General features: G+C 27.5%; 59 protein-coding genes across 62 annotated transcripts, besides 3 other annotated features; 29 read left to right on the forward strand and 30 right to left on the reverse strand.

Moving 5' to 3' along the window:
* Nucleotides 1–7,360: 7,360 nt before the first annotated feature.
* Nucleotides 7,361–8,830, reverse strand: OCT59_014291 (uncharacterized protein; the record flags this gene model as incomplete). The annotated part of the gene is made up of 1 exon (XM_025332787.1): nucleotides 7,361–8,830. The coding sequence occupies one exon, from the start codon at nucleotides 8,828–8,830 to the stop codon at nucleotides 7,361–7,363; it is 1,470 nt and encodes a 489-aa protein (XP_025167282.1).
* A 141-nt stretch (nucleotides 8,831–8,971) lies between these two features.
* Nucleotides 8,972–9,679, reverse strand: OCT59_014292 (uncharacterized protein; the record flags this gene model as incomplete). The annotated part of the gene is made up of 1 exon (XM_066149914.1): nucleotides 8,972–9,679. One exon carries the CDS (start codon nucleotides 9,677–9,679, stop codon nucleotides 8,972–8,974), a length of 708 nt encoding a protein of 235 aa, XP_066002141.1.
* Nucleotides 9,680–23,728: 14,049 nt separating this feature from the next.
* OCT59_014293 (uncharacterized protein) lies at nucleotides 23,729–23,944 on the reverse strand (the record flags this gene model as incomplete). Its single annotated transcript, XM_066149916.1, has 1 exon — nucleotides 23,729–23,944. One exon carries the CDS (start codon nucleotides 23,942–23,944, stop codon nucleotides 23,729–23,731), a length of 216 nt encoding a protein of 71 aa, XP_066002142.1.
* Nucleotides 23,945–30,180: 6,236 nt separating this feature from the next.
* On the reverse strand, nucleotides 30,181–31,564 carry OCT59_014294 (uncharacterized protein; the record flags this gene model as incomplete). Its single annotated transcript, XM_025322060.2, has 5 exons — nucleotides 31,267–31,564; nucleotides 31,064–31,190; nucleotides 30,652–30,994; nucleotides 30,375–30,556; nucleotides 30,181–30,292 (listed from the first exon to the last, which is right to left on the reverse strand). Exons 1-5 carry the CDS (start codon nucleotides 31,472–31,474, stop codon nucleotides 30,181–30,183), a joined length of 972 nt encoding a protein of 323 aa, XP_025167281.1. The 5' UTR covers nucleotides 31,475–31,564.
* A 1,110-nt stretch (nucleotides 31,565–32,674) lies between these two features.
* OCT59_014295 (uncharacterized protein) lies at nucleotides 32,675–33,939 on the reverse strand (the record flags this gene model as incomplete). The annotated part of the gene is made up of 4 exons (XM_066149917.1): nucleotides 32,675–32,976; nucleotides 33,047–33,226; nucleotides 33,305–33,547; nucleotides 33,627–33,939. 4 exons carry the CDS (start codon nucleotides 33,937–33,939, stop codon nucleotides 32,675–32,677), a joined length of 1,038 nt encoding a protein of 345 aa, XP_066002143.1.
* Nucleotides 33,940–44,838: 10,899 nt separating this feature from the next.
* On the reverse strand, nucleotides 44,839–46,254 carry OCT59_014296 (uncharacterized protein; the record flags this gene model as incomplete). The annotated part of the gene is made up of 6 exons (XM_025322059.2): nucleotides 44,839–44,987; nucleotides 45,051–45,340; nucleotides 45,441–45,602; nucleotides 45,676–45,777; nucleotides 45,843–45,932; nucleotides 46,174–46,254. 5 exons carry the CDS (start codon nucleotides 46,252–46,254, stop codon nucleotides 45,275–45,277), a joined length of 501 nt encoding a protein of 166 aa, XP_025167280.1. The 3' UTR covers nucleotides 44,839–44,987; nucleotides 45,051–45,274.
* A 3,975-nt stretch (nucleotides 46,255–50,229) lies between these two features.
* Nucleotides 50,230–52,008, reverse strand: OCT59_014297 (uncharacterized protein). The gene is made up of 5 exons (XM_025322058.2): nucleotides 51,424–52,008; nucleotides 51,231–51,357; nucleotides 50,793–51,150; nucleotides 50,506–50,714; nucleotides 50,230–50,431 (listed from the first exon to the last, which is right to left on the reverse strand). Exons 1-5 carry the CDS (start codon nucleotides 51,662–51,664, stop codon nucleotides 50,311–50,313), a joined length of 1,056 nt encoding a protein of 351 aa, XP_025167279.1. The 5' UTR covers nucleotides 51,665–52,008; the 3' UTR covers nucleotides 50,230–50,310.
* Nucleotides 52,009–61,515: 9,507 nt separating this feature from the next.
* On the forward strand, nucleotides 61,516–62,859 carry OCT59_014298 (uncharacterized protein; the record flags this gene model as incomplete). The annotated part of the gene is made up of 3 exons (XM_066149918.1): nucleotides 61,516–61,528; nucleotides 62,066–62,149; nucleotides 62,245–62,859. The coding sequence occupies 3 exons, from the start codon at nucleotides 61,516–61,518 to the stop codon at nucleotides 62,397–62,399; spliced, it is 252 nt and encodes an 83-aa protein (XP_066002144.1). The 3' UTR covers nucleotides 62,400–62,859.
* A 1,347-nt stretch (nucleotides 62,860–64,206) lies between these two features.
* OCT59_014299 (uncharacterized protein) lies at nucleotides 64,207–66,027 on the forward strand. The gene has a single exon (XM_066149919.1). The coding sequence runs from the start codon at nucleotides 65,449–65,451 to the stop codon at nucleotides 65,803–65,805; it is 357 nt and encodes a 118-aa protein (XP_066002145.1). The 5' UTR covers nucleotides 64,207–65,448; the 3' UTR covers nucleotides 65,806–66,027.
* A 435-nt stretch (nucleotides 66,028–66,462) lies between these two features.
* On the reverse strand, nucleotides 66,463–67,360 carry OCT59_014300 (uncharacterized protein). The gene is made up of 2 exons (XM_066149920.1): nucleotides 67,225–67,360; nucleotides 66,463–67,122 (listed from the first exon to the last, which is right to left on the reverse strand). The coding sequence occupies exon 2, from the start codon at nucleotides 67,100–67,102 to the stop codon at nucleotides 66,707–66,709; it is 396 nt and encodes a 131-aa protein (XP_066002146.1). The 5' UTR covers nucleotides 67,103–67,122; nucleotides 67,225–67,360; the 3' UTR covers nucleotides 66,463–66,706.
* A 4,681-nt stretch (nucleotides 67,361–72,041) lies between these two features.
* Nucleotides 72,042–73,623, reverse strand: OCT59_014301 (uncharacterized protein; the record flags this gene model as incomplete). The annotated part of the gene is made up of 5 exons (XM_066149922.1): nucleotides 72,042–72,395; nucleotides 72,475–72,574; nucleotides 72,656–72,690; nucleotides 73,008–73,228; nucleotides 73,500–73,623. The coding sequence occupies 5 exons, from the start codon at nucleotides 73,621–73,623 to the stop codon at nucleotides 72,042–72,044; spliced, it is 834 nt and encodes a 277-aa protein (XP_066002147.1).
* A 1,112-nt stretch (nucleotides 73,624–74,735) lies between these two features.
* OCT59_014302 (uncharacterized protein) lies at nucleotides 74,736–75,236 on the forward strand (the record flags this gene model as incomplete). Its single annotated transcript, XM_025332786.1, has 1 exon — nucleotides 74,736–75,236. The coding sequence occupies one exon, from the start codon at nucleotides 74,736–74,738 to the stop codon at nucleotides 75,234–75,236; it is 501 nt and encodes a 166-aa protein (XP_025167275.1).
* A 655-nt stretch (nucleotides 75,237–75,891) lies between these two features.
* On the reverse strand, nucleotides 75,892–76,653 carry OCT59_014303 (uncharacterized protein; the record flags this gene model as incomplete). The annotated part of the gene is made up of 3 exons (XM_066149923.1): nucleotides 75,892–76,263; nucleotides 76,484–76,490; nucleotides 76,571–76,653. The coding sequence occupies 3 exons, from the start codon at nucleotides 76,651–76,653 to the stop codon at nucleotides 75,892–75,894; spliced, it is 462 nt and encodes a 153-aa protein (XP_066002148.1).
* Nucleotides 76,654–77,761: 1,108 nt separating this feature from the next.
* Nucleotides 77,762–78,966, forward strand: OCT59_014304 (uncharacterized protein; the record flags this gene model as incomplete). The annotated part of the gene is made up of 6 exons (XM_066149924.1): nucleotides 77,762–77,774; nucleotides 77,858–77,864; nucleotides 77,932–78,176; nucleotides 78,234–78,358; nucleotides 78,430–78,612; nucleotides 78,691–78,966. The coding sequence occupies 6 exons, from the start codon at nucleotides 77,762–77,764 to the stop codon at nucleotides 78,964–78,966; spliced, it is 849 nt and encodes a 282-aa protein (XP_066002149.1).
* A 10,730-nt stretch (nucleotides 78,967–89,696) lies between these two features.
* Nucleotides 89,697–90,452, forward strand: OCT59_014305 (uncharacterized protein; the record flags this gene model as incomplete). 2 transcript variants are annotated; one of them, XM_025311103.1, is made up of 4 exons in its annotated part: nucleotides 89,697–89,730; nucleotides 89,805–89,849; nucleotides 90,058–90,254; nucleotides 90,351–90,452. In XM_025311103.1, the coding sequence occupies 4 exons, from the start codon at nucleotides 89,697–89,699 to the stop codon at nucleotides 90,450–90,452; spliced, it is 378 nt and encodes a 125-aa protein (XP_025175070.1). The 2 variants fall into 2 exon arrangements, with proteins under 2 accessions (XP_025175070.1, XP_066002150.1); XM_066149925.1 differs by lacking the exon at nucleotides 90,351–90,452 and adding an exon at nucleotides 90,318–90,350.
* A 120-nt stretch (nucleotides 90,453–90,572) lies between these two features.
* OCT59_014306 (uncharacterized protein) lies at nucleotides 90,573–91,506 on the forward strand (the record flags this gene model as incomplete). The annotated part of the gene is made up of 4 exons (XM_025309402.2): nucleotides 90,573–90,850; nucleotides 90,927–91,141; nucleotides 91,210–91,314; nucleotides 91,391–91,506. 4 exons carry the CDS (start codon nucleotides 90,573–90,575, stop codon nucleotides 91,504–91,506), a joined length of 714 nt encoding a protein of 237 aa, XP_025175069.2.
* A 2,399-nt stretch (nucleotides 91,507–93,905) lies between these two features.
* Nucleotides 93,906–94,823, forward strand: OCT59_014307 (uncharacterized protein; the record flags this gene model as incomplete). The annotated part of the gene is made up of 6 exons (XM_066149926.1): nucleotides 93,906–94,141; nucleotides 94,209–94,262; nucleotides 94,331–94,381; nucleotides 94,458–94,472; nucleotides 94,541–94,731; nucleotides 94,791–94,823. Exons 1-6 carry the CDS (start codon nucleotides 94,108–94,110, stop codon nucleotides 94,821–94,823), a joined length of 378 nt encoding a protein of 125 aa, XP_066002151.1. The 5' UTR covers nucleotides 93,906–94,107.
* A 6,475-nt stretch (nucleotides 94,824–101,298) lies between these two features.
* OCT59_014308 (uncharacterized protein) lies at nucleotides 101,299–102,359 on the forward strand (the record flags this gene model as incomplete). The annotated part of the gene is made up of 6 exons (XM_066149927.1): nucleotides 101,299–101,332; nucleotides 101,400–101,453; nucleotides 101,522–101,572; nucleotides 101,649–101,663; nucleotides 101,732–101,922; nucleotides 102,015–102,359. The coding sequence occupies 6 exons, from the start codon at nucleotides 101,299–101,301 to the stop codon at nucleotides 102,357–102,359; spliced, it is 690 nt and encodes a 229-aa protein (XP_066002152.1).
* A 6,990-nt stretch (nucleotides 102,360–109,349) lies between these two features.
* On the reverse strand, nucleotides 109,350–110,371 carry OCT59_014309 (uncharacterized protein; the record flags this gene model as incomplete). The annotated part of the gene is made up of 3 exons (XM_066149928.1): nucleotides 109,350–109,885; nucleotides 109,973–110,049; nucleotides 110,133–110,371. The coding sequence occupies 3 exons, from the start codon at nucleotides 110,369–110,371 to the stop codon at nucleotides 109,350–109,352; spliced, it is 852 nt and encodes a 283-aa protein (XP_066002153.1).
* A 1,155-nt stretch (nucleotides 110,372–111,526) lies between these two features.
* OCT59_014310 (uncharacterized protein) lies at nucleotides 111,527–112,122 on the forward strand (the record flags this gene model as incomplete). The annotated part of the gene is made up of 2 exons (XM_066149930.1): nucleotides 111,527–112,011; nucleotides 112,086–112,122. 2 exons carry the CDS (start codon nucleotides 111,527–111,529, stop codon nucleotides 112,120–112,122), a joined length of 522 nt encoding a protein of 173 aa, XP_066002154.1.
* Nucleotides 112,123–117,108: 4,986 nt separating this feature from the next.
* Nucleotides 117,109–119,373, reverse strand: OCT59_014311 (uncharacterized protein; the record flags this gene model as incomplete). Its single annotated transcript, XM_066149931.1, has 6 exons — nucleotides 117,109–117,474; nucleotides 117,550–117,747; nucleotides 117,856–118,101; nucleotides 118,194–118,522; nucleotides 118,601–118,735; nucleotides 118,794–119,373. The coding sequence occupies 6 exons, from the start codon at nucleotides 119,371–119,373 to the stop codon at nucleotides 117,109–117,111; spliced, it is 1,854 nt and encodes a 617-aa protein (XP_066002155.1).
* An 8,802-nt stretch (nucleotides 119,374–128,175) lies between these two features.
* OCT59_014312 (uncharacterized protein) lies at nucleotides 128,176–129,176 on the forward strand (the record flags this gene model as incomplete). The annotated part of the gene is made up of 6 exons (XM_066149932.1): nucleotides 128,176–128,209; nucleotides 128,277–128,330; nucleotides 128,399–128,449; nucleotides 128,526–128,540; nucleotides 128,609–128,808; nucleotides 128,898–129,176. 6 exons carry the CDS (start codon nucleotides 128,176–128,178, stop codon nucleotides 129,174–129,176), a joined length of 633 nt encoding a protein of 210 aa, XP_066002156.1.
* Nucleotides 129,177–132,209: 3,033 nt separating this feature from the next.
* OCT59_014313 (uncharacterized protein) lies at nucleotides 132,210–132,867 on the reverse strand (the record flags this gene model as incomplete). Its single annotated transcript, XM_025318928.2, has 1 exon — nucleotides 132,210–132,867. Exon 1 carries the CDS (start codon nucleotides 132,450–132,452, stop codon nucleotides 132,210–132,212), a length of 243 nt encoding a protein of 80 aa, XP_025175065.1. The 5' UTR covers nucleotides 132,453–132,867.
* Nucleotides 132,868–134,279: 1,412 nt separating this feature from the next.
* On the forward strand, nucleotides 134,280–137,369 carry OCT59_014314 (uncharacterized protein; the record flags this gene model as incomplete). The annotated part of the gene is made up of 14 exons (XM_066149933.1): nucleotides 134,280–134,523; nucleotides 134,816–134,864; nucleotides 134,931–135,011; nucleotides 135,074–135,200; nucleotides 135,271–135,310; nucleotides 135,390–135,544; nucleotides 135,630–135,639; nucleotides 135,720–135,773; nucleotides 135,853–135,968; nucleotides 136,054–136,068; nucleotides 136,143–136,301; nucleotides 136,374–136,429; nucleotides 136,504–137,023; nucleotides 137,113–137,369. 14 exons carry the CDS (start codon nucleotides 134,280–134,282, stop codon nucleotides 137,212–137,214), a joined length of 1,728 nt encoding a protein of 575 aa, XP_066002157.1. The 3' UTR covers nucleotides 137,215–137,369.
* Nucleotides 137,370–138,133: 764 nt separating this feature from the next.
* OCT59_014315 (uncharacterized protein) lies at nucleotides 138,134–139,199 on the forward strand. The gene is made up of 4 exons (XM_066149934.1): nucleotides 138,134–138,306; nucleotides 138,530–138,625; nucleotides 138,717–139,111; nucleotides 139,188–139,199. The coding sequence occupies exons 1-3, from the start codon at nucleotides 138,157–138,159 to the stop codon at nucleotides 138,765–138,767; spliced, it is 297 nt and encodes a 98-aa protein (XP_066002158.1). The 5' UTR covers nucleotides 138,134–138,156; the 3' UTR covers nucleotides 138,768–139,111; nucleotides 139,188–139,199.
* A 522-nt stretch (nucleotides 139,200–139,721) lies between these two features.
* On the reverse strand, nucleotides 139,722–139,967 carry OCT59_014316 (uncharacterized protein; the record flags this gene model as incomplete). Its single annotated transcript, XM_025326662.2, has 1 exon — nucleotides 139,722–139,967. One exon carries the CDS (start codon nucleotides 139,965–139,967, stop codon nucleotides 139,722–139,724), a length of 246 nt encoding a protein of 81 aa, XP_025175062.2.
* Nucleotides 139,968–143,445: 3,478 nt separating this feature from the next.
* OCT59_014317 (uncharacterized protein) lies at nucleotides 143,446–146,277 on the reverse strand (the record flags this gene model as incomplete). The annotated part of the gene is made up of 7 exons (XM_025332236.2): nucleotides 143,446–144,273; nucleotides 144,360–144,805; nucleotides 145,064–145,144; nucleotides 145,230–145,266; nucleotides 145,344–145,584; nucleotides 145,665–145,805; nucleotides 145,874–146,277. The coding sequence occupies 7 exons, from the start codon at nucleotides 146,275–146,277 to the stop codon at nucleotides 143,446–143,448; spliced, it is 2,178 nt and encodes a 725-aa protein (XP_025175060.1).
* Nucleotides 146,278–150,865: 4,588 nt separating this feature from the next.
* Nucleotides 150,866–153,183, reverse strand: OCT59_014318 (uncharacterized protein; the record flags this gene model as incomplete). The annotated part of the gene is made up of 8 exons (XM_025318924.2): nucleotides 150,866–151,237; nucleotides 151,364–151,607; nucleotides 151,714–151,900; nucleotides 151,975–152,055; nucleotides 152,133–152,169; nucleotides 152,249–152,489; nucleotides 152,578–152,715; nucleotides 152,795–153,183. The coding sequence occupies 8 exons, from the start codon at nucleotides 153,181–153,183 to the stop codon at nucleotides 150,866–150,868; spliced, it is 1,689 nt and encodes a 562-aa protein (XP_025175059.1).
* A 5,838-nt stretch (nucleotides 153,184–159,021) lies between these two features.
* Nucleotides 159,022–159,750, forward strand: OCT59_014319 (uncharacterized protein; the record flags this gene model as incomplete). The annotated part of the gene is made up of 4 exons (XM_066149935.1): nucleotides 159,022–159,031; nucleotides 159,112–159,207; nucleotides 159,294–159,404; nucleotides 159,734–159,750. The coding sequence occupies 4 exons, from the start codon at nucleotides 159,022–159,024 to the stop codon at nucleotides 159,748–159,750; spliced, it is 234 nt and encodes a 77-aa protein (XP_066002159.1).
* A 2,065-nt stretch (nucleotides 159,751–161,815) lies between these two features.
* OCT59_014320 (uncharacterized protein) lies at nucleotides 161,816–162,091 on the forward strand (the record flags this gene model as incomplete). Its single annotated transcript, XM_025326661.2, has 1 exon — nucleotides 161,816–162,091. One exon carries the CDS (start codon nucleotides 161,816–161,818, stop codon nucleotides 162,089–162,091), a length of 276 nt encoding a protein of 91 aa, XP_025175058.2.
* Nucleotides 162,092–162,444: 353 nt separating this feature from the next.
* OCT59_014321 (uncharacterized protein) lies at nucleotides 162,445–162,648 on the forward strand (the record flags this gene model as incomplete). Its single annotated transcript, XM_066149936.1, has 1 exon — nucleotides 162,445–162,648. One exon carries the CDS (start codon nucleotides 162,445–162,447, stop codon nucleotides 162,646–162,648), a length of 204 nt encoding a protein of 67 aa, XP_066002160.1.
* Nucleotides 162,649–163,662: 1,014 nt separating this feature from the next.
* On the forward strand, nucleotides 163,663–164,351 carry OCT59_014322 (uncharacterized protein; the record flags this gene model as incomplete). The annotated part of the gene is made up of 2 exons (XM_066149937.1): nucleotides 163,663–163,842; nucleotides 164,022–164,351. The coding sequence occupies 2 exons, from the start codon at nucleotides 163,663–163,665 to the stop codon at nucleotides 164,349–164,351; spliced, it is 510 nt and encodes a 169-aa protein (XP_066002161.1).
* Nucleotides 164,352–164,388: 37 nt separating this feature from the next.
* On the forward strand, nucleotides 164,389–164,904 carry OCT59_014323 (uncharacterized protein; the record flags this gene model as incomplete). Its single annotated transcript, XM_066149938.1, has 1 exon — nucleotides 164,389–164,904. One exon carries the CDS (start codon nucleotides 164,389–164,391, stop codon nucleotides 164,902–164,904), a length of 516 nt encoding a protein of 171 aa, XP_066002162.1.
* Nucleotides 164,905–174,963: 10,059 nt separating this feature from the next.
* On the forward strand, nucleotides 174,964–175,411 carry OCT59_014324 (uncharacterized protein; the record flags this gene model as incomplete). Its single annotated transcript, XM_066149939.1, has 2 exons — nucleotides 174,964–175,140; nucleotides 175,349–175,411. The coding sequence occupies 2 exons, from the start codon at nucleotides 174,964–174,966 to the stop codon at nucleotides 175,409–175,411; spliced, it is 240 nt and encodes a 79-aa protein (XP_066002163.1).
* A 10,758-nt stretch (nucleotides 175,412–186,169) lies between these two features.
* Nucleotides 186,170–186,204: a sequence feature (Short protein (OCT59_014325, UZO21944.1) was converted to a misc_feature.).
* An 85-nt stretch (nucleotides 186,205–186,289) lies between these two features.
* Nucleotides 186,290–186,332: a sequence feature (Short protein (OCT59_014325, UZO21944.1) was converted to a misc_feature.).
* Nucleotides 186,333–188,255: 1,923 nt separating this feature from the next.
* Nucleotides 188,256–188,258: a sequence feature (Short protein (OCT59_014325, UZO21944.1) was converted to a misc_feature.).
* A 5,563-nt stretch (nucleotides 188,259–193,821) lies between these two features.
* On the reverse strand, nucleotides 193,822–194,180 carry OCT59_014326 (uncharacterized protein; the record flags this gene model as incomplete). Its single annotated transcript, XM_066149940.1, has 2 exons — nucleotides 193,822–193,864; nucleotides 193,984–194,180. 2 exons carry the CDS (start codon nucleotides 194,178–194,180, stop codon nucleotides 193,822–193,824), a joined length of 240 nt encoding a protein of 79 aa, XP_066002164.1.
* Nucleotides 194,181–201,882: 7,702 nt separating this feature from the next.
* On the reverse strand, nucleotides 201,883–203,804 carry OCT59_014327 (uncharacterized protein; the record flags this gene model as incomplete). The annotated part of the gene is made up of 6 exons (XM_025318923.2): nucleotides 201,883–202,556; nucleotides 202,624–202,704; nucleotides 202,772–202,808; nucleotides 202,878–203,115; nucleotides 203,193–203,330; nucleotides 203,398–203,804. The coding sequence occupies 6 exons, from the start codon at nucleotides 203,802–203,804 to the stop codon at nucleotides 201,883–201,885; spliced, it is 1,575 nt and encodes a 524-aa protein (XP_025175053.1).
* Nucleotides 203,805–206,537: 2,733 nt separating this feature from the next.
* OCT59_014328 (uncharacterized protein) lies at nucleotides 206,538–209,204 on the reverse strand (the record flags this gene model as incomplete). The annotated part of the gene is made up of 7 exons (XM_025318922.2): nucleotides 206,538–206,975; nucleotides 207,054–207,487; nucleotides 207,664–207,744; nucleotides 207,847–207,883; nucleotides 208,189–208,432; nucleotides 208,576–208,713; nucleotides 208,801–209,204. 7 exons carry the CDS (start codon nucleotides 209,202–209,204, stop codon nucleotides 206,538–206,540), a joined length of 1,776 nt encoding a protein of 591 aa, XP_025175052.1.
* Nucleotides 209,205–210,408: 1,204 nt separating this feature from the next.
* Nucleotides 210,409–212,424, reverse strand: OCT59_014329 (uncharacterized protein; the record flags this gene model as incomplete). Its single annotated transcript, XM_025326659.1, has 7 exons — nucleotides 210,409–210,714; nucleotides 210,803–211,239; nucleotides 211,304–211,659; nucleotides 211,727–211,858; nucleotides 211,935–212,041; nucleotides 212,112–212,227; nucleotides 212,304–212,424. The coding sequence occupies 7 exons, from the start codon at nucleotides 212,422–212,424 to the stop codon at nucleotides 210,409–210,411; spliced, it is 1,575 nt and encodes a 524-aa protein (XP_025175051.1).
* Nucleotides 212,425–214,798: 2,374 nt separating this feature from the next.
* OCT59_014330 (uncharacterized protein) lies at nucleotides 214,799–216,606 on the forward strand. The gene has a single exon (XM_025318921.2). It carries the CDS (start codon nucleotides 214,823–214,825, stop codon nucleotides 216,290–216,292), a length of 1,470 nt encoding a protein of 489 aa, XP_025175050.1. The 5' UTR covers nucleotides 214,799–214,822; the 3' UTR covers nucleotides 216,293–216,606.
* A 1,412-nt stretch (nucleotides 216,607–218,018) lies between these two features.
* OCT59_014331 (uncharacterized protein) lies at nucleotides 218,019–219,554 on the forward strand (the record flags this gene model as incomplete). Its single annotated transcript, XM_025318920.2, has 3 exons — nucleotides 218,019–218,246; nucleotides 218,340–218,541; nucleotides 218,653–219,554. 3 exons carry the CDS (start codon nucleotides 218,019–218,021, stop codon nucleotides 219,552–219,554), a joined length of 1,332 nt encoding a protein of 443 aa, XP_025175049.2.
* Nucleotides 219,555–219,683: 129 nt separating this feature from the next.
* Nucleotides 219,684–221,972, reverse strand: OCT59_014332 (uncharacterized protein; the record flags this gene model as incomplete). The annotated part of the gene is made up of 2 exons (XM_025318919.2): nucleotides 219,684–221,485; nucleotides 221,566–221,972. The coding sequence occupies 2 exons, from the start codon at nucleotides 221,970–221,972 to the stop codon at nucleotides 219,919–219,921; spliced, it is 1,974 nt and encodes a 657-aa protein (XP_025175048.2). The 3' UTR covers nucleotides 219,684–219,918.
* A 482-nt stretch (nucleotides 221,973–222,454) lies between these two features.
* OCT59_014333 (uncharacterized protein) lies at nucleotides 222,455–225,718 on the reverse strand (the record flags this gene model as incomplete). Its single annotated transcript, XM_025318918.2, has 1 exon — nucleotides 222,455–225,718. One exon carries the CDS (start codon nucleotides 225,716–225,718, stop codon nucleotides 222,734–222,736), a length of 2,985 nt encoding a protein of 994 aa, XP_025175047.1. The 3' UTR covers nucleotides 222,455–222,733.
* Nucleotides 225,719–225,885: 167 nt separating this feature from the next.
* Nucleotides 225,886–227,390, forward strand: OCT59_014334. 2 transcript variants are annotated; one of them, XM_025318917.2, is made up of 4 exons: nucleotides 225,886–226,178; nucleotides 226,359–226,430; nucleotides 226,529–226,709; nucleotides 226,785–227,339. In XM_025318917.2, exons 1-4 carry the CDS (start codon nucleotides 226,144–226,146, stop codon nucleotides 227,073–227,075), a joined length of 579 nt encoding a protein of 192 aa, XP_025175046.1. In that variant the 5' UTR covers nucleotides 225,886–226,143; the 3' UTR covers nucleotides 227,076–227,339. The 2 variants fall into 2 exon arrangements, with proteins under 2 accessions (XP_025175046.1, XP_066002165.1); XM_066149942.1 differs by having other exon boundaries at nucleotides 226,026–226,279; nucleotides 226,785–227,390.
* Nucleotides 227,391–227,842: 452 nt separating this feature from the next.
* On the forward strand, nucleotides 227,843–229,322 carry OCT59_014335 (uncharacterized protein; the record flags this gene model as incomplete). The annotated part of the gene is made up of 4 exons (XM_025318916.2): nucleotides 227,843–227,971; nucleotides 228,064–228,098; nucleotides 228,173–228,505; nucleotides 228,618–229,322. The coding sequence occupies 4 exons, from the start codon at nucleotides 227,843–227,845 to the stop codon at nucleotides 229,093–229,095; spliced, it is 975 nt and encodes a 324-aa protein (XP_025175045.1). The 3' UTR covers nucleotides 229,096–229,322.
* Nucleotides 229,323–236,085: 6,763 nt separating this feature from the next.
* Nucleotides 236,086–236,519, reverse strand: OCT59_014336 (uncharacterized protein; the record flags this gene model as incomplete). The annotated part of the gene is made up of 2 exons (XM_066149943.1): nucleotides 236,086–236,404; nucleotides 236,476–236,519. 2 exons carry the CDS (start codon nucleotides 236,517–236,519, stop codon nucleotides 236,086–236,088), a joined length of 363 nt encoding a protein of 120 aa, XP_066002166.1.
* Nucleotides 236,520–239,307: 2,788 nt separating this feature from the next.
* On the forward strand, nucleotides 239,308–242,568 carry OCT59_014337 (uncharacterized protein). The gene is made up of 12 exons (XM_066149944.1): nucleotides 239,308–239,980; nucleotides 240,076–240,255; nucleotides 240,337–240,476; nucleotides 240,557–240,582; nucleotides 240,654–240,754; nucleotides 240,842–240,849; nucleotides 240,918–241,071; nucleotides 241,139–241,446; nucleotides 241,524–241,664; nucleotides 241,739–242,009; nucleotides 242,084–242,371; nucleotides 242,439–242,568. The coding sequence occupies exons 1-12, from the start codon at nucleotides 239,381–239,383 to the stop codon at nucleotides 242,469–242,471; spliced, it is 2,250 nt and encodes a 749-aa protein (XP_066002167.1). The 5' UTR covers nucleotides 239,308–239,380; the 3' UTR covers nucleotides 242,472–242,568.
* Nucleotides 242,569–242,970: 402 nt separating this feature from the next.
* On the forward strand, nucleotides 242,971–246,080 carry OCT59_014338 (uncharacterized protein; the record flags this gene model as incomplete). Its single annotated transcript, XM_025309401.1, has 17 exons — nucleotides 242,971–243,211; nucleotides 243,283–243,378; nucleotides 243,450–243,505; nucleotides 243,561–243,744; nucleotides 243,814–243,888; nucleotides 243,959–244,060; nucleotides 244,122–244,234; nucleotides 244,300–244,409; nucleotides 244,476–244,552; nucleotides 244,626–244,742; nucleotides 244,808–244,938; nucleotides 245,003–245,207; nucleotides 245,278–245,437; nucleotides 245,520–245,629; nucleotides 245,691–245,787; nucleotides 245,868–245,928; nucleotides 245,994–246,080. 17 exons carry the CDS (start codon nucleotides 242,971–242,973, stop codon nucleotides 246,078–246,080), a joined length of 2,022 nt encoding a protein of 673 aa, XP_025175042.1.
* Nucleotides 246,081–246,322: 242 nt separating this feature from the next.
* OCT59_014339 (uncharacterized protein) lies at nucleotides 246,323–248,834 on the forward strand. The gene is made up of 3 exons (XM_025318914.2): nucleotides 246,323–246,724; nucleotides 246,803–246,895; nucleotides 246,964–248,834. Exons 1-3 carry the CDS (start codon nucleotides 246,514–246,516, stop codon nucleotides 248,607–248,609), a joined length of 1,950 nt encoding a protein of 649 aa, XP_025175041.2. The 5' UTR covers nucleotides 246,323–246,513; the 3' UTR covers nucleotides 248,610–248,834.
* Nucleotides 248,835–249,029: 195 nt separating this feature from the next.
* Nucleotides 249,030–250,453, reverse strand: OCT59_014340 (uncharacterized protein). Its single transcript, XM_066149946.1, has 6 exons — nucleotides 250,231–250,453; nucleotides 250,033–250,146; nucleotides 249,839–249,962; nucleotides 249,534–249,774; nucleotides 249,305–249,463; nucleotides 249,030–249,227 (listed from the first exon to the last, which is right to left on the reverse strand). The coding sequence occupies exons 1-6, from the start codon at nucleotides 250,390–250,392 to the stop codon at nucleotides 249,221–249,223; spliced, it is 807 nt and encodes a 268-aa protein (XP_066002168.1). The 5' UTR covers nucleotides 250,393–250,453; the 3' UTR covers nucleotides 249,030–249,220.
* A 170-nt stretch (nucleotides 250,454–250,623) lies between these two features.
* OCT59_014341 (uncharacterized protein) lies at nucleotides 250,624–251,950 on the forward strand (the record flags this gene model as incomplete). The annotated part of the gene is made up of 3 exons (XM_025318913.2): nucleotides 250,624–250,761; nucleotides 250,841–251,051; nucleotides 251,136–251,950. The coding sequence occupies 3 exons, from the start codon at nucleotides 250,624–250,626 to the stop codon at nucleotides 251,948–251,950; spliced, it is 1,164 nt and encodes a 387-aa protein (XP_025175039.2).
* Nucleotides 251,951–252,574: 624 nt separating this feature from the next.
* Nucleotides 252,575–254,472, forward strand: OCT59_014342 (uncharacterized protein). The gene is made up of 2 exons (XM_025318912.2): nucleotides 252,575–252,911; nucleotides 253,060–254,472. The coding sequence occupies exons 1-2, from the start codon at nucleotides 252,646–252,648 to the stop codon at nucleotides 254,291–254,293; spliced, it is 1,500 nt and encodes a 499-aa protein (XP_025175038.1). The 5' UTR covers nucleotides 252,575–252,645; the 3' UTR covers nucleotides 254,294–254,472.
* On the reverse strand, nucleotides 254,349–256,590 carry OCT59_014343 (uncharacterized protein; the record flags this gene model as incomplete). Its single annotated transcript, XM_066149947.1, has 6 exons — nucleotides 254,349–254,964; nucleotides 255,043–255,562; nucleotides 255,619–256,089; nucleotides 256,170–256,284; nucleotides 256,373–256,470; nucleotides 256,554–256,590. The coding sequence occupies 6 exons, from the start codon at nucleotides 256,588–256,590 to the stop codon at nucleotides 254,574–254,576; spliced, it is 1,632 nt and encodes a 543-aa protein (XP_066002169.1). The 3' UTR covers nucleotides 254,349–254,573.
* Nucleotides 256,591–256,919: 329 nt separating this feature from the next.
* On the reverse strand, nucleotides 256,920–257,261 carry OCT59_014344 (uncharacterized protein; the record flags this gene model as incomplete). The annotated part of the gene is made up of 1 exon (XM_025318910.2): nucleotides 256,920–257,261. The coding sequence occupies one exon, from the start codon at nucleotides 257,259–257,261 to the stop codon at nucleotides 256,920–256,922; it is 342 nt and encodes a 113-aa protein (XP_025175035.2).
* Nucleotides 257,262–258,029: 768 nt separating this feature from the next.
* Nucleotides 258,030–260,039, forward strand: OCT59_014345 (uncharacterized protein; the record flags this gene model as incomplete). 2 transcript variants are annotated; one of them, XM_025330506.2, is made up of 6 exons in its annotated part: nucleotides 258,030–258,084; nucleotides 258,154–258,251; nucleotides 258,355–258,469; nucleotides 258,547–259,065; nucleotides 259,147–259,639; nucleotides 259,730–260,039. In XM_025330506.2, 6 exons carry the CDS (start codon nucleotides 258,030–258,032, stop codon nucleotides 260,037–260,039), a joined length of 1,590 nt encoding a protein of 529 aa, XP_025175034.1. The 2 variants fall into 2 exon arrangements, with proteins under 2 accessions (XP_025175034.1, XP_066002170.1); XM_066149948.1 differs by lacking the exons at nucleotides 258,030–258,084; nucleotides 258,154–258,251; nucleotides 258,355–258,469; nucleotides 258,547–259,065 and having other exon boundaries at nucleotides 259,623–259,639.
* Nucleotides 260,040–262,200: 2,161 nt separating this feature from the next.
* OCT59_014346 (uncharacterized protein) lies at nucleotides 262,201–263,640 on the forward strand (the record flags this gene model as incomplete). The annotated part of the gene is made up of 3 exons (XM_066149949.1): nucleotides 262,201–263,406; nucleotides 263,475–263,529; nucleotides 263,621–263,640. 3 exons carry the CDS (start codon nucleotides 262,201–262,203, stop codon nucleotides 263,638–263,640), a joined length of 1,281 nt encoding a protein of 426 aa, XP_066002171.1.
* A 220-nt stretch (nucleotides 263,641–263,860) lies between these two features.
* Nucleotides 263,861–265,789, reverse strand: OCT59_014347 (uncharacterized protein). Its single transcript, XM_066149950.1, has 2 exons — nucleotides 265,468–265,789; nucleotides 263,861–265,372 (listed from the first exon to the last, which is right to left on the reverse strand). Exons 1-2 carry the CDS (start codon nucleotides 265,722–265,724, stop codon nucleotides 264,094–264,096), a joined length of 1,536 nt encoding a protein of 511 aa, XP_066002172.1. The 5' UTR covers nucleotides 265,725–265,789; the 3' UTR covers nucleotides 263,861–264,093.
* A 6,186-nt stretch (nucleotides 265,790–271,975) lies between these two features.
* Nucleotides 271,976–273,933, reverse strand: OCT59_014348 (uncharacterized protein). The gene has a single exon (XM_066149951.1). The coding sequence runs from the start codon at nucleotides 273,735–273,737 to the stop codon at nucleotides 272,031–272,033; it is 1,707 nt and encodes a 568-aa protein (XP_066002173.1). The 5' UTR covers nucleotides 273,738–273,933; the 3' UTR covers nucleotides 271,976–272,030.
* Nucleotides 273,934–274,382: 449 nt separating this feature from the next.
* Nucleotides 274,383–275,800, reverse strand: OCT59_014349 (uncharacterized protein; the record flags this gene model as incomplete). Its single annotated transcript, XM_066149952.1, has 7 exons — nucleotides 274,383–274,477; nucleotides 274,549–274,690; nucleotides 274,766–274,954; nucleotides 275,044–275,175; nucleotides 275,265–275,438; nucleotides 275,529–275,702; nucleotides 275,780–275,800. The coding sequence occupies 7 exons, from the start codon at nucleotides 275,798–275,800 to the stop codon at nucleotides 274,383–274,385; spliced, it is 927 nt and encodes a 308-aa protein (XP_066002174.1).
* A 1,062-nt stretch (nucleotides 275,801–276,862) lies between these two features.
* On the reverse strand, nucleotides 276,863–278,338 carry OCT59_014350 (uncharacterized protein; the record flags this gene model as incomplete). Its single annotated transcript, XM_066149954.1, has 3 exons — nucleotides 276,863–277,149; nucleotides 277,543–277,994; nucleotides 278,085–278,338. 3 exons carry the CDS (start codon nucleotides 278,336–278,338, stop codon nucleotides 276,863–276,865), a joined length of 993 nt encoding a protein of 330 aa, XP_066002175.1.
* Between the last annotated feature and the right edge of the window lie 3,878 nt (nucleotides 278,339–282,216).

Raw genomic sequence — 282,216 nt, forward strand, 5'->3', positions numbered from 1 at the left:
TCTCCACGTGCCGATCTCCTCGATTTGGCCTTCAGTCATTACTCCTCTGCAGACGCCGTCAGCGACGAGATGAAGTCCTTATTCGTCACCGATATCCCACTTTTCCTAACTGCGACTCAAGTCCGTCAGGCATTTTCCCGATAGGTACTGTAATCAAGTGCAAACTTACTCCTAGGAAACATTACTATAATGGACATATCCAGTTTTCCTCCGCGGATGCACACCCAATTTAATGATATCGGGCGATCATTTGCCTTGGCAACTTTACGTGTCTGCCCGGCATCTTTCTCGAAAACCCAACGCGACAGCCGTAGAGAACATGTCGCCATCCTGCTGGCATCCCAAAGAATATTAAAGAAGCTGATCTGTTGGAAATTGCTACTCAAGTTAACGCTAAAGCCCTTAACGTTCCTCTATCTATCAGCTCCTACAAGCCTAAACCCTATGTATATTTGAACTTCTCCTCGTTTGAATCTCTTGAAGCTGCCAAAGAAATGACTGTGGCTTTCCGCGGCAAAGGTTTAACTTGGCACCCTCCTAATGAAGCTCACACTTTATGTCGCTGTCCGCGGACGTTCGGGTTGCTTTCCTTCTGTATGTAGCCCTCGCCCCACACGAAAAGTGGACGATCGCCTTAACAAACTTTACTCTCACTTCAATGCTGGCCCTAGACGTGGCCGTCAGGATTCACGACAATCACGTGACAATTCTAATTCCCATTCAAGATCGCGTTCCAATTCTCAATCTCGCAATAATAATTCCTCTTCATCCCGCTCTAACAACAGCAATAATAAGTCTAACACTTCTCGTCCCAATACTCCTCGAAGTAGTAACCGGACTAACAATAATAATATTAATCCCAGGAACAATGGAAATTCTTCCGAACCTACTCAACCTCCGCACAGACCTTATCCTATTATTTCTACAACACCTACTTCTTCATCTGACAATCCTGCCCCTACGCTTCCTCAACATATTATTGATGAACTAAAGGCGCAGATTAAAGAGATCGCTAATACCTCCATACTCTCGAGGAAACTGTCTCCTGGATGAATGATACTATCACGTCCCATGAATATAGGCTATCTGAGCTTGAATCGATGATGAATTATGATAACCCTGGTGACTCTGATTTGTATCCGCCTCGCGACGATCATGAAAATCAAAATTATTCTTACGATAATGGTGGATGGGATGATGCTCCAACCTACGACACGAACTTCTGGTTTCAATCTTCCTCCCCATACTTCCTCTTCTCGCGGACGTTTCTCCTGATGCTTCCTTCTCAGCTTTGGATCCTAGCTCCATCCTATCAAAACGACATGTCCCCTTACCTGTTTCCCGACCTACTAATATCACTCCCAACGCTAACACTTCCCGTTTGCAATCAGAAATTTTTAATGTTACTACTACACAAAAGAATCTTTCTGCCCAACTTGGTTCGATTATGGAAAAATTGGACTCCTTCTCTCCTTCAAAACCCTCCCCTTCTAATGATTGAACACCAACTTGTATCGGGTGTCTCACAGGGATTTCACCCCCCTGATAGTGCGATACCTAATTTTAATAGTCCTAATAATCCCTCTTCTCCTCCTTTTTCTTCCCCTCTTATTAACCTTGGACAAATCAATGTTAATGGATTATGTTCCCCTGTACGACAATTGCATTTGTTAAATTATTTCCTTCATTCTTCTTTTGGCGTTTTATCTTTAAATGATACTCGTCTTACTTCTTCTAGTGCTAAATTTATTTATCAAAATGAACATTCCCAATATAATTTTAAATCTTATTGGGCTCCTTCCCCTTCTAATTCGCGACCACATGATGGTGTTGGTCTTTTACTTCGCCATCCTTTACACAAACATGTTCAGAAGATTGATCCCTGGAAAGGTCGTCTTTTAAAATTAGATCTTTTTTTTCATCAGACAAAAATTTCTATTATTTCCGTTTATATTCCTTCTTATCATTCTATTCATTATAAAGAACGTGATGCTATTCTTGTTCAACTTAATTTATGGCTTGATAAAGCCCGTTCCAATAACTATCACGTAGTTATCCTTGGTGATTTCAATGCAGATGAAATTTCACATTCGCATCTTCCTCAACATCATTTGAAAATTTTACGATCACTCTCTTCTCGATATTTTACAGATCACCAATCCCATATTTCCTCAATTTCAGGTCCTAGTCCTACCTTTTATCATCAAAATGGTTCTTCAAGACTTGATTATATCTGGTCATCCCCTGGATTTCTTGCTCCCGGTCTTTTCTCTCAAGTTGCAACTTGTCCTAAGCTGAATGATAATCAATTTACTGATCATCGTGTACTTATAACGGCCTTTGATTTTAGCTCATGTTTCGCTATTTTATCTACAGCTCGATTAAAGCAGAAAAGCGAACAACGCACCATCTTTCTTTACAAAAATTTGAAAGATGACACTTGGGACAAATTTTCCAATGAAGTAAACTCACGTCTTGAGTTATACTTGACCACACACCACCCTTCAGTATCTTCACTTTCAGCTCTTTCATTGGACAAACTTTGGCACGCTCTTAAACGTTCTATTCTTGGTGGTGCCATTGATTCTCTACCATTCCAACATGTATCCAATACTCATCACCATAAATATCCTCCTGAACTTACCATGCTTATTGCTGTCAACAAATTCTTGGATAGATTATTGTTTAAATTGACCACATCTAGGCCTGGTCGTCCTGCTCAAATTTTACAAATGATTAATTCTTTACCAACCCAATTAATCCTCCTTAAGTCTCTTTTAACAGATTATACTATACCTTTTTATAGTACAACACCGCTTCCTACTTTTGTCAAATTTTTACGTTCACAAAAAGCTTTGGTCTCAGCTTATCTTTCCACACAATTTTATCAGCATCGTGTGGATTCCATTGAATATTATACTGCTCTTAGAGATGAACATTTCTCTACATCCCCGGGCTCTTTTATTTCTTCAGCCCTATCAGTGGAACATCGTTCTATTGTCCTTGATAGAGTTTTGGTTGTTATTGACTCCAAACCCACATTACTTACTGATCCTTCAGATATCAAACAAGCTGCTATTAAACACTTCCAATCGGTTGTCACTCCTCCTTTGGTCCAGTATTCTTCTACGGATTCATTTCCTCCACGATGGCAACGAGCTTATACTCCTCTTCCAGATATTGATTCGTCCTTATATAACTCGGTTATGTCTCCTATTCTGGCCGATGAATGGAAAAACACTCTCAATTCTATGCCTAATAATAAAGCCTCTGGTCCTTCCAAGATCTCTTACGAGATGCTCAAACATTTAACTGGAGAAACTTTCAATTTGTCCCTTGTATTAGCCAATGCTTGTCTCATTCATGGAGATATTCCTGCCGATTGGCGTGAAGCGCTTGTTTATCCCATTCCAAAGCCTCATGAATTTGACGCCCAATTGAAGAATACGCGACCTATCACTCTATTGGAAACAGTACGAAAATGTGTGGTTAAGGTCGTTACAACTCGACTATCAAAAATCCTAGCCGACAATCAAGTGCTCCAAGGTGGTAATTTTGCCGGATTACCAGGCGGCTCCACCGACATTCCTATTAAGATGCTTGATGCTATTATTCATCAACGACGCTTTGATAAAAGCGATGACCAAGAACTATGGGTTGTTTCTCAGGACATTTCTAAGGCCTTTGACTCAATTGATTTGAACATGCTTAGACTGGCTTTAATCCGTCTGCATATTCCGTCTTTATTGATCAAATTTATCATTAACCTTTTTTACAAGGCGTAATAATAAAATTATTACACATCATGGCGATACTTCTGGATATAGAGTTAGAATTGGTATTGACCAAGGTGAAATCATCTCTCCACTATTATGGGTTATATACTTGGATCCATTACTTACCACACTTAATCGAGAAGCTTGCGATCCCTTTATTTTGAAATCTTCTGCATTATTGGATTATTCTCCAATTGAATATGAACAACATAATCTTCCTGTTTCACATATTACATTCATGGATGACTCTACTTTGATTGCTTCATCTAAACAAGGAATTGAAGATCGCCTTTCCATCACTGCTGAATTTTACACTTTAAATAATACTCAAGCAAATTCAGCTAAATATATCCTTCTTTCTTCTGAACAATTTTCTCAAATTATAGTATTTGATCTATTCCCATCTTCTTTAAATACGATTCATACCCTTACTTTAAAGGCGTTAGCCTTATCTACATCTTTTCGGTTTTTAGGTGTTTGGTTTAACCTTTCGGCTTCTTCTCGTTTCGTTCATAACCAAACTGTTTCTATGGTCAAAGACATGGCCGCTCTACTCAGTCCTAAAAAACTTTTAGCACAACATATAGCTTACCTTTATAACGTTGTCCTACTTCCGAGGCTAGAATTTCGCCTACAAACCACATTATTTGCAGAATCCACCATTAATCGCATGGTTTCTCCAATGCTTTCTCTTATTCGTCAGAAGGCTGGTTTGGCCTCAGTCACTCCTCTTTCCACACTCTTCAGACTGTTGCCTTTCTCTATTCAACAAGCGTTTGGTCGATTTCTATCATCTCATGTGGCTTCATGGCAGAAAATTTTTTCTCACCCTTCATATAAGCTCTTTGCTAATTATATGATTACTTATCTCCATGGTTTTTTGGACTGTGATGTCTGCCCTTCTACTATTGACCTGGAACCATGGTCCCACACCTTTTCTTTGCGAACACATTCTTTATTTAATTCTTTATTGTTCTCTTCTCGTTTAAATATCACGTGGTCTTTACTGTTCCGACCTCCGAGGAAAGATTTACATCCGGCGATTCCACTCTGGTCTATTTTACCAAAAGATTTATTTACTTCCATGAAAAATGTTCGGAAAAATTTCTGCACTCATTTTCTTGCTCAATTGATTACACCGTGTGGCTCTCGACTTCTCTCATGGAAAGATTTACGTTTTCTTAAACGAGTATCGAACAAAGGATCTGTGCCTGCTTGGTTTAATTATTTGTTCAATCTTATTGTTATTCCTAATTCACCTTCTTTTTTTATTTTACAACAATTTAGAATTCCTAGTTCTCATACTGTAGCTTCTATTTCTTTTATAGATATTAGTCGAAATTATTGGTTTAACCCTCAATGGGCTATTTCTTTTAATCGCAATACTAACTCTTTCCTCGTTGGCCGTGTGATTACTACCTATCCTGCTCCACGTAATGAAGCTCTTATTTCACATTGGATTGCGTCATCGGTTGATGATTTACTTTCTGAATTTACTGCATGCCAAGGTTGTACCTCTGCTATTCCGCGATCCTCTACCTCTAAGATTTTGATTAAACGATGTCCCTCTGAAGGATGTTTCTCTTATGTTCCGTTATCAAGTTTGATCCGTTATCCTACGAAACCTCGTACTTATATACATGCGGATACTCGTTCGGTTTCACTTTCTGCCTCGTTAGGCTATGCCAAATCTCTTTTACTATTTCATCTTTTTGCTCCGGTTCGCTTACCTCCTATGAATGAACTAGTGCTTAGGATTTCTGTTATCCAACTTCCTTTTTCGGTGTTTACCCTTTATATTGATGGTTCCTTCCTTTCTCCTCCTAGTCATCCGGCATCCTCGATGGCTTATGCATGGACTGCTATAGATCCTGATGGATTTATTTTGGAATCCCATTATAATATCATCTCTTCTATTTTTCCTTCTGCTTTACGTTCAGAAGTTTTTGCTTTATTGCACGGATTGGACTCCCTTCCTCGGAATTCAAAGATTACTGTCGCCACTGATTGTGCTCAATTACTTTCTTTATGGTCTTTATATGTGGATGCTCCTTTTATTCCCAGAATGCTTAAAGAATCCAACCACCTTTTGTGGTCCTCCATACGCACTATTATGTTGCAAAAGAATCTGGATGTTACCTTGATCAAGGTTCCTGCTCATGCTGACGACCCTTTGAATAATCATGTGGATGCATTAGCTAAAGCCGCTCATACTGACTCACATCTTTCTTCTTGTCCACCATCGGAATTGATGGCTCCTTGCATTTTACAATTTAATTCCTTACCTGTGGATATGAATATCCGGAAATTTATTAGAGATATTTTTGACGCCAAAAGTCTTTTAACTCTTGCTGTATTACCAAGATTTAATTCCTATTCTTCAACTTCTGATATTGATTGGGCTTGCACCAAATTTTGTCTCAATAATAATAAGCATTTTGTCTCTCATCGGAATGGCCGTTCCGAGTTTTGTGGTTTCCGTATCAAGCTACTTTTAGATATGCTTCTAACGCTTACAACTCTTCAGAGATGAAAGCCTCATCTTTATAATCCAAGTTGGCTTTGTCCTCAATGTAATTCCTTTCCTGAGACTTTAGACCACTTGTGGACTTGTCCTTATATTTTACCGGAATTTAGCCCTTTACAAACTTTTAAAACATTACTATTGGCTCTTCGGACTACTTATCTTGATAATTTCCTTTCCGCGTCATCTTTAATCCCTTTACCAGACTCTTTTGCTGCTGAATTTATGGCTCTTAATTGTTAGGATTGTGACCCTCCTTCAATTTCCCTGCCTGCGACTCACAAGAGGACTTATACCGATATCTTTGACAGAATTTCTTGGAATTTATTTTTCTTCACCTACCATATGGTCTATCTTAGATACACCTTTGCACGACTTTCATTTTGACCTTTATGTTCAAATCTGGTTGTGCCGATCCATTTTCTTTCATCATTCGGGAATTAGCTCAAGGCATTACAAAAAAAATGAAATCGTCAGCTCTTGGGCCTTCTTCTATTCTTCGACCTTCCTCTAACATTCCTCTTGACTCTTCGACACCTTCCTTGGCGACAGCTTCCTTGGATTCCTGGGTTTTTTGGGTTTCCTCTTCTATAATCCGTGGGGGATCTTGGATTTCGCATTTGGATTTTTGGCGCCGCTTAACAGTTCAGCCTCTACTTAGGATTTCTTTTTGGTAACGGATTGGATCTTAGGACATGCTGGATAGTTGACTCACACTGGCCTTCGGGTAAAGATGGGGTATGCGTTTCTGTAATAGTTTAGTTTTTCTTTACTTAATTTTATTTTGTTTAGATTTCTTTACTTGTATGAATCGTGAAGCTTGTTCTTTTTATTTTTTATGTTTATTTTCTATATTTGATATTTGTAATATTGTTCGATCTGTTTATTGTACTTTTCGTTTAAATTTAATAATAAAAGATAAAGTCATAAGACTGTTTGCTCATAATCACCAAATATGGACTGTCCCAAATGTGTGACTATAAAGAGAGTTGACTGTATGTACGGAAAATAATAGGAGATAAAATTTTATATTTGAGACTGGAGCATCGTATAAGACACGTCAGAAGGTCACGTGGAAGGAAACCTCAGAGAAACCAAGATGCAAAAAGGAAGAATGATTATTGTTCGAAAGTAAATCTGGAAGGCCAAGTGATGGTAAATTGCGAAGGGCTGCAAGAAGTTCATCGTATGTTTGTTTACATCCTGGTGAAGAAGATACCTTGGTAGCAAGTTTGACCAGAAAGCGTTTGATGAGATTTGTAGTCACATCTTTATGAATTGGAAGCATAGAGTGATCCTCATCAATATCCAAATAATCAGGAGAACAAATAAAAAGGTATTCCAATATTTCCATAAAAATGCCGCAAATCGGACATAAGGAGTCATCAGCATATAGACCAGGAAATCTTTGGAAAAGCTTATACATGATAGGAAGTTCATTGAACCAAAGCTTAAGACGAAATTGAGTAAAAATTGAAGATTTTGACACAGCAAGGTTCTGATAAAGGGTTTGTTTGAAGGTTTCAAAGGAAAGCGACCAATCCACAGAATGAAAAGTAGATTGCAAAGGTAAGAACTGTGAAAGTCCTATCAATGAAAAGAAATGGCAAATATCTGTAAACCCCTGCCAGTATTTGATCGGATCTTGAGTTAAAAGTTCATCATGACCAGTAAAGAGTCCCATAGTTTTCAAGAAAGAAGGAAAAACATCATCCATGAGCGGTATAGGTTGTAACAGATTATGCCAATTTGAGCCTTTGATGAGATTATAAGCCCGTATAGAAGGTGCAGAAATAGAATCTTTGAGGAAACTAGAAAAACTACAAGAAATTCGTTTGGATTTCAATAATTCTGAGATACAGAACCATAAGGAGTTATTCTTTAATCGAACTCGGCGTACAGGAGAAACTTCACACCATTTTGGAAATGACTCATTAAACTTAAACAAAGATACAAAGGAGACAGAGGTATCCAAAGGAAAGGAGTTCAACACGTATAAGACAAAAGCCAATTCTGCGACATCATTATAAGGAGAAATCATAGGACAGGAAAAAATTCCAGAGTCAAGTATGAAATCGTCAAGGGTTTGTATCCAAGCACAGACCAACAGTGAGGTTAGAGAGTCAACAACATGTATAGTTCCAGATAAATGGAATTTGGTATCCGGACGTAAAGCAAAGGCAGGGCTTAATATTGGAGTAAGATCAGGTAATAAGGCAGGAGAAGTGTCACAATGCATTAAAGGTGGTTGAGTAAGTGCTAAATATCGTTCGGGAATATATAATTCAGAGAATCCAAGAAGAAATCTAAAATAAGAACATAAAATAAAGGGAGAAAGTTTTAAATTAATAAATTGTTGAGAAATATCTATATGTATAGTCATTTGATAAAGTTGTAAACAACGATAAAAAGGTAAAACAGATAAACAAGAACGATGAATTAGTTTGCTGCTAACAGTTTTTAAAGCCAAAGGGCCTTTATCCATATCAAGGCAATGAAGAGAACAACCAGGGCAAGAAGTAATCTGCATTCGATTTTGTTGAGCAGAAATCCAATGAGAAAAATATACAACACGAGTTCCAGAATCATCGTCAAAGGTATAAAAAACCCGTCCAAAAATAAGAAAGCCAGAAAAATCCACTTCAGCAATCCAATAATATTTATTTCAGAGTCAAATATACGAGGAGGTGTCTATTGTATCAACAAATTTTTCAACTAAAGATGATAAGGATGGAGTAATATTAATGGATTCAATGCGTTTCGGTAAGTAGGAAGTAGGATTGGAAAGAGAGGTAATAATTTGAAACCAGGAAGGAATTTTTCCAGTAGGAGCGATAAGACCCATTAATTTAAGGTTGTTCCATGTATATTGAAAATTATAAAATGGATCCATAACTTGTGAAAGACACCAAAGAGCAGATTTAAGCCAAGAGCGCGTTTCCAACACAGCCAGGTCGAAAGATAAAGAGACCAAAGGACAAGCTTCGTTAGGCATTAACTCAATAAAAGTATGATCAGGAAAATCAAATTGAAGTCCAGATTCACGAAGTAATTTAATGGCTTGAAAAAGCCAATTATGACTGATGGAACGTCGTTTGGAAGTCCATGAGGAAAAATCTATAAGAGAATCAAGAGAAGTAGGCCACTTTAAAGTAAGCTGCAAGGTTCGTAACATAATAAGAACCCAATTTGCCTGTTTGGAATTAGAAGATAATAATGAAATCCAGGATAGAAAATGACATATAAGTCGTTCACATAAGGAGTCATAAGGATTAGAATCTTTACTAAAGAATCTACTAATTAGGGCTATTGAAGGAAAAGTACGAGCCACAGAAAGAGCTTTGCGTTGAAGACCATAATAACTACTGGCAATTCGCATAACCTGCGATTCTGACAAATACAATACTTGAGAACGGAATTGTACTTTTGGTAAAACAACCGACGAATGAAGATAGGCTAATTGAGCAGGTGAAAGCTTCTTGAATCGTACAGATGCAACAAAAGAAAAATAAATGTCTTTAAATTGTGAAAGGACAAAATTAGGGGATCCTTGCAAATTGAACCAAACACCCAGAAACTGAAAGGATGAAGATAATTTCAGAACTTGTAATGAAAAGCTCATTGAGGAAAGATGGTCTGGAATTTCAGAATCCAATTGAAATGAAACAAGACTGTTGCCGGTTGAAGAGGAAACCAACTCATATTTTGAAAAATTCGCTGTAATATTATTTAAAAAATAAAAATCACGAGCGATAGAAAGTAGATGTTCTAAGCCTGTCAAAGAAGAGGCAATCAATGTGGAATCATCCATGTAGGTGAGTTGAGTAATAGGTACGGCAACATCTACATTATTATTAATGCTAAGAATATTTGCAGGAATACCGGAACTCCATATATAAGGGGAAATTGCTGATGATGATAACTCAGTCAAAAGAGGGTCAAAATAAATAGTCCAAAAAAGTGGGAAAATAACCTCGCCTTGATCAATACCAATCAAAAGATCGTAAGATTCAGTTTTACCAAAGGGGTCAAAATTCTATTCTTTCTAGAAATAAATAAACTTATTATAAAATTGGAAAGATTAGAAGGAAATTTGAGTCGATCAAAGCAAAGTCGAAGCATGCTTAAATCAATAGAATCAACCGCTTTGGAAATATCTTGACTTAGGATCTAACAACTCACATTTGAGTTTGCTTAAAGTTTATATTAAAATTTTTCATATTACAGAATGTTTTCAAAATTTCATTATCCTACATACCCCTATTTTTAATATAACCAGTGATTCGATTTTAATAAAATTTATATCATTAGATTCGTCTTAATGAGAGGATTCTAATGATAGTAAAATCAAATTTCTAGCTTTAATATTGACAGAGTTATGTCATAAAATGTATTTTTACTTCAGTATTTAAAGTTTACTTGTAAGTTATATTAGTATTATTCGAGGTCCTACTAGAATATTAACTGAAACATCCTTTCAACTGAACCAATAAAAACTGGTATAGCTCTTTTGAAACAAAGTTTAAAATTATAAGATTTCTATCATGAAATACTCTTAAAAAGGAGTTAAAAATTCTAGTTCAATATTTAACATTCAGTTCAAAATCATTTATAAAAGTTGAATTTATGTTAAAGGGTTTAAAATGATTATTTATTTTAGAATAAGTGAAAATATTTATAAGTAACTATGCCACCATTCTGCTGGTATAAAAAAGAAGAGTACACAGTTTTTAATACTATTACATACATATAGCAATTATACTTATCTCCTGCTTTGCTAATATAAGAGAGAAATATGTTTTGGTCTTTACATTTCCGTGTATATATACTTTTGAATAGCAATTTTTCAGTATAATAAATCTATTAATCCTAAAAAAGGAATCAGTTATATACTTTCCTCAATATTATCAGGAATTATTTACTAATCCATTTTTTTTTCATTTAACTATAAGTTTCATTAAAAAAAAATCCACAACTATTAAGTCCACTGGGTTTTTTATTACAATCAATAAAGGTGTTTGATTTACTATGAAACCTATATATTATAAGGGATTCTAATAGAAAGATGCTAGATAATAATATATGAAATAATATAATAATACTTATTGAAACTTATCAAAAAAACATTTTACATATTCATTACATCTTTAAGTGGGTTTATTTTTATTTTTATTGTTCTTCAATATGAATTATATTAACAGTTTTTTAGTTCATTATTTTATTATATAATTGATCACTCAAATTAACATGGACTGATCACTGATAACGGAATTATTGAAAGATTATTTACTATTAATTTTCAAATTACTGAAGCTATCAAATAATTAAAATAAATTTTTCAATAAGTTATTTTCAGTAATTATAACTTTTCAAAAATATTTATTTTCAAACATTTACTAAAATATTAATATAGGTAAAAAATTTGCAAGATATATATATGTTGTGCCTCAGATCTATTCTTGCCTCAGTTAACAGCTAACGCATCTTAGATTAAAATCGTCACCTGACGCGCCTCATTTGAATCATATAAATTTAATCTACTATAAATAAACTTTTTTCTATTAATTAAATTGCCTTCATGTTATAAGTAAATATATTTGTCACAATAATGTACACATATTCTGAAATTTTTATACAATTTTAATTCCTATTAAATATACAATGCGAATATATTTAGAAAATTTGCATTATAAACACATTTTTAAATCAAGATTTCAAAAGCAATCATGAATCCAATTGATCTAAAATTTTAGGATTGAATATTTGAAAATACAGCAAATAAGTTTTATTAATAATCAAATGTACATTAAATTAGAAAATTTAATGCTTAATTATAATCAATTTTTTATTGTAAAGTGAGGCGCGTCAGGTGGCGATTTTAATCTGAGGTGCGTCAGCTGTCAACTGAGGCAAGAATCAATCTGAGGCACAACATATACATGTATTGATGATAAATAATGAATTATTAAGAAATTAGTTATTAATATGATGTGAGTTTACATAAAAATTTGTTGCTAGTATGACTTTTAGATTTATTTCAATTTGTTATATCTTATCACTTATTTTTAGTTATGATTCAATAGATTGTCTGAATAAGGATGATATATCTGAATATAAACATATGATGCAAAACATAGTTTTATTTATAGATACATCAATTTGAAAAAACTCAGATTACTAAATTTGATAGTGAGTTTAATTTTTGATTGACATTCTGTTAATAATTACTTATCAAGATAACTAACTCTTTTATATTCATTTCAAAAAATTGTTGATTTTAAGAATACACTTTAAGTAATAGTGATTCATCGTAATATAGGTAAAGATCTCACTAAATATGCTTGAATAAAATACAAAATCAATATTTTTATTAAATTACCAAATCTTCACTAGAGCCCTAATATCAAGTGTAATGAAATATCAGGTAACTTTCTAAAATACATTTACAGTCAACTCCCTCTATAATCACTCCCATTATAGTAGGACTCTGCCTACTATTAAGATAGGTCACCCTGTATCCAAAGAGTTCTAATTAATATTTGTACGACCATTGGACGACGAATAAATTCATGTATCAGAATTTTTAATTTTTAATACTCAAAAATTTTAAAAAAATGCGAAACTTGACATTATTCGCCATCCAGTGGTCATACATGGACAAATTTATATTTGTTAGATTCGTTTCACTGAGACATGTCGAATGGCGCTAAGATCATGTCTCTAGCATCGATAAATAGCTTAATAATTCCAATTATTAATAAATCATTTAGTGTGGGTTAATGTGTGATCTATCGATGCTAGAAATATAATCTTACCACCATTCAATGCGTCTTGTCGAGACGAATCCAATGATATATGGCTCGACTTTGTATAATCACTAGATAGGCAACTATTTGATTTTTCGCATTTTTATGAAAATCAGATTAAACTGAACCGAACTGCCGGTTTTTCAGTTTGGTTCTTACGGATTTCAGCTCTAATCCGAACTGTCTATAATTTGGACCAAAGCGATCCATTCGGAGCTTTAATCAAGATGAATCGAATGGTTGTAAGCTCATCTTTCTGTGGTCAATATTGATGGAGTTACTACTTAAAAATCATTTAATATTTTTTAATTTCAGAAATTGATCTAGTGATTGGATTTTGATGTATTTTATACCATTAGATTCGTCTCATCAAGACAAATCGAATGGTAGTAAAATTGTCTTTCTAGAATCAATATTGGCAAAGTCATTACACAAAAACTATTAATGTTTTTTTAATTTCAGAACTTTATCTAGTGATTGGATTTCAATATATTTTATACCATTAGAACTGTCTCATCAAGACAAATCAAATGGCGGTAAGATCATCTTTCTATGATTAATATTGGAGAAGTTACAATACAATAAATTTTTAAGTATAATTCTGACCAAAATTATGTTAATTTTTTGATATACTAATGTAAGAAATTTTTTATGTAGTCATATTTCTTTATAATTACCAAATATATACTATTCCAAATATGTGACTATTAAGGTTGCTAGAGAAACTAGGGAGTTTTGGCAAGTTGGCAAAATGCCGAAATGGCAAAACTTTGCTGAAACTATATGAAAATCTTATTAAAAAGTTGGTGAAACTCTGGAGAAAAGCGAAACCTGATGAAGCCTATTATAAATACTGAAATTACTGAAACCTTGCTGAAACTATAATAAAACTATAGTAAAATTTTGGAAAAACTAATTGTAGAATTTTGGAGAGGTTTAGGCAGGCAACCTTAGTGACTATAAAGTGAGTTGACTATATACTAAAAAGTGAACAGATATATTAAAACTTGGGCTAGAATTATACAACATGTTAACTCTAGCAAAGGAATAACTAAATGGTGTTGATATTAGCAATTTAGTTATATAAAGTTTTACAGTAATTGATAAGTAATCAGTTTTGTCTATTTACTGTTAATTCTTTAATTTATAGATTAATAATCAGCTAATTGGACAAATGATACTCTGAAACGTTCAATTTAAATTTATACTTTCATTATTACTGGTAGACTAATACATCTCATATTAGTATATGAGGCATCAATTCTATCAATTAGGCTGCATCAATTCAATTTTTTTGTTTAATATAACCCTCTTTGCTCATGAACCAATTTGGAAAAGCTCGAGTCAGTTATTAGGCTCAGCTCAAAAAACTTGAGCTTATAACAGACTTAGCTCAAAAAGCTTAAGCTGACTCACGAGCCAAATAAAATATTATACAAAAAATGTTGTAAAATGTTTTTATATAATAATGCATGCATAAACGAAATGTTTTCACAACTTTTTTTTATTGTTTATTAAAGAATGTTGCAAAAACGTTTATTTAATTAAAAAATAACATTTTGCAACATTTTTTTAATAATTTAATGTAAAAATGTTGTGAAACATTATTTTTTAACTAAATAAATGTTTTCGCAACATTTTTACTTTAAATTATTAAAAAAAATGTTGTGAAAATGTTTATTTAATTAAAAAATAATATTTCTCAACATTTTTTTTAATAATTTAATGTAAAAATGTAGCGAAATGTTAAAAAAATGTTTTACAACATTTTTTTTAATAATTTAAAGTAAAAACGTTACAAAAATATTTATTTAATTAAAAAATAATGTTTTGCAACATTTTTTAATAATTTAAATTAAAAACATTGCAAATAACATTTTGCAACATTTTTTTTAATAATTTAATATAAAAATGTTGTGAAATGTTATATTTTACATTAATTTAATTAAAAAACATTTTGCAATATTTTTTTAATAATTTAAAGTAAAAACATTGCGAAAATATTTATTTAGTTAAAAAATAACATTTTACAATATTTTTTTAATAATTTAATGTAAAAACATTTGCAACATTTTTTAATAATTTAAAGTAAAAACATTGCAAAAACATTTTTATGATAAAGCTCAAACCAGCTTGAGCTAGCTCAAGTCCAATATGGCTCAAGCCAGGATTTTCATGGTTCAGTTTAGCTCAAATTGAGCTGAGCCAAGATTTTATTTTTGTAGTTCAGCTCATTTCAGGTTTGGCTTGATGTAGATCTTTAAGTCGAGCTAAACCAAACTAGTTTAGCTTGAACCAGCTCATGTAAAGTATTATATATAATTTGTTCGATTAGTGTGGACTTTATCAATTTCATAAAGCTTTCTATACATTATAATATATCCATTCTTAGAAAGAATTCTTGGATTCTCTTCAAGTTAGGGTGTCCAGGATTTGTTGGCGTGATGATCCAAAAATCTTGGGGTGAAAATCGTGAAAATCGTAAAAATCGTGGCCTTAATTTCGGCCCAAATTAACTTAATTTCAGCGAAATATATCCATAATTTTATATAAATTTATTTATTTAAAATCAATAATATCGAATATTACATTTGTAATTGCCATACTATTCTATTAAATTATAATTATATTACTACCAAGATTAAAATATAGAAAATTAAGCATTTGAATGCTTTCTTCTTTAAGTGCCACTCTTCTATCTAATAAGATACCTTTATAACTAGAAAAACTACGTTCAACATCTACACCAGATACTGGCAACCATATATATATTAAAGCCAATAAACTAAGTTCTGGTAGTATATGTATTTTACTTTGCTAATATACATCTAAATCATTAAATTTTTCGATAGATTCATTAAATCCACAGTAAATAGCCCATTCTTGTATTAAAGCATCAGTTGGAAAATGAAATTCTTTAACAACTCTATAATCTTCCATATTATGATTAGCTGTATTAGATTGAATAAATCTTGGATCAAAACATTGTATTGCCTTGAATAATGGTAAAGTTGGATGTTGACATATATGTTTTTCACTTTTTTCATACGCCAATGTAAAAGCTTTAGCAAATAGTGGTATATAAGGATCAATATTATTATTTACCTCACTTAAAACTTGAATTATCTCATTTGAAATCGGAGGATTACTTTTTCCTGATGAAAGAAAAGCTTGAAGATTTGTTATTCGTGAATAAACAAATGGAGCTATAGCTTTATTTCTAACTTTAAAAAATTCCAAATCATTAATCAGTCTAAATAAAATAATGCATCAGTATAATATAGAATTATTAAAACAATTAATTAACAATTACATACCGATTACAATTATATGTAATAAAATAAATGAATATTTTAACATATAAAACATGGTTATTATTTTGACAAAAGTTATAGAGATCTCAAATAACTTTTGAATCATAGTTAATAGAATATTCTGCAGTAATAAAAGTCCTAAGTATAATTTAAGAAGTAATTAAGTGAGAATATAAGGGTTTAATCTAACATAAAAATAAAAACCAGAAGTTCCATCGAGTCTTTACAGGTAATGGCGCTAGAGTAGGTGATTCAACACCACTTCGTATTAAATGCTCCTTCCAACGAATTTTTCTTTGTGAATTATAAGTAAACATTGTTTTGACATTCATAATTAGTTTATCAACTAATTCAAACTTTTGGAAATTCACCCAGGTTTTGCCAATTAAATTGAGAATATGAGCTAAACAACAGTTATGCTTTAAATTTGGTAAAAAAGGAGATAAATGCGAAAATGCTAATTTCATATATGAAGCATTATCAGATATAAAAAAAATAATATTCTGATAAGAAATATTATAAAAATGAATGGTATTCATAACAAATTGTGAAATGGATGAAGCATTAACATTAGACAGAAATTCAGTTCTAGCTAATTTAGTTTGATTATCAAAACTTAAATAAAAGATTGACCGCATGCCGCCCACAACGATTTGTTGTCTCATCGATCGTTAAACAAATAATTTTGTCAACAATATCATTTTTCAATTTTTGGAGCTCTACTTCATATGATAAAGGAAGATATTTTTCGCGAAGTTGATTTGCTACAGTAATTAAACCTCCTACAAATATAAATAAATATATTAAATAAATTCAATTATAATAATATATAAAAATAGAAAATTTATACCATTATTACAATGCCTTAATAAAAATGGTTTTAATTTCTCTATTTTTTCCAAGGAATATCTGCATGAGTAAAAGCCTCCACTACTTCTTTATTAATTTTCTCTCTTTCATTTAGTGTATTTTCAAATGAAGGTAAAGTTCTTTGAAGTAACGAATTAGAATTATTTTTATTTTTATTATTAAGGTGCTTTACTGTTTCAATATGTTTGTCTACAGAGTCTTTTCTTTTATGATCAACTTCTACATTGCAAAAGCGACACCATAATAAATTCCCTTGTACAATATAGTTTTCTCGATATTCAGCACTTTGTAATAGACGTACATGAGGCGCAACCATTTTGTTTTTTTATCGTAAAAATACTAAGATCACAAAGTGTTAAAGTAGTTAGTGAAAAAAATCTTTTAAGATTTATAGATTATCAATTTACCGATCATATGATTTATTATCCAATCAAATTCAAATGTCGCAAAAATCGCAAATTTTTGGCAAAAATCGTGATCACGCCTAAATCGCAAAAAAATAGCCAAATTCGTTATAAAATTATGATCAACAAATCCTGGACACCCTACTTCAAGTATTTTTCTAAATAAAGCATGGATACGAGTAGAATTCTGAATGGGTCAGGTCAGGTCAGGTTAATTGATAAACCTGACCTTGAAATTTTTTTTCAGGTCAGGTCAGGTCAGGTTATATCAGATTATCTGTTTGACCTGACCTGAACTGAAACCTGAAAATTTTCAGGCTTTATATTAAAATATCAAAAAAAAATGGTGCAAAACATTTTTTTGAATATTGCGACTCAGTTTTTTATATTAAAATCATATAAAAAGGTGAATCGCAATATCGCAACTAACTTTTTATATATAAAAAAGTGAATTCCGATACCGCAATTCACTTTTTATATATGAAATCGATATAAAAAAGTGAATTCCGATACCGCAATTCACTTTTTATATATAAAATCGATATAAAAAAGTGAATTCCGATACCGCAATTCACTTTTTATATATAAAATCGATATAAAAAAGTGAATTCCGATACCGCAATTCACTTTTTATATATAAAATCGATATAAAAAAGTGAATTCCGATACCGCAATTCACTTTTTATATATAAAATCGATATAAAAAAGTGAATTCCGATACTGCAATTCACTTTTTATATATAAAATCGATATAAAAAAGTGAATCCCAATAACGCAATTCACTTTTATTATATAAAATCAATATAAAAAGTGAATTATAATACCATAACTCACTTATTATATAAAATCAAAGTTTCAGGTCAACAGGTCATTCAGGTTATACTGATGTTACAACCTGAACTGATGCTGAATTGCAATTGCTAAACCTGACCTGAAAAATTCAGGTCAACCTGTCAGGTTACCTGAATTGGTCAACCTGTTCGGAACTCTAGATATGAGAGCACCACATTTCTGGTATTCATGATCACATCTTTTTGTTAAAGGCAATATTGCAACAAGTATTCTTATATATTCTTCAGAACCTCCATAAGTATTGTTTGCATCAATTAGTTTAGAATAGGTTCTACTATCTAAATCCATAAATACCATAATAGTGTTTTAGTAAATTATAACATATTATAACGATTTTATAGTATTTTTAGTGATTTTGGCAATTTCACTGTTTTTTATTGATTTATAATGATTTATAACAGTTTATAACAACTATATTATAATAAAATATCAGGTTCATTTTTATTCAATTACAAGCATATCAGGATTTATATAGGGTTATATTTTTGGCTAAGCTAATTTTATATTTACATGTGGTTTGTCTGTTTGTAGATCTCTCATGATTAACAGAGATTAACTGGAGGTGCTTTGCATGATGTATAACATAAAAATTTGTATCACCCTGGCTCCTAGTCAGTTTCTGGCACTTTTTCACAACCTTCTCGCAACTCAAATTACGAAGATTAACCAATTAGATTTTGCACAGTAATTAAGCCACCATTATTTTTTAGATTGTTATATTAATTATTAATCATTAATCATTACAAAAATTAAAGTGCTGACTATACACAAAACTAAATTAGTTTTATTCAGTTCCCACTGATTCGCTAACTCATTTCAATTATGTCCTATATAAGCAAGACTTTTAGCTCTTCCTCTTTCCATAAAATTTAAAATATCTGTACAGTAGGGTGAGAAACAAATTTGAATGCTTATTAATGAATGTAAAAATGGGAATACCTTGAACTATAATAAGAGAAACTTTTGGAAAGATATTGCAAATGAAATCAACTGAGCAAATAATACCAATTACTTTACAGAGAAAGATTATAATAAGAAATTCTTAGCTCTAACTTAAGCATACTATATAAGTAATATGATAATTGAGTAGTTAGGGACGTGTTGTTTATACTTAACCCAACTCTAATCTAGTATCTTTGGTTATATGTAGATGGCCAGGACTTATAAAAAAGCTGTAACAGAAGCTAATGCAGAAGTGTTCTTAGAGAGATCAGATAATACTAAAACTAATGAGGGAGATAAAACTCTGAATAGGTCGATTTGGTCCAGATTATAGACGGTTCAGATTAGAGCTGAAATCCATAAGAATTGAACCGAAAAACTGGCAGTTCAGTTCAGTTTAATCCAATTTTTATAAAAATGTGAAAAATTGAATAGCTGTCTATCTAGTGATCATATAAAGTCGAGCCATATATCATCGGATTCATCTCGATGAGACGCGTCGAATGGTGGTAAGATCATGTCTCTAGTATTGATAGATCACACGTTAACCTATGCTAAATGATTTATAAATAATTGGAATTAGAAAGTCATCTATCAGTGCTAGAGACATAATTTTAGTATCATTTGACTCGTCTCAGTGAGTTAAATCCAATAAATATAAATTCGTCCATGTACGACCACTGGATGGCGAATAATGTCAAGTTTCACATTTTTTTAATATTTTTAAGTGTTAAAAATTTTAAATTCCGATACATAAATTTATTTGTAATCCAATGGTCATACAAATATAAATTAAGACTCATTGGATTCGTCTCGATGAGACGAGTCAAATGGTGGTGAGATCATGTTTCTAGCATCAATAGATCGTAAGTTAATTTATACTAAATGATTTATAAAAAATTGGCATTAACAAGCTATTTATTGATGCTAGAGACATGATCTTACTGCCATTCGACTCGTCTCATCGAGACGAATCCAATGAGTCTTAATTTATATTTGTACGACTATTGGACCACAAATAAATTCATGTATTAGAATTTTTAATTTTTAACGCTCAAAATTTTTAAAAAAATGCAAAACTTGACATTATTCGCCATCCAGTGGTCGTATATGAACGAATTTATATTCATTGGATTCAACTCACTAAGACGCATCGAATGGTGCTATGATCATATCTCTAGCACTGATAGATGGCTTGCTAATTCCAATTATTTATAAATCATTTAGCGTGGATTAACATGTGATCTATCGATGCTAGAGATATGATCTTACCACCATTCAACACGTTTCGTCAAGACGAATCTGATGATATATGCTCAACTTTATACGATTACTAGATGGACGGCTATACTATTTTTTGCATTTTTATAAAAAATCAGATTAAACTGAACTGAACTGCCAGTTTTTTGGTTCTAATACCTGAACTGAACTGAACCGAATTTTGAGCCAGTTTTGAATCAGTTCTCTGGTTTAGCCTGAACCATTCGGAGCTTTAGAAGGAGATAAGGCAAAAGTTAAAAAGAAGAGAAATCTTGTTGAAAAACATTATTATGAAGAGTTCTTCACAGAATTTGAAAAGAACCCGGTATTTGTCCTTCCTTCAGTCAAGACCTTCAGGAGATAGCCTATCCATTAGGTTTTCTTTTTTTCAAACTAAAGTGAGGAAAAAATATTTATTATTTCTAGGATCACAACATTTTATGATGCTATCTAATATAATCATTCAATCAACACTCTTAACATCTGATTCTTTCAAAATTGGGTCTGATACTTTTTTCTCTTCATATAAACAAACCAAATCATTAAGACTTGTACCATCTTCTACTGAAATTCCCAGTCTTTAGATCTGTCATTCCAACAATTCCCTTCTTTTTCTTAAAGTGCGAAGGTGATTAATATTACTATTAATTACGGTGGTAAAGAAAGCAGTTTAGAAAAATAATAAGAAATAAAATATTTTTTTATTAATATTATATGTATAACGCCAGTGTCTGAAATTCAAATTTTAAATCATGTGCGGAATGCGCACATTATTTGAAATTTTTATGTGCGCAATTTTTAAATGATGTGCGAAAAGCGTTTTTTTATGCATAATTCATTTTTCCAACAGACAATACTTAAAATTTAAAATTTTTTATAAAAAAAAAAAATACTTGAAATTGTAAAAACCTTTATTATAAGTTTATAAAAATACCAATAAACACTATTATTCTTACATTATAATATAAAAATTCAAATATTATTAGTGTTTACTCGTCGTACATGTTCATTTTTCCATTGATTAAATGCCTTATCCCAATTAAATTCTTCAATCTTATCGGGTGCATTTAAAAGTATCGTTAAATGCATATCTAATGTCTCAACATTTAACCTATTACGTAATCTAGTTTTCGTCAACTTATGTTGAGAAAACACTCTTTCTACATTCGCATTCGAAAGTGGCACTAATAGAACAATATTAACCAAAATATTAACATTAGGAAATTGATTTTTAAATTGAGGACGAGTACTCCAAATATGATGCCACCCCTCGATTATATCATAATTTCTAATCGATTTCATGATATGTTTAACCATCTGCCATTCCTTTTTACACTCTGAACTATTAATTAACGGCTGAACTGGTATACCATTTGATTTATGTTTTTGATTTCCAAAGTGTTCGCATATTAATTTAAGTTCTTCTATTCCATATGAAGATAATGCGCTTTCTTGTAATGGTAATTCTTTTGGATCTAAAATTTTCATAGAATCATATAAATCATTACATGGAAAACGAGCTTGTAAGCTATGAACTAGGGCCTTTGCAAAATGAACAAAATCATCTGGTATATGATTATTATAAAATGGGTTATTTTGTAAAAATTGCTGTAAATTTGTTCCATATATAGGCGGTTGATCATCAAAACCGATGAATTGAGTTTTTATCGTTGCTATAGTAGCATCCAATGAAGATTTAACCTCCGACAAAGAAATAATATCTCGTTGAAATGTTTTACATAAAATAGTAAGAAGGTATGTTAAATCCGCCATATACATAGTTGAGATTTTAAATTTAGAATCTACCAATTCTAATAATTTTTTAGCTCGATCCCTATCTCTTTGATCACCAGCATGAAGACTGTCAAAATTTAAAGCATCAATTATTGAATCTAAAATTTGATATAAATTTTTGACTACATTAGATAAAGATAACCAACGTGTATTGATAATATTTAATATTGCTAACTGTGGATCATCATTTGATTCTTGGATCATTTTTAAGTGTAACATTCTCTTATAAGATCCGCTAAAATATGAATATAATTCCTTGCATGTGGCTTCATATTTTTTAAAATACTGAACTTCATTCGCTGCATCCTTTCCAACCAGATGAAGCCTATGAGATATGCAATGCACTGAGGTGAGAAACGGATTTAATTCCTTTAATTTTGCTGCTACACCATTTTTACGTCCTATTTTATAAATAATTTATAATTGATCAATAAATATTATATTTAATTAAATTTTTTTTTTACGATAGGTTTAATATTAAAAAATTTGCTAATAACTTACCAACCATTGTAGATGCACCATCACTGCCAAAATGGATTAAATTATCCAAATTAAGTCCATTATTTTGAATAAACTCCAAAATTTGAGTTAGAATATTATCTGCGGTGCAATCTTCAAGTTCAATTAGCCCGATATACCTCAATACAGGAACATTATGTGAAAAATGTTTAGAAACCATAGCTAAATGCTTTTCATCAGAAATAGAAGTAGTTTCATCAATCATAATACTCCAAAACGGAGAATCATTGATTTCTTGATATAATTCTTGTTTGATTATACTTGTTATTGACTTTTCCATTTCTTTTCCTGAATTATGATTTTGATATGTACCATAACTTGAACAAGTTGAGTTTGTATTATCAACAAGCTGTCTTGGTAAAGCAACCACCTTTGGAGCAATAATATTTTGATTTTGTGATGGCATTATTAATTTACATAATTTTGGATATATTTCTAATGAGATATGGTTTTTTGCAGTAAAATATACACACTGCATTTGGCGAACAATAATACCTTTTTCTTTATCATATTGCTTCGCAAACCCAACTGCAATTTTATTCTGACTTTCTTTTTGATTTTTTTCTGCTATTGAATGATCCTTTACTTTTAAGTGACGATCAAGTAAATCTTTTTTGTAAATTGTGATTCCTTTAGCCATTTGGTTAATAAATTTTGCTTTTTCACACTAAGCACAAATCATAAAAGTTGTATCTTCAATTGTTCGATATTCTAGCCACTCATACGTTAATAGCCAACTTGGCTTTAGAGCACTAGCGGTTTTTTGCTTTTTTCCTGCTAAATTATCATCTTGATTTGGTTTATTTTTCCTTTTATTTGCGTTATTAACTTGATCATGTGTTTGTTTTTCTTTAGTATTTGCGGGTAAAAAATAGTTTTCCATTAGTAAATAATAAAAAGTTCAATGTGCAAAATATTCACACAAAATACGTTATTTTAAAATCCCCACGTACATAAATTTTATTTGTAAACCTTATTTTAATTTACATGTTAATCATATCTAATAGGTAAAAAACCTTACACAGATAAATTTTAATGAAATTTTTAAATAAAATTACCAAACCCATTTACAAAAATATAGAAACTTTTTTTCATATTATATTTAAGTAATGTAAAATATAAAAATAAATGGTATGTGCGCGATGTGCGCAGATGTGCGCAAATGTGCAGAAAATAAGCAATGATGTGCGGAAATGTGCAAAACTGTGCGGGATGTGCAGAAATGTGCGGAAAATAAGCAACGATGTGCAGAAATGTGCGGAAATGTGCAAAAATGTGCGGGATGTGTGGAAATGTGCGGAGGTGCATACAAAATTTTTGTGTGCGCTTCGCGCACACAAAAACTTTTGATCATATGCAGAGTTTTAGGAAATTTGTGCGCGCGCACACTCCGCACATTGAATTTCAAACACTGTATAACGCTTAGCAACTGTAGAATAACATTTTAATGTTTTAGCTATTTTTTTTACAATTATAGCTATATATATTAATAAGCAAATGTAATTAATAAATATCACTTGTAAAACAAACACATATGTTTAAAAAATCTGAAGTTAATTTTTATTATATTTTTGTAAAGTAATATATGAGAAAGAAGGCCAGCTAGCTAAATAAAAATGAAAGTAAAAAACAAGAGTAGCACCAGTATTATTTGATAAGCAGTTTAATATATATACTGTAGCATTTATAGGAGTACACAAGTTTAAAAATAATTAATAAACGTATATATTGATTTTATTTGTGAAAATAATAATCATACATGTCTAGATAATGTTAAAACATGGAAAAACTTTGGCAAGTATGACTAAGCAATCACAGTTGAAAAATTTCAGTAGTTGTGACCTTTGAGTAAAATTTGGCACAGGATAGTATTCATACATATAAGTTAAAAAAATCATGTACGTGTTCTAAAACAAAATGCTGATCACTTTTCAATATACAATAAAGTATGTACATTTTTTATTTTTCAGATACATTATATATAAAATTACAATAAAATTTCATATTCATTACTTCTTAACATATTAAGTATATAGAGATATAAAAATTATCAGAAGAAAATGCATTAATTTTACTCTGACTAAAATTCTTATCACTTAAATAACAATTTACTTGTGAAATATCTGGAAATCTACATATGAAAGATGTAGGTGGTATAGTTTGACCATTTCAATTTTTATGATTATTTCGATATTTGTAGTTTTTTGCAAGCTTTACAATGTGTTTCTACATTGCAAAGGTAAAAATTATGAAAATTATTTCATTATAAATTCAAAGCAAAGATATCACATACTTCCAAAGCAATAACATGACTAATCGCAAACTTTACTAATAGGATTGAAGTCTTTTCAACTGGCAGCTTTATTGTAAGAAATAGCCAAAAATGGTAAAATCCATCATACTGTAAGTTCATGAAAAATGATTCCATCTATTTACCTAGTTATCACAAAATTTTAATTCAATAACATACTATAAAATATAACAACTTCTTTGTAAGAATATACTTATATTCAAAAATATATTAACTTCAGCCAAACTGTCTTTTCTTTATAATTGCATATTAATCAATTTGCAGGTTTGCAACTGTGCTTTCATGATGTCCTTTTTTTGTTGGAGTAGTATACATTTTAGCAGTTTTATTTTTGAATTGAGAATTGTAATATCATTAACTACATAAAAAAAGTCAGGCCTTTTTCTTGACTCTGGTATAACACAATTTAAGACAAGTTTGTACTCCCTTAGTAGATCAAAAAAGAAGAGTTTATAATTGGATAAAGAACCATGTAATAGTACTCTTCTTCTGTTATTTTTTCCATTATGTTTGATGAAACTATTAGTAAGCCATTATATCTGTGTAATGTATCAGAGAAAGAACTTTGTGAACCACAAACTCGTAGATAGCAAACAAAATATGATGAAACAAGCATACTTATAAATTATTGAATAAGCATATTACATCTCTACTTAGCTTCATTTTTCCACCATTCATAAAGATATCTTCACTAATGAAATGGTTACAAGTTGCTTCATGAAGAAACATTGAAATCTCTTGTGAAAGCAGAGAGTTTTTAATGGTATATGAATTTAATTTTGTAATTTCTGCCCATTCTCAATTCGTAAATATCTTAGGATATAGACATGGCCAACAGAAAACCATGATTGATGATAATGCTCTAAATGAAATGATGAAAAATTTTAAAAATCTTGATATAATTAATCATTATAAATATGAATGTTATACTTTAGAAATACTTACAAAGATTCGTAAATATTTTCGTAATTTAGACTTTCTTGTTTCACTTTTCTGAGTACATCTTTTTGATAATTCTAAAATTTATCTGTTACATTAATATCACTGACTTTTCACTAAAAAAAAAAGAAAACTGAGATATGCACAAAATATAAACAAAAATCTGACGTGAAACATACTTTAACTGCTAGCTCGTATTGCAATTCTATTGAAATATCATTAAGATCAAATTTTATTTTCTCATCCTCAACACTTATGGCTGAATTAATATACTCATCAAATGAGATATTAGACAATTTTGCCTGTATTGACTGTATTGTAAAAAATTATTTTTCAAAAGCATTATCATGATAATTAATAAACATAATTAGTACTTACTCTTTCAGAATAATTCAAACTATTTACTTTCCCTGCTTTTTGGTATTAAATTCTTTGGATTCATCAACTATTTACCCATCATTAATGATCACATCTTTTATATCATATAGTATACTATCTTGTAACTTGTTATTAAGGTTAACAGGTATGATCTCTGAGTTAGATAATGAATTCTCATCCTAGTATTTCTTCAAATTTCACAGAGCACTTTAGTATGATTTATTACTGCCATATTAGGATAAAAAATTTAATACTCACAGTAACATTAAGCTTGGGCTTATCACCTATAGCTAGGAGAAGAAGAGCATATTCTGACCTTTCTAGATAGTATAGAAGCGTAGGTTGCATCCTTATTAGAAAGTTTGTCATCAGCATCATCATTAGAAATGTCATTACTATTGGAAAAGTTACATTAACGTTTATATGATGCTAGTTCATCAATTTTTTTGGTGACTAAGTTAATAGCAGAAACAGTGGTTCGTTATTGCTTAATAATTCCTTTCTGTTAAATTTTAGCATTATTAGCTTTAATCTTCTTATTGTTACGTTTACGCTGGATGGCTTTTTTTGCGAGCTCTTAAAATTAAATATATTATATAATTTAATAAAAAAAAAATTGAAAAAAAATTGTATTAAATAAGTCAAAAATAACATTTAAAATTATCTTTAATACTTTAAGTAAACTTGTAGAGTAGGCAAAAATACATATATTATATATTTTTTAAAAAAAATTGTATATTAAAAATTTTTTTTTTATAAATTTTTGTTAAAATTTACACATTTATTCTTAATAAAGAATTTAATAAAATGATGTAATAAAAATTTTAAAAAATGCATAATGAAAACTTTAATTACTAATATAATACAAGTTACAAATTAGTAACTTTATTTTAAAAGTATAAAATTAATATGTTAAATTTATATTTAAATTGCTTAAATTATTAATTATAATAATAGGTTCTATTATAATACTAATATTCTTAATAATATAAAATTAATAATCATTTTTAAAGAAAAGTAATGTACAGTCATCCTCCCATATAGTCACTACCCTCTGTATAATCACAACTCCCTTATTACTTATTAGCACATTTAAATTAATTAAAAGCCTTCCCTTTAATCACATCATATATAATTTTTATAGTCACACCATTTTTTTTGGTTCCAAAGGGTGTGATTATATGGGAGGATGACTGTATTAACTTTATTAATAAAAAAGCTTATTTATTATTACTATTATAAAATATTATACTTTTGATATTAAAAATTTCAGAATTATAATTAAAAATGAATTATTAGTAAGTCCCTAAATTTGTTAAATTTGCTTGTTATAAAATTACCAATAGTATTTTATAAAAGAATTCCAAAAGGACTCAACACTTTCATATTTATAATCTTTAAAATAACACTATCTAATATATCTAATAGATAAGTAGGATAGCTATTCTAACAGGATGGTGTCTAAGATTACTTGAAACTTTATCATATTAGCTTACTATTGCATTAATTCATAATTTAAGATACTTTCACCAATCCAGAATTTCATTAGTCATTACTGCTTTATTACTATCCATTTAGCGATCCCAAGGAAAAGACAGTAAGCATAGATTCTTGATTATAAAGCAAGAAAATCAATTTTTGGGTTGTTCCAAAGGTCGCAAATATTTGTCAGAGGCATGTGTGCAACAACATTCATCTATTAATCTTAATTATCCATTTGGTTAAGTTCCAAACAACAATGTTTATACAAGTTATCATTATTTAATTGAAACTTTCCTTAATTAATATGATTTGCGTTTTACAGTAATTTCCTATCTAATTTCTAAAAAAAGCAGCATGTATAGTTATTAAATTTATAAGAAAATCGAGTGAATCTGCGAATATCCGAATATCCGGACTTTATCCAATTAATATCCAGATTATTCGGATTCACATTAATATCAACGGATAATCCTAATTGATCTTCATATTAAATAACACAACTGATATTGAAAGTTATTATGCAGCCAAATTAGGATCATGTTGTTTTGAACATACTTATATTTTTTAGATAAATTATTATTGCGTAAATATTTTTGATATTTTTGACGCATTACGTCATATAGACTATTATCACATGTTTACTATGCTTTTCATATTGGTTATTAGGTATGGTGGTTAAAATATCATCCGAACTGCTTTGCAGTTTTGGGGGATATTCCTACCCAATAACTATTATTTACCGGCGGTATATAACATAAATGTATTTTTGAATGAAATTTGACGATATAGAAGTAGGAAAGAAAGAAAGCATAAGTGTTAAATATTATATAAAAAGCATTATTTACTAAATATAATTTCATTTACCAAGTATAGTTAAAGTTTACTGGAATATTCATTGAGGTATATAAAGAAAATCTTTTCTTTCCATTGAGGCATTAATATCACATTACCTACATGAATTATATATTATTGTTCGTTGGAGGTTGATCGAAACCCTTCGTACCTAACTTATTTTTTTCCGAGGAAAAAAAAGAGAGTCAAATCACGTGAGCACCAGTTTTTGAAACGCAGTCAGGGAGAAAAAAAATTCCCGATTTATTTGCTATTTATTTCTACACAAACCAAAACAATATATAAATATAATTATTTAACTTGCAGTCATTTTATTTTTGATTCATAGTCTGTTGCAAAATTCCATAATATGCATGCAACAGGAAAAAATAAATAAATAATAGCCGAAAGTTTGATATACATTAGAATGATTGGTTATACTGCATCAAATAAAAGTTATGATAAAAAGCACTTAGTCTCATGCAAACGAATATGCGAATATCAGAAATGGTAAAATGTCCGTTTTAACTTTGAAACATCTTACAAATCCGATTAATAATTTATATTATAAAAAGAAAAAAAATAAAGGAAAACTCAATTAACAATTATAAATATTAGTTAATTGAGTATGGATAAATAATGAGATCATAAAAATGATATTAATATATGGCTGTAATAAGTCAAAAATGTCTGCGAGATATTTTTGTGCAATATTAAATTATTATCTAAAATTAGTACATCAAAAACAGTATGCACAATAGCCAAGTTTAGGAGAAAAAAAATGTTTTTATTTATCCAAAGTTAATCAACTTGCACTATTTACCATTTTAAAACCTTATTAAACGCGTATTGTACATCCGAGTTTTTATCTTTTTTTCATAATAAAAAAGATCTTGTATTATCAGATAACGAATTATTAATAACAAATCAAATAACCTAATACTGAAATTCCTAAAATTTCCGAAATTCCGTAACGATAAGATGAATTGTATCTTGTATACAAGAATCTAAGGTTAATGTTAAGATATTTTTATTTTATTTTATTTCATTTATTTTTTATTTTTTTTTCTTAAAAGGATGATAATTGAATTTATTTACAAAAAAAAGTCCTTTCATTAAGAATACTCCTAATTTTTAGTATATTACCTACATATATATATACTGTGTAAATTTTTTTTTTATGTTTCAATCGTTGAATTAGTTTGTACGATGGAACTTTGAGACCATCTTACATTTGAAATGGTACTTAAACTCATATCAGCATCATTTATATCTTTTGGATATAATTGACTATAAAACCAAAGAGTAAATTAGTATAAAAAAGTATAAAGTATGCACAAAAAATCAATGAATTAATTACTCAAAAACTCACCCACGAATAATACCAATAATAGCAGCCATTATCATAATTACATAACAATTATTTGTTATAAAACTCAATATAGTTGGTAAATCAAAATTTGCTTTGACTTTAATAGAGCAAATAGCCCATGATAAAAAAGAAATAGAAGACCAGCTTACGATCACCATCAGAGCAAAGTTTATTGTCTTTAACTACAAGTATAAAAAAAGTTAAAAAAAGTTAAAAAAAGTTAAAAAAAAGTTTAAAACAGTTTAAAACAGGTTAAAAATAAACTTATTTAATTTACCTTTTTAAGATAAGCATTATAAGGTTCATTTCTTCCATTCGTCAATTTAACACTCTCTTGAGTTAAAGCAACCAACAATCTTCCATACTTAAACAAACATAAGTTAAAAACTATGTTTGAAATACTTAATATAATTAATAAAATTCCTTGAGATATTACAAAACTATTCCGTTCATTTATTGATTGAAAATAACCTCTTAAACATGAAAGAACAAAAATTAACGATCCAACAGTTATAATAAATATCCAATAAATAAATAAAACTGATTGATATGCTGGAATGAATTTTGCCTGTTTACAAGCCGTTTGTCGATGAAAGGTTAGTTTTGGTATTGCTTTAAATCTAAATAGAGAAAAATTTTTTAGCATAAGAATTCATAAGAGAGGAGTAGTAAATTAATTTTGTACTTACATTCCTGCAATATATGTTGCGATGGCGAATTGAACAAAAGCCCAGCCCGAAAAGTTTATAATACTTCTCAATATAAAAGCATTTGGCATTAAATTAAAGGCAACAAATATTAAATAACAAATTCTAACTAAAAATTAAATCAAATTTCTTGTTATTAAACTTTATAAAAACAATAAAGAATTCTTTCTTTCAAAACAACTCACATGAAGAATGTAGAACAACCCAAAGAAGGAAACCAGTTATAGGTTCAAAAATTCGATCACTCCATAAAAGAGAATTATCATGAAAACGTTTATATAATAATAATGAGAAAGCGGACAAGCTTTCTATTGCACAAAATATAATCATTATATAATATAATGGTAATAACGGTAATGATGGGGTAAAGTTAAAATGTGAATTAGGTGACATTTTTTTATAGAGAAACCGTAGTTAATTGCGGGAATATTAATACGATATGAAAAATATGAATTATGAATGGGACAAAGAAATGAATTCTAAAAAAAACAAAGAAAAAATCTTATATAAATAATACGTTCGTAATAATAATTAAAGAAAGTTTTTTTTTCTTAAAAAAAAAGAAAGAAAATATTATATTAAAATTATTAAAAAAAAAATATTTTGCAATTAATTATAATTATATTTATATCGTTTTTTTTTCCATTTCGTTTTTTAGAATATTACGTAAAAATCAATAAAAACTGGCAATGTAATGATCTTCATTAATGCACCCATTGATGTAAATAGATGTAAATAGTGAAATTCCGGAATAGTTTCCATTTATAAATTCTTATTCACGTTTTCATTAATTGGATAATTAATTTGTGCATAACATTTTAAGTACTATTATTAATCTGATAAGGGTCGGATTTTGAACGGATTTACCTTTATAAATTTATATGTACAAAAATGTTACCTCCCTAAATAAACACATTGGCTTTTTATAATTGTATCACAAAAATATTTCAAACCGTTACCGGACCATTTAACTTTTTCAAATGTTACAAATAATAATACGACATTTTTTTCTTTCTTATATTATAAATATTTATTATTTTATTAAACTTAAAAATTCTTTTTCTTTTTTACTTCAATAAATCTTTTTCTGAAATTCATTATCGATTAGAATTTTTAATGCTCGTTAAAGTTAATTATGAGATATCGTACAATTTCACTTTAAGAAGCACAGGAAATAAACAATTAGTCACTTGTGTACGATTGTTTTAAAAATAGATCGCAATTCGTGGGGAATGTAACTTAAAACCTGTTTTACTTTATCGAGAGATTGTCGATTATATACAATTTTTTAAAAAATGTTTTTATGATTAATTCGATGCTAATCAAAATTTGTCATTTAGATTTGGTAACATAATATATTTTAGGAAAGCGGCTAACAAAACGTGCGTAATTGGGAAAAATCAATGGTTTTATATGTTGTAGATCTTCCAAAGAAGTGTTTTTTTATCATCCAGATTTTATACAGTATATGTTACGGTAAAATGTTTAGAAAACAATGATCCAAAAGATTTTTTTTTTTTGCTTTGATTTTATTTTATTTATCACTTCAGAAATTCACAAATAAAAATCATGCGGCTTCATTTCTAATTCTGTTTACGTAGTAAAGTTGTACTCGTTGGCACTCTCCGCAATGTATTGCGGGAACTTAAACTTACTCTTAATGTATAATTCTATTGGACGAGATTGGAATGTTACGCTACGTGCTTTATGATGGTATGTAAATATGTTCATTCCGTTAAATCCTTCAACTTTCCCGAAAACTTTCTTAAATTCTAAATAGCCAACCTCTTTTGATTTAAGCAATGTGCCAATGATGCTCCTCCCTTCTTGAGTTAAATCAAGTTTCGCAATATCGAATTTTTTCTCAACTTCAAGTAAGATATTCTCTTTTATATCTGTATAAAAAGAGTAAAATCATGTATGTGCTTTAAAAAATATATACTGTATTATCAAATTCAATTTTACCTTCAAGAAGTTCTCCATTTTTTAATCTTTCTGCTACAAATTTCAACTCCCTAATATTTCCTCCAACTAATCCATAAATTTTATCCGCATCTTCAGGACTAATCTTAAGTTTTTGGATCAAAAAATTCACTGACTCATCCTTATTAAGGTCTTCAACTTCAAATATATGTGACTTTCGTGCTAAAAATATATATACATATATATATATTATTATTAGTTATACTTATAAATTCAGTATTTCTAAATTTCATTACTTACATGATTGCAATATTTGAGTAAATTTTTCACCACCACAAATAAATACTGCAATATATGTTCCGTTATTAGCATTATACTCTGCATCATCTTGAAGAATTTCAAGAATTTTTGGATCTATATTATCAATATTATCATAAATAATAACTGGCGGGTTGTCATACTGTTCTTTGTATATCTTTGCGGCTTTTGTAAAGGCATTCAATGCTCTCTTCAATTTATCAATTTTATTAACTCCTGCTTTATCTGCAAAAAGTATTAATGATTATTAGCAACAATTATTAATAATAAGTTAATGATAAGTTTAAATCAAAAACTTTTTTACCAAAAAATTTCTGTATCAATTGAAATAAAAATGAACTATCTTCTTTAAATGTGAAATCATGTATACTTCCAAATGATTTTTCAAAATTTTCAATATTATAAGGAGTATCAACATATATAACTCCTTGTCCAACTTCATTTGCCATTTTTTTAGCTAATGTTGTCTTTCCATTTCCTTTATTTCCATAAATAATATGGTAATTTGATTGATCTTCACCTGGTTGAAAAATTTTCTCGAAATATTTTGCAATTTCAGGTCGAGAAATAAATTTACTATCTGGTATATCCATTTCAGGTCTAGTCCCAATTTCCATTCTTTCATTAATTTTACGCTTATTGGTCCGATTTATATAGGGATAAAGAAATTTATCAATTACTAAATAGAGACAAATAGATCTAGTTAAATATGTAAAAGTAGTAGTAATAAAGGCACCAATAACAGTAAAATTAATAATTAAAAGAATGGGATCAATAACCATCTTCCTCCACATATAAAAAGGAAATGTATAATATTCTCTTAAAAGTAAAGTTTGAAATGTATTAATTTTAACATTTTTATATTTTTGAGTAGACCAGTTATTAGAAATTGGAGATGATGTTAAAAATGAATAATTTTTTTAAAAAAAAAAAGTTTGAACTTTTGTATTTTTATTTATCAAATTGGACAAATTGAAAGTTGAATAATTTGTTTTTAAAAATAAAGGTTGATTTTTATTTTTCCAATTAAACAAATTAAAAGTTGAGTAATTTAAAAGTAAAGGTTGATTTTTATTTTTCCAATTAGACAAATTGGAAGTTAAGTAATTTGTTTTTAAAGACAAAGGTTGAAATAGATTAAATTTTGCATTTTTTAATACAGAATTTTGTAAAACTTTAGTAAAATACATTTTTCTTTTCTTTTTTTAATTTTTTTTTTTTAAAAAAAAAAGATATAAATCTATTTATATATATATATTAATTAACAATACCTTATTATTTGCAATTATTAAAAAAAATTGTTTTATTAACAAATATGACTTTTTTAATATAAATTGTGATTAATTTTGACTTTTAATATCTAAAGCAATAAATAGAGTTATGAACTGAATGATTAATAAATCATCACATTTTAATAATTATATGCAATCAATTAATAAAGGAATAATTTTTTTTTGAGATATTTTGTAAGTATATCTTAATATATAATTTAATAAACTTAAATATCTCCTTCAGAAATAAAAAAAAAATAAATTAGAAAATGAAAACTCATCAAAAATCAGAAATATTCATCCATATAGATAATAAAATTCAATCTGTTTGAATTATATTTCATTTTTAATATTTAGTCAATAGAATAATTCATTTTTTTAAGTTATCCTATAATGTTAAATATAAACCCTAATAGCCAATATATAATTTAGGAAATGTAGTTATCTCTTTCCAAAAATAGATAGGAAATATTTGAATAAATTGGCCATCCGTTAATCATCTGAATTATAACATTAGCAATAAATAGCCAATTTTAATAAAATTTTATAAAAATATATATTATATATTACAATATTATATTGCAATTTCTATTTGAACACAAGGTGTTTGAATTAAGGTTGCTGGAGAAATTAGGGGGTTTTGGCAAGTTGGCAAAATGCCGAAATGCCAAAACTTTGCTGAAACTATATGAAAGTTTTATTAAAAAGTTGGCGAAACTCTGGAGAAAAGTGAAACCTGACGAAACTTATTATAAATGCTGAAATTGCCAAAACCTTGCCGAAACTATAATAAAATTATAGTAAAATCTTGGAGAAACTAATCATAGAATTTTGAGTTTAGTTTATTACAGGAATAACTTTAGTTTGAATCTGGATTATATAATTATTGTTATTTTAACTAAAAATATAAACTTCAAAATTAGTAGATAAATGGATTTTTACCTATTTTACAAGTTTATCTAAAGTATCAAAGGTGCTTTTGAATGTCAGTTTTGACTTTATTTATGAATAATTAATTTTGCTAATTATTCTTAAAAAAAATTTAGGAAATAGTCATCAAAGACAATTTTTTATATATAAGTCAAAAATGGTATTTAAAACCCATTTAATGCTTTAAATAAACTTGCAAATCAGTTAAAAATACATATATTATATAAAAAAAGTAAAAGGGTATATTTATCATTCGATGTCATTATATTTTACATTTGACCATACTTCAAACACCTTATATAAACTTAAAATTTTATATTATTTTATAAGTTTTATAATTACTATTTTTATATTTTTATATAACTAGTAATTTATTCTAATAATGAATATATATGTCACAATTATTTTAAAGATAAGAATAATTTATGAAGTTGTAATATATTATGTAAATCTGTAATTCACAAAGTTGCAATATATCATATAAAATTTATAAAGAATTTAGATATAATTATTTATATTATTCAAATAAGAAAAATGTATAATTAATTTGTATTATTACTGCAAAAAAATCTTCATTATATATATGCTATCTAAATTATTTCAGAATGCCATAATTATAATTTAAGATGCTATAATTCATTCAATTATAAAAATTCTAATTTTAGCTAAAATTATATATTACTTATATCTTCAATTAAAAATATTTTTATATTCATTTTTATAATCTTTGTAAATTTTACCATATAATTATTATTAGTAATAACTTTTTAATTTTTATTATTATTCTAGATTTTTATTAAATCAGATAAATATTTATATAAGTTATTTATATAAGAGTAAATTTATTCATCGCACGTGCGATGCATCGCCACTTTCCTTTTTTGTAAATTATTTATGTTGATCAACCTGCTTATACATCGCCACCCCCCTTAAAATGGCAATGATAAACATAAAAATTTGCATCGCACGTGCGATAAATAAATTATTTCTTTATATAAAATTAATTATTTATACTTTGCAGATTTTTTTAAAAACTAATAAAACTAATAAAATTTATATAGTATTTCAAATTTATTATTTATACTATTTTCTATTTTTTTTAAAATATTTTCAATATTTTCATTATTAGTATTTTTACTTAAACTATTATTATTTTTATCTTCAACTAAAGATTTTTTATTATCTTTTAATGGTATTAATAATTTTTTTTTAAAACTATTTAATATTTAATAATAAATAATTAAAACAATGTTCATGATTATTCTTTAACAAATCCAAACATTGTTTATGATAAGCATATCCATATATTATTAAAACAATATTATTATTAGATAATAGATCTACATTATTAGATAAACATTTATTTACATTACAAAACCTATTTTCAGAAGGTTTAATTTTTGTATTCTAAGTAAACTTTTATATCAATACTAATTTTAAAAGTTAGAAAACTAAAAGTTGAATATTTGTTATTACAGTATATACAACCTAGTTCCAATAAAAAAATTTTTAAATGGCCAATTTTTTTATATTATGTAATACTTAATCCTATAATTTTATTGGTCAGATTTATTTAATTTAAGTTATAATTCTTAATTCTAGTTAGAATTATACACAATTTTAGTTAGATTTACATAGTTAATAATTAAATAAAAGTAATTTTGACCAGATTTACATGTAATTCTGGTCAGAATAAAATGGCCAAATATTTAATTTAATAGTAAAATATTTCAACTTTGAATTGCTACTACTTTATTAAAAAATACTTTACAGAAAATTTAAAAACATAGTTTTATTAACAGTTAAACTTAATCTGATTTATTGTTGTATGTTTATACTTTATGTTTATCTTTTTTTTTAAATGAATAGTAATGATTTAAATTTCATCAAATTTAATTGTTAAAACTAAGTTATATGCACTATATTAGTTTGTTATTTTCTATATTATTATAAATATTATTAAAAAGAGATAATAAAAATAATGATATTTTTTTTTCTAAATAATCTAATTTAATATGAGAACAAAATAATTGGATTTTTTAAATTAACAAAAGTTTTTTTAAAAGAAAATTTATTTGTTCTTTCAACATTAATAACTTTTGTTTTTTGAATAATTTGTTGGATAAAATTTGATTCAATTGTCTGATGTTTTTAATGAAATTATAAAAGTTTTCAATAAAATAATCATTAAAAATTGGTAAATTATTTTTTAAAATATTAATTATAGAATTGAAATTCAGTAAAATACATCACTTAAATATAAGTTATGCTTTATTATAATTATGTTTTCTTAACTTTTAAAATAATACTCAAATTCTTATAATACTTTCTAAATAACCTTCAAAAAATCTACTTTGTATAAATATCTAAAGTAAATGATACAGAATTATCTAATAAATCTATTATTATTCTATATTTTGCATTTTTAGAATTTTTAAAGTACTTTTTAATAACATTTTGAACTTTTTTTTTAAATTTTAAAATATTATATTTAATATAAAATTAATTGTTGTTTATTTTGGTTTTTGTGATAAAAATTTTTTTTTCCTAATAAATTATGATATAAATTTTCAAAAAAAAAATGATATATTTGAAATAATATTTCTTAGCTATTAAGAAATATATGAGATAGAAATTAAACTTAATATTTCTAAAGGAATTCCAGTTTCTGATTTTTTATTATTTCTTAATACTATAGCTCTTCTAATATTTATTTATTCTGGTCAGTTACAAATTATTGAAATAATATAATTACTTAAATAATTTTCTTCTCCATTATTTTTAAGCCTTTCAAATACTTTAAATAAAAGATTTATATATTTAATATAACCTTTTATACTATGTAAAGAGTGTAATAAAATAAAATTAATTAATTTACTATTAATTATTAATCTTAATTCCTAATGGTCTTGAACATAAATATACAATCATTATAATTATAGATAGTAAGTAACTTCATTCTATTTTTATAGAAATCTTCTATTAAAAATTATTTTTATAATTTATTTTATTTATAATACTAACTTTTATTTAATTTATTCATAAATACTTCATTAATGTTTTTAATAATTAATTCAGAATCAATTTTATAGAATTATGAACTGAAAATAATTAAATAAATTAGCAGACATTTTAAAAGTACTAAGATTTGTGATAATTATTAATATTAAAAAAAACATTTTTCAATATTTTGTAAGTAGTAATTATCAACAGTTTCTTGATATTATCTGAAATAATTTTTTTTACCTATTTACAATTTTTCTTGATACTGATAATTCTATATTTGCAAATATATTAATAGAAGTAGATGATTCATCAGAAGTTTGTAAATATGATCTAATATTAATTGGTGATCCGCGAGTCAAGTAGCGAAAACGATAATAAAATTTGACGGAAATTTATTAATTAAAAGCCGCATTTCCGAATGTGGGGTTGTTCATGAATTTCTCTAGCCAAATATTTAAATAACGCCATTTTGCTTTAATGAAATAGTTTTCCACAGTTTTCCCACCAATCTCATGCAAAAAAAACCATAATGTAACATTGGAAAAAAGTCCAATTTCTAAGAGATCTGAGATTCGAAAGACAAAAACTAGTTTTATCATACCATATCACTTGTATAATGAGTGTGAAAAAGTCTTGAATTTGTCGAGTTAGAAGTTATTACAGCATAGTTTACTAATAAAATATATCAAAAATAAAGCAATATGCATGAAAGTTTAGTGAAATATAAAAAAATTTCCATAATTTGTACTTTTAAAACCTTAGTTTACCTAATAACATAGTAAATGCCGCGTGCTTCCAAGGTAACTTCGTCAAAAAAAAGTTTTACACTTTGTAGCTTTGAAAAATAAAAGTGTGACATTTACTTTATTATTTGTGTTATTTTTAGTAAACTATGCTTATAGTTTTTGTTACATCAGAAATCATTAAAGTTGGCATATTATGACAAATTAGTATATGATTTGCGTCAAATTTTATATGTAATTTCTCTAGTTGACTCGCGGATCGTCAATTAACTTTAATTTCATTAATATATATATTATTAATACTAGCTAAAAAATAATACAAAAAACCTAATTTTTTTCTTGTTACTACTACAGTCAGTGTTGTCATAGAGACGGGACATGTCCATGGACGGGACGGGACGGAACAGTCCAGGACACGTCCAAAGATTTTAGCAATGTCCAGGACATTGGGACATTAAAATCACGTGATCTTAATTATAAATTATATCTTTCCCAGTATCGCCAGAAAATTTTTTCACCCCACGTGACCCTAAATAATTTGTCACCCGTGTCACATCCCTCCACTTTCTCATTTTTTATAAGTATTCTGGGGACTTAGATTTTTTTCGGTGTCTAAAATCCTATTCGTCACATGTTATTCGACACATGGTTAATTTCTTAATTCCAGCCAAATCTCATAATGCCGGCCAAAGTCACGTGGGGGTGAAAAAAATTTCTGGCGATACTGGGGTAGATTATAAATTATAGCCCATTTGGTGCTGTCTTGATAAGACAAATTATAAATTTGGACAATTTTTGGACGGGACGTGGACGGGACATGGACGGGACAATGTCCGGGACATTAAAATTTTGGCGGGACATGTCCCATGTACAACACTGACTACAGTGACACCTCTCTAAGTGCACCCTCCTTGGGACCATAGTAAAAAAATAGTAGAATGTGCACTTAGAGAGGGTGTGCATTTATAGAGAGTAAAATATTAAGAGCTTTTATAAGTTGGGACCAGGCCCACCGTGCACTTAAAGAGAATTTATATAGTATGTGCTAAAGCTGCCGCCCGAAATTAGGGAATTTTACCATTTGCCGAAACCGAAATGGTAAAATTAATTTAGGAAAAATACTTAATTCCGAAATGCTGAAACTATTCCGAAATTCTGATTGGCTGTTATAATATCACGTGACAAAAATTAAAATTTTTACCAAAATTATAACTGTATTCTAATACCATAATTCTGGCTCCGTAGCGATCTTCCTGGCACGTGTAGCTTCGATTTAAGCCTATGTTCGCTTTGTGTAACGTATATACCATATAAGGAAATTATGCGTCTTTATGCACTGATGTTACACAAAGTGAACATAGGCTTAAAACGAAGCTACACGTGTCAGGAAGATCGCTACGGAGCCAGAATTATGGAATTAGAATACAGATAAAATTTTAGCAAATTTATAAAGTCATGTGATTTTATAATAGGCCAATCAGAAGTTTCGGACAATTTCGGGAGTTTCGGAAAGATTTCGGGATTTCGGAAGAATTTCGGGATTTCGGAATTAGTTTCGGAAACAAAATTCTGGCCGAAATTATTTCGGAATTAGGAAATAATTTCGGGCGGCAGCTTTAGTATGTGCACTTATAGAGGGTGCACTTATAGAGGTGTCACTGTATTTGTTTTTTTTTGATTTATTAGTAGAATTAGTTTCTTCATATAATTCATCAATAAATCCAATTAAATATTTATTTGCTTTTTCTAATATCATTTTAAAATTTGTAAAGTTATATATTGGCTTTTGATTTAATTGACGCTAATTTATATAAAAAATATCTGATATTATTTTAATTTTTTTACTTAAACTAACTTTATATCTTATTCTAATTGTTTTAATTCTATTTGATTATAAAATATCATTTCTTAATGAATAAATATAATTTCCTATTTTTAATAATTATATTATTATTATTTTTTTTAAAAAAAACTGGTATATTATATTCTTTTAATATAATATAATCTGAATTACTATTTTTTATTCTATATAAATTATAGATTTTGATATTTTCACCTAATTGTAAAATTGAAATTAATTTTTTTAAAACTTTTTCAAAATTATGTTTTTTAGCTTCTTATTTGTATTTTTGATTGAATTTTATATTTTTTATACTTTAGATAAAAATAGACTTGTAATATTTTTTTTAATCTATAATTTTTATTAATAATGAACTTATTATAATGAAAAATATTCCATATGAAATTATCTTAATATTAGTTTTATTTTGAAATTAATATTTTATTTTTAACTTTATAAACTTTTTCATTACATTTATTAGAATCAAATATACAGGTTTATATATTATCAGTTAACATTTTTTAAATTTAAATTTACATTTAAAAATTAAAATTATAAGATAAATTTAATTTAAACAAAAATTTAATTTTTTAATAAATTTTAGTAATTTGTAACATATATTTTAGTCTTATTTATTGAATTTGTAATTTATTTACTTTTCATAGTATCAATTATTTAATTTTATGGCATTAATTTATTAATTTATTAATTTTTATGGCATTAGTTTATTAATTTTTGTGACATTTACTTAATTTTGTGATACTAATTTATTTGATTTTTATTTATTCAATTTATGAAATTATATACTAAATATCTTACTAGTAAAAAATTTGCATTACTATGGATCAGATCATTACATTATTTTTGCCATATATTATATATAATATAAAGAATATTTGTACAAAATTTCAAGTTTTACAGATGCATATTCATCTTCACAAATCAATTTTTGACTAATAATTGAAAAAAGTAATTGAATTATTATATATGAATATATAATGTAATAATAATATTAAAAGATTTTACTAATAATTATATAATTAAATTTATATAATAATTTAATATTTTAATTTAGATTTCCATTATTTTTTTGCCACATTATTTTAAAAATATTTGTAGTTTTTTAACAAGTTTTTAAAATCTGAAATTAAGTGATTAGTAAATAATCAGCAAGGTAATATAAATATATTTGCTATAAACAGGTCAAAAAGTGAAAAATCAGGCATCAATCAGTTACCAATTGGTTAGCTGATTGGTGACTGATTGGTGACTGATTGATGCCTGATTTTTACTTTTTGACCTGTGATACTGGGATAACCTATCTTAGAAGTATATAAAATTCTAACTAATCTTTTATATTCATCTTTAAAAAATTATTAGTTTTGACTTAATATACTTGGATTTTCATTAAATATAGTAAAATATTAGATGGCCTTTCAAAATGTATTTGTATTAAAGAATAGATAGATACATTATACACATTGCTTAAATTATTTTGGGCTGCCATAATTATAAGTAAAATCCCAAATTCAATTATAACATCCCAAATTATTTTGCACTTTATATAGTAAATTACATATAAACTAAATGAATTACAGCATTCCAAATTATAATTATAGCATTCCAAATAATTTGGATAGCATGTATAGGATACATTAAAACTTGAACTAAAATTATGCAATATATTGGCTCTAGCAAAGAAATAATTGAATAATATTAACACTAATAATTTGGTTATATAGGATTTTACAGTATGTAGTAAATAATTAGTTTTTATTTATTTTATTAATTCTTTAACTTATAGATTGATAATTAACTAATTAGATGAATAAATGTTCAGAATATTCAATTTGAATTTATGTTCTTATCATCATTGGTAAATTAATACAGAATCCTAAAGATTATTAAAAAAACTCAGATCTGAATTTATATAAACTTTATGATTAATTTCATGTAAATTTTAGCTTCAAATTTTGCTATTTCTGAATCCAGTGATTGGAATTTAATAATATTTGGTTTGTTAAATTCATCTTAACAAGATGAATATTTTAATATATAATTCATCTTTTTTAGGTATTATAACTGCTAGATACTAAGCATAACTTAATTAAAATAAAAGTCATAGGTAATGTAGAAATTAGAAAATTAAAGTAATAAATTTAGAAGGCACTAGAAATATAGATAGTAATACAAATCATTTCTGTCATATAAGTATAAACTAGACATATAATGTCATTTATTACATTATAGTTCAAATTCTATAATTTTTATATTTTTATTTAATAGAAGATCTATATTTATTATTAAATAAATATTATAGTTTAATTTGAAGTTGTATTTTTGTTAATTATGTGTTTTTTATTAATTTCATTTGATTTATTATATTACTAATTTTTATTTTGTGAAGGATGATCTGATGTGGCAGAAATCATGACACTTCAGTGTGATATTGACTGAATCATCATACAAAATTTGAGTTGTTTTAGTAATCTTCAGGATACATCTTATATTAGCATAAGACATCAATTTTGTTGGTTAGTTGAAATATATATAATATAAAAATTGCTTATTATATAATATTAGGATATCTGAAAAAATCAAATTCTATTAAAATAATATTAGACAATCTCAATAATAAGAAGGTAAGATTGTTGTACTGTAAAATTAGAAGAGAAATATTTGTTTTATTTTCTTTTTCACCAATTATAGCAATATCACAAAAAAAAAGTGAAGTGAAAAATAAATTTTTTTTATAATATATTGATTTTCCTATACATATTTGTATTTTTATTATTTAATTTGTAATTTTTATATATAATATATATACTGTTAAATGTTAATTAACTACTAAGTTAAAATTAATATAATTTTATTTCTACATTATATAATTATTTCTTAAAATTTCTAAAGCTAATTTGTTTCTATTATAATTAATATAGAAATAAATTATCATATTTTACTTTGTAAAGAAAGCATTTTCAAAATTTTTTTTCAAAACAATATAGGTCAAAAAGTGAAAAATCAGACATCAATTAGTCACCAATTGGCATTTTTGTTAAAAACCATCACCAATCAGGCAGTTTGCTAACTTTTAACCCAGTAATCAGAAAAGAATAAAATATAACTTATTGGAATCAGCTTAATAAGACATAGTAAAATTGCATTTTCAGAATTAATACTTGATGAGAAATTAAATAAAATATAAAAATAAAAATATATCATTTATATTTTATTTAATTTTTTATTAACTATTAATCCTAGAAATGCAATTTTACTATCATAAATTTGTCTTGTTGAGACGATTCCAATGAGTTATATTTCATTCTTTTCTGATTACTGGATCAAAGGTTAGCAAACTGCCTGATTGGTAACCAATTGGTGACTAATTGATACCTGATTTTTCACTTTTTGACCTGTGCAAATCAAAGTAATATATTTTACAAGCAATACAAATATATTTCTTAGCAAAAATTATTAATAGTGATTTATAATAAAAATATATGCCAGAACTTTTAAGCAAAAATCATGCTGAAAGCAATGCAAACTATACAAATATTTTTATTGCTAAAGCTAATTTATTAATAAACTGTAATACACTAAAATAAACTATTTAGTTGCATCAGTAAAAACTGTAGTACAGGATTAATATTATAATATTATACATGAATATATAAAATAAATAGTAGTAATAAAAAGTTTCAAGAGTTTTAGAAGTTCAATAAATATTTGGTAAGAACTAAGAAGTATTTATTTGTTTCCTTTTTATTAATGTAATAATAACTAATATATTGATTTACTTAGAAAAATATTACAATGTTCTCATTTAGAAAGGATGTTGTTTTTAAGACTCGCCTCAGATCATTTGTTGTTTTAACCTGAAATTGGTAATAACATCAGGTTTTGGACGAATTATAAAAAGCTAGTTATCCTCAACTTACATTCGAAAATCGCATCATAGAATCTGCAAAATTATGATTAACCTCTGGAAATTTTTTGACTGCACGCTTGATTTCATTCCATTCTTCGGTTGTAAATAACGACTTTGCTTCCCGATCGTCAAGATCAATAACTCATGAATGTAAAAGTGATTCAACTTGCAGTCGTTCACAATATTCGAAAAGAATTTTGTGGGATTCCCGAAAATCTTCAAGCTGTGATGATATCAACAATGGTGAAGGATTCTGACTTTCGATATCGCTTGTATTATGAAGGGAAGTGAGTTGTAAGCCTAAGAAAAAAATCAAATCAATAGAATTAGTCTTTTTTGATTGCTATGAATAGTGAGAATATTGTGACATCTGAACAACTTGTTTCAATATGAACCGTACCTTGTCTTTCTCGCCATCCGCTCCGTTGGAACCCCGTTCATTGCTTGGTTTCCGCCGTTTCTTGGATGAGTTGTCCGTTTTTTGCAAAAACAGACTGGACGATTTTTTTTCGGAGGAACTTTTAAAGAAATTATCTATCTCATCACTTTCATCATGATCATACTAAAACATTAAAATGCAAAAATTAGTTCTTTTGGTAGATCACTTTACATTTCTATCATAAGAGCATACATACATCCAGTGACTTCGGATTCTCATCAGAATTATTATTTTGGTAACTGAACAACTCTTTTTTTTCATGAATGGTTTGATTCAACGCGTACATAGAATAATCCAACTATATAAAGTAATAAAGTTAATTCTTTATGATGGTATAAGCTAAAAAGATGATAGTTCAATAACCTTGGTAGGTTCCATTTTGGTTGTTATCCAAAATTTCTCTACTGGCTTGGATGATTTCTCGTCCCCAAATAAAAATAATATTAGTAAATACTGTAAAATTAAATAAATTACTAATGTTACTCAAAGACAGTAAATTAGACGCCATGAAATGGCCGGAGCCTAACTACCATTGAGGCGGACCCCCAGGTAGCAACATGGAGCAATATATACACAGATATATATTTGGAGGGAGGCGGACCCCACTATCACAAGCAAAGCGGACTAAGCCTGCTTACTCCAAATTCTAATTTAGACTATGTGTTTGGCACATTTCTCTTGTTATTAAACTTACTTCAAAACTAATGAGACCCTCCTTAGCTTTAACGTGATTTGAATCATATAAAAAATAATTCTTTCGAGTGCTGTTCTGCATTAAAATGTTCAGTAGCTTTATCTGTGAAGTTATTGGCGTATTTTCTAAACTTTAAAAACGAAATAAGCGACCAATCCGTATATTCTTTGAAATAAGCTAATATCTGTGGCTTGCGGAAGACATTTTTTTATTCTTTTATATATCAAGTTAAGAAACTAAATATTTTCAACTACCAACTTAAATGTACTGTATTATATGTAGAAAGAATATTTTTCATAAAAATTTTCAATAGACGCGTTTTTTGTACGAAAAAAAAACAATCATCGGGTGACGATCACGTGGCGGACAGAGAAATTCAAACTACCCCAACGGCACCCAGAAAATTCTTCGAACTCGGCCGGCGTTATGCACTGACACGTGATCAAAGAATTTAGGATGTGATGAATAAAACGTGACAAATAGAATTTCAAAAATCTGTACATAAACAGATTAACTCAGATGGGGTGTGACGATGTGATAAATAAAACAGATCCCGGGATTGAAGAATTTTTCTGGATGCTGTTGGATTATATGAGAAATTTATATGATAAATTTTTTTTTAATAATGGCAGACATTTTTTAAACATTTCAATACAGGTACTTTATAGTATAATTGGCATAATTGGCGTAATTTAAGTACTTGGAGTGAATAAAACTTGCTTTTATCAAGAATTTGGAACTATATGAATATTAATTTTCATGATACAAGAGTAAATATTTATGGAACTATTATTATTTTTTGCAATAAAATTTACTGTGCGCATATATATTATTTATTTTACAAAATAATTTCTGTATATTAGTTTAGAATTACGCTATACATAATGGCTTTTATCATATAAGTAGAATTGTTCAGAAGGTATAAGATATTTAAATGCTAGTTTTTATTAAATTAATTGAACTTTATTTTGGATAAAATTAGTTTAATTTTTTTGTATCTATTTATAAAATTTTAATAAATAATATAACTACAGTGACATCTTTAAAGCTACTACTCTAGACCATAGTAAAAAAATAGTAGAATGTGCACTTAGAGAAGGTGTGCATTTATAGAGAGTAAAATATTAAGAGCTCTTATAAGTTAGGACCAGGCCTACCGTGCACTTAAAGAGAATTTATATAGTGCGTGCATTTATAGAGGGTGCACTTATAGAGGTGTCACTGTATAAAGTACTTTATTGATTTAAAATGGTAAAATTAAAAATGTTAAAATTTTTAAGTCTTTGATATTTAAAATTAAAATATTGTAAAATTAGGAAGAACTTGCATATTATGTAATTATTAAAGGAAGGAAATAACTAAAATTTTATGTTACACTTAATAAAATTATATGATTTATAAATATTATAATTTGATTGGTTATTAAATCTGACAGGAGAGGAAGAGGAGTAAGTTTATATTAAACTGAATATTACGTGATATGTGTAACTCATCTTATTTTTATTATTTTTTTGTGTATGTGAAACAAAATTTTTTATAATTTTATGGCTAATAAAAATTAATTGTACCATACTTTAAGCCAATTATATCCTAACTTTTAGAATCATATTTTGTATACATATTCTTATTATTTTTCTACTTTAATAAAACTGCAAATGTGCTGTGATTAAAAAAAAAAAATTATTATATATTGTAAATTATAGTATTCTAAATATAATACAAATTTTGATTGTATTATCACATTTATAATTTAAAATTTTATTATAATAATATATATTTCAAAAGCTTGTATTTGAATAAAATTCAATTTTTTAAATAGTAAAATTGATGCTTTTTCATGTAAAAAAAGAAGGAATACTATATGTAAAAAGTACTATAATTTATAATATATAGTATATAAAATTACAATAATATTTTATTAGTTAAAATAGAACTTTACCTAATGTTACCAGTGGAAATTTCACTTTCATATAAAATTTTACTTTGGAATTTTCTCAATTTCTATTATTAATTAAAATAATAATAATAATAATAATAATAATATAATATAAAATTTCCTTTTATAATAGGATTTTTAAAGAGTTTTATATGTATACCTTACCTTAGGCACTCCTTAGGCTATAAAAAAAAATAAAATGCAAAACTTTAAAATTAAGTATTATATGAGAATTCCAAATATCTTTCATATGGGTTAATCTGATTCACTAACCAAATATTACATGAAAATAAGTGTGACAATATCAAACCAATCAAATTTAGTGTAACAAGCGAAAAAAATCAAAAAAATATTTTGAACGCTTTTTTATGTAATAAAACCATTATAAAATACTGTCAAAAATAAAGAATAACCCTTAAAAATAAGCTGTTTATTATATAAATATATATAATATATAACAATTACAATAATTATTAAATAATAATGCCTAAAAAATAAAAATAAATCTATTAATATATTTAAAAAAAGTTTTATAGTGTTGTTTAAAATGCCTTAATAAACGTAATAATGTGCAAATAATGTTATAAAAATAGAGCACATTATACTAATTTTAACATGTCACATATTTACAACATCCAATAGGAAAATGATTTTCCGTCGATTTCCCACCATATTGTTTTTTTTAGAAAACTTATCTAAGTTTATTTTATTTGCAGATCATCACAAATTTCATATATATTCCTCAATTATATCACCTGATCATTAATTAATGAAATGAGTCAGATTGGCCCATATGTTATTTATACAAATAAAAATTACTTCATATTGTATCTCAGTAAATATTAAAGTTAAAAAATAAAATTATTACTTAGATATAAATTTTATTGAATTTGAATTATTAATTAGCTAAAAAACAGGGGAGTATAGTTTAAATTCTTCTCCTAAAATAAGCAATTTTTTGAAAATTATATATTTTTATATAATCAATAATTATTCATAAATATTTAAGATTTTATTATATGTGATTATAATATACAGTCAAATCTTTATATAATGATATGTCGGAACATATATAAAATTTTTAGAAAATATCACTATATCAAAGTTATACTGATATTTATATTCTCACATATAGTGGGAAAAATAAAATTTTATCAGTATATCAAGTTTTTAATAGTATATTGGTATTCAGTATATCAAATATTGAAAAATTTTAAAAAAAACTAAAAAAATAAAATCTAAAAATTTTAAAAATATTAAACATTAAATATTATATAATGTAAAATGCCATTCATTAAAAAATTTTATTTATTTAAATAATTTCAATTGGTTTATATCTTTATTAAACCAAATATTACAAAATAATTTTAAGTAAAATTCAAAAATTTTGTAATATTATTATTTATTATATTTAGATTAAACTTATTTACTAATCAGTTGATAAAATCAGTATGATTATGTAATTTTAATTATATAAATTGAAATTGAAAGAAGAATTAATATCTGGAATTATGCTGTAATTTAATTATTCATAATGTTATTTATTTAAATAATTATATATTTAATAATACCAGTATGATGATGTATATAAATTGAAAAAATAAATTGATGACTGGGAATTATGCTGTAATTTCAAAAAAACACTGTTAAAAACCTAGACAAATCATTTACCTTTTACTATATTTATACTTTTTTTAGATAGCTAATTTTTTAATTTTTTTTCTTCATTTTTTCATTTTATTTTCTAAAAAAAGGTTTGAAGTAATCAAATTAATTATATGAAGTTTAAAATATTTAAGTATTTAATACAGATTTGTATAACGAAATCCCTGCAGATCACAACAGAGAAGTGCGACGCGGGAGACAATTTGTCAAATTTGTCATTATCCTGAGTTTATTTGCAAAGAATAAAAAAGGTTAATTCGTGATTCATGCAGAAAAAGGGTGACAAATAAAAGTGAAAAAACTATTTTAAAAGATAAAATATTTGAAACTTTAGGATAAATATTTATATATTAAAATATGTTGGGTTCATACTTTAAGGAATGTTACTAATGATCGACATAAATTTGCACCGTGCAATTGACACACGAATCACGAATTAATTATTTTTTTACAAAAAAAACATTCTTATTTATTAAAAACAAACAAGAACCACATAAACTTTATACTTCATTTGTAATTCTTATGATCATTTAAATTCATGTAATACTATGGTTAATATTGCCAACACCGCCGAAACCTTCAATTTCATTACTATCTGAGCAAGTAGTAACAAAACTTAAAATTTCCGTATTACCCATATATTTTGGACATAATTCGCTATAAAAATCGAAAAACGAATTGATTAATATCACAATATTTTTTTTTTAAAAAAAATGTATAAATTTACTTACCCATGAATAATAGCCAGAATAGAGGCCATCATCGTAATAGAATAACCAATATGTGTCGTAAAACTTAGTATCATGGTAAATAAAGATGCCGGCGAAGACTTCAACGCATAAGATGATTTTGAGTAGGCTAATATTACAACAGCCCATGTAATACAAATGATAGAAGACCAAGTCACAATCGCCGTTAAAGCAAAATTAATAATCTTTAACTGTAAATGTACAAAAAAATTTAATCTTAAATAAAAAAAAGAATTATTTTGGGGAGGAATTTTATGTGATTGAAATACCTTTTTTAAATGGGTTTTATGAGTTTGTTGTTTTTCTTCTCCACTACTCACCAATCTAACACTTTCGGTTGTCAAAACAACCAAGAATCTTCCATATTTAACTAAACCCAATATACAAATAATATTGGCAATGCTTAAACTAATAAGTAGGATTCCTTGTGTTAATTTATATAGTATTAAATTTTCCTTTTGTACGGCATATCCCTTAAGACATGAAAAAACCGTAACAATCACTCCAATATATATAATATATCCCCAATATACTATCAGGACTGTTCTATGACCTGGAATTAATGGTTCCCTACCATGTCGAATGTCCGTTGGACGATGGAAGGCTAGTTTTGGTATCGCTTTAAAACTAAATAAGAGGAAAGGGAAGAAATATTTAACGTGGCGTAATAAAGAAATTGACTAATATATATATACTTATATACTTACGTTCCCGCGATATAAGTCACGATAGCAAATTGACCACAAGTCCAACCGGCATAATTTATAAAACTTTCAAATATGATGCTATAAGGGAACAGGTCAATGGCCACAATAGTCAAGTCCAGAGCCCTGACTAAAAAGAATTAGTTAATTTCAACAAAATTAAAGAGATACCATTTATTGCGCCTAAGATACTTACATAACGAATGTATGGTAACCCAAAAAAGGAATCCAGTTATGGGTTCGAAAAGATGATCGCCCCATAAAGGAGATTTGTCGTGAAAATATTTATATAATAAAACGGAGAGGGCAAATAAACTTACAACAATACAAATTATTATTGCTGTATAATAAACCCATAATTGAGAACCACTTACACGACATAATAGTTTCGTGAATGATAAACTCCCACTACAATCGGATAAAGTAGAAGGAGGCATTTTTTTACATTATTTATTAAAGAGGGTATAATTAGGAACGATACTTTTAATCTTTTTTATCGTACAAAAAATATAGAGAAATAGAGAAATAAGGAAAATAAGGAGGGATATAAAGAAATATGGAGTAAGTCACAAAAAAATCAATAATTCGTTTTATAAAGGGAGGAGGATATCGACTTATCGTTAATTAATTAATTAATTAATTTTTTTTTTCTTAATAAAATCTATAATTGATTAAAATATATATAATTAAAGACGAATCTTTTTCGTTTCGTTTGTTCGTTTATAAAATATTTTCGTTTTTATTTTTTAATTATTTTAATTATTCTTTTTCTTTTTTAGAGAAAAAAAAAGGGAAAGAATAAAAAATAAAAAAAAACTTACCACTTGTTATTAAAATAATTCAGATTGTATAAATAATAAATAAACTTGTAATACGTTTAACAATTTTGATCTTTAAATGCATGATTCTATTACCTGTAAAACATTGCAATTTTATCCATTTTTCCATTTTATGAAAATCCTAAATTTAGTTTCCTATTTTCATAACTTTCGGTAAATCCGTTCAAATTAAAAAGAATTTTGAAAGATAAATAAAAGATAAAATAACTGTCAACTTACGGAATTGGATTATTGTTTAGTTACACTTTAAAAACGCCAAAATTATAGATTCAATTGTGATAATATTTTTTGATGACCGGGGAAGTTCTCCTTTATGTTTTTTTAATCGTAAATACGTAAACAATGTTATTAATCGTTATACCAGCACCAATTACCAAACTTTAGATTAGTAAATAAAATTTTACTGGAAAGTTCCTTATTTTTTTAAATTTACCTGCAAAAAATGTATTGTTACGCGATTTAATTATCTTGGATTACTTTTATAGACTTGTGCGAAATAAAATATTTATTAAATCTTTTAAATTTTTAATTTTTTTTTTTATGTAATAAATGTAAATTTTTCCGCATTGCATAATAAAAAGTATCTGTATGATATGTCATTGGGCAAAAAAAAAACTTTATTATTTTTGGTAATATAATAAAGAGTTTCAGAAACACATTGTGGCACGTATTTGGAGACGAGCGCCATAACTTTGTAATCGGTAATAAGGCACACTTATTTTATTATAGAATTTGAAAAAAAGGAAATATATATTTATATAATTTGTAATAAAATGAATCGAGATAACAAAGATAAATAAATAAGTAAAAAAAAAGTTTATATAATAAAGTTAAATAAGTATAATAAAGTTAAAAATAAGTATAATAAAGTTAAATAAAATAAAGTTAAAAATAAGTGTAATAAAGTTAAATGACGTTAAATGATATAAAATAACATTAAATAACGTTATAACGCTAATCTCTCCCTCATAAAACTAAATAAAAAAAAAAGAAATATTTAATAAAAAATCAAAATTTAACCAAAATAATATTAAAAATATAAAATTCTTACCTTATTTTCTTTGGTGCACACTCGTATAATGTTCTTCTAACGATTTTTGTAACCAAAATTTCTTACCACATTCTCTACAAAAAATAGTTTTATCATGTTTAATCATAATATGAAAATCTAAAGTAGATTTCTCAAAGAAAACTTGTGAACAAAAACGACATAAAACTCTATAACCATGTGTCTTTGCATGTTTATTAAATGATTTATTATCTTCGTATTCACTTTCACATAATTTACATTTCAATTTAGTTATTATAGAAGGATCAATTTTTGTTGCAGAAACTTCGATCATATGCGTAGGATTTTCGGTTTTAGGAACTTGGGTTGTAGGAACTTCGGTTTTAGGAACTTCAGTCGTAGGAACTTCAGTCGTAGGAACTTCGGTCGTAGGAACTTCGGTTGTAGGAACTTCCGTTTTGATTGTATCGGTAATTTCCTCCACTTTTTCATCTTTTTCTTTCGTCTTCTCTTTTTCTTCTTTTTCTTCTTCTTCACTTTTCTCTTCCTTTTCCTCTTTTTCTTCAATTATTTCCTCAGTTTTTTCCTTTTCTTCTTCTTCTTTTTCTTTAGATTTTCCTTCCTTCTTAATAAAAAATTTGATTTCTTCCTTTACAATATCATGAATAAAAAATTCTTCTTTTAATTTTAATGATGAATGATTAATTTTTTTTATTATTTCAAAACTATTATCAACTCTAAGTGTATCAGTTTTAATATCATAATGAACATTTCTAATATGTAAATTTAAATCTTTTTGTTGCCAAAATTTTTTTTGACAAAATGGACATCCATATTCTTTTTCATGTTTTTGTTCTATATGATCCATTTTTGATTTTTTATCTTTTAATACTATAGAACAAATTTTACATAAATTTACTAAATTATGTTTACTTTTAGCATGTTTATTAAATTCTGATATATCCGAACTTATGGTATTACATATTGTACATTTTAAATTTGTAGGTTTTTCTTCTTCTTTTAATTTAAAATTTGTTGTTATATTATATGATTCTGGAATTTCTATTTCATGAATAAAATATGGTTTAAATTCTTCTTCTTCATTTTCTTCTTTTTTTGATAAACTTAATAAACTTGTTGAACGAACTTTTTCTTGAGGAAAGATTTTTTTACTCATTTTTTATTTTTTTATTTTTTTTTATTTTTTAAATAAGAAAAAAAAAAAGAAAAAAGAATAAGAAAGAAAGAAAAAGAAAGAAAGAACTTTTTTTAATGTACAATATATACTCTGTAAAGAAAATTTCAGTAGTGTATCGTTTTACAACATTCATTTTTCTACAAATCGTAAACAAAAGCATTAACACTTATGGAATAATCCGTTAATGATAATAAATGATGCGAAGACAAAAGCAATTAACACTTTTAAGTTTCCCCCCAGTATTACAATGCTATTACCAAATCAGTAGGGACTAGGGACCCTGACTAGAAACCCAAACAAATAATGCGTTATGAAATATTATGTATTATGTATTGTTTCACAAATGTTACGGATCAGCAAAAAGAATTTATTAATATATATAATATTTAGCAGTTAGTAAAAAAAAAAATGTCCGAAAAAAGTAATAATTTCTTTTGCTATTATTAACTATAAACAAACTACTTGCTGAAATAAAAAAATTTAACACGTTATCACTTATCAGCAAATGAATACGCCTTAATGGCGATCAATTACATGGATAATATTAGTATTATATCTACGAAATTGACATTCTATCAACCTCCTTTTTCAATAAAAAAATTGATTCATTATCATCTATCATTTTAAATTTTTTAAACGAAACTTCAGGTTCGTCTTCTTTAATGCTATCATACTTTCTAGATTTTACTTTTTCATAACATAAAACACTACCCATATCCAAGTCTTTCGATCTCAAACGTGCGGCAATAGGTTCATACGAAGTCTCTTCTTGACGTGAATTAATTTTATTATCATTTTGATGATGTTTTTTATCTCTACAATGATTCATTAAACTTGCTTCACAAACAAACCGTTTCCCACAATCTTGACATTCAGAAACATGATCTCGTTTCTCATGTGCCTTTCCAAGTTCTTTATTAATAAATATTTTAGAACAATAAGAACATAAAAATTTACAATTATGTTTCTTTTTAGCATGTGTATTAAAATTCGAATGATTTTTATACGTCAATTTGCAAATTCGGCATTTCAATTTGTAGGGAGGTGTTTTGTTTGTTGGAATATTGTAAGGTATAATATCATGAATGAGGGACTCTTCTTGTACAGTAACAGTTTGTGATGTTGATGATGTTTGTGATGGAATAGGTATTTGTGGGAAAATTGTAAAATCTATTACACCATAATCGTCAAAAAATGAATCTCTATCCTCATCCATTTCATTTTCAAGTGTCATATCCATTTCTTCATTATCATTAGGTGTCATCCTCAAACGCGCAGAAATTGGTTCATCAAAAGTAGAGGTCCCAGGAAGCTGTGGAAGTGATGTGTAGACAGTTTCTGTTTGACCTGAATTAATATTCATCTGATCATGCTTGGCCTTAAAATGACTCATTAAACCATTTTCACTACGTAATTTTTTTCCACAAACTTGACAAGTAACACCATGTTCCCGTCTTTCATGTACCCATTTAAAACCTTTTTTAGAAAATATTTGAGAACAAAAAGAACATAAAAACTCAAATTTGTGTGCCGTCTTAGCATGTTTATTAAATTGTAAATGAGTATTAAATATCTTCTCACAAATTTTGCATTTCAATTTATAAGAAGGTTTTTGGTTTGGAATTTCACAAGGTATAGTTTCATGAATGAAGGCAGCGACAGCTTGCGATGTCGATGAAGTTTGTGATGGAATAGATGTTTGTGGTAAAGTTTCACGATAATGTTCTCTTGGTGATCCCTCTTTGATATCATAATTGTTAAAAAATGAATCTCTATCCTCGTCTGTTTTATCCATTTCATTATTTTCATCCATTTCATTATTTTCATCCATTTCATTATTTTCATCTATTTCATTATTTTCATCTTTAGGTGAGATATTATTCCTTTTGCTCGATCTCAAACGCGCGGCAATTGGTTCATGTTGGGTTTCAAGATGTTTCCTTAAACCATTTTCACTACGTAAATTCTTTTCACAAATTTGACAAGTATAAACATGTACCAGTCTCATATGTTCCCTCTTAGACCTTTTTTGAGAAAATGATTGAGAACAAAAAGTACACAAAAACTTACAATTATGAATTGCTTTAGCATGTCGATTAAATAATGAATGATTTTTAAATATTTCTTCACAAATTTTGCATTTCAGTTGATAAGGAAGTTTTTTGTTTGATGGTGATTCATAAGGTATAATTTCATGAATAAAGGTTTCTTCTTGTAATTCTGGTGATGGTGGTGATGGTAGTGATGGAGGTGATGGTAGTGATGGAGGTGATGGTAGTGATGGAGGTGATGGAGGTGATGGAGGTGATGGAACAGATGCAGTTGTTGGTATAGGTGTAGGTATTTCACTACGATGCTTGGAATGAAGATGTTCTATTAATCCAGCTTTATCATAAAATTTCCTTATACATAAAGTACAAGAAAAATTCTTTTTATGATATTTTCTCATATGTTTTCCACGATTACTTCCAGATGAAAATACTAGACAACAAACCAAACATAACCATTCATAGTTATGTTCTGATCTAGCATGATATCTAAACATTGTAAGACATTCGAATGTTTCCTTACATTCTTTACATTTTATGATTGTACCAGAATTATCTTGAAGTGTTTCATGCAAGAAAAATTCATCATCCGCGTTTGTAATAGTTGTATTGATATTTTCTTCATGATTAACCTCCCGTGGATCATCATCTAAATTTAATTTCTGAAATCCATAGATAACTTCCGAGTCTTCTTGAGGATTTGAATGAAATTCTTGAATATGTTTTTCTAAACTTTCATCCACATTAAACCTTTTTACACAGTAAGTACAATACGTCGAATGATATTTATTAATATGTCTTCCCCATAATTTTTTATCATGAAATACTTCAGAACAACCAAAGCATAGATACCTTATTTTATGTTCTGTTTTTGCATGCCTATTAAATTCGTTATTTGATATAAAGATATCTTCACATAATTTACATTTCAACATTACGTCATCATCGTATACGTACTCATGGATAAGTACTGCGTTGTCATCATGTTTTTTCTTAATAATCCTTTTATGATCAAATTTTTCATTATTATCGAAAATGATTGATGGTTGATTTTTAAATAATCCAGAATGAAAAGAAGCTGATCCCGGAATAGTTGTTATGGTATTAGCAGATGTCATATCATCAATCGTATAAGGAGCAGTCGTCAAATCTACAACGGTAGCAGCAGCCATAGTATTGGTTAGATCAGTAATGGTCATGTCAGTATAGGTCATATCAGTAATGATCGTATCTGTAACGTTCATATCAGTGATGGTCGTGTCAGTAATGATCGTATCAGTAACGTCCATATCAGTGATGGTCGTGTCAGTTACGTTCATATTAGTGATGGTCGTGTCAGTAACGTTCATATCAGTGATGGTCGTATAAGTAACGTCCATGTCGTCCGTCGTATAAATAGCATCCATATCAGAATCAACAAGTGTACCGTATAGATTTAAATCAGATCTAATTGAAGCGGAAGGAAGTTCCATTCCGGGATGGTTACCTTTAATATGATCTTTTAATCCACTATAGTCCCAAAATTTTTTTGTACAATATTCACAAGTAAATAATTTACCGTGAATATCTCTCATATGAACTTTTTGTTGTTTTTTATTATAATAAACTTTATAACAAACTCTACATAAATGATGAAATTTATGTATCTTTTTAACATGAATATTAAATAAAGGTAAATTGTCAAAGAAACTTTCACACAGTTTACATTTAATAACTACTTTTCCTATTGACGTTAAGAATAATAAGTGTAAATAGTCCGGATCGTCTTCAGTAAATGAAGATAAGTGAGAACGTGTAGGAGACGAAGGTATAGCGGGTAAAGATATAGGGGAAAATGGACGTGAATTTGTATTTTTAAGCATTTTTAATTATTGAATATTTCTTTTTCTAGAAAGGATATATTTTGAGGAATGTTTTTAATTAGAAAAATGGAATGAGATCCATAATAAATTACGTATAATTCCACATGACTACTTACTGATAATGATAATCAAAACACATCATCTGATAAAGTTAACAATAACTTTTGTTTGCGCGTAGTGGATTGGATTATTTTTAATTTTATCGGTGGATGATTTCTAAGGCGACCTTTATAACATTTTTAATATTCTACTTTAAAATTTACATGAATACGAGTTCCATTTAGCTATAAAAATAGGTTATATACATTGGATAATGATTCAGCATTTCTCACGCGATAAGACACATTTCATTTAATATGACAAATTCCTTAACTCTAATGAGTCTAATCTTAACTAACTCTAATCTTAACCGACTACAGAGTATCAAAAAAGTCATGTGCAAATTGCAGAATGATTATATACTTATATCTGAGACCCACCAAACTTTTCTCATATGCGTTAGTGTTATTTATTTGCTGGATGAGATGAATCTCACCAGTAGGTCTGCGATAAATTAATAAACCTTTCGGTAATCGTTATAAGATGATGATATACAGTACTTTTATATATTCTGATACGGAAATAATCCTTCTTTAGTTTTTTTTCAAAGACAATCAGTGGAGTGGGAAAAAAGCTATTACGGAAATTGAGTTATTAAATTTTACTCCAAACAAGATATTACAATTCGATGATGTATATATGTCTACGCACTATGATGATCTATGGAAATAACGTGTAAATTTTCAATCACGTGAGTTTCTCTGTCCAGGAATTCCAAGGCGTTATGCTGCTAATCAGCAGAAAATTACCGGAATTCCAAGGCGTTATGCTGCTAATTAGTAGAATATCGCTACATCTTTATTTATTATACCTCGCTCCGGACTTACAACGGTTCCCGTTTCCTAGTTATAAAAGAGGATCGATTTGGTTATTAATATAAAACGATCAATTATCTTTTTCCAAGTTTATTTAATTTTCTCAATTCTCGGAATTTCTGGATTTCTGAATTATTTTGTAAGTGGTATTTTTAATTTTTTTTTTAGTATTAAAAATTCATGAATCTAAAGAGGTTCTTTGATATTTATTATATTTGAATAGATGAATCGAATAATCTTTTTAAGTGAAGAGTTTACCATATTTTTTTTTTTGATTGAGAAATCCCTCTTATTAAAAGAAACATGTTCGGAATCGTGAATTTCATCATGTCTTTTTTTTTTTCCAAAAAGTAATTCTCCTACACGAAATGTTGATCCTCCTTCAAACGATCAATTTCATGAAGAAAGTCAAGAAAATCAAAATGTGAACCAAAGACAGAAACGATACTTGGAATTTCGATATATTGACCTTAATAATAATAATGCAGTGTATTCAAGCACCCCCGCAATTTTAAGTAAATAACATCAGTATTTCAGAAATATATTTATTGTATCGTCATGGGTGTATATCTGATATCGTGACATAATACTGTTTAAGAGGTCTAAATTTATTGTTTAAATTGCCTAAATAAAAGTGTGTGGTCAGTAATCCCACTGATCCCTGCATCAAATGTCGCTGGTTATTACTAGTATATGTCAAATGTCAATCTGCCTCATAAAATCATATGTAAATTAAATAATTGGTTAGTTTATTAGCTTAAATGGATATAACCAATAATGACATATACAAAAAATATCAAATTTTGCTAACTTGTAGCATGGTAGAATGATGCAATTTTTACAGTGTATAAAGATAATAAGTATGCAATACTTCTCAGCCTGGCTTAACAACTATATTGTGAGGAACGTCAAAATGTTTAATTATAGCCGTTCTTCAATTTGTAAAGGAGAGATACCCTATACGTCAAAGCTTCTTCCCAATAAGAGATTATCTGTAACATCTCCACATTTTCTCACGGAATATATGTTCACAATTATTTTTTGTTTTATACTTTATTAGGGAGTACGAAATTATAACCTGAAATTTTTTCCAAAGATCTATCAACATTTGATCTTTTACCGAATTTGAAACTAGGTTCTTGGAAATTACATAGACAAATGCAAATATACAATAGGATTTGCTGGGAAAAGATTAAAATTTTACGCCAAATAAATATTTTAATGAATTATCAGCTGATTACAAATGAGCCGATCAAATAATCATTCCTTCATTTCTTCATCATATCTAAATGTGAAGTACTTGAATACTGCTGCGATAAAGTTTAATCTCTCAAAATTCTATAATTTCCCCACCCACGAAATGAATAATGAGACATATGTCAGACAAAGATTTTAAGCAAGGTCAAACAACGCATTTTAAGTAAATTTTGTTATGGGATAAGAATGAATTTTTATGAGAGTATATTAAAGTTTATCATCGTTCATTTTATTAGATCAATTTGATTTTAAAGTTTCATCAGGGGAGTTGTACCCGTTGTGTCACTTGATCTTTTATGTAATTGTTATTTATTCTGGGAAATATTTCGGGTCAAGAACAATGTTTTACACCATATATAATAATTTCCTATATGAGATAAACTTGGTCTCCATATAAGAAATCCAATCAATTTCTCTTAATCATTTATTCATTTTCTAAATTCGTTATTCTAAACTTTTAAATACTTTATTACTTGGTTATTCTAACTATTCTATAAATATTATAATAATAAATTTCACAAAGAACTTGAAGTTTTTTTTTGCTATTTTAAAGGTGGGATTCACTTGGAAGAAAAGATATATATCAGATTTGTCTCATCATAATGGTTTAGAATGTTATTTGGATTGTAATTAAAATTTTTAAAATCAAACTTTAAATCACAGAATAATTACATAGAATTAATATGTAATTATTTTTGTTATAACAATTTTATAAATTTTATTAAAAAATTTTATAATACAAATCTTTGTATATAGAAGGACGATTAGGAATGTGGAATTTCACATTTGACCTCGTATAGGTAATTAATATACGGTTATTATAGAGAGAAAAACTAGTACTTAAACGTTCGATTTTCAGCGGGTAACGACGGGTGGTTCTTTACTAGTAGTTTTATCCGTGATTATCATTCTGCTCAGTGATAGAAATATTCGATCTTAATTTTTCATATATCTCCAAGTTCATTAAAATTTCTCTTTTTGAGAATTAATTCAAGAATGTTCAAGCTGAAAACCATCGGAATAATATTTATTCTGATAAACATTAACTTCTACAAATAAATAAATATTTTAAACGTAATCGAACAAATTAGACAAAGTAGCAACCAAAAGCAAATACTTTTTTGAGTTCATTGTTCATATTTATTTATTTTTCACATTCAAATGTCTGAGAAATGTATAATTTTTAGTTCCGCATAAAAATCGCGAATAGAATGAATGGATGGAAGATTTTATGTTTTCTTAATTAAATTAAAATTTAATTTTTAGCAATCCAAAAAAGCTTCCTAATGCTGTATGCTTTATGTTCTTATAAGATACTATAAGAATATTGTTCCGCTTAAGGATTCAAAATCTGCGTCCAATTGGACAATAATATTTCCTAATCGCTCAACTGCGCTGTGATAATCGGTTAACGTATCCGTGGATCTACGTGACGCCAAATTTTTAACAGATCCTTCAGTAATTGTTATACTCTTTTGGGAGATAATATCAATTGAAAATCGGCTGGTATAGAACAATACCTATTTTCTTTACAATCAGTGGGAAAAAAAAATATTACGGACTTAAAGTCCAAATAAAGTTTAATTTTACTTTTTTACGCCGCATATAATAATTAAATAAAGTTTGAATTATTGATTTAACAGATGATCTAATGATTAAATAAAGTTTGAAATTATTTTATTTAACAGATGATCCTAATAATATAAAAAAGGCCAATTTATCATTTATATTTTTCCTATCGTTCATTTTATCAAATTCGCTAATTTTTTATTTTATCAACTTCTAAAACATTTTGGTACGTTATTATTATTATTATTTTTATTTTTATTAAATATAATATTTCATAATAAAGAACTTAATCGTCTTCATAATTTTTTATATATTAAATAGGAAAACTAAAAATGAACAATAGAATGAACCAATTAATCTCTTATGCGAATGACATGTGGAATTGTGTTAAAACAATATTTGGAGTAATTATCGACGAGGTAAATCGTTGCGCTAAGTTCCTGTGGAATTCATTAAAATCATATAACATTGTATAAAAGCAATATTTGTATCAATGTTTTCAAAATTTTCAAAAGTCTTTTTTTTATTCACAACATTCTTCACGAGAACGACCTCAAAATTTAAATGAATAATAAACCATAAGAAACATAAGCGGTTACTCTGACTCATAAGGTTAAACTAATAATAATTCCCATAAGATTTAGATAAATTTACTACTACTACTACTTTATTTAGTATATAATATCAAACAGTCAACTCTTCATAAATGCACCCTCTGTAAATGTACACATTATATGTAAATATTACCCTCTCTGTAAATTCATACTCATGTATATATCCTAAAGGGTGGTACATTTATGGAGAGTGACTGGTATATAAGATTTATGTAAGATATGTAAGATATTAAAATTAAAAAAAAATAAATTAACCATTTTATTATTATAATTCATATTTAAAAATAAAAAAAATATATATATATTATTTTATTATAATGTACATATTTTTACTAGCAAATTTATTTTTTTGTTTTCATAAATAATTTTTTAAGATTTTTTATTTCACAAAAATCGTGTGAGAAAATTAGAATAAGAAAATCCATATTTTGCAAAATAAGATCGTATTCAGTAAAAGGTAAGGCCCTATAATACAACTACGTTATTCACAAATTTAAATAAAATATATCGATGTATATTTATGACATACCTGCAAATTATAATGTCCCTTGCAAAACAATAAATGGTATCCCTCAACTTTCAAGAATTTTTTGTATTATTGAATTCATGAAATTTTTCTTTAAAGCATAATTAGTTCCGAGATAATCCATTGAATATGTTACAATAAATTTAAAGATGGACTAAATAATCTTTTGCACGAAAAAAGTCCTGAAATATGTTGAGATAAAATTTTCAATTAGACAATCTTACGTATTAGGAGATGCGAGCGGAATCCGTAAATTTGTTAATTGCGAAAAGAGCCTGGAATTTTTTTTTAATAAATGACAATTTCTCTCCACAAAATGATAATTACTCTCAATGCGATCGTGACGTAAAGGTTATTTATAAAAAATTGATTTTAAATTAAGAATCTATGTAAAATTTTCAAGAATCTTAGGTAAATTTGTTGTTGTAGTTTTAATCTATGAAAATTATAGGGAATTAAGTTGAGAAACTTATCATAAATATACAGAATTAATCTGATAAATAATAATATTTTGATGTGGACCAGGAATTGGTGATGATGATAGTGATGGTAGTGATACTTCTCCATCGGAGAATAATAATATAACGGGTAGATTAGTTGAAAGTGCTTATCATCATCTTCCTTATCATATATTACATCAACAACAATATCATTATAAAAATTTTTTAATTTACTTCACTGTATGCTAAGGCGAGGCATTTACAATTTAATCATAATTTTTTTTAAAAGAAAAAAAAAACTTTCATTAGCTAATCTTTTATTCTTATGGATATGGTCATTGGATTTAAATCGCTTTTGTGAAACAGAATTTAGTTTTGATAAGATAATGCAATCGAGTTGTGAGACAATTTATTTAACCAATAGACTTCTCAGTAATTATACTCACGTTTTGGGAAAACAATATTAATTTTGGATATTGACATATTTAATAAAGATGAAAAAGGTAATAAACCGTCCCCTTAATTGTTTCATTTTCATTATAAGAATTTTATAGTTCTGTGTTATGCTAGACTTATCTTACGGAGTCGATCTAACCAAAATAATTTTTGAAATTATTAATTATAATAAAATATACTTTCAGAGGACAATATTAAAAGTACTTTTCTGGTATAAAAAGTGTGGCTTTACAACCTTTAATTTCCTTATAAAACAATTAAATTATACCATTAATCGTTTAAGTTCGTGTAATTCTTTAATGGTATGTGATATCATAATCATTAAATATAAATAATAAGAATTTGTGAAGAACTTAAAATGCGCTTACTCTTTTATTTATTACATTGAATAATTAATGATGGTCTAAAATAATTGAAAAATGTCCTTTGAAGTATTTCATTAAGAAATTCACGCATTAAAGAAAAATGTGACCTTAATCTGAATTCTGAAAACTTTCAAATGACGCGTGAAAAGAACGTCTTTTTTTTTATTATGTATTTTTTCGAAATTTCATTGTAAGTAAAAAATAATTAATTATCGTAAACCCATTCAACTACAAAAAAAAACATTCTATAGTTTGTTAGCGCCTATGTTAAAAAGTTTATGTACATATGATTTCTTGTAGATTGTATAATCTACGGTTATATTAATTAGAAATTAAGTTATACAACACTTATTAACAATATGAATTAAGAAGCACAAAGCGATATTAATTTTTTTTAATGATAAATCATATTTTGATGTGAATCGGGGACTCGGTGACGATAATAGTGGTGGTTATGATACTTCTCCATCAGAGAATAACAATATGGCAGGTAGATTAGTTGAATTTGATGATGTCATGGTGAAAGTTGCTTATCATCATCGTTCATCCTCAATTAGAGGTGCTACTTCACGAGTTATAACCTTTCATTGACTTAAAATGAGTGACGTAGCTAAAAAAAAAGAAAAAGTCTGCACCCCCTAATCCTCATCATATATTTTATCAAACAACATATTATTATAAAAATTTTTAATAAAAAAAGTCATTTATTTCACTGGTATGCTAAGACAAAATATGGTTATTTATTTCTGGAATGGTTATCATTGGATAATAAAATTTATACAAGTTAACTTACCGGATCGGTACTAAATGATCGAGTTTTGTGATACAGATTATAAATTGATTAGAGATCTGTTTGTAGTAAAACTTAATTAACCAATAGTTAATAGACCTCTCAGTAATTGTATTTTACATTTTAGGAAGACAACATTAAAATTTTTGAATAATGAAAATTCTACGCCAAACAAAAATAAAACTAAAAGGGGATTAAATATTCCTTTAATTGTTTCATAACATTTTGTACATGGGAATACTAATTATATTATAAATAATAAAAATTCATGAAGAACCTTGGAAGGATAGTTCTGCCATTTTATTACTGTATATTGAAAAGGTAAAAACTAAAGATGAACAGAATGATCCTTCATATAAAGTCGTCGGCGAAATATATCAAAAAAAACCCCAAAGGGTTTATTAAGTGGGCAATCAATCGCATAATTGATAATGTGAAAAATATCTGGAAATATATCAAATCTTTTTTTCAACAAAATGACAATTCTTCTAATTCTTCCGATTCTCAAAATGGTGATTCTTCCAATTCTCAACAAAATGATGATTCTTCCAATTCTCAACAAAATGGTGATTCTTCCAATTCTTTCAATTCTTCCAATTCTCCTCCGCAAAATAATTATGACGTAAACAATTATCGAAGACAAAAACGTTACTTGGTTTTTCGATATGTTCCTATAATTTCCACTCGATAAGTTATTACTGTAATTAATTTTATGCAAATGACGAACCAACTTATCTACTTCGTAATTTTTATAATTTTATTATTTTTTTATTTATAAAATTATTATGAGTATATAAGATCAATATAAGTTTATATGGATTGTATATTTATTGTATACAACTTTTATTTTATTAAGGTTAAATAAAAAATAATTTTATGATAATTCAACATTACTTTATAGGTACTGTATATTAAAATGTTGACATTAAGTGAGGTCGTCATGTGCACTTTCAATGACATCAGCATTAAATTTATCAATTCAAGAAATCAATAAAATGAATACTTCATATCAACTAATTTCTCAACAAATGCGATAAGCCGTTTTGTTCGATAAAGATTTGTAAGTATCACATAATGATTGGGACATTTTGTATGAATTTACATTTGATGTGAATTTGATGATGTTCATCTTTGAATTGGATGAATAAAGGTTACATAGATAGAGGGACAGGGACTACACAAGAATTTCTGAAATTATCGAAAGTCCAATAAGGTCTCGTCAATGTCAATGTCAACGAAAAAAACGTACTGAAGACCCAAGATCTTCTAATATTGGTTATACCTCCTTTTGAGTTAAATCATATACATAGCATACAATCTCTTGATTTAATATAATACACGACCAATATTTACAAAATTTAAACAAAGATTTATTAGAATTTTTCAAATATATACAAATTTAAAATAAGAATTTAAAAACTATGAAATAATCTTTACAAATATACATCAATTTGAATAATTATTACGAAGGTATTAATTATATCTTCTCCAATACTAATTACTTTAACAACCCATTTTTCTCATCACCGTTTAATAAAATTATTATAGCCTCATCAATAAATTACTCTTCATTACTTTCCATTACTTATCATTTACCTAAAATAACGACTATGTTGTCTGTTTTTCATAGAGGGACGTTTAACGGAACGTTTATATTGCGGCAACTTGTTCATATTAGATGAAGGTTTGAAACCTCTTTGAAATTCATCTTGCGGCTTCTGATTCATAATAGAATATAACTCCCGGTCTACACTGGATGAATTAATTGGACGTCTTGGAGCTTTAATTAATTGATATAGTGGCTTCTGATTCAAAATGGAACGTATCATCACGTTCATGACGGGTGGAGGATTGAAACGTTGAACTACAACTACATCCCGTTTCTTCTCGGATAAAGAATCGGAAATTTGAGGGTTTAGGAACTTCGTTTTGACCCAATTTAAAGCTTCCTCACATCCCTTCAAAAATTTTCGGATTACTTCGCTCATCTTTGGTTTTATTAATTTCACTATAATAAAAATGTCGAAAAATACTTTTAGTCCTTCCTGAAATATTTTTTTTTTTTGATATTAAAATAAAACATCATAAAATAATTAAAAATAATACTCACAAAATAATTTAGAAAAATTAAAAAAGATTTATTGAAACTTTTAATAAAAAAATATAAAAAATAAAAAGTGGGAAGTTAACGATAATTTGGATTATTTTTATATTCGAATTTCGAAACGAAACGACAAAAGCATAAACATGTAAATATTGATAATCTACAATCTTTTTTCTAATATAGGAATAATTTCCGTAATTACATCATCATCAGAGGTTTGGCGTAAAATTAAACTTTTAATTGTTTTTTCCCACCAGATAATACTATACTTTTTATGTCATCATCTAGAAATTTCGTGTGAAATGCTAACGAAAATGGAAATAATCGGGGCAAGTTTTCATTTATGAATATCTTAAAACCGGTAATTGAACATGTTGTCATATGTATGGTATGATTTTTATTATAACATGTCTTTGACGTTTTGAATTTGTCTTTGACGTTTTTGAATTTGTATAGTTACATTACATGATTTTTAAAACTTTAATTTTCTCGAGTTAATTCTAGAATATTTTAATCTTAAAGACTGAAAAAAAAAAAAAGTATCTATCGAAGATTTTGAAGGTGGTATTAAAAAAAAAATAGGTTTTGCGGTTTAGAAATCTTTTACAATTTTAGATATTTTCAAAATTGACCTGTTAGCAAAAAGGCTGATTAATTCTAAGAATTTTTTTTTGAATTCTTTAAAAAGGTTTATAATAATTTATACATAGTCTAGACCATATAAATATAATATTTATATATTCAGTAAGACAAAATTTTCTTTGTTTGAAACAAAGAAATTAAATTAGAGAAATATTTCACAGAACTTAAATAAAAATAGCTAACCCAATATTTATTGATAAAAGTCTCGATTTGATTGTAAATTCCCAACATTCTATCTATCCCAATAAGATTGCCCCAATAATAAATCGCTTCTAATGATGCTCCATACCTAATGAAGGAACATTTCATCACAATCAAAGAGGGTAACTAGACTTGAAAGGAAGTAAGATGGAAACTCCTCGCATTCTACATATTCTGTAAAATGACATCGTGATAAGTAAATACCTAAACTCTATTTAACTAAAATTTAGTACTTATTACGCTAAACATCTTATTTTTGAGAATCCAATAAGGACATTGATATTTATTACGTAATTTTTTAGGGGGGAGACTGTGTAGCAAATATCTTGCGTTACACTTAATAATAAATCATGTGATCTAATGTTGTAATTTAATTGGTTATGGTGTATAGTATGGGTAATAAATTTAACTAAAAACGAAATATAAACAAAAATAAATATTAAGTTTAGAAAAAGTTCAAAGGATCTAAGGAAAGATACATTAGGTTATTCGTGCTCTTATTATCATATGATCCATAAATTCTTTTTTTAAATGAACTTAGTTTAATATATTATATTTAAATTTTATCGCCGTTTTCAAAAAAATGGTGGGCAGTTTATTTGTTCGAATTACGAATATCAATTTTCGTCCTGTTTTCACCCGGTTATCGTCCCGGTTTTCGGATTTCCTTTTTTTTTTTTATTAATTCGCAGATCATAAGATCAGGTCATGAAAATCGTCAGGTTATTGAAATCGTCAGATCATAATATACTCCAATAATCATCAAATAATCGTAGCTCAATTTTAAGAAGTACAATTCCAATTATAGGTAATGAAAAAGTTTATGTAAAAAATCAAAAAATACGAGAATGCGCCAAAAAACACAAAATAAATTTTACTTTTAAAACCTGTTTCATGCAAGCTTGCAAAAATATCTATTTTTTTTACCCCTTAGCCCCTGCTCTCCAAATCTAATAAATAAATTTGTGTTCAAAATAATCAATAGAATATAAATATTTGAGACGTAATATGTAAATACATCAATTTTATAAGGCCTTATGGCCTTTTATAGTTTTAGTAAAAGTGCAAAACTATTTATAGCTCGCGACAATAAACAAATAAAACAAATAAATTATACTGTACGTGTATTATCAATTGATCTATAAGACTATAACCCTTACGAAGACAAGTAGAACCGGATATTCAATTTGTGAGTCCTGATTCGTATGATCAAACTGAAGTATTTCAGGTTGCATCTTTGGTTTGAGTATTAAAAAATGACGGAACATTACTTTAAGCCCTTCTTGAATTTATTTATTTTTTTTATTATCACATTATAAATTAATTAGAATCACACATACAGATATACTAAAAAGTTACAAATCTTCTAAAAAAGTGAAATTATAAATGATGAATTAATCAATTTATATTAAATAAACAGTAAAGCATATTATATTTATTTTTCCATATAGGAACAATTTTCCACTTACATAGAATTAAAGTATGTCAACATCATCAAACGTTTGACGTGAAATAAATACTAATAAATTTCCCACCGATTGTCTGTCTTTTCATGTTATCGCCTGAATTTCAAGATGCAGAAGCGAAAATTAGAGAAAAACCATAAAATGATTAAACAAGTTTCATTGATGGATAATAGTATACCTAAGAATAAGAATTTTGGAAGACTCTGTAGTTCTTGTCAAAGCACAAGGCATGACGAAGACGCAAGATCTTACGCACCACTACACTCATACTACTCATACTTTCGAAATTTTAGCATTGGAAGGCATATTCTGTTCTATAGACGAATCTTCAATAAGAATTTCTTCTATATTCATCGCATGTAATAGACCATCTGATTCATATTCGTACTTTATATACCACTGTAAATCGGATATCGCCAAATCCTGAGTTTTCACAGATATTAAAAAAATGTATAAATAGGAAAATTAAGAAAAAAGTTTTTTTTTTATTAATGGTCAGTTATTACAATTGACAATTGTTATAATAAAGTTAAGTTTAACGACCTATGTTTAATTAAAGTTAAAATTACCTTTTGTATACAATACGCATTTGTCTCATTTGAATTTACTTTTTGATCATGTTATTAATACATTTGCGAAAATTAAAAAATTGAATGAGAAATTAGATAAAAATTCTATTTTTAATTCATAGTTATAAATATCGCTAATATTTGTTGCTGACTTATTCAAGTCTTTTAAAAAACTTGTTGCCAACTGATTACCACGTTAACATTGATCAGGAGGGAAAGGGAAAGGGGAAGGAAAGGGGAAGGGAAAATGAAAGGGGAGGGAAAACGAAGAGGTGCGGGACTTCTTGGTGCGTTCAGATATTGCAATACAAACTGGTACCGATAATCCGATATGTAAAAATGAAAAGCAAATTTTATATGTAATATAGTAATAATTGGCTTGATTAATAAATTATTAAAATTATACTTTTTTTTGTATTTAATTAATAATTTATATCATAAAACATATTGTTAATATGAGTAAAATTAAAATTTTTAAAAACAGCAGGATTTTGGGAGTAATTAAAAAACTAACCAATCAATTTACATCAAAATTTATATCATGTTAGGTTAGGTATTATATTAAATATGTTTGAAATTCATTTTATCCAGATTTTAATTTGACCTCAAATATATGTAATTTATGGTCTTCTTTAGTACATATTTACGTTGTATAAGATCTTGTGATCATTTTTATTTAGAATGATCTACAACTGTGACACCTGCTTTTACGTGAAAAAGATTTTCTTTTTTTTTTCCTTATAATGAAATTAAAAGAAAGGAAAAAGAAATAAAAAATAATTATAAATACACTGTGTATAACGTTATGAATAAATTAGTGAGAACTTTTTTTAATGAAATTATGATTTAAATTGTAAAATTCAACTCTCTCTTTCCTTCAAGTGTATGGTATGTTAATTTACTGCGGAATAATATGAAAAACGTAAGGAAGATGATGAGAGTTTTATCCGACGGATGTGAAATTTCAATTGTTAAGAACGGTGCTTGGCTTGATAAAGATCGTGAATATGTCAAAAAAATTAAAGAAACTCTGACGAATGTATCTAAAGATGCTCTCATGAAGTTCAAACAGGCATATGATAAGAGGATATGAGATATTTATCTTTAACTATAAAGAAGTACTGTTCTGAAAAGCTCGGGTATATATTAGCCAAACTTAGGAGTGATATAACCGAGTATGAAAAGAATATATTAAGTCTTTCTTAGATTATGATAAGACTAAAATCAACATTGTTGACATATTTGACGCGCGGTTTGTTACGAGTATTATAAAATAGCAAAAAAAATTCTGCAAATCCCGGAAAAATTTCTAAGTCGCACCAGAAAGGTGGGATCATACGTTGGATCTTTAGTTAATATCATAAATTGCGTACGTAAGTGTAAAGCATTCTAGTTTCATGACCACTTTGTGAGTTATCATATGATGGGGATGCAAAATGCTGATTTGAGGGTTTATCACCCTGCGAAACTTTGTTCTTAACGGTTGATTGAGCAACCTTTTTTCTTCTGTTTTAGTGGCTGGACATTCAAGACAAACACTATGATCATGCGTTTATCTGTAAGAATAGTAATATTTTTTTGTTACGAATTTGTGAAAATAGGTTCGTGGCATTCTAGGCATAAAAGCAATTCACGAATTCTTCCGGTTAAAATATCCCACTATATCCAACTAGGATTCTCTAAAAGGATTTAATGTACATATAATATGATACATTCTAATGATGAATTTATTTTATTTGTATTATGTTTAAGTAATAAAATCGCACTAACTTCGTGAAAAATAAAATCATATGACGTGAAGAAAATTCACGCACTTTTTGCCAAGTTTATTAATAGTAGTGTAATGTAACACGCAAAAAATAAATATTCCTCAATCCAAGATTTCGGAAGGTACAGTACATGTATAAGTTGAATTTATAAACCTATCAAATAAAACACTGCTAAATTAACCTTTCAAAAGATATTGACGAATCTTGATAAGATCCGTTATCACCGTTTTTCTTCCAGATGGTTCAGCAAGATTTAAACTACTATTTCTACGATTATTTTCCTTTGGCCACCTTTTAATCACGATTGACTGTTTTTTTGGCAGTCCTACAACAATTTCCTTCCAATATGATGCGGGAATTTTAGCTCGGTAAAACGTTACATACGTAGAAATGACACGGAGGGCAAAAATTTCTTGATCAACATAATCCTCAAGCATATTCTCATACCCGCAGGCTAGTATTTCAGCAGCGAGTTGATATTCTCCAAAACCATTCAAGGAGTAGATATGTTTATTTTTAAAGTGTTTATCCTGTTTTAAAAAGCTGTTTGAGTGAATAATAATTAAGATTTCTTAAGAGATATATATCACAAGACAAATGCCGTAATACCTCTACACATATAAAAGCGATGTTTTTCTTATTAACCACAAATTCAGGTGATGCTGACACAGATCCATTAGTTATGAATAGTTTGAGGGGTGGTTCAAGTCTAAAATTTAAAATAAACAAATTTAAAAGAAGTTCACCACACAAACAAAAAAATTTTCTCATAGTTAGGTCACAACCTAACTTTAAAGGGCCAATTATCAAAGTTGACAACACGAACTAGCAGATCGTTTATCAGTGTATCAGTCATGTTCCTGTAGCGGCAGGCGGTATTTCGATAACATCGTGCAGCTTATCAACAAATGTTCTGACGCAGTCATCCTCAATTTCAAGATTTTCAACGTTGAAATATTCATCTTTAAGTATATCACGATCAACCTTTGGGAGAATGTATTTTTCCGGAATGGTGACTAGACAATATTCAAATTATTTATCCGCATTAAATGGATTGTTAACATAATGTCATAATGTAATTTGTACCTTTAATATCTATCCTGTGGTATAACTTCGTTCTTGTCAGCTGGCTCATAACTCACTCGCAGTGCATCAAGATGTTTTTGTTGGAACATAGACGCATATTCAGGGAATATTATACTCGACTCAGGGAAATCGTATGTAGGCTTAGCTTGTTTGAATCTTTTTTGCAATGTTAAGGGAAAGGTTTTTGGCTGGAGAGTACGTAATGCAGGGCGAAAAATTCTTGCAACTAGACCAGACATTTTAAAATATGAATATGTTCTATATCTATGTTCTATATCTTGAAAAAAATTTATTCTGTGCGTTAATATAGGTCTTTATGTCGCACAGGATGACAGGCATTGCATCATTGCACGTAACCTTCGTGACTCACTCTCAATATATTCGATAAAATAGTACTTTTACACTAACGGCTAATATAAATAAAACTATAAAACGTGCATACTATACATCGACAGGAGCTCAGCTGATTGTCTGTCTTTTCATGTTATCGCCTGAATTTCAAGGAGGGGGTTCATTCGTTAATTGACTTAGATCAAGAAAAAATGGACCTTGATCTTTATTTTGTGAAACTTGAGCGGGAGTAGAGATGGTTGAAGTACGACCACAAGGCACTTCGACCAATTCTACGATTTTTTCTTCAGACGGTTTACTTTTGTTAACGATTTTCTCCATGACGACCAATTTCTGTATATTAACAATTTCTTTATTATCTTTATTATGATGTCATGTGATCATCATGTGCCGGTTCGGAATTACGAAAGTTTTGACATGATTAACATATCGATCATGATTAACATATTAACATCATGATTAATGATAGATATATTAGATATTAGACTTGTTAAATATGTTTAAAAGTAATAGAAGGTTATCTCGTAATTGTTCATTGATAAGTTTATTTGTGTGAAATCCTTTATTCGTGGTTGAACGTATATGCCGACGTAAAGTGGATATTTTTCGATATACCATATATAAATGTACCGTTTATTACACATAAACCTTCTGCTTACATAATTAAATAATTATATTTTTAAGCGTTAAAGAACTGATCTACATACGGACAAAAATTTGATCTCGACCTTTTTTTTGTGAACCTTGACTGGAAGTACTTTTCATTGCCGATTTTTCTTCATGATGACTAATTTCTGTATATTATCAAATTCTTTATTATATTTATTATAGTACAATTAATTATCATAAACAACCATTGAGAATAAATTCAATCTTGACCTTTTTTTTTCGTGAACCTTAGATTTTTTTTGTGATGAGTCATTTCTTTATATTAATTAATGTTTTATTCAATACAATTTTTTACACAATTAGTTTGGATTAGCGCAAAATACTATTTCTTTAATAGGGTTAAGAATATGTAAATCATTTATGACCTGCATATTATTTTCTAAAATTGATAAACGATTGATTAATTATAGCTTTGGGGAATTTGTGTCATGCATAAAATGAACTTTAAAATTAGAAAATAAATTTATTAATAATATCTTATTCAATATAACTTAAATATACATTTAAAATAAGTCTACTGTAACTTTAATATAACGTAAATATATATTTAAATTAGCTTTAATATTTATTCAATATAAATTAAATATACATTAAATATAAGTTTACTGGGCTGAAAATTATTAAAACCAGTTGTATTTTATAGAAAATAAATTGTATAAAAAAATAATTATAAAAAGGTCTCTTGTTTTTATCTCATCGCAACTAAGATGATATTTTAATTCATAAATATCATAATAACAAACAATTTGTAAACTCTATTAAAAATGAATAATAGTAATAACTTTATTAATAATGGATTTAATAGTGATTTGCAATCCCAAACAACTGATATTCGCTCAGAAAATTCAGATATTAATTATCATAATGCAAATACTCCTCGCGATTACAATAATGGATATCCTGTGATGAACGATAGTGTATACCCAGCATCTTACACCAATACATCTGCTTACACCGATACACCTGGCAATGTTATTATTTCTGATTTATCTCAATCTTATCCTACCGCTCCTCTGCAATATAATGATCAGAATGCAGCGCAATTTTTTCAAAACAATTCTTCACTATTTAACCCACTTAATATGACTAATTATTCTCAAAATAACCCCTCTGAAATTTTTACATTTGAAATTCCTGGGATCAAAATTATCGTTATACCTACTTTCCCTCCAATGGCTTCCTCTTTTCAAACGAACCATTCTGAAATCTTCACTTTTGATATTCCCGGATCCAAAGTTATCATTATCACACTTTCTTTCCAATAATTAATAGTTGATATTCTCGGGTTCAAATTATCAACTCCGTTCAATTATTCATCGAATATGGTTACTTGAAATATTTTTGTACGTACTAAAATTATCATAATTTATTTTTATTACAGTACCGTACTGCTTAACTGCTTAAGATACCCCTTTTTGACTTAAAATACTCGACTTAATAATATATCAAATTTGTAATATGTAGATTTATTTCATATATTAAATCCTTCTAATACTGTCAGTACGCCCGCCGTGAGCCTAATTAAGTAATGCAACTTTGGCGTTTATTCCTATATTCGCCGTAAATTTAGATGTACGATGAAAATATTTTTTTCATGATTGAGTGCTCTTGTTCAGAATTTTCATCATTTTTCGTCAATACGTTGCAATTATAAAAGTTACATATTTGCAATGCACAATTAGAAAATAATTATTTTATTAATTGTTTTTACATGATTGTTTTACAAATTTTTAACAATTAGATTAAGTTTGAGAAATAAGCGTTAAAGAAATAAAACATTATATTTTAAAAGAAATTTATAAAAAAAAAATGCATTATAAAATTTACTCGCACAATTACAGATTAGGAGTTGATTAACTTCCAATGACATCATCCTTTCCTCCCCTGATTAATCTGTAAGATCTTCAACCTTCAATGCCATCAACCTCGCTTCTTTCGCAAGTTTTTTTCTCTCCTCCTCCGGTAACGTTTTAGGCAATCTGCCACTTGCATTGTGAAATAACAAAGTTTTTCATCATTTATTCCCACTTCAAAATCTTTATTCTCAGTTTTCTCGAACGTGATGGGCAAAGGCTTAGAACCAACAAAGAGAACTTCCACTTCATCACGATCTTCAGGATAAAAAGCGAATGGTGGTTTATTATCAATCGTTTCTGAAGTTTCAAATAAGCGGCAACATAGTAACTCTGATGCTTCATAAATATCAACAGATACTATCTTGTCATCATTGTCATTGTAATTATTAGCTTCATGAGAATAACTGACGACGCTGGAAAACTGTGAAATAACAATCTATTGTTTCACCGTGGACCAGACAGTTAATTGTGATCCTTGTAGGTGGCTTTTTAGGAGTAATGTGAGTTTTTGTAGACTTAGAAGGAGCATTGTGGACCTTGATTTCATCTTTAGAAAAATAGATTTTTTTTTAATACACTCGGTAATATGGTATAAGTAAGCAAATATATTGATAGCATATCCGTATCTTCATAATATCTAAAAATTGTATCTTCACTTGTGCGCTATATAAAACAATGTAGCAATGTTTTAATGTTATATCTTGGAATATGAAACATTTCATAACCTATATAAGAATACGTACCGAATATTATGCAAATTATGTTCCTTCAAATTTATATTTACAGAAATTTGATTATTGCCCAAATGTTTATTAGAAGACAACATCCTTGGGACTCTTTAAAAAATCTTTTTCAGACAAGGCTGTCATATTCTCCAAATTTTCTGATTATTTGCTGCCTCTGGTAAGTATAATGATAAGTAACGATTCTCCAAGGAGAAAATTAAATGTAAGATGCGCTTTATATGGGGCCTGTTACCTCTGAATTCTTTATTAAAAAGTTCCTTGCCTTTACTATATGAAGTAAAATATTTTTCAATTGTATATGTGATAACTTTTATTTTTTCAGTATACAGTAAGTATTTTTTTTTGTGTGTTCTGACTTCTGACCAATTGTATTTAAAAATGTTGTTTCAAGACTCATTAATGTTAAAGTCTTTGTAAATATTTATCTTGGGTAAATGTTTAACTGTCTAGATAAACATGTTTCTATAAAGTATTATTTCACAAGGTTACAGTAAAAATTACAAAGAAATTATTAGATAAAATCAAAAGTAACTCTAATAATTGATAACCAAACTGCTACAAAGCAATATCACCTTGGTGGTTAAATGAAGTATACTGTAATAAGTTTATGATTAATATGATAATATGATTAAACTGCAGTATTCTCATAAACACGTGATTAACAATAAGTTTGACTGCAATGTACTCATAAATAATAAAGATAAAACATGTCATCATGATTAATAATGATTAATAATAGTATAATAAGTTTTTATTTTTTTATTTTTTATATCGCGGTATTTTATAAACATGATTAATTTGATTGTGATGCTTGTGTACTCAAAATTAGAGTGTGTAATTTTACCCCAGTAAATTTCTAATAAATTCCATTATTTTTCCTTCTATTAGAAATAAGTAGATTGTAACTTTGGACCACTCTTATTTATTATGTTATAAAAACTTTTCAATTCATTTAAAAACTTACAATTTTTCAAAATGTCAAAATGAATATAGTACGTTATTATCCCCATCCAGGTCGATCTTTTCCATTTAGTCCAATAATGATGCATAAATTATCATTTTCTCTTAAAATTGATCAAATTTACTGTATATTCTTTTTTTTCTTAAAATTGATCAATCAATTACTCGTTTTTTTTCCCTAAAATTGATCAATAAATTATTCTTTATATTTTCCTGTTTCCTTTAAAGATGTCTCGTGCACGTACTTCAGACGATATTTGGTGGGCAAGGATTTTTGATAGGCTTGACGAGTTCTTACATAACTATCCGAAATTTCGGTAACAGAGAGCAGGTAAGTGTATGAGAGTATTTCTTTATTACTTAAGTACCACTTAATGTTGACTTTGTATGGAATGCAGTTTGCCTCTCCACATTGGCTCTAAAGTAACGATCAAAAATTATAACACCTTCCTTCACAATTACGGATCAAGTGGATACAAGTTCCGGTTTCAATTAAACAGTGACAATACAACTGGCGAAGTGTATATAATTGATATGACTTCAGCTGTACATGGGGATATTATTACCCGACTTCAAAATTTTTTTGAAGTTCCTAATAATGGCGTTGTTGATAATCCCCCAATAGTAGTCACTGGTCAAGTTCGTAAGTGAATATATTCTATTTTGCTTCTTTTATTGAATTTTCAATATTCTCATATAGTTCACTATGTGCCTGGTGGAAATAGGGTTGAAACAGCTCCTAGTGCTTGTGTACGTCCAGATGTGGCATTTGTTCCAAAACCTGCCGCTTCCACTGTAATACCTCGTCCTCCTGGTGATACATGTGTATGTTGAGTTTGATGTGTATTATTGTATTATTTTTTTTTATGTGATTTTTATTATTATGATTCATATAGGGAAATCCACATGCACGGATAATGTGTGAGGTAACTGTAGGCCGAAGTGTTGGTGAATCGGGACGAAAGTGCTTATCTTGGATGCGAGAGCCATATGTCCGTGCTGTCATTAGCATCAAGATTTTAGAACCAAGACTAAACATGCAAGAACCTACAACCGGTTATTTTTACAGAACAATGACGGTATATATTATTTATTGTTCAATAATACAAAGTTAAGCATGTAGTTTCTTATCTGATTAGTTTGTTTTTAAATATTAGGCCAAACTTTACCGTCAAGGAATGCCAGTACAACGTTGGGATTTTGGGAACATTAAAAAATATTCACGTGATCCTATCACTGATCCTCCCGGTTGCAATGCGCCAAACTTGGCAGCTTATCGAATAACTATACCTATAAGTGAAGTATTCTGGGATCCACCGTCTCCTATCCCACCTGGATATACTCCAGCAATTCCCCCAAACGTAGTTGGTATCAATTTTGTTATTGACTTGTACCGGATTCAACGAGTCGCCTTACAAGCTCAAACACCCTGAAATGGGTCTTTATAAATACAAATTAATTAATAAATAAAGTTTACTTCTGTATCTAACCTTATTGCTAAAGTAGTATATCGTAAAAATGAAATAGGATTGTCCGTTTAAAATTTTTTTTAGTGCCTTAGGGTGATATTATGCAAAAATAAGAGTAAAAGTTACAGAAACGTTTTATTAATACCATAACAGCGTGATGATACACTAGAAAATAAATATAAATGATCGGGTCTACAGTACATTATGACGCTTCTATGCAAATATACTGTACATGATTATTCTTTTCGAAATACCCTTGAACTGTTGCCTTTTTATCGCCGGCTCCTTCTCTACCCTATCCTTCAATAACCCAACAATGACCTCCATCACCCGCTTCACGTTTTTACACAACTCTGAATCCTCTTCCAAGGCATACTCGGTAAAGCGTATATTAAGAGGATTTTACTCGTACATGAAATCCCATCCGAGGTAAATATAAAATACCATTCCGTAACGATTCCGTTGTTATAGTCGAAGTCATCCCCAAACGCTTCACCCGATTTACGTTTTCTCTTATTCTTATTCACCTGTAATGCACTTTCACATTGAACCAAATTCTGAGCAAAACTTCATGAAGCTTTCCTCCGTGATGTAAATAAGTCCCTCGATGGCCTTGAATGCGTAATCAACTCAACTAGTATTTTCTTCACCAACAACTTCGAGTTGAGGAGCTAAGGTAAGTTCTTTATCGGTTATTCTTTTGACGATATAAAGCAAAGCATGAAGAATGGCTGAGATATATTCACAGCGCATAGGCAAGTATAGTCCCCATATTTCCCAGTCTGCGCTTTATTTCTTTTAAACATTGTTGCAACTCTTCGTCTTCATCTTCGAGCGGATAGGTTGCTTAGAATTCGAGTGAAAAAAAAGGAGTGCACTTAGAGAGATGTCACTGTATAGGTTTTTATGTGATAAAAGTTCTTGCAACAAACTCTGTACGTATTCGGTTACTATGTTCGAGTTTTCGGAAAAACCGTTAACATTGTTAACAGGTTTTTATATCACGTGATTCCTCTAACTTTGCTTCTTCGGATGCAATATTAAGTGCAGAATTACATTAGCGTTCTCGGATTCGTCCTCGCGGTCTGTTCTGTGAAACAACTTAGAGGAAAACCCGTTAACAATGTTGTGGTTGCTCTGAATGAAATCCGGCATCCTTCACCGAAGAGCCCTCGCAAGTCTAGATTTAAAATCCTCTCTACTCTTCTCCAACTCCTCGATTCTACTCCCATGTTCCTCGTTACACTCCCTGAGTTTCGCCACCTCGCGTTTAAGATCAAAATTCTTAGAAGATAGGTCACTAATCACCCTCTTAAGCTTGTCAATCTTTTCACGATCTATCCAAGCTCGACCTCCAGCTCAGAGATACGCTGTCTCAAAAAATCAAGCTCAGATGGGTTAGTTGCAGTATCACTACCTGTCATGGTTACACATACAGGGTAAAAATATTCAATTTTACGTGATAAATGTAATCAAACTTTATTAATAAAAGAATCGGGACGTTACCCGTGATACATGTAAAAATAAATCGTTGCCGGAAGTGAAACGAGACACGGCCTACAATACATAATAAATGCGAACATATCACATTACTAGTTATAAATACTATGAATATCTTCCTCTATAAGAACGTGGCGAGGTTCTTCAGGTGCAGACGCGGGCGGACTGTCACTGAAATATTGAGAAATCAAGTTCCCTCGATGCATAACTCTGTATCCTACAACCGTAGGATGAAATGCGCGAAGATAAAACGGAACATTTCTGTATTGGTGCGGCAACAGTTGTTGGACCTGAGCGTGAAGATTATTGACCAGTGGGCATGATAAGGTACGTGAAGGTAATAGTTGCCATTTTTCCCAATTCTTTAGCTCCTGCGTCACCAGATATATATATATATGGAGGACAAAAATTTAGAGTTAGAGCTCAGCGAGAGTGGGCAGTCCTCCATTACTATCTTATGAACGCGACAAAAGGCATATACGCACTTTAATTTTTTCGCGGGAAAGTTGAGTCAACTTCTACTCATTGCCGCTTTATATCTTGTTTCTGTGGGGATCGCGGAATAAAAACCGAGGGTTGAAGATAAGGAAGATGATTATCGCTATGATATCAAGAAGCCTTTCAAAGCACATGAAGTCGGAATTTTCAAACCTTTTCACATCTTCCTCGCAAGTCTCAAAGTAGCTTTACGCCTGGCGATCTCGGAATTGCAAAGTCCTCAGCCCTTCATAGCATATGCTTTTGCCGTCAGTATTAACTTATAGGGTAGGTCCTGTGTCGTAACAACGCATTTTTCATATTCCTCTTGCGTTTGTATGGGAAAAAAGATAGAGGAATATGAAAAATTGCTGCGTATTTATTTCTTTCGAAATTGTTCTGTCGCACAAACCCAACCAACTCACATGACTAGCGGTTCTTCCGAGCTGCCCTTTTGGGCGCTAGTGATCGTCTCTCCGGAGTGCAGTAACTACTCGACCTGCTCGTTTCATCTGATGAAACAAATTAATCGGGGGAGACTTCAGACGATTCTGAGACGAGTCCTTTACTTTCCATAATAAAATATAACTCTTCTGCCTGTTTTTCTAACTCGTTCAAAAAATAAATGCTTGCGAATTCAACTGGTTGTCAATCTGACTGAAGAGCTAGTTTTTGTCAAAGAGTTTGAATGGCTCTTGCTCTCGCAACTTGGCTACAATTTTAGAACGATCAAGAACATAGCACCATTCCCTTTTTCTACCACTGCGCAGCTGTTTGCGCTCAATACCTATTTGGGAAAATTCTTTCCAAGTATATTACTAGAAAATGCCTTTTCACCATTACTTTTCACACCATTCAGAGTAATCATAATATAATTCATTGCATCTTGAAAGCCAAAGATTACTCCAAGTAATTAAATTTAAACTCGCGATTTAAAATATATATATACAAGTTTTTATTTGAATAATTTCTTTGGATACAATATAAATACAATAAATACAAGGTTCTTTCAAAATATCATTTTAATATAAATCGCAACAAAACCATAGTTATTTTTTATCTGCGCCTATTGCGGCCATTATGACGACTATGATGTTTGTTCATATCGTCAATTGTTTTGAAAGTTCTTGTACAACCTTTACGAGGACAAGTATAAGGTAAATAACTGAAATGACTTTGATATGAATTTTGCGACTGCTGGTTCGTACCGAATGATGGACCAGAATTTGACCTACCAGATGAAGAATGTTTTGGTGGTGGTCTCTGTGGTCCCTGAATTAAGAAACGAAGTTTTCTGAGTATTAGAATAACCAAGATTTGACCAAATTAAAAGTATCCTACATTTAATGTTAACATTTCCCATAACTTTTGGATTAATTCGGCCATCTTTAATTTACCTATTGAGTATAAAAAATTACTTCAGTTCTTGAATTTTATTATTACTGTATAACAATATTAATTAAAATTTACCGAATTTTTTTTTTAAAAAAAATCGAAAGTTATAATTTTATAATTTTATATTAAAACAATCGAATAAATATAACCATAATTGCTTTTTTCCTATATAGGAATAATTTTCCATGTACAGTGAATTAACATCATCAAACATTTGGCGTAAAAATAAAACTTTCAATCTGTAATGGTTTTTTCCCACTGATTGTTTTTGAATACTGCTCGTGTTACAGCCTAAATTTTGCCAATTCTACTAAAGATAGCAAATATCTTAGAGACCATTCCATTTTCTTTCTGAGATTATTATCCAATATTACAGTAGGAAGCTGTAACATACTTCGAGATGCAGAAGAAAAATTAGTAAAATAATATATCTAGAATAATGGTAAACATATGAATGGTATAAATTTTTTGAATCGCAAAACTCAGTAAATTCTCATTAAAGCTCAAGACGTGATATTGGTTGTACTAAACGCACTATTTTAGAGTTACATTTTTAAATTATGTTTCAGAAGTTAATCCAAACTTGACGAAATAAAAAGTCATACGCGTAGAAGCCTGTAAATATGTTTATTTTTTTTAATCTTAGACTTTTATCAACTTTAGCGGCTTCGAGTATTAATCAAACTTGACCATTTGCAATTAGGTAAATTTATATTCAAAAGCAACATAATAAATTGTAATATGAAATTTGGACACACAAAGTTTAATTATACAAATTTAACAGCAGCACATTAATTTCTGTACATGTATTTTTATTTGAAAATTTTCTATTGTTACAATATAAATATAATATTCTTTCAAAAACTTGCTAATTTTTGTAGGTCACAACAATATAATACTATAGTTATTTTTTTTTATCTACGCTTATTGCCGTTATGACGACTAAAATGTCTATTCATACTATCAATTGTTTCAAAAGTTCTTGTACATCGTCTATGAGGACAAGAGTAAGATGAAGAACTGGTGCGACTTTGAGGTTCATTTTGTGGCTTCTGATTCATATCGGAACGTTTATTATTTGGCACCTTGTTCATACCAGATGATGGACCGGAACGACTTTGAGATTTGTTTTGTGGTCTTTTTGGTGAACCCTGGCTCATAACGGATGAAGGACTAGGACTGAAACTACATTGAGATTGTCTCTGGCTCGTACCGGATGAAGGACTAGGACCGGAGCTCGATGCATATGAGGAGCTATATGTTTGCTTTTTACCAGACTTTTTACCAGACGGTAGTCCGACCATTTTTCTTATCCAATTTAAAACATTATTAATTCGTCTTTTAATCTCTTTCCGTGTCTTCTCCCACCGAGTACGGATTAAGTCGCTCATCCTTGGTTTATCTATAAAAATGACAAAAAACTTTAAATTCTTTCCCGAATTTTTGCATTAAAACACACCAAAACAATTAGAATTACACCTACAAAAAGTCGGATAACGAAAAATTACCAAACTTGAAAAAAAAGTATAAATGAAGAATTGGTCGTTTTATATTGAAAACAAAAACAACATAAATAATCCTTTCCAATATAGGAATCATTTTCCACTTACATTAAATCAAATGTTTGGCGTAAAAATTAAACTTTCAATCTAACAGTTTTTTTCCCACAGATTGTACTTGAACACTGCTTGTGTTACCACAATTCTTTCTTACAAATCATTCCATTTTTCTTTCTGAGAATATCATCCAATATTGTGCTAGGAAGATGTTAACGTAAGAATAATGGTAATTCGCAATACGTTTTTTATTATATATAGATGAATTATCCTCTGGAAAATTCTGATTTTACGTTTTCGTTATACTACACTTTTCCGAAGTCTGAGAGACACTCTCTTTCTATAAGCTTCTGATAAGGGTTGTTGATGAATTCTACTTCACTAGATGTGTTGAAAAGTATATCTTGAAATTAGATGGAAATCAAGAATTTCTGGAATGATTGCAAGACTCGGTAAGTTCTCATTAAAGCGCAAGGCATATTGAAGACGTCTGATCTTTTAGATTATTGGTTGTACTAAACGTTAGAACTACAACAATGTTACAATTATACTTTAATTAAGTCATACGCATAGAGCTTGTAAATATATTTATTTGTTTTCACCTTCAGTACTTATCAACTTTAACTGCTTAACGTGAATATCAATCATTTAATCAAATTAAAATCGATCGAGCACTCAATCTTTAGATGCTGACCAATTGTAATTAACTATATATATATTCTTTGATTCAAATAAAATTGTGGCACAATGTTTAATTTTTCGATTGTATATGTATTGAATAAATATAAAAGCTAAGTATTGATAACCCATTTATAATACTACTAGATCAGTAAATACTAATACATATATATCTACGTTATATTAAAGTTACAGTTGACTTATTGTTATATTGAATAGATAAAATTAAAGTTATAATAAAGTTATATAATAAATTTATTTTCAAAGCTGTAAATAAGTCGTAAAGTAATCTATAAACTCTATTTAAGAAATAGTAGTAGTGCTCTAATCCAAACTAATTGTAAATACTGAAATAATCTATTATTATGATTCAAATGTAAAAAATGTTCTGTCAGTAATAAACATTAAACAGTCTTGAAGAAATAAAAATTTCATTAATTATTAAGAAAATTACATTTAACATATAAAATGTCTTGCTCAAAATTATCTAATATGGATAACCATCATACATTGCAACAATAAAAGAATTGGACTATTTAACTAACAATTTGATTATTCAAAATTTAACACAAAAGGATGACTTCAATAATCAAATTAATATATTTGGAACACCACAAAGATGTCGTATGCGTTGATCACGCAGATAAAATATTTATAACTAATGGAAAATGTGTAAATATAATTGATATTTATCATACCATAGATCGTGCAAGTGCACAGAAAATAATAATGGATATAAAATGCATAGATAAAGATATACAGTATCAACATGTATATTATGATTATCTATTAAGAGAAAAAAATATGATAATTATTGCATAATACTTGACAATTATCATTTTGTAATGATTTATTACATTAATATTATAATTCAAAAACCTGTCAATATTCATGTTAACATACTGCATGTATATGTCAACATTATGATTACATGGATGGTATAATGATTGTAAAATCATGTCAAAAAAATTGGCCTTGACAGCAAAGTAAGTCAATTAACGAATGAATCCTTGAAATTCAGGTGATAACATGACAATCGGGGGGAAACATTATTACACATTAAGAGTATTTATTTCACACAAAATGTTTGATGATGTTAACATACTTTAATTCTATTTAAGTGGAAAATTATTCGGGAAAAAAAAATATATTTATTTCAATATAAATTGATTAATTCATCATTTATAATTTCACTTTTTTAGAAAATTTGCCGCATCATGTAACAACCCTTTCCCGGCAACGTTTTTTATTGTATAACGAAGTACTATTTTTATATACTGAGAGCGGTCACGACGGTCACGTGCAATGATGCAATGTCTGTCAGCCTGTGCGACATAAAACCTATATTAACGCCCAGAGAAATAAATTTTTTTCAAGAGGGACTTCCTATATTGTTTTCGAACATATTCATATTTTAAAATGTCTGACCTAGTTGCGAGAATTTTTCACCCTGCATTACGTACTCTCCCTAAATATGCGTCTATGTTCCAACAAGAACATCTTGATGCACTGCGAGTGAGTTATGAGCCAGCTAACAAACACGAAGTTATACGTCACCTGATATTAAAGGCACAAATTACATTATGACATTATGTTAACAATCAATTTAAAGCGGATAAATAATTTGAATGTTGTCTAGTCACCATTCCGGAAAAATACATTCTCCCAAAGGTTGATTTTGATATACTTAAAGATGAATATTTCAACGTTGAAAGTCTTGAAATTGAGGATGACTGCGTCAGAACATTTGTTGATAAGCTGCACGATGTTATCGAAATACCGCCTGCCGCTACAGGAACAAGCGATTCTATGACTGATACACTGATAAACGATCTGCTAGTTCGTGTTGTCAACTTTGATAATTGGCCCTTTAAAGTTAAGTTGTGACCTAACTACGAGAAAATTTTTTTGTTTGTGTGGTGAACTTCTTTTAAATTTGTTTATTTTAAATTTTAGACTTGAACCACCCCTCAAACTATTCATAACTAATGGATCTGTGTCAGCATCACCTGAATTTGTGGTTAATAAGAAAAACATCGCTTTTATATGTGTAGAGGTATTATGGATTTGTCTTGTGATATATATATCTTAAGAAATCTTAATTATTATTCACTCAAACAGCTTTTTAAAACAAGATAAACACTTTAAACATATCTACTCCTTGAATGGTTTTGGAGAATGTCAACTCGCTGCTGAAATACTAGCTTGCGGGTATGAGAATATGCTTGAGGATTATGTTGATCAAGAAATTTTTACCCTCCGTGTCATTTTTACATATGTAACGTTTTACCGAGCCGAAATTCCCGCATCATATTGAAAGAAAATTGTTGTAGAACCGCCAAAAAGGCAGTCAATTGTGATTAAAAGGTGGCCAAAGGAAAATCGTAGAAATAGAAGAAAAGCGGTGATAACGGATCTTATCAAGATTCGTCAATATCTTTTGAAAGATTAATTTAGCAGTGTTTTATTTCAGTAATGTGTGATAGGTATATAAATTCAACATATACATATACCTTCCGAATCGATCTTGGATTGAGGAAGATTTATTTTTTGCGTGTTACATCACACCACTATTAATAAACTTGGCAAAAAGTGTGAGAATTTTCTTCACGGGGTGGGATCACATGATTTTATTTTCACGAAATAGTGCAATTTTATTCAAATAAAATAAATTCATCATTAGAATGGATCATATTATATGTACTACATTAAATGGGTAAAAACAAGAAATTTAACAAGAATTGGGTTAATAATAGAGAAAATTGTTTGAAAAAAGAACAATAGTAGTAATTGTATTTTTTTCATGATTTTATGTGCTATGCAGTAAATACCTCCTTTCAGAAGGAATATGAAAAATAAACAAATCTGAAAAAAAATTATATGTGCACATGTGTGCACATGTGCGCATAAAGCATTTTTTTTTTTGTGCACAATCAAAAAATTTGTCATATTTTTATTAATAATTTTTTAAGGCAAATAAAAATTAAAATGTGCACATGAATTTTATACGATTCAGTTTACTACGAAACTGTAATGCAAGTGTTGATTTTGTTTACTTATGGCTTTTACGACTTTTAATGCTTATATTGTGCTTTACATGGAGCAGTTTTGCTATTTTTAAAAAAGTTTTAATGAATAAAATACCCAATAAGAGCTTATATAACTCCTGACTCATAAAACCAAGTCATCTAGACCATATGTGACGATTGTGACGCATCAAATATGTAAATTTTAATCGACTTGCCCTTAATTAAATAATAATGGATTTTTAAAAAACGCTTGTTCCTTCAGATGTTTCTTTAAGTTCTCTAATAAATCAGCTTTTAAATATATATAATCCTCTCAAAAAATATCTTTTGAAAGATTAATTTAGCAGTGTTTTATTTCAGTAATGTGTGATAGGTTTATAAATTCAACATATACATGTACCTTCCGAAATCTTGGATTGAGGAAGATTTATTTTTTGCGTGTTACTATTAATAAACTTGGCAAAAAGTGTGAGAATTTTCTTTACGGGGTGGGATCACATGATTTTATTTTCACGAAATAGTACAATTTTATTAAACAAAATACAAATAAAATAAATTCATCATTAGAATGGATCATATTATATGTACCATTAAATGGGTAAAAACAAGAAATTTAACAAGAATTGGGTTAATAATAGAGAAAATTGTTTGAAAAAAGAACAATAGTACAGTGCGGTACCTCTATAATAGGTACTCCTTATATCTTGTGATCTAATGGTCAGAATTTTATAAAATTTTAAAATTAGATAGCTTTTAAAAAGATAAATACATTAAGCAAATAAAAAAATTTTCTCAATTTTTTTTTGCTGACATAATACAAAATCACATGACTTAAAATAAATTTGATTGGCTAATGCAATACCTAATGTTAATTAGAATTATGCATAATTTTTTATATATAATTTATTATTCATTATAATTATTTAAAGTAATTTGATTAAGTATATTATCAGGAACTTTTCTATGGGATTTATATTTTTTTTAGCAAGTTTTCCCATGATTCCTTTTTGAGAAATAGATATAATATAATTTGTAATAAATAAAAACTACTAAAATTTTTTTTGAATTTTTTTTCAAAATTTTTTTAACAAAGCATGGGTAAGTTTATAAGCTAAAATGATTTATTTGAATAAGCACTATCAAATGATTATTTTTTTTTTATGTTACATAAAAATCACTTATTCTCAAATTTTTTCCATCATAATAAATTACCCGAACTTCAAACTTATGTAGCACTAGCAAAATTTATTATTTTTTAATCTAACCCGATAAGTTTAAAAGCTTTTGATATGCTTTATTAAAATTATCGGTTAGAATTTTAAAATATTATTTTTTGCTAATGTGACATCTTTTTGAAAATGTCACATTATGACTATAAAATTGGGTTGGTTATAGAGGTACCGCACTGTAGTAATTGTATTTTTTTCATGATTTTATGTGCTATGCAGTAAATACCCCCTTTCAGAAAAATAAACAAATCTGAAAAAAAATTATATGTGCACATGTGTGCACATGCGCGCATAAAGCATTTTTTTTTTGTGCACAATCAAAAAATTTGTCATATTTTTATTAATATTTTTTTTAAGGCACATAAAAATTAAAATGTGCACATGAATTTTATACACTGTGACAGGTTCAGTTTACTACGAAACTGTAATGCAAGTGTTGACTTTGTTTACTTATGGCTTTTACGACTTTTAATGCTCATATTGTGCTTTACATGGAGCAGTTTTGCTATTTTTAAAAAAGTTTTAATGAATAAAATACCCAATAAGAGCTTATATAACTCCTGACTTTTAAAAGAATTATTATCCCTATTAAGTCATCTAGACCATATGTGACGCATCAAATATGTAAAATTTAATCGACTTGCCCTTAATTAAATAATAATGGATTTTTAAAAAACGCTTGTTCCTTCAGATGTTTCTTTAAGTTCTCTAATAAATCAGCTTTTAAATATATATAATCCTCTCAAAAATAATCCTCTCAATATAATCCCCTCAAAAATAATTCTCTTAAATATAATCCTCTCGAATTTAATCCTCTCGAATACAACCTAATGAACAAAAATAGAGACAAAAACAAAGCCCAAGGTTTGTAGAGTATGTATTAGTTTTTCAATCTGATCAAGTCTACTAACGACCAGTATTATTATTTAAAAACGCAGGAGATACGGAGGATGAGATTACAGAGATCGTAGCGCAAAAGAATGGTTTGTCTTAGCAAAACATTAGTTTATCCGGTCTATTATGTTAATAAAAAAAAACACTTTCTCTACTTTTTCAATGAAAAAAAAAATAACTGGCCACTTAAATCTCTACTGTTACATATATACTGTATAATGTATAATAATATAAAATATTGTGAAATCCCCCCGTAAGATGCACTAAGTTTACTAACGACCAGCACTCTTATTTCAGTTATTAATGTTGAAGAAGAAATTGCTGGTCCGAAAGCTGATCTGAAGTTGAGTCCAGAAAAAGTATTATTATACAATGGTTTAGATGATGCAGGAAAAGTTATGTTTTTGGATATACTTAGGAGATTGGAAGAAGAAAAGAAAGAAGGAAGAGAGGAAGGAAGAGAGGAAGGAAGGAAGGAAGAGCGTAAAAGAGGCGTATGTATATATTTATTATCGTGACTTTACTATGCTTTGTATGCTTTGCTAAAATTATAATAGTTTTTTCGACGTTTTTTTTCATCTTTAAAATAGATATTCTACGTAAACTTAGTTATTAGTCTTGAAGGAAGTTACTCAACCATCTTGATAAAAAATATTAACCATAATTGCTGCTGCGCTGATCAATGTGCTTAATGCGAAGACACAAGACGCAAATATAATTAAATATGGAACTTTAGTATTAAATTCACTTGTTCATGGAGTTCAACTTTTTTGGAGCCGTAAGAGAGAGTTCTAATAAGAACTTAATATATTATGGTTGTACACTCCTGCCCTTATTGCCTTATTTATATTGGTAAGCAATTAGAAGACGGACGTACCTTGTCAGATTATCGTATCCACAAAGAGTACACACTTCATCTTGTACTTAGACTACGTGGAGGAATGTTTGTAGAAACCAGTGGCCGCAAAGAATTTGATGCATTGCCAGCACTCACGCACTATATGTTAACACCTGAAGAACGTCTACAAAATGGAATCCATGCCGGGATTACTTGTAATTATTGTGGTAAAAGTGAATGGAAAGGGACGAGGTTAATATAAAATTTATTTTAATAAGCTTTGAATGTCCTTTTTCCTCATTAATACTTAATTTTTAATTTTTTACAGATTTAAATGTTCGGAATGTCCTGATTATGACTTGTGCTTTGATTGTATTAAAACGCCCAACTTGCTTCATAATGTGCAACATCATTTTCTGAAAATCTTGAATCCCTTAGACCCAAAGGAATTTCCAAAAGGTCCCCCTGTTGCCTCTGTTACTATCTCCCCAATACTACCAGACACAAAAGAGAAATTGTTAACTCTTCTACGTGAAGAAGAGCGTCGGAGGTTATCACCTGAAATACAAAAAAATATTATGAAGTTGGGAATGATCCAACGTGTGGCAAAGACTGGATGGATGTTACTGATGAGATGCAGCATGAATTAGTTCGAGAGTTTGGATACTCAGATGAGGCAGTACAATTATTGCGACGTGCACCACAACTTTATCCAGGTAAAAAAGTTTTCTCATCTTTCTTCCTCAACTTTTTTTTTACAATAGTTGATCTTATGTATTTACCATCGTCTAGATGATCCTGAATTCCGTACAACTCAAGTATATGTTCGCAACAATATTGCTAATGCAGCGAACTTATTTGAACTTTATTCAAATAATCATAATTTATTATACGTAATTATACTTTAATAGTAACTTACATTTTATATTAGGGTATAAAATTTAAACGTACCCCCATGGCGTAAGTCAAAAATGAAGTTTTATACCCTTTTTTCCATAATAAATAAAGTTGTAGAGGAGGCAAAAATACACATTCGGTACTCCAGCCACAATATTTTTAGGAACATTTCTTGTTACTATTCCTCCAACTGTCTCATTAGCGTGGCAGGAGTTGGTGCATTAATTTCTAATCTTTCAAGAGATTTTTTTTTAGCTGAATTACACATGTACTATGAGTGCCATAATAAGCAAAAAATTAATTAATACCCGACTATACTGGGCAGATATTTTTACAATATTGTAAAATTGTTAAAGCATGTTCACGGTATTCTAAATACATTTTTTATATACAATTATTTTTTAAAAGATAAAATACTTTTACGCCATACAATTAGAAAAAAATAATTTTTTTTTGCAATTATTTATTAATAAATATCAATATAATTCAGCTTTTAATTACAAATACATATATATTTATTGCATAAAAAATTTTTTTAGACAAATGTAAAGAGTTGATACTGTGTTCCAAATAAATATTTATTAACTACATTGAATCATTCCGAATTGAATGACATTTCATATTTATTCTTCCAAATTTTCTCACCAAAATTTTACGTCTTTAAATAAATATATAATTTTTTTTTATCAAAATAATGGTCTGAAGTATAAAAAATTCGGTATAACTGTACATTGCATTATAGTTGTGTAATAATCTTTCGTGAATAAAAAATAAAGAAAAATAAAAGAATGCCATACCGTTTAAGATAGTCCGATCCGAATACCTGGGTTTTAAAAATTGTATAATACTTCCGTTCTGACAGTATTAGAAGGATTAAATATATGAAAATTTAAAATATGTTGATTTTATGAAATTAAATAATTCTACATATTACAAATTTGATATATTATTAAGTTGAGTACTTTAAGTCAAAAAGGGTATCTTAAGCAGTGCGGTACTGTAATAAAAATAAATTATGATAATTTTAGTACAAAAATATTTCAAGTCGATGAATAATTGAACAGAGTTGATAATTTTTGAACCATTAGAGGGAAAGTAAGTATAACGATAATTTTGACCCCAGAAATTTCAAATGTAAAGATTTCAGAGGGTTAATTTGAGAATATTGAGTGTATTGAGTGAGTTAAATAGTGAAGAATTGTTTGAAAAAATTGCGTTGCATTCTGATCATTATATTGCGGAGGATACTAGGAGGCAGTAGGATAAGATTGAGATAAATCAGAAATAATAACATTGCCAGGTGTATCGGGTGTCGTTCATCGCAGGATATCCATTATTGTAACGCGAGGAGTATTTGCATTATGGTAATTAATATCTAAATTTTCTGAGCGAATATCAGTTGTTTACGATTGCAAATCACTATAAATTACTATTATCCATTTTTAATAGAGTTTATAAATTATGTCTATTATTTATGAATTAAATATCTTAGTTGCGATGAGATATCGGAAAAATGAAGAAATAGTCACCTGACTTAACTAAAATCGAAATAAACAATCTCTTACAGGTTCGATGTTTCGGTAATTGGGTTATATAGAATGTGAGAGGGGATATGTTTTTCAGAAATTATAGAAAAGCGAAGTATCTAAAAGGAACTCGAGTATCTGTTATATATGACTCGTCCCTTTAACGAACATCCATTACTAAAGGTTGAAATTCATTGAAACATAATTAATTTTACTGAATTATTTGATTTATTATAAACACAGTGTATAAAAAAAAAACTATAATTTTTTAACGAAGAATTCGCTGATCATCAAAGTCACTACGCCACAAAAAAATTAAAAATCGATTCTGGTAAAAAAATTTGAGAGATGACCATTGCTTTCCAAAAAATATATATATATTTTTTTTCTTTCATAAAATGAAATATTAAAAAGAAAAATAGTTTTTTCTTTTGAGAAATAATTTACCTAAATTTGATTTGTAGTAATTGTATTTTTTCATGATTTTATGTGCTAAACAGTAAATACCCCCTTTCGGAAGGAAGATGAAAAACAAACAAAAGTGTAAAAAATTATATGTGCACATGTGCACATAGAGCACTTTTTTTGTGCACAATCAAAAAATTTGTCACATGTTTATTAATATTTTTTTAAGAAATTTTGTGCACATTAAATTGTGCACATAAATATTAAAATGTGCACATGAATTTTATACACTGTGACGATTTGTTTACTTATGGCTTTTACGGCTTTTAATACTCAAATCGTAGCAGTTTACCCAATAAGAGCCTATATAACTCCCGACTGTGTCAGACCACATGTGACGCATCAAATATGTATGACAAGATCATGACTGATATATTGATATATTTAAATAACAATGGATTTTTTTTTAAATAAAAAAAACTCTTGTTCCTTCAGATGTTTCTTTAAATTCTCTAATAAATCAGCTTCTAATATAATCCTCTCAAAAATAATCCTCTCAAAAATAATTCTCTTAAATATAATCCACTCGAATATAATCCTAATTCTCTCGAATTTACTACTGAAATTGGTCTTCCAAGTAAAAAAAGTCCTCTCGAATTTAATCCTCTCGAATACAACCTAATGAACGCAAATAGAGGCAAAAGCAGAGCCCAAGGTTTGTAGAGTATGTATTAGTTTATCAATCTGATCAAGTCTACTAACGACCAGTATTATTATTTTAGAAACCGCTGGAAATACAGAAGATGAGATTACAGAAATCGGAGCGCAAAAGAATGGTTTGTCTTAGCAAACATTAGTTTATCCGGTCTAACCAAGTTTACTAACGACCAGCACCTTATTTCAGTTATTAATATTGATGAAGAAGAAATTGTTCCGAAGTTGAGTCCAGCCCAAGGTTTGTAGAGTATGTATTAGTTTTTCAATCTGATCAAGTCTACTAACGACCAGTATTATTATTTTAAAAACCACAGGAGGTACAAAAGATGGTTTGTCTTAGCAAACATTAGTTTATCCGGTCTAATCAAGTTTACTAACGACAGCACTCTTATTTCAGTTATTAATGATAAAGATGATCTGAAATTGAGTCCAGAACAAGGATTATTATACAATAGTTTAGATGACGCAGGAAGAGTTGCATTATTGGATATACTTAAGAAAGAAAGAAACGAAGGAAAGGAAGAAGGCAGGGAAGAAGGCAGGGAAGCAGGAAGGGAAGAAGGAATGAGGGTAGAGCGTAGAAGAGGAGTATGTTTATTTTCTATTTTATTATCGTGACTTTACTATGCTTTACTAAATTATAATAGTTTTTTCGACGTTTTTTTTCATCTTTAAAATAGAGATTTTACGTAAACTTAGTTATTGGTTTTTTAACCATAGTTGCTGCTGCACTGATCCAAGACGAAACTATAATTAAATATAAAACTTTATTATTAAATACACTTGTTCATGGAGTTCAACTTTTTTGGGCAGGAGTGGAAGCCATAAGAGAGAGTTCTAATAAGAACTTAAAATATTATATTTGTACACTCCTGCCCTTATTATCCGGAATATTCGTTGTTACTATTCTTTCAACTACCTCTAATCTTTTAAGAGATTATTTTTTGTAGCCGCAGGTGATCAAATAAACTTCTCAGACGCCCCAAAAAAAATTCTGCGTAAATCATGTGACCATCACATATCACATGATTGTGATTAAAGAGTTACGTAATTTACATAAATAATAATTTATTAAACTTTTATTAAAGTTTCGCTTTTCCACTTTCAATATGAATATTGTAACTACTAGTAATTTACAAAGATGTAAAAATGTCGAAAAAATTTACCTCTAGAATTTGCAATGCTTTCTTTTATTATGTAATAAATTGATTACCAATTGAATTCTTTTTATCGATCGTATTAAAAGTGACTTAGATTTAATTGAAGGTAGAGCTTAGGGTTAGGTTAGGGTTAGTTGCATAGGGAGTTTTAAAATTTGCAAGTAATCATATTGTAAATATCACGTGTTATATCAATCATGTGATTGCGATGATGATGCGCAATTATATAAATTAGCATGTAAATTAGTTAGAAAAAGTGTAAAGAATTAACTTAATTTCCTATTTGCGTCATCAATATAAATTATTTCGTCATTAAATTTTATAATATTTATTATTTAATTAGGCTCTTTACAAAAACTAATTGCTTCATTGCAGAAACTTGAAATTTTTTAATGTATCATTAAGCTACTTTAACTATGAATCTTAAAAGTAACGTGACGGTCAAATTTTTTTAGTATATCTTCCCAATGATGAAATGACATTTGGATGATATCGATGTGGTCATGTAACGTTAATTTGCATGACATTTTAATTATACTGGGCAAATATTTTTACAATATTGTGTACGGTGTTCTAAATACATTTTTTATATACAATTATTTTTACAATTAGAAAAAAATAATTCTTTTTGCAATTATTTATTAATATAATTCAGCTTTTAATTACAAATACATATTTATTGCATAAAAAAAATTTTTAGACAAATGTAAAGAGTTGATACTGTGGTTCCAAATAAATATTTATTCACTACATTGAATCATTCCGAATTTTTTGGTTGTAGAATGACATTTCATACCACCAAAATTTTACGTCTTTAAATAAATATATATTTTTTTTAATCAAAATATTATAAAAAATTCAGTATAACTGTACATTGCATTATAGACATAGTTGTGTTTTCGTGAATAAAAAATAAAAGAATGCCATACCGGATAGTCCGATCCGGGTATAATACAAAATACTCGGTTTTATAAATTGTATAATACTCGGGGTACATCACTCACGGCGGGCGTACATGACAGTATTAGAAGGATTTAATATATGAAAATTTTAAATTTGATTTATAATAACCATTAAAATATGCTGATTTTATGAAATTAAATAATCTACATATTACAAATTTGATATATTATTAGTTCGAGTATTTTTTGGATCCGGGAATATCAAAAGTAAATATTTCAGAATGGTTCGTTTGAGAAGAGGAAGCCATTGGAGAGAAAGTAGGTATAATGATAATTTTGACCCCAGGAATTTCAAATGTAAAGATTTCAGAGGGGTTAATTTGAAGAATTGTTTTGAAAAAATTACGTTGCATACTGATGTTTGTTATTATATATCTATTATTTATGAATTAAATATATTAGTTGCGATGAGATATCGGAAAAATGAAGAAATAGTCACCTGACTTAACTGGATCTTACATAAACAATCTCTTATAGGTTCGATGTTTCGGTAATTGGGTTATATAGAATGTGAGAGAGGATATGTTTTTCAGAAATTATATAAAAGCGAAGTATCTAAAAGGAACTCGAGTATCTGTTATATATGATTCGTCTCTTTAACGAACATCCATTACTAAAGGTTGAAATTCATTAAACATAATTAATTTTACTGAATTATTTGTTTTATTATAAACACAGTGTATAAAATAATTAATTTTTAACGAAAAGAATTCGCTGATCATCAAAGTCACTACGCCATAAAAAATTAAAAATTGATTCTGGTAAAAAAATTGAAGATATGACCATGCTTTCCAAAAAAAAAAAATATTTTTTTTTCATTCATAAAATGAAAATATTAAAAAGAAAAATAGTTTTTCTTTTGAGAAATAATTTACCTAAATTTGGTTTTGTATTGATAATTTATTTTCTTTGATAAGATTGATAATGAGAGACCCATACTTCATTTGGGTTGATTTGATATCTTTAATTTTTTTTATCTATATAAAAGATCATGTTCCTGAAATGTAAACATTCTCATTATTTTTATATTAATGAAATTGTCATTTAGAACCTGCTAGAATCATCAAAGAGATTGATGAGATTTTTTGATAGTTTGCCTTTTTGTTTATGTTGAAAAAAAAAATTTTAGTCATTTTTTTAGTAAAATCAAAAAAAAAATTTCTTGGCATGTTTCACACGACTTAAAAATTTAAAATTCTTTACAGTAACGACACAAAAATAGTTACTTTGATCCCTATTAATTGTTCCTTTTACAGAATTTAATTACCCAAATAAGTTGCATTCAATGCGACTTCAATGGTCATTTGTTATTCTTGTGTTCGATTTGGAATTCTATTTAGAAGCCTAAAATAAACTAATGAAACCTCTTTTCCATACTTCGTTTAAAAACGAAAAAGGAAATCAGAATTTAATTTACACGTGACTTCCTGGCCGGAATTATGCATTAATGCATTATTAAGTGATAGATGATTAACGCGACACTCGTGATGATCGCATCATGGGTTCAGAACTATATAAATAAAATTATTTTACTGTAAAAAAATCGGTATCTTGCAATGTTTACGTGAGAGAATGTTTCATGATAATCTATTTTATGAGATAATACTTTTGGGGGAGAACCGGGGAGATCGTATATTGTGTCGCGTGACAAATTTTTTTGAAATTATTTCCTCCAATTTGGTTTTATATTACTAAAAAGATTATTCTTTTATAATTTTTATATTATAAATTATAATGATTATAAAAGTTTTCTTTATTATATAAGTAATTTTTATTTTATGCGCGCAAAAAATATTTTAATCGATACATCCCATTTTTCTTTCGAATTCCGCATATGAATAAATTACTAATTTTGGACCAGCACAAACTTTTTTTTAATAGATTCTTACACGTAAAAAATGTGTGAGTAAAAATATTTTGATCATTTATCAATTTTTAATGAGTCCATTTAAAGTATAATTAATGAGTTGATAACAAGGTGTTTTTTTTTTTGTGTAAATTAGATAGATATTTCATCGATAATACTTGTTTCATTTTATTATAAATAGACAAAGAATAATCTTTCGACCCAAGGGCTCTTTCTCGGTATTGGTTCACAAACTTTCATATTTAATCGCGGAGGGACCTCAGGTGTAATAGATACATCATAATGTATAATATTGTTTTCGGCATTGTTTTTACTTCAAATAAGTTTGTTCAAACTTTAATCGGTCTTCCTTCACGGCCAATGCTTGGTCTTCTCACAAACGGTGCAATTTCCATGATTGATGAAGAAAAAAAAATTAATTTTTATGAGATTTGGAAAGAAAAATCAATTTTCCTAATTCCTTAACACTTGGACTAAAAACTTGAAGGCGGAACTGGTTAAACCTTGGGAACAATAATTTGAAATAACTGCTCGATAGCTCCCGGATATTCGACAGCTGCCAAAACCAAAGACAACTACGGCTGGACCGGGTTACGGATTATGGAAAGAATCCCTATATTACAGATTCACAGTATATTAAGAAAATTTATAATTTATGAGGGCTTGCAAAAAAATTCATGAGGGTTTTTAAAAAACAATTAAGCTTGTTAATCCACAATTTTTTTATGGGGGTACTTTGGAAGGTCTCTTTCTTTCTCTTGTAAGGGTTTCTCTCAATAGTACTTTAAGGAATCTTTTATTTTAAGAAAGCGAAACTTAATAAAGTTTTTTTAATATATGAATGATTTACTTTTATTTATATACAATGTATTACTTTTGTTCTTTACTTTAAACTTTGATGTGAAATTTGCTAATCTTCAATTTCAGAATGTTCTGACCCTGCTTTATTGAGTGAGTACTGAGTAGCATATTGGGCAATGTAAAATAAAAAAAAAAGTTGTTTCGTTTTATATTCCAATATCTGCGTAACATATACATGGTATAAGAGCGTGGTACCTGATGGTATAAGAACGATACATTTGCTCTCAAATATCGTTTTAAAAGATTTGTACGCGACAGAACCCTACAAATTCACCTTATTAATCTAACAGAAAAAATTTTAATAATGAAACATTTCAATCCAGAACTTACCTTACTACATGACTATTTCGTTCCCTTTTTATTGATATTAGGGTTGTGTTGCTTGACAAACCAAAATCGATGTCTATAAAAATTTTAAACCAATTTAAAGTAAATCTCAGGATTTATCACTCATTTCTTCTTTCAATTGGTCTTTTTTTTAACGAGATTTATGAATGGAATTGGATTTGCGTGTATAATTTTTTTGATAAAGTAGTTTATATGGGAAAATGTAAAAAAAAGTCGAGATAGGAAAATAAGTTATATCAATATCGGATTTTTTGAATATTGTAATCATTAAATTATAAACATTATTCTAGGCCGAATTAATCCAAAAGTTATGGGAAATGTTAAATGTAGGATACTTTTAATTTGGTCAAATCTTGATTATTCTATTACTCGGAAAGCTTCGTTTCTTAATTCAGGGACCACAGGGACCACCGTCAAAACATTCTTCATCTGGTAGGTCAAATTCTGGTCCATCATTCGGTACGAATAAATGCATATCAAAGTCATTTCTGTTATTCTCGTAAAGGTTGTACAAGGACTTTTAAAACAATTGACGATATGAACAAATATCATAGTCGTCATAATGGCCGCAATAGGCGCAGATAAAAAATAACTATGGTTTTGTTGCGAGTTATGATAAATTTTATATTATAATGAGAACCTTGTATTTATTGTATTTATATTGTATCCAAAGAAATTATTCAAATAAAAACTTGTACATATATATTACGAAATTTAATGAATCACGTGTTTAAATTTAATTAAGCTTTTGTCAATTCTATTACAATTTTTATTATAGTGTTTTTGAACAAAGAATTATGCAGTATCTAGAGATTGAGTGCTCGATTATTTTTGACAAAATCCGATTTGTGAGGTTGTGTGATTTTTCTTATTGAAAATGACAAAATGTTTTTACACGAATTTTTAGCAGAATTTTTTTTTTTTGAATCATCAAAATTATCAAGAGTTTTCAATACGTATTATATATTGGAAAATCAATTTTTCTACAAAATTATTGAGGCTGCATCGTCTATTGATCAAAGCTCATCGAATGGTAGTACACGAGCACCGCAGTCAGTTTTACTACTAATCACGTGCTTATGAAATACCGCAGTCATTAATCAATTACCATCACCCCTTACTCTAAAGCTAATATATTCGGCGTAACCTGGCACAGATAGACGAGACATCGGGATATAAGCAATGAAATATCATTAAAAACTATTAAATTATCAGAGTCTGATATATAAGTATAATATGTAATATATAAACTGATGTAACCAATTTGCGCCAAACAGCAAAACCATATACCGGTATCTCATCAATCATCATTATCATCATTTGAGTGGCTATTTATTTATATGTGGTAAAACGGTTAATAATAGAGAAAATTGTTTTGAAAAAAGAACAATAGTAGTAATTGTATTTTTTTTTCATGATTTTATGTGCTATGCAGTAAATACCCCCTTTCGGAAGGAAGATGAAAAACAAACAAAAGGTTCAGAAGCGTACATAAAAATTAAAATGTGCACATGAATTTTACGGCTTTTAATACTCAAATCGTGTTCAGTTTTGCTATTTTAAAAGTTTTTAATGAACAAAATACCCAATAAGAGCCTATATAACTCCCGACTGTGTCAGACCACATGTGACGCATCAAATATGTATGACAATAAAAATTTAATTGACTCGCCCTGACAAGATCATGATGCTGATGATATATTTAATTAAATAACAATGGATTTTTTTTTAATAAAAAAACTCTTGTTCCTTCAGATGTTTCTTTAAATTCTCTAATAAATCAGCTTTTAAATATAATCCTCTCAAAAATAATCCTCTCAAAAATAATCCTCTCAAAAATAATTCTCTTAAATATAATCCACTCGAATATAATCCTAATTCTCTCGAATTTACTACTGAAATTGATCTTCCAAGTAAAAAAAGTCCTCTCGAATTTAATCCTCTCGAATACAACCTAATGAACGCAAATAGAAGCAAAAGCAGAGCCCAAGGTTTGTAGAGTATGTATTAGTTTATCAATCTGATCAAGTCTACTAACGACCAGTATTATTATTTTAGAAACCGCTGGAAATACAGAAGATGAGATTACAGAAATCGGAGCGCAAAAGAATGGTTTGTCTTAGCAAACATTAGTTTATCCGGTCTAACCAAGTTTACTAACGACCAGCACCTTATTTCAGTTATTAATATTGATGAAGAAGAAATTGTTCCGAAGTTGAGTCCAGCCCAAGGTTTGTAGAGTATGTATTAGTTTTTCAATCTGATCAAGTCTACTAACGACCAGTATTATTATTTTAAAAACCACAGGAGGTACAAAAGATGGTTTGTCTTAGCAAACATTAGTTTATCCGGTCTAATCAAGTTTACTAACGACAGCACTCTTATTTCAGTTATTAATGATAAAGATGATCTGAAATTGAGTCCAGAACAAGGATTATTATACAATAGTTTAGATGACGCAGGAAGAGTTGCATTATTGGATATACTTAAGAAAGAAAGAAACGAAGGAAAGGAAGAAGGCAGGGAAGAAGGCAGGGAAGCAGGAAGGGAAGAAGGAATGAGGGTAGAGCGTAGAAGAGGAGTATGTTTATTTTCTATTTTATTATCGTGACTTTACTATGCTTTACTAAATTATAATAGTTTTTTCGACGTTTTTTTTCATCTTTAAAATAGAGATTTTACGTAAACTTGCTTATTTGTTTTTTAACCATAGCTGCTGCTATACTGATCAATGTACTTTATGCAGACACACAAGAAGGAATAATTAAATATGGAACTTTTATATCAAATACACTTGTTCATGGAGTTCAATTATTTTGGGCAGGAGTGGAAAGCATAAGAGAGAGTTCTAATAAGAACTTAAAATATTATATATGTACACTCCTGCCCTTATTATCCGGTGTCCTAGCTGCAATATTTTCAGGAATATTCGCTGTTACTACTCCTCTAGCTACCTCAGTAGCGTGGGCAGGGATTGGAGCAGTAGTTTCTAATCTTTTAAGAGATATTTTTTTGTAGCCGCAGGTGATCAATAAACTTCCAGAAAAATGTCTAAAAGAACACCCGGTTACATCAGGAGTTTAAAAAGGGTGTAGATTTGCAAAATTACACGTATGTAAAAAATCACGCAAATCCATGACACCTACGTGGGTATACGGGCGTGTAAAATCACAAATATTCTTAATAATGAGAATTCCTATATTAATTTAATAAAAAAATTTTTGTATTTTTAAATATAAGGGAATACACAATAAAATTCTTCTTTTCCTTTCTTTTTCTTCTTGTTCCCTTTATTTCTCTCTCACCTCTCTCCTTTCCTTCATTTGTTATTTCTTTCCTTAATATTTTTATTTACTCGGCATAATTTTTTTATATTTATTTATTTATTTTTTTTTTGCTTACCTTAAGGAATCGAACTGATTACCTTGAGTTATTTTATTATATATCATATCTCGCAACTTAACCACTATGCTATTTAACTTTTTTTATAATTTACAGTATTATATTTTATATTTATCTTAAAAATCATACTTTTTGAGTAAGTTACGCAAAATTGCATATTTACATGTTTTTTTATATCATAAAATGGCGTAACTATCTATTTATATAAATCCACACTACTTTTTTAAACACAAATTTATCAAAATATTTCGAATTGTCAGATTTGATGTACGGATTGCGTTAAAATCATACGTTTGTACAATTTTTTAAAGATGCGAATATCCGAAACTACTTGTTTACGTAAATTTACACAATTTTTTTTTAGATGGAAATTTGTTGAAATATTTTAGACTGTGATTTTATATATAGAATACTCAAAATTATGTATTTATACAATTTTTCAGAATATAGATTTTTGAAACTATCTGTTTATAAAAAATCTATGCAATTATTTTAGACACGAATTATCAAATACTATATTTTAAGTGTAAATTAAACAATATCGCGTATTTACGAGTTTTTTCAAGGTGTAAATTTTCGGGATTACCCATATTTGATAAATCTACATTAATATACACATAATTTAATCTCCTGATAGTAGGTTTCTTATCTTAGACCCTCCTTAAATATGATTGGTTTAATCAGCCACCGAAATCCATTGGACAAGACTTACATTTATCTTAGAAAATTTTTCACAATCGTAACAAACATTACATTTATCTTAGAAAATTTTTTTTTATAATATATACATTAATATACGTGTAACATTTTTATCTATGAAAATTTTCATAAAATTTTTTTATAATACATTATACGCTAATACGCGTGTAACATTTATAGAAATTTATCAAGATTTTAAATTAATTTTTTTATTAAAGAAATATTTCACAATAAGATACAAAGTATGAGCATTTTATTGGAATATTTTATGACAAAAAATTAAACTAAACCAAATATTAGAAATGTTTATCAAATATTTTACAATTGAGTAAAGAATTATCTATTATGTTATTATTTTTATTCTCTCCTTACAAAAATAACCTTATATTAAAAAAAAATACCATTATTAAAGTGAAAATACTTCACAAATTTCCATTGAAATTTTGTAAATATGAGTGAGTATTCAAACAATTTTATTTTTCAGAATACCAACCAAAGCAAAATTGTGCGATTTTCAAATTTGAGGAGTGGTCAATAAAAAAAATTTTGAATTTCAAAATTTGTGTACCATCGTGATCTGACCAATAAAATTTTAAAATAAAAATTAACGAGTTTTTTGACACGTAAAAAATCTATATTTTGCGTATAAAGGATATAAAGATGCATCAGGAGTTTAAAAAGGCGTAAATTTGCAAAATTTCACATGTATAAAAAATCACGCTAAACTGCGCCCTGCACAGGGATCCACGGGACATGCAATACTATGAGTTTACTTAATAATGAGAATCTTTGAAATTATCTTCGTAGTGAAAAATATCAAATTTATTGTAATAGTAAGAATTTTTGAGTTTATTTAATAGTAAAAAATTTCAAGTTTATTTTAATAATAAGAAGTTTTGAAGTTATTTTGATGGTAAAAAAGTTTGAAATTTTTTGATAGCAAGAATTCTTAAATTTATTTAGTAGTAAAAAAATTCCGAATTTCTTTGATAATAAAAATTTTCATATTTATTCAGCAATAAAAATTTACATTTTTTAAATAAAAGAATTTTCATTATTTATAATAAAATTTTCGAGTTATAATAAACTGCCATTGCAAATAAAAGATTATACTTTAAATCTACTTCGTAATAAATTGTTTTGCATTCTGCAAAAAAAAATCTACTCAAATAATCTTGAATCATCATTATCTTCAGAACTTTCATCAGTACTATCAAGACTTGATTTTTCTTTTTCATTTGAATCATCTGCGATGTCAGATTCTTTTGGTATTTTATTTTCTTTTAATAACATCTATTTTTAAAGAAAACAGTTAGTATATGTTTTACAATTTTACTTATTATAATAAACACGTGTATTACGCGAATTTTTGCGCATGTGATTTCTGATCTTGCATGATGATCCGATGGAATTTCGGTATATTTGTGTATATGTCGATTTCTGGTGTTATGAGACGATTTACGCCGATGTTGATAGTTGCTGATTTGTGTATATCGGTTAACTATATTAAAGATATTGATTTTATTTGATAGATTTACTTATATATCATTTTTATAGTTATTTCAATTTATTTAATTTATTTATTTATTATTATTTATTTTCTTTATTTGTATTATTTATATGTATACAATTTTATTGAATTTAATTAGAAGCTATTGTAGGGAAATTAGCTCAATAGTAATTAACCGTCTAAAATTATCATTTGTACTTTATTAAAAGTGGCTTATAATCGGATTGTATAATCATATTGATATATTACGAAATCAATAACCCATCAATAGACATCTATAGATTAGATTTTGCCTTAATGACAGGAAAAAGAGATGACAGTTGGATAAAATAAGATATAAATATACCTTCTGCCAACTCTTTGATAGAGTAATTATCTCATAGCTATTTTTCTGTAGTTATTTTGTTGCTAAATATTTTTAAGATATATTTCCTATCCCTTTCTGTCGCTTTTTATCACTTTGTTGTAAAGACCCGAATTTACACTTATTTAATAAAATCGTTATATTTGGTCAATATTACACGTTGCTTCTAACAGTTATATAATAGTTGTTGTTATAACTATTGCGTAATTCTATTTATCGTATTTTATAGTGTTTACCTTGACGATTCTTAACGAACAATACCAGAAGTAGTGTTCTGAACGGGTCGGGTCAATTTGGGTGACCCGTCGGGTTGACCCGAAAATTTCGGGTCGGGTCATCAAATTTATGACCCGACCTCGGGTCAGGTCACAGTTTGACCTGACCCATTGACCCGTTTGACCCGACATAATATTTCTGGTCAGATGGGTCAAATATGTAAAAAAAAATGCTGAAACGTTTTTTTTTGTATTATTATTAAGAAAAAACGTTTCGGCGTTTTTTCATATAAAATTATTAAAAAAAAATGCCGAAACGTTTTTTTATATTAATTATTATAGAAAAAACGTTTCGGCGTTTTTTCATATAAAATTATTAGAAAAAAATGCCGAAACGTTTTTTTGCATGATTATTAAGAAAAAATGTTTCGGTGTTTTTTCATATAAAATTTAAAAAAAAAACGCCGAAACATTTTTTTTTGCATTATTATTAAGAAAAAACGTTTCGGCGTTTTTTCATGTAAATTATATTTAAAAAAAATGCCAAAAACGTTTTTTTTTTGTATTAGTTGTTAAGAAAAAACGTTTTGGCGTTTTTTCATATAAAATTATTAGAAAAAAACGCCGAAACGTTTTTTTTTGTATTAGTTGTTAATAAAAAACGTTTTGGCATTTTTTCATATAAAATTATTAAAAAAAAAACGCCGAAACGTTTTTTTTTATATTAATTATTATAGAAAAAACGTTTCGGTGTTTTTTCATATAAAATTATTAGAAAAAAACGCAAAACGTTTTTTTTGCATGATTATTAAGAAAAAACGTTTCAGCGTTTTTTCATATAAAATTATTAAAAAAAAATGCTGAAACGTTTTTTTTTTTGTCATTAGGCTGAACCAATTTGATTATCTGTTTTACATTAGTTGTTTATAAAAATTCAGGTGAGGGGGGGAGGTCAAATAAAAAAAAAATTTTATGAAACCACGTGACTTTTATATATAAGTCACATGCAACCAATTTATTATTATTATTATTATTGTATAACGAAAAAAAAACTAATCAACATGATTGACCTTTTGCTTTTTCCTACTATTAACCTTATTTTCCAACCGTTTATAAAATGTTTTCCCATTTTCATTACAACTACTACATAATGGATATACTAACTTAAAATTTTCTTGTAAATTTTGAGGCACAGTTACAAAGTCATTATTCGCACCACACCAATAGCAGATAGGAATATTTCCTGCTTTTTTTGAGGTATAATAAAGCAATTCAATAGGCGAATCACAGGAAATTTGAACTCTAACAAAAACCTTTTGTGCTAAACTATGATCATCCGGAAAAATTGGGGATCCACAGGAATATGTGTAAGTTTGTAGCGCAGATTCTAAATCTTGTTTTTCTTGTTCTGTTAATTTTAATTCACTATAAAGGCATCGCGTTTTTCCACATGACTTACATTTTATATAACCCCTGATTTTGGCAGAAATGAGGATATTACTTGGTGCCAGCTCAGCTTTAGAATTTAAATTAATTAAAGAAGGACGGAATTTTTCTGTTGTAAATTTGCCATATAAATTTGCAAATGTTTCATAACGATCAGGATTATCTATTTAAAAAGTAATATTTTAATAATATTTTAGTAATATTTTATTGTTGAATATAAAATATCACAAAGAATACCTCGTGATGGTACTGGATCAGGCAAAAAATATAAATTCTGAAAGACATCAATTGGCATTCTGATGGGATAACAAACTTCGCAGGAAGGTTGATTACATTTTTTAATCTAAAAAATCTGAAAATATAAATATTTAAAATAAAACATTTTACATAAGGTAATTTTAATATTACCTGAAATGAATATGCTCTTTCTTGACAATGAGTTTTAATAAATTCTACTAGAGGCTTATGTTTTCGCAATTGTTGTTGAGTAGTTTCATCTTTAGTCAATGTGGAATCAATTCGCAATATGTTCTTAGTTTATGTAATAAATAAATTAAAAGTTATTAAAATAAAATATAAAATATCAGCCTGATTTAATTTATAAAAAAAATATTACCTTAAACATCTCGTCAATTTCCAAATTAGATGCAGGATTTTCTGTTTCAAATGCTTCATTTTTCCAAACCAAATGTTCTGTACGTTTACAAAGCAATTTTTGAACTGTTACAATACATTTTTCTAATTCTGATTTTAAGCATGGATTCTCTTTTGCTTTTCCTCGTATATCTTCTAATGTCTTTAGAGTTTCAAATTCATCTTCATATTCCTCGGGCATTTGTTCTCTCTTTATAGCAACACCTTGAAGCCCATAATTTATTACACTCATAATTCTTTCTGCGGGATTACACCAGCTGTGATGTGGAGCTGTTCTAACTGCAATTAGCATATCAAAATTACCTGCTAAAAACAAACATATTAGCGCTACTTGAACTGATCCAAAGGTACATCTGTGATCAGGACCCCGTCAGTATAAAGTGATAATATTGAAGGCAAGGGTTGGTTATGATACTGATGATTTATGAGATTAAAAAATTCTGTTGAATGCCTTAATGCGCTACTTGGTTGAAATACGGCATCTTTAAAGCTGACACACACTTTTCCATCATAAAAAGATTCAGATATATCACATGGTATATTAATAAATAAAGTAACAGATGGCGTTAATGACAACTTTGTGAAGTCATGATCTGCGGCTGTGATTTCTCCTTCGGCTAGTGCTAAAGTCTTTTTATTACGAACACCTGTAGATACTGGTACACTCTCGCCAATAGGCACTTTATGTTTATCGTCTGCTGAGATAAAACATGCATAATCTCGATATTTGATATTGAATTCATGTTCATATTTAAATAAAGTGCGACAATAATGTTCATCTTCACTGGATTTTCATAATAATCGTGATTGCACCTTGTATTTTACATTAAAATGCCCAGTATATTGTAAAGCCTTGGTAGTATATGCGTTAGATGGTGCAAAATTCAATCTTATCCACTCTTCTGATGGAATAAAGATATCACTTGGTAGAGGAGGTCCTTGATATATTGCATTTAAGCGAGTAATGATTCTATCTCGCAACTCTCGAATAGATATAGCATATGGAATATATAGAGTAGCACCTGTCTGACGTTCATTAACAACTGTATTATTGTGCTAAAATATAAATAAAAAAATAATTAATTTTATTATTAGGAATATTAGAATTTAGAAATACAAATTGGAAATTATTTAATAACCTCATTAAAATATCTGTTAAGTTCATCCCAAAATATATCAAATTTTGATCCTTGAAATCCATTATTAGTCCTTAAATCGATTATTATAGAAGGATCTTCCAATAACATCATAAGACGCAATCTTTCTTCCATCTCTTTGCTTATTTTATCATTTGCCAATGAAGCATCACCAGTTAGATCATGATATAGCATTCTAAGTACTGGATTTGAAAGATTGCGAACTAGAGAATACTAAAAAAAATTTTGTTGAGTTTTTAATTAACAAAAAATTTTATTGTAAATTGATCATGTTTACCATACCTTTTGAAATACGTTTTTTCTCATTTGTCTTGTACAATATACTGGTATTATATCATTAATGCGAATGATCATCTGCGCTTTAAGAGTTTCATAATCTTCATTAATTTCGTTGGTATCAGGTTCTCTCCATATAAAATTTAGTGTCCCAAGATAATTACCATGAGGATATCTAAAAAATAATATTTTTAGTAAAATAATTTTTTGTAATATAAATTATTCACACGCCAACATGCAATTCTTAAATTATAATTTTCTTAAATTTTTAAAAATAAATAAACTTTACCTATATAATCCCGTAAGTACAGATAATTGAATATTACGAATAAAATCATGCTTTTTTATAGGATCATCTGGTACATATAAATTGAGATCAATAAAATCAAATAATTCTCTGTTCGTGAGATCAGAATCTAAACTATGATATCTTGAATCAATCTCCCTTTCATCACATTTAGAAATAAGCTGAACATTACAGTTAGTAGATGGTTCACGTGCTGGATTTTCGCTTTCATGAAGGGCTTTCATATTGTTATTAGTATTATCAAGATGATCAAAATATTTCTTCATCATGGATGTGAGTTCGAAAACATTTAATACAACTTCTTGCCAAGAATCTTTAGATGCCCAAGGTTCAGCTAAAGAAAGCTCTATAGAATTAGCTAATTGAAAAAGTTCTAGGCGTGTAAGTTGTGATTTTTTTTTCTTCATTCTTTGATAGTATTCATTATAAACTCCATTTTGCTGATATACTGGAAGAGAGCTAAATAATAATGGAAGATGGCATCCTCTTGAACGTAATTTTTCTAAGTGTGGGTCTATATACCATATAGCCTTAGTTAAACGTTCAATAAATTTTTTTCCACAAGTGTTGTGATCATTTCCAGGCCAACTAACACACATACTCTGAAAAAGTTGAATAATATGATTATATAATAATATATTGCGTGTATCTTCACGTTTTTGTGCTGGAAGTTGATATCTAAAATCCATTAACCTTGTAAAGGCATTAGGGTATGTATTTGTGATAAAGGTACAACAAAATCACACAGAAGAAGGATATACTTGAGATATATAAATCCCAATGTTTTCATTAGTAAAAGTTTACCTTGTAACCCTTCTTGCACTGGTACCCAAGGCCCAGTTTCTGTTTTTCTAACTTCCACACGCACATTTTGGTGAAAGTAGTTTCCAGAAAAAACTGAATCAAATAAGGTTGAAAATAAACTGCTTTCTTCTACTTCTTTTACTAAAGGTCCAGTTATAATTTTAGCACCCTCATTTACTTGAACAATTATAAACATTTTTTTATACAATGTTGTGTCATGTAAAACAAAATGCCAAGTGGATATTTTGAAAAACGCGACGTGCATCTTTGCATTTTTTGCATTTTCGTTAACAAAGAAAATTAAAGTTTAAGCAATATGAAGATCAATGAATATATCATATGATATTACAAATGCTTTTTATTGGCTGAAATTTTTGATCACGTGAGTATTTTTTTTTCAATTTTTTAAGAATTCGGGGAGGGGGGAAATGTAAAACAGGTAATTAAATTGGTTTAGCCTAAGTATAAATGATACACCTTTGAATAACGGAACGGAATAACGTAAAACAATCAATATATCAACTTTTTTTGGGGGTAGAAGTTTGTCCGGTATTAGGAGTAGTTGAAGTTTGTCCGGTATTAGGAGTAGTTGAAGTTTGTCCGGTACTAGGAGTAGTTGAAGTTTGTCCGATATTAGGAGTAGTTGAAGTTCAGTTCCGGTTCACTTTCTTAGATGCTTTGTGAAGTTTTCTTTTATTTAACGATTTTTTCTTGTTTCGGCTCATTTCTATGTATCAATAAATTTTCTTACAGTTAAAATAGGAAATTGCAAATCAAAAGTAATTATATATCATATGGTCGAAAGTTACAAATTACCAGTTATTATGAAAATGAAATAAAATTATCTTAAATTTCAATGAGATGAGAAGAAAAGAGAAAGAGAACGTACGAGTTAATGATCAGACGAGTTTTTATAGAATTTATAAGTTTATTATTAAGTTTTTGACAAACTTTCACAAGCTGATTTGATAAATAAAAGTTTATTTATCATGTCTTCCGAACCGAAATGATCATCGATTTTAATTTTTCAACAAAAATGATTTATCAAGTACAATATACTTTGCAAATTTTAGTCGATTTAATTTATCGAATTGATATCAAAATATTCGATTTAGTACGACCGCAGTTAAATCAATTAATTAATTAAAAATGATTTATCGAGTACAATATACTTTTGCAAATTTTAACCGATTTAATTTATCGAATTGATATCAAAATATTCGATTTAGTATGACCGCAGTTAAATTAATTAATTAATCGAATTGACGTTAAATTTTTACAAATTGTAGTAAAGTTTTAAACGATTATTTGATTTATTGAAGCGATTAACTTCAAAACTCGTCAATTGAAAATGACAAGAAGGAGATCGGTTTCAAGCATTCTTGGCAATCAAAAAAAAAATGAATGTAGACGTTCGTTCCAAAAACCTCGCAAAAGGAAGAAAGTTCCTTGTTATTGCAATAATTGTAATAGAAAATTGGTATTGGAACGAACAAAGCTTCTACACGAGACAGGAGGTGAAACGAATGATTCGAATAAAGACGAATCAAGTGAGGACGAAGCTCTTTCGATAATTCAAGAAACTAGTGAACAAGACATTACCGAAAATATTGAATTACCTCAAGTAAATGTTGACGTTCATCAGACTTCAACATCAGGGTCGGATTTCGGGGGATACACCGAAAGTCAAAGGTTACAAATACCCGGGGACATAGATGTTAATTGTTCTTTTTTACCTCGGAGGCGCGTAAGATATACAAGCCATCCTATGCCTCAATCAACAAGTTTGAATATCGAATCGGACGTATATAATACTAGCGAACAAAACACTGAAATGTCTTTGGGTAGCGAATCAAATAATGAATCTTACAACGAAATTTTTGAAGATTATTCACCTCTTCTGTATCAAGCCAACATGGATGCCAAAGAAAATCCGATCGACGATAAATTTTCATGGATTTTATTGTGGATAATGAACTACCGTATAACATACAATATCCCAGAAATGGCAACCGAATCTTTAATAAAGTTCATGAAAATAGTTCTAAACGAAATCGGTGGTAAAAATTTTAGAACTTTTCCAGATTCTCTTTACCTAGCGAAAAAAGTACTTGGCCTAAAAGACCGATTTCAGAGATTTGTTCCATGTACAAAATGCCACAAACTCTATAATAAACAGGATGTAGAAAACTTTCGTCAAAATGAGAGTTTATCAGTTATGAAATGCCACCATATCGAGTTCCCAAACTCGTCTCACCGAGGTACACGCACTTGCGACACACCTTTATCACGACAAATCGATATTTCAAGAGTTCAAGCCGAATCAATATACCCATTTGCTGGATTTCGACAACAACTTTCTGATATGTTTTGTCGACCTGAATTCGAGAAATCCCTCTGACATTGGGCAAATCGATCAAATTCAGATAATATTTTATCCGATATTTATGATGGACGAATATGGAAAGAATTCAAAGATACAAACAACGATGATTCGTTAAATTTTTTCCGAAATGAGGTTGCCGACTCGCATCTTGGCCTCATGTTGAATGTTGACTAGTTTCAGCCATTCAATGGAACTAATCATAGTACCGGAGCCATTTATGCAGTTATCTGTAATTTGCCGCGTAACATACGATTTAAGTGAGAAAACTTGCTGCTCCTTGGAATGCTACCGGGTCTGAACGAAGTGAGTCTACATAAAATTAATCATTACCTTGCACCAATCGTTAATGAGCTGACATCCCTCTGGGCGGATTATTCTAAATCGAACATACGAGCATCAGTTAGGAAAAAAAATTTGTGCAGCGTTGATAATGGTATCGTGCGATATACCCGCTGCGAGAAAAATTTGTGGGCACGTTTCTGCATTGGTTTCTTGCCACCGATGCCAGAAAAAGGCAAATTATGAAAATCATCAGCATAATTTTGCTGGAATGGGAGATATGGAGGATTGGTTTGTTGCCAGGGATTCAAATGAACATCTCCAAAACGCACTTGGCTGGCGACGGTGTAATTCGGACGCATCAAGAAAGAGATTCGTTAAACAGACTGGAGTAAGATGGTCAGAACTACTTCGCTTGCCTTATTTCGACCCAATTTGTTTCACTATCGTTGATCCAATGCATTGTCTATTTTTAGGCATTGCAAAATGGATTGTGAAGCGAATTTGGGTCGATCAGGGAATCTTAACTTCAAGTATACTCAATGAAGTTCAAAAACAAATGAATCGATTTCAAGTTCCGGTCAATTTGGGTCAAATTCCTGGCAAAATCGACGATGTGGAAAGGATTTTCTAACTTCACTGCTGACCAGTGGCGAAATTTTTTCACAATTTATGCCACAGTATCGCTTAAATCCATCTCTCAGCTGAAGATAGAAAAATTCTGACTCATTTTGTCAGAATTTGTTCGATATTGGTAAGTCGGATTATAGAATCCGACATGTTGCAGGAAGCCCATAGACGACTTGTTAAAATAATAAAGCTCATTGAGGTACAATACGGCAGGAATAAAATTACGCCGAATCTACATCTCTCGCTTCATTTGTCCGAATGTTGTCATGATTTCAGCCCATTGTATGCGTTCTGGTGTTTTTCATTCGAACGCATGAATGGAATACTCGGTAAGATACACTGGCCTTTATTATTATTATTATTATTATTATTATTATTATTATTATTATTATTATTATTATTATTATTATTGGTTTTAAATTTTCTTTTAAATACAACCCTTAGGATCATTACTGAACAGTAACAGAAAAATTGAACCAGAACTAATGCGTCGATTAATGAATGATAACCGAATCAGAGATATCATTACTTCTAGCGCTCAGATGAAAGGTCTTGAATTACTCGAAAATCATTCTACCGTTGGATCACTATCAGAAAATGACCAATTCGCTTCAGATGAAATGGAAAGGTTTTGGCTAAATTCAAAAAATATCCAGGAATCTACTGTTACTGGATGCGAAGCATTTCCTGGTGAAATGTTAAGACCTACTTCCGAAAATGTAGTATTATCACAATCGATGCTCGATTTAATGATCGATTATTATATTGCTACATATGAAATGTATAATTTCCAAAAACCATCTGATGCTATAGAGCAAGATGCGATAACTATTCATGTAAAAATGGATAAATTTGGGAGATGTCGTATTGGATCTGAGGTGTTTGGCTCCGCGTTATCATTTCGACACATAAAAAGTTCATATATATTAGCCAAATTCATAACGACTGATGGAGAAGTCGATCGTTATCCTGGACAAGTCCAGTATTATTTCAAGCATGAAATTGACTTGCCAAATGGACCTACTGAGCATTATTTGGCTTTTATTAGGTGGTACCGACCAGCAAACGCAGCAAATATTCGGTATCATTTTAGTATTGATGATACCGAAGAAACGGAAACATGCAATGTTGAATTATGGAAAACAGATTTTTTTCCTGAAAGTAGGGATTGTATTATTCCAGTACACAACATTCTTTGCCGATTTGTGCCCGCTAAATATAAAATTTCTTCTAACCGCAACGCAACTGAATATTTAGCGATAAATCCATTAAATCGCAAGTTTCACATTCGGTAATTTACTAAAAGCTACAGAATTTTTCTTTACAATAATTGTTTAACGAATTTTATGGAATTGGTTATTTAATAATAAATAATACGAATAAATTGATTTACAATAAAATTTGACGAATCTTTAACTTCAGTGTTTTCTTATTTTACTTATATGTCATTATTATTTATTGATATTAATTAAAATTAATTAAAAAATCGGTTAAAAATTGTCAAAAAAGTTTTAAGTCGATCGTTGTTATTAATAAAAATCGATAAAAAAGAAGTATTGGTCGATTTATGGTTTTTTTTTATGTTACAGCTCAACCAAAAATCGACCAAAAATCGACCAGTTGATTTATGCCGAAATTTTTCTGAATTTTGTAATTAGCCGAATGTGTGACGAATCACGTGACGACGATGACGAACTTTTGATGAAAGGTATTAATGCCGAAAGAAATGATTTCGACCAGTGGATACTCTAGAGCAATCAATGACACATCACCACCAAACTCGATTTAAAGCAGCAGCAGCATCAACTATTCAGCTGGCACAAGATATTCTTAAAATAATGAAACAGACTATTTATAATTCCTTGTTTGTCTATTAGAATAAACCCATAATAATTGGTCTTTTAGCATTTCTTTTAGATCCGTGTCTAAAAATACTCTCTAACTAGGATGAAGAAACACGCAACAAGGCAAAAACAGAATTAATGCATCAATTTAAAAAATTAATTGATTTAAATTTGGTACAATCATCACCATCTGGTAGCTTAAGCCAACAACAACACCATAGTCGATTGCACTCTTCTATTTTTGGTGTGTAGGTGACAGCAAATCCCTTTTCTGAATTAGAAAGTTATTTGGATCCTATTCGTACACTAATAGCTGATCATAACGTGAATCCTTTTGAGTGGTGAGCAATTCGGAAAACTCAATTCCCTAATGTTGCTAAATTAGCTAGAAAATATTTAACTATTCCCGGTTCATCAGTACCCAGTGAAAGATTATTTTCTGATACGGGTAACTAAATTACTGCAAAACGTACACGTTTAGATTCAAAACTGGGCGGGTAAAATGATATTTTTAAAGAGAAATTCAAATGCAATTCATATATTTTAGTTGGAGTATTTTTCACAATTGTAAATTGAAATTTAAATAAAAACTCCTTAAATCTGTTCCAAATTACAATTTACTGTATATAATATTGTATGATAATGTATGTAAATCAAATTACTAAAATAATTAATTAAAATATTAAATACATAATAATATGCAATAATTTTATTAATTTAATTTAATAATTACGAAATAAATACATATTAAATTTTGTTCGTTAACAACAAATCCATTTCAAATACTGCGCCAATAAACCATCTGATTTCAACCACACTGGTCGAAATAGTTCAAATCGGCTAGAAATTGGATGTCCGATTTTAGGCTGAATTTGGTGATAAAGATGGCCGATTTATTAATTTAGGCAAAGTTCCGATTGGCAGGCCGATCGATGCTGATCAGAATATCCAAATTGTATCTGAATTGCTTAGTATTTTTGATCCGAATTGTTTAAAAAAATATATTCATAAATTTACTGAATTGCAGTGAATTTATTCTGAATTATGATAAATTTTGATAAATTGCGATAAATTTTAATCTGAATTGCAGTAAATTTTAATCTGAATTGCAGTAAATTTTAATCTGAATTGCAGTAAATTTTCTATTCTGAATTGCGGTAAATTTTATTCTGAATTGCGGTAAATTTTCTATTCTGAATTGCGGTAAATTTATTCTGAATTGCGGTAAATTTTATTCTGAATTGCAGTAAATTTTAATCTGAATTGCAGTAAATTTTCTATTCTGAATTGCGGTAAATTTTCTATTCTGAATTGCGGTAAATTTTATTCTGAATTGCAGTAAATTTTAATCTGAATTGCAGTAAATTTAATCTGAATTGCAGTAAATTTTAATCTGAATTGCAGTAAATTTTCTATTCTGAATTGCGGTAAATTTTATTCTGAATTGCGGTAAATTTATTCTGAATTGCGGTAAAAATTTAATGAATTGCGGTTAATTTATTCTGAATTGCGGTAAAAATTTAATGAATTGCGGTTAATTTTATTCTGAATTGCGTCTGAATTGCAGTAAATTTTATTCTGAATTATGGTATATTTGCAGTAAATTTTATTCTGAATTGCGGTAAATTTGCAGTAAATTTATTTCGAATTGTAATTAATTTTTTTCTGATTTAAGACAAATTTATTTTGAATTATGGAAAATTCTAATACTAATAATTTGGAATATTAATTACATATATATATAGATTTTTGACGAAAAAAAGAAAGTTTTTTACCAAATTAATTCAGATTCGTTCATTGCGCGTCGTCCATATATAAATCAGAATCTGAATTATTATGATTGTCGCTGACCGTTGATTTTGATGGTTTTTCTTCTCCTTCCTTGTTATGGTCTTCATCATTTTCGGTGGTGTTGCCAGTTGCTGGTGTTATCCCTCTACTAACTTCTTCTTCTTCTTCATCATATTCAGTGATTAAACCCTGATCGATATTAGTATCGAATATTAAATCTTGTTGTTGTACGATATAAGACCATTCAGGAGCATTCGACGAATGTGGTCGGTCGTATTTTTGTACCTCGTCGTCGTATCTACGTTCGCGTATTAATTTTGACTTATTTGACGAGTGTACATCGAGTACATTTCGTAGCAAATTTTTAAGCTGAAGAAACAATAAAATATAAAAATTAAATCCAGCGATTCGTCTGAAAAATCAAGATTCAGAAGTTCTAATAACCTCATCAGATCTCCACGAATAGTCGTAAATAGCGATTATGGACTTTGTTGGGTCTTCTTCGTCTGTCTCGCTTATTTCTGGAGAATGAAATAAGCGATTGGATAACATCTTTAGTAATCTACGCTTATCATATTTTGTTATCCGTTCATCGTCAAAACTATATAATCTCTTTGCCGCCTTAATTCGGCGGATTTTCTTCTAAAATACGTTATAATTTGAATAAAATTCAATACATAATCGGAATAAAATTCAGCATAATAATTATAAATCATTACTAACGTCGTGTACTCGATTGTTTGAGTGCACCTGGTGTTTATTTTCATCGGCTTTTCCCCTATCCATTAATCTTTGATGAGAACGACGAGACTTGTGGAGACAACCCAACCATTTTGTAAGTTGCTTATTCGAAGCAGGAAAACACGGAGCAAGGGCTGAACGCAATTCAAGGACTAGCTTACGACGAATCTTAAGATTTTTCGCGCTATTGAACGTTTCATTGTAATCTAGTTCTCGAGTTTCATCGATGGTTTTCAAAATAGACTTCATTTCAGCCTAAATATAACAATCAAATAATGATAACTGGTACTTAATTACTCAATACTGCAATTTTAAATAACTGAATCAGACAAATAAAATTAATATACCCTAGCTTCTTTTTCGTCGTACTCATCATTATTGTTAGAACCAGACCGTTCTTCCTCCGATTCTTCCTCGTATCGCTCGGACTTTTTTGTCTTAATTCTTTTTTGACGTTTTGCCGGCTGTTTGAGATCCGTCTGCCTATGAATGGCTTTAGGCAGACGGATTCTCGAATACCTGTTTAAGCTTTCACGTAGATTGTCATTCTCGTCTGCAAAGGCCTCGTTTATTCGAGTCAAAAAACGATTTTTGTCGAATAATCGGTTATTTTCGCGTTGAAGCTTTGCATTCTCTACTTGTACTTCTTCAATTTGTTTCTTTAATTTTAGATTTTCTAAATAAAGAATTTTATTAATAGTAATATTTTTTTACGAATAATTCTGAATTTATACGAATGAAGTCAAAATCGTACCTGCTTCTAAATCAGTATCGTCGTCATCGATCATCCTTTCATTACCTTGATCGTCTTTAACCACTAATACGAATTTTTGTGGAATTCGAATATTCCCATATCGTTTTTTCATTTCCGATAACATCTCTTGTTGATCTATAAAAATTATTAATTATCGTACATGTCAATCAGCAATTTTCCAAAATTCAATTACCTTTAGGAATATTTGGCGGTTCAATTTCTATAACCTCATCGTCAGACTCTTCTTGAGTCGGCTTAGTCGACTTTGCAGATTTGAGGATCGACTTGATGGGTGACGATTTGCTAGTCGACTTATTGGTTTTGTCACTCGTCTCATTTGGATCACTTTCTTCTTCCGCTCTTCCCCATTGACGATTAGATCCTTCGCTCGGTGTTTCTTCTTGAAACCTTTGCTGCTTTTGTTTGTTTGACTTGATGAGTGACGATTTACTAGTCGACTTATTGGTTTTGTCACTCGTCTCATTCAGATTACTTTCTTCTTCCACTCTTCTCCGTTGACGATTAGATCCTTCGCTCGGTGTTTCTTCTTGAAACCTTTGCTGCTTTTGTTTGTTTGACTTGGTGGGTGACGATTTGCTAGTCGACTTATTGGTTTTGTCACTCGTCTCATTCGGATTACTTTCTTCTTCCGTTCTTCCCTGTTGACGATTAAATCCTTCGTCAGGTGTTTCTTCTTGAAACCTTTGCTGCTTTTGTTTGTTTGACTTGGTGGGTGACGATTTGCTAGTCAACTTATTGGTCTTTTCACTCATCTCATTCAGATTACTTTCTTCTTCCGTTCTTTCCCGTCAGGTGTTTCTTCTTGAAACCTTTGCTGCTTTTGTTTGTTTGACTTGGTGGGTGACGATTTGCTAGTCAACTTATTGAGTATCGCTCATATTCATTCAGATTACTTTCTTCTTCCGTTCTTTCCCGTTGACGATTAGATCCTTCGTCAGGTGTTTCTTCTTGAAACCTCTGTTGCTTTTGTTTGTTATTTTTTTTATTGTTTTTTTTATTATTGCTATTATTTGACATTTTATATTCACTCAATATTCATTTAAAAAATCGAAGCGGGTTCAATATCGTCATATCGTCCTATTTATAAATTTAAAAATCATCAATTAATTAATAAGAAAATCATTAGCGTTCTACTGCGTTGATTTCTCAATTGAAAAATCAACTATAAATCATAATTAAAAAATCAAATAAATTAATTAATAAGAAAATCGTTAGTGTCCTATTGCGTTGATTTCTCGATTGAAAAATCAACTATAAATCATAATTAAAAAAGACAAATCAATTAATTAATAAGAAAATCGTTAGCGTTCTACTGCGTTGATTTCTCGATTGAAAAATCAACTATAAATCATAATTAAAAAATCAAATAAATTAATTAATAAGAAAATCGTTAGCGTCCTATTGCGTTGAATTCTCAATTGGAAAATCAACTATAAATCATAATTAAAAAATCAAATAAATTAATTAATAAGAAAATCGTTAGCGTTCTACTGCGTTGATTTCTCGATTGAAAAATCAACTATAAATCATAATTAAAAAATCAAATCAATTAATTAAAATTAAGAAAATCGTTAGCGTCCTACTGCGTTGAATTCTTTATTGGAAAATCAACTATAAATCATAATTAAAAAAAACAAATCAATTAATTAAAATTAAGAAAATCGTTAGCGTCCTACTGCGTTGAATTCTTTATTGGAAAATCAACTATAAATCATAATTAAAAAAAACAAATCAATTAATTAAAATTAAGAAAATCGTTAGCGTCCTACTGCGTTGATTTCTCAATTGACAAATCAACTATAAATCATAATTAAAAAAGACAAATAAATTAAAATTACGAAAATCGTTAGCGTTCTACTGCGTTGATTTCTCGATTGAAAAATCAACTATAAATCATAATTAAAAAAGACAAATCAATTAATTAATAAGAAAATCGTTAGCGTCCTGCGTTGATTTCTCGATTGAAAAATCAATTATAAATCATAATTAAAAAAGACAAATAAATTAAAATTACGAAAATCGTTAGCGTTCTACTGCGTTTAATTCTCAATTGAAAAATCAACTATAAATCATAATTAAAAAATCAAATAAATTAATTAATAAGAAAATCGTTAGCGTCCTATTGCGTTGATTTCTCGATTGAAAAATCAACTATAAATCATAATTAAAAAGACAAATCAATTAATTAATAAGAAAATCGTTAGCGTCCTGCGTTGATTTCTCAATTGAAAAATCAATTATAAATCATAATTAAAAAGACAAATAAATTAAAATTACGAAAATTGTTAGCGTTCTACTGCGTTAAAATTTGATATATTTTAATGCGGCAAGTTATACTTTGTCGAAATTTGCAGTAAAATTGAAAATATATTGTTATTATAGCAATACCACTTCGATTAATACAAAATTGTTACTTTTCAACTTTCGCTAAAATTTACAGTTTCTTTTGATAAGGTTTGTTTGGCATCCGAAAATGATAAAGGGATGATAAAGTGATTATCTTGTAAATAAAAGTTATTTTAAAATAAAATAAGCTTTTTATTTTAAAAATAAGCTTTTTATTAAAAATAAGCTTTTTATTGTAAAATAAGCTTAAATCATATTGCAATTTTTAAAAGTATATTAATTAGAAAATTCGCAAATTTATTATATAAAATTGCCAAATTTGCAAAAAAAAAATATTAAATCCTAAAAAATTATTGAAATAATCATAGAAGCCAGGATTACATTAATTATACATACAAATTATACAAATTTTGTGTTATTCCAAATTTTATAAAAATCAGCTTTTTTACAAATTTGGATTTTGCCAAACTTATTAAACTTATTCAAATACTAAACAAATGAGCAGAAAAAGGTCAGTCTCTAGTATACTTGACTATCTTGATGATGAAGAATCACCTTCAAATCAGCCATCTTCTACTCGTAGAAATAGATCAATTTCTGGTATAATAAACGAAGAAATAGTATCTTCTGCTAGACCAACAAGTAATAAAAGAAAACTAGTAGTTTGTAATTGTCCTGATTGTGATGGCAACTTGGTGGATTCTCGCACAAAAGAAATTCACGATTCTAGACATCAAGAATACCAAGATTTGCAAGGTACAATTTCGTCTCAAGTTCGTCAACTTGAAATAGGTGAAACATCAATACCCGCTTCAGCTGGACGAATGATTGACGAATCTATTAGACAAGAATCGGAAAAATCAGATAACAGTAATCAAGATGATGTTGATGATGAACATCAAGATGTCGAATTTAACTTCTTACCTCGACAACGTGCAAGAAAGTATACAAATCGTCCGGAAATTTCAGAAGATCCAGAAGATTCATCATCATCCGAATATATTACAGAGGAAGATATCTACAGTGATATATTGTCTATAGGCAGTGAATCAGATAATGATCCAATTTCTGGAATTTCTGAAATTTTTGAAGACTATTCACCACCTAGTTATGAACCATTTCAAAACTCACCATATTTAGAATCGAATTATGATTGATTTTTATGGATTTTACTTTGGATAATGAACTTTCGAACAAGATTCAATATCGCAGAGACAGCTACTGAGACTCTAATAAAATTTATGAAATTGGCCCTGTGCGAGTTCAGTAGTGACGATTTTAATGATTTCCCAGATTCGCTTTACTTAACAAGAAAGAAGCTTGGATTAAATGACCAATTTCATAGTTTTGTACCTTGTCCGAAATGTCACAAATTGTATAAAAAAGAGGAAGTGGTAGATTTCAAACAAGAGGACAATCCTGCTATAATGAAATGTCAACACATAGAATTTCCCAATTCTTCAGTTCGCAGATCATGTCTTTGCAATACGGCATTGTCTGAAAAAATTAGCGCATCAACAAATCGAACAATAATACGACCTAATTTAATGTATCCGTTTGCTGGAATCAATCAACAACTTGCCACTATGTTTTGTCGGCCTGGGTTTGAAAATTCTCTCCGACATTGGGCTAATCGGTCGAATTTTGATAATATTTTGACCGATATATATGATGGGCAAGTGTGGAAGAATTTTAAAGAATCGGACAATGAAGATTCGCCAAATTTTTTCAGAAGCGAAGTAGCCGATTCTCATCTTGGCTTGATGCTGAATCTTGATTGGTTTCAGCCATATGATAGTACCATTTATAGTATCAGTGTCATATACGCCGCTATATGCAATTTGCCACGCGATATCCGATTTAGACGTGAAAATTTATTGACTCTCGGCATTTTACCTGGGCCAAAGGAGGTCAGCCTACATAAAGTGAACCACTATTTAGCACCAATAGTTAACGAATTGGAAACACTCTGGGCTGGGTTAACACTAAATCGTACTTATGAATGCGAAAATGGAAAGAGAGTTTGTGGCGCTTTAATCTTAGTATCATGTGACATTCCCGCCGCAAGAAAAATTTGCGGTCATATTTCTGCCTTAGTTTCATGTCACAGGTGTGAGAAAAAAGCAAATTATGAAAATGGGCAGCATAATTTTGCTGGAATGGATGATATAGGGTATTCTGCTCGAGATTCGAATGAGCACCGGCAAAACGCATTAGGTTGGCGAAGATGCAACTCAGACGCTGCTAGAAAGCGCTTCGTCAAAGAAACTGGCGTTAGATGGTCCGAATTGTTGCGTCTATCATATTTTGACCCTATTAGATTTATTACAGTCGATCCAATGCATTGCTTATTTCTGGGCATTGCGAAGTGGATAGTAAAACGAATTTGGATCGATGGGGGTATTTTGACACCAAATTCTTTGAACAAAATTCAGAAAAAGATGGACGAGTTTCAGATACCATCCGATTTAGGTCGAATTCCAGGAAAAATTCATAGTGGAGAGGGATTCACCAATTTTACGGCCGATCAGTGGCGAATATTCTTTACAATTTATTCAACTGTATCACTTTGGGAACACCTTTCAGACGTAGATAGAAGAATCCTGAATCATTTTGTCAGGGTTTGTTCGATTTTGGTAAATCGGATTCTAGAATCTAATTTGGTGAATGAAGCCCATAGAAGTCTTATCGAAATAGTCAAGCTCATTGAGAATCACCACGGCAGAGATAAGATCACACCGAATCTTCATCTTTCTCTGCATTTGCGTGATTGCTCATCTGATTATGGACCATTATATGCGTTCTGGTGTTTCTCTTTTGAACGTATGAACGGTATTTTAGGTAAATATCCGTTAACGATTTTTTAACGATTTTAACGATTTCAATATTAGCTTATAATTTATTGATTTCGCACTTTTAGGTTCGTTACCAAACAGCAACAGGAAAATTGAGTCTGAACTTATGCGTCGATTAATGTTTGATAAACAAATCGAAAATATCATAAGTTCAGGTATCGAAGTAAAAGGTCTTGAATTGCTAAACAGTCAGCGTACTATCAGGTCCCTTTCAGTTACTGATGAATTTTCGTCAGATGAGATGCATCGATTTTGGCTGAATTCACAAAATATTAAAGATTCACAGATTTCTGGCAAAGAAGGCTTCCCAGGTGAATTTCTTAAGCCGGTATCTCATAATATACTACTTTCAAGTGAAATGTTAAATTTAATGGTCGAATATTACAATGCGACTTACGAATCATTTGGATTTCGGAGGCCTCTTGTAGAAGGTTTAGATAACGATATAATAATTAGGGTCAAAATTAACCAATTCGGAAGGTGTCGGATTGGTTCAGAAGTCTTTGGATCGTCATTATCGTTAAGACATGTAAAAAGTTCGTACGTCTTAGCGAAATTTATTACGGATGATGAAGATGTCGACACCTACCCAGGTCAAATTCAGTATTATTTTACTCACGTAGTAGACTTTCCGGATGGTCCTGTCGAACATTTTCTAGCATACGTTCATTGGTATAAACACGCAAATTCAACCAATATTCGATACTATTTCAGCAGTGATGAAATTTGTAATGTTGAGTTGTGGAATACCGAATTTTATCCAATAAGTCGTGATTGTATAATACCTGTGCATCATATTTTAGGTAGATTTGTACCAGTAAGTTACCAAATCTCAAACCAGCAAAATGCAAGAGAGTATTTAGCCGTAAATCCAATTAGTAGAAAATACCAATTATAAACTTATAAGTTTTAGACATAAATTTATAATAAATTGAGTAATTGACTATAAATTTGGTGTTGATTTTTCCGAATTTCTGAATTTTAATGACAAATCATGTTTTTCAAAAGTTAATTTTGATGACTTTTTTTGTATCAATCAGCCGTCAATCAAATATAATGATTTTTTGCCGAATTTTTATCGAATTTTTATTGAATTTTTATTGAATTATCAATTTTCCATAAATCGGAAGTACATATTTGAATATTGGGTAAATTTTAGGTTGATTTGTCATTTTGTCTGATTTTTTTTTTGATTTCAACCAGCATCAATCAGCCGTCAATCAAATATAATGATTTTTTGCCGAATTTTTATTGAATTTTTATTGAATTTTTATTGAATTGTCAATTTTCCATAAATTGGAAGTACATATTTGAATATTGGGCAAATTTTAGGTTGATTTGCCATTTGTCTGATTTTTTTTTGATTTCAACCAGCATCAATCAGCCGTCAATCAAATATAATGATTTTTTTCTGGATTTTTATTGAATTTTTATTGAATTTTTATTGAATTGTCAATTTTCCATAAATTGGAAGTACATATTTGAATATTGGGCAAATTTTAGGTTGATTTGCCATTTGTCTGATTTTTTTTTTGATTTCAACTAGCATCAATCAGCCGTCAATCAAATATAATGATTTTTTTCTGGATTTTCATTAAATTGTCCGATTGGCATCAATCAGATGTGCCGATTTGTAATGTCAGTCGATTTTGGTCTGATTTTTAGCTGATTTTCCATATGTCCGATTTTTTTGATTTCGACCAGTGCCAGGTACCCGATTTCAAAAATTATACGGATATCTGGGTAACCATTTATAATACGGTTCTAATCTCTAGCTTGAACTGCAGCTTTTACTTATCTGTTAACCCCAACTTCGCAACTGTTCAACCATGATAATGGATCTGAGATCTAGAATTTGTAGTGACTTATTTTTTTTCTTTTTTGTTTATATTTTAATTTCCATTGTTTGTAGTAGTGTTTTATGGTGCTATGTTCTTTGTTTTATTTTTCATTTGTAATTTGATTTATAGTTTTTCTTTTGTGTTTGTTTTTATCTCTTTTGAATTTCATCTTTACTCAATTAGATTTTATCTATGAGTATTTTATCTTTTTTTTAATAGTTATTCTTTATAGTTTAACTTTATGTCTACTCCCCTTACAAATTTTTATGTAAGAATTAATGGCACGTTTAGATTTACTGGTTGTCCAATCCTGTTTGACGTTCTTTATGAAGGTTAAGTGGAAAGTAAGTTTTACGTACAGTAGCATTTACTTGGTTTGAAATATAGCTTTAGAAATGATGCTTTGGGTTGTTTAGTTTATAGTCTTTAGTTTTACTTTAGTTTATTCTCTGAATAGTCTGTAGTGATACTGTTATGTTGCTCTTACTTTTGTGTCGTGCTGTTTTAATGTTTGTTTGTTTAATATTGAAATTCACTTAAATAAAATTTGCGGCTATTATGCCACGTTTGCCTAGTTTTTAACCAGTATACATTAACAATTACTACTCTCTTTTTAGAAATATTTGTTAATAAATTTTATAGAATTATTTGGCAACCACGTTGCAACTTAATAATAGAATGGAAATACATAAAAGGAATCAGAAGCAAAATTTAAGAAAGAAGATACCAGTACATCAACGTATTGCATATAAACGAATTCTAACTCAACAAATAGAAGGTAATACATATGATCTAGAGAGAAGAAAAATTCTTAAACATAATGAACAATGGTTCAATTGCTCTTGGGAAAACAAGACAATATATAGATCAGTTTATCAGAAAAGGAAATAGGGTGATTTGGAAGGTATATAATAATATCAAGATGTACAAATACAAATATAATTTTTCTTTTTGTTTAGAGGGTAGTGAAAGCACATACTGAAGCCATATGAAATAATAATCCTATATAATCTGATAGCTACTATAGAAGGATATAGGTGAATTTTATATTGGTGATGGTAGGGCACAGGAGCAATCTATAAGATGGGGAACTGGTTCAGAGTTTTAATAGATTAGTTATACATAACAGATACTTCTGTACTTTCACATAACTAATAAACTCATGAATTGCACTACCTTGCAAAAAAAAAAATTTAAATAAAAATTGGTTTTGTTTTAAGTAAATTACATGCATTTTTGTAATTTGAACCATTATTAGCTAGCATTTTTTACTATATACCAAAATTGTGATAACTTGAAGAATAAAATTCCCATCATTTTACCATAAATGTTTCTTTACTGCAGATTTTTTGATATTTATTTTTTGGCATTATTCTTAACAATATTTGAGTATTTTAAATTAAATCTAATCCACCAATGTTTCATAAATTTAATTTAATTTTCTGTTATATTTTTACTTTGAAGTAAATAATTATTGCTAATTTTTTAAAAGATAATGTAAGTGTTTATAACTTCAAAAAATATAATGTAAGTTGCGTTTATTTTGAGCGTATAACATGCATTTTTATCACGTGAATAATTTTCCAGTTTTTTTTGTAACACACTGTATATGTAACTGATATGTAAGGGCAATGACAGATATTACCTAATATCAGCTTATTATAAGAGCTTACCCCCCCTCCCCCAGGTAAGATATATTATATATGTAATTTCCTTATATAGTATATATGTAACCTAAGATTTTCAATTACTCCCCCTCCCCCTAGAATATTAGGTAATATCTGTCACTGCCCTAACCAAGCATATGAAATCCTGACAATCGATTAATAGAGAAAATTGGTTTGAAAAAAGAACAATATTAGTAATTGTATTTTTTCATGATTTTATGTGCTAAACAGTAAATACCCCTTTCGGAAGGAAGATGAAAAACAAACAAAAGTGTAAAAAATTATATGTGCACATGTGCACATAGAGCATTTTTTTTGTGCACAATCAAAAAATTTGTCACATGTTTATTAATATTTTTTTAAGAAATTTAAAATTTAAAAATTGTGCACATAATGTGCACATGAATTTTATACACTGTCGATTTGTTTACTTATGACTTTTACGGCTTTTAATACTCAAATCGTGTTACATGGAGCAGTTTTGCTATTTTTAAAAGTTTTTAATGAACAAAATACCCAATAAGAGCCTATATAACTCCCGACTGTGTCAGACCACATGTGACGCATCAAATATGTATGACAAGATCATGACTGATATATTGATATATTTAAATAACAATGGATTTTTTTTTAAATAAAAAAAACTCTTGTTCCTTCAGATGTTTCTTTAAATTCTCTAATAAATCAGCTTCTAATATAATCCTCTCAAAAATAATCCTCTCAAAAATAATTCTCTTAAATATAATCCACTCGAATATAATCCTAATTCTTTCGAATTTACTACTGAAATTGGTCTTCCAAGTAAAAAAAGTCCTCTCGAATTTAATCCTCTCGAATACAACCTAATGAACGCAAATAGAGGCAAAAGCAGAGCCCAAGGTTTGTAGAGTATGTATTAGTTTATCAATCTGATCAAGTCTACTAACGACCAGTATTATTATTTTAGAAACCGCTGGAAATACAGAAGATGAGATTACAGAAATCGGAGCGCAAAAGAATGGTTTGTCTTAGCAAACATTAGTTTATCCGTCCTAACCAAGTTTACTAACGACCAGCACCTTATTTCAGTTATTAATATTGATGAAGAAGAAATTGTTCCGAAGTTGAGTCCAGCCCAAGGTTTGTAGAGTATATATTAGTTTTTCAATCTGATCAAGTCTACTAACGACCAGTATTATTATTTTAAAAACCACAGGAGGTACAAAAGATGGTTTGTCTTAGCAAACATTAGTTTATCCAGTCTAATCAAGTTTACTAACGACAGCACTCTTATTTCAGTTATTAATGATAAAGATGATCTGAAATTGAGTCCAGAACAAGGATTATTATACAATAGTTTAGATGACGCAGGAAGAGTTGCATTATTGGATATACTTAAGAAAGGAAGGGAAGAAGCAAAGAAAGAAAGAAACGAAGGAAAGGAAGAAGGCAGGGAAGCAGGAAGGGAAGAAGGAATGAGGGTAGAGCGTAGAAGAGGAGTATGTTTATTTTCTATTTTATTATGACTTTACTATGCTTTACTAAATTATAATAGTTTTTTCAACGTTTTTTTTCATCTTTAAAATAGAGATTTTACGTAAACTTAGTTATTGGTTTTTTAACCATAGTTGCTGCTGCACTGATCCAAGACGAAACTATAATTAAATATGAAACTTTATTATTAAATACACTTGTTCATGAAGTTCAACTTTTTTGGGCAGGAGTGGAAGCCATAAGAGAGAGTTCTAATAAGAACTTAAAATATTATATTTGTACACTCCTGCACTTATTATCCGGAATATTCGTTGTTACTATTCCTTCAACTACCTCTAATCTTTTAAGAGATTTTTTTTGTAGCCGCAGGTGATCAAATAAACTTCTCAGACGCCCCAAAAAAAATTCTGCGTAAATCATGTGACCATCACATATCACATGATTGTGATTAAAGAGTTACGTAATTTACATAAATAATAATTTATTAAACTTTTATTAAAGTTTCGCTTTTCCACTTTCAATATGAATATTGTAACTACTAGTAATTTACAAAGATGTAAAAATGTCGAAAAAATTTACCTCTAGAATTTGCAATGCTTTCTTTTATTATGTAATAAATTGATTACCAATTGAATTCTTTTTATCGATCGTATTAAAAGTGACTTGGATTTAATTGTGTTGCGTTGAAGGTAGAACTTAGGATTAGGTTAGGGTTAGTTGCATAGGGAGTTTTAAAATTTGCAAGCAATCATATTGTAAATATCACGTGTTATATCAATCATGTGATTGCGATGATGATGCGCAATTAGTAATATAGATTAGCATGTAAATTTGTTAGAAAAAGTGTAAAGAATTAACTTAATTTCTTATTTGCGTCATCATTATAAATTATTTCGTCATTAAATTTTATAATATTTATTATTTTAATTAGGCTCTTTACAAATACCTGATATCTTTTTGTTTGCTTCATTGCAGAAACTTGAAATTTTTTAAGGTATCATTAAGCTACTTTAACTATGAATCTTAAAAAGTAACGTGACGGTCAAATTTTTTTAGTATATCTTCCCAATTTATGAAATGACATTTGGATGATATGTAACGTTAATTTAATTAATTATACTGGGCAGATATTTTTACAATATTGTATATGGTGTTTTATATACAATTATTTTTACAATTAGAAAAAAATAATTCTTTTTGCAATTATTTATTAATATAATTCAGCTTTTAATTACAAATACATATTTATTGCATAAAAAAATTTTTTTAGACAAATGTAAAGAGTTGATACTGTGGTTCCAAATTAATATTTATTAATTACATTGAATCATTCCATATTTATTCTTCCAAATTTTCTCACCAAAATTTTACGTCTTTAAATAAATATATATAATTTGTTTTTTTTAAAATGGTCTGAAGTTCAGTATAACTGTACATTGCATTATAGTTGTGTAATAATCTTTCGTGAATAAAAAATAAAGAAAAATAAAAGAATGCCATACCGCACCGCTTAAGATAGTCATGTCCGGGTATAATACGGTTTAAAAATCGTATAATACCGAGGTACATCACTCACGGCGGGCATCCATCTTCCATTCTGACAGTATTAGAAGGATTTAATATATGAAAATTTTAAATTTGATTTATAATAACCATTAAAATATGCTGATTTTATGAGATTAAATAAATCTACATATTACAAATTTGATATATTATTAAGTCGAGTATTTTTTGGAACCGGGAATATCAAAAGTAAATATTTCAGAATGGTTCGTTTGAGAAGAGGAAGCCATTGAAGGGAAAGTAGGTATAACGATAATTTTGACCCCAGGAATTTCCAATGTAAAAATTTCAGAGGGGTTAATTTGAGAATAATTAGTCATATTGAGTGAGTTAAATAGTGAAGAATTGTTTTGAAAAAATTGCGTTGCATTCTGATGTTTGTTATTATATCTATTATTTATGAATTAAATATATTAGTTGCGATGAGATATCGGAAAAATGAAGAAATAGTCACCTGACTTAACTGGATCTTACAAAAATCGAAATAAACAATCTCTTATAGGTTCGATGTTTCGGTAATTGGGTTATATAGAATGTGAGAGAGGATATGTTTTTCAGAAATTATAGAAAAGCGAAGTATCTAAAAGGAACTCGAGTATCTGTTATATATGACTCGTCTCTTTAACGAACGTCCATTACTAAAGGTTGAAATTCATTGAAACATAATTAATTTTACTGAATTATTTGATTTATTATAAACACTGTGTATAAAATAATTAATTTTTAACGAAAAGAATTCGCTGATCATCAAAGTCACTACGCCATAAAAAATTAAAAATTGATTCTGATAAAAAAAATTGAAGATATGACCATTGCTTTTCAAAAAAAAAAATATTTTTTTTTCTTTCATAAAATGAAAATATTAAAAAGAAAAATAGTTTTTCTTTTGAGAAATAATTTGGTTTTGTATTGATTATTTATTTTCTTTGATAAGATTGATAATGAGAGACCCATACTTCATTTGGGTTGATTTGATATCTTTAATTTTTTTTTATCTATATAAAAAGATCATGTCAAATGATCAATTCTGAAACGCCAATATTCCTGAAATGTAAACATTCTCATTATTTTTATATTAATAAAATTGTCATTTAGAACCTGCCAGAATCATCAAATGATGAGATTGATGAGATTTTTTGATAGTTTGCTTTTTTGTTTATGTTGAAAAAAAAAAATTTAGTCATTTTTTTTAGTAAAATCAAAAAAAAAAATTTCTTGGCATGTTTCACACGACTTAAAAATTTAAAATTCTTTACAATAACGACACAAAAATAGTTACCTTGATCCCTATTAATTGTTCCTTTTACAGAATTTAATTACCCAAATAAGTTGCATTCAATGCGACTTCAATGGTCATTTGTTATTCTTGTGTTCGATTTGGAATTCTATTTAGAAGCCTAGAATAAACTAATGGAACCTCTTTACCATACTTCGTTTAAAAACGAAAAAGGAAATCAGAATTTAATTTACACGTGACTTCCTGGCCGGAATTATACATTAATGCATTATGATTAACGCGACGGTGATGATGATCGCATCATGGGTTCATATAATTTTTCTTTATTATATAAGTCCAATATACATGTATTTAATATTATTTTTATTTTATGCGCGCAAAAAATATATTTTAATTGATACATCCCCATTTTTCTTTCTTTCATTCCGCATATAAATAAATTACTAATTTTAGACTAGACAAACTTTTTTTCATAGATTCTTACACATGTGAAAAAATGTGAGAGTAAAAATATTTTGATCATTTATCAATTTTAATGAGTCCATTTAAAGTATAATTAACAAAGTGTTTTTTTTTTTTATAGATATTTCATCGATAAGACTTGTTTCATTTTATTATAAATAGACAAAGAATAATCTTTCGACCCAAGGGCTCTTCTCGGTATTGGTTCACAAAACTTTCAAATATTTTCATATTTAATCGCGGAGGGACCTCAGGTGTAATAGATACATCATAATGTATAATATTATTTGTTGGCATTGTAATTACTTCAAATAAGTTTGTTCGAACTTTAATCGGTCTTCCTTCACGGCCAACGCTTGGTCTTCTCACAAACGGTGTAATTTCCATGATTGATGAAGAAAAAAAAAAATTTTTATGAGATTTGGAAAGAAAAATCAATTTTTCTAATTCCTTAACACTTGGACTAAAAACTTGAAGGCGGAACTTGTTGAACCTTGGGAACAATAATTCGAAATAACTGGTAAACTACCGCTCGATTAACTCCCGGATATTCGACAAGCTGCCAAAACCAATGACAACTACGGCTGGACCCGGGTTACGGATTATGGAAAGACTCCCTACATCACAAATTCACAGTATATTAAGAAACAATTATAATTTATGAGGGCTTGTAAAAAAAATTCATGAGGGCTTTTAAAAAACAATAAAGCTTTTTAATCCACTCTCAAATCTTTTATTTTAAGAAAGCGAAACTTAATAAAGATTTTTTAATATATGAATGATTTATTATTTATAAAAAATAATATATACAATGTATTACTTTGTTCTTTGCTTTAAACTTTGATGTAATCTACAATAGTCGACTTGAACCGTTCAACAGCGAGCTTTTCTGACCCTGCTTTATTGAGTGAGTACTGAGTAGTATATTGGGCAATGTAAAATAAAAAAAAAATTGTTGTTTCGTTTTATATTCCAATATTTACGTAACATATACATCGTGGTACTTGATGGTATAAGAACGATACATTTGCTCTCAAATATCGGTAGAAACTTTAAAAGATTTGTACACGACAGAACCCTATAAATTTACCTTATTAATCTAACAGAAAAAATTCTAATAACGAAACAAAAATCAAAATTTCAATCCAGAACTTACCTTACTACATGACTATTTCGTTCCCTTTTTATTGATATAAGGTAAGTTGTGTTGTTTGACAAAACCAAAATCGATGTCTATAAAAATTTTAAACCAATTAAAAGCAAATCTCATGATCTCAGAGTTATCACTCATTTCTTCTTTCAATTGGTCGAGATTTATGAATGGAATTGGATTTGCGTGTATAATTTTTTTGATAAAGTAGTTTATAGAGATAGGAAAATAAGTGATATCAATATCGAATTTTTTGAATGTTGTATATAATATTATTCTAAAATATCGTTCCCTTTTACATGTACTAAATTTTTTAAAAAAAATACAGATTCATGTGCGCATTATTCACATTTTGATTTCATTTATCTTTTATAAACAAGTTGTAGAAGATTTTAATTTTTTAAAACAACCATCGGCTCAAAATTTATTGTCTCTTAAAAAAGACACTAAATCTCTTCAATAAAAATATGATTCTAATCATAATGTTACAGTGGCGTGCTTAAATATCAAAGCGAACGAATTGATCCGATTTATTGTCACACAATAACATTAAACTAACCGCAAAAATAAAACGATATTATAAATCTAATTATTTGGAAACTAACAATCTTTTATAAACATACCTTTGGACCGGATAATTTTTTTAGCGATCTTTATTGTCCCGTTAAATTCTTGTGCAGCCTTATTGTAATACTATTACGGTTAATTGGCGTTTTAAGTAAAGAATTCGCCACCTGGAAATTCGATATTTAAAATTTTTAAAATCGAAAAGTTTTCGATCATGTAATGATTAATCTCTTTCGTGTTAGTTATACAAATTATACAAAAATATAATAGTAAGAAATGTGATTTTAAATAAGTTTAAATTTCTATATTTCTATCATTATATTTTTTTTTGCAAAATCATTATCATTTGATGTCGTAATATTTAATCATTAAATGAAATGAGGTTATCAAATTAGACTTTCATTTTTATTATTAATATTTTTTTTTCATTTTTATTTTAATTTTTTTTTTTTTTTTGATTTACACTCTCACTCTTCTCTTTAACGCTTAAAAAAAAAATGACTAAAATTATTGATCGAGTAAACTGGTTTCTTAATCGTAACTTGCCTTCGAATACTATTTTAACCAAAGATGATATTCCTTGGATCGACGAAAGATTTAGATCACGTGTTGTTATTTCTATTATGACCATGCAAATGTTTTCTATTATAGCTGTTATGGCGCTTTTCTTTTGGAGAACGAATGAATTATTTTCGGATATATACTTTAATTATTCCATTGCAATTGGTCTCATTTATGCTGGTATATTTTTGTTCTTTTTATGCAATATAGTAATCTTTTTTTTTTGCTAATGAATAATGAATGTAATGAATGTACAAAATTTTCTCTTAGTTCAAATATACTGCTTGTATACTTCACGTGTTTCTGCAATCTTTTGTGTAAAGATTTTAGTACTCAGCTTATTGGCCACTTTCTGCTTGATTTTCTTGGATCCTAAAATGCAAGGTTATATTATCGCCAATTATTCGGTTAACGTCTATATTTTGTAAATAATGCACGTATAAATGATGAATTATTTATTCATTTTCTTTAGAAACTTTACTAATGAGTCGCAGTAGAATTTTCCTACTTCCACCTTTCAGGTATATATCATCTTAGATCGTTAATATGTGAATTTATATCTTTACTTATCAATTGTATATTTGTAGCTATATTTTTGCTGGTCGTAAATTTGGAATCTTGACCGCAACAATCACTTTTATGATCTATATTTTCAGTGTATTTTTGTGGTAGGTTTATATTTAATTTAAAATAGTACTATGATAATCAATCTTACAATTTATTTAAATAGGCAATCCATTCATACTATCCAAACCACTTTGTTCGGTATTTTTCATTTCTTATTGGATCTAATTGTACCTATATTAATACTCGAGCGTGTTCTTGATACTGAGAGCGGGGATAAACAATCAGAGGAGGTAATACAAATTAAAGAGACTCAAATTTTATGACGATTTTAATGTTAATAATACAATTATTTATATATAGGTTCAAGGTAGATCTGTATTTCTGAGAATCGTTAGCCATGGTGAATATGCTGCGCCTCACGTGTTTACTTAATAATAATAATAATAATTTTTTTTCGTCTTAATTATTCAAATTATAAGAGTTGAGAACGCCTATACATGGAATTTTAGCTAGTACTGAAATTCTCCGTGGATCACAATTGACTTCAGCACAACGCTCGCTTATTTCTGCCATTCAAAGTGCCGGAACAAACGTTATTCACATTGCTGATCACATTTTACGTATTTCCAACACGGTGAGTCAAATTCTTGTAAATTTAAAATCTATCAGATATTTATAAATTATTGATTGTGTTAATTTTAATTTTTATTAATAAACAGAGAGGTTTTGGTAAATATCATTTGTTATTTATATTATTATATGGCGTTTTAAATATCACATTTAGATAATATAAGGTTTGTTTTATGTAGAACAACGATCAGAACAGTTTGATTTATATCTTGCATGTGAACAAATTAGTGAAGGTAATTTCGAATAATTTTAATTGCGGGGGTTTTTTTTTAAAAAAAATAAAATAAACTATATTGTATTCACGAAAAATAGGAATGTCCCCATTTCTTGAAAGTCAAAATTTTGATTTTGATTTTGATTATAAAGTACCATTTTCTCAATCTTTATTAATTGGTGACATTGGACTTCTCAAACAAATTATTATAAACGTAAGTCTTTATTATGCATGATATTAATATGTGTTGTAATATCATCATTTAACAACTAACTATTTTATTCTTATTTTATATAAAGTCGATGAATAATATGGTACGTTAAACTGTTTAAAGCTCTTCAATTAAAATTACTTATGGGTTAATCGTTTATGGTTAAAATTTTACCAGTTAAATATCGCTCGAGATGGCAAAGTAATGTTTACCGTCAAAGCCAAGGATGAAGGTGCAACACCTGAACGAACTGATAAACTTACAAATTTATTTACTGTCGAATTTAATCTTACTGGAATTGGTCAAATCCTAGATAATGTTGAATCTTACATTAAGGTAAAATTTTCTTTTGCAATAAAGGTGGTTTATGGAAGTTATTCATTTTATCTTTTATGATCATTATTTTAGAGATCGGATATTACAGAAACTTGTTCCGAACTTTATGATGGGATTAATGGAATTAGGTATATTTAATAACCTTCATTATTTTTTATAATTTGAATTAAATCATTATATATTGAATTATTCATTTTTATAGATTCACTCAGTCACTTGTCGATTCGATTGGTGGCAATTTCGAAATAAAGAAATCACCTGAGGATCCGAATTCTCATGAATCCTCATATACTTTTATTATTACTATTGACTTACAAAAGGCTGCGGAAGAAAATGATCGAATCAGCGTTACGAAACCATTTCCATTGCGTTACGTCACCGAAGTTGGGGCTGATCCAAGAATTTCACTTCGCGTTGGTATTATTCGAACTCATAAAGAAGATTCTTTTATTATGAAAGAGATTGAGTCTATACTCAAAACAGATTTTGAAATGGAAACAGTTCAACGTATTTCCATTGAAGACATTGACAATGAGCGAGTCAATACTATTATTTTTGATACATCCGAAATTGAAGAACAAGTCATTGAAGAAGTATGTCAAAAAGCTAAGAGTGCTAATGTCCCGATTATTTTAATCACCAAATTGATGAGGACCAGCCTAGTCAGTGAAACGGTATCAAAATCCGGTATTAAAGAAGAAAAGGTTTATTTTATCGTCAAGGTAAGTATTTAATAAAAAAAAATATATTAAATTTATTAATAGTTTATATTTACATGAATGCATTTTTTTTTTATGTTAAAATGAATAAGCCTTTTACTCAAGTCAAGCTATGGAACGGATTGATTGCTGCGACAAACAAAATTAAGAAGACTGAATCTGATGAAGTTATTCAGAAAGAAGAAAAGTATTAAAGTGTCGTTATAATATGATGTAGAAACAGTACTTAGCTTTAAATTTATGAGAAGACGCAGAATTTACATTGTTCTAAAAATGGAAAAACTGAAAAAAGTAATCTTAAAATAATTGCTATATAAATCCAAATAATAAAGAAGTATTTTTTTCCTGCAAATAATACAGTCTATAACGAAATTTTTTTTATAACGAATTTTTTAAATATAAATTCTCTATAAAGGAGTATTTTAATTAATATTGGCTATAACGAGTTAGAATTTCTATGGAACATAAATAATTAACCCTTAAGTATTTGCTTTTATGAGAATGTTTCAGCGAATTCGTTGAATAATATTGTTATGATAAACAAGTAATTTTTTTTCCTGCAAATAATATACTGTGATAGTACCCTTACGCATTTGCTTTTATGAGAATATTTCAACGATTTTTTTTTTTTGAATGATATTGCTATAAATAATAACGAGTAATTTTTTTTCTGTAAATAATTCTCCTTAATTACAATTTCTATTATGACCTAGCTCCGCAGTACACAACAAACAAGCCACACTGTTAATAACTCTGAGCTTCACCTGCCACAGAGCCGGAACAATGTTATCACTACGAAGGAAGTGTTGTATAATGGTAACGATAGATCTGTTAACATAATGCTCGATACCATATTATAATTCGTATTTTACAGATCTATGTTTCACAGAATAGTAATAGTAACGTTTGTATTCGGATAACACATCTCATCGCCGCTTAATTTGCGTAGAAGTGGCGAAGCAATCAGTCCAACTGGCAGTATATCACGTGATCTTCTGATTCTGGTATCGACCACTTATATTCTTCTCCGCAGTCGATATGTGAATTTCATCACACGTATGACGTAATCACAAATATATAAGTGACAAAGATTCGCGTTGGGAAGTTTGTTTTGGACAGATTTTGGGCAGCCTTTAATGTCCAAAACTTGTCCAAACTTTAAAACCCAACACTGGGCCGGACGAAAGAAATTATTGGACAGTATAAAAAAGGATCTACAAAAAGTTGTAAATTCAGAAGATATATTTGACAAAACGCGAAAAAGAAAGGCTAGAGAAATCTGGAGGGTATGTTTGTTAATAATTTAACGAGTAAAAGAAAGCTGAACTCTTGGTCACATTATGAACTCTTAGTTCCTTTTCAAGCGCAATTACTTAGTTTGATGCTTGTGATGAACTCACGATTTGACGCAATCTGTTATTTTTTTTAGCACTGGGCTGGGTTAGGATTCTGACCTGAAATTTTGCAAAATAAAAATAATACTGAGTTATATTTTTTTCATCAAATTAGGTAGACCACCAGATTTTAACAGCCGGAAACTCTGGAATCCAAAATATTGATAGCCGTCAAAGAAAACATCATCGAGAAGATGAAGAACCGGAAAAGGTACAAAAGAATTGCTGTGATTTGTCTCGATACCTTGCAACAATGGTTAGTAAGATGTTTCATTAAATTTATTTTTTTTCTTAACATATAGGTCGATGATGATTCCACGTTTAGCTCCAAAATTGGGAATAGTCGTACGTAGGACCAAGAGTAGGAGAATTATACTGGATTATAATGAAGATTCCTTGGATGTTGCAAAATATAAAAAGATTAATATTACTATATGTTAACTTATCATTATCTAATAATTACCTTACCTGTCAGCATATCTCAAAGTATTTAATGTGTGTCTAATATTCGAAATGTTTGGTGTTGTCGCGATCATGCAAATTCTTGAATTTTCGACGAAGGAATCTGTTGTTGAAAGCATTGAAATTGCCTAAAGATGAAAAAAGAATCATAAAAAGTAATCCTGGACATGAGTCATCGATATCGTTAAGACAAAATGATGTCAAAGTTGATGATATAGATATGACATTGTCAAAAGTCTGATATCTTGCGCATATTGCTTTTATTCACAAGGTTCATCACTTAATAAATTCTTTTATATATATCCTTATAGGATCACACTGTACTTTTTTACATTTATTAATAAAATTATTTTTTTATACAATAAAATTTTGAATAGACTATAAATTAACTCGTGACTGATTTAATAATGTGATTATACGAGTCTATATAATAAAACACTTATTGTATATAGTCTGTCGTAGAATCCAATCCTTGAAAGATTGATAGGAGTCGGTGGAATTGGTCGATATAAGATAGTCTTCTTTCCGGAAGAAAACGATTGTGATGTAATCAAGTCAATATTCAATAAAATGAGTGGTCGAAACTAGAAAGTATAGTTTCGCCAAATGATCGGCGACACATGATCGATAATTTTTTAATAAAACGTTAAACTTTATTTGTTGATTAAGATGAAGAACTTAACTACATTCCTCCACATCAAAATTCTAAAATTAAAAATGTGTTTCCCGTTATACCACATCTTTGTTATTCGTCCCAACTACGAAAAAAGTTAATCGACCCTCAGCAAAAAACCCACGTACGCGAAAACTATCCTAATATTTATCCTAAAAAAACCTACCCTTGATTAAAACAACAATACTATTCCTTGATTCCTTCCCCTTCCTCCTATATCCTCCGTACTTACTCCCTTCATCTTATCATCTTTAGCAAGATGAGTCACCACCTTCCTATCGTTAGCGTCAAATTCTTCAACCGCTTCTCTTGTTGGAATCCTGTTTGAATTATAAGGATGATAAGTAGGAATTAACTTTTTATCCACTTTAATATCCTTCTTTAATTGATTTGTTAACAGATCCCAAGCAATTAACATCTGATTCGGTATATTTCACTTCCTTGAACTTAAACAATTCGTCTCTACATTCATTAATATAGTCAAACCACGTCTTAACGTCTTGTTGAGAAGTCTTACAAGTGGTTTTTCATTACACCATATTCCTAATAAATGACAGATCCACGAGATATGCAATGCATATATATATATATATATATATATATATACGTACGGTACTATGACATTTCTTTGTTGTATTTATTTCTAAACAACAATATACCCTATCAATATTTAATATTTACTTAATGTTGTCAATATAATGTACTTTTTTTCTTATAGAATTGTGTTTGTCTTTGCTGAGCAAAAATTGTATGTATTATTTACTTAACACCATGCCTGCCAGTGCTAATACCGATGCCAGTATTCAAGTTTTTTTTTGCCAGGCATTGGTGCCTAATGCAATACCTGCACCTGTGCCCAAATATTTTTTTTTAGGGCATGGGCATATGCCGGGTTGCAGAACCCTATTTTAAACAATACTGTCAGGCTGAGAAGAAAATGGTACCTTCCAGTAGTGGGATGAACGAGAATGTTAATACGTTATTACAAAAGTACAGTAATAACATCAATTATGCGACGCTAGGATACGATGTGGATTATCCGTTTTATTTGATGAGACTTCAATTGTAAATCGTGACGCATATGATTTTATTCAATAGCCTACGCAATGGTCAAATCAGGTTTTAACGCATTGTAAATACAGTATAATTTTGGTTTGTTTATTCTATTATAGTTTACTGTGTTTCCAATTATCAAACCTGCTTCACGATCGTAAGTTCGTGACCTATCTGAATATTCCTACAGAGATAGGATTGTTAATCGTTTTATGGATGTTTCTCTAGACACATGTTAGGACGTAGGTTTTGTTTTCTCTTGCGATCTCTCATCTCTTGAAAATATTTATCACGTTCTAATATAAGTTTTATTGCTAACAAAAAGGTGAAGTTGAAAACACAGATTGTAAACATAAGATCAGAAAAATTCTGGGCAACGACGTTCCGTTGAATGGGATCATGACGCTATATTAATTATGAAGGCAAACAATGTTGATTATCAAATAGAATTCTGTGAGGTTGTAGGTAACGCCTGCATACATGACGATCAAGGGGATCGAAAGAAATTTTTAAACTGTAAGTAGAGACACATTCAGTCCCTTAGTCCTATAGCCCATCTAAGATTATGGTAGAAATCCTTTCCCCGATTCATATAATGAGAATGAAAGCAAGGATCTTTATAGTGAAAATTCGTCTATCACTTAAACACTGGATATAGTGTTAGACCTAATATCCATATTTGGTATTATTGTTTAAGCAACATGAATTTTTGTAGATAACATTGTTAATATAAGAGATGACCATAATATAAAAAATTACTCCATGGATGGCGGAATTGATTTGATTGGAGAGCATAGGGGTGTAAAATTCGTTGTGCAGTGCAAGAATTTTACAGAAGACAAAGTAAATGCCTCCCTCGTTAGAGATTTTATTGTATGAATATTTATAATTTATATTTGAAATTAAAACCTTATATGACCTCAACTAACGTCATTAATTATTCAGGGAGGATTATCAATTTATCCTCCTGATACATCAAAGGTAATATTAAACTTTATTTAATCAATAACATTTATGCCATAAACCCATCGGATTATTAATAATTATTTTTTTCTTATCCCCACATAATAATAGATGTGTTAATAACAATTTCGAACACCAAGATCAAGATATGGGTAAAAGGAAAAACCTGCTCAGTAAACAATATTCTCTTTCGGCATTGTACGCCAACATTTAATACTGAGTCATTAGATGATAATAGAAGAGTTATGTTAACGTGTTTGGACATTTTTGGTCACAAATAGTTTTCTTATAGTAGAATAGATGATGTGATTTCTGGGACTGGCTGTCTCGAAATGCCTGGAGAATATCATGCTAGTTCTGGTGTAAGCGGCTAAGATCCATTAATAATACATGATGAGCTCTATGTACTACTACGTTCAAGAATCTTTTCTATTATTCTGATTTACACATGGACGACGCGCAATGAACAAATCTGAATTAATTCGGTAGAAAAACGGTCGGCGACAATGATAATAATTCAGATTCTGATTTACATATGGACGACGCGCAATGAACAAATCTGAATTAATTTGGTAGAAAACTTTCTTTTTTTGTCAAAAATCTATATATATTTTCTGTTCATCTCTTTCATTGACCGCCTGATTGTATAGTGCAATTAATCCCGATTTGCCATATATTGCAATAATTTTTCTTTCGAGTTCGGACAAGCGATCTCCATTCTATATAAGTGTTTTCATCAATATTTACAACTGAAGGAGTCCACTTGTTATTTGTACTATTATAAACAATATGTCTAACCTAAATAAATCCACAACCGAACTTAGAAAAAAATATTCTCATATTGCCGTAAAAAGATTGTCTGGTGGAAATACATTTTTGATAATTATTTCGAAGTGTAGTTTATCAAAAATTAATATTATTCTAATAGGATATGTGAAATAACATACAGTTTTTGCGTTATCGATATTGGCTGTCCACTTATATTCTTCCCCGCAGTTGTTCACGTTATCTTCTTCCTAGTGATATCAGTCGATATTGGTCGTCCACTAATATTCTCCTCCGCAGTTGATAGTCGTTGTTAGGGCTCGACTACTTACTACAGTTGACCAATCCTTTTTTGGTACCGAATTATGTGCTCGTGCAAACCAGTGATGCGAAATGAAAATACTACCATTGAAAAAGTTGATTCAACGATTTCTTCGAATGGTAATGTAATTTTTTTCCTGTAAATAATATACCGTGATAATACACCCTTACGCATTTGCTTTTATGAGAATATATTTTAACGATTTCTTCGAATGATAATGCCAATAATAAACAAGTAATTTTTTTTTCCTGCAAATAATGTACCGTTATTAAACCTTTAAATATTTGCTTTTTTATGAGAATATTTCAACGATTTATACTGAATTAATTTTGGATACGTAATACTTATGAAATGTTTCATTTATAAACCGTTCAAGGTGGTCAAATGTCAAAAGTCTCATATTGTTTATGGAATCGTAGAAATACTGTATCTATACGTCTACATGTCAACTTAACGTAAATTATTAATTTTTATTCAAATTTCAAAAGTCATAAATATTTTACATGTCAACATAACGTAAATTATTAATTTTTATTCAAATTTCAAAAATCACATAAATTTGTCTAAAAAGAAAATGAAATTTATTTTTTTTTTAAAAAAAAACAATAACTATAACAATTAAAAAATCATATATATATATATCTACATATCAAACAATATTCAAACATAACATAAAGTACATATACAAAAATACAAAAAATACAAATACAATAAATCTTTTTTTTTAAAAAAAATAAATAAATAAATAAAAAACCATAAACGATATAATAAACAATACATGATTTTTTTTTTTTTACGGTTGAATAGATAAATTATTATTATTACGATTTTTTCGATTTAAAGAAGATTGTTGACTTAAAGAATGTTGACTATAATTATTACCAAATTGTGAAATTGAATTATTTGAAGGTCTTGAAGGTCCTTCACTAAAATCAAATATTTCAATTTCATTATTATTTTGATTATTATTATAATAATTATTATTGTTGTTATAATTATTATTATTATTATTGTTGTTGTTGTTGTTATAATTATCATTATAATTATTATTATAATTATTATTAACAATAATATTGTTGTTATTATTATTATTTAAAATAATTTCTTCATTTGATTTTTCTTGATTAAATTTTTTATAATCATCATCAAAACTTTTAAATTCATCATCTTTATCAACATCATCTTTATCGTCTTTTTCATTTTTATCATAATTATTATGATCATCAAAATCTCTAACATCAAGTTCCAAATTTTTTTCTGATTCAAAAGATAATTTTCTACTTTTTTCTCTTTTATAAGTATTCCACCAATAATATAAGAAATACCAAAATGTTATAGCAATAAAAAAGAATCCATAACTCATAAGTATAGGAGATAATTTTTGTATCCTTTGCTTTTTTGAATAATCATCGCATGAAGTTGTAGTATCAAGTTGAATTTCTATAGGACATTTATCATTAACAACGAAAGAAAATGTTAAAATAAATAATCCTGCTAAAATAAATATTATTGCTACAAATAATGGTACTTTATAAAGTTTATCATTATTATTATTATTTGTATTTAATGAACTTTCTTCATCATGATATCCTTTGTTTTTACTATTTCTTCTTCGAATCAACTAGGAGAATTAAATTTTGATATATTATGTTAATTAAAAAAGTTAATTATGATTAGATTAATAATAGTAATAACGGTAATACATACCAATAAACCTATACCAGTAGCGAAATAAAAAATCCAATAACTATACATTGAAAAAGTTGAAAATAAAGTAAAACTTGTTAAAGTAAAACTACTACCAACAAAGAATATAATTAATGTACACCAAACAAATTGAGCCAATAAAGCATTAATAGGAGTATTAAAATAATAATTCCAACTTCTTAATTCATAAGAATAAATAGGAAAAAAATTAGATTTTGCAGCAGCAACAATAACTCTTGAACCACTCCAAATATCAGCTGCTGCAGTACCCATTACAGATAATACAATTAAACCTGTAAAAATTCTTGCAACAGTATTGTTAGAAGTTTCAATTGATTCCCCAAATAATATACTAAAAAATGTTGCTGCTATAGTTTCATTTATCTTATTCTTTACTATATAATCTTCTGGTACAACGGAAATAAATGCTATATTTACAAGAATGTCTGGATTAGAATTGAGGTGGGATTAAGGTTTTGGGTTAAATCGATAAAATGGGTTAAATCGATAAAACGAGTTAAATCGTTAAATGTGTTAAATCGAGAATGGGTTAAATCGAATTGGATTAAATCGATAAATCGTTGAATCGATATCGAGAATCGGATTAAATCGAGGAATAGAAAATTAAAAATTAATAATTTGTTATAAACTTGTTATAAACTTGTTAAAAACTTGTTAAAAACATATTATAACTTATTACATACAAACAACTATAACAATTCCAACACTGATACTATTACTAAAAATAAGTTTCTTCTCCGTCTTTCTAAATTCATCAAGAGAATCTATTATTTAAATATAATTTGATTAATACATTAATAACATACAACGAATAAAAATTATGAATTATTTCAATTAAAAATCACTTACAATTTAAACTATTCCATCCATTATAACTAAACATAATCTAAAAAAAATAAATAAAAATCTTTTTTAAGTTAAACAAGTTAAACGTAAAAAAAATCATAATATCATCATATTTACCAATAAAATTGAAGTAGAATAATCTTTAACATCGGTAGTTCCAGTTATTGGAGTTTGCCAATTTCTTTTACTTTCAGGCCAATTTGAAATCAATTTAACAATTCCAGCTAATGCAATAATTGAATAAGTAGTTAATTTTATGACAGCAAGAGTTTGATTTATATAATTTGCCCATTTATTACTGAGCATATGATATAAAGTTATAATAAATAATAAAGCAACAGCCATTAATTTTATAGACCTAAGAGAGAGACGAAAATTATGAATTAAATCTATTAAACCTATTAAATCTATTTAATAATAAAATTAAATTATAATTACCAAAATGGAGAAAAAGGAAGATTCCAACCACTAGTATCTTGCTCTAATATATCTTGATCATAACGATAACCTTTAATAGTAAACCAAAAATATTGAGCAGCAGATTGTAAAACAGCACTTATAAGACCAGGTCGAATTGCACTATAAAAAAGAAAAAAATATAATCAGATTATAATAATCAAACAAATATTATATAAATTTATACTTACAAAATAAACATAAAACTAAAAAGATAACTCATCATATTTTTTGGAGTTGGATAAGCAGTTTGTAAATATTTCGTTTCACCACCACTTATTTTATGAATAACACCAAGTTCAACATAAGATAAAGAACCAGACATGCTAACAATTCCACCAATTATCCATAATAATAATACGATCCCAGGAGATTTTACAGCTTTCCAAATAATACCGGGAGAAGTGACGATCCCCGAACCGATTACATTATTTACATTCATACCAATACCATAAACTACACCTAAAAGTTCATTCTGACTGTTCAGTTGATCATCTATCAATGATAATTTTGAAGGAGATGATAATGATGGTTCTATCACTTGATTCGTTTCCCTCTCCATTTGAGCCATATTTTCTTGTGTAGGTATAGACATTTTTTCGTTTCGCTTAAAAAATTCTTATAATAAACATAAAAAGAAATTTCGTTGAAATAAGAAGCTTTTTTTTTTCTAAGAAAAAAAAGAAACGATTTTTTTTTTGAAAAAAAAAATACAACAAATAAACAACAAATATATATATATATATACATATATATATATTAGGCTATCATTACAAGTATCAATAATGTATATATTTTATTGTTAAAAAATCTCTAGTAACGTATGACTTGACTTTTACAAAAAAATGTAAAACATTTAAATAAACAAATCAAATGAAATTAACAAATTTAAATATTCATTGTTTTTTTTTACGTTTTCCCCTTTCAAAACTAGGTTAAAAGGGTTAAACAAAAAAATTCTATATGTACATTTACGGGAGTAAAAAAGCATTTGTTAAATTGATTTAATAGGTAATTGAATCCTTTTCATATTAACCTTAATAATCTAAATTATCCTGATATCTTTACACAATGAAAAAATTGTACGACAAATACGAACAAAAATATCATTTTTTTTTTAATCTAATCTTTAAATTAACTTTTTTACTTTTTTTACTTTTTATTCTTTTGATTTTTTTTTTATTTTAAATATTGTTAAAAAAAGTTTTGATATTGTTTTAAAAAAAGAAAGAAAAAAAATATTTTTTTTTCTTTCTCTTTTTTTTTTATATTGATATAAGAATAATAATAATTTTCTCTATAAAAAACCAAATAAGGTTAATTAATTATTTATTTACTATTATTAATATTGTTGCCTTACTTTGTACTTTAAATACTTGTTTAATGTGTTAAATTCAAATATTATGTATATACAATATATATAAATTTTTAATAATGCAGTGTTTTTTCAATCGAATCAAATCTTTTTCAATATCAATATCCGGATTTCGAAATTACCATTTTTGGTTCACAATAAAATTATTTTAATTAAAGTAATAAAATGTGAAACTTGAGAAAAAAAAAAAATTAGGTTTAAATATTTTTATTTCGGACTTTCGTTTCCAATAAGTAAAATTACCATTAAAAAATGACTAACCGCTGACTAAACCAAATGTAAAATAAATTTAAACAAACAAACAATTCCCTGATCGACGACAATCCCATGATTATCATCCCACTCTAATATAGTAAAGCGTAAATATGTAAATGATTACCAATTTACTTTATAATAATAATACTTTATCGAGGGTAACCATTTTTTTTACTAGAGTCAACAGAGTTAAATAAAGCTTATCAGAGTTAAATAAAGCTTATCAGAGTTAAATAGAGCTTATCAGAGTTAAATAGAGCTTATCAGAGTTAAATAGAGCTTAGCAGAGTTAAATAGAGTTAACAGAGTTTCATAGTATTGTAAAAATATCAGAGTACAGTTCACCCTCGCTATAGTGAAGCTCATGGGCTGAAGGTTAAGATTCACTATAGTAAGGGATTCACTATAGCGAAGGTGAACTGTATTAAGAATTATTATTTATATAGAAAATCCGTACCTGAGCTTTTCTTTACTATAGCAAATTATTCACTATATAAAAATTCACTATAGCGAGGGTGAACTGTATTGTAAAAAAAATTGATTATTTTTGTTGTAAAATGTAGAAAAATGAAAGTGAAATATTGAAAAAAAATAAAATCCTTATCAAATCTTGACCAGCTTTTTGATGATCAATTTGACCACATCATTTTAAAATTTTAAAACGAACAGTAATAATACAATTACTAACTTGTGATCGAGGTGTCAACTCTTATTAAGGAAAAGGACAATCATATTTCCACGCGGTACACAAAATAAACAACAATAATTTCTTTTGTACGACTGTTCACTCATTTAAAAATGAAAAACCAAATCTTTAAATGAGTTTTCATGAAAAGGTTAGGTTATTAGGTCATTAAACACTTGGAATAACGAACTTATATATATGCGTTCATATCTTTAGCATTTACGCATTTATGATTTTTCTAATAATTAAATTTCCAATTATTCTAAATATAATTCATAGAAATTGCGTTACGTGTTAAAATTTAAGTGTGATACAAAATATAAATTAAAAAGTCCGTCCCCGAACCAGTGAAAACTAATACATTTCAGGTAATCATTTTTGCAGATTAATTATCCCTTAAATGGCTTTTGAGCTAAATTGTCCGGATTTATTTTTTAAAAAAAAGTTATAGAATAACGTTCTTGAATGATAAATTTGCGTCATCATATAATAGTTTCACGATGTTATACAAATTGGTGATATTGCCTAGAAAGTAACTAGCCAAATTTGTATTACAGCTGAAAAATAGTGAAACCAATTGCTTAAAACTGGGATTCGTTTATATTGTATGACTAGTTTTCTTTAGCGCCTTTAAAAATGCTATATTATTCAATTACAAGTAGTTTACCAATCACAAAGTTAATATTTTTTATTAAAATATTATTTATATGCGGTATATCATTGTGGATACTTTTGGAATGTCAATTTCTTCTAAACTACCTTTCTTTACTAATTTCATAAGTCTATATCTGCTACTCTTGTCTAAATTTCTTGTTAATTAATTTGTAAAAATATTTGTAAAAATAATTCCCGAAATGTATTACTGGTTTGGAGACGGATCACCAATTAATATTGAAGTCAAGCGGTATTTATCCGAAATTTAAATTCAGACATGCGAAATTTTAAATGTGGTATATTTGCGGGTAAACAGTACAAAGTACCCCTCCCCTGTGTACAAGTTAAATACCTAAATACCCCTTAAATTTCATTCTTTGACGATCTTACTGTATAATCGAGAAACCGTTACAATGGTAACGATACCCAAATACCCCGATCATAAATCACGTAATAAGGGGTACATGGCAGTTAAGATACACGAAGGTACTATGCTCCGCGTTCTACGGAAATTTCAATACTAACTGAATTTGAATTATTCAATAATTTCAATTTCTTAGGCGACACAAAGTAATAAAATTTGGTTTTGGTTTTCATATCCCAGACGGGTCAGTGGGGTCAGTGAGAAATTCTTTAAAAAAATTTTATATGAATTTTACATATAAGATTAGGAACTCTTTAAAAAAAAAATTCACAAATTTTATATGAATTTTACATATAAAATTAGAACTCTTTAAATAAAAAAAATTCATATGAATTTTTACATATAAAATTAAATAAATTTCATATGAATTTTACATATAAGATTAGGACTTTAAAAAAAAAATTTCACATGAATTTCTCATATGAATTTTACATGTAAAAATTAGAATTCTTTACAAAAAATTCATATGAATTTTTTACATGTAAAATTAGAATTCTTTTAAGAAAATTTCATATGGATTTTACATATAAAATTTAGAACTCTTTAAAAAAAAATTTTATATGAATTTTTTATATATAAAATTTAGAACTCTTTAAAAAAAAAAAAATTAAAAGCAGAGTCAAATCACCGGGTCATTTTTACATTATGAAACCCAAAAAAAATCAAGTTTGTATGGCCTTAATGAATTTTAAATCAAGGATAATTTTTTTCAACATATTAAAATTTCAGAATTTCAGAATTTCAGATTAAAGATTCTAAAATTTTTTCAATAATCTGAATTTTAAATTCGGAGATAGGACAAAAATATACCCAAAAAAAGGTTACAGTACATTTCGCCGAAAGGACGTTTCGCCGAAAAATAGGGCCAACATTATGCAGAATTATAAATAACTCAGGCCGGGGATTATTTTTCGGCGAAATGGCTTTCGGCGAAATGTCCCGATACCGACAAAAATTACCTTAAATTCTTAAATTCTTAAAATTTCTTTGATTTTGCAGATTATTTACCTTAGATTTTGCGGATTTAGGATTTAGGAATTATAAATTATACAGTGTAATCCATCCTATTTGGATAACCAAATTATATATGAGGGATATATAAAATAATAAATAAAATTAGCATAAAAGTTATAAATATTATAACATACAAAAACATCAAATTAATATAATAAAATGAAATTACCTTTTTTGTATTATAGATAAATTTGTTTCAAAAGTTGAAATAGTTGAAATAATTGAAATTTGAAATAGTCGAAATAGTCGAAATAATTGAAATAGTTGAAATAGTTGAAATATTCGAAATAGTCGAAATAGTTGAAACAGTTGAAATAGTTGAAATAATCGAAAAATTCAAATATTTATTTAACCGATTTTTTTAACCTAATGTAAAGAGAACGCATCAAAAAAAAACTTTCGTGAAAAAAATAAATAAATAAAATCGATCAAAAGATCTTTTTTTTTAATGATTACTTTTTTTCTTTTTTTTTCTTTTTTTAAAAAAAAAAGATTATTACAATAAAAAAATAATAATAAGAATAAAATACATAAAAAAAAAACAATAATCTATTTACTATTATACATTAAATAATTAAAATAATTATATAACACTGAATTAACCTTTTTGGCGTACCCTAATATAAAACAACCCATAAAACACACCATATAATATATAAAAATACCTATGTAATAAAATCTTCCATATATATATATATATCTAGTAAATTCTTCTGATACCCCAGGTAAATTCGGGGTATTTTTTTTTTTTAGCAGTGCTAATAGTGCTAATGTTGCTATACGGTAATTTCTATTTTATCATTATCTTCATCAGCTGGTATTCTAATAATTCTTTTAGCTTTCTTTGATTCCCACCAAACATATAATATATACCAACATATTACTGCTATTAAAAGGAATCCATAACTAATTAATATAGGTGATAATTGTTGAATTCTACATTGTTTTGAATCAAGTCCTGGACATTGATCATTTACCACAAAAGAAAATGTTAATATAAAAAATCCTGATAATACAAATATTCCAATTGCAATTAATGGTGCTTTATAAAATTTTTCTTCATCTGCTGATAATCTAGGTGGATTTTCTTCATTTCCATAAATATGTAAGTCTCTATGTAATTTCCTTCTATTCCTATATCGAATTACCTATAAAAATTAATTATTTTTTGTTAAACCAATTGTTAATTAAATTGTTTAACCACATTGTTAAGTACAATTTTTAATAATAAATTTTTTTTTAAATCATTTTAAAAAAAATCTTATTCTACATACCAATAATCCAACACCAGTAGCGAAATAAAAAATCCAATAACTATACATTGAAAATGCTGAAAATAACATAAAACCTGTAACAGTAAAACTACCACCAACAAAAAATATAATTAATGAACACCAAATAAATTGTGCAAATAAAGCATTAATTGGTGTATCAAAATGTTTATTCCAAGTTCTTAATTCATAAGAATATACAGGAAAAAAATTTGATGCAGCAGCAGCAACAACAACTCTTGAACCACTAAAAAAAATTAATAAAATTTTTATTATTATAACATTATTTATAACTTATTATAACTTGAGATATAATTCATTATTAATTCAATATAATTGACTGTAGAAATTACCTCCATACTGTTGATGCAGCTGTACCAACTACGGAAAGTACAACTAGAGCGGTGAAAATTCTAACCATTACTTCAGATCCACCAAATAATTGACGAAAGAATGTTGCAGCTATTGTTTCATCAGTGTCAGTTGTGTTTATGGATTCTTCTGGTACAACTGAAATAAATGATATATTTACAAGAAGATCTGTACAACGACGAACGTAAAAAATGTTAACATCATATATATAAATGAATTACTGAAATCATTGATATACATACACACTAATGTAACAATTCCAACACTAATACTATTACTGTATATGAGCTTCTTTTCCGGTTTACGAAATTCATCAAGAGAATCTATAAAAAATCAAATAATTCAAATAATTGGTTATATTATTTCAAATTAAAAGAAATTTTAATCTTGTGCGACTTACAATTCAAACTATTCCATCCATCATAACTAAACATAATCTATAAAAAAAAATAATATCTAAGTAAAAATTCTTTAATGAAAAAAATAACTTATACAGAGTTATACTGTATTTATTACCAATAGTATAGAGGAAGAATAGGCTGTAAGATCAGTATTTCCACTTATTGATTGTTGCCAATTTATTCGACTTGTTGACCAATTTCCAAGTAATCGACAAATTCCTGCAAATGCTATTATTGTATATGTGACCAACTTAATGGCCGCTAATGATTGATTTATATAATTTGCCCATCTATTACTTAGCATATGATATAAAGTTATAACCAATAAAATTAATACCGCTATTATTTTTATATACCTAAAAAAAAAATAGATTATTTATATTTATGTATTTTATTTATCTGAACATTGTTAAATTTTAAAAAATCATTTTATTTAACAATTACCAAAATGGAGAAAAAGGAAGGTGCCAACCATCCTTATCTGGTTGAAACGATACATCATAACGAGTTCCATTAACAGTATACCATAAATACTGAGCCGCAGATTGTAAGACAGCACTCAAAATACCCGGTCGAATTGCGCTAAATAATAATAATAAAAAAAGGGTATTGTATTAATATAACGCAAAATCAAAAGTTAATAACAGGATTTCACACTTACAAAATATACATAAAACTAAAGAGATAACTAATCATAAGTTTTGGATTTGGAAAAGCAGTTTGTAAATATTTTGTTTCACCACCACTTATCCTATGTATAACTCCAAGTTCAACATAGGTTAATGAACCTGCCATACTAACTAATCCACCAATTACCCATAATAATAATACGATCCCAGGGGATTTTACCATCTTCCAAATAATTCCTGGTGAAGTGACAATTCCTGACCCAATTACGTTATTTATGTTTACACCAATACCATAAAAAACACCAAAGATTTTATTCCTTCCTGGGTCGGCATTATCGGAAGTTTGTGATGGTTGTATTTCCTCATCATTTTGAGGCATATTTGATAATGTGATTTCATCTTTATCACTTTCTATCGACATTTCGTTTTCATAAAAAAAAAATAAAAAAAGTAATCTTTAAAATTTTAATTGATTTTTTTTTGTTGTTATTTTTTTTTTGTTTCTGTATTATTAATTACAGTATTTAAATTTAATCCGTTTATATATAATTATATGATAAACTGAATTTTTTTTTTATTATACATTATAATGCACTCGTATTTAAAAAAGGAAATTTTGAATTCGAAATTTTTTAGGTTACATCCGTAAAAGAAGGCCTTTTTTTGTTGAAAATCTTTGACAATCGGCAATAATCGATTTTGATTTCAAAAATTTTTTTTCTAAAAAAGAATCAAATGAATAACAATGATTTATTATAAAGTTAAATAAATTACACATGCAACACAATTTGGCGTGACAATCATTTTCGTTACAATCATTAACAAAGTTTGACCGAATTGCGTAGTTTCATTATTTATGCTGTGCTATTACTTGTTCTATAAATTAATCCTTATTATTTTTTTTTTTTTTTGGCTAAAATAAAATAAAATATATATATATATATATATATATATGTATAATATATATATATTTCTAATAAATTTACTATACCTTTTTAAATCTAGTATTTAAAATCACGTTATCATTGTTTATAGGAATCAATTACGATTATTACTTTTAAAGATCCATTTTTAAAATTTTTAGGTTCATTTAAAAGTACCATAATTAGATTTTTTGATCAAATTTATAAATTTATATAATTGAATATAAAAATAGGGGAGAAATTCATTTCTATTTAACAAAGAAAAAAAATGTTTCTTTTTTAATATAAATAATCCTGCAATGTGTAAAAATATTATATTTTGAGAAAAGGGAGAAAAAAACTAATCCTAATTAAAACGAATTTAATTTTTGAATTTATTCCTTTTATTTGGAACATAATGAAAGAAAAAAAGAAAAAAATTTTTTTTTTCTTTTTTCTTTATCCTTTTTAAAGATGTAAGATTGTGTTTTTTTAATGCAAGATTATGTTTCTTTTCAAAAAATATGTAATAAATATTTATAAATTCATCAAAAATAATTGTAAATTATTATTATAGTAATTTTTATTGTAAGTTACAATTTTGATAATTTATTGTAAATATACAATTTAAATAAATATTTTTTATTTTAATATATAATTTAGATAATATATCAAATATTTTATTTTTAATATACAATATTTTATGATATTTTAATATATTAAATTTAAATTAATATACAAATTAAATAATATACAGTTTAAATATTATAAGATACAAATTAGATAAAATTTTATTGTAATAGACAAATTAATATAACAATTTTAATATTTTTTTAAATATTTTTTATAACCCTTTCAATTCTTAATAAAGATATTGTTATTGAAAATCATTTTTTTAACTTTCAGTTTATCTTTTCTTTCGATCAAATTTTTTTTTTTAGTTTCTATCTATTGTTACATTTTTTTTTTGCAAGTAATCGAATAAATTTACTTCATTCATTTTGAATATGATATAATATTGTAACAAACAATAATGCAATTACCAATTATAAACCTAAAAAAAAATATCTTAGATCAAAAAAGTTATTTAAAATAACCAAAATGGAAAAAAGACCCCTTTTAATTCCTTCATCGTATCAAAAAAAATTCTAACAAACAAATCATAAAACTTAAGGAATCTTGGCATGAAATCTTTACAAAGTTTCATCGTATAATTAAATCTTCGGAAATTTATACCCGATTATTTATCTCTTATGTCATTTACGTAAAAAATGTTATCACTGATATGATATGAAAAGATGTTATCAGCAACTCCAATTCATATTTTGGTTGTATTGTATTATTGTATCACTGTTATAACTGTTACAATAAATATATCGAATAAGTACCATTATACACAATATTTGTGGCATGAACTTGTTCCATTAATAAATTTAAAATATTTTTATCATAATTACCGTAATTCCTTATGATTCTCTAAAACGTATAATCAATAAAATCAATACCTTTTTATTACTATTACTAAATCAAGTTAACCCATGGACGTCATTTGTGTTCATTTTGGAGGTACAAAAAATAATAATTAATGCATGCATAAAACTTAAACATATCAAGAAACTTTATCTATCTATCTTTCGTTAATATTGTAATATTCGTAATATTCGTGAATTTCTTTTTTACGCGCCAAAAATATGCTAGTCGTAAAGAAAATCTATAGATTTGTATAATTAATTACTTTAATAACCGGTGAAATCGAAATAATAATATATATAAATTTTGTTTGTTTGTTTGTTTGTTTTTACAAATAAAGATAAAGCGAAATATGTCACTTTATTATGATTCAACTTGTTAATAATTTTTGATAAGAATGTTTTTTTTTTTGTGGTTAATGGATACTAAATATCTAAATATTAAATATTGTTAATAAATTAAAATGAAACTTAAATATCTATCTAAACTTTAAATTAATTAATTATTACAGCTTCATTGAAGTAATATTGATAAAGTTCTATTGAGCAATCTTTGGTGAGATTATTATTACCGTACCCACAGATTTTTATTGATTGTATTAAATTTCAATAATGAATTTACATAAATATCTTACTTTGACGTTGAATATTATTCATCATTCTACTAGAATTATCTCTAATGTCAGTCAAAAATATATCCAGTATCATATAATGGATTTTTGAATATATATATATATATATATATATTCACTCGGATCGAATTTTTTATTAAAAACTTTAATTAATTTAAATTCAGAATTTCAGATGTATCTTTCGTGGTAGTTCCAGTATAACTAATCCATTAAGGTAAAAAGCATCAAATTTTGAAACATAATGGAAACTTTGTGTCTTTTGGTCTTTTGATATTTCGAAACGGGCACTCAATTCATTACATATCTCCTAAATCAGTTCTCAAGAATTGAACTCTTCTTATTTAACATAGGTATGAGTTAATTATCTAAAAAAAAGTAAAAAATTAGAAATAATAGTAATAAACCAAGAATATGTAATTTATTGGCAAATATGAAAAAGACGAAAATTTAAGCCTACGCTTTTATGTGAAACATACCAAAGATTCCACCAAGTAGTTCTCTTCACCTGTACCAAAGAGAACCAGGGCATCATTCATATTAACATCCTTATTAACGAATTTCTCTTTAGGTAACTACCTGACATCTCTGTTTTTAGGAAATTGGTAATACACAACAGTTACGTAACTGGTTTTGTGTCCACTTATTATGACCTCGTGAAGCGGTATATGCAGTTTTGTAAATCTATCAAACATTTAAACCATAATACTGATAATAGTAAGATAGACATGTGTACATTGTTAAAAAATAAAAGCCCAATATGGGCAAAAACTTTATTGAATGCTTTACTTTTTTTACGAGAGAAGAGTGCTCATTGTATCATGTGACTTGTAATGCAGTAGAAATCGTTGCAATAATTCTTGAAGGTATGATTACTTTGATAGTAAGAGTGTCAATATCTGAATTATTTTTGATAAGCAAAATGCAATGATTTTCGAATTCGGGTCGTGCCATTTTATCACGGGTTTCGAAGTCACCTGATTTATAATATACTGTATTTTAATCCCGACTCCCGAGATAAAATTTGCGCTATATGTAACGTATTATGATCCTGTTTACGCCATGCAAATTCACATCTATATTTTGATCTTACTGTTGTCCTACGATGTCGTTAGAAATTACGTTAAGAAGGCAACTAAAAGTAATTATAACATGATCATGGAACAGTTTCCGGTTACGTGACTTTTTACATTACATTGATATATTTTTATTTCGTAATGATTTTTCACCCGTATTTAAATCACTAGTATTACAAGAGAAGGTTTAACATCTCCAGGAGGCAGGGCTCAACGTTTGCTATGCATGTACTTTAATTTTATACTAGTCACAATAGTTACCTAACAAAACTCTTTTATAATAATTTATAATCCGTATTCATTATTTCCGATCTTTGTTTTTTCTCCGTTTAGAAAACGAATTATCTCTTAATGTTGTTATTAGAATTTCTACTTATAATAAAACAATTGTCAATATATTATTCGAATAATCGGACATATTCTCACCGAAGAAAAACGAATAGTAATCTATGCTAATTCATAATAATTCATAAAATGTTACTTCCCAACTTTTAATTTCTCGTTAAATTAAAAAATAAATCCAAAAAGTAAAATATCGAAATACTTGGCAATGAAATTTCGAGAGTTAGAGTGTCATTACCTTTTTTTTAGCATGTTTATTACTGATTTATTAATATTTGTTAATATTCAATCTTTAACAGATTTTTGAAATGCTTTTTCGAATTATTGTATTTTTTTTTTTAGTCATTCATCCAAAATTTGGTACCATTCGTCGAGATTTATTGTTTCTGAGTTATTCCGCTTTTTAATACAAAATGGACTCACAATAGCATGCATAATTTTTTACATGTTGATTAACATTCCGAAAATTCGATTTCTTCGTGTGTGATTTTACTGATTTAGATTTTCGATAGTCGCACGTGCGATAAAAGTTTTGCCCCTTAAAAAAATCAGGGTTGTTTATTATTGGTGCACCTATTACCTTTTTCATATTAGGTTACAAAAGCAATCTTATTTTTTTGCGATAAAGATAACTTTGTCATTATTGAAATAATGACCCGACATTTGGACAACCCGAATTTTAGTTTGCAAACAAAAGCCAAAGGGACATGCAGAAGCGTCTGCCATTTTGATCGACGCTTAGTGAAATTATACGTACAAAAATGCTACACCTCTAGAATATCAGAAGACACAATCCTGTCTCATTCTACTAGTCTCAGAAAGAGTATAGTGGGAGAACATTTATATTAGCACATGAATAATTTGGTTCCCGATTACTAACAGATAAAGTATATATAATGGAGATAGTGCAGAAGTAGTTGAGTATGTGGCAAATTATTTATTAGATTAAATTGTTACTTTGTTACTACACTATTCCATCATCACCACACGCTATAATTTTTAATCAACGGCACGTTGTAACTTTGTAGACATTTGATCCTCGCAATAATTTACCTTATACAATTGCTTATAATATACTACTTGAATATTTACGCGCTTTAATATACTACTTGAATATTTTACGCGCTTAATAATATACATATCGCTTACTACTTACCCACATTATACACCTATATGACTATTCCTAGCATATGAATTACTTGTGTTGATACTTTGACGTGAAATATTGGTTGAATATTTATCTTGTGTAAAAAATGCCTGGAGGGCATTACCTTTACAATAAATTGGATATTCCTTCGGATGCGTGCTAAGCATAATCAACTTCGATCTTTACAAAGTTAATTTTTTTCAACCCAATTTTTCCATAGTCTCTTCTGTAAATAGTTTTACTGATGGTCAAGGAGTGTTTATGGAATCTCAGAGAGAAATTTCTCATTATCTCCCCCACTCTAGTATATTGACACTCTCCAAAAAAGGCGCCCTTATCAGTGAAAGAAGTCCTATCCACGTCCTCATATACCCCAAAGCGAATAATTATTTCATTTGTATTTTCTATCATGTATCGCAAATTTTTATGTATTAATTGCTAGTTCCGACAACGATTTATTTCATAATTATTTTATCGAACGAGAATCGAGTCACGTGAAATAATGACCCAAAAATAAACGTTAATATCAAGGAGGAGCATGATGGTGTGGAACTGCTTCCACTTTCGACGAACATACATATCATCGTACAGCGTCCTGTTGGGCTGTAATTCGTGGGCAAATAATTTGAAGACAAGGCTTAGACGAGCATTTCGTCATAAATTGTGAGACCGGAAAGGAGTCCTCCCGATCATCATGGACACATGTAAGTAATGTTTAATATTAGCTATGTTTTTTTTTTCGTGATATTTGCACAACAGATACTAACAGCTTTAATCTGAACAGCTCAACAACCATTCTCTTCGTGGAGGTTTGACAAGATGAAAGCACTCTTCGGCTTGAAAGCGGACGATTATAATGAATTACCTACTTTTGTTGGAGGTGTTAAGGATACGCCAGAAGATACCTGAAAATTTGGTTGTAGGTGAATTTTTGAGATTACACAAGACATACCAACACATCACTAGCACCAACGAAGCTACCCATTGCAAATTTATTTGCACTGATATATGGAGGTGAAATAAAATCAGTACGAAATCTTCTGGATGGCAAAGTTCCTGTTGATTGGACTATAAAAGGTAGGCAAAATGTTTTTACACGAATTTTTAATATTTTTATAGCAGAATTTTTTTTTTTTTGAATCATCAAAATTATCCATCCTATCAAGAGTTTCATATATTGGAAAATTAATTTTTTCTACAAAATTATTGATGTGCTACATCTTCTATTGATCATACAAGAATGAACCAAAGCTCTTTGGATTCATATTAATGAGACGCATCGAATGGTAGTACACGAGCACCGCAGTCAAATTTACTATTAATCACGTGTTTATGAAATATCGCAGTCATTAATCTTATTATATTATCCCGTCGCTATCATTATTAATTATTATGATTAACCATAGGCAGTCAAACATCGTGAACCAAACCGCCTAGGCAATCGTATTAATTGCGGCTAAAAATAGAATCACGTGAGCGAAGATCAATATTAGTCATATTAGTTTACTGATTTTTTTCTTTACTGATTTTTTTCTTTACTGATTTTTTTCTTCATTGATTTTTTTCTTTATTAGAATTGCAGTGTTATACCTTGAGAAAAAAATCCTATAATATGACATATCAGGAAAAAAAATGTTATTTAATCAAATTGCAATTAGTCAATACACAACCCACTGACATATCTAACAATTTACATCAAAATGTTAAAAAATGGTATACCATATATATATATATATGAAAGCACTTGGCCAAAGCTTCTATATAGTGGTAAATCTTTTTTGTTTATTATTCTCGATACCAATATTTCTTCTAATATTCAAACTCGTAACAGATTTCTGGGAAAAACCAGTTTCGGAATGGGGAGGAATAGAAAATTGGGAGTTATTCTATAAGAAAATACTACAAGAAAAATGGTTCAATCTTCTCATAATTCATTGCGCCTGGAATTAGAAGTGTTGATAATATACGGAGATAAAAGACAAAAGCTTGGAAGAAGGCTTATGCCATGAGCAATGAATTAAAGGTTAGCACTCCTGGAATACATTTTATCAGTTGGTGTGCTACATCCTGCTCTGTTTGTATGGGGAAGAAGAGTGTTCGGTCTCCTGTTAGTCTTACACTCGAGATTTATATGGCTTCTGGGATTGGGCCTCAGAGAATCTACCAACAGAAAATGAAGACGTGAACGAACTCGTTCTCTTATGCAAACAATTCCTAATATACGGGGTATGTTATTTTTATTAGTTTTTTCTTTATATATTACTAAGACATTACTAATGAAAGTTTAATAGAATCTTGTAGATCGTGTAGGGCGAACGGCAGAAATTTGCGGGAAGAAAGCAAAAGATTTTAAATATAAAATAGCAGAAGAGTCCTCTCAAATAACAACAATAAAAACTGTACACCTAGACAAATTTAAACTCCCGTAAGGTAAGGTCGTTTTACATATATATTGAATACAGCTCTTATAGTATCATTAATAAAGTCCAAAATTTTTTATTATAGGCCTTCACGATCGCAAGGTTCGAATAATTAATGACGCAAACCTCATATTACGTTAAATACATATAGCAAAAAACAAACATAATTTTTTATTTTAACCCATATCATGTTCCCAATACTTTATTAAGAGATAATTCTGTAGAAAAATTTGAATCTGGAGGGGACGAACTTGTAAAAGGAAACCGGTTTATCATATGTATGTGCTCCTTAAATCTTTTAAATGGCCTATCATTGATACGTGGTAAAAAAATGTTCTACTAATGTTATTACGTCTGGATGATGATACTGTGAATATTTGATGGAGATAATAATTTAAATTAAACTTTACCATCAGAAAATTTTTCAAATACTGAATTGGCTATTAGTAATATCATTGATTTAATGATACTAGTGGGGAGATGAATTCTGAATAACTTTGATATTACTCCAGTACAAAAACAACCTTTAAATTCAGCTGATTTGGATTATGATCATTATTAAATGGATTTATAGAAGATACTGAAAGGAATCTTACAGATTCCGGAAAATCATAAATCTTAACTTTAGGTTTTTTTTATGTTTTTTTTTATCACTAATTAATAATTTTATAATATGTATAATAACATTTTGTAATGATTTTAATATTTTGTAATATAATGACATTTTATTAGTATAAATAGTATATTGGATATAAATAAATAATTTTTTTTTCGTTTTCATTGAAAAAAATTTTTAAAGATCTGCATATTTTGAATTAGATTTATTTATTAACTATACTATGAGTATATAAAAAAGAAGTATTGTATGGAACGATATGTACGTATGTATGGTAATAAATGTATGCTTACGTATGCTTATGTATTATAATTGTATCCATACATCTTTGCTGATCGTGGGCCATTATATGTTACTGTCAATTTGGAAAAGCTCTTATCCAGAGACGAAGTGAAATAGCGTCTGAAAAACAAGTTGATCTGGAATCCAATGCTGTCAGTAGAATTTTAAATATGGAAGTTAGAGCTCAGCTTCCTGCAGATACTTCTGATGCACTTTTATGGAAAAGAATCGAGCAGGCCAAGAAACTCTGGAAGCTTTTTGATGCACATTCATTCTCTGTTAGCAGTATTTCAAAAATGACGTATGAAGACATTCAGTATATCATAGATAATGTGCCAGTTGACTACAGCATTAAGATAGAATCGTCCACCTGTGCTCAGCCGAAAGACACTTTGTTAAGTGATGAGAAAAATTCTGAATTGTCACATCCTGATCTCAGGCAATAAATTCAAATTCGCGATTGTGGCGTAGTCTAGTCATGTGAGATCAATGATATGAGTAACCGAAATATAGATCGTCGGCAGAAACAGTTTAGCAGAATTAAAATAGCAATAAATTTACTCCTTGAATAGACAAACAATTAGAGAACAATAAGTTTACATAAATAAATCATGCATAAACTGATTAATTGATAATTTACGCAGTACACGTATAATTCAGGGCAGACGATAAAATTAATTATGATCCTGCGTAGTATTCGTTTCACATCATTTGACTTTCTGACTGTATTTATACATCATCTCTAAACTCATCAATTCTATTCATCTCTAAAATCTTATCAATTTTATTCAATTCTAAAATGGCGGATGGCACCCCCGCTCGACTTGGTCTCAATCCTACCGAAACAGAAGTATATAACAAGATGACCGCACGAGAAAGAACAACATTTAACGCCCAGGCGGATGACAATGCAAAAACCATTTTTATTCGAGTTCTTGTGGAGAGAGATAGGGCTTGGCGCGAAAGATCGGTATGTTTAGCTATGTGTCACATATTTTGTTAGAATATTTTACTAAAACTATTTTAGCTCTTTCGGCTCTTTTGTCGTTTCTTAACATACCCTTTCCGTCGGTTTCTAGGACATTAGTCAAAAACTAATTTACGCTTGTCTCTACGTGACCGCCCTTGTTGCACTTGCTCTTCTTGGCTTGACTAAATTTAAAAACAATGAAGAAACCCTAAAATATTTTTCATTAGCGTTGAACTCAATGATTTTTATCACTGAGATTATAATGTTATTTAACAAATTACGTTGGAATAATATCGTTTGGTATAATAATATTCTTATTTGTATTTTAATAGTCTTAGGGCTATTATTATCAATACTTTTACCAATATTTATCAAAATTTTACCAGCAACGATCTCTGTGTTTTTCACCAAAGTTGCTGTAATTTTTAGTGATATTTTTTTTCAATGGATCAAATTTAGAAAAGATTAAATTTTTTTGTGTAATAATTTGTACTGTGTACGATAATAAATGCAATGTTTTTTCTATCAAAACCAAAATAAATTAGAAAATAAGCGCCTACTGCAATATGAAGAGGTGCTGGCGAAAAATATTGGAGACGAAAGTTCTGGATGCAATCAAGGTGGAATATTTCATTTCGATTGTATGGACTTGCAAACTAACACCATTTTTCGTACAGATTTTCTGAGAGTTTGTTAGCATCACTGACAGTATAATTTCCCATAAAGTTTAATGTCAGTTGCTATTATTGTATAGTTAGAATAATTAGAATAATTAGAATTAACGTCTGAGGCCCATTTTTATTCTTTCCAGAATATTGATGATTGGGACAAATAAAACCGGAGCATCATTTCACTAAGTATTTTTTATTTCGCATATGAGATTTATGAAGTCATCTTTATTGATTTGCAAGGGGTTAATGAATGACGAAATGTAGTGCGTAATTGCTGGGGAATGTTTTTTCCTGCGAAATTTACAAGTGATATAAAAACCCGTCTTTAGCTTTAGCCAGCAAGATAGCTGACTACGAGAGTGATAAGTGGGCAGGTATGGAGAATCAAAAGAGCTCAGTTAATACGAAAGCGACCACTGTTGATGAAATCAATATTGGCCCAATCGGCAACACACAAAGTAGAGAAGAGAGCAGTATTTCGGAATCTGAGAGACCCTCTCTCGTTAGGTATAGAAATCTCAGATATAATATTCTCAAAAGTCTCGATGATAAAACCGTCAGTGATATAGATTTCCCAGAATTAGAATTATGCTCTGAATGTAATAACGACATTTTGACATTTCCTCTCAGAGAGTTCACCCGACTACGCTGTGGGCACATTTTTCATAGACTTTGTGCTGAAAAAAAGCTTATGCTTAATGTACAAACCCATGTCCATTCTCTGATTGTGAAAAGAATATAGAAATCACAGAAATATTTTCTACTATTGTGAATTATCCGATTGGCCAATTGCCAGAATCGAATGTTATTATTCAAGATTCACCATTATTCCAATCAAGCAGAACTTTGGCCTTAACTAACATGATGAGCAAAAGGCGTATGGAAGGGGTTGAGAATATAGGAACTCAACAGATGGGAAGTCAATTAAGATGTGTTAAATGTTCTGAGAACCTTTCTTTGTATCTTCCTCCTCCTAGGCTTTCTTCGAACCTTTTCTCATCCTCCACCAAAACCTCTCGTATACTTAACCTGCAAACATATCATCCATTACAACTGTATCGATAATCCAGGAAAGCTATGCCCTATATGTCCATCAACTGATATGGAAATTGATGACGATGATATGGTAGCTGTCGCCCAAGAGTCAAATACACAGAAAAAATGCATTCAGAAATCTTCTACTGAAAAATCCTCCAGCAAGAAAAGGAAGACATCTAATAAGGATGATGTTTCTACAGTGCTAAAAAAGCTTATTGAAGAGCTGTTAACTCCTGATTCTGGTGAAGTCTTGGGAGAATCAAATGTGTCAGATGCTTTACTAAATACCAGAAAATTTTTATATTTCTCTGATATGATAGACCAAGCTGAGATAAAAAATAAAGATGCAACACAAAATGTCATCAATCGATATTTTGACTTTGGAGAAGTTTTATATTTGCAATATAAGGAGTTAAAACCCAGCTGTGGTAAGGATGGAGCTAATGCTCTTGTTAAAGAAGAAGTTAGAAAACAAATTCCTGAAATAAAATTTTCTGATGATGCTTTGCGAAAGAGAATGGAAAGGGCTGGGAAAGTTTATAAGCTTTTTAATAGCATTGATAGAACGAAAATAGTATGAATTAGATCTTTTCCCGCAAGGTCTATTTTAAATTTATCTGATAGTAATGTTGATCGTGTCATTGCTGGAGTCCTGAGAGCAGAACGGAGTTAGATATTACTGCACCACATTATTGCGCAATTAGTGGACACGCATGTCCAGGGTTTTCATTTTTGAGTAATTATGCATAAATAATAATAAAGTTTTAACCATAATGGGCTTTGTTTTTTTAATGATAACATTTTTTAACTTATAAATGCTGTGTGACCCGCTCATCGAATAAATAAAAATACCCATTTGCCAATCTCTCGTGATTTAAGTTGCGAGAAGAATCTATATAACTAAATTAGAGCTCCTAATGAGTCAAGTTAAATCAAGTTACGAGTTAAAAACCTTAATTTTAAAGTACTTTTTATTAAGCTAGAATATAATTAAACGAAAATTTACAATTATGCGAGTCAAAAATGCGAGTTTATGCGAATCATTTTTGGAGCTCTAAACTAAATTAACCAGCTGATCATCCCAAACTACTTAACGTCATGATAGTGCCAATAAATTAGCCAGAAGCGCTTTGCATATGTTGTAATAACCGAAAATACAATAAAATAGAATAAGGATAAATAATTAGCCGAAGGATAAATAATTAACCGATGGGTAAATAATTAGCCAATAAAATTATATTTATAGTTTAGTTTAGTGTAACGAGATAGTCATATGATAATAGATCTTCAAATTTTATTAGAAATATTAGAAATATTAGAAATATTTTTCTTAAAAATGTATAAATACAAGTGGATTTCGATAGGAAATTCGAGAGTTCAATTTTTGGAAAATAAAAATTTTAGTTCGCCCTTAATAATAAACTAACATATTCTTTTAGCCTTTTTCTTATGAGTAAAAAGTGCCACATTAATAATTTTTAATTAATGGTTTATTAATGTTTTGTAACTAATTTTTATTCTTAAACCAAGCATAGATATTATTCGAACTCAACACGTCGGTGGCAACATACGATATTTTATTTTAATATCCTATGGGCGGCGTGTCACATTTTTGGTGCATGCTCACGAGAAAGTAAAAGATTGTTGTCTTCATACAAGATCTAAATGAGAAATAAAAGAAAATTATATGAGAAAATGAAAGAAAATTTGTGAAAAAGATAAGAAAAAGATGATATGAGAAATCATCAAAGAAGTAATAGATGATATGAGAAATCATCAAAGAAGTAATAGATGATATGAGAAATCATCAAAGAAATAATAGATGGTATGAGAAATCATCAAAGAAATAATAGATAAGGAAGACTTATCTGAAATATGAAAAAAGTGTTATTATATATGAAAAGGGATATAGTAAAAGAAAATATATAAGAAAAATTAAAATATTATTGAATAATATACGAGAAATAAGAGAAAGTAATATTATGAAAAAGGAATATTACGGAATATATGAGAAATGAAAATATACGATATATTGAAAAAGTATATATCGGAAAGATGAATGAAATATTCAAGATAATAATGAAAAGATTTAATTAAATGAAAATAAAATTTATAATGAGAATGAATTTTGTGAATAATAAGAAATTAATAAATGATTGAAAAATTTGAAAAATATTATAAGAGAAGAAAAGTTATTAGTGACAAACCCATAAACTACTATACTTCTATGAAGAAGGTAAAGGCAAGCCCGGTATAGGTTACTAAATGAAAGAGAAAATTAAAGGATATTGTAAATATGAGAAATATTGAAATGTTATTATTTGATATATGAGAAATAATTTTATTACAATAAAAGAATGATATGAAAGATTGTAAAAGATAATAATGAATTATATGAAATAAAATGATGTAATAATGATGTAATAAGAGAAATTGCGTAAGTATGTTACGTAAAATAAATAAAATGTTGTACAAATCATGTGAGTAATGTAAATCACGTGATGAAGCGCAGTAAATAAAAGAAATAAAAGAAAGTATAAGTCACGAGATAAGGCGCAGTAAAAGAAATATATAGCTGCCCCTTGGGCAGGGACGACTGATTAATAAAAATATAAATGAATAAGAAAATAATAGAAAAAATAGTTGTGTCACCAGGGGCGTTATGTCAACAGAAATTTTAGTACGTTGATCGCTTAAAAATCCGTGGCTATCCAATTATAATAAGAAAATATTAATGAATTATAAAAATGAAATGCGAGAAATAAAATAATATGAAATAGATTTGAAATAAATATTTTGAAAAGTTAATATAAGAAAAAGATTAAAAGTTATTAAAAAGTTTAATTTTGTGTATAGAACTGGGAGAATCCCAGTATAAATAAGAGCACACTGGGAGGACCCAGTATAAATAAGCCTTTGTTGGTGATCATATTAGTCTGATACTGGGTGGCCCCAGTTATAAATAATCCCTAGCTTTGATCACAGTTTATTTGCGCAAGATATGGAAATTTTATAAATAAAATCGCGATTATAGATTATATTATAGAATGTATAGAAAAATTATAGAATCAAAGCTGGAACTTTAAAAATATTAGAATTTAAATTGTGTTTTAAAAGAAATAAATGATAAAGTTGAAGAATGTTAAGTTATAAGTAATAGAATATTATATAATAAAAGATGTAATAAGAGAAATGTAATAAGAAGTCATGTACATGAGAATGTAAAGAAATAAAGATTGAAATAATAAATGAATAATTATATGAATAAAATATAAATAAATTAAAAATACGAAGTGAAATCATTTTATAAGTGAATAAATAAATAAAATAAATTAAAATGTCTGATATATATGATGAATCAGAAAAAGAAATAAGGAAAATATTAGATGAATATTTAAAGAAATTTGAAATTGAAGAAAGTGAAGAAGAAGTTGAAGAAGAAAATGATGATACAGATGATTCAGAAAAGATTGGAGAAATATTAGATCCAGAGAACATGAAATTTGGGAAGAAGATATTAAAAGTTTCAATGAGAACGAATTTGAGAGTGAAAATGAAAATGTTATAAATACAGAAGGTTTTGGGTTAAGTCAAAATTCAGATTCGAATAATTCATTAAATATTGAAGATTCTGATAGTGAAAGTGAAGTATCTGATTATAATTTACAAGATTTATTTCAAGAGAATATATTGTTAGATATGGCAAATCAAGATCAAATAAAGAGAATAGTGGAAAATGCTATAGGACTCGCACCTAATACATTAGATAATGTATTAGGAGCAGGACAAACTTTAATAGATAGAATTCAAACTGCAAGAATGGGAGGAATAGTAGGTATGCCAACTTTTAGTGGAAGAGAAGATGAAGATATTAACGATTGGATTAGACAATTTAAAGTAGCATTTACAGTAAGTGGAAGAACAGAAGGAAATGTTGGAGGAGGTATATGTAGTCAAAATAAAGCAAATGTAGCAATAACATGTTTAAGAGGAACCGCATTACAATGGTATAATGAAGAAAAAGAAAGAGTAGCAGCTAATTTAGTAAACTGGTGTGATCATAATGACGATAGAAATTTGAAAAATAAATTAATTGATAGATTCACTAGGGAAGATGTCAAAAGAAGAAAAATGATAGAATTGACAAGGATTAAACAAGAAAAAAATGAAAGTGTCGAAGAATATACCAGAAGGTTTAGATCAATATTAAGAATTGCGACTAGAGGTCAAGTATTACATGAGTTATACCAAGTAAATTATTTTATTCAAGGATTAGAACCTATGTTAGGATATCAAGTTAGAAGAAGTAGTCCAGCGAATCTAAATGACGCAGTTAATATGGCAAGAAGGGAAGAAGAAGCTAGAGGTGAGTTATTAATGAAAACAATGAGTTTAGATATAGGACAAGTAGGATAAGAAAAGAATATAGAAGAAATTTTAAAAGAAGAAACGAATAAAAAAGAAGAAAATGAAATATATAAAAAAATGCAAAAGCCAGTTAATGAAAAAGATATTGATGAAATAAGTAAAGCGTTAGAACAATTTAGAGCAGAAAAAATAGCTATGGGAGAAATGTTAAATGAAATAAAAAATCAACAAAGAAGAAATATAAATAGAAATATAAATACAAGAAATGTAAGAATTATGAGATGCTATGAATGCAATGAAGAAGGTCATATAAGACCAGAATGTCCACAAATAGGACGAAAGAATAATTATAGAACGCAAAATAATTTTAATAGGAATAATAATGAAAGAAGAAATAATAGTAATAATAGAAATATAAATTTAATGGACCATGAAAGATATTACGATAATAATAGAAATTATGATAATGGTAATTATTATAATAATTACGAAACATATAAGTATGAAAAAGAAATATTTCCAACTTTAAGAAGTGGTAGAAAATATGGAGGAGATTTAGATAATGAAGATATCGAAATGGAAATTGAAGATGTTCCAATACCACCAAAAAAAAGAATATGATATAAAAATGGATATTGATGGTGAAAGAAAAGGAAGATTTTCTAATAAAGAAGATAGAGATAAAGCATACCAATCAAGAAGAAGACAAAATCAATGTGAAAGATGTGGATTAAGAGGTCATTTTATAAGAGAATGTCCAAATCCGGGAATGAAAAGAGGAAATAAAAATATTAGAGTAAGAGTTAATGTACCACCAGAAAAATATGTAATGGATATGTATAATGAAAAAGCGAACATAACATATGGACAAATTTATAATGAAAATCCAAAATTTAGAAGAATAGCTAGAAATTATGATGAAGATGATAATGCATGACTACACTCGGTAAGGTTGCTTGTCTAAACTTCTTCAAAATCCTACGATTAGTTTCGTCAAAATTTTACTATAGATTTATTATAGTTTCCGCAGAGTTTCGGCAGTTTCGGCATTTATAATAAGTTTCGGCAGTTTCGTCTTTCTCCAAAGTTTCACCAGTTTTTTAATATAACTTTAATATAGTTTCGGCAGAATTTCGCTTTTCGGCAAAACGCCATCTTGCCTAAACCCCTAGGTTTCAGCAAGCAACCTTAACACTCGGACCAACAAATAAAAAGTGCAGATAATAAAAGTGAAACTAGAGCAATGAGAAGTAAAGTTATAATAAAAGGAAAATTAGTATCAATAATAATAGATTCAGGAGCATCAGTCAGTTTAATATCAGATAAATTAAGAAAAGAATTAAATATTCCAATAATAGAAAAGAGTGATATTAGATTTATAATAGCTAACGGAATAAGAGTAGCATCAAAAGGAAAAATAGAAATAACAATAGAAATAAATGAAAATACAGAAATGAAAATAATTATGGACGTAATAGAATCAGTAGAAAAAGAATTAATATTAGGAAATGATGTGTTAAGAAAAAAGAAAGGAATAATAGACTATAATGAAAAGACATTAATATTAAGAGAAGATGGAAAAGATATTGAAATACCAATAGAATATGAAAATAATGATGAAAATATTAATGATAATAATGATAGTGATGATAGTGAAGATGAAGATAGTGAAAATGAATATGAAGAAACAAGTGAACGAGAAATATATTTAATAAATAATGAAGAAAAAGGACATATCATAGAGGTAAGGTTGCTTGCCGAAACCTAGGGGTTTAGGCAAGATGGCATTTTGCCGAAAAGCGAAATTCTGCCGAAACTATATTAAAGTTATATTAAAAAACTGACGAAACTTTGAAGAAAGGCGAAACTGCCGAAACTTATTATAAATGCCGAAACTGCCAAAACTCTGCCGAAACTATAATAAATCTATAGTAAAATTTTGACGAAACTAATCGTAGGATTTTGAGGAGGTTTAGACAAGCAACCTTACATAGAGGAAAACTATTAGGTCTTGGCCATAAAAATGGAGAGACATTAAAGATGCACAAAGATTGGACAGACGAAATAAAATATAAAGATTTAGAGAAATTACAAAAGAAAGAATTAAAAGATTTAGTTAAAGAATATGAAGATATTTGTATATATGGAGACAAGAAAATAAGTAAAACAAATATAGTAAAATGCAATATAAGGTTAAAAGATGAAACACCAATAAATCAAAAAGCATATAGAGAAAGTACAGAAAATAGAGAAATAATAAAAAGAGAAATAGATAAAATGTTAAAAGAAGAAATAATACAAGAATCATGTAGTCCATGGTCGTCACCAGTAGTAATAGTAAATAAGAAGACAGGAGATAAAAGATTTTGTATAGATTTTAGAAAAATAAATCAAATGACGATAACAGACGCATATCCTTTGCCAAGAATAGATGATTTATTAGAAAAATTTAGAGTAGCAAAATGGTTTACAACAATTGATTTAGCAAGTGGATATTATTGGCAAATAGAGATGGAAGAAGAAGATAAAGAAAAGACAGCATTTATTTGTAGTCAAGGATTATATGAATTTAATGTTATGCCGTTTGGATTAAAAAATGCACCAGCAATATTTCAAAGAACAATGAATAAAATATTTAAAGAATACTTAGATAAATTTATGAATGTATATATAGATGATATTATAATATATTCGAAAAATTGGAATGAACATTTACAACACATAAAAATAGTATTAGAAGAGTTAAGAAAAGCGAATATGATGTTAAAGTTAAAGAAATGTGAATGGGCGAAAAGGAATGTAGAATATTTGGGACATATAGTAGGAACAGATGGGTTAAAACTGGATGATAAGAAAATAGAAAAGATTAAAAATTTAAAACCGCCAAAGAATATCAAACAAATAAGAGAAATAAATGGATTATGTTCATATTATAGAAAATTTGTGAAAGGATATTCAAAGATAGTAAAACCAATAATGGAATTAACGAGAAAGAATGTTCCTTTTGTATGGACAGACAAACAACAAAAAGCATTAGAAGAATTAAAAAAGAAATTAATAAATTATCCGATATTACAACATCTGAATTTTGAAAAAGAATTTATATTGATAACAGATGCATCAGGAGAAGGATTAGGAGCTATATTAGAACAATTAAATGAAAATAATAGAGAAATAGTTATTAGTTATGTGAGTAGAAGTTTAGTAAATGCAGAAAAGAGGTATCCGATAATAGAATTGGAATGTTTAGCAGTATTTTGGGGAATAAAATATTTTCATAAATATTTATTTGGAAGAAAATTTAAAGTAATAACAGATTATGCAGCATTAAAAGGATTTATAAGTACATCAAAAGTTCCTAAAGGAAGAAGAGGAAGATGGATGATGGAATTACAACAATATGATTTTGAAATAATAAATTATTCACCAATAAGTCGAGAAATATAGTGAAACAGAAAGTTACGAGAGTTATTATGAAATTGTTGAAAGAATAATGAAGCGTAAAATTAAAAAAAAAAAAAAAAAAGATAAGTAAAGAATTTTATGAGAAAATATTAATAAGAGCTGCGAGGTAATAGGAAAGAATTAGAAAACAACCACGAGGAATACTTACAAAATTGAATTGATCTACAATTAGTAAAATAATGGCGTGATCAAATGGATGAGATGAGCAACAGATTAGATAGATCGACAAATCAGCTGATTAATTAAAAGAGTGATTTTGTTGGACAGAGAAATATGAGACGAGAAACCTAAAATAAATAGAGTACGTTCAAGTCAGAAGGAGACATCTGTTTCGCATTCCATTTCGGCATAACCAAGATATTCCTTGAAACCCTTGGACTTCTGACAATCTTATAAGCAGTATCATTAAAACTGTAGCGGGACGTTTTCAGGCACTGAGCCAAACATATCTTATTATACTTTAGGGACTATAAAAGTATACACGTATAATGTGCAGAGGTTTGGACTCTCCAAGTCCATCATAGAACCAGCTGTCTTTAGCGCTGCTTACCTAAGAAAAATTAAAATCACAGCGTAGGAAGTTGAGATAAAATAGTATAGGAAAAATGGAGTTAAAAATAATAATAATAATAATAAAATAAAATAATAATAATAATAAAAATGAAAATAATGTGGGAAGAAAAAGAGTGTGAATAAGTAGAATTTTATGGATATTTAAATGGAAGATAATACGCGTAAAACACGTAAAACGCGTAAAAATAAATTATTTTGAGGACAAAGAATTTATCGAGATAAATGATAAAATTAAGAGATCAGACATGAGTATTACGATAGAAAAATTATGAAGAAAAATTGCACAATATTAAGAAAATATAATTGGATAATAATAAAAATTAATTAGAAATAATAATATAAAACGTATGGTGACATGTGGAAAATTTCTGGAGTAAGAAGAATTATTTTTGAAACAAGGAAAAAAATATTTTAAATAGTGAAACATAATAGATTGAGGGGCTAAAATAACAAATTAGGTTAATGGAATCTAAATATAGTGACCTACTAAAATTAGAGATCTATTTTTAGAAATGTTAATGAAAATGATCGATAAAATTAGTCGCTAAATTTAAGATGAATAACAAGCCTAAAAGATGAGAAAATAATGGTAGAAAATCAAACAAATAAATTGAGAGAAAATATAGGATATTTTTATGAAACATTAGAAGAAGAAGGCTAAATGAATATGAGAATATAAAGATTAAATTAATGATAGGAAATGGAAATTAATATATATAATAATATATAATTACAAATTATCAGGATGTTTTAGAATGGATGTAACACTTTAATCTTTACAACACCTTAACCTTTTAAACATTTTAAATGGAGGAAGAAAGGTTTTATTCGCGTGTAGAGCAAAGAAGAATATTAAAAAAGCACAAGAACAACAAAAGAAATATCATGACAAAATTGGAAAATGAAAACAAAACTTTCAAATAGGAGATAAAGTATTATATTTTAACGTGGCGAAATACAAAACACATACAGGAAAACTAGAAGAAAAATGGAAGGGACCATATTATATACATGAAGTAATAATAAATGAATCGTACAAAATTAAAGAATTAAATGGAAGAATTTTAAGAAGACCAGTAAATGGAGAATTATTAAAGGAATATTTTGATAGGGAAATATTTGAACCATATATAATAATATAATATGTTTGAGACCTGAATTCGATTCTTAATTTATGGGACATAAATTTTTCAAGAGGAGGATAAATGTAATAACCGAAAATACAATAAAATAGAATAAGGATAAATAATTAGCCGAAGGATAAATAATTAACCGATGGGTAAATAATTAGCCAATAAAATTATATTTATAGTTTAGTTTAGTGTAACGAGATAGTCATATGATAATAGATCTTCAAATTTTATTAGAAATATTAGAAATATTAGAAATATTTTTCTTAAAAATGTATAAATACAAGTGGATTTCGATAGGAAATTCGAGAGTTCAATTTTTGGAAAATAAAAATTTTAGTTCGCCCTTAATAATAAACTAACATATTCTTTTAGCCTTTTTCTTATGAGTAAAAAGTGCCACATTAATTATTTTTAATTAATGGTTTATTAATGTTTTGTAACTAATTTTTATTTTTAAACCAAGCATAGATATTATTCGAACTCAACACGTCAGTGGCAACATACGATATTTTATTTTAATATCCTATGGGCGGCATATCACAATGTATATCAATGAAAAATAAAATAAACTTTTGCAATCCCTAGATCTGTTCACATCGGGCCTAGTATTTTTTTAAACATGTAATTACGATTACTTTATTTTACAAAAACATGATAAAGATTTGGTTTCAAAAAACCTCTAATTTTGATTTTTTATTATATACAAATGCAAATCTGTAATAAAGCTTGAAACATAGTGCAATATGTTATGAAATAAAACACTAAAGAAAAATTTATATAACCCCAGCCCATCAATATAAGAGCTTCTGATTTGCATCCCAGAAAAATAATGTATTTAGCCTAATTCTACTTGTCTGAACTGATTCCTTTAGAATCATTACCATTATAATTAATAGTGACATTTATTACAAGATGCTTGGATCTGTTATCTCAAATCTAAAGTTTATCAGGATAATAATCAAATTTGCTATAGAAAAGAATTTCATCATTTTTGAAAACGGGAAAGAATTAAATTAAAAAAATATAAATAAATGAAACATGATTGATTAAGTAAACATAAAGGTAAAAAAGAGGGGAGCGTAGGAGTAGTAGGTCTGGAAATGGCAGATACTTCCATGGATGGTATCACTGGTCTTGATGCTGAAGAAGAGGTCTCAAATAAATTTGCAATATCCAATGTTTGTTCAGATCTAGTTATGATGAGCGAGATGATGAACTCGTCTTACTTCTGGATCTTTGAGCACTTCTACTATATGCTCGTTCAAATGGTGATTCTGGTAAATAAAATAAAATCATGGTAATTTTGAAGAGAACTACCCACTTATTTTTTCTAGAAACATAAATACCTGATTTTTGCCAGAATTTCGTCGAGAACTCCTCATAAAGCTCTTCTCTAGTTATGCTCCTTTTGTCCCCAGTCCCTTTTTTTTTTCTCTTTGCAGTTTAAAAAAAAAAATAATAATAATAAGTATATTGATCAGACAGGTCTTCATAGATAAGTATCCTATCAGCCAACCTACTTATGTAAAAGGTTTTCGTGAGGCTTAAGAATTTTTTATGGTACTCGTTACTAGTAAAATAATTAGTATTTTCCTGAACATTTAATTTTCCAGCAATCTTGTTCTAAAAGAGATACTTCTTCTTATTTGTAGTAGAATGATACTCTGCATTTCTATTTTTTGTTCATTAATGAGAACGTGAAGTTGAGCATCAGAGAACTCCATAGTTAACTACATAGTGAGAATATTCTCTAGGGACTATTATATAAAAAAATATTGAGGGATGTATTCTGATCATAGCGAAGAATGATTAATTTGATTTAATGAAATGATTAATCAAATAATAATGATGGCTTAGCTTTTTTTTAAAAATCCACATGATATGCTGATCACCTGTAATTTGAGAAACCACTCAGTGCCAGAGAACTGGCAGGAATTTAGAATAGGGATGGGAACGGTTCTATCAGTTCGGTTCTGGTTCTTTTGACCAGTTCTGAATAGAACCATTCTGGAAAACTGGTTCTGAGCGGTTCAGTTTCACAGAATGGCTCGAGTCGGTTCAGGACCTCTTATGCACTACTAATACGTAATGTTTTTAGGCAGATAAATTCCAATGCTTATCTGGATCACTAGATGATAATTTCTGAAACTAAGTTACTAGTTTGAATCCAAAATTCTGAATAGATCCGAAATTTTCTCTAAATGGATTGCTATCTTACTTGATTAATTACGAGATAGTTCTCAAACAGTTGATTTATAATCATTAATTCATAATGTAACTGCATAGAAATTCTTAAGTTCCCATTTAAAAGGGATGTCCGTATGCATTTCAATCAACTAATCCAATTTCGGTTAATGCAATTTTACCTTAATAATCTTTTTTTTTCAGTACTTATTTTTTTTCAGATATCCTTTTTTTCTTTATCCTTTTCTTCCCCTCAATTTTTTTTTAATTTTTTTTCATTACATAATAAAAAAATAAAATATTATATTAAATATATTTACAATTATATTTTTTTAAAAAAAATCAATATAATACTGTATGTAGGAAAATTGATCGACGTTAATAAGATGATTAAGATATTTTAATTAAATTTAACACTAGATAAATAGTTTGATTTTCAATTGATATTTTTACAATATTTTATAGATTTGATAATAGGTTATTATAACCAAATCCATATCCAAAATTCTCTAAATAATCACCAGATTTTTGAATAAAATTTTTAGTTCAAATGGCTTAGTTAAATTAATAATTTATCAAGTAAAATGAGTATCAAAAGACATTTAATTTTCCTAAGTTGATTATAAGTTTAAAATTAACGTAATATAAATAATAAGAAATAATTATAAAATTTATAATTAATTAATAAATATATTTGTAATATTTCATAATATTATTGCCGTTTTCAGAAATGTTGGCACTCAGTGTGTCGATCATTTCTCAAATCGAACACACCAAACACACACTGAACACAAACAAAACACAGCAATTAAAATTGCGAAAAAAAAATTTTTTCCTTTATAAAACAAAAAATTAGACTTCGATAATATATTTTTAGGTAGTGTGCATAAAAAAATGTATAAAAATTATATTATTTATATATATGTATTCACTTGTATTTGCTTGTATTCGCTTATATTCAGTGTGTTTGGTTGTGTTTGGTTGTGTTCAGTTGTGTTCGGTGTGTGTTCGGTATAAATTTTAACATTTTCAATTTTTTTCATAACTAAAAATTGATAAAAATAGTTTTTATGTAAAACTATATACGCACACTTCAAGTTCTCATAATTTTTTATATGTGTTTACGGTGTGTTCGGTGTGTTCGTTTTGTAAAAATGATTGACACATTGAGTGCCAACATTTCTGAAAACGGCAATAAAGTTTTTTAGAAAATACTTCTAAAAAAAATTAATCAATTTTTATTTTTTTACAATTTTTTAATTAATCCAAATTTCATTCTACACTCAAACGTCAAATCATTAATAATTAATACATATTATTTTATTCTTTTTTGTTAACTAATTAGTTATTACCATATTAAATTCCTAATTATAAACAAAAAACTATTACAACCATCTTTAATTTACTTAGTATTACTAAGGTTGCTTGCCGAAACCTAGGGGTTTAGGCAAGATGGCGTTTTGCCGAAAAGCGAAATTCTGCCGAAACTATATTAAAGTTATATTAAAAAACTGGCGAAACTTTGGAGAAAGGCGAAACTGCCGAAACTTATTATAAATGCCGAAACTGCCGAAACTTTGCCGAAACTATAATAAATCTATAGTAAAATTTTGACGAAACTAATCGTAGGATTTTGAAGAGGTTTAGACAAGCAACCTTAAGTATTACATTATGATACTAAAATTTTCTATCTAAACAAACTCATTGGTCCCGATGTAAAGCAACGGGTGACTGCCTATTATTACTAGTGTGATGTTAATGATCTTTACGGTTCTTAAAAAATTATATCAATATCCTGAACAAAATTAAGCTGCTCAAGTCGAACGACTCAATTCCAAAGAACTGAACTGGTTTTCAGTTTCAGTTCCGTTCTCGGTTTCGAACTGTGTTCAAGTCGCTAAGTCGTGAAATGCCCCATCCCTAATTTAGGGAGATCACATGTGATACAAAATTAGCTTAGCCCGAGATATGACCCTATATAAATCCTGATATGCTTGTAATCGAATAAAAATGAATCTGATATTTTATTATAATATAGTTGTTACAAACTGTTATAAATCACTATAAATTGATAAAAAACAGTGAAATTGCTATAAATCTCTTAACCAGTTAAATCTGTATAAATTTGAATGGTAATATTGTCTAGTATAGGTTGATAAAGAATCAATATAACATACCAAAATTACTAAAACCACTATAAATCAGCTATAATTGCTATAATTTGTTATAAACTATTAAAATACTAATATGGATTTAGATAGTAGAGCCTATTCTAAGCTAATTGAACTATACTATAAAGATGTAGACTCTGGAGAATATACAAAAATAGTTGGTGCAATATTGCCTTTAGCAGAAAGACATGATTATGAAACACCAGAAATGTAGTACTCTTGTATTCGTAATCTATTTAGGAAAATACTAGAAGAGAACCCAAGAATCCTTTCTAAGAATGGATATATTACAATGTATGGAAAACTATATGAAGATGATAGGATCTAACCAATTATATATATTGCAGTATATGTGACTCATTAGTTTTCACACCTGCAAATGGTCATTTTGAGGATCACTATCGAGATAACTACTTGAAGAGATGTATTTCTGGAAATACTATTTCAAATAAATATGCAAGAATAAATGAAATTCTCCAATCTATTGATAGTAGAGAATTTAGCATCTGGCAAAATAAATAATTTATATTACGAGAAGAGGCAAAACTGAAGCGTCTTCGCCTAAAGCTTTTTTCCCAATCTACCTCACACTCAGAAAAGGATAAATTGGCATTGATATCATATGATTATGATACTCGTACAATTCTCTATGAAGCTTATATGCAGGCTAAAGCAACTATAGCAGAAAATACTATCCAAGTGCTTCAAATTTTTAGCCAGCTTATATTTCACTTGCCAAGTAAGAAATAATTCCACTAACTTCTTACTATCAGTTATCAAATTGCAAAAGTGATACAAGCGAAATATTTATCTCGTCTCAGTATACAAAATAGCCAAAAGGCACTGCGTTAAGATTAAGGGATGGAATACTAATCACAATTGTCTAACTAACTTGACTGATTCTGAGAAATATTCTACATTATAGACTATTGCTTTTAACTGAAAATTAATATTATTTAGCTAAAGGTGCAATGTATAACTTATTCTTTATTTTTTATGTTAAATAATCTATATACATGATCACTTAGTAAAATTGGTCAAAAACACTATACATGAAATGTATCATCTGCCCAATTTTCCAGATTAGTTCTTAACCCAGATCCCAAATATTGTCTTAATAAAATAATATATTGTCCACACCTTATGGTCTAGGCATGTATGACATAAATTTTTGATCCATCTAATGAAATGTACTACTGCAGGTTTATGCAGAATAAAGATTATGATCTGCCTATTCTAGATTAGCTTTTAAGTAATGTAATGGTAATCACACTAAAATAGCAATATGCTAATTTGGCCAAAGGCATTGGATATGATACCTGCATCATTATAAAATATAAGTATACACATCTCTTACTAAAAAAAAAACAAATTCTAGTATGTCTCTTCTTATTTATAAAAAGGCCATAAATGTATTATTTGTATTATATTAAAACTGACACTGGTAGTCTATTTTTTGAAATTCCATAAAATTCCATATTTTTTTTGCACAATGTATAAATATATAATGGCATTTAACCAGGCATATTCTGACTTGCTAGCAAAATTACCAGCTTCCCTAATAAATAAGGCATGGATTCATCTCACATCATGGAAACGCAAACCATTATCTGAGAAAGAGGCCAGCTAAATTAATCCAATTGTAGAATCATTTTTAAAACATGAAGCTATTAAATACCAAAAGAGATTAATGTGCCAGAGATGAACCCAAAGTTGGCTGGAGTGTCAAATATCTTTATCTTTCAAAGAAATATCAAGTATGAATAAGCTTAAAGTACTATCCCAGCACCTACTTGATAGTCAAACTTTTGAGAAATTTATACTAGATATAGAAAAGAAATATAGGAAGCAAGTTAATGCAAATAAAAAATTATGATGTAAAATTGATAATCTAAAGATGCAAGTAGAAGAGACAGAAAAAGAGCTGGCATCTATAAAGTCAGATTCTTCTCATTAGTTGAGGGTACTTTTTTCCTTGTACTTTTGCAAAGTAAAATTCCAGTTAAGATCATGCACTTTCTGAGGATCAATATAAATCAAAGGTTCTTTCATTCTCTTTTATAATTATGAAAAAAAAATGTCATTTTGCAGATCTCACCTAAGGCAGAGAAGAACATGTGAAGAACATAAAGCTGAGCTGAAAAAAGAGAACTATCATCTTTGTAGTGAATTGCAGACAAAAGTTGATATTAATCGCCAGAATGAGAAACGAATTAATCAACTGGAACGGGATTATATCCGATGTGAGCAAGAAATTCAATATTTCAATAGAGAGATAGAGCGCCTTGAAAATACTTTGAAAGAAAAGATAGTAGAGTTAAAATCTGAAATCTCTACTCTAAAAAGTCAGCTATATCAAGCTAGAAAAGATGTGCGAGATAAGGGAAAATATATTTCTAGTTTAGAAAAGCAGTTAGTAGAATCTGAGGAACAAGTTAAGAAATTGCGATATCAGATCAGAAGTATCTCATCACAAAAAAATTCGCCTGAACAAGGAAATTCTCCAGACTTGTATAATTTTGATGATAATATGACTACAATCATAGAGTTAGCAAATGCTATAGATGGTTATGTGAATAATAGAGCAACAACTAGGGATATTCTTATAGACCAAACACAGATTGAACAGATGTCATTGTTGCAAAATTTGCCTAGAATTTTTCTGGCAAATTGAGAATTATCCCAGTAAATTGGATAAATTGGGTTACAATTTTGGGATAATAGAGAACTTACAATTTGGCAAATTTTATCAAAATGGCGTCAATCCTACAGAATTCCTAATTCAAATGTTGAGAAATTTTTCAGTAAATTATCATTAAATTGTGGGAAATTTTAGGTAAATTTTTAGTAATGTTATATAAACGTATATAATGTAAATTGTGTAAATTTTAGGCAAATTTTTAGTAATTTTATGCAAACGTAATGAAAATTGTGGTGAATTTAGTCAAAATTTTAGTAATTTTATGTAAACATAATGCAAATTATAGTGAATTTAATCAAATTTTTAGTAATTTTATGTATTTATATAAACGTAATGCAAATTGTGTAAATTTTAGTCAAATTTTTAGTAATTTTATGTAAACGTAATGCAAATTGTGATGAATTTAGTCAAATTTTTAATAATTTTATGCAAACGTAATGCAAATTGTAGTAAATTGTAGTGTATTTTTAGTAATGTTATGTAAATTATTGAAATTTAGGTGAATTTTTCAGCAATGTTATGCAAATGTAATGTAAATTGTGGTGAATTTTGCATTTTTTCAGTAAATGTTGCTAAATTTTTGAATAATTTAGTGAAATTTAAGATAATTTTGGACAATTGAGTGAAAATGTTTTGCCAATTTTGGACAATTGAGCATAAACAGTATAAATGCAATATTTTCGGAGATAATTTAGTGAAATTTTGCAAAAATTTTGGACAATTGAGTGAAATTTTGCAATAATTTTGGACAATTGAGTGAAATTTAGTAATAATTTTAAACAATTTAGTGCAAATACCATGACAATTTAAAACACTGGTTTAATAATTTTACATAATTTATTACAATTTTATTTATTAATAAGGCCGTTCCAACAAATCGTCTCGTTTAACATCAACCCCCCTCATTATTTCAAAAAATTCAGATTTAAATGTACATTTTGTATATCACGTGATTTTATAAAAATATGATAATAAAGATAAAATAACAATCATTTTACTTAACAAATTATTTATTAAAAGATTATATAATACAAAAATTATTCTCTTTTCCTTTTTCTTGTTAATTCACCAACTTTTTTCTTACCCCAAGTATGAAAAGAATGACCCGAAAGTTGACAATTAGAACAAAGTGGATATACAGATTGATATCCATGAAGTAAATCGTCAGTTGCCTCCACCAATGAATTATTTTTACCACAATAATAACAAATAGGAGGTTTTTTTAGGCGATTTGAATAATAACCACTTTCAATTGGAGAATCACAGCTAAGAGATTGACGAATAAAAACAATACCTTTCAGCTCATGTAAAGGTGGCATCCATTCTTCAATTCCACAAGTAAAATCATTATCATTTATTTTGAGCTGTAATGTGGATATCTGCTCTTTTTTTAAAGCACTCATACTATAAATGCATCAAATTTTTCCACAAAAATCACATTCAACGAATTCGCGAACACGATTATTATTGAAAATGCCCTGGGGTAAATTATCAGCTTCTAGTTGTCCTGCTTTACTTGGACGAAAGTTTTCAGATGTTTGAGTTTCATATATACTTGAAAAATCCTTATAATGATTAGAATCAGCTAAAATAAAAACGCCCAAAAACATAATTAGAAATTTGAGCACTTTATGCAAAAAGGTTGTATAATTCTTACCAATAGATGGTTCAGGATCAGGCAAAAAATGCAATTCATCAAATACTTCAATTGGTAATTCAACTGGTAAACAGATAGTACATTCACTATTATTGCATTTCTTAATCTGCAGAAATTAGAGTTTTGTGATAAATTTCGAATACAATGAATATATATAAGTGCATTTTACTCTATTTGACATACCTGAAATGAATATTGTCTAATTTGACAATGCGTATCAATAAATTCCTTTAATTTATGAAATTTTCTTAATTCTACTAGCGTTGTATCATTAATTGTAAGCTGACTTTCAGCTGTTAATATAGACTATTATAATATTAATGATTAACAAAAATAAATTTAAGCAAATATTAATATAAAAAATACCTCAAATAAAGAATCAATTTCAGTTTCTATGGCAGGAGAAGCGATTTTGAATTTTAAATCATGTAAAGAAAGTCGTGAAGTACGATTTTCAAGGAATTCTTGAGTAATTTTAATTGATTTAATAAGCTCTTCTTTTAAATGTGAATTAGAATTAGCTCCTTCACGGATTTCAGATAAAGTTTTAAGCTTTTCAAAAGCTTGTTCCGATAATCCACTCATATCTTCTCGCTTCAAAGCAACACCTTGCAAAGCAAGATTTAATATTGACATTATACGTTCAGCTGGATTGGCCCAACTGTGGTAAGGAGCAGTTCGTACAGCAGCTAAGAAATCAAAGTTACCTTTTAAAAACAAGGCTATCAATGATATTTGAACAGATCCATATATGCATCGGTGATCTGGACCACCATCAGTATATAAAAGTAAAATTTTAGGTTTGTTAATATTATCTTGATATTGAATAGAATAATTATTATAGAATTCTGTTGCATGTCGTATAGCAGAACTTGGTTGGAAAATTGTATCTTTATATGCTATATATACTTGACCCTGGTAAAATGAATCTGATATACTATTTGGAATGTCGAACAAATAAAGATGCCGAAGGGGTCGAAGATAATTTTGTAAAATCGTGATCGCAAGAATTAAGTATTCCATCTATAGTAGTTAATGCTGATTTATTTCTCACTCCTGTTGAAGTGAAGAACTGTGGATTCTCCAATGCGAACTTTGACAAGCCATATCAGCACAAATTAATGCCGTATACTCTTTAAATTTAATAGCAAATTCACGTAAATATCTCCAAAGTGCAGAACAGTAATGTGAATCAATATGAGACTTGCGTATTTGACGAGCTTGAATCATATATCGAATTTGGAACCTGCCTGTATACCGATTTTCTGAAAATTCTGTTTTTGGCCAAAATTGTAATCGCACCCATTCAGTTGAAGGTATTTCAATATCATTTGGTATGGTGCCATATTTATTTTCTAATCGTTCAATTATGATTTGCACCAGATCCTTAACTGAGATGGCAATTGGCATATATAAAGTTGAGGTATGTCGTCGATCATGCACTGCAGGCGTAACCTTTTTAAAATTTGAGATGATCTTGATATAAATTATATAAGATATAAATACCAAAAATAGTATTTAAATTAATAATCATTACCTCATTAAAGTAATCTTGCATTTCGTTCCAAAAGACATCAAATTTTGTGCCTTTTTCATTAATAATCTTACGAAGATCTATAATAATATCAGGATCTTGGGTATCTAGCATCAATTTTATCCGTTCATGTGTTTTCTTATTGATTTCATTATCTGGTGTTGATACATCTCCTGTTAAATCTTGATAAAGTACTTGCAGAATTGAGCGTGATGCTTTAACTATTAAAGAATACTATAAAAAGGTTGGTGTATATTTAGTATTTTCAATATTTTCAAAAGAAATATTTTAACTGAAATATAAACAAAAAAAAAAAAAAGAAAAAAACCTTATTTATCACATTTTTTCGCATTTGTCTTGTACAATAGATTGGGATTTGGTCATATGCTGCAGAAATATTTTTTGCTTCTTTTGTCTTGTCACATTTATCCAAAGAAGGAATTTTCCATACAAAATTTAATGTACCGAGATAATTGCCATGATAATAACGATATAGCGTGAAGGATACATCAGCACAAATATTTTGAAAAAAGAGATATATATTTTGTGGCTTGGGAGGAAGCAAATGATCTATATTTAGAAGATCATAATCATTGGATTCACGAAGAAGCTGTGCTAAAAACTCATATTGAGATGGATATAAGTCAACAGCTTCAATATCCTCAACTGTAATATCCATCTCGCCCATTTCTTACAGGAACTAGACTCGTATGTATAGTACGCATTCTATTATTAACCCCTTGAAGATAGTTGGCATATTCTTGAGCTATTTTTATCAGATCATCAATATCTTTAATTACTTCTTCCCAATGTAATAGGCGTGTCCAAGGTTGTTGAATAGATAAAATTAAAGCTTTAACAAATGACTCAAGTTTTTCTCGTGATATTTCAATTTTTTTATGCTTCGTAGTATCATGATAGAGATTATAATGACTTTCAGAAGCATATACAGGAAGTTTGGCTATAATTTTTGGTAGTTTCAAGCCGCGTTTTTCCAATTTGCCAAGATGAGGATCCAAATACCATACTAAATCGGTAACTCTGCGGATAAAAGAATGCCCAATAGTTAAATGATTATCATTCAGCCATCCCAGTTTCCTTTCTTGCAAAATTTTTAAAAAATCATTATAGAGCAATCATTACGAAATTGGGAGTTGTAAAGTGGTGGAAGTTTTTTTAGGCGTTGTTGTGTCATCATGAAATTAAATGCTAAAGATCCTTCATTAGATAACTCATCGGGAATTAATATACTATGAGATATTGTAAAACGTACATGCTGCGCCTTCAATTGAAAACATGCTTCTAAATTTTCGGTAAGACCATTTAATATAGGATGCCAAGCTGAAGAATCATTACATTGAAGATCAACTTTTACCAGCTTATCTTCTAAAAAGAGTTCATTTGAAAGTGCTTCTTTTAATAAATCTTCAAAATTTCTGGACTCTTTAATACCAACCACTGCTGATTTTACTAAAGATATGCCATTTTCATAGGCTGTTACAAATAAATACAACATTTGATGTATATAATTTCCAAAAAAAGTATCGTCAGTTCTGCAGTTTTATTTACTGATACTACACGAAAGAAAAAGAAAAGTTTATCGAACAAAGAAAAAAGAAAAAGAAAATACGATTTGTTCACATGTTAATAATATAAATTAAGTGTTGATACAAGTGGTCGATTGTGATACAATATCGCAAACTTAACGTTACAATCATTACATCTAATAAAATAACGTGACTTTATATATGTGTTTAAAATTTAATATGTACAAAATTTTACCCCCCGCCCCCCTCTATTTTTTTCATGTCATGTGATGTTAAATGAAACTATTTGTTGGAGCGGCCTAAATGTACAATTATTATTATTTAACGATAATCTATATTCATCAGATACCCAATGATCCATAGATAATCTGCACCTCTAATTCATTTATATATCAAATATCCGATGTTGAAGTAGAAGTTGGTGAAAACCTAAAAAAGAAAAAAAAATGAAACATTAATATACGTTTTGTTGAAAAAAATTAAAATAAAAAACATTTTGAAGTTATATACCTTCAAAATGTTAAATTCCATATGTTCAAGGACAAACCTAAGAAAAGAAAAAAAATGAAACATTAATATACGTTTTATTGAAAAAATAAAAATAAAAAAAGATATTTCAAAGTATAATATACCTTCGAAATATTGAATTCCGGTATATTCAAGAAGCCATCGAATCTAAAAAAAAAAAATAAATGAAACGTTAATAAACATTTTGTTAAAAAAGAAAATAAACAACAAACATTTCGAAGGTATAACAAACATTTTGAAGTATACCTTTAAAATGTTTCTCCGCTCCATTTCAGTTTTCCCTTTCTCTTTCCTTTTCCCTTTTTCCTTTTGTCTTCACCTTTCCCTTTTTCCTTTAACTTACAAAAAAAAAAATAAATGAAACTTTAAACAATGTTTCGTTACATAACAAAAATCCAATAATTTTGAAGTTCTAATACCTTCGAAATGCTGAAACGGTACCCTGGAACCTAAAAAATGAAAACTGAAATGTTAGTAAACGTTTCATTGTAAATAAAACAAATAAATTTCGAAGGTTCTTATATTTACCTTCAAAATTCTTCTGTCCAGAAGGCAACCAGAAAATAAACTACAAAAAAAAAGATAAACGAAACATTAGTAAACATTTACTAATATTTCATTAAACAAAAAAAAAATTAAAATTGATTTTAAATACCTTCAAAATCTCGTCTTGGAGGCGAAGCCATGGATCTATAAAAAAAACCAAAATGTTAGTTAACGTTTCGTAGAAAAAAATTATTTAATAAATAAATACAAAAAAAACCAAAAATATTACCTTTTAACCAAAGTCCAGGTCGTAATTTTGTCTGGTATTCCTACAAAAAGGGAGAAAAGAAACGTCAGTTAACGTTTTTTAAAAAAAAATAAATAAAAATAAAGTTTGGCAACATAATATTGCGAAACTTACCAGTTTGTTTCAATTTCCATTATCCAAATGTTCAGAACCTACAAAAAAGTAAAAGAAACGTATATTAGTATCGTTTCTTTAAAAAAAAAAATAATTAAAAATTTAAGTTTTACAACACAATATTGCGAAATTTACCAGTTTGTTTCGATTTCCATTATTCAAATGTCCGGAACCTACAAAAAAGTAAAAGAAACGTATGTTAGTATCGTTTCTTTAAAAAAAATAATTAAAAATTTAAGTTTCGCAACACAATGTTGCAAAACTCACTGGTTCGTTTTGATTTTTATTATTCAAACGTCCAGAACCTACAAAAAAGTAAAAGAAACATACGTTAGTATCGTTTCTTAACAAAAACATAATTAAAATTAAGTTTCACAACAATTGTTGCGAAACTTACCAGTTCATTTCGAGTTTCAAACATCTGAAATCTACAAAAAAAAGAAAAAAATGTTAATTAACGTTTCTTTTAATAAAAAAAATTAATAAATTAAGTTTCGCAACGATTTGTTATAAAACTCACCAGTTCGTTTCATCCAAATATCTGGAATCTACAAAAAGAAGGAAAGAAACATTAGGTAACGTTTCTTTTAATAAAAAAAAAAATTTAACAAAAAAAAAGAAAATATTACTTTTCTCTCAAAGTTTGGGTCGTAATTTCGTTCAGCGTTCTTACAAAAAGAAGAAAAGAAATGTTAGAAACGTTTTCTAAAAGAAATTAAAAAAAGTAAGTTTTGAACACAAAACTTACCATTTCACTTTCCGAAGTTGAAGACCTACACAAAAGAAAAATAGAAAACGTTAGAAACGTTTCCTTACAAAAAAAAATTAAAAAAAAAATTTTTTAAAAAAGTTTTGAAGCAAACGTTTCGAAACTTACCATTTTCGTTTCCTCATTTCCTAAATCAAAAATACCAAAAGACCTAAAAAAAATAAAGGATTGTTAAAAACGATCCTTATAAAAGTAAAAAAAAAATTATTTTAAAGTTTCGAAGCAAAACGCTTCAAAACTTACCATAATTTCAGTTCGTTTCCCAAAGTCAAAACATCAAAAATCCTACAAAAAAGAAAGAAAGGAAACATTAGAAACGTTTCCTTACAACAAAGAATTAAAAAAAAAAATTTAAATTTAAAAAAGTTTCAAAGCGGTTTGCTTCAAAACTTACCATTGTTTTTCTGAAAGACAGTTCTGAAAAGGGAAAAGGGAATGGGAAAGAAATGGAAGAAAAAAAGGAAGGGAAAGGGCGGAGGAAGAGGAAGGGAGAAGAGGAGAAAAAAGAGGAAAGGGGAAGGTGGGAGAACGAAGGAAGTGAAGGTGAGAGAAAAAGGGAAGGGGAAGGGCGAAAGAAAGAAGAGATAAAGGCCGTGAGAAAAAAAAAATTAAGCTTTTACTAAAAAAGCTTAATTTTTTTTTTTCGTTATACTGCAGCTGAAGCTACAGTAATTATTAAGTAATATCACATGACGCACATGATATATAATTTTATATAAATAGGAGCTTTTCCCCGCCCTGGAATTTTTTTTTTATTTTAATAATTTTAAATAGATGTATATATATGCTTATATATATATATACTGTATATATATCTATTAACTAATACTTTACGAAAAGCCCCTACTCTGTAAACAGGTAAAGGCCATAAAGTACCTATAGGAGGAGAGCCATTGCTGCTTCCTCCGCCTGTTTATAGTGACAAAAAGAGGGAGTCTTCAGTAGTAAGGTTTAGTACTAAATTAAACATCACAACACATCGTGTTGATACATTGTTTATATTAACAATGTGTTTAATGTTAAATAATTCATTTAAAATATAAATATACAAATAAATAAAATAAAAATTAACAATTTTAATGTAATTAAGTGTAATGTTACATTATCCAGTGTAATTGTAATATTTTTTTGTATTTTTTAGTGCAATTCCACATTTTTTAGTGCAATTCCGCATTTTTTAATGCAATTCCACATTTTCTAGCATAATGTTACATTTTCCAGTATAACGCGAAATTTTCTAAAAAATATAATAATTGTGGTACTTTTTAGTATAATGCTACATCATCTAGTGTAATTGTAGTATTTTTTAGTGCAATGCCGCATAATTTAGTATAGTGCTACATTTTTTAGTATAATTTAATATAATGTGGAATTTTCCAAAAAATGTGATAATTGTAATGCTTTTTAGTGTAATTTGGTGAAATGTTATATTTTTCAGTGTAATGCCATATTATTGAGCATTTTCAAAAAAAAAATGTAACATTTTAATATTCTGACGAAAGTGAAACATTTGACATAAAATTTGCTGAAAATATGCAACATTTGACAAAAAATATAGAATTTTCATAAAAAAATGCACCATTTGCTAGGAAATCAGAATATTTGACAAAATTTGATTTTAATTGACAATGTTATAACAATTTTATGAAATGTTGTTACAATGATATCACATTGACCATTTGCAAAAAAATTGGAACATTTGACAAAAAAAAAGCAAATTTTAATTTTAATTGACAATGTTATAACAATTTTATAAAATGTTATTACATTTGAGGCAAAATGTGGAATTTTCATAAAAATGCACCATTTGCAAGAAAATTAGAACATTTGACAAAAAAAAAGCAAAATTTGATTTAATTGACAATGTTATAACAATGTTACGAAATGTTACATTTGAAATATATATAATGTAGCATTTTCCCAAATTTTCATAAAATTTATAAAATTTGCTAAATCGAACAATGTTGTAATAATGCTATTCCAAAAAATTGCTCAGCGTAATGCAGCATTTTCCACAATTTCCACCATTTTCCAGGAAAATGGGGAATTTGCATTTTTTGAATTTTGGACAATGGTGCCCCTTCGACCTGTGCTATCAATTATCAAAATGATACCAAATTATTTTAAAATAACAAAATATCATTTTATCATTTGTTATTTACTGAGTAAAGTTTGAAATTAAAGCAGATTAAAACAAAATTACTAGGTATTTGGTCAGTTTAAATCACAAATGATAACTGTTATTTGTAACAATTGTCCTATCTATTATTACCAATTATTTCTATTTTTAAGTGTGAAATTATTACACATTATGTATAACTCTAGCTTATTCTGATTTTGCATTATTTATAATAAGTCAGCATTAGAATATCTATTAATATTATTTTTTGTATTCTATTATTTGGTCAGATTATCAAATTTTTTGTGTAATAATGGTTGGATTGATAAACACTAAATCATTTATTAAAATTATATATATTAAACATTGGATATGTCAACTCAAGTCATATTATATATATATAAGTATTTTTTTATATTTATATGTTAGATATCTTTGTTCATCCTTTTTTTGTTTACTAAAAAAATTTTTTCTAAATTCAACAAAATATTTAATAATTATAAATACAAGTAAACAAACAAGTGAACAATATCTTGGTTCTACTAATTACCCTTTTAACTTTTAGTCATTTCATCTTATTTAAAGAAGTGAGAAAATTGTCAAGAAAATTAGTCATATTTATATGGTATCAAGAAATTTACAATGCTATAGAAGAAAAGGTGCATTTTTTTATTTAGTGAAAGGAGAAATATGATTTTATATAATATAAGTGATGGTATTATAATTCACTTTTTATATTGATTTTATATAATAAAAGTGAGTTGCGATATTAGAATTCACTTTTTTATATTGATTTTATATATAAAAAGTGAATTGCAGTCACTTTTTTATATTGATTTTATATATAAAAAGTGAATTGCAGTCACTTTTTTATATTGATTTTATATAAAAAAAGTTAGTTGCGGTATTGCAATTCACCTTTTTATACAATTTTAATACAAAAAAGTGATTCCTAATATTTTTAAAAAAAATGTTTTGCATCATTTTTTTTAATATTTTAATAAAAATCCTGAAAATTTTCAGGTTTCATCAGTTCAGATCAAGTCAAACAGATAACCTGATATAACTTGACCTGACCTAAAAAAAAATTTCAGATTAGTTATAAAATCTATGATTTTCAGTGATCTACATGATTTTTAAAATTAATTTTCTCAATAATCAGTAATCCAATTTTTATAATACTTGGAATCTAAGCTATTTTTTACTCAAAGAATTGAATTTTGCCATTTATTTTACTGTATCTGTCTTAGTTAAAAAGTTAAAATTTTACTTTTTTACAAATTAGATGATTTTTACAAAATTTTACTATTAATTAAATAAATAAATGCTTTTAAAATATTGCTTTAAACCTTAGTTTTAAAATAAATATAAATTTATTATACTGGAACTTGTAATTTATACTGTAAATTTAATTTAAAGTTGGTGCTTTTTTTTTGTAATCCACTGTATATCATCATAAGTTTTAATTTTGCAATCATTTCTATTTAAAGTTGATACAATAATACAACCTAAATTTGTTGAATATTGCAGCCCAGCTTTTAAAATTGTACAATCAGTCATAGTAACAATAGAGCCTTTATAATGTAATAAATCCTATAGTTATTTAAATCAGGCAACATTTTCATAACAAAGATCGGGATTTTTAATAGCATCTTCCAAAATACTTTTATGGTGTCTGTAATTAATAAAATTATATTTAAATTTTAATATATTATTAATTGAATAAATTTTTAATTGCATTACCTGATTAAGCGAATTGTCATACTAACTAAATTCTGACGAAATAAATTTAACGCTTTTAAACTAACTGAATGCTTCCCAAAACTACAAGAAAATTCAAAAATTCATTTGAATACTTGAGATTTTGTAAACCTTTGTCTTTTTCTTCACGTTCTGCAGTTTATAACATAATGTAATAAAGTCCTTTAAATACTGGTTTTTACTCAAAAACACCTTGCAAAGCTTTATTGGCGAATTCCATCCAAAATCCTTTATATGATGAATTATCAGTACCAAGTAGCTCATTTAATTGTTTAATATTAACATTTTTTAGATATGTTAATAATAGATTATTATTAAAATAAAATTTTGGTGTAAATTTAATATTTTTTGGATCAGGAACAGCAGCTTGAATACGATTTAAAAAAGATGAATTAAAGTGAATATGAAAACATGGTGAACAGAGTTCTCCATAAGTTTTTTTTTCACAATTAAGTGATTGGATACACACCCTATAAAAAAAAATTTCTTTAAAATGTACTTAAAATATACTTACAGTCTAACCTCGATATACCGATATTCAATATACCGATATACTATTAAAAACTTGATATACCGATAAAATTTTATTTTCCCACTATATGTAAGGACATATAAATATTGGTATAACTTTGATATAACGATATTTTCTAAAAATTTCATATATGTCCCGACATATCGTTATATAAAGGTTTGACTGTATATATTTTTAAAATATATCTAAAATATACTTAACATTTTAAAATATACTTAAAATATACTTAAAATTGCAATTTTAAGTATATTTAAAGTGTAAAATTTTGTACTTAAATTATATTTAAATTGCAATTAAGTATATTTTAAATATAATTTAAGTATAAAATTTTATACTTTAAATATACTTAAAATTGCAATTTTAAGTATATTTTAAGTACATTTAAAAATTTTAAGTACATTTTAGATATATTTTAAAATATATAAGTACATTTAAGTATATTTTAAAGAATTTTTTTTTTCATAGGGACATTCCTAAAATTATTATTATAAAATTATAATTTTTGTAAGAAATAAATCAAACCAATTAAATATCAGTAAAATATGATTAATTCTTTTTACTAAAACGATTAATAACTCTCTCATTAAGCCTTTTATAATTAAATGGTGTTTTACTTAGAAATTTATTTGGATACTTCTCCTTTCCAATTACTTCTTGTCATCATGCACCTCCATATATGGCTGGTATTCTATTTATATAAATATTTATTTATTCAGAATGGAGACCAGGACATAGTATATTTGGAAATAATGATGGTGGTGGTGGCAGATTTTCTGAAATTTCTAAGCTTTCTTTTACTTTTTTAGGTTTAGGTAAAATAAGAAAAGACCGGATAAACCAAGTTGACATTTTTGGTTATTCATTTTACATCTTGAATTTCTAGAATGTTCGTTAAACCTTAACTCATCATAATCATTATCAAGAATAACCTTTTGTCCACATATGCAGAATACTATACATGCCACCCAAATTATTTTGAACTGCCGTAATTATAAGTAAAATCCCAAATTCAATTATGGCATCCCAAATTATTTTGGCACTTTACATAGTAAATTATATATAAACCGAATGAATTATGGCATCCCAAATTATAATTATGGCATCCCAAAATAATTTGGGCAGCATGTATACAGAATACTGCATATTTATCAATAATATCTGCACAAAATTTATTTTCAAATAAACGAGTTTTAGTATGCTTCCACTTCATTATAATATTAAAGCTTTTTAAGTTTTAACGTTAAAACAGAAATAAATGAAAGTTTTATATATAAACTAATTTTGCACTTTTGCTATTTACGTTGTAAAGAAAAAAAAGGATGCAAAATGATATATATATTTTAAAATCAATTGTAAAAAAAAACGAGTATCAATACCAAAAAAAGTATAAATTCACCAAATTGCATAGTATGACTTCATAAAAATTCTCTTAATTCAATAAAACTAAAAATGTAACAATTATCTAAATTATTGTAAATTTGCTAAAAACTAAACTTGGACTTCAGGCTAAATTTGAACTAATTTGCTAAAATTAAAATATGAGATATATTAGAGATATCCAGAGTCCTTTTCATCATTCAAATCTACAAATCTATAATTAAAAAGAGAAAACACTGATAATGATGGATTACTATCTTCATTAAGTTTATATAGCTGATATACTTTTGGAAAAATCCAAGAGAAAAAGGATAATGATGTTTCTATAAATACAGTGAATTTGAAGAATACAAGTAACTGGAAAAAGATGCTGAAGTATTTGCATTCAGAGGTATTGTTTGATATTGAATATTTAATTGATTTGAAGGTCTAGCCAATACAATAACAGTACCTTTATTTCCATATGTATATGCTAACTCTTTTGGTAATGCGACATTAAATTCATCTGCTAATGCATTAACTTCTACCATTCATTTTGATCCAATAAGAATATATTTTCTTTCAAATTCATAATCAATTAATTCTTCTCCATTTAATTGACTAGTTAAAGTTTTATTTTCATCAATTCACTTTTTGTTTATTACTTTTTCAATCAAAGGTTTTTGCATTAACAAGGAAGAAGATGGTAATGAATTATTATATGGTAGTTGCAAATTTGTATTAACTTAAAGGTTATTATTATCAATGTTTTTTGTTATTCCTGTTGTTATTGTGCCTGAATATTTAGTGTAATTATCCTTAGAAGTTTTTCTTTATAAAGGATTAATATAATTCATTAAATTTCCTTTCTGTAATTTCTACTATTCATTTTAATTCAATAAGAATATATTCTCTTTCAAATTCATAATCAGTTAATTTTTCTTCATTTGATTAACTGGTTAAAGTTTCATTTTCATCAATTCACTTTTTGTTTGTTACTTCTTCAGTCAAAAGTTTTTGCACTAATAAGAAAGAAGATGGTAATGAATTATCATATGGTGGTTGCAAATCTGTATTAACTTAAAGGTTATTATTATCAATGTTTTTTATTATTTTTATTATTGTTGTGCCTGAATATTTAGTGTGATTATCCTTAGAAGTTTTTCTTTGTAAAGGATTAATATAATCCATTAAATTCCCTTTCTATATGTTATAATTTTTACAGGTAAAATTAGGTTTAATGTGAATTTATGGATTTCTCAATTGATTATTAGAAATCTCTTAATATATCACTGGAGTTGGGGATGATTTTGATCTATTTCTAATATGCATTTTTAGTTCATTATTCTGGATGTTTATCATAGTAATACCTTTGAATTTTAAATCATGATGCTTAATTATTACTTATGACTTTTCATCATTCAAATCTACAAATCCACAATTAAAAAAAGAAAACACTGATAATGATAGATTACTATCTTCATTAAGTTTATATGGATTAGTTACTAAGTTAAGTTAATTCAGCTTCTAAGTTAAGATGCATTAGACTAGAATTTGCCCTTCATAAAAAAATGCACCTTTTCTTCTATAGCATTGTAAATTTCTTGATACCCATAATATAACTAATTTTCTTGTAAAATGAAATGACTAAAAGTTAAAAGGGTAATTAGTAGAACCAGGATATTGTTCACTTATTTGTTCACTTGTATTCATAATTATTAAATATTTTGTTGAATTTAGAAAAAATTTTTTTAGTAAACAAAAAAAGGATGAACAAAAATATCTAACATATAAATATAAAAAGATACTTATATATAATATGACTTGAGTTGACATATCCAATGTTTAATATGTATAATTTTAATAAATGACTTAGTATTTATCAATCCAACTATCATTACACAAAAAATTTGTCAATTTGACCAAATAATAGAATACAAAAAATAATATTAATAGATATTCTAATGCTAACTTACTATGAATAATGCAAAATCAGAATAAGCTAGAGTTATGCATAATGTGTAATAATTTTACACTTAAAAATAGAAATAATTGGTAATAATAGATGGGACAATTGTTACAAATAACAGTTATCATTTGAGTCATGTGATTTAAACTGACCAAATACCTAGTAATTTTGTTTTAATCTGCTTTAATTTTAAACTTTACTCAGTAAATAACAAATGATAAAATGATATTTTGTTATTTTAAAATAATTTGGTATCATTTTAATAATTGATAGACTTACATAGATATTATTTATAATTATTATTAATATTGAATATAAAAATATGATATAGAAATTGTCATTATTTGTAGAGCTCTGCAACCTGACCTGACAGATCAGGTGACCTGACAGATTGACCCAAAATATTCAGGTCAGGTCATTAAATTCATGACCTGACACGGGTTGGGTTAGTGCTGGTTGGTACCTGACCTAACCCGTTGACCTGACATATATTTGGGTCAAATAAAATTAAATAACGCCAAAACTTATAATGATTCTGGCATTTTTACATGTACAATCAAAAAAAATACTGAAACATCAGTTTCAGCGTTTTTATATGTAAAATTAAAAAGAAAAATGCTGAAACTAATGATTCTGGTGTTTTTACATGTAAAATCAAAAAGAAAAACGCTGAAACTAATTATTCCGGCATTTTTACATGTAAAATCAAAATAAAAATGCTGAAACTATCAGTTTTGGCATTTTTACATATAAAATCAAAAGGAAAAATGCCAAAATAAATAGTTTTGACATTTTATTTATAAAAATAAAAAGTAAAAAACAGTACAAAACATTTTTTTACAATATTTAATAATAAAACTTCAGGTAACCCAAGTTACCCGAAGTGACCTGAATACTTTTAGGTCAAATGGGTCGGGTTGGGTCAGAACGGTTTACCTGACCTGACCTGACCTAAAAAAAAATTTCAGTTCAGGTTAACCAGGCAACCTGACCCAATCTGACTCGTGCAGAGCTCTAATTATTTGTAATATAGTAATATTACTTTAATTTCAAACTTTACTTAGTAAATAACAAATGACAAAATTTTGAAAATTGATATACTTCATGCCTACTTAGACATTGTTCATAGTAAGTCAGCATTTAGAAAATTTTAATTATTATTAGTCTTGAATACAAAAATATAACATAGAAATTTAATGTAAGTCATGATTCACTTGTCAAATATTTACAGATTACAGTTTATATATGAAGTCGAAATTAAAGCCCAAAAGTAGAAATATTTCGACTTGGGAAGGTCAAAAGTCGAAATTAAAGTTGAAATAGTCGAAATTACATCATAATCATGTGATTTTTATAATTATAATTTAATATAAAATTTTAAACGTGAATAACTCCGTTAATATTGATGCTACAGATATGAAATACATATCATTGGAATCCTCTTGATGAGCTGAATCCAACCGCGTAAAGATCATAAAAATCGAATCACTGGATGCTTAGTTCGTTAACTTTGAATTTTAAAATTATTGTTACTATAAAAATTAGAAGACTATTTAATACCAAATTTTAAAGGTAGTGTGTAGCACGTGATTTTTTAATATATATTGTATAGCAAATTTTTTTGCTGATCATTTGTTTACATTTTATATATCACCGCGTGTTACATTTAATATAAACAACCAATAAAATTTAAGATTGCCTATTCGCAAAATCATATATTCCTATTCGCAATTTCATATGAGGGTTTTTGAAAATTTTTTTTAAGGAATAAAGTTTTTTAAAGTCAATAGACAAAGTTCGAAAATGTGGCTTTCTAACCATATAATTTTTATCCTTTTATGTTAAGTATAACAAAAATTTATATTGCACAGAAATTTGCGTTACTATATAATATAAAATTTGCCATGTCAATCAATATGAAACTATCACGTGATACACAATACCTTTAAATGTGAATAACTCCGTCAATATTAATGCTACAAATATGAAATACATATCATTGGAATCCTCTCGATGAGCTGAATCCAACCGCGTAAAGATCATAAACATCGAATTACTGGATGCGGAGTTCGTTAACTTTGAATTTTAAAATTATTGTTTACTATAAAAATTATAAGACTATTTAATACCAAATTTTAAACGTGAATAACTCCGTCAATATTAATGCTACAAATATGAAATACATATCATTGGAATCCTCTCGATGAGCTGAATCCAACCGTGTAAAGATCATAAAAATCGAATCACTAGATGCGGAGTTCGTTAACTTTGAATTTTAATATTATTGTTTACTATAAAATTATATGACTATGATGTAATTTCGACCATTTTGACTTTGGAAGGGCTCAAGTCGAAATCATTTCGACCATTTCGACCATTTTGGAGGTCAAAATTAACCAATTTTGGTTTCATGTATACTACAGTTACAATGTAAAAATAGCAAAAAAATAAAGCTGATATTAAAGTTCATATAATATTTAATGAGTTCTAAGAGCTATATACTTGACTTTTTAGATATATTATAATTATAAATAAATTGAATTGAATTGAGTAATGTGAAACACATGATATACTATTGATATTTCAATTTTGGTTAATTCTCATCCTATTGGCTGCAGCAAAACTTTTTCAAACTTTTTTTTTTCAGTTGGTTTTATTTAAATCTGACATTTTTTTTTCTGACAAATTTTTTAGTAATTTTTTATTTAATTTTATTTATTTTTTATTATTATTATTATATAAATATATTATTATTTAATTTTTTAAACTTAGATTTAGATCAGGTGATGTAAGCTCCTTTTTTTTCAATTTTTATTTTTTTTTAATAAAAAATTTTTTCCTAATTACTTTTTTGCTAATTTTTTTATCCTTTAAATTTAAATCAGGTAAGGACAGTGACAGATATTACCTAATATTCTAGGTGGAGGGAGGTACTTAGTAAAATTATCTAGTCAAAAAAAAAAATTAAATTAATTTTAAAATCCAAATTGAAATCATTTAGAATAATTATCCCTTAAACTGTAAACAATTGCGGACAAATCGCAATTTTACCGAAATTTCAGCTCTCATCTAATTTTATGAAAAATAAAGCAATTTTAATAAAATTTTTTTTCAAAATAGTTTAAATTATATATTGTGTAGCAATTATTATCATTTATTACCTATTGGTCAAAAGTTGTATTTTAAAATAATCATAAAATTTTAAAAGACTTTGCATTTAACTTTGACGATTTTATTGATAATTAATTGTAGCTATATAAAAGCTTAATAGAATCATGTAGAATTTGGTATGAGAAACAACTTTTGTTAATATGATTTTTGATATTTAAAAGTAGAATTTTGATTTTATATAGAACCTTAGTGAAAATTTTATTATACATTTTAATTATATATTCATAAAAATTAATTTTTTTTTTCTCTATTTTGTTTATTATAATGCAAAATTTTTATAATGAAAATAAAAGTTATAATAAATATTCAAATAGAAAAAAAAATATGATAAGAAAAGTAAGATTTTACTATATAAAAATTCTGATACTATTTTTATAGGTTAATTTCTCATCCAATTTTAATGATCAACCGCATATCTAACTCACATAATTTATGGCCAAAATGTAGATCAATTTGGTTGCAAAATTATGTGACAATCTGGTCAAAATTAAAGAATTTTTATAGCATCATTTATCCTAATTTAGAAATTGCAGGCAAATTTGCTCGCAATACAGTTTAAAAGATACAAAAATAAATTAATATCAAACTATAAAGTTATTAATAATGTTAATTATTCACAGGAATTCATTTTTTAAGAGGGGAAAATATTAAAGTAGAAATGTGGCTGTGACACAGTAATTTTATATAGATCATTTTGTAGATCCTTAATTTTTTTTGATTTTTTTGATTTTTTTGATTTATTTAATAAATCTGATAAATTTGATATATTTGATTTATTTATTTTATTAATTTTATTTACTTTATTTGTTATATTTTATTTATTTTAAATATATTTTAAGTATAAAATAAAATTTTAAGTTTATTTTAAGTATATTTTGGCAAAAATATTTTTTATAGGGTTTGTATTTGTACCACTTTTGTACCAAATTTCAGGATGTAACCCCTGGTTGGGATACTCCACTATTGGGTACCTGCTAACTAAAGGAATTACTGGATTCAGATATTGCTTCTTAGTTCAGGTATCCTATTTTGTTGTTAATAAAGGTCTACTAATTCTGGAGAAGGAATTGGTTATGTACCTTCCCTTGTTACTAAATAAAGACGTACTATTAACAGTTAATATGTTATTTAATTTTTGAAATATATTGATTTAAAGAAGCTATGACATACAGCTGCTGATAATAGCTCAACCAGTCTACAAAAAAAAAATTAAATAAACTTTTTTTTAAAAATAGATAATTTAATTAAATATTACTATATACCTTCTATTTCTTCATCATTTGTATCTCTGATTTACTGTAAAAGATCATAGACTTGTTCTTTGCTAGACATATTAGAAATTTGTCTTATTAGATTTTTTGTAGTTTTATCAAATGAAATTTAATTGAATTAAAAATAAAATATAATATGTGAAATTATGAATAATTAATAAAATCAATAAACACCTTTCAAAGTGTATAAAATATGATTTAAAATAAATGTTAAATAACAGATCTAATTCCAATTCTTGGCTTGTGCTACATCTAAGTCAGCCAAGATACAACAACATCTTGTTAGTGAATATGTAGCAGTAAAGATATTTGTAAAAACTCTACACAGTGATAATACTACAATACTAAAATAATAAAGATAATTTAAATTTACATTTTAAATATTCAATTAATTAAAAAGAAATCTTTACTTACTTAAATGATAATCAGAATTATATGTATTTATTTCAAATTCACTTTTAAAACTAATATTAATTTGAAACTATTCAAGTGTAATTTATTTTGGCTTGTTTAGTAAGCATACATGTAATAATTATTTGATTGTCATTTGTAAAAAGATCTAAATAAATAAATAATTATTAATATAACTCACTCATTATAAATTAAGATAGAAATTAAATAAATTTATCAATTTTATGAACATAATAAACTAAATCAAAACTTGTATTTGATACTCATTAAATAATGCAATTTGTCAATATTATTAAATAACACATACATTTCAGCTAAAGTTTTTTTATTAAAATAAGCTTTAATTAGATTTTTTATTAATAAATATATTGTTATCCTATTAACGATTAAAGAAAACTTTAATGCTTTAACAGGTTAACTGGAGTTTAACTTAATAGAAAAGTCTTAAGTTGATTGCAAATAATCATATAAAATAATGTTGAATGTTCAGTTAAAGAAAATAGGTTTTTATTAAAATAATGTAAGATTTTAAATACGACAAAAAATATAAATAATCTTTTGGTTATGAAATTAACTATCTTGAATTATACTATTGAAAATAATGCTCTTTTCATATAACTACTGGTATTAAGCTTTAGCAATTTACTTTTTTTTTAATATTTAATATTTTTATAATATTTTTTATTAAATACTTTATTTAATACTTTAATTAAAAAAATATTTTATTGAAGTAATTATTAATATTTTATTAAATGAAATTATTATTTTTTTAAAAAAAAATAAAAATAAAAATTTAATTAATAAATTAAAAGATTGATTTACTTATTTTTTAATATAATTTTTAAAGTTAAATGTAAATAATACTTAGTGATTATAATAAAAACTTTTACTTAAAATTATTAATAAAAATATTTATGAAATCTTATTTAATAATAAATAGGATTCTAGTTATATTAAAATTATAAAAGGTAAAAAATTCAATAATTTTTGTTCAAATTTATCTATAAGAATAATTTTAAAATTAGACAAAGTCTTTAAGATGTTTGGAATTCTAAAAAGATAGAACCTGATATAACTAATGAAGTTAAAGTATTCACATATTTATTATAGTACTTTAAAACTTAGAAAAGAGCTTGAATGTTTGTTCAAAAAACCTAAATATTTATAAATCAAATTCACTTATATATAGCAACTGATAAAAGAAGTGATTATTTTTAATATTTATTGATAATAATATACAATAAAGAATAATATACAGTAAGAATAATTTACAGTAAAAAATAATATATAGTATATACTGTATATATATTGTACCAAATTATTATTATTAGAGTATTTTTCTAATAGAGAGTAAATTTTTTTTTTTTAAAAAAAAAAATGTGATTAAAATAATTTACAGTAAAGATTTATCCCCGCATATTTTTTAATCAATTAACCATATAATTTAACCTTCCACCAATAATATAATATTAAAGCAATAGAAAGAAAACCATAACTTATAAATATAGGACTCAAATTTTGAATCCTACATTTTTGTGGGTCAAGAAATTGACAGTCGTCAGTTTTGGTGACAAAGGAAAATGCCAATATAAATAATCCTGCCAATATAAAAAGTCCTGCTAAAGGCAATGGAACTTTAAATTGATTTTCATTATCACGATTTCTTCGAATTATTAATAAACCTATACCAGTAGCAACATAAAAAATCCAATAACTATACATGGCGAATTTTGAAAATAAAGTAAAAGTCGTTATAGTAAAACTAGAACCAATAAAGAATATAATTAATGAACACCAAATGAATTGTGCTAATAAAGCATTAATAGGCGTATCTAAATTATTATTCCAAGTTTTTAGTTCTTTCGAATATTTTGGGAAAAAATCCGATCTTGCAGCTGCAACAATAACTCTTGATCCGTTCCATACTTCTGATGCTGCTGTGCCAATTACAGAAAGTACGACAAGAGCGGTGAAAATTCTAACCACTACTTCAGATCCACCAAATAATTGGCGAAAGAATGTTGCGGCTATAGTCTCATCGGAGTCCGTTGAATCTATTAAATTTTCTGGTACAACCGAGATAAACGCAATATTTACAAGAAGGTCTATAAAATAATTTAGAATTTTAATATATTATAATATTAAAGTTAGAATAAATTGTAGTATACATACAGACTACGATAACAATTCCAACGCTTATGATGTTGCTGTATAAGAGTTTTTTTTCCGGCCTGCGGAATTCATCAAGTGAATCTATAACGTAGATATTGTATCAGTTATCAATAAAATTTTTTAAAATATATGTATACTATTTACTCACAATTTAAGCTGTTCCATCCATCATAACTAAACATAATCTATAAAATAAAATGACTGTTAAAAAAAAAATTCACCAAAAAAAGGACATATATGTTTAATATATTTACCAATAGAACGGAACTAGAATAAGCTGTAATATCTGTATTTCCCTCTAATGATTTTTTCCAATTTAATGAACTATCTGGATTTGTAATCAATTTACCAATTCCAGCTATTGCGATAATTGAATATGTGACCAGCTTAATGACAGCTAATGATTGATTTATATAAATCGCCCATCTATTACTAAGCATATGATATAACGTTATTATGAATAAAAAGGAAACAGCAATTAACTTTAAAATCCTGAAAAAAATAAAATTTTAGATTAGAAATTTTTAGATTACTGCAAGTTATCGTCATTAACAATAAATTTTTCTTACCAAAATGGAGAAAAAGCAAGTTGCCACCCAGTTGTAACTTGCTTAATATCCTTATCGTATCGGGAACCATTAATAGTATACCAAAAATACTGTGCTGCAGATTGTAAAACTGCACACAAAATTCCTGGTTGAATCGCACTAAGTTATAAAATATTTTTAATATTTTTATAAATTCAATTGAAACGGAATTGTATAAAATACTTACAAAATATACATGAAGCTAAAAAGATAGCTCATCATGTATTCCGGATAAGGATAAGCAGTTTGCAAATACTTTGTTTCCCCTCCACTTATTTTATGTATAACACCAAGTTCAACGTAGGATAAAGAACCAGCCATAGCAACAATACCGCAAAGTGACCATAATAATAATACAATCCCAGGAGATTTTACCGCCTTCCAAATAATTCCTGGGGAAGTAACGATTCCTGACCCAATTACGCTATTTACATTCATACCAATACCATAAACAACGCCTAAAAGCTTGGTCGAATCATTATTCCTACTAAAAATTATTGATTGTGCTGGTGATGAAGGTGCTGGTGACGAAGGTGTTTGGGATGTTTCATCATTAATTTCACGATCGGACATGGTATCAAGAGTTTCAGGCATCTTTTCATAAAGAAAATATACTTATATATATATTTTTAAAAAATTTTTTTTTTTCAAAAATTGTTTGATATAAAAATCATTTAGCCATTTATCAATAGCAAAATATTTATTTACTCTGTATTCGCAAACAAAAAAAAACAAGGCAAACTCTATCTCTTTAAGAGAGGTTATATTTAGACATCAATATGAACTGTACTGTCTGTACGTAAGAAAAAAAAAAACAAAAAAGAAAAAAAGAACTCCCTTATGTTTTTCTAATTAGGGTATTACTTTATATAATTTCCCAATTAAGGTTTTCATTGTCTAAAATTCAGTATAACCTTTTGACTTCATCACTATACTAATTTAGTTAGTCATTGAAAGAAAAATGACACGAGGATAATAAAAATAGAGGTAACCGTCAACCATCATAAACACCAAATTTAGCATTTTATTTATTTATCGTATTACAGATATAAATAAATATAATACATTTAATTATTTCTTATCAATTTTTATATTATTACATTCTGTTTTCCTGTAATATAAAGAGACCAAAACATTAAAGCATTAAGAAGAAATACGTAACTAATAAGGAATGAACATGAATCATGTTTTGAACTTTCTTTGGATATTTATTGTTAACGACAAAAGAAAATGTCAGCGTATACAATATAATCCTGCCAAATAACATAACGTAAAAGTTGGGATGAATATAATTTGATATTTTGAGAAAAAAAAAACTGATCTTTATGCTGCAACAATAACTCTTGATCCGTGCTGCCGTGCCCATTACAAGTAGTATGATAAGGCTGTAAGTTCTCAAACGAATACTTCGGATTCACCAAATAATTTGTTTCTCCATCACCAATTTCAAAGTAAGATAAGAACCCAGACATAGTAATAATTCCACCAATTGTCCATAATAATATGTTTTCAAAGAGATTTTTTGCCGCCTTCTAAATAATTCTTGGTTTAGTAACCCGATTATATTGTTTATCTTTCATACCAATACGCCAATACCATAAACAAATAATTGGCCAAAGTTTTAATTATAGGAAATTCCGAAAAGAAAGATCTATAGTATATCGTATCTGTATTGACCTGAATGTTGTACGAAATTTCATCTATTTTGATTTTCTTGCAAATAGTGCAACTTAATAATTTCGAAAATAAATTTGTGTAAAATTGTAAAATCTAACTTATTTTGTTAGCGTGATCTTCGCTGTTCTTAATTTAGTATACTCAATTATCATTGATAATTGTCTTTTAAATAATATGATTCTTTTGCCAGTTACTTTTTTCATTGTTTATTATAATATAAAAAATAAAAAGAAATCTCAAATTTAACTTATAACCTGAGTTAATATTTTCTGGCCGAGAAAAATGCTTGATCGACACTTGTGTGAGATGTTTATCGCGTGACTCGTATGTATTTTTTCTACACGATTTAATCTTATTTTCACGGAACGAGAATGTTCGGTTCATATGCTAACTTATTTTTTACATAATATGATAATCACAAATTTTAAAGTGGTTATACTAGTACAGCTTATTTGTAAATTCATGCAAAGAACTCATTCAAAATATACGCCATCAGTACCACTTTTCATATTAAACGTGTAACAACTTTTCAAATATGAGTAACGTAAGATGAAAAAAATTTGAAATTGCAATGCCACGTGATTTATACTAACGTTGACGGCAAGTATCATCATGCCTTGTCTTGGTTATCCTCTCTGAGCTTGCCGATTGGTGTTTTAGATCATAGTCTTTAGTTATATTATACATATCATACATATTAAGGGACTTCTCTTTAAAACAGAGTTTTTTTTCCCATATTTTTATTTTGGCGGAGAACATATTTGTGTTTTGGTTAGAGAACATATTTATGTTTTGGTTGGTTCGTAAGATATCACTTTTTTTTTTTTGAAACATCTTAAAAGTAAACGAGATGGCTTAAACAAATTTTTTCGTTTTAGTATATATTATAAGGTAAAATATTTAATTGGAGATACATAAATGGTTTATATTTCTAACAATGAATTCTCGTATTGATTTTCAAAATTTATTTTTAAACCGAAGGCTTAAATCTTCTGTGACACCTTGTGTTTTAGAATTTCAGAATAATCAATTTAAAATCACCTTTTCTAGTTTAAAGTTCTGAGAGAATTCAAAAAAATTCCGAAACTTTAGTAAAAATATTATATAATAAGGTTTAAAAAATTTTGCCAAGAATTTATTTGAAACACATAAGGATTAAGGACTATTAATCCCGGTTGGATAATAGATTTTCCATAACCCGATCATATTTAGGATTGTTTGTAGTTGATAATTGTGAATTGTCAAAAAAAAAAAAAATATTATTCATGTGCAAATATAGAATCCTATCCCGTTTGATAAACAAGATCTCTTTCACTTGTGAATTAATTAAGATTTTATTTAAGATTTAACAAAGAATTTTTATATTAATTTTAATTTAATGCACACAAATGATTTGCGATAATTTTAAATTACGTGAATTTTTGATATTCTGTGTATCAAAAATGTCGAACACAATAAAATTACTACTAAATTTCAGGTTAATTACTGGTGTTATAGAATTTATTTAACAAAAATACACTTTAAGGTTACTAAGTTGTTATATAAAATAATTTACATATGTATTCTAATATATATATATATATATATATATATATATAATAAAGTATTATATTTATAATAATAATAAACAAATAAAATAAAATAATTTAATTATGAATTGATTTGACTATCCATACTATCATGATCAGCAGCTATTCTCATAACAGCGGCTTCCTGTTGCTTCTTCTTAGTATCCCACCAATAATAAAAGAAATACCAAGATAATAATGCAACAAATAAGAAACCGTAACTGAGCACAATTGGTGATAATTTTTGTGCCCTCAAAGGACCCAAAACGTCTTCACCACAATTAGGTTTATCATCAGGACATTTTACATTGACAATAAAAGAGAATATTAATATAAAAACTCCTCCTAGAATAAAAATTCCTGCTACAGGTAATGGTACTTTAAAGAATTTTTCTTCTAATCTTGATAATAATTTGAGATTACTGCTATTAGTACCCCTATCATTACTTCTGTTAAGTTCTTCATCATCCTTTTCAAGTTGTCTTTTCATTTTGTAATTTTTACTTCTCTTTCGAATTAACTATAAAAGAAAAAAAATATACATATATAATTAGTCGATTTAACAAAAAAATAATTAATTAATAATTTTTATACGTACCAATAAACCTATACCAGTAGCAAGATAAAATATCCAATAACTGTAACTGGCAAAATTTGAAAATAATACAAAACTTGAAATTGAAAAACTACCACCAACGAATATCATAAGGATTGAACACCAAATGAATTGTGCTAATAAAGCATTGATAGGTGTATTAAAACGTTCATTCCAATTTCTTAATTCTCGTGAATATTTTGGGAAAAAATCTGATTTTGCCGCTGCGACAATAACTCTTGATCCACTCCATACATCTACTGCAGCGGTACCCATTACAGAAAGTACAACAAGGAAGGTAAAAAATCTAGCAATCGTTTCGTTGCCTCCGAATAATTGTCTAAAAAATTCTGCAGCTATGGTTTCATCTATCTTACTATTGTTTATTATAAGTTCTTGTGGTACGACCGAAATAAATGCAACATTTACAAGAAGATCTATATATATAAAAAAATATACACGTATATTTTAGAATTTAGGTTGCCAACTGATATTGATATTATCCCTTAAATGGTCTAGCAACGTCATTTAAGGGATAATTAGATGGTAAGCTTTTTACATAAAACCAAATATTTTATGTCAAAAGTTTCATCAAAATCTATATTTTACGTACACATTACTGTAACAATTGCGACACTAATACTATTGCTGAGAATCAATTTCTTTTCTGGGTTCCTGAACTCATCCAAAGAATCTACAAAAACATATTAAATTATCTGTTAATAAGTATATATATATATAGTACTATTAATCTTTAAATGAAAAAAAAAGTTTTAAATTAATAAACATGACGTACAATTCAAGTTATTCCATCCATTATATGTGAACATAATCTGTTAATAAAAAAATAATAATAATAATAGTAATGTAGCTCTATTCGTTGTATATCATTCCGAAGTGAAGACACGTAGAAAATAATAATAATAATAATATCGTGTAACACTGCTTACAATATTCCCTTTATAAATACCCTCACATCATAAGACATGGGTATATTCAATGAAAGTTATTGTATAAGACTAATATTCGACATTTAACGAAATATTCACGGTATTATACAATTTTAAATTCAGGTATTTTAAAATACCTCGCCGGTGTATTATAAGCAGCGTTATACGGTTTATCTTATAATAATTACCGATAAAATAGTAGTAGATGAATATGTTGCAATATCTGTATCTCCACTTAACGGCGTTTGCCAATTTTTACGACTCGTTTCTGTATTTTGACATAATTTATATAATCCAGCTAGAGCAATTATTGAATAAGTAATCAATTTTATAATAGCGAGACTCTGATTTATCATAGCTGCCCATCTGTTACTAAGCATATGATAAACTGTTATGATAAATAACAGTACGATTGCTAAAAGTTTTATAAACCTAGAAAAATAAGAATTAAATTTTTAATTGCTGATCTCATCCAAATCGGTATATATATATATATATATATATTTATATATAGGTGAATAATTATTATGCACGTCCTTATCCTTAATTATTTAGTAATAAAAAATTTTTCTTACCAAAATGGAGAAAATTGTAGATTCCATCCACTTAATTTTGGATCAATATCATCAGAAAATCGACGTCCTTTTATAGTATACCAAAAGTACTGCGCACCAATTTGTATAACAGCGCATATAAGTCCTGGTCTAATTACACTAAAAAAAGAGAGAGAGATTTTTAATATATGAATTTATGAAAGATTATTAATCAGATTTTGAAAAAAAAAGAATTTTCATATTTACAGGACAAACATAAAACTGAAAAGATAACTCATTAAAAGTTTTGGATTTGGATAAGCAGTTTGTAAATATTTCGTCTCGCCTCCACTTATTTTATGAATAGCTCCAAGTTCAACATATGTTAATGAACCTGCCATACTTACTATTCCACCGATTAACCATAATAATAATACTATTCCAGGAGATTTTACAGCATTCCAAACAATTCCTGGTGCAGTAACGATACCTGATCCAATAACATTATTTACATTCATTCCAATACCATAAAATACACCTAATAATGAATCATTTCGTGGTTTTAAGGAAGGTTCTGAACTTAATGCTGAAATTGGTCTTATAATTTCTTGGCTTCCTTCATAATCTCCATGTGTATTGCCATAAATATTAATATCATTTGTGTTAGCCATTTTTAATCAATAAAAATGAACGATATGAACGATATTTTTTTAAAAAAAAAAAAAAAAATTTTACAAGCGAAAAAAAGAATAATAAATAATTTAAATTCCTCAAGATTTTTAAACCATTTATTCTTGAAGCACGTGGATTTTTAACGTTACACTTGAATGACAAATGTTACACTAAAACCAAATAAACATAATTCATTGTATACCTATATTAAACTATAGTCAATTGGACAAAGATTGTAAACTGAAGGATTCAAACCGTATAAATCATATCATTCCTAAAAAGGAATATTTTTGTTTGTGTATGACAAAAGAATTAAATGTTTCAAATTAAAATAAATTAGATCAAAAAGGTTTATTCGTTGGTTAATAATTTTTTTTTCTTTTTTGTCGATTAAAAAAAAAAAAGAGTTTGAATATAAGTTGAATTCATCTAAACTTATTATTATTATTTTTCGCGTAAGTTCCACTGTTACAACATGAATTCCGTTTTCCGAAATTAGAAAAAAATCTCGGAATTTGTCTCCGAAAAAAAACGCCCAAATGCTCGAGAATCGAAAAAAATTTAAAAATTTTTTCTTTTTCAATACCTTAAAAAAGGGAAAAAATAATGAGTAGTAATACTTAAATAATCGATTGTTAAGTTAACAATGTGCCATCTTTGGTCAAAATAGAAACAATATAAGTAAACCTTTCCCATCTGTATATGTTTTACTAAATTTTTTTTTCAAATGTAAGTACGTTAAACAAAATAATTAAATAACAAGGATGGATTGTTTATGATAATGCATCAAAATGCCTTAACGCATATCATGTAATTTTCTGTTACACGACCTGAATTATAATTACGGGACAAAGGTTTTGGATGGACCGACCATCCATTAAGTCCATTAAGGTAATTATTAAATGAAAATTCTTGATTTTCAAAAATCGAAGATTATTATATTGATGTTTTTGAGCTTGTTTTTATATTAAAAAATCTTTATACTGTAACACCAAATTAATTGATAAACCACATGGAATTTATAAATCGGTTTGTGCTCTCATACTACGCGTACAACGTATGCCGCGATGCTACGTATACTACTTTTATACTATGATAAGTTATTACGTTTACTCGTTTTACGTCACTCACTTATTTATAAATAGTATTTTTATATTATATTATAATAGAGTATTTACATAATAATAATTACTAAAGAATTAATTATTTAGATTCTGCCAAAGTAGCAGCAATTTGAATTTTAACTTGTGTACTAATTTCGCTAGTCCATCGTCTTCTACTTTTCTCTTTTAAGTGCGGTCGATAAAATAAAACAAACCAAAGTAACATTCCAACAATTAAAGCTATGAAAGTGATAAATATGAAAGATATATTATTAAAATATGAAACTTTTGGTCTCGGAATGAAGAAAAATGCTAAACCGACTATTCCAAATCCCGAAAATATAAATAAATAATTGACTATCGTAAGCAACAATTTAGAATTATAGCCTTGACTTTTTCGAAAAACCTAAAAAATAGTCATGGTTAAGTTCAAGAATCTTTTTTTTTAAAAAAAAAATAAAAATACTTTAGTTAGAAATTTATATTGTGCATACCAATAATCCAATACCCGTAATAATGTAAAATATCCAAGAACTAAACATCGATATGGAAGTAAACAGGATGAAGACGTCTACCACTACTGAGCTACTTACAATTAACATTAGAAATGCACACCAGATAAATTGCGTGAATAAAGCATTAACCGGTGTTTCAAAAGTGTTATGCCGAGATTCTAACTCATCCGAAAAGATTGGGAAAAAATTTGATTTTGCTGCTGATACAATAACTCTCGATCCACTCCAAATACTTGTTGCTGCTGTACCAATAGCAGATAGAACAACAAAAAATGACAATATTCTGGATACAACCACACTATTAAATATCATAAAAAAAAAATCTGCTGCTATCGTTTCATTAAAATGTTCCGTACTGGTACCGATTACGAGTTGAGGAGGTACGGCAGATATAAATGCGATATTTACCATCAAATCTATAACAGAAATAATTAAAAATTATTAAAAAGATTTGAAAAAAAAAAATTTCATGAGACTTACATAATATAGCTACTATTCCGACGCTGTAGCTGTTACTCATCCGCAGCTTCTTTTCGGGGTTCCGAAATTCATCTAATGAGTAATTCAAGTTATTCCAGCCATTATAGCTGAAAAAAACTTCAATTATCGCCACAGAATAAGGAGTTAAAACTGAAAATTTTGAATCTGGACTCTCTAAAGTTAGTTTCCAATTGCCAGTATCATGATATTTTGACATTCCACTAAGCGCAATGATAATAATCGTTATCATTTTAATCACAGCAAGCGCTTGATTTATTCGATTTGCCCATCTATTACTTAACATATGATATCCCGTTATTAACAATAATAGCATAACTGATATCAATTTTAATATCCTATAAAATAGAAAATTGTTAAAAACTTATAAATTACAGTGAATTGAAGTATCATAAATTCAAGTACCAATAAGGTTTAAATTCGTTACTCCAACCATTTGATGATGAATCTATCGATGGGGATTTTCCTTCAAATGTATACCAAGCATATTGCGCAGCAGATTGCAAAACTGCACATATAATACCAGGTCGAATTATACTAAATAAAAATTAGTATAAATATGGCGAATGACCTGCAATATGCATATAAGAATAGAAATGATAATAATACTTACAAAATAAACATAAAACTGAAAAGATAACTTGCCAACATTTTTGGTTGCGGAAAGCTCGAAGCTAGGTAAATTGTTTCTCCACCACTATCTTGATGAGTTATTCCAAACTTTTAATCACAAAATAATCAAGTTAACCAAATTATTATAATACATATTATATATAAAATAACTATTTACCTCAGTGTAAACAAGAGAACCGCAAAAACTTACGATTCCCCCAATTATCCATAGTATTATCACAACGTATGGTGATTTTACCTGCTTCCAGACAATTCCCGGGGTTGTAAATATCCCTATTATTCGTACAAAATGAATAAGTATCTAAACCTTTTAATTCTAAACATTTTAATCCAATGTTTTAATATTTACCCGCTCCTATTATGTCGTTTACATTCATCCCTATCCCATAAATTACACCGAGTAATTTATTCCTATTATCATTACTGGAAATTGTTGAACTTGTTGAACTTGTTTCTAAGTGACGTGACATTATTATGCGATGCAACGAATTTTAATTTTTTTAAAAAAAAGAAAAATTGAATAAAATGAAAGATCTTTATTATTTATATTTGTTTTTGTTATACATTCGATATATCTAATACAGAATGTTCCTCATGTATATACTTATTAATTAACATCATTGTTGTTATTATAAATATCTATTTAACGTTAAAATGTGACCATGTTGAGTAACCACGTGACGATGTAATATGAAGCTGTTCCGCTTTGTATGCACTTTTTCATAAAGATTCGGACTACCGATCCCCGGTCCCGGTTCTGATGACTGCGGATAAACTTAATTACGTAAGCTATTATGTAATGATACAATATCATCAGCTCATTAAAAAATTTTAAAAAATAGATTATTATCTTTCTAAATTCGAATAATCAAAAGAAAATAGGTCGACATGGTCGTCATTATTTCATATATCGGATAAAGCTATACATCTTTTTTTTTTTAGTTTAGCACCTTTTATGCGCTACTTTTTGTATTACAAACAAGATTAATGAAAATTTACAAAAAATTGCGAAAAGATGTTTTTTTGGTAAAGGGCATATTTTCTACCAATCAAATATCATATGGTAGCAATCTGTAAACCAGAAATTTAAAATCTCATTTATATTGTGTAACTTATTTTTTTATAGTATTCTGGTTGACCCCTATATAATCACACCTCTCGGGACCAAAATAAAATGGTGATTATAAAATACTATATGGTATAACTAAAGAAGGTTTTTTTTTAAATAAGTTTATTAGTAACTTGGGCAAAATTTTATTAAAATTATGAAATTTTAATCCATAATATTACCTAAAATTCTTAATTAAACTTTATATAAAATGTGCAGCACATGTTACTTTATCATTTTATCAGTTAATTCTTCTTTTTATGATTTATTATAAAAGTTACATAATATTATTGTTACTTATATAATGACAGCCACTATATTAAAGAGAAAATTGTTAATTTTATCACATGAATTACATAATAAAAATCTTATAATTCAAAATATATTTCAAGTTATTATAATCTTTACTATACTGAACAATCATTTTGAAAAAAATGTATTGTAATATATAACACCACTATTTAATGTTTTGCAAAATTTACACTACTAGAATCATTTGGAAATGAGTATAATTTTATTTGTAATTTCTATAAAAATTTTATAAATATGAATATATAATATATTTATAAAAAAATAACCAAAAATTTAAGCAACTTAAATAATTTTCATATTTTAAAGTTATGAATTTTATAAGTATAATATATTTATAAAAATTATAAAAAAATAAAAATTATTACTAGAGGGTGATAATCACTGATGACTGAAATTATGACAATTGACCAGCATTAAAAAATATAATACTGGTAAAAATTAATAATTCTGGCCAACAGTGATAATCATCCTGGTGATTTGAAGTAAAAAACTATAAATAATTTATTATTATTTAATACTGTATTTTACTAAAAGTTGTATAAATAGATATTAAATAATATTTCAGATGAAAAGGCTAAGTAAAATCTTATATAATATAAAATTAATTTAGGAATATTTATTTATTTATAATTATATGGTAATAATACTTAAGTATATAAATTTTATAATAAAATTTGAAGATTAGTATTAAAATTAGAATTAGAATTAGATAGAGTTAAGATTATAGTCTAATGGATTAGTTAACCTAAGGGCCAATAACAGAATTTATTAAATTAAATTATCGTTAATTATAATAAAGTACTATAATTATAATTTATAATATAAATAATATATAAATTTTTATTCTATTTATAAAAAAATTTGTTTTTTATTATACAAATAAATTAATAAAAATCCTATAATTTAAGTAAATGATATAATTAAAAAAAAAATTTTATTACTTTTTATCTTTGTAATCAAATTAATGTGATTTGTGAAATTATTATTGAAAATAAATAAATAGGTATTAATTAAATAACAAATAAGTTTCTAATTGCTCTGTTATCTAAAAAAAAAAAATTATATTTAACAAAACAACTTTTAAACCAATTATGTTTTAGAGATATACTGTATGCTTTATTTTTATTGGTTAATTAACGTTGATTGTCAAAAATTCATATGAAAACATAAGATACGTGAGGTTGCATTTGGTTTTTATAATTGAAAAAGATTCCTAATTGACCGAACAAAACCAAACAATGACGCCATATGCATATTAATAAGATTAATGGGAAAGTGAATAAGGTTTTTTATTGAAACATTTTACATAATTGGTACAATTAAAATTTAAAAAAGCTTAAACTGCAGAGGTAAACTTAATAGGGTCCATTAAAATTTTTTTACATAAATTTGATAGACACAAGCTATTTTCTTTTTTTTTTTTTGTTCGCTTGTAATAATTTAAAATCATGAAAATTAAAACTTATTTTCTGCCGTTCCTTTTTATAACTCATACATACTGTGCTTTAATCCCTAATAATAGGGTTATCATAAATTCCGATTCTACTCAAGACTTTAACTTGGTTGAAGGAATTACATATAAAATTGTGCATTTGAAGTCTGGTTTGAACTTGGATAGCAATAGTAACAATATTCATGTCAGTTCTTCATTTAACCCGTACCAATACTGGTCATTGCGAAAGGCTAACGAAAATGAATATAACATTGTAAGCGCAGTATCAAGTATGAATTTAGACGGTAATGGACAAGAAACATATGCTAGTAAACCTGGAGATAATTCTGTGTCTAATCCATATCAACGCTGGGCAATTAAAAAGGTTAATAATGATACGTATAATATTGTTCATGTAAATTCTGAATCTCGGAATTTAGATAGCAATGGTCAAGAAGTTTATATCAGTTCTTATGAAAATAATTCTGAGAACAATATTTATCAACATTGGTCCTTTGAACCCAGTAATTATAAATTAAACGCGGTAGTAATGGATTTTGAATATCCTCCTGATCTAAAACAAAAACTTGATCGTTACAAGACACGCACCAACCTTTTAAGCGGTAGTCTTGTGATTAACAATCCGACAAATGGAACAATAGAACAAACAGTTGATAAAACTGAAAAAAAATCAAGTAGTTATACTTTGAAAATCAGAAAGTCGGAATCATTTAAAGTTACAAAGAATATTGGTGTATCATTTGATATTGGTAGGACCATTTTCGGGATTTTAGGACTACATACAGGATTCCAAGGTGGAATTAAAAATGAGTTCAATTCAACTCATGAGGAGGAATACAAGAAATCCGTGAAAGAATTAGTTTCATATCGTATTAGACAGAAAGTTGAAGCACCACCTCTTACCTCAATAATGGTTAATAGTTCGGTAGATAAGATTAACATTGACATACCATTTAAAGCCAAAATTCGAGTCACTGGCAAAGCTGATAGATTGGACGAATATGGAAGGATTGTTCCAATGACCGATGTTGATGCTAACGCACTTAGATATTATCTTCAAAAGGAATATTACGATGCTAAAGTTGTAGCTGAAGAAGGAAATTCTCTTATTATCACTACAAACGGTAATTTTAAAATAGATGGTTATGGATTTAATGCGTTAGTTGAAGCAATTCCTATAAAGAATTACCCGAGCAATCCTCCGAGTCCTCCTAATCTTCCTAATCCTACTGACCCTTCTAATCCTTCTAACCCCGATCCCAACGTTCCTAACTCTCCTAATTCTCCTGCTTATCCAAACCCTCCTAATTACTCTGACCATAACCCGTTCTCTGAGGCCTCAGTCATGTTTTATTTCGCAATTTATCTCATGATGGTTTTCTCCATTTTTGCTTTATTGACCCTCTTTGTCTACAAATTGTGGACTCATTTTGCCAACAGAAGAGACAGAGTTTACCTTGGTTAAAATAACGAGCAAATTAATTGTAATATTTTACATTTGATCGGTTTTTTGAGTCAAAAATAAAATTATAACTTATTGTTGTCTAAATTTTATAATGTGAAAATTGGCATGGTTTTCTTCCTTTCAAAGTTAATGACGTCCACTTTAAATATTAATTTCTGCCGCCAAAATCGTTACGCATCATCAGTTGTTTTGTGCTAACACATGTTGATAATCACACTTCCTAAATAGCCAATTATAAACCAAAAAACAACTATTAAAATAGTACGTATAATTAATTACATAGTTACATAGACGATTTAACAAAAGTACTACAGTATAAAAAAAATAAAAATAAAGCAGCTAGTTAATTTTGAAGCAATTTTTTGATTAATAAAAATTTATTTTTATATGATTTTTTTTTTATTATCTAATATTATACAATTTTGGTTTGATTAAAGAATAATGATTAATTATAAGAAACTTGATTGATAAATCTAATTTATTACAATAAATTCTATATTTATATACTAATTATCTTTAATATTTTAAATATAAAATAATTTAGTAATTTTTTTATAATATTTTTTTGTATTTTATCTGTTATGTTAACTTTCACAAATAATAATATTATTATTAGGGATAATAAAATAAAGTAAGTCTTCACTAAAATTATAGGTTAAAATTAATTACTTTTATTACAAAATATTCCAGTATAATATATTAATTTGAGTAAATTTATTCATCGCACGTGCGATGCATCGCCACTTTCCTTTTTTGTAAATTATTTATGTTGATCAACCTGCTTATACATCGCCACCCCCCTTAAAATGGCAATGATAAACATAAAAATTTGCATCGCACGTGCGATAAATAAATTATTTCTATTAATTTAATGATACAGATTTATATTTAAAGTATAATTAAATCATTATTATAGCAAAAAAAAAAACTGTTTCAATTTTACTATCAATTAGTTTTAAAAAAAAACTATTTCAATTTTATTAGCAATTTAAAAAAAAAAATATTTTAATTTTATTAGCAATAAGTTTTACTATTTTAAAGTTTATAATTTAAATATATTAAATACTGTAATTTTTAAAGTAATAAAATTTTATATAATTCTTTAAGTTAAAATTATTTATTGTTGTAATATGATCTTTGTATTATTTTTAATTTATAAATTAATAAATATTGATTTGCAATTGATAATATTTAATATTTATTGCAGATATTGCAAAATATTTAAACTTTAATTGTTTGTAATATATAACTTGTATAGTACAAGTACAGTACATGTATGTATACAAGTAAATCTAAAACAATAAAAAGTTAATCTTTCTTTCTCCATTGCCATTTATCATTATGGTCGATCTATTGACAGGTTACTTTTCAGTCGTCTTAATATCAATTAATTTATATATTTTTAGTTTGAAGGATACAATTACTAGATAAATCACTTACATCTGGGCCTTTATTCCTTAAATGGTAACTTATTCATATCACAATTCTATTAGAGAAAGATAATCATAATGCTGCATCCCTTATTTCTATCGCCTTGCAGATGTTGCAGTGAAGTGAATTTTTATCTTCACAATTGTTTTACAAAATATAAATTTGAATAATTCATAACAATATAAATTTTCATGTGATCCACATTACGATGGATAAAAAGTCGTATCACAGAACATATTAACAATTTTTTTTCCCTCAACGAAAGAAAAATTTAAAATTGAATTTTTTTTTTATAATGGCAACCTTAAGAAGAACGCCAATTACACCGATAACAACTACACAAATGCAAACGGCACCAATTTATAATTCGTCATCAATTATGCCACCAGAACCAACAAGTCAAAATAAAGTGACAATGTGTTTTCAATATTCATATTCAGGAATTTTTAATAGTAGTCAGTCAATATTTAGTCCGCCATTTTCTACTCATACTGATACCTTTTGGCAATTGAAGTTTACACCAGTATGTGTTTGTCCAAAATTATAAATAATATATACATATACATTTTTTTTTATACTCTTTTTTTAATCAAAATCTTTTTTGAACGTTTTAAAGTTGTGTAGTGAATATCCAGATTATTGCTCATTAGCATTATTTTGGATTAGAAATCCTGATGAACAAAAATCAGGTCGATTATCAAATGAAAGATTACATGTAACAAAAGCACTTTTGTTTGTAAAAGATAGTGACTCGAACCGACTTATCGAAAAAAAATTAGTTAATATAAAGTCATTTCGTAATCGATGGCCTGGTCAAGGTAATTATGATTTTTCATTCTTTCAATGCATATTATAATATTAGTATTTTATTAAAAGGTTTAAAGTTTTACATTTTTTTTTTACTTATTTCTCTTTTCTTATTTTATTAGGATGGGGAAATTTTGTGCAAAGAATATATTTAACGGACCGAATAACATTTGGGGTAGAATTTGAAACAATTCCGTTACAACAAAGTGAGATCACATTAATACCGAATGAATCATATCCAAATACGTTAAAAACAGCATGGGAAGAACAATTAGAGTTACCGACAGGGTCTGATGTACAGTTTAATGTAGAAGGGCATACTTTATACGCTTCAAGTAAAATTCTTTCAAATCGATCTCAATATTTTAAAGATATGTTCCAAGGAGATTGGTGTGAAGTTTCAAAGCCTAATTCAAGTTCATCATCATCATCATCATCATCATCATCATCAGTAGCAACAACAGCAACAACAGAAACAGATACAACGATTGAAGAAGTGACACCTGAGGATATTTTATTTAATCATGATATTAAACCACCAATATCTCCGGTTCCTTCAATAACGTTGGATTCAGAAACAATATCTTCACCACCAACTTCATCAAATTCTTATACGAAATATAAAATTTTTATAACAGATTGTAATTTTGAAATATTTAAAGATATGTTAGTATTTTTGTATACGGATCAAACACCATTTACGAAAAATAATGGTAAAGATCAATTAAGTTATGCTATTGAAATATTTAGTATAGCAGATAAATACCTTATAGATGATTTACGTTATAGGGCCATGCAAATTATTTGGGAATCTTTAACTGATGATAGAGCTGCTGAAATATTATTTAGTGTGGCGACAAATTGGCCTGATCTAAAAGAATGTGTTTTAGATTATGTTGTAAATAGATTTAATTTTGTTAGAAAAACTGATACATTTAAAAATATCAAATCCAATCAATCTAATTATCCGAGTGCTGGTGAAGTTTTTGCCGAATTATTACTTAAATTGGTACCAGATTCCTAAGAATGGACTCATTAAATAAGTATGTACAGATTATCAAAAAATTTGAGAGGATTAAACAATTAAACCAAATTTGGGAAAATAAAAAGTTTATCGACGTTTTTTAACTCAATATGGCTAAATGAATAATATATCTTAAAATAATACCCATTTATTTCTTTTAAAAGAATAAAATTACAAGTTTACAAAGTAAAATACAATAAGAAAAAAAAAACGCTTGTCTAATTTAATTGGTTTTGCATTGTAATAATAACATAAACTATTTATATACAGCAACTTATTTATCTTAATGCAATTTGGACAATTTTTTCAGATTAAAAAAATTCTCTTATATTTAGTATGATTTCTTCTCTGAGATAATTCCCACTTAAACTTCCTCTTTAATGATTTTAAATACTTCAATATCATCAAAGGTAAATTCATTTGATTCATTTGGTACAATAATTTTTTTTTCATAATACTTTTGATTACAAACAATTTTTTTAGGAAGATTTTTATATTCTAATCTAATACCTAAATCATAATTACCAAATCCAGGTCCTTGAACGGTTCTACAAATAGCAAACTGAGAATATTGTTTTGATACCCTACTTAAAATAGCATCTTCTTCAGGATTATCTCCTTCACCGAATGAAAATATAAAAGCATCTGGGCTACATACTGTTACTTCATACGGATATTCTGATTTAGTATTTACCGGATAATATCCTCCTAAAATAATTTTAGAATGACTCATCGTAGTTACAACTACCGTAGCCCCTTGTTCTGAGCATTTATCATTATAAGATTCTATATCAAATCCATCTCTACTACCACGATAAATTAATTTAAAATTATAAGTGAATGCTTGTGGTGACGAATAACAAATTGAAGATGTTGGTGAATTTTTTAGAAGGGGTGTTCTTGATGAAATACTTTTTGTATCTGAACTTGAAAACACGTGTAATCTCTCGTTATTATTTTCTTTCTTAGTTGTTGACGGAGTTGTCGTCGAGGAAGAATCGTTTGGATAAACAGGTCGCCTGTTCTTACGTAAAGTCCACAATTTTTTCAATGGAGAAGATTGTTTCCACGAAATCTTCATTGACCCTTTTTCTTCATTACGAGAATTTGAATTCTTTGTTGTTTCAGCTGAAGTTATGTTGCAAGGAGGAATTTCTTGATCTTCATTTAAGCTTAAATTATCATCAACACTTATAACAGAATTCGAACAGGAATCTTGCGTACAATTTTCTTTTTCTCTTCCAGTATCAATCCATCTTCCAATCATGGCAACATGAGTATGATTTATAATATTTGAATCATTCAAGATAACATGCGGACGCAAAACGTCAGGTTTCGGGTTTCCTTCTTCATCCAAACAATAAAAATAATATTGCAGAGCTGCATTATTTGTTGTATCAGCCGGCAAAATACGTCTATAAGGTAAAACATGATTATAATAATCATTACGTGAAATCATCGAAAATCTGATATAGGGTATAAAATGTTCGATTCTACTCTTAAGTAATTCAAATTCTTTGTCCGACCATTCCATTACTTTATTTGTATTTAGAATTGGATTTTTTGATGAACATGCCCATAAAATTAGTAAATTCCATATTACTCCATCATGAACAAAATTTTCTTCTTCTGATAATAAACTCTGAAAAATTGATTCATCTAATGTTTTGAAATTATGACAATCTTGAAACCATGTTGTTGTATTAATAATATCTACACAATTGGATCGAAATCTTTCCAGTGCATCATTTTGATATACCAATTTTACTATTGATATAAAATTTGACTTCAACTTTTCTGATTTTTTTTCAAATAATTCTCGAACTTGTTTTTCTAAATCGTCCAACATAAATTCATCCGCCGCTAACCAAATACCAAGAAAGTCTTCTCCTTCTAACATATTCCAATCAATTGTTCCCGAACAAATATATCTAAAGGAATAAAAAAAGGAGAAATGTCAATTAATCATAAAACGAATTAAATGAATTGAAAACGAAAATTATTAATTTACCTCAAAACAATTTCAAAAACTTTTGGTTTAATGTTTGGCTTTTCAATTATGAAAATATCATTTTCTTTTCTTGCCCAATTGCTCGATAATGCAGTACAAAAATAATTGCATTTAGAAATTAATGTTTTTGAATTTGCTTGAAATTTTTTTACATCAGGTTGTTCCCCTACTCTAATTAAAACATCATAATATTCATCTTTGTTATTAACACCCAATGTTGACGTTGGCGTTGTTGTTATCTTCGAGGGGAACGTAGTCTTCGGAGGAGGTGGAAATTTGTTCAATAAACTTTTCTGTTCCTCCACATTTTTAGATTCCTCATTCACTACATTTATTTGATTTATTATCGTCGATGTCGCTATAGTATTTGAATTATTATCTGATAACATTATTAACATTGAACTCATTAAAATCTATAAAAAAAACTATGATAAATAATTGAATCAAAAAAAAAAATTTATAAGCACTGAAACAGGTTTATTATTGGAAAAGAAGAAATAGCTAAAAAAAGCGTAAAACAAACAAAAAATTATTATTTTGTAGATACATATTTTTAGTACGTGAGTAACTTTCCAGAATTGGATTTATTCTAGTTCCGTCGTAGCTTTTGATGACCTCAACAGCAGCCAGTTAATTAAAAGGATCCCATGAATTATAGGGGCTAATTGGCTAATCAGGTGCAGTATATTAATTTTCATGCCGCAGCGTGATCGGTGTCTTCCGCAGTAGAATATGAAGAATATGATCGACGTTTCAAATAAAAGAAAAAAAATCAAATTTGATTCCATAACTTTAACACAGCATACCTTCTTTAGAGCCATTTTAAAAGTTAACCAATAAAATTTATCTAAAAATATAATTTAAGGAGAAAATTCGAAACAAGTAATCTAAATAGGTTATTTACTTTCTTTATTTGTTAAGCATTATAACATGATCAGGTGAAAAATTGATCTATTCCGACTCTAATCTTTGTGAAAAGATGATTAGCGTATAGTAATGGAACTTGAATGACTTTTCAATTATCTGTTATGGCTAGATAGTTTATTATTTACTTAATTTGGTAACTCGGGGGGTAATGGAGTAATTTGTTACACGAAGATTATAATTATAATACAATTTGATTTACATTAAATTATCTATTCTAATAGGTTAAATGATATATACAATTTTATAAATCCAGCATCTTAATTCCTCTAATACCAGCTACCTTAACCAAAATTTCCCTATCTCCTGCGCCAATAAATTCCTCATTATTTTCAATATTATTTTTATCTTTATTCCTCAACACCTTAAAAACTTGATCTTCGTCCATTTCTAGTACTTTGACAGTTTTTTCCAATTCTCTAGTAGGCGAAATATCAAGAGTAGATAATACATTAGCTAAATAACCTAAATCAGTCAATAATTGTCGCGTACCATGTGATGATAACTGTGGTATAGTAAAAATCTTTTCTAATATTGCATGTATTGTACCACGTGCTACAGAAGTTATCCATGCGTGTGTAACTTCATCTGTAGAAATCTCATCATCATCTAATTGTGAAACAGAGCTTTCTTCTGTTATAATATTAGATTCATTTGCTATTGTAATAGATGATGTCGCTTTCACTTCCTCATCATCTTCAGTAATTAAGCCCTCCTTTTTATCCTCTTTTAAATCCTTTACCTCTTTCTCTTGAATAGGTTTTTCATCACTATAAGGTAAAGACTTGATTGAAAATGCTAAACTCTTATCATCGGCATAAACTTCGAATTGTTGCGGCAAAGTCAATAAATGTTCACCAATCCTCGTAATATATTCATTTGGTTGTAAACTAAATGTAGGAATCTGTATTTTAAAAGGCGAAATTTTTGCTTTTTCAACAACGCTATTCCACACTTCCATATTAGGTAAATTTGTAAGATGATTTGCTATAGGAAGAAATATTGTATCAAAAACAAATCTTTGACATAAACGAATAAATGTTTCTACAGATTTAATAGAAGGTGATAAAATCTGTTTGGTCTCAATATTTGTTAAAAGTTCGTTCAAATTATAAGAATTTAATGGAGATTGACGAAGAAGAAGAAGTGAAGATTGTGTTCCTGTAGAATTGGATTTTTTATTCTGACCTTCTAATGAAGAAGTAACAGAAGATCTTCTTTCATACCATTCTAAATCATCATCAAGAGATTCAAGCATTAATAAATCTTTAACTTTTATTAAATTATTTTTTACTTTCTCTTCAACTTCACTTAATCGTTCCGAAGTTATTCTACAAGTTGCTAATAATTTTAATCCAATATGAAAATTTGACCAGTCTTCTTGTTGTAATTTATCTTGATCGAAATCAAAATAATCATTGACTGAGCCGTTTTCTTCCTTATCCAAAGCTGATGTTCCTGCTAAGTTACCTATCCCACCAAGACTTCCATCCAAACCACAATCTAATCTCAACTGTTCAAGTAGTATTTGATATTCTTTAATAAAAGAGATAAAGAAAAAATTCAACACTTCTATTAATCCAATACCGCCAAATCCGTAAGTTAGTTTCATGCATCTTTCTAATGCAGATTCGGACATCGTAAATATTTCACCGATAATCTCAGACATGACTTTTGCTAAATCTGATGTCCCCGCTTTTTTTTTCTTCTCTGAGATTGTCTTTTTGAGTAAAATGATGAGATAATTTTTTTCATATTCTGAATAATCATGCTGATATTCAGAAAATGGTTCAAACACAACATTCCCCCACGTAATTAAATTAGCCCTAGACGGAGATTTCCCACTCACAGATGCACTTGTCAATGCGCTCACACTTGTACTTTTTCCACCCGCACCATTAATACTTGAACTCATTCCAGAACTGATCTGTATGGGATTAAATAAAACTTTTTCCATTTGTCTCCCAAAACTCTCACTAATAACCCAAGCATTAATAATTTCTGGAAGACATTCTTCTTTATAGAACTCAACTAAACCTGTCAATCTTACGCTCAAAGAAGGCTTTAATGAATTAAAAATATTTTCAATTAAAGACATTAAAGTCTCATTCGTATCGGGAAATACATTACCGCACCAAGTATGTTCCTGATTAAGTATAACAAACAATTTGTCATAAAATTCTTGCAAGAATTCTGTAAATTTTTTCGGAAATTGCGGCTGGAATTGCCGTTGAAGATGTATCTGCGTTGTTGGAGATTTTGGAGATGTTGGTTCGTTATTAAACGAATCCGATCCACCACCTCCAACAACATTTCCTACAGCTCCGGAAAGCGAAGGAGGAATATCAGTTAATAAAGCATATTGCCACATTTTCACAAGAGGAGCTTTTCTTGACCCATAATAATAATTACTAAAGTCTTTCTTTCTCCCTATTTGATTGAATATTTGATAAAATTTTTGACAGGCGCTAATATCATGCTGATTTAACGCATTAACTAGCTGTGGACTAACTGTGGCTTCCAGTTGATTTTGTAATTCCGTTAATAGTTTTCTTCTTTCCTCATATTCCGGTGTATTTTGAAAGATAACTAAACTTTTTTCAGCTTCCATTAATCTAGCACTAGCTTTTTGATAATCTTGGGAAGCAAATATATTACTTGCTTCTTGTTCTAAATTGCTCCAATTTTCAGCTTCCTTTAAAACATCCCTAGAAGCTTCCATTCTGGTCTTAACTAAATCTAAATATTTTAATCTATCCAAAGCTTTTTCTGTGCCTTCCTCTACATTATTCAATTGCGATTTTACTAAAGACACTCCAGATTTTAATTTCGTAGCATCTTCTTGCATAACTTGTAAATCAGTTATAATACGTGGCATAGACTTAGTAACATCTTCAACGGTTCTTTCCAATCTATTTGAAATTTCCTGATTTAGAAATTGGAGTTTTTCTATAAGAGTTGAAGTATGTTTTTCTAATTCTAATAACTCAAATTCTCGAGGTTTCTTATTATCTACGTGATCTATTACAGAATTAGAGTTGGAGACAGCAACAGATAACGCTTCATTAATCCATGATTTGACATTAAAATCTTTAGTTAAGAATCCAGAAAAATCTATAGATTTCCCGGAGGTCGTCGATGTTGTCGTTAGTACTGGTGGCAATGTTTCTTCTCTTCCTAAAGTTGCTTCTGATGTTGTAGAAGATAATTGCGGTGTTATTGTCGTCATCTGTTTTATATTATATATATACAATATAAGGTTTTGGTAAAGTTTTCGAAAGTTTTTTTTTTTATTTTTAGAAAAAAAAGTGATCAGTAAATTACGTAATGTGCATGGTTAGGTTACTCAATTCAAATAATCAAAATAAATCCAAATTAAAGATCTGTCGTTAATTGATTGATCTTGCTGTAGTGAAAATTAAAAAACTGATTAATATAAAAGGAATTATTTACATTTGAACGTGCTACAATCTCAGAAGGATATCAATTTATATTGGTTCAGATAAATTCACTACAACAAACCTTTCAGTGTCTCCATTTCCTTACGTCTCGTTCTTACAGAAACCAACCAGTTTACTTTCTTTACTCGCTTTTTTATATTTCTTCCAAAACTTTCTTCTTTAAAACAAACGATCAGCAGTCTATTGTTTTACGATGCAAGCTATCAAGTGTGTTGTGGTTGGTGATGGGTAAGCACTTTTGTTAATCTTATTTGTGTAGACAATCTCTTGTGAATTACGGAAAGAACGAGAAGAAATTTAAATCATATGCGAAAATCATGGAGAAACAAGTGATGTTCAGTTCTTAAACAGAAATATATTTATTAAATTTAAAAAGTTATTTTTTATTTATTTCTTTTTATAATTTAGTGCTGTCGGTAAGACATGTCTCTTAATAAGTTATACCACAAATGCTTTTCCTGGAGAATATATTCCAACCGTGTAAGCAAAAAATTTAGCAATAAATCTTTTGGTATTTATAATTGTTAAAGTTTTTGTTATTTAATTTAATTATTTGTTATTTGATTTTCTTCTTTTAGATTTGATAATTATTCAGCAAACGTAATGGTCGATGGAAAGCCCATCAACCTTGGTCTTTGGGATACTGCTGGTCAAGAAGATTATGATCGTTTACGCCCACTCTCATATCCTCAAACTGACGTATTCTTGATTTGCTTCTCTTTAGTCAGCCCTCCTTCCTTCGAAAACGTTCGGGGAAAGGTAAACTTCCTAAGAAGCAAAATATTTTATAAATAAGAAAATAAGAAGTTAATAGTAATATACTTTTTTCTCTAGTGGTATCCTGAAATTACTCACCATGCCCCCAATATTCCAATTATCCTTGTTGGTACTAAGCTCGATCTTCGTGAGGATAAGGAGACCATCCTTAAGCTGCGACAAAAAGCTCAGTCCCCAATTACATATCCACAAGGCCTTCAAATGGCAAAAGATATCCAAGCTGTTAAATATCTTGAATGTTCTGCTCTTACCCAAAAAGGATTAAAAAACGTTTTTGATGAAGCCATTAGGGCCGTACTTTGTCCTGTCCCAGTAGTAGGCAGAAAGAGTAAATGTATGGTTATGTAAATTGAAACTGTTCTTTCATAAATATATACATACATAAAAATTTCATATATGTATATAATATTATTATTTCTTCAATACAATAACTTTTTGGGTTTTATTCTCAATTTTTTTAATTCACGAACGTGTTACATTTAGTGAATGTTATGACTAAAATTACGGTTGAAAAAAAAAATCAAGGAAACAAAAAAGGATCATGAGAATTTTTTTTAGAAAAAAAAGACAGACTTACAATTAATATATACCAGTCGGATATAATATAATGAACTAAAATTCTTGCAAATTTTCTGATGGTCATCCCAAATTGATAAATTTTAAAATTAGAATTTGTCTTCCCCGTAAGTGAATGTACTTAAATACTTATCAAATGATCCTTTCTAACGACTTTGGTTCATCTTATGTATTTTATTTTATCCATAAATTTCCATAAATAAAAAATAAACCTGAATTGAACGCATTATTCATATGAAATTTAATGACATTTGACTGGTATGGTTTTGAATATTAAAAAAATAATTTATAATTTTCCCTCAATTATAAGACATGGGGAGATGGCCGAGCGGTCCAAGGCGCCACGTTAAGGCCGTGGTCTCGTAAGAGGCGTGGGTTCGAATCCCACTCTCCTCACAAAATTAAAAGATAATTTTTTTTTGGTTAAATTTGATATGCATTATGCATTGTTATTTGTTACTAAATTAATCTCAGATAACGTTTTTTTTATTTTATAAAACAAACATATTCGTTCTCTCTTTTTTTTTTTTTTTGCTTTAATGGGAGGAAATCGATACGATAAAGAACGGGAATATTCTAGTGGAGTTGGGAGTAGTTATCGTAGGTCGAGACAAGAAGAAGGTGGTAGTGCTGGCGAAGTTGGTAGAGATTTTGCAAGTCGTTATGGAGTATGTACTTTGATAAACTTTATATTTTAAATTTGTATTATGAGCCGCAAATTATCTTAACGATTTGATAATTTATTATTGTAACTTTATAGGGTTTATTCTCGGAAAAGGACTGGAAATGTCCCATGTAAGCCTAGTTCTTTTACTCATATTTGTAACTTTAATAAAATACAATTGTTAACAATATAATTGTCAATTCAGTTGTTCAAATATCAATTGGGCACGACGTCCAGAATGTAATCAATGTAAAACACCAAAACCAGGTTTAGAAACAACGATGGGATCTAGGGAAGGACGTGGTGGAGGATTTATGGAACGTGATGAAATAGTTGAATATCGTAAATCAAGAGATGCAGAAAAGGATGATGAATGGGATGATTTTGGTAGAAAAAGAAAACGAAGGGAAAATTCTTATAGAGGTGGAAAACATAGTCGTAATGGAAGTGTTAATAATGATTTTAAATCTGAAAAATCAGCTTTGAAAAGTAATAAGAGTGGAGAAGAATTGGAAGAGGATGGAGATGATGATGATCGGTGAATTGTTTATTATTTATATATCATTATATCTTTAATTATTTTGTTATATTTGCTAACCAAATTATTATAAATTTACAAAATACGCGTTTATCGACAAAACGATATAAAGTTGGGCTGCATGGGATGATATCATTGGAAATGAAGATTCAAAAGAAGAAAATGCTAATTACAATAAAAGTAAATCAACAATATATAATGAAAGACGGTCTCAACGTTCGAATAAGCTTTCACATCGGCGACTGTCTCAATCTCGTTCACCATATCGACGAGATCGCTCATTGTCTCGAGATAGAAGGTCACGTAAGAGTAGGTCAATTTCTCGAGAGCGAAGGAGGAGTCGGTCAAGTTCAAGAGATAGGAGGAGATCTGAAAATAATGATAGATATAGATCTAGATCTAGGTCAAGTGGTAGAGACAGGAATAGAAACAGAGATAGAGACAGAGGAAAATCATATCGTAGTCGATCTAGATCTATTTCTAGAGGTAGGAAAAGGTCTTATTACCGAAGCAGATCACGTTCAAGAAGTCACGACAGACATAGAAGTAGATCTTATTCAAGATCGAGATCTAAGGATCGTAGGCGTTAACTTTTTTATATTACCTAATCTTGGCTACAAAAAAAAAATTATTTTCATATTTTCACTTTTGAACAAAGTTAATCAACATTGGTCGTTCATCATCATTTATTAATATAACGAAATAAATAAACAAAAAAAAAAATATTATATATTGATTATAGCTTTTTATATGCAATACATATTCACTATTAGAATCTTGTCAAATAAAATATACATCCTAATGAACAAGTTTTTTCAATCAAGTCATATATTTTACATTACACATTATTTCCTTTTATGTAAATTCGTAGATTCACTGTACTATTTTTTTTTATTAAAACTTTCTATTTAATAAATTAAATTTAATGAATTTAGCAACCTTAATTTTTGTATTATATATTTGGAATTCACTTATTTGCAGTTGTACAAATCTAATGGCTCAAAGATAATAACTATTCACAAAATTAAATCTACTACTAAGATACTATGAATTATGAAGAATTATAATGTTCCGGCTTTAGTAACTAACCATTTATTTCACTTATTTCCTAAAAAGGACATTTTTTTACCGAATTTAAATTCACAAACTTTTAGTATTTGACTAGTATCTGACGGATTCTGACCATTATGTTATGTTATCCTCAAGACAAACATTTCAAATATTATTGTTATAAGCAAGTTATAACCTAACAGATGATTTAGTAAAAATAGAAATATATCAATAGTACAATCATTATAAGATCATTAATAAATGTGAAAAGATATTACTTGAACGGATTATAAATAAAATAGAAGTTAAAAGAACAGAAAAATAAGCTGTAAAAGAAAAAAGAAAAGTAAATATAAAAGAAATAGAAGTTTAATAGACAAATATTTCTTTTATTAGATAAACCTTCTATGTCTTGTATTTTGTAATTTCTTTTTAAAAAATTGGCTTATAATAACTGAAAATTTAAAATAAACAAGCTTTATACTTTAAAATTCTATTATTATTATAATATATTATTTCAATTTGTTGATATTTTTTTTGATATTATTAAAATTATTTAATTTATTTATAATAAAGAATTATAGAATAGTCATTAATTTGTTAAAAATTTTGTTAAATATTATTAGTGTTGCAAAGCTATTATCATTTTTATTCTATATAAAATTTATTTTTTTAGGTATTGCTAAACATTACCAGTAGTGGTAAAATTATAATGTAATACTGACCAGTATTTTATTACTGATCAAAAGTACATTATAATGCTAATATAATGTATCACTATAGGTAAGCTTTAGCAATTTCCTATTTTTTTTACTTAAATTAAATTATATAGTGGTATTTATTTTCTTTTTCAATATATTGCATATATATGACAATTAATTTTACCTTTGCATAACATAAGCCATTATCTGTCTAATAATCATTTTACTCTGATCCATCTATTATTTATAGAATTCCAGATATTTTTAAAACAATTCATTCTGGTAATTTAAAGTAATACCTTTATTTTTATTAATATTATGTTAGAATTACAATATATATATAAAAATAAAAAATAAACTGGTAATTTAATTTTTTTAAAAGATATTAAAATAAATAAAATAATTATCCCTTAAACTGTTTTGCAGCCAAATTTGCTTGCAATTTTGTTTTTTAATTAAAGACACTTTTAAATATCTTAAAATATTTTATTACATAAACCAATATTTTTGTAATAAATTCTATAGTATTTTCTAAGTAAAAATTGAAAAAAAAGTTCAATTTGATTAATGATTTTTTAAAAGTAAATGATCGATAAATTATAACAAATAGTAGTTAAATTTTTCAAATTGAAATATCTTTTTATCCATTAAACCTAGAAACATAAAATTACCACCATTTGATGCGTCTTAATGAGAAGAATCTGATAGAAATAAAATTGTCCTTCTACAAATATTATGTGACAGGATAACTTATAAAATCTAAAAATTTATAAATTAATATAACTTTTTATCTATCAATTTTAGAGTTATGAATTATTTTAGGATTTTTGATCATTCCTTATCTGATAATATTTACATAAGGCTATTTGGTTAAAAAGGAAAATATATAGTCAGTTTGTCTATTGAATTTATTTTTAGTTTTACACCATTCCATATTTGATTATATTTACATATGGCAATTTTATTTGAAAGAAAAATATATAAACTTCCCACATTAGTTTTAACGAATTATTTAGAAAATTTGTTTTCGTTTATTTCAACATTCTGTATCTGATAGTATGTACATACAGCTTTTTTAATAAAGAAAGAATCATACATGCACGTTATTTATAACGTGTAGAAATAAAGGAAGAAATGAGGTGCGGTATTAGCAGTAAAGATAAAAAAGCTAAGTTACATAGTAAAAGCACCGAAGTAGGTGTCAAAGATGTTGACTGTTATATATTAGAAAGTAATTGGAATAAATGGAATGATTTGGCATTCCATCGTGGTGGTCATTGGGCAAATTTTTAGGTAGATCATGACAGTCACCTTTGAATTTGAGGTCACATTATGGTTTTTAACAATGATGTGATCGTTTAGGTGACAGGTCGACTTGTTCTTTATGAAAAGTAGTCTTGTTTCATAATGCTTAATTCTTATATGTATTTGTTTATCTTATATTTGTAAGTTTATATATGTAAGTAAGCGTGATTATAATAAGACATGATCGCATCTATAATAAAGTTTAAAAAAAAAAAAAAAAAAAAAAATTAATTTTAGAGTTATGATTTTATTACCATTAAATGCGTCTTAATAAGAGGAATCTAACAAATATAATTTCATCTTTCTATAATCACTAGATCTTAAGATATTTTAAAAATTCAAAAATTTTTAAAATTAATTTTAACCCTTACAATTTAAGGGATAGTAAATATCACTATATATTATACTAATACTTTTTAGTTTATTATTACAATATATTACAACTGTGATAAATATAATTATACTAACTGGATAATAGAAAGAATACCTATTATTATAAAAATTCCTATAATAGTAGTTAACCAATAGCACTGTTGGATGACTTATAAAATCCAAAAAGGGGATTAAATTAAAATAAACCTTAAGTAATTAAATCTTTAAGTTAATTAGCTATAGTATTATTATGAGGCTATAAAAAAATTTTTTTTAGAAAGATATAAACCACTTATTCTTATAAATTTTTTATTATATAATCTGAAATTTTATATTCATTTTTTATATACTTAAATGAAATGATTATATATAGCCAATATGATCTTACAAGTAGAATTTTAGGAGATAAAGAGATTTTGAAAAATTTGCAAAAATTGTATAGAAATGAATCTTTAAATTAGACTATAAGCATTAAGTAGGTTAATTAGTAAAAGAAAAGGTCTAGTAAGAAAAATTAAATAAATAGTTAATGTAATTGGCAGAATTAACATTAATTAAATTAACAACTTCTTTTATTATCTTTCATTATAGTAAAATACTATTGGTAAATAAATAAATATGTTGTATAATTATATATCATTAAAATTCGCTTACTTATAATAAAGATTACTGTAGAAAATTAGCCCTTTACTAATAATTTTTACCTTACTTTTTTCTTAAATTTTATTAGTTAATTAGCTAAAAAGAAAAAAAATTATAATAATATAATATAAAATTTCCTTTTATAGCAGAATTTGTAAAGAATTTTATATATAATTTTTACTTTAAACCTAGGGATAAGTAAACAGATTTTGTATCATTATACTATCATTACTTATATAAATAAATATATATAAAATCTTTTATTTGTATAATACAGAAATAATAATAAGTAAATGTCAAAATATACAAATTAGAATAAAGAAGTTTCAACTTTTCTAATATAGATAAGTCTTTTAAGAATAGTTGATTCATAGTGAAAAAGCAATTATAAAAAGGTTAAATAATAATATATATTAAGTATAAAGATTTCAATTAATATTTATATTAGTATTTTTATAGTAAAATTAAAATATATAAATAATAAAAAGTTTTTCATAATACTAAATTGTAAATATTGAACAATTTAAAGATTTAATTAACCTATTTTAAAAAATTAAAAAAATCAGTTTTTTGTAATTTTCATAATCATATATTTTTCCTAAAAAATTTCCTAATTCTTAGGAATTTTACACAATCCTAAATTAAATTTTTTTACCCCTGAGAATCACTCTTTTTGAATTAAACTGTTGTTTGTACATAAAATTCAATAAAGAAAATCATGTCAAACAATTTATTTTATTTTATTATACTTTAAATTATTAATAATACTAATTCAATTATATTATTATTTATACTAGGTTTCATAGTTTTTTTTTTATAAAAAGAAAGTACTGCCAACATTTTGCTGCTCCACTTTCTTTTAATATTCAACATGTTGCTTAATTTAAAAATAACAAGCTGCAGTTTTTATTCCAAAAAGGGTGATTCTTAGGAGTAATTTAGGATTGTATAAAATTCCTTTAATGAAAACTAATATTACTTTTTCCAATCTAATTATATGCCACTTTAAATGTATTCTTCACTTTATGTTAATTTTTTAGTCTTGAATTCAACCATTTTATTTATAATAAATAAATAAATTACATTTACATTATTTTGAACATAATGAATGGTATGGTAAAACCATAATAAATACAAGAATTAGGAAATTTTTTTAGGAAAAATATATGATTATGTAATTTTCTTAATATTTAATAATTCAATTTAAATAAACTTTTTTTTAATTTATAGTTAATATTAAACTTTATAAATAAAAAGTTTATCCAAATTGGATTACTAAATGCCGAAATAATTGCAAAAAATAAAAAATAAAAAATAAAAAAAGTAAATTAAATCAATTTAAAAAAAAAAATTAGTTATAATATAAATTTTATATTAAATGTTTAGAGTTACAGTATATATTTATTATTAATTAAAGTAAAGAAAAATTACAAGTATATATAATATAAAATAACTAAACTAAACTATAGCCTATAAAATACAAATAAACTACTCATCATTTATATTAATAATAAATCTTATATATATAATTAGTAAGTTATATAGCTATATGAGTAGAAAATGTATTAAACAGTTTATTTTAATATAAGCATTCTATAATTATAATAAATGAACTAACAAAAACTATTTTGCTATAACTAATATTTCAAATTTCTTTATAATTTCTAAAAGATCTTTTACCTATTAGTAAAATAATAAGTTAGTTGTATACTTGTATTTAAGTTATGAAAATTATTTAGATTTTCTAAATATTTGTTATAAACTAAATATAAAAACTAATTTTATCTAAAGAATGTTATATGACGCTAAAAGTCTATATTTGACAATAAAAATATAATACTTAAAAATCTTTCAATTCCTTAATAAAAAAAATAAAAATAAACTGGTAATTTTATTCTTTGAAATAAACTTTATCAAATTACCAGTCAGATTTTTTAAAAAAATCTACATAAAAAGTTATAAGCATTTAAAATTGTATAATTTTCATATAATCAGCTCAAATTTAAAATAAAATATGTTAGCCAAAACTTATGATAATTTGGGTTGACTTCATAAATTATAATAATGGCAGCCCAAATTATCATAATATGAATCAAATGTAATTTCTTTCAAAAAAAAAATTTTTCAACAATGTATGACTTTTATAAAATGGTAATTGCAATTTATTGCTAAAATCTACTTTTTCTTATGTTTTATTTTATTTGTAATAATAAATTTTCAAAAACCACATTTTATTAGTACTTTACATAAAAAATCCTGATTTTTATTGGTTGAACATGATATAAAATCAGCTTAGAAAATTAAAATAAAATCACATGATTATCAAGTATAGATTCTAAATACCATATAAAAATTTATATAATATAGGATATTACTAAGTAAATATAATATTTAAAAAAGTATTCAGATTTTATTATATTTATATAATTAATAAAATTATATGCTAATATAAACTAATTAAATAAATTAATATTAATTTTAATCAGTTTACTGATAATTAACATTTTTTTTTTTTAAATGTTATATTATACACCATCTTTATTAGAATAGTTGTAATACACAATACTACAAAATTTTAAGAGATACTTCCAACCCAACCTTTTTTAGCTGAAGCCAGTCCAAATAAATATTATAAATCCCTATATGAATCATATTACTATTATAGAAACATCAAAAACTAAAAAGTATTGTAACTAATTTAACCTTCTTATAATCCCTACAGAGTTCCTTCACAAGATACTATGACTCTTTATTAAAATATGCTACAAAAAAAAAAAATTCAAAAATATTAAAAAAAAAAAAACTTCTAATAATAATAAAAAAAAAGCATAATATTTTCAAAAAAAACTTGAAAAAAAAAACTGAAAAAAAGTAATAAATAATAAGTTTTTGCAATCAATTGATAATAAAAAAAAAGTTTGCTTTTCAAGTGATTATATACTTCAACCATTACTTTAACTTGTACTTTGTAGAAAACTATTACAGTATTTTTAAAAATAAAGTATTAATAGAAAAACTTTTCATTATTGCAATATTTTTTTTTTTTTTATTAATTTCTATAGATGCAATCTTATTTTAATATAATTATACCTACTTACATATACTAAACTTATAAAATTAAGAAAAACATAATATATATAAGAACTAAGTATTATGAAAAAGACTATTCCTTTGAAGAAAAAGTCAACCTGTTACCTAGATGCTTATATCACTATTATAAACAATGATACAACCAAAAATTTCAGGTGACTATCAAGATCTATCTAAAAATTTGCCTAATGGAACTTTAATTAAAGTCTGTATTTTTCTTTCTAACCTAAAATCTGGTTAGCTACATGTAAATACTGTAAGGTGTAAAATGTTTAACTTAAAAGAACTTCTATCTAAAAGATAAGAACATACAAATCGAATTTTTAAAATACAAAAGCCAATAATTCTGTTTCTATTTTATAGCTGCTGAATACAACTATGCTATTTCTTATCATGTAACCTCTTTTTTTCCTCTTGCTTTTATTTCTTTTTAGCAGTTTTAGTTTCTATCAGTTTACTTTTACATTTGATATACCAAGAATCAATTCTTGATATATTGAACCTAATATCACTGCGCACATACTCGTCTTGTAGTTCATCTACTTCTTTGAACGTTAACTTACTTTTCATGTATAGATGTTCTACATGTCTATAATCTTCATCAGTTGAAACATGTACAGCCGGTAGCTGTTCTTCTTTAAAACTTCTAATTATAGCAAAATCTTTCTCATTATAAGTATAATTATTAAGGATAATTTCATCAGTTAAATCATTAAAGTGTTGTCTGATGATAACTTCACTGTATAAATGTACAAGGTTATTTGATTTAATGTATACTTCTTTAAGTATTGCTTCTTTTGTTTTAAATACATGGTAAAATAAGCGGGAAGGTGGTATTGATAAAACATCACCATTATCTAGAATTTGCCACTTGTTTTTATTATTTGCTAATCCTCTAACTCTTCTCTTTGTAAGTATTTCTGCTTTTCTGGTACTAAGTTCCAGTCTTCTAGGTCATCTTCTTTATAATGAGAGTAAATGACTTGATATTGTATAGGAGTACTGCAGGAGATTAATTATATTTATTAAATTAAAATGTAATTTTATATTATTTTTTTTTTTACAAACTTACTGAAAGCAGTAACTTTGTTATTAAAAAATAAACTCTGTATAAATTCTTTAATAGTATTCTATTTGATTAGTAAAGAGTCTTTATATTATTTATTCAAGTTTTTTTATTAATAAATATTAATATATAATTTTAAATCTTTTATATTTAAATAATTTATTAGTAATAATATAATTACCAGATTAATAATAATGGTGATTTATAAAATAAAATATAACTATTATTTATTAATTTTTCTTTTAGCCAGATAGTAAAAATACAAATTTTCAAATTTTCAAATTTTTTTATCTTTAATTATATTTAATATTTCTTAAATACAATTAAAGAGGTTTAAATGAAAGTTTCTTGTTACAGATTAGAGTTCTTAAAATTTTTTTTTTTTTTTTTGCTATCAAAATTCAGTAAATATTTTATGCATAACATGACAAATAACTTGTTTATTTAAAATTAAAGGACATAACATAGTCATTTTCTAATTCACATTATACTTGAGTGAAAAATATACCCAATCATTTTACAAGATAAATTACACATTATTCCTGTTTTTCATTAAATTTAACTCTCTCCCCTTCAGCATCTCCGATCCATAAATTAATCAATACTATTAAGTGGAAAAATAATAATGTTAAAGAACTTTCCATTGTAGAAGGGTAAACATTCCAACAGTATTCAATTATAATTAACGTCAAACATCTTAAAAATATTGGTAATTTGGTACAATGCCATAATAAGAAAGGTAACCCATGAAAATACCAAGAATAAAATTGATAATGTAATGTTCTTGATACTATTATTCCAATGAGATTACTTGTAAACATCAATGTTATTATATCTAAACAATGAACATAATTAATTAATTAGTACAAAAACATATATACTTTTAAAGGATTTATACATACGATCAGCTGTAACACTTTTGGATGTTTCCTTTATATTTCCGGATAATCCATCATAGAGCAAATTGATTACTCCATTATCAGATCTAACAAAAAAAAGAGGCCCGAAATGTTAATAAAGACATCAATATTACACAAATGTTGCTTATTACTTACCTACACCATCTTTTAAATAAGAAACCCATCAAGACAAATACGTGTCCGAGTAAAAGTATACTGGCAAAGTTCCTACTAATAAATATTTCTTCATCCAAAAATTTCCAATTTACAGTCCATTTATAAATGAATACACGAGAAAATTCAAAAGCACGTGCGAAATAAGATTTCGGATATTCCATTAAAAATGGCAATGCCAAAACAATTTGAATGATTATTGTGAGCAAAAGATTAAATAAAGTTTTCCAAGCCCCTAATGACTTAAATAAAATTAATCCAAATGCGGGAAAAAAAAGTAAGACATTCATTTTGATTGACAAGGAAAAACTATTAAAATAACAAATACAAATTATTAAAAATAATAATTGAAGAGATCAATATATGTATAAGTAAAATACCTGTAAAGTATACAACTTAATTTCCATTTTCGATTAATCATGGCCCAAATACAAGAATAAAGAAAAGCCATAGCAAAACAATCATTAAATAATCTCAAAACATAAATAGAATGAATCCTTTTTGATAAACTTAAAAATATTAATACATAGGGTGGAATTTTACGAGACGATTGATAGATTTTAAATACGACATATTGAGTCCATAAATAAAGAATCGCAAATATAAATTGTCCTCTTTGAATATTTACACCTCCCGATGTAAAATAGTATAGAACAGAATATATGTAAACAAATCCAGCTGGATAAACTAATGGCCCTGTGTCTCCATGTAATTTTATATAATCTCTTTCACCGTTCAGAAATCCAGAAACTTCTTGCATGTATGCTTTCCAATCAATTTCCGTATCTAAATAAAAAAAGTTCAATGAAAAAAAAATGTTAATATTAAACGTAAAATAAAATATACTTACACGATACATATTTAATAATAAGAATATTTAACAATGCCTCCCCTATGAGAATACAAGAAGCTGTGTACCAAAAAAATAATGGATCAAAAAATAATTTGTTAACTAAGATAATCAATTTTCGGTAAAATGATTTTGATATTTCTGCTCTAGAAATTTCGTTTTTCCCTTGAGTTTTTAATTCCATAATGAATTAGATATTAGATAACTAAAAAATTTCAAGTTTGAGTAATTTATTTTTATTTATGTTGCACGAAATGATTACCACATCTTTCATTGTTATATTAAACGCGAATAAGGAAAATTGGCACGGTAATTTGCTACAACAAACGGAGTCAATCTATCTCACAAGTCATAACATACTCTTATAAATAAGTATGTTTTAAAAGCTCTCTCGAATTTGCTGCGCCTAAAATCTGCTCGACTGTGCCAGTCGAAAATTAAATGAGATCTTCAGGTTCTCCCCGACTTTAAAGGTCTTGATGAAATAACAATGTCGTTCAAAAGAACGTGTACATATCAGATATAAATTTCATTTACAAAAACTTTTGCTTCGTCGTGTAAACTTAATCACTAAATCTGATATTTGATATTTTTTTTTTTGAGTTTAATGTGCTACATATAAACCATTTTAGTTTGTGCAAGACAAAAAATCTGTTGTCTAACCTAAAATTTTATATAAAATCATTAAAATAACTTTCGGAAATTTTCACCTTTCTTCCGCATATTATGATGCAATCTGAAAACGCTGATCCACAACCTCAACCAGGATATAATTCACACACAAGTGAGAACGCTTCTGATGATACGCAAAGTTCGACTACTGCTCTTACCAAACCGACTGAGCAACCGTCAATAACGCCTGCATTAACTGGTATAGACCAGTATAATGATATGGACGAGACTGGTGATAGTGTAGATAACCAAAACACTGGAAATAATACCGAAAATCAAGAGGAAATCAATGATGCTGCTGCTGAACGAGTACTCGATAACTTTATTAAAGAGAATACCCAAGAGACATCTCGAGAAGTTCCTCAAGGAAAATTAAATGAAGCCAAAGCCGAAGATACAGATAGTGAAGGGGAAGAAGTAGAAGAGGAAGAACTGGCAAGTGGTGTCACGCCTTCATATGAACAAGTAAACGGGGCACAAATGGAGGAGCGTATGTCATTATTAAAACGAAAACAACGTATGGATGAAATTTTACGGCAAGAAGATGGAGATAGTGAATTTGAAGACGAACAAATGACCGACGTTGACCAGGAGGACCAAGAGTCAGCCTCAGCACCGATACCTGAAGGTTTGTGTGTTGAGTGTCGGGATCAGGTAATTAGAATTATTTGAACTTATCATACTTATGTGCTATCCGAAGTTTATATACTAACATAATTTTTATATTATTGGATTGAATCGGTATTAAGGAAGCATCATTCTCTTGCGAACAGTGCAGTGAAGAATTTTGTGAAATGTGCTTTGCTATGATTCATCGCACCGGAAATCGACGGAATCATAAATATAAAAATTTGAATGTAAATATGAAAACTAATGGAAAAGTAAAAACTACCGCGAAAATTATTTCTAATGATGATATGGAAACAGAGGTAGTTTGAATGTTTATCATATAAAAATTTTTATATTTAAACCTTTTTGAATCATAATTGAACATTTTTATTTATATTTAGGAATCAACTCCTGAAGAAGATGAACCGAAACCTATTAATATCATTTCAAGTGGAAATACGAGTTTTGGAGATTGGTTTGAAAGTCGTGCAAAATTTATTCCACTTCGTCTTAACATGGAAGAGCGTAAACTTCTAAGATTGTAAGTGTTATTGTTTTCTCTAAAATTGTCATAATATATCAATATACTAACATGGAATTGACCATTCAACATGTTTCCAGATTGGAAGCTGCCCTTAATGTCTCAGGTTCGATTATTTCTTATATCGTGGCGTTATCTTTAATCGAACAACCTATCTTAATTTTATTATTAAAATAGAATATACGGATAAAATTGATATCATATCATATAATTCAAGTAAAACACGGCGCATGGTACATCAGATCAAAGATTTATGTTCGATTTTGTCTGGGCTGATGGTAAATTTGCTTCAATTAGTTTCCTGCCAAATAAATTTTTCGATTATAATACTTAATAAAAATATGTTTTTGAATTTTATTTTTTAGGTTGCAAGGTAAATCATATTTATATTAAAATTAGTTAATATAGTTATTTTATAACACTTTTTCTTTCAACTTTTAGTGATTATAAAAAAGGCCAAGAACTCATTATTAATAAGTCCTTTGAAGATAACCAAGAATTTTTCCAAAGGATATTTGAAATCGGAAGAAGACATAAAATCATGAACCCAGAAAAAATGAGAGATGCTTATGGCAAATTAATGTATATGTTGATGGTAAGAATGTCGTTACAATTTACGTCTCAACTATCGCAAAATTCTTATTTTAAATTAATTTATTTAGGATTCTGTTATTCCTGATGTACAAGATATGCTATCGTTTAGTCTAGTTATTCCAATAAAGACTGTCTACAGTTTTCTTAAGGAACGTGATGGACTTGGCTTATTACATCACGATTCAATGGCTGAAGCAACAAAGGAAATCATAGCAGATGGAAAGTCTCGGCCACAAATCAATCAAGAGATTCGATCGAAAGAGAGAGCTATTGAATGGCTAAGTCGCAAATTCGCAAATGATAATTTGACACAGGAGGAAATTAAACATTGTTTGTATAGCATTGGAGACAATCATGCCTATTTAAGAGCAAACCGGTATATGTCAAAATTTTTATGTTTCGTTCATTCGTAACAAGTAATAAAATGCGTTATTGATTTTTTTTTTTGTGTAGTGATTGCTGTGAACGTATTTCGCAATATTTGCAAAAATACTTTAATCCAAATAAAATTGAAAAGGGATATTCTCTGGCCATTAGTTCAGGACGTAACGGCGCACGTTTATCGCATAGTCACGAAATGCAATACCTTTATGCGTAAGTTTGAAGAAAAACAATAATATATGTAAAGGTAAAATATTTTATCTAACCTTTCCCTCGATATAAAATAGGAATCAAACATTACACCTTTGGCGTGAAATTCAGCATGAGATGTTTATGTTGTGGTCACTTTCTGATCAAGACTTATTATCAGATCATAATACGTACAGATTAAGAGATACTGGGCAAGGTTTGAACAGAGTACAGATGTGTCCTGCTGTTTCAAAATGTATGCATTCTATTTTACATCGTGCACAACAGAAAGCTGGATATTGGGTTGGAAGTTCGGTTATTCATTTGGGAGATAAAAATGTTCCAAATGCATTAATGTTCATTGATAAAGTATGTTTTATAGACTATATTAGTTCTCTCGCGTGAAATGTATTTTTAAAACTAACATGTTCATTTTATTATAGTATAATCAAGTATCACGGATCTTGAACCCTATATTAATATGCTTAGAGAGTATAGAGCCTGTGATCGCGAAAAATACTGGATTACGCAGTTATGTTGATAATAGTTTTGGAGGTGTCGATGCACTAAAGAAAAGTATACTTGCAGATTTCTTCAAGTATGCTTTCGATGGAAGTGGAGCAGATAATTTCTTTGACGCTGGTAGCTGCATTGATGGACGATTAACGAGTGCGTGGAATTGGTGCTCTTTAATAGAAAAGAAGTCTTATTTCCCAATTTTCTTGTTAACGGTACGTATGATGATTAATCACTAAAAATGAAATGATTATTATACTTATACGTTTCATTTTTTTATAGGGTTTTGTTGGATTTGATGGTGATGGGTTTTAAATATCATATATGTTGTCACAATAAAAGAAGTGTAACACAATCTGTATTGTATAGAAATAAGATTAACATAATATAAAATTTAAAATATCAGAATTTGAAATAAGAATTACTAAAATTGCTTGGCTAATTATCCGGGCTTAATGAAAAGAAATCCATACTCTAATTCGTAATATAGAAAAAAAAATAAACCAACCACAAATGCATTCTTGTGTTACAGCATATACTGTGTAACAGCATATAAATTGTAATAAGGAAGTGTGAATTTTATTTTCAATCCGATCAAACGATTCCTTAATTATTAAAAAAGATGTATTATAACTGGTAAATTTTACATAGTCCGATCGGAATCAAAAAGTATCGCAAACATAATAAAATGCTGTAATGATCTGCAAATTTGATTGGCTGAAAATTTACGATTGATAAAAAACATCTGTATAAAAATGTCGTAAATCTTCCATTCATTTCAACACGCATTTTTGAGACATCAAATTTTATCGAAATGAAAACTTTCAATGCACATCTAAGAACACTCAATTTGTATTTTTCTCAAAGAATTCGGTGTTCATATTTCAAAAGACTTTCGGTTAGAACATATGTTACAATATCAGCAAGAGACCCAGAATACCCAAAATTCGATGTTATTGTAATTGGCGGAGGGCACGCAGGCTCAGAAGCATGCACTGCTGCAGCTAGGACAGGAGCGAAAACTTTATTACTCACTCAAAGACTTGATACCATCGGTTGGTTACGTTAATTAACTAAATTTTTTTTTGATTTTCTTGGCTTTTTTAATACTTTTTTCGCTACATAGGTGAAATGTCATGTAATCCTTCATTTGGTGGAATCGGCAAAGGAATATTAGTTAGAGAAATAGATGCTTTGGACGGATTATGTGGGAAAATATCCGGTAAGATATTCTCTAATCGATACAATGTTAATCAGACTTGTTTTTATTAATATGAAATTGTATTTTTGTAGATTTATCTGGAATACAATTTCATATCTTGAACCGTTCAAAGGGACCAGCTGTTCATGTATGGAATTATTCGTATCATTTTAATTTAGCATTTATTAAAATAAATTATATAGGGTCCTAGGGCGCAAATTGATAGAAAGTTGTATAAGAAAAATATGCAAGAACATCTGTTCAATTATCCTAATTTAACAGTAATGGCTGGTAGCGTGCATGATATATTAATGGCACATCGACCAATGATTATTGGTGAACCTGGAAAACATCCGATTTATGGAGAAGTTCAAGGAGTAAAGTTGGGTAAACGTTGTAATGAACATTCTTTAAATGGTTAAGTTTATAATTTAATATTATTACTTTTTCATGCAGAATCGGGTAAGGTTATTTATGCATCAAAAGTCATATTGACGACAGGAACTTTTCTTCAGGGCGAAATACATATTGGTAATATATAGAGTTTTATTTTATTCTTAACGATTTATTTTAAAAATTAAATTGATGATTTCTTGTTTAGGAAGAACAATGTACCCATCAGGAAGGTTCGGTGAGGCGCCATCTGTGGGAATTTCTAAAACATTGGAACTTGCAGGGTTTAAACTTGGGAGACTTAAAACAGGTAAAAAAAAAGTTTTTAGCTTATACTGAATTATTTAAAATTTTTTGTTCCTTTAATTAAGGTACACCTCCACGTTTGGATGGACGCACAATAAACTATAAAAATCTCCGTCAGCAGCATGGGGATATACCAGCTACACCTTTTTCCTATCTTCATACATCTGTTCCATATGAAGTAAGTAGAGTTTATGAAGATACTTTTGAGCGCAATAGTTTAGGTAACGAGATCTTTGTTTATAGGCACTTCAAATAATGTGTTATCAAACAAAAACAAATACAGAGACGCACAAAATCATTTTAGATAATTTATCTGAAACAATGCACATACGAGAGACCGTAAAAGGGCCAAGGTCAATTCATACGCGTTTGGAATTAGCGATATACAAAACAAGATACTAATGTTATTTGTGTATTAGATATTGTCCCTCAATTGAGGCGAAAGTGATAAGATTTAAAGATAAGCAGGGTCATATTATTTGGCTGGAGCCAGAGGGTACTTCATTTTGAAATCGCTATATTAAATACATAATATGTGAAATAACGGGATATAACATTAATTGTAATAGGCCTTGATACAGAAATTGTATATCCGAACGGAATATCCATGTCTCTCCCAGAATCAACACAATATAATGTGATTCGTACAATTCCAGGATTAGAAAATGTAGAGATGATAAGGCCCGGTAATTGATATTTAAGATTGAAACTTTTTATATTTGATATTTTAATAAATTATCCGTTTAAATAGGATATGGAGTGGAATATGACCATGTGGATCCACGAGAATTAAATCCAACACTAGAAACTCATCGTATCAAGGGTTTGTATTTGGCCGGGCAAATTAATGGAACCACAGGCTACGAAGAAGCTGCAGCACAGGTAAGACTACAAGAGATAGTGTATAAATAACTTTATAATAAATGTATAATTTCCTTCACAATAGGGAATTATTGCAGGAATAAACGCTGCTCTATCCATTCTGAACAAGTCTCCATTTATGCTTGACCGTGCAGATGCGTATATTGGAGTATTGATAGACGATTTGATTACAAAAGGAGTTGAGGAACCTTATCGTATGTTTACTGCTCGTTCAGAATATAGATTATCTCTTAGAGCCGATAACGCTGATATGCGGTTAACACGTAAAGGTATTTTACATGATAAATATTATAGTAGTACTAAACTTTGTCTTTAATATTAAATAAAATGTTTTACAAGGATATAATGTCGGATGCGTATCTAACCATAGATGGAACCTATATCAAGAAACTGAGAAACAATTCTGTAAAGGTTCTGAATTACTTAATGGTTTTAGTTTGTCACCCCAGAAATGGGATGCTTTGGGAATAAACGTTGTGTATGATGGTATAATGAGAAGGTAAAAAATTTAGCAATAAAGCTCTCCTTATAATGCTTTTAAACATAGAAGCATGAATAATCATGCGAGAAACGTATTTTAGTGCTGTAGATATAATTGGGACTCGCAACGTTACCATGGAATTTCTCGCAAAAATTATCCCGGGACTTAATGAAATAAGTCCTCCTGTATTTCGACGGTTACATATCGAAGGTATGATGGAATACAGACACAATTATAGTATTATTTATTAAATATTATTTTTTTTTAACAGCGAGTTATAAATCATATCTGGAACGACAAAAAGCAGAAGTTCAAACGTTTCGAAAGGATGAAGAAATGATATTACCAGAAGATTTGGATTATGATTTGTAAGAAAAAATTCATCAAGATAAAAAAATTTTATAATAATAATACGCGTTAAATTAATTAAATTAACCTTTTTTATAAGGGTTCATAACCTTTCGTTTGAGACTAGGTCAAAATTAAAATTAATTAGACCCACAACGTTGGTAAGTATTTTATTTATTTTAAAATTAAATCAATGAAATTATTTCTTGACTGTTTTTTATTTTAGGGAGCAGCAAAGCGTATTGAAGGGATGACACCAGCTAGCGTAGTGACGCTATTAAAATATGTGCACAAAAAGAAAAAAATTTTATAATCATATGATTCTCTGTGAAATAAAGAAATAAATGACTTTTAAATTATTAATACAATGAATTTTAATTTGACATACACTAGTTTGTAAAGAGAAAAAATTAACATGCATAGAGCTACCTTTGTAAAGAGAGAACGTGGATGATTAATGAATAAGGCATTATACATTTATATTCTATCTGATGATCTTTGTCATCTGATCACTGATCTGTGATTTAATCTATTATAAAGCCAAATTCACACGACAGCAGTTTTTTTATTTTCGTCCGAAAAAAAAACCATTTTAGTAGTGTGAATCTATATTCTATTAGAGTATTATTAATAGGGAATATATAATTATTTGATAAAATTGAAATTATTTCTTGTGTAAAGAAATTTTTTTCTAGTTTCTATACTCGTTAATATACTTGAATGATTTTCTTTTTTCGCGGCCAACCATGACTTATCAGGTATCAGAAAATGGGATTACTATCGAAGTATCAGATGATATCTTGGTGTTTCCGGATAAGAAAAAGCCTGTACCTGACAATGAGGGTGTTATAATGTATTATGAATTGCTTAATCCCGTAGATAGTAGGAATATTTACTGGCGTGAGAAGCTTGGTGAAAGCATGAAAAAAAGTTTTAGAGACGTTACGTTTCCTAAAGGTAAAAAAAAATAAATAAAATTTTTTTTTTTTATTATTATAATGCAGGAATTTTTATTAATTTATCAAAAAAAAAAAGCAATATTGACAGATTTTCCAAAAGGATATAATCTTTATGCACATCGTAAAAAGTACCCTAATAAAGAAGAAAGAACGGACTATTATCTCTTTGGTATTATAAATTTCTCCTGATTTATTTGCTTTTATTTATTATAATTAAGGTTATTAAAATTATTCCAGGTCATCATAAATTTCGATCCCCCAATGAGTTTTATCCGCATCTTTTATGGCTTATATCAGATAAATCTGGGCAATGTCATTGCAAATACTGTATAAAATCTACTACTACAAGTGGAAGAAAACCTTACACACATAAATCGAAGAGACAGGTGAAGAGACAAAGAGAGGCTGATACATCTAATGAAGCACCAGTACCAAAAAGATTAACTCGCAGTAATGCGGGAAAATTCAAAAATAATCGGAAATTATCTATTGATAATCGGAGAAAAAGCACTAAGAAAAAAAGAAAATCAAAGGTTGCCGAATTAGAAATAAATCTTCCACCTCCTACTCCAAAAAACTCTGTATTTCGTGGAGGAGATATTGTTTGGCTTTCTATTAACGAGGTTTTGAATGATAAAACCTTGGCAGAATGTAATAAAATTTTTTCCATCGAGTATTGGCCTGCAATTGTGGGGTCAATTACACCACAAGAAGATAACGAATTATGTGAAAGCATTGTCTATACCGTAAAACCTCTAATTCTTCATGGAAGTAAAAACGTTACAGTTGATTCACTTCGTCCTTGGCTAATTCGTAGTCTGGATAAAGCATTGTTAAGTAGCAACAATAGATTCACCAGGTCCTTGTTGAATGTTGAATTAAAAGAAGCGACTCCGGAGCAGATAGTTGAAATATATTCTAAAGCAGTCCAGAAAGCAAATGAAATAGCAAGTGTATTTACACCTATGTATCAGTACGAATATCATAAGAAGGGATCCAAAAAGGAACATGGTGTTCATTATAAAGCTATATATTTTGGTGCAGAATTGATTTATGAAGATGATTTAGTTAGATTATTACCCGAAGAACATAAAGATCAAAGTGATCCACCTGATGATAATAATACAAAAAAAGAAGCCAAGGAATCATATTTACAAATAACAAGTATCTATGAAGATTTAAAGACAAATATTCATATTACAGGTGATTTATATGAAAGGGGTAAGTTATTGGAAGAGGGCGATACATATGAGTGGATTCCAAAGAATAAACAAGACGAGGAGTATACAGTTGATATGGAAGATATTGCTGGTCGATTTTATTCAATGTTTCCTGATATCACTGAATCTTTTGATTGTGAACTTCTCAAAACAGTCGAAAATAGAATGTTAATGTTAGGTGAAGATGTTCCTCCTATCAGAATTCCACCACCGGATATAACCCCGCGTGAACTAGATATTCCACCTCCTACTAAAAAACAAGTAGCCAAACGTTCTTCTCCATTGCCACCAATATTAACAGAAAGTAATTTGTTAAAGGGTAAACGTACAACACCGTTTTCTACTCCACAAGACGAGACATCAAAAAAAGCGAGAAAACATCTCGAAATTGATATTGAGAGTGAGACAAACACAGAAATTAATATTGGCGACGAAAAAGGAATTACAATTAAACAGACAAGTGAAATAAAATCTATTGAGAAAATTGGGTCCCCTGTAAAATTTTCAGATATTGAAAAGAAATATGCTAAAAAATTCGACGATATTGATTTACCGCCATTGGTCGTTTCACCAGATACTCCTACATTTGAAACTGATGATGATATATCTGACGGAGATGCTTTGAACAAGTTAATGCAAAATAATGGCGATAAACCGATTTAAAAAGATTTAGATTGTAGTTTTAAAATTAAAGCTTCTTTGTATCCAAGTTTATTGGTCTATTGATAATTTTACTAGCTCTCAGCGATACACGTTTAATTAGGTAAATAAAAATATATGGGGATTTACCAAATATAATAAAATAAAATAGATGCTGAGATTTGAATATGATGTAAAGGTTTGAATTACAATAAAGTTAATAAAGTTTATACAAGAATTTGATAGTAAAATATTGGATCTTAAATAAAAATGAGTACGACATCGAGTAATTACACGTAATTAGCGTAATTAATGACGTTTAGATAATGCTAATACTAATCATTATGCCGCATATTATTTCAGTTATTTAAACAAAAATAGTCTTAATAATTAAGTCAAATAATTAATTACACAGGTAGGAAGTTGGAACGGAGAAATAAGCTCTTTTCCTAGGTTCTTAATTTCTTCATATATTTAAAATTGGTACAATTGGTACACATATATCAAGATCTGGTTAGAATTATAGAAAATGATCTTAAGAGAATGATTGTAAAACTTATTAATGATTTAACAGATACCATAATCATGAAAGTATCTGTATAATTGATATTCGAATTTTCATCAAACTACATTTCTTACAACCTGCCAAATATATAAATTAAATATATTGATACAAACAATATAAATTCAAAGAGTGAGTTTAACGCAAGATGACTTACGCAGTACCACGTTCCAAGTTTCCTTTGATTTCCCTGGTATATTTATCGTAAAATCTACCAATCTTCTCATTAAATCTTCTGTTACGCATATTAATATACGTGATTTCATCATCATCTTCAGCTTTTTTACGACGCGAAAACTTTTCTCGTTGAGCAATTCTATAAATAAAAAAGAGTTACAAATAGAGAAGAAAATTGTAATATTTTATAAATATAGATAAAACTCAACTGTTTATTGACGTCTGTCACCAACCGATCCACTGCTTGAGGACTTGGAACATTATCAACACTAGCATATCGAAGGGAATTTGCATCTCGGTAAAAAGATGATTCAGTATCAATGTATATAATTTCTCCATCCTTGGTGGTGGTAAGAGTTGTAGCTATTTTTTGTTCATCATAAGCTTCTAAATCTGGTTTGAATTCATTTATTTGCTTCTTATATTTTTTATGCGCAACTTGGTTAAAATCTATACGAGTAAAAAAACTTAATAATTAATCACGTGATATTCAGTTATTTTTGAGAAATTTGACCTGTAAATCCGGTATTAGATCTTTTAGCTTTCTTTTCTTGTTTTTTTTCCCATTTCTCTACAGATTCGGCAGAATAACTCCAAAATCGTTTCCTTTCATAATTCTCTCCTCTTACTTGCGCTTCCTACCAATAATTCATGATATTTATAGATTGATTATCATATTTCTTTGATTAACATCTATTATATTATTACCTGTTTAGCTAATAATTTTTCCGCCTCACGTTTACGTTCTTGATGGATAGGATTAGTCTTTTTACGTTGAAATTCTTCATAAACTTCATGTCGATTAGCTTGCAAAGCATCGTCCTATATGATGATTGCCGATCCATTATGTACAAAGTTGTTTGATCGGCTCGTAAAAAAAATAATGGAATCTTGTTTAATCATTACCGATCGTTTACGCAATCTTTGTAAACAATCTATGCGAGCTTGTATTTTCTCGACGCGAGATGATTCATTAGTAGGTGAACTATCACTTATTTTATTACAACTTTTGACCTGCACTTGCTGCGGGTTTGCGCTTACATCGTTTGCTTTCAAGTGTTCTGGCATAATTTTTAATTTTAATAAATTTTACGCCTAGGAATCAAGATTCAAGAAATGGAATGAACACGTTTTAGCGACACGGTTTTTGATCCCTATATATATTGCAATCAGTTACACCATGTTTTGATTACGTCACATTTGCCGCTGCTACTTTAAAAATAGGTTACACAAAAAAATACTGCAATATGCATGTCATGCGGTATTCGGTATTCAGATCCAAAAAAAAAAAATTGAATAATGACAACTTTCAAACCCAAGTCAATATTTCAATATTCAGTCAATATCCGGAATGGACCAGATATAGTTAATGATTATATTATTACACCACCCTTTGCTTCAGCTCAAGATGTTTTCTGGCAATTAAAATTCAATCCTGTAAATTTATTTTCGGTTCTCCTGATTTATTTTTTCTTTTTTTACGTTTAAGTCTTTTTTAAAATTTATCTTTATATAGAATCACAATATCATGGGTAAAGGAATATGCTGTAGTTTGACATTATGGGCAATTCCTAGTCCATTGGAAAGGAAAAATTTGGAGTGGTCAAAAGATCGCGAGAATTCTCGTTCTATACTATTTATAGAGGATAAATTAGTGACTTATGAAGCTGAAGTTAATCTAGATATTTTAGAATCAATAAGCGAATCTACCTATAATTGTAAAAGAGGTATGATAAATTAAATGAAAAAAAGATCAATTTATTTGAATCTCTTTCAATAACTAACAAAAAAATTTAATAAATAATGTGAAGCTTCCGGAGTATATACTATAAAAGATACTTTAAAAGATCCAATTACATTCGGAATAAAATTTCAAGACTTTAAATCTTTAATAATGCAATCCCCTACAACTTCTTTTTGGATTCAACCATTGCCTGATAATTTGCGTAACGCTTGGGAAAAACAATTTGAAAGACCAGATATGTCAGATGTCCGATTTATTGTTAATGGTAAAAACTTTTTTGCAAGTAGCAATATAATTTCACAAAGATCAAGTTACTTTACAAACGTATTTTCAGGTCAATGGTTGGAAACAAATTATTATAATGATATCACCTCAAACAAAACGATTTCTGCTACCAGGTCTACATTGGATATGAAAACATTGCATTCAACAGATTCGAACAGTTATCATCTACCAATTAAATATACAGTAAAAATTCCGGATTTTCATCATGAAACATTTCGAGAATTACTTCGTTATTTTTACATGAATGAAGTAATATTTAATATTGGAAATGAGACGACTTCACCTTCATCACCTTTTAATATTTTGCTCATAGCTGATAAATATCTTGTTACAAATTTATGCGAGATCGCTAAAGCTGAAGTTCTTAGAACTTTAACAATTGAAAATTCAGCTATGATTTTATTTAATTCAGCTGGAATGTGTCCTGATTTGAAAGATAAAGTTTTAGAATTTGTTATAAAGAATTTTAGTAAAGTTAGAGAAACAAGCGGATTTGAATATATTATGGATAATTATTCAATGTTTTCTTCTAATTTCGGTAATATTATGAAAGAAATTATGAAATTAATGATACCAAAAAATTGCGAAAAAACATGATTTAGGTTATGTGGTAATTCTAATAAATAAATAAGTATAGATATTTTATATTTAGATCATTTTAATACCTGATTTATAATTTTCATTTTTGAAAAAAAGTAAAAAAAACCAAATTTTTACAATTTTTTAACATAGTATTTTATAATCAAAAATATAACAGATAATATAAATATAATATAAATGAATAAAAACATGTAGAATTTTCTTCTCTTTCTGATGAATGTTTTATTATTAGCAGGTGAATTTCACAGTAAAATTTATTAAATTTATGTATAAAGCATAATGTAAATCATGTCCCAGTGAAATTCCTGGAGGGTGAATGTAAAATTAATCTTTTTACGATCTATAACCGATTTAAGCTTGTGTGTAACGTAATCTTAAATTTCTCTAAAGCTTGAAATTTTATTTTCCTTTCTTGTTTGTGAAGATTGCGCCATATGAAAAATTAACATTTGTTTACATCATAAATAAACTTTAGGTTTTTCTTTAGGTTGACCATGTTATACCAATAGAATTGTTTATATGTAGACTGCTAAAAAAATACTAACCTTAACAAGCTTATATCATACTAAAGTATTATTCGTGCTACGTAAACAAAGTGTTTTTGTTTTTTTTTCTCTTACGTCCAATTTTTTTTCTTTTTTATTACCTTTGATCTTTTTCTTAAAATTTTAAATGAAAAAAAAGAAAAAAAAATGGCTTCAAATTCCCTAGCATATATTGAACTTTTAGCCAAAGACTTGACTAAACTTCTCACTCAAGATGATGACAATTATGATGTTACTATGATTGTTGGCAAAGATAATGATATTGAAACTTTTAAAATTCATTCAAGCATTTTGAGTGCTAGAACTTCTTATTTTAAAAGTGCATTTTCTGATAGTTGGAAGAAACCTGATGGAGATAAAATAAAATTGGAAAAACCTAATATTCGTCCAAAAGTATTTAAAGTGATTCTTCGGTATGTAAATATATAATTAATGTGTATATAAATACATATATTATTGTGCATTTTTTCCGAAAAAGAGAAATTTTTAAATTAACAATTAACTATTTATATATACATATAAATATTATTATTATATACATTTATTTATATAAAAAAATAGATATCTTTATGGTGGTGTTTTGGAACTCAGTGAACTTACTGAAAAAGATATTTTGGAACTTTTAGTTGCTTTAGATGAACTTTTAATTGATAATATTATTGATGATATACAGAATTATTTATTAAATAATAATACTGATTGGATTGATCAAAATTTTGTTTATTATCATCAAATTGTATTTCGACATGAAGTATTAAAAAAATTACGAAATCATTGGAATAATACAGTTTGTAGAGAACCGAACCTTTTATTTTATTCAGAAGATTTTCCTGATTTTGATGAAACTTCACTTATTGAAATACTTAAAATGGATGAACTTGGAATTGAAGAAGTAAATATTTGGAAAAATGTTATTAGGTGGGGTATTGGAAATACTGTAGATTTGCCTCCCTCGGTTGCTGATTGGACTGATGAAAATTTTAATTCCTTAAAAGAAACTTTAAAAGATTTAATTCCTTTAATTAGATTTTTTGTTATATCTCCTCAAGATTTTTGTCAACATGTTAAACCATATGAAAAATTACTTGATAAAGAACATTATGATGATATTCTTCAAAGTCATCTTAATACCGATTGGAGACCTTCAATTAGACCTGTTTTACCTAAAAGAATATTTCCTCAGAAGTCTATTGAATCAGAAATTATTAACAAACAACAAGCTGCAATTATTGCTAGTTGGATTGATAACCTTGAACCAAAACTTGGATTTTTTGCGACAATAAGAACAAGAAAAGGAAAATTTAATAATTTTTATGAAAATGTTCAGTCTTATATGTATAAATCTATTGAAAATCCATATGATTTTCTCAAGAATAACAACGATAATAATGTCAATAATGATAACATTATGTTGTTGACAATTTATGAGTGTTTAAATTCAAACAAAATTATTGGTGAATATAAAGAAATAACCATTACTAGAATGAGTAGAAAATTAAGATTTGGTCCAACTACGAATTCATTTATATTTACTTTGAATGTTAATTCAATTACAAACCCTATAATTTCTCGTTTAAAGTTATCTAATATATTTTATGATAATACTTGTCGTCCAGATGATTTTAAGAGAGTAAAATTAATTGATTATGATCATAATGAAAAAATAATTAGTTTAAACTCAAAGAACATTTTTGATATTAGATGTTTTGAAATTTTTCAAGGTGAAAAAAATATTAAAGTTGATCAAGTTGAAACTATTCGATTAGTTAAGAAAAATACGGCGACAGAAGGTTAAGAAAATAAACAAACATAATGTTAATCGATTATATTTGATATTTGATTTTTTCTTTAATGTATTACTATTTTATTCAAAACAAAAAGATTTCTTATTGAATCATTTATTTATCTTCTATTTATAATTTATACTATTATTATTATTCAAAATAAAAGTAATTCCTATAGTAAACTTTATTTAAATCCTTTCATTTAATTATGTGCTATTTACTTGGATTATTCAAAATAAAAACAAAAGGAGCAAAAAAATTATTTTATATTAATAATCAAACAGAATCTCTTTAATTATTGTCTCCTTTAGAAACATCGTTCAAGAACCAATAACCATTTCTTAATAATTCGGCATTTGCTCTAGCAGCTGCTTGAGATAAATCCATTTTTGTAGCTTCTATACCTCCTGTTTTATCTTTATATTCTTGAATGAAGCGTTGTTCCTCCTCTTTACTGTTTGACGAAACTTGACATGCTTTTGGTAAGAAATAATCATCATCACTTACAATATAATACGGTCGTCTCAGTTGTTCCAAAGATTGAAATACTATAGACTTTTCAAAACTATCTCCAACATAATCTCCAAAAACAGGATGTACCTCTTTTTCGCATTCTTTTGCTTTTTGAGCATGTTGTTTGATCTCGTGTAACGTATGTCCACCAATCATAAGTTTGTACGCACTGAAAGTAAAAATAATTGAATATAAAAGCAAGAAATGCATATTTATAGCGAAAAGAAGTAAAAATTTTTTAACTTACGCAATTAAATAATGAAATAAAGCAAAATTAGGATCATCATTTGGGAGATATTTTAAAGAGTTCTCATAATTCTTTACAGATTCAGAAAGAAATTTCGAGTCACGTTCTTGAACACCTAATCCCTCGCATGAAAATTTTGATCTTTCATTATAAACGGAACCAATAACTCCATAAGCCTCGTCTAGGTGTCCACGATCATAAGCACAATAAGGAATTGAATCCTCAATGGAAATAGGATTTTCTCTGCAATTATTGATAATTTCTTCTGCCAACTGAAGAATCTTATCAAAGAGGTCAATCATTTTTGAATTCATTTTATATTTAACAAGAATTAATCTCATTTGGTGTACTTTTAATGCTCGAATAAAAGTATTTTTAAGAATAAGATTAATAGAAGTATCTCCATCAATTGTGCCAGGAAAATTTTCTCTGGCGAATGATGCAAGCTCAATGGCGCGTTGAATGCTTTCGATTCCCTGGTCTATGGTTTGAGCATCTGCCCTATATCGATTCATGTATCCTAAGATATATATAGAGTTAGAATATTATCAAAAAAAAAAATGGAATAGTATTTACCAATCAAAAAAGCAGTACAGATGTTCGTAGAAAGAGCAGGGAAAATTGAATCCCATCCAACTTGGGCCAACTTTTGTTTATATCTTAAGATTGTTGCATGGACGGATAATGTTGGTGATAATGCTTTATTTTGCTCAAATGCTGTATTTATAGCTAACTCGAGATAATTAGGCATGATAATGCATCTTTCATCTATCATAATACCTTCTGTGATTTCCTCTAAACCTTTAACATTACGATTTTTACCATTTTCGTTTCCCTTATTGAATTTAAGAGTTGCAGCCAAAAGTCTTGCTTTACAAGATAATGGATCAATATCGCAATTAGCCCAGTTTTTAATCCTTAATGCGGGTTGTATTTGCTCAAAATTTTCCCTAAAAATGTTGTTTCTAACTTGCATTCTCTCGTTTTTGGCCAAATTATTATCAGGATCGATATTAAGAAAAGTATTATATGCTTCCACACTTTCATCTGATAAAATAATAATAAATAAAAATTTACAAAATAAATAAATAACTAAATTAATAAATAAATATTTTATATATACATACTATAATAAAATAACATTTTTAAGGAATTAGCAAGACGATAATAAGATTTAATATGTTTAGGTTCAATTTCGATAGATTTTTTACAATCTCTAATCGCTGCTGTATAATTTTTCATCTACAACAGATAAAATGAAATAATGTAATTATTTTAACATACGATATAAAAAATACGTAATAATAATTATTTTATCTTCTAGTTATACTTTTGAATAGGTTGTGGCCCGATTCGTATACGCTAAATGATCATTTGGATCAAGGTTTATTGCTTCAGTGTATTTATCAATCGCTTCTTTCCAACGACCTAATTATAATAGATAAATACAGTATATTGTTCAAAAACACATAAATGTATAATACAATATATTACTTTTTATATGTATTTACCTTCTTTAAAATAATCGTTACCAGCTTGACGGGCCATGACTTACACTTATTTTATCAGAAAATTTTTTTTTTGAAGCGAGAGAGAGTTTTGGGAAAATCCCGAGGGATGTAGTTTATTTATGCTAATTTAGTTAGCAATGAAATTTCCGGTATTAAAACAGGATCTAATTTTAATTCCTGCCGTCATGAGTTTAAATCTAAAATTGAACACTTAGTATTCTCAAAGAACGCGAAAAAAAAAATGCGATCTTTCATTATTTTATTATATATTTCAAAAAAATTCTATTTCCAAAAAAAAAAATATATTTTACAAGAGAATCCTCATTCTGTTTTAGATGCCAATATTTTTCTACTCTTGTTACTACTTTAATTATTATTTTCATATTGCTTGATGAAAATAAATTTACATTTTGCATTATTGGAACACATTTTATAAAAGTTTCCTTTAACATAAGCTTTAGGGAACCATTTTTTATGGGGATAGTAGAATTTTTGTTTGAAGATGAACGGGACACCATTAATACACATAGGAGGTAAGGTTTGAGAAGCTTCGGTGGTAGGATTTTCTTCGTTGCCGACCACTTGAGGGACCATTTCGTAGAGTTCGCCGGTTTCAGGAAGTTCAAGGAGAGAAATTTCGGTAATTTTAGCATCATCAGTAATTGATTTCCGTTCAGGAAGGGCATAGGCGCGATGGATTGAAAGCATCGCGAATGTAAGATAGAAAAAAAGTGGAAGATTTTTTCTGGAGAACATTTTTGGTCTTTTTTTTCGATACTTTATTATTTCATTATACAGAATCTCCGTGCTTCTTTATAAAAAATTATTGTATTATTTCTATCCAAATAAAGCACATAATTCGTATATTTTTTAACAATGATTTCATTCTAAATAAAAATTTTTTAAGATGATAATTATTTTTACTCTTTTTTTTATGGAGAATCAGCGAATCAGGAGTTTATTTTTACTCGTAAACTCTTAAATTTAATTAAACTAACCTTTCTTTTACAAATGAAGTAATAAAGTATTATTGACCTTTTGTTATCAAAAATCTAAATATGACGCGTTATAATATAAATTAAGAAATGAATAATATAGACCAATCAGCTGCGAAATTAATTTGATATATAAAATGATTTTTTGATTTTTTGATATCATTCTAACATTCTTATGATTATAAATTAAAGAGTAATTTGTCCATCTTTGATCTTGATCTATTACGATAACATTAAGTGAACAAATTATATGATTAGATTCCAACCATTTGTTTGCGCAATTCAGTTAATCTGAATTGCTAAATATATTACGGCGGTTATATATAAAGATAAAAATGAAGTAAAAAGAAAAGGTTCACATGTCACAAAAAAAATTATTCCCATGAATAATCACTTTTCATAAGATCACCTATTCTCCAATTCTTAAATTTTTTTTCTCCTTTTTTCTCCTGTTATTTTTTTTTTATAAAATAAGGAGAATATGGCTGATATTAAAAACGTTTTAAGGGAGGAGGGAAACGAATTGTTTAATAAAAGTACGAATTTATACCTTTCTTTTCTTATTAATATCATATATTTGTTTCAAATATTATATTCCCTTTTAGGAAAGTATAGAGAAGCATTACAAAAATACACTGAAGCAATAAACGCATACCCAAATGATTATTTTAGCTGGTCAAATCGAGCAATTACTCGCATCAAGGTTAAATATTTAAAGCTTTTTTTTACTGCGGCGTGAGTTAAATAATCGATATTAAAATTTAAAGTTTTATAATTTTATACTTTTGATTTTTCAATTATAATAGTTGGAAGATTATGATGAAGCATTGGCTGATGGGAAAAAAAGTACTGAAATTGAACCGAATTTTGCGCGTGGTTATCATAGAGTTGCGATTGCCCTTGAACGTTTGAAGCGTTACGGTATTAATATTTATTTATTTATTGTAAAAAAAAAAGTATATTTAAAGTAATTCTTCCTTTTTTTTCCTTTTTTATAGATGAATGTTTAGATGCTTTAAATAAATCACTTCAGCTTGATCCAAATGTTTCTGGAGCTAAAGAAGATCGTAAAAGGGTCGAAAAACTAATTGGCAAGCAGCGAAAACAACAACGAAATTCTAATCAAGTTTCAAATCTAGATCCTTCAATGTCGACCAGATTATCCATTGCTTGTCGTGATTTCGAAGAAGGCTTGAATCAGACAAGAAACTCATTTAGTGCTCCAATACTTATGTTTGTTCAGGATGGTCTTGCATATACGTTTGCTTTAAGATCCGGAATTGAAAAAATTACCGATGGAATTATGAATGATGATAGATGTTTTCATTTCGAAAGTGATGAAAGTGAACTTATAAAAAAGGCTATTTTGATGGAATACGTCACCAAACGACCTTTAGATCCCGATACTATGTCGATTGAAGAAACGATCAGACAATATAGTATTAAAAATCAACGTGAAGGATGGGACACTGTTAGAATGGAACTTACTGCCAATATTCGTGTTTACTTTCTATTAGGTATGTCTTTTTAAATAACTTTTACGTTATATAAAACTTTTTTTTATTTATTTATTATATATACTATATATATGTATGTAGGTTATCTTAATGTAAAATTTTCTGAAGGCGCAGTAGACCAGTTGGAAGGAGGAGTTGGAAATATTCAGAAATCTGTCGATCTCATAACCGCTGCTCGAAGTATTGATCCTCGTGAAGAACGTGACGAAATTTTTAAACCGATGTTTATACGATGTTTTCAAATTCATTTGATAAAGGCATTGATGAAGTTATATGAACATAAACATGACCTTCAGATTCTAAACCGTATTGAAAATGAAGCAACAAGTATCATTAGTAGTTGTGAAACTCATCCGATCTCACGTGGTTCAGAACAATATATGTGTTATTCCGCTCCTCATCTCTCGGAAGCTTATGACGGATTGGGTTTTATCGCAATTAAAAGGTTTAATAATAAACTTAAAGAAGAACCCGATTTTGAAATTCTTAAACTAGCAATTAATAATTATGAGAAAGGCTCTCAATATTTACCTAACGACGATCCGGATAAAGCAAAAATGATTTATAATTTCACGTAAGATATTTATCATTCTATTATTCAATATTTTAATATAGTTATAATATAAAAAACTAAAAACTCGAAAATTCTTTGTAATTACATCAGCTTTTGTAAGCTTAAATTGGGAAATTTTTCTTGTGCTGAAATCAATAATCACGTGACAAATGCTGAAAAGATAGAAAAAGCGGCAATAGAAATATTGGAAAACTTGAAAGATATTAATGAATGTCAACCAAAAATCGATGTCATTAAGTTTCTTGAAAATATCAAACGTTCTGGAATCAACGTAAAAGATGAATTTATTTTGCCGCCTTTATACGATGTTGATTTTAAAGATGATAAATTTGGGCAAATTTTGACCCAAAGAGTTAAACATATCAGTCTTTCGGAAGAAATGAGCAAAATTAGAATTTGATTTGGAAATCATATTACAAAGGTTAGGCTGAAGTAGTTTGTTCTTTGTTTATAATCTTCTCTTTTACTTTGGAAGGATATGATTCTTTTTTTGATTAGTCAATGATTTCAATCTGCTTTATACATATTGCTTTTAGCTTTTAATGCTTTTGTTTTTACATAAATTTCTTTGTTTTAATAATAAATAAATATTAACAAAATAAACTAAATATAAATATATTAGAGACCAGTAATTCAATCTGGTTGTATGCAATCCTATTGGTTTTTTTTCTGATCATCGTCTAGACAACTTGTAAATCATACTGTAGAAGCTTTTAAAACACTTTGCTTTTGAACCAATTAAAATAACCAAAATAATTATAATAATCACTACACGATTAGTTTTTGCAATCGGTGATAATTTTATCATATTCTTTTAATAATATATAATGGTGTTAATAACGAACACAACTGTGGTTTACTTTATAATAATTATAAATTATTCTAACACGTGATTACTTTCTTGCCGTTGGGTGCACGACAAGTTATATATTAATTGAGATTTTTTTTATAATAATGACAATATAAGTTAAAATTTAAATATTACAATAATGTAAATATATAAATATATACAAATTAAATATAATGACGATAATATCAATTAACTTCTATAATGTAATAATGATAACGCAATTGATTTTTGAATTTTTTAATGCGATGACTACCCATTACATATTTATATTTAATGTAAAGCATATAAAAATTAAGGATATGACTTTATTAACAAAGTTACAAGGCCATTTCTTGCATTAATAATAAAATTCCTAAAAAAAAAAATCAGACATCAAAGGTAGAAAAACTACTTAAAGTCCAAATTGCAAAATAACACTAGTAAATGTAAAAAAAGGGCTTCGTAACTTGTAAATATGAGCCCTGTTCATTTCTAGATCGGACCGCAAATTTGTACCCTTAAATAATAATAATTGGTTACTGATGCGGTCAGCGGTCAGTCAAGCCGATCTACAAAAATTGCTGATCGATTTTATAATATACAACACAACTACGTGTTTTTTGCCCTATAAGCTATTATGGATATATAACCAATCCGATCAATCAAAAATTGTGCTCAATTGTAACTATGATCTGATTGGTTATACATTTTTTCGGTCAATCCGATACGATCTAGAAATGAACAGGGCTATGATTTGGAGAAATCAATTAGTGTGGAAAAGAAGAAGTTTGATCTGTGCATTTAGTAATTTATTATGAAAATTTCGTTAAACTCGAAAAATATCAACAATGTAAAATATTAGATACTTTTGATTTACATGATTGACAACTTGTCCGCAAGTTGATCTACTAAATTTTATCCTATTTTATATTACTTATATGTGATATATGTTATTTACAGTATATTATATTTGTTATATTTGTTATTTTCATTATATATAATATATTTGTTATATTTGTTATATTCGTTATATTTGTTATATATAATATATTTGTTTTATTTGTTATATTTGTCATATTTGTTATATATAATATATTTATTATATTTGTTATATTCATTTTTTTCATTTTTTTCAATATATTCAATAGAATAAAAGTTAAAAATGAAAATAATAAAGAAATTAAGTATAATAAATAAAATAAATAAATCAAATAAATCAGATAAATTAAATAAATCAGGTAAATCAAATAAATCAGATAAATCAAATAAATCAAATAAATCAAAAAAATCAAAAAAATCAGATAAATTAAATAAATCAAAAAAATCAAAAAAATCAAAAAAATCAAAAAAATCGAAAAAATCGAGGGATCTGCAAAATGATTTACATAATATTACTGCGCCACAATTTATATCCTAACAATATATTTGAAATATCTGATATATTTCTCAGGTTCTAAGTTCTCTCAAGTTCTAGGTTCTCTCAGGTTCTAATTCTTTCAGGTTCTAGGACTGTTCTAGGTCCTCACTCTCAAGTTCTATGAAAACAATTAACTACTTAAAGTAAATAAGTAAAAATAATCATTAAAAAAAAAAAATACTTTGCCATAACTGATAATTACTGATATAATTGTTTGTATAGTACTACATTAATTACCATATTAGATAGAACTAGAAGCCTCTAAATTTCTGATATAAATAGCCAGCATTTTCACTTCCTCCACCACAATTTTAAATGATTTCAGCCACTGGACTGTTTTCGTCGCGCAATAACAATAATAATTATTTAATAGCAGGAAGGCCATTCCTTAAACACAAATCTTTAATGCATCCTGCGCACACTACAAATCATGTAGAATATCCTAAACCAAAAAATTCTGCAAATTCTTTACGTTATCCTAATTCGAATTCTTCTCATTCCTCTAAAAACGAACGTAAAGGACAATCTGCCAACAGGAGTTCTATAACAAAAAATTCTCTCAGTACAGAAAATCCGAATGGAGTTTTCGTTATGCGCAATAAAATACAAATAAGCGGTACAAACAATAACCCTTTATCCCTTATTACCAAGAAATGTTCTAGAGAAGTTGATCGTTCGAGTAGGAGTTCCACAATACACAATTCCAAAAGTTCTGAAAATAATTTGCGCCTTACCAATTCTAAAAAATATTCTACAGAAGCTGAAAACTCAAGAAGTTCCACAATACACAATTCCAAAAGTTCTGGAAATAGTTTGCGCCTTGTCAATTCAAAAAAACGTTCTACAGAAGGTGAAAATTCAAGAATTTCCACGATTCACAATTCCAACAATGTGGAAAATAACTCGCGCCCTGTTAAGCGTACTATAGAGATTGTTAATGACTCGCGTTCTATCAATTCTAAAACACGTTCTTTAGAAATTAAAAATCCCAACAGTGTTGAAGACGGTTTGGGCATTAATAAAAAACGTTCTATAGGAACTGGAAATTCGAGGATAATTCCTACGACACACAATCCTATGCAAAGGAGCGGTAATGAAGTGAGCAGAGGCACCACAATAAACAATCTCAATCGTGTGGAAAATAACTCGCGTCTTGCCAATCCTAGAAAACGTTCTATAGAAGTTGAAAATTGCTCCAGTATTGCTAATCCTCAAAAACGAGCTAGAGTTGAAAATCAAAATAATAGATCCACAACTCACAATCTTGTGCAAGGAGGCAGTACGAAAATTAATATTCGTGCTGCTACCAATCGATCTATAGTTGTTAATAGTAGTTCCAATCTCGTTCAAAGAAACGGTACAGGAAATGACTCACGTACTGCCGATCCCCAGCACTCTAGAAAACTTGTAAATTCACTTTTACCTGCTGAATTCGATCGGTTTAGCACTCAAGCGTTGAATAAAAAAGTTAAGAATAAAGACTTGACTAAGAGTGAATGGGAGAACATAAGACTTATTAAGGTAAAGTTTTTTCTTTTTTACAAAATTTTTTATTCACTATTCTAATTCATAATTTAATTAATTATTAGGCTGCACTAATAAATTTGGTTGAATCAAGTCAAAAGTATAATAGAATCGAAGCTGGTAAATTAGTATGGAGTAAAATTAATGAATGGGTCTATAATACCTTCTACCCTGATCTAAATAAATATCTTGACAAAAAACGCATCAATAGAGAAAACGCAGACCTTGTAATTAAAGCTATCATGGATTATTATGTTTCGCGCCATGATAGATATAACAGACGAATTAGAAAAACGGAATAGTGCATCTTTTTTATTTTTTTATTATTGTTTATACATGCAATTAATTCATTCATTATACATTATTGAATAAAAAATTTATCTTATTTCACCCATCCCTTACTATGTATATATTTATTACTGTACTTACTGTACGATTATATATTTATCAAAAAAAAAAAAAAAAAAATTATTTATATTTATTTGTCTTTTTATAATTTATAATACAAATAGCATGAGTCATTTTTTATTATTATTATTTCAATATCAGCTGAAGTTTGATTTTTTAACTATTTATAGTTCAATATTATTTATGTTTAAAAAGTCAACTTATTTTTTTTTATTAAAATCGGAAATATTACATATACACAGATAATATAAAAATCTTTATACTATTTCGATGAATTTATCTTCCAAACCCACCAAACCCACCAAAACTAGGATGAGTAGTAGCCGGGAAAGCAAAAGGGGAACCAAATGAAGGAATAGGAGTAGCAGCAATAATAGGTTCTGGTTTTTTAACAAGTTCAAATACTTCGTATTCATCTACAGAAAATTTCTCAGTAGAATCCATAATAGATTCTTGGTAAGAGGCCTTCTTACAATAACATGATTTATCAGTTTTAAAATTTTCTCCAGTCATAACTAAATCTCCATCACCGAATACAGGTCCAGTAAATCCATTTGATGAATACCTGATTGCATTTTTATAATCTCTTATAGGGGAAATAATATTACTCATTTCTGGCGCACCATTAAAAGAAAATATAAAGCTATCCGTACAATTGATGAATCTGGTGTTCCCAAAATTTTGCCCTTTATTAATTTTCCATGTTGCAGGATTATAACCGCCAATAATTTTCCTTGAACCAGATATTCTCATTACTACAATAGTTGGGCCTTTTTCAGCACATTTTGATTGAAAAATAACGTGATTAAATCCATCTTGACTTCCGCGTAATAATAATCGAAATTCGTAAGGAATTTCAGCAAATCTAAAATAGTTTTTATCTGTTCTTTTAATAATAGATTTTACTAAAGTTGTTGCATTTAAAGATGTTATCAAGTTAGAATCAATAACTCCTTTTCTTGATGATAACAAACCATATTCTGACGACGATGTCATATGATATCGAATTAAATCTTCTTTCATCTGTTCTGAAAGGATTTTTTCATACGGTCTAACTTCAAAATAAAAATCATTTGACGAGATATTGTTGAATCTAATTGATGTAATACATTGATCTAAAATGGTTTTTAATTTTACAAAATCTTCTACATCCCAATTACTAATTAATGGTTTAGATATTTTTGAATTTTCAATTCCCCATTCAATCAATTTACGCCAAACGTCAATTTCACTCATAACCAAATTATCCCGTTTTAACAAATTAATCAATAGTTCTTTATCCATTTTGACGAAATCTTGTGAATAGAACAAGATATCTGGCTTGTCATCAATAATTTCTTGAAAGTATTCTTGTAATATTTTAAATTCTTGATGTTTCAAAATTATGTCATAAACATAGAAAAAATTATTTTGTAGCCATTCATAATGAGATTTTAAAAGAGTATCTTGCAAATGTTTAAAAATCTCATTTAGATTCAATTCATCTGCTGCTATCAAAATATCAAGAATTTGCTTTCCTGTATGTGACGTAGATATTATACCACAATACAAGTATCTAGATTATATATGTATATATATATAAAAGACATTAAAGGAAAAAAAAAGTCGTTTTAAATAAATAAATAAATATAAATATATAAAAAGACTCACTTGAGAATAATTTCAAACGTAGAAGTGGAAATATTTGGTTTGCGTATAACGATAGTTTCTTCTCCCTTTCTTGCCCAGTCTTTTGATAAAGCTATTTTAAACCAAGGACATTGTGTTTTAAGTATTAACGAATGTGCCTTAAATGATTTTGGGATTTGATTAACTTCTTCTCCAACGATGATCGTTACATCTCCATCTTCTTCTTCAAGAAGCTTTTCGTATTTAGATGATAAAATCCTCAAAAAATTCATTATCATAATTCCTTTTAAAAGAAAAAGTCAAAGAACGTTTACGGAAAATCATGTTTTATTTGTCTGAGCACAAATAGTGAAAATCTAGTCGGAAAAGGTTTTTAAACCGTTTTTTTTTAATTGTTGCCTAAAAAATGTCACTAAATAGGCTATGATTAGGAGATTTAAATTTGATTGGTGCGCTGCGTCTTTTTTTTATAGTGTTGAAAATTCAGTAAATTTTAAAATTATACAGTATGAATGTTCTCAAGACATCAATAAATTGAAATCTAAACAGTGGCCCAAATGACTCGATTTTACGATGTGATTTGTCTGAGTTTTTTAAATTGTGCAATATTTTAAAGCAAAAAATCGAAATGGAATTATTTATTGTATCTTATAAAATACTTTTGTAACGCCTAGTATTTTCATCATTATATTTATGTAAGGTGGGATTTTTTTTTCTGAGATCGGATCTATTTGTCTTTCATAACATTTACTACATGTATAACACCCATGCTGTTAAAAGACGGTAGAAAATCTGGTTTTCTTTTTGCATAAACAGCGGATGCATATTTTCTCATCAAAATTTGGAACTATTATTACATGGATGCTTTATAATTTATTCAATATTATCATGTTAGCATAAGATCTTAAGTAGTATTAATACCTCTTTCCGATTTTCTTTATTCATATTGGTTTCTGTCGTGCAGTGCTTTTCAAAGTAAAAATCGAATTAAAATTTTAACATAAAACTCATGTTGTGCACAAAAGAGTTTGTAGTCTATATTAGAACGCGAACTGCATGAATACAAAAGCCACACGGTTACTGTAATGTTTGTTCTTTAACTTAAAAAGTGTCGTCTTTATATACTGTACATTTCCCTATATGCATTTAATAAAAATTTTATCAATATTAAGACTTGATATGTATGGGTTTAATATGGCGGATAGTTATTACTATCATCACGGGACAAATGTTTGGCTTTATAGATTGTATTTTCCTATTATCAAATAAGTCTTTATAAGCATTTAATAACACAGAAATACGGAATTTAGTTTCTTACCTTAAAAAAACATATAACCTCAAGTGACTTTCTTAACGTATTAATGTCGTTTGGATGTGCAGGAAATCTATACGTTGGACCATTCATCAAGTAAGCCAATTCCGAAAAGATGTCATTCTAAATCTAATACAATACAATAATAAATAAAGTCAAATCATTTATGTTAATATTTGCTGTTTCAAACGTTATCTATCTGCCTTATCGGTCCATAATAAGTGGAATCTTCAATCTTCTTATACAAGAGAAAAGTGCACTTATTAGTTCTCGGACACTTTACTGCGATCTTTGATTATTTTTACTGGTGTTGCTTTACGCGCAAATTCTGAATGTGTTACATCTTCTTTTAACTATTTACATTCTTTGATTGGTTTACTTTTCAATTTATGTGTCACTTTTAGTAAATGCCACTGACATTTCCTCCATTGCTTAAAGTCCATCTTTTCTTATGTTAGTCCATTTATCAAATGTAACATTAAAATATATATATAAATCATAACTATAAAGTAAAGTTCAAGGTATAGTACCTCAGTTGGTGTTGGCTTCACATCGTATTCTTCTTTTTCATCCGATGGACTTTCAGCGATAACCCTATGGAATTTCGCTACTGGGATGGCATGTTCTTGCAAACTTTTCGACTTCTTCAACAAAAAAAATATTAGTAAATTTCAAAAACATCAATAATTAACAAAAATGGTACCTTAATATGATTATCTCTCGCTGTTTATTTGTGCCAATTGAAGAGTTTCATCAATACTTAAATTCTTATTTTCCTCAGATTCTCTAAATATTTGAAATGCTTTTTATTCAATTTCCAAGACTACAAATCTATAGTAAATAAAACTTTAAAATTATCTTTAACACGAGAAATTATTATTTAATGAATGGGACCTGTAGCAACACCGCAGACGACTAATGCTACAAAAGGCTAAAGACTACAGCGAACAACAGTTCAACATCTAGACGACCAACAGTCCAATAGGTTAACACTAACATTTGTCGCGTAATTGAGATTTACGAATTTATCTCCACGATCTGATTGGATACCATTACTCTGGTTTCCTATTGGTCAAATTATACTACGCCATAAATGCATCGTATTCAATTAATAAGAATTTGGTATATTCGCTTATTATTTGACATTTACGCGAAAAAATATCCCATTTACTAACAAAAAAATACCTTCATTTTTATTTTAGTTATAGCGTAACATCCGATTAAAATAATGTATATATGTATATAATGTGATAATTAAGTAAGTGTATATATGCTAATTAAGTAAATATTTAGCAACGAAATGAGATATAAAGAAAGAAACAAATTTCATAAAAAAAAATTTACTATTCTTCTGATGAAATGACTACGATTTTTGCGAACATGGCATTAAAACAACTAAGTTCATTTCTTTCAGTATCTTTAATTATATTTACTAAATTAAGAAGAAAAAAAGAAATTAACTTACAGATCCCCTATGTTACACTTGGGAAAACTCTCTTTTTTTCGTATAGCTCAGAAAAAATATCACTTGATTTTTTGCAAAATCTCTCGATAGATCAAGGGGTTACATAGACTGAAATATTATTACTTCGTTTCTTTTTTTTTTGAATCACGTGGGTGGATTAGATATCATGCGCCATCTATACTTCTCCGCAGTAATACGTCACTAGTTCATGTGAACTATATCCGCAGAATATTCTATCCGCAGAATATTCTATGCACAGTAATACGTCACCGGCATCCACAATAGTAATTTTTAGAGGCAAAGAATCACCTACATTAAAAGTGCATCAGCCAAAGCAATCACAATAGCAGCATATTTTAAAAATGAAAATAATAGCTATTTTATCATGATGTACAAAAAGAATTATAATAAATATTATTCAATCATAATTTCATGTGAAACTAGGTGGATCAGTCATTTACTATTGGTTTAAAACTTTAATTCAATCTAAATAGACATTAAGGATAGTATAATTTTCTTAAATTTAATATTATTTGATTCATTTTATTTAGTTAATTTATTATTTTTAATAATATTTTTAGAATTTGACAATTTTACATGAACATCTACAATTTATATTAGCAGAAGCAAATTCTTTAACATCAAATAGTGCCAATGAAATTTATTTGAATAAAGATATTTGTAAAATTCTTTTTAATAATAATTGGTGAAATACAATAGAATCTTTACAAGAAGTTTTATTGCTTTATTGTAATATTTTAAATAAGTTTTAAAGTAATAAAATATGTCTTTTTGTATTACTTTATACTTTAAAATATTTTATTCAATTTTGGAATCAGTTTTCAAATGTTAAGTTAAATGAAAAAATAATAGAATGATTAGAAAAATGTTGGTATCAAATATCAATGGAAATAGCCATTACTTTTGCTTTTATTTATACTTCATCCAAAATATCAGCTTATATATATTCCTGTGTAAAAAGTTTAGAACTACTCTATTTTTGATTATATTAAATAAAGTTTTGTTTTTATTTATATAAATTTTTTTTAAAAAAAATTCTTTATATTATACTTTTTAAATAAACATAAAAAATTATCATATTTGCATTTATAAATTATATAATATAAGGTTTTTTTTTTAATAGTGAATTTTTAATTTTTTTAATTAAAGCAGTTACAGTGAAATGAATATAAAATTTTAATAGTTTAACTAATAATAAAGTTATATTTCAAATTTCATGAAAATCAAGTCAGTAGTTATCAAGAAATCAACTATTAAAATATTGGCAATTATATGGAAATTATTACTTTAGATCTTATATATAAATTATTAATCTTTAATAGTTAATTTCTTAATAAACTACTGATTCAATTTTTATGAAATTTGAAATATAATTTTATTTAAAGCTAACTATTTAAATTTTATATTTTTTGTTGTAATAACTCTGGTTGAAAAGTTACAAATTCATTATTTAGAAAAAACCTTGTATTATATAATTTATAAATATCAATATAAATTTTTTATATTTATTTAAGAAATTGACAATAAAAAATTTTTTTTTAAAAAAAATTCATATAAATAAAAATAAAATTTTATTTAATATAATCAAAGATAGAGTGATTTTAAACTTTTTGTATGAAAGTGTATTTCAATTCTAAAATTAAAAATTTATTATTTATTCCATTGGAAATTTAGGATATTATTTAATATATTATTACAAATCAAAAAAGGCCAACCTGTTTATTGTTAAATTTTGAGAATTATCACCAAAAAATTGAACTATTTAATGACAAGACTTTTGGATAATTTAGTGATAATATATTAAGTTCTTGAAAATAGAACGCATGTGATCTTTATGGAATTTTTATATATAAACTACTATTATAACCAATTAAATGTAAAGTTTTATTAATAAATTTTAATAATATTTATTGCTAATTTAATTAATTTTTTAAAATGACAAAATTTTAACAATAAGTAAACAAACTTTATAAATCTATTAATTTCTTATTTTAAAAAAAAAATTGCAAAAAATAAAGTAGAGTTTTTATATTTAAATGCTAAATCAGTTAATAATTCTGCAGAAAATTTACAATAAAATTCTATAGATAACGATGAAATTATTGAAGATGAAAATATTATAATAACTTTTAAATTTTAGAAAAATAAACTTGTTAAATAGGAATCAATGTTAATAAAAGAAAAAGTATTATAATTGAAAAAAGAAAAAGCCTTAAAAAATAATCCATGAAGTTTAAAAAGTGACTTTTTTACAAAATATATATATTTGGCAATTAATATTAGAGTAAAATGGAAGTTTAAAACTTTATTTAATTCTATTATTGATATTCTTAAATACTTATCAAATAAATTAATTTAAATAATAATTATTTTTTCTTATTATTTATTATAATAGTTTGATTTGTTATAATTTTAATAAATTTTTTATATATATAGCATAATTTACTAAATAAAATTTAATTACTTAAAACTTTTAAATGTATATTTTTAAAGTTTTAAATAAATATTATTAAATTATTTCTATTAAATAAAAAAATATGTTATATGAATTAAATGCTTTCAATAAATCTATTGATATTAAAAGATTTGGATTTTGGAATTAAAAGAATTGGAAGATTCCAATAACTTTCAATCTTCCAATATACATTACTACTATAGTTTTTCCAGCAATTTTACCATAAACATATATATATTTACAAAATCTATAAATCTATAAAATATTATAATATAAATATATATAATTTTATAAAATCTGTAAACTTACAGAACATTATATTATATTTAAATTCCTGATGTAATATTTAGATTATAGAGTGATACTATAATCTAGTTTAAGTAGAATTCTACTATATAATATAATTTAATATATTATATGATAGAATTCTACTTATATAAATAAAAATTATTTGAATTTATATTTTATATAAATGTTATTTAAATTTAAAAAAACTTTGGAATTTAAAATTTAGCATTTAATAATTTAAAATTTAATTACTTATAATTTACTATTTATTATTTTTACAATTATTTTAGTTTATTTTTATAAATTTTTATATAATAATATTAATAAAGATTTTTTAATTAGATTTAAAATTTGAATGCATTTGCAATTAAACACATTTTCATTTTTAGAAATTTTTAAATAGCAAATTTGTCGATTATTTATGATCACGTTATGATTAGCAAATTTATTATTTAATAATTTCCAAAAAAGGGGTACATTGCAACACACCTGCATAAAATTATTATTATTATTATTTTTTTTTTTCTGCAGCACATTTGCAGTTTTATTAAAGTAAAAAAATAAAGAAAATATATACAAAGTAAAATTCCCTAATAACTACTTTAATATAATTAAACTACAAACTACTCGTCATATCGGTAGTACCCCACATGTGCACTATTAAGTGATCATTTGACTCTGTAGGTAGATTTCGTTTAGTAATGGGTCATCTTAGCCATAAAGACCCTATCTTCAATATCTGGTGATCACAGGACCAAGCATAAAATTATTATTTCCTTTATAATTTGTTTTTATAACTTATAATTCAGTTTTTATTATATTTTTTAGTATAATTAAATTAAATTAATATTTAACTATTTAGTTAGAAGTTAGTAATTATTAAATTATTTGGCCAAATAACTAAATTTTTTAATATTAAGGTTTAATTAATTAAAATAATTAAATTTCTAATAATTTATAATAATAAAATAATATAATACATTAAAAGTTAAATTTTATAATTTTAAAATATTAAATTTATAATAATATTTTAAATTAACAATTTATTTATTTTCATCAAACCAAATAGGTTTAAAATTTTCTACTATTTTATAACCAATTTTCTTTTTATGGATATGATAGTAAAGATTCTTAAATTTTGAATAAAGCATATTATCTAATTTCAATAATTTTAATTGATTATTCCTATTGTAATAATCATTAATATAAACAGAAATCTTATAATTAACATCTCGAATATTATATAATTCCAAAGTATTTAAATTAATATTACAATTAATTAAAAAGATTTTTAAAAATTCTAAAGAAATAGATAAATTTAAAGATAAATGTTTTAAAGAATTTGGAAGAGAAGAAGATAATGATTGTAACATATTTGGTTTAAGTAAAACAATATCTACTTTGGAAGATTCTAAATATAGATAATATAAATTTTTCATAAAAGGTAATAAATTAGAAATTTTTTCAAAAGTATCATAAGTAATAAATAAACATAAATGAGATAAATTAATACAATAATTTTTTACTGTATTAGAAATATCATCACAAATATAATTGCAAGCAAATTTTTTTAAATTTTTTGAAATCATTCTTAAAGTTAAAGTAATTTCATAATCAGCATTATTTGTTTGATATTGAAAAAATGAATGAGGATTCCAATGGCAAAATTTTTCAAGTGAAGATGTAGATGATTTAATTAAACCATTAATATCTTTCGGTATATCTCCATACTTATTTAATTTATAAATATGAATTGATCTTAAATTTTTACAATTTTCCAATAATTGTATTAAATTAATAAATTTAATTTCTCCATTAAGCTTAAAATTTGTTAAAGTATTTGATTGAGTTAATATAAGGGAATTGATGATTTTTTGATCCATTTTAGAACAATGACTTTCATTTATTTCCAACCTTTTTAAATTCCTTTGTGATTTAATTAAATTCACTATTGCGGGATAAACTTTTTTGAGATCACAATCGATTTCATCATCCGAAGGAAAATGAATAAATATTTCCTGAATATTTTTTGCTAACTTTGCAAGGTTATTAAAAAATGTTGGCCATATTATAGTATAACTTTCTTCATGAATGCAATAAGCGAAAAATTTTAATGTTGTGAGTTTTTTCAATGAAATATAATGTGAATTCTTCCTTCTTCCTTCTTCAATATTATTTGTATTATAAGAATATAATAAAAGATCCAAGGTATAAATTATTCTTTGACTTGATATATGATCATGAATATATTGTAATGTTATTAACTTTCCCGATTTCTTGAATATCATCTCCATTATAACACTTGTTATAATCATATAAATTTTGTTTAAATCAGTCTTCATTTCTATCAATAATTTATAATTCATTCTAACAAAATTTTCAAGCATTTTACCAAAATGATCATATTTAAATATTTTTAAATATTTTGGATAATCAAATAAAGGTTCTTCCCAAGAATTCGGAATTGTAATAAATTCATTGATTAATGTGGATTTTCCTGAATCTTCTAAACATGAAATGTAAGTTCTTATAGAAAGATTTGCGTTATTAGGGTTTTTTCTTTTTATATTATTAAATGGATCACTCCATAAAATTGGTATAGTAATTCTACACCAATTCCTATTTACCAAAATACATGAATAAAGTGCTCCTGGATCTTCTATTAAATATTGAAGTACTTCTTCTAAACAATTTGTGACAAAATTATGTCGTATTGTTGTTGAAATCTTCTTTTTATTTGCGATTTTCATAATGAATGTAAGTGTTGTCGTTGTTAAACGGTGTAAATATTATATATGAGATACTTTTTTATTTTATTTATTTTTTATTTTAATTTTTGCTTAAAAGGAAAGGAATTTATCTATTTTTTAATCGCATACCAGATGCCTTTTTTTTCTCCTGAACGAATTTATTTCTTTTTATATAAAAAAGAAAATTGGTTCTTTTATGCACATTTACTGGTTTACTGCATTATTTATATGATTGATAATTAAGATATTAAAGATCTACAGGTATGAATTGTGTGGACCAATCGTGATAAATTCCTCTAAAAAAACAACCGATCGTCATAGGTTCTCGTAATATTGGCTCGGTTTATCTCTAAAGAATTCCATTCCAATTTACAATTTTAGAAATAGATTTATAATAGTATCATGCTAAGATTTCCATTTTTTTTTTATTTACATAATTAATTAATACCATTAAGGATTAAGCAATAAAATATTTTTCCCACCATTAATAAATATTACATGAAAATTATAAATAACAAGGTATAAAAAACATTATAATAATAGATTTCTTATGATTATATAATAATCGATCAATACTGACAAATCATTCGGTAAGAATCAAAGGAAAAAAATATCAAAAAAGGAGAAATATTAAATATTGACCCGTTATTCATTATTGATATTCAAGTTGTTGTTGATATTCAAGTTGTTATTGATATTCAAGTTACTATTTATCAATTCTTGTGATACTGAAATTCTGCCTAGAATTTTTTAAAAAAAATGTAAATTAATATAATCAATTATTATAAAAAAGAATTGGAGTTTTCCTTACGTCTATTCGAGTCACGTCTCCTAGCACGATAACTGTTCACGATTTTACGAAATGTTACCATTGGTAAATTTCTTTCAGTTTCCGGCACAATCGACTCATAAGCCTCTAAACCGGACTCAATACGATTAAATGCTTGTGTGTTCTAATTAATTCAATTTAAATATATTAATAATTTTACAAATTCAAAAAATTCGTCATACTAGAGTTATTTATTTACCTTAAATTTAATATTTGATTCTGGAAATCTCAAACTAAATGCTTCATTTAAAGAGTCGTGAGCTGAATCACGAATTGCTTTCTCATAAGAATGCGCTTGTACGACCCACGAAGAAAGATCAATATAAGGTATTTCATTATTTGCAAGTTCTAAAGTAAATATAATATTTTGTGCTTTTTTAGGTTTGGCCTTATTGTTAAAAAAGAAAAATTCTTTTTTGTTAATTATCAACCTTCAAAGAAAGATTATTTTTCTTTTAATAATATAGTATTACTTACAATAATCCCATCTAACACATTTTTAGTTTGTTTCTTTTGTTTCTTAGTTTCTCTCACCTTTATTATTCTCCTTTTATTGATCAAATCTTGTAAATAATCTATATTTTTTATTTTTCGTTCCTTTTGTTCACCCTTTTAATTTTACAAAAAAAATTTTAATATTTGAAATAATAAATAATAAGCAAGTCAAAAATATTTGCTAAAAAAAAAAAATATCAAACCTGATTAGCATTATTTCGTTTTTTTTGTTCTTTTTGTGGTTCATTTTCATGTTTAACAATCTGATCATGAAAAGCAAGAAAGACTCTCATATGCATTGGTTCGTCATCTAAATTAACTAATGATTGATAATCATTCATTGCCACAAAAACTTGATTTCTAGCAAATTGAGGAAACTTTTTTTTTAAAAAAAAAAATTTTTAATTTATTTTAATTATCAGAGTTAATATATCATTCGATAAAAAATGTAATATGAACAAACTTACATAAGTTACGTTATCATTAGGATACATAAATTTCCAAGCGGCATTCAATTCATCTAAAGCATTATAATACTCTTCTTTATTATTAGATAACATTCTTGTTATCCAAGGCCTTAGTTTAAAATTAGGAAACGCTTCTAAAGCAAGAGCTCGAGTAAATAAAAAATCTTTCCGTTGCTATGTATATAAAAAAAAATATTTTTTTTTAATTTTTCTCTTTTTTTTTTAGAAAATAAGATCATGTAGAAACATACCATAAACACTGCTTTATCCATTTTGACGAAAGCGACGTTGCTCGCCTCTGATTTAACTTTTCTGTAAAGAAGAGAAACATTTAAAAGTTGATACGTACGTCATCTGAATGAATATTTAAATAATTAGTCGTGTAGTACAAAATGTAAATTTCACGCTACGAAATTCCACGTGATATTATATTTCATCACCGGCGTCTCCTTCGTCGCCTTATTGTAAGTCCCATTCGTCACACATTATTTGTCACATATAAGCATTTTTTTTTTCTTGAAGGCACTGTGAAAAGTCGAAAAGTCGCATTTCGTAACGTGCTATGTAACATTTAACCAATTGATCCGCAAAACAAATCTTGGATAAAGGGGATGAAATGTGAAATATGAAATATAAATATATGAAACAATTAAAACGTGATCAAATCAAAAGTATGTTATAAATATCTTTTTGCTTGAGATTTATGTTTTATCGATAAGATTTTATATTCATATAAAACATATAAGTTTTTAATAAAACTTTTTTAAAACTTCTAATGAATTTATTTGTTTTTATGTATTATTATATAAAACCATGTTTTTTTTATAAAAAATGATAATGCTAGATTAATATAACCTTGTTTTCTTATTTTTAATATATTACCCACCACACATGCATTATTAATTTTTAATTACAAGAATATGTACATATCTATATATATAGTCATAAGTTTCTTATGTAACTTATGTAATAAACTTATTTGATCTTATGAGCTCCCGACATGTTATTTACAAAAAGAATGCTTATTAAATCATAAAGCTATTTTTTAAAAAAATTAATTATGTAACAAAAGAAATTGTTTAGAAAATCTATATAAAATTATTAAAAGATGATAATGTTAAAAAGAGGGGAAACCTGGGAAGAAAAAAAATTTACAATTTAAAAGATGGTAAAAGTGAATTTTTTTTTTTTTTTTGAAAAAAAGCGATAAACATAAAGGAAGTATTACATACGCTAATAAATCTATTTAAAAATAATTAATCTAAAGAGAAATTATATATTAGAAACATACCACATAATTATCTTAAAAATATAAAGTTCTTAACGTGATAAAATTATAATTTGACAACTTGAAATACTTCATAATCTTCCATAATAAATTCAATTCCATTATATATTTTTTGTTGATAATCGTTTTGTTCGCAAATTCCGGCAAACCATTCCAAATCACTTCCAAATCCTAAATATTCATCCTCAACATTAAAAATTGCACGATCAGGAGTTTTAACACGAGAAAGAATAGGTTTGGTCATATGATTATTATTATCGAAAGAAAAGATAAAACTATCGTTGGAAGATAAATAACCTCCACTTGCGCACCATTTAACAGGATTATATCCACCTAATAATCGATTAGATCCTCTAACTTTAATTACAACCAAAGTTGGCCCTTTATTACTGCAACGCTTTAAAAATTCACGATAATCGTTTAATCCATGACGACTTCCACGAATGAGCAATTCAAATTTGTAAGGAATATAATGAAATTGATAGGGTTCTTCTTTTTTATCAATCCAAGATGCGAAAATTGCAGCATAAGTTGGATTAATTATTTTTGAATCAATTCCTCCTTTTTCTCGTGGTGGTAAAACAATAGATCTTGAAGGAATTTGGTTGGTAATATAAAATTGCTCCATGTCATCTCTTAATTCTTTTGGTAAGATTTTTTTATAAGGCCTAACTTTGTTATAATAATCTAATCCTGAAATATTAAAGAATCTGATATGCGGAATACAATCTTGTATCGTTTCTTTTAATGTTGAAAAATCCGAAGGTTTCCAATTTGACATATCCGAAGGAAATTTTGGATGTTGAGCTTTTCCCCATTTAATTAAATAATCCCAAACTTCAATTTCTTTAATATTGAATAATTCTTTTTTTAATATATTAATTAAAATAGATTTATCCAAATAATAAAATTCTTCCAAGGAGAAAAATTTGATAGGATCGTCACAAATAACTCCTTCACAATATTTATGAAGTTTACTACATGCTTCATGTCTAGCTGTAGTTGTAAGAAATTCAACGAGCTTTCTTTTTAATAAAGCAGCGTCATTCTTAATTACATGTTCTTGAATATGATCAATTAATTCTATAATAGCTAATTCATCGGCTGCAGCAAGAAGACATGTATAATTTACTCTAATATTCATATCATCCATGGAAATTTTACCAGTATAAAGATATCTAAAAAGAGAAAGAAAGATATAAATATTTTTTAAAAAAAAAGTTTTGAAAAAAAAACTTAAACAATTAAACATAATTTATTGTATTTACTTGAGAATAATTTCGAAAACTATTGGAGATATATTTGGTTGATGAAGAATCATGTAATCTCCATCTTTCTTGGCCCAATTAGAAGACAAGGCCGCACGAAAATATGAAGACCTTGCTCTCAAAATAACCGAATGAGCTTTAAAAACACGAACGTTTGATCCATGTCCAACTTGAATTTGAACATTATGGTCATCTGAGTCTTCATATAATCTACTAATATCTCTAATTAATAATTTGTCCAATTCCGTTGACATTTTAATTAGTAAAAAAGCAAAAATGAAAATAATAACTCTATTTTGTGAAAGGGACGTTTATTTATTTATTTTTATCCAGAGAAAAAGAAAAAGAAGCTTTAGATTTTTATAGAAATAAACAGAAAAAAATATTAATAAAAACCAAATGTGGGTGAGTTTAATTGTTTGTTTGGTAAATTAATTTTTAGTAATAAGGAAAGGACAATTTTTTGTATTGTTCTAGGGTTATTTTTATACTTTCATTCATGACCAATTTTGGATGTTCTCTGAGTAGATCAAAAGATGATGTATTTTCCAGTTAAATGAAAAAAATTTTTTTTTTTTTCAAAATGCATGTGTAAATTTATTTATTATACATAATGAAAAAGCGCCAAAAATTGAAACTACGGTTATCAGCTGTACGTTGAGCCTTATTTAACTTTCTTTGTTCTGATTGACTGAAATGGTATGAGTCAAAAGGAATGTCCAATTTTAGAATTATCGATGATATAATCATACATAAGAATAATGGGATACTTAGAATGTGGCGCAGCAATACATCTCGTGTTTCACCCGAATGTTTCGCGATCTTGTTTTGCAGGTATGTAAGCATTATATGGTTTAGTCGATTATACAAATCCAAAATCGACTAATTATTGTAGATATAAAAGTACGTATTTTTTAAATTTTCTTTCTTTGATATTTACCAAAATTGTCTCCAATTGAATATTTTTTAATTTCGTTTGTACTGCGCCACAAAACCCCTTCCCTTGTTTCACATCTCTTTTTGCGCACTTTATTTACCTTTCATTACGTACAGATTAGTATTACTAATTTTATGCATAAAAACATGATTCGGGTTAAAAAAATTGTTTATTTTAATATACTGTGGCTAATCTAATAGTCCAATATGTAATTATTCGTATTTTTTAAGGCTATAAGGCGTTTTTTATTCCGGGTAAAAAATAATTTATGCATTGTATTATAAATTAACCAATCAGAATTTTTGCGTCGCAAAAAAAAAAATTTTTTTTCGTATTGGGAATATCTTTTCTTTTTTTCATCTGTCGTGTGATTGTTCTCGTAATTTGTATTTTCCAAATATTATTATTTACACATTCAATACCTTAATCCTTTCAGGAGTTCTTTTAACTTTATGATAAAAAATGACTTCACTTAGATGAATACAATGTCATTCTTGGTAAATACAATGTCATAATTACAAATTTTAACAGTTCAATATGTAACGTTGAATTTACATATAGAACTTTCTCCGAGAAGGGCCTGGATTCTGGAACAGAAAAGAAATGCAAGTATTGCGCAATTTTAAGGTATACCACATTACATATTGTTACAACTAATGTCAGTTCAACCTAATTAAAATTTTCACCCTTACGTTGATAGTCGGTGTTAAATAATGTGTGACGAGAATGTGGAAAGTGAAATCACATGTAAATGAAAATGTACTGGATTACTGATAATTTCTGATATTACTCTCTTTGGTTATGAGAGCTAAATAAATTTCTTCTTTTTTTTCTATCTAAATAATAAATAATTAGAATATGCAAGGTACAAATAATCTACCAATCATATATATTAAATAATAAATCACATGCATTGATTGTATAAATTCATTATTATTATCATATGCTGATTAATGTTAAATTATATGCTACTTTGTAAAGGTAATACAGAATAATATGTCAAAATACTAGCTAATTCTAATTCATTCTAATTCTAAATTAATTTTAATATGATTTTTTTACTTTAATTAATAGCTTTTTTGTTTAATATAATTTTGATAATTTGGCTTAATTTCAAATACTTGTATCATCAATAAATAATGAAATTGACTTATTTGATAATAATGACCTTAAAGTTAATTTAAATATATTAATGAAATTGAAGAAACTGTAATATGAAGTTATAGTATTTAATTAGTAATATAATCAAATTTATAATAAATGGTTTTTTTTTGAATGCATATTTCAAGTTGTTTTTACAATATAATTATGCAGAATTTTATATTATTAAACTGATTTTTTTTTGTTTGTTATTACTAATGCTATTATAAATTACTGAATTTTGTAAACTCTTTAGTTTAGTTTGAGTTTCATTAGAATAAACATTTTCTTTTATAATTTATATATAATTGAAGTTATATTTATTGATTTTATTTACATGTTTATAATATAAAATATTATTGTTTAATGGATAAGTAGAAACTTCTTCAATTTAAAATTTATCATCATTTTTTTGATCAGTAATATTTCTTTATCTGACATTATTTCTATTATCAAAAAATAAGATTATTTTTATCTTTATATATTTATTTATAATAGTTAATTATTTAAAATTATACATTTAATTTTATGAATTATAAACCTAATACTAATAATCATCAATAAATAACTATATATGTGATGTATTTCTTAAATTAACAGATATAATTAATTAATATTTTATTATATAAAAACTAAAAAAATTCTATTTATTAATTTATTAATTCCTATCAATAAATCAATAATAATATATATAATATAAATGAAAGTATATATACCATATATACAGTAATAAAAATATTTAATTTTAGAAATAAGTCTAACTTTTAAATGGATGTCTTAAACCTGCAAAAAAAAATAATAAAAATATTAGTAAAATATTTTGTTAATAAATAAAAATAAAGAAAAAAAAATTGAAGGTTTAAACTTTTAAAATCTATATAAATAATTTTTTAAAACCTATAAAAAACAAATAAAGTTTATTAAATAATTTATTAAAAAAAAAAAAGTAAAAATTTAAAGTAATACTTTTGAAATTCCTACCTACTATTAAGATAAATTACTCTATAGCTTAAGATAAAGTTTACATATAAAACTCTTTAAAGATTTTATTATAAAGGAAATTTTATATTATATTATTATAATTTTTTTTTTTAATTAATTAACCAATAAAATTTAAAAAAATCCTAAGCTAAGATTTTATATGAAAATGAAATTTTCACCAATAACCTATTTTAATTCTTTTCATTTATAAAAGTCAGATAAAATATTATTTGTTATAAACTTATAAAAAATATAAAAAAATATAAAAAACCCATTTAATTAAATTTTTAAAAGTAAACTTATTAAATTCTAATTTACAAAAGTTATAAAATAGAAGTTAAATCCTAAATTTTTTCTATAAAAAAAAGATTATTGATATTTGATTGATTTTATATAATGCAAAATCTTTATATAATTAGAACTTGATATAATAAATTTTCTGTTCAAGTAATTTAAGTCATTATATCAAGTATTCAATAAAACAAATATTCTTATTAGTATATTAAATTTAATATATAAATTTTTTATAATTCAGTTTATTAATTTTTTTTTATAATAAACATTTTATTTATTATAAAAATTTAAGTTACAGTCTTACAGATAAAGTAATATATATATTTATAGATATAATAGATATAATGATAATAAAAAAGTTAATTTAATTTATTATATTCATTTAATATTTTACTCTTTTTAGAAAGATTGATAAAAATCAGCATAAAATAAAAAATTTTTTTTTTTATAATTTTAATAATAATTAATATATAAAAAAAATCAATATTAGCTTATTACAAATAATATAATATAACTGGTTTATAGTTTAATAATTAATATCAGTATAATTATATTATAAAATTTATAATAAAATTAGATTTAATTTGAAAAAAAAAAAATTAGTATAAGTCAAAATTGATTTATTTTGAATTGTTATATTAAGTTCTAATTGTACTTAATTACTTATATATAGTAATATTAAATTGGTTAATTATAAATTCTAAAAAAAAAATTTTTTATATTAAAGTAAAAAATTTAATTAATAATTTTTATAGATATAACCATTAACTTGAAATTAAC

This window comes from Rhizophagus irregularis, chromosome 22 (genome assembly GCF_026210795.1).
Source record: "Rhizophagus irregularis chromosome 22, complete sequence".
Taxonomy (NCBI): Eukaryota; Fungi; Glomeromycota; class Glomeromycetes; order Glomerales; family Glomeraceae; genus Rhizophagus; species Rhizophagus irregularis.

Excerpts from the sequence above, each read along its gene's own strand:
- OCT59_014297 (XM_025322058.2), bottom strand. The coding sequence starts at position 51,664 with ATGCCTCCTTCTACTTTATCCGATTGTAGTGGGAGTTTATCATTCACG. Across the intron at positions 51,151-51,230 it reads GTGACTTATATCGCGGGAAC|TTTTAAAGCGATACCAAAAC; the intron begins GTAAGTATATAA and ends CCTCTTATTTAG. Across the intron at positions 50,432-50,505 it reads ATTCTGGCTATTATTCATGG|CGAATTATGTCCAAAATATA; the intron begins GTAAGTAAATTT and ends CGATTTTTATAG.
- OCT59_014299 (XM_066149919.1), top strand. The coding sequence starts at position 65,449 with ATGAACAGAATGATCCTTCATATAAAGTCGTCGGCGAAATATATCAAA.
- OCT59_014300 (XM_066149920.1), bottom strand. The coding sequence starts at position 67,102 with ATGAGCGAAGTAATCCGAAAATTTTTGAAGGGATGTGAGGAAGCTTTA.
- OCT59_014315 (XM_066149934.1), top strand. The coding sequence starts at position 138,157 with ATGTCCAAAACTTGTCCAAACTTTAAAACCCAACACTGGGCCGGACGA. Across the intron at positions 138,307-138,529 it reads AGGCTAGAGAAATCTGGAGG|GTAGACCACCAGATTTTAAC; the intron begins GTATGTTTGTTA and ends TCATCAAATTAG. Across the intron at positions 138,626-138,716 it reads AAGATGAAGAACCGGAAAAG|GTCGATGATGATTCCACGTT; the intron begins GTACAAAAGAAT and ends CTTAACATATAG.
- OCT59_014330 (XM_025318921.2), top strand. The coding sequence starts at position 214,823 with ATGAAAATTAAAACTTATTTTCTGCCGTTCCTTTTTATAACTCATACA.
- OCT59_014334 (XM_025318917.2), top strand. The coding sequence starts at position 226,144 with ATGCAAGCTATCAAGTGTGTTGTGGTTGGTGATGG. Across the intron at positions 226,179-226,358 it reads TGTGTTGTGGTTGGTGATGG|TGCTGTCGGTAAGACATGTC; the intron begins GTAAGCACTTTT and ends TTTATAATTTAG. Across the intron at positions 226,431-226,528 it reads GGAGAATATATTCCAACCGT|ATTTGATAATTATTCAGCAA; the intron begins GTAAGCAAAAAA and ends TTCTTCTTTTAG.
- OCT59_014337 (XM_066149944.1), top strand. The coding sequence starts at position 239,381 with ATGATGCAATCTGAAAACGCTGATCCACAACCTCAACCAGGATATAAT. Across the intron at positions 240,583-240,653 it reads AGCTGCCCTTAATGTCTCAG|AATATACGGATAAAATTGAT; the intron begins GTTCGATTATTT and ends TTATTAAAATAG. Across the intron at positions 242,372-242,438 it reads TCCCAATTTTCTTGTTAACG|GGTTTTGTTGGATTTGATGG; the intron begins GTACGTATGATG and ends ATTTTTTTATAG.
- OCT59_014339 (XM_025318914.2), top strand. The coding sequence starts at position 246,514 with ATGACTTATCAGGTATCAGAAAATGGGATTACTATCGAAGTATCAGAT. Across the intron at positions 246,725-246,802 it reads AGACGTTACGTTTCCTAAAG|CAATATTGACAGATTTTCCA; the intron begins GTAAAAAAAAAT and ends AAAAAAAAAAAG. Across the intron at positions 246,896-246,963 it reads AACGGACTATTATCTCTTTG|GTCATCATAAATTTCGATCC; the intron begins GTATTATAAATT and ends AAATTATTCCAG.
- OCT59_014340 (XM_066149946.1), bottom strand. The coding sequence starts at position 250,392 with ATGCCAGAACACTTGAAAGCAAACGATGTAAGCGCAAACCCGCAGCAA. Across the intron at positions 249,775-249,838 it reads ATCTAATACCGGATTTACAG|ATTTTAACCAAGTTGCGCAT; the intron begins GTCAAATTTCTC and ends TTACTCGTATAG. Across the intron at positions 249,464-249,533 it reads GTGACAGACGTCAATAAACA|AATTGCTCAACGAGAAAAGT; the intron begins GTTGAGTTTTAT and ends TTTTATTTATAG.
- OCT59_014342 (XM_025318912.2), top strand. The coding sequence starts at position 252,646 with ATGGCTTCAAATTCCCTAGCATATATTGAACTTTTAGCCAAAGACTTG. Across the intron at positions 252,912-253,059 it reads GTATTTAAAGTGATTCTTCG|ATATCTTTATGGTGGTGTTT; the intron begins GTATGTAAATAT and ends ATAAAAAAATAG.
- OCT59_014347 (XM_066149950.1), bottom strand. The coding sequence starts at position 265,724 with ATGATAATGAATTTTTTGAGGATTTTATCATCTAAATACGAAAAGCTT. Across the intron at positions 265,373-265,467 it reads ACGTTTGAAATTATTCTCAA|ATACTTGTATTGTGGTATAA; the intron begins GTGAGTCTTTTT and ends TATATAATCTAG.
- OCT59_014348 (XM_066149951.1), bottom strand. The coding sequence starts at position 273,737 with ATGAAAATCGCAAATAAAAAGAAGATTTCAACAACAATACGACATAAT.